Raw genomic sequence first — 255,912 nt, 5'->3', positions numbered from 1 at the left:
TCTGCTCTCACAGTGCGTCTCAAAACAGTATGTAGTACTGGAGCGCTCTGAAAGAACCGAGAATCAGTCTCCCAAGAGAGGAGGACTCCGAGCTCCGAGCAGCATGCTCATAGGCGACCCTTTTGAAAAGGCGAGCACTGCTAAACTACCGCGAGAATTGCCCACACAGCCCCCCATGTTGAGGGGCGACGCTTGAGGTGTATAACAAATACACACCAGTTGAATGAAGCCCAAGGAACCCCGGGGCTAATCATCTTAAGAAAGGGAACGAAGCGGAGCGCGTAACCCTTACCGTACAAGATTTCAGAAAGTGCGCAGAGTCTTGCGTGCACACTTACCACTTACGGGGGGGCGGAACCCACGCGGCGCGGCCGCCTACCGAAAGCCTGTGATCTTGGCCACCTAGCTTTTTCCAGAGCACTGTAAAGGAAACTCACAGAGTTTGTTAGTAGACATATAACCACCAGCAACATAACACCCATAAGCAGGTAAAGCAAGGGTTACGTACTCACCCACCCTCCTGTACTGGAGTCCCGCTTGCGGGGTGCCCCCTTCTGGTCCGGACCGTCAGTAAGGCGGTTACTATGAACATAGAACCAACCAAAACATCATAGGTCCAGGAAAGGAGACTGTTATGTGAGAAACTTTCCACCTAACCTCGATCAGGTGGAGAGCTGGTGGCTACAGGGGAATTAGGCAGGGGAGGATAAAACAGAAGTTAAAACAGAGGTTAAAAACATCTGGAGCTACTAGGTATCGCTCTGATCCGGGCGAGTACGCTGCCTCGTCTGAATTACATCCCTCAGATCCTGCTTACCTGCTTACCTTAGGCAGGGGAGGAGCGCGAGCCGTGACACTAGCCTTCTGCGCCCGTCTACGATCCTCAGATCGAGATGGGCCAGGACCCCTTTGTTGTTCGGGCTCGGACCTGGACCTTCGTGGAATGAAGGATTTAAAGGCAGCTGAGCGCGCCCTTGCCTCCCTGAACTTTTCGACCACCATCTCGACGGAGGTACCGAAAAGCTCAGAAGGCGAGACCGGAGCATCGAGAAGAAACCCCCTTTCTTCCCTCCCGATGTCTGCCAGGTTCACCCACAGATGTCTCTCCGTTACCACCATGGCCGCCATAGACCTGCCCATGGCGGAGGCGGCCTGCTTGGTAGCCCGGAGAGAGAGGTCTGTGGTGCGGCGCAGCTCGGCTACCTGGTCAGGTGAAAGGCCCTCGCCTGTATCCAGGTCCTTCAGCAGGTCCTGCTGCCGCGTATGATTTGCCATTTAAGCGGGATGTATCCTGGAGGGGCTTAGATGGCAAAGAGGGAGATTTAAGAGAGGATGTTTCCCCCACAGAGAGATAACTAGCCAGCGTCTCTTCTACAGGGGGCATCTTCTCATAGCCGCTTTCGTGCATGTCCTCGATATTAGCATAACTCGTATGCTGAAACCGATGGATGTGAGAGGAAAACGGTCTCTTCCATTCCTTTTTCGACTTCTGCATGTAAGTCAGGCAAGAATGGAAGGCTCACCTGGGCTGGAGGGCTATGGTCAGAAAAATAACGCTCATCGAGGCGACCTCGTGATGTTACCTTTCTGGCACGCTTCCACGGCAAGTCTAATTTTGCCGTGGCGCGATCCATAACCTCTAACAGCTCCTCATAGGCAGGGCAGGAGGATTGAGAAGGCTCAGCCTCAGCTTCTTCGCCACTCTCAGACATCTCCTGCTCTTTCTGGGTAGAACCCAGCAGAGCACTAACTTCAGTGTCAGAATGGGTTAATGACAACGCATCTTCCTCCCGAAGTTCACTCTCGTTTGCCGCCGGAGAGTGTGAAAGGAAAAGTCCCTCTCTACACTCCTCAGCAAGATCCACCTGTGATCCCCACGAGCTCATTCCCCTCCGTGCCTCGGCAACGGCGGATCCTGAGCCGCGGGATCCAGATGGCTGCCCCTCTTTCCTCGAAAAGAGAGACAAACGAGAGCGGAGCTTTTTCACAGAAAAATGCTCGCAGTGCACGCAGATTGCCCCCTCAAGGACATTGCGCGCGTGCTCTTCGCCCAAACAAGAGACGCAAAGAGTGTGTGTGTCATCAGGTGTCAAATAACGCTGACACGGATGCACACACTGTTTAAACGCCTTGCTAGTGGATGCCATGATAACAATAATAGATCGCTCTTACCGTTTTGGTCGTTTCTCAGATGCACGCTTCAAACAAAACAGTCAATGAAGACAAAGAAGATAAGTGACGGGTCCTACGGGCGCGTATTTATAGTCGCCGGCCAACACGTTGGCGTTTTTCAAAGTATGCTTCAGACACGGGTCACGACGAGGTGTTCCCCATAGTGTCCCCTCAGAGGACGCAGTTCGAAGTTCCCTTGACAGGGAACTCTTTATATTACTTATTTGTGCTCATTTATAAATTTGCAACATTTTCTTTGTGTAGATGAGTTAAACAAAACCAAAAAGATAATAAAAGAGCTTTTATTGTAGGCAGCCACTTGTGCAGTGCCAGTCCGAGAAAAACAAAACAAAACAACAATTGTATATAAAGTATTGAAATGACTGTCTTTGAATGAATGTTTTGTGATAGTTTGGACTATGAGAGTTGACGTAGTTCTTTTCTCCATATGCTAAATTGTTCACACTCCTCTGTGTATGTCATGCTCTGGCAGACAAGGAACTTTTCCCAAACATAATCAGTACGGCAAAATGAGCAAGGTTCCTGTCTTAATTAGTTTAGACACACAAAATGTACATTTTTGTGCAGCATACTCATGCACTTGCACAAAATGTAACATGTTGAAAAATACAATCAACACACACTTATGAGTTTATGCTATTGGCTCACACAATTGAGCTGAAATAAAAAGAGAGATGATGGACACGACTCAAAATAGTTATTTTAATCAGTTCTTTGTATTGTCTGGAGCAAAGGATCATAGATGAGGAATTTTACAATAGAGTCTTGCAGTTTGAGCTGTGCTGAAAGGTGGTCGAAATGGTCCCTGGAAGCCAGAAGAGACTTTAGTGACATTTTCTTCATGTCTGGTTGCCATATTTTTGCCACATGTTTCTGGGTGGAGAGCAGCGCAGGTTTCAACTAGGTGGAGGTGAAGGATTAGCTGTTGGCTACTCAAACATGTCATTTAACAGGCAATTCGAAGTGTTTCTATGAGGTAACCGCATCTGTGAATCATTCACACAGAGCGAGAGAACATTGCTCTGTAATTTTGTGTACAATATATATATATATATATATATATATATATATATATATATATATATATTAATTGTCTGAAAAACATTATATTCACTTGACACTTAAGTACATTCTCAAATTATTATAAGTATATTATTTCCAGAATTCTCATTTAAGTATAATAAAGGGTATTTTTTGTTATTTAAAGGGTTAGTTGTTTTTTTGTTTTTCAGTATCAATTTACTTATAAGTATACCTATAATCAGCATTTCTGTCTTTTTCCATCATCTTGGATTGATTGCTTATTACTTTTTAACTTTTTAAATGAATTGTGAATAAATATCTCACTTGTCTGTTCTTCTGTAGCAGTTATGTATGATCACAAATATTTGATTTGCACTGCTTCTATTTGGAGACATGTTTGACATTGATTTGTTGTGTCTTTATTTCTTGTGACATCTCTCTCTCGCTGCTGTGTTCTTAGATTATCATCTAATTCTTGGTAATGATGTATATGCTGAAGCGCATAGTGAAGCTAGGGCATGATGAAGACATTCTTCTGTGAAACTATGATGATATGAAATGGCAGAGGTTCTGTTTTGATGTCGGATGCCTTTATTGAGAGGATCTAAACCAATACTTGAGCACCAAAAATATGGAGAGTGGCTTTGACAGACAGTGAGAAAGAGGCTTAGTGAAGAGCAGGAGGAATAAAGCAGAAATGGCATAAGGATTTCCACCATCCTGCAACAATCACTTCATCTTCTCAAGCTGCTTTTGAGTTCAAAATTGAGTATGGAGTAATACACTCTCAGATCTCTATAACACTCTAATACACTAGCTTATTTAGTTTCCTCACTGTCATTAAGCATTATTGTTTTTAAGAGGAATAAAAAACTTCCTTGATCTTTTGAGATAAAAGAGCTCGATGAACTATGAAAATATATACTGTAACTGTCAGAAGTGTTTTAGTGGTGCTAAAAATCATTTCTTATTATTATTATCAATAATGAATACATCCTTTTAGGATTTTTTTTAAGGATAAATATTAAACTCATAAGAAAATTTATTTGAAGTAGAAATCTTTTGTAACATTATAAATGTCTTTACTATCACATTTTCTGTACTTTAACAAAATGTATATATATATATTTTTTCAAAATCGTTGATAGTAGAACCTTGGATTCAGGAGGAAATATGGGGTTTTCATCCCGGTCATGGAGCACTGGACCAGCTCTATACCCTCTCCAGGGTGCTGGAGGGTTCATGGGAGTTTGCCCAACCAATCCACATGTGCTTTGTGGATTTGGAGAAGGCATCCGACCGTGTCTCTTGTGACATCCTCTGCTAAGGGCTTTCTGGTCCCTGTACGACCGGAGCAGGAGCTTGGTTCACATTGCCAGCAGTAAGTCAGACTTGTTCCCAGTGCATGTTGGATTCTGGCAGGGCTGCCCTTTATCACCGGTCCTGTTCATTATTTTTATGGACAGGATTTCTAGGAGCAGCCAGGGGCCAGAGGGTGTCCGGTTTCGGGACCACATGATTTTGTCTCTGCTTTTTGCAGGTAATCAAGATCTCCAGCACCTCCAAGTCCGAGGCCATGGTTCTCACACGGAAAAGGGTGGTTTGTCCCCTTCAGGTTGGTGAAGAGCTCCTGCCTCAAGTGGAGGAGCTCAAGTAACTTGGGGTCTTTTTCCACAAGTGAGGGAAGGATGGAGCGAGAGATTGACAGGCGGATAGGTGCAGCTTCTGCAGTGATGCATTCGATGTACCGGTCTTTCGTGGTAAAGAAGGAGTTGAGCTGCAAGGCGAAGCTCTCGATTTATCGGTTGATCTACGTTCCTACTCTCACCTATGGTCATGAGCTCTGGGTCATGACCGAAAGGACAAGATCCGAGATACAGGCAGCCGAAATGAGCTTTCTCTGTAGGGTGGCTAGGTGGTTCCTTAGAGACAGGGTACAGAGCTCGGTAGAGTCGCTGCTCCTCTACATCGAGGGGAGCCAGCTGAGGTGGCTCGGGCATCTGTTCCGGATGCTTCATGAAAGTCTTCCCAGAGAGGTGTTCCAGGAACATTCCACCAGGAAGAGGCTCCGGGGAATACCTAGGACATGCTGGAGGGACTGTCTCTTGGCTGTCCTGGGAATGCCTCGGTATCCCCCCGGAAGAGCTGGAGGAAGTGTCTGGGGAGAGAGAAGTCTGGGTGTCTCAGCTTAGACTGCTTCCCCCGCAACCCGGCCCGGATCAGCAGAAGAAGAAGAAGAACAACAACAACATATGTTACTTTTTTTTATATTTGAGTAAGAGGGATAGAACTTAGTGCTGCAGAAGAAAGGAAAAATAGCAATCTATGTACCTGCCACACTAAGTATGTGTTAAATGCTTTAAAAACACTCTATACTTCTTACTCCAGATCATTTATGTATTAAGGAAAGAAATCCGTTGTCTGCCCAATATGATAACCAACATCTCTGGCACAGACATCCACCTGCCCTTTCTCTCAACTCCTGATGGCTTACTGCCATGACCAGACACAAACACACCTCCATCATTTAATACCATTTGTTATCAATAATTTGAAAATCCATAAACATCCATACAGGCAAAAAAACAGCAGTGGTTTATAGGACAGCAGTGGTATCTGCTTCAAAAGATCTTTAGCCATGTCTGCAAGAAGGTGTTGCAGGGTTTGGGTTTAATCAGTGTAAACTAAAAAGGCACAGACTTGACAGGAGTGAAGAGGAAAGGTTTTCAAACACAAAGACATTTTGTTTGGCACTGTACATGAGAAATTAGCTCTCCCGTCTGCTTCACATACCTCTGATAGCAATGTTTTCCTCCTTTCCTCTGCAGCTCTGTTTTTTCAGGCAGGCATATAATAACATACATTCAGCAGGCCGGCTGAAGCCAGAGACTGAGCTGTGAGGTTGGAGCTTTGTCTTGGCTGGGATGTAAGGCAGTTTATGAGTTAACCATGTTGGTGCACCATTCTATTGTTCTGCAGCTATGTTGATTGTTAATATTAATAATATAGTGTAGATTAAATTTCTTGTGTTTTTGAAAATCATAAAGGGTAGATTTCCACAAATCTTTAAGTAGAATGTTAGTAAGCTGTTATTCTCAATTGCTCATTTACCAAAATCCTCTTTAACTACGTAGCATGTAAAAGCATTAGCAAAACCTGCCAATATTAACATTAAAAACACATTTTAAGCTGGTTTATAAGGAAACAAATGACCCTATTTCCCATAATTTTCTGTGGCATAGAATGCTAAAATACAGTTAATGCATCAATTACACACTTGCATCCTTTGCTCTTCATTGGTGCTTATAATACAATATATATATATATTTATATTAGAGGTGAAATGGTACACAGATGTCAAGGTTTGGTACATACCTCGGTTCATGGGTCATGGTTCAATGATTTTGGTACAACAGGGAAAAAAAATCTGCTATGCTCGGTTTGTTTTCATTTATTTTAAGCAGACAGTAGTACAAATTACAGTTTTTTCCACCTAAATGTTTAAACACTTGTCTTAATAAGACAAGTGTTTAAAGTTGATTCTGCTGGTATAAGAAAACAGTTTAAAGGATCACTTCACCCATTTGCATTTAGCTTTGTATTGTTAGAAACCCAGTCATATATTATAATGATCATGGATTTTTCCTTTGTTTTTCCCTGAGATGGGAGAAATAAGGATTTAAGTGTTTTACTTCCTGCTTATTATGACGTAAAAATCGTCATTTTGCGTCATAATAAGCAGGAAGTCAAAATTCATTGAAAAGTGTAGAGACTACAGAGACTAGCTTATTATTATTCCAGGGGGTGGGACCCACTCACCCTACAGGCCTATTACAGATCAGTGGGTGGGACTAAACTTACAGAAACGAAAATGAAAATCCGCCATCTTGTTTGGAAGCTATGTAGCTAAGCTAACAAGCGCTTATGGAGTCAGATTTACAAGAATGGCTGGAGGAACAACTCATGATACGGAAGAAGAGGATTTTCTGTTGCTCGAAACAGATGTTCGTGGCTATCTATACGAGCCACAATATAGCGCAGAGCAGCTGAGGCTGATGGAGGAACAGGAGGCACGTAAATACCATACATCGCTAACTGTGTCCTCAATGTCTTGTAGACAATATCGCCTAACAGCGGTGTTCTGGATTAGTGGGAGTGGCTTGTGGAGCTGTGCAAATGTGTTGCATTGTGGGAGTTTTGGTTTTACATACAAATGGGCCCTAAAGTTACTTTCTGTAATAACTCGGTCAAAAAGGCACCAAATTCGAAAGTTTTAATAGATTTCGACTACATATATGACCCACTTTCAATGAAGATCAATGTTCCCACGGGTGAAATGCTCCTTTAAGTGATTGCGTCGGTGCGCAAGCATGAACGCGCGCACACACACACACACACACACACGCACACACATCAATTCCAGCATTGCTAACTTGACAGTTCCCTTCCCTGGAAATTTGACTGACAGAGGATCTGACCAATCATAACACTGAATCTGGTAAACATCAGTGGACTTGAACTTGAAAGACAGTGTGTACTGATGTCTTTCCGCAGCTGAAACATCATACCTTCTGATGTTCATTCATGTTTATTTTGTGCAATAACTATTAAAGAGGAAAAGATGGTCTCGACACATTAAAGAGCCACAAAACAGCATTTATTGATTGAATTTCTTAAATGACATTTAAACTTTGTTTTATACCTTAAGTAACTTGCTCTTTCTTGTCTTCTGGTACATTGTCGCTTTCCAGTTTGTTTGAGATATATTTTTCACTGTGTGAGAACATGATGATGTGGCAAACAGGTATGGTATAGGCGAGACTAGAGAATAATCCAAAAACAGGCATGGTCAATCTCCAGCGAACAATATCCAGACAGGTTAGTCCAAAGGGTAAATCCAAAAATACAAAAGCAAGAATCAAACACCAGGTATACAATCTAATAACAAAACACGAAGGGAAGACAAGGCAGGAAACGAGACAACATGGGCTAAACAATACTCGGCTATGAATGGTGGTGTGAGACTGAGTTATATACTGACAGGATAATGAGGTAACAAGGAGGGAGGAGCTAATCAATTATTATAGAAACTAACAAGATGGAACAAGGGAACACAGAAACAATGGGGAACGATAACATTTCAAAATAAGAGTCCATAAAACCAAGACAGGGGAACATAGACGGATCCTCACCAAGGCTGCATTTATTTAATACAGTAAAAATGTTAATATTTTAAAATATTATTGCAATTTAAAATAACTGTTCTATTTTAATACATTGTAAAAAAAAAAAAATGTATTCCTTTGATGGCAAAGCTAAATTTTCAGCAGCCATTACTCATCTTCCGTGTCACATGATCCTTCAGAAATCATTCTAATATGCTGGTTTGGTGCTCAAGAAACTTATTATTATTATTATTATGAAAACTGAAAACAGTTGTGCTGCTTAATGTCAAAATTATGACATCAAATTATGTCAGTTTTTCCAGCTGCATCTGATTAACACTTAAGTAATAGCAGAGCAATGTCTCGTCACTAACATTCATTCTCTGGTAACAGAAAACATATCTGGCTAAATCTGAGGACAGAAGTGATGCAAACCGCTGCAACTATTGTACTCATACTAAATAGAATATTATGCTGAGATTTTGTTTAATTTCTTCTTTATTTAAGTGAGATTTTTAATAAGCCGGCATGCCTGTTTATTGACTGTGATTGTGTGTTCATTTCAGCAACCTTTTGAGTTGCTGAAGATATACATTTTTAAGGTCGAAACAGCAGTACGCAGATAATAATATTTAATTTGCACAGTCATTTCAGACAAGCATATTTGCCCTTAAGTGGACCAGTGAATTCCTCTGCTTTTTGACTTTCTGTATCCATCAAACTGACTTAGAGCTGTCTATTACAGGTGAGAGTTGAAGGGTGAAGAAAATAAAGACATGACACAGAAAGAGAAAGTTACAAAGACAAAGCAGAAAGTCTTTGATCTGTTGAGCAGAAGAGATACCATGTGGGTGACCTCGTTTCAGGAGAAGGTGGCAAACATAGTACTCTGAAAGTGTGGTGTGTTTATTCTCGGTCTCAAAAGAAACACTTTTGTGGGTGACACTGGCCTTTTGAGAGGCTCATGGGAATATACATAAGCACTGAGTGTGAAGTCATGTTGAGATACACACACACACACACACACACACACACTTTCTGAACGTGTGTGTATACTCAGCAAGGTGGGCTTTTATCCAGTAAATTTGCCAATTCTCCCTTACATGTTTCCATTGAAGCACATTTAATCTAAAACACCATTCACACCACAGTGCAGGACTAATATAAATCGGCACCATACATATACATATACATATACATATACATATACATATACATACATATATGACTGGAAGAATTTACAGCAATCCTAAATCAAGACTTTCCTCTCTTCTTGTTCTTCTCTGCTCTGCCTTTTGTCCTCTCCTGTCCTTGTGTCTCTTCTTGACTCATGTTGTCTCTTCTGCTTTTTTCACTTTTTTTTAGTTTCGTCATCTGCTCCTAACAATTCTGCTTTCTGTTTTCTCTCATCTCCTCTTATATCTCGTATCATCTGTACCTGCCACCTCTTGTACTTTATATGTCTTCTCTTCTCTTCTCTTCTCTTCTCTTCTCTTCTCTTCTCTTCTCTTCTCTTCTCTTCTCTTCTCTTCTCTTCTCTTCTCTTCTCTTCTCTTCTCTTCTCTTCTCTTCTAAAAAGCCAGTTAGAGCTGAAAGTAAAGGATGATGGCAATTATCTAAAGCAACAATTCATAACTGTCATATAGCACAATTTAATCTTTATATACACCACACAACAACAGTTCCAGGAACCATCAAGCATTCTCTCACAGGCATCTGCCAAAAAACTCTGAGATTCACAGAAACAATCACTAGCACATCTTATCAAATTGCAGTTACTGATGACAGTAGGGACACAGTCATGCAGAGAATGATACCACAGTACCCAGTGTGCCACATGGAATCTTTTAAGCTCTTTGATATCTATATCAAAGTACAAATCGTGAGAACTCCAGTATTGTGAAAAACTGTTGACTTTCATCTTGGTTTTCATGTGACACAAGTGTCTTTCTTTCATAAAAAACCAGTTTGTGAGAGCCCTTGTTACAAGACAAGTACTGTACATCATCTCACATAAAGCAATCAAAATATATATTTTATGCATTGCCTTGCTTTGTGTAATGCATGGTGTTAATATTGAAGCTAAAGTTATATTATTATAAAACAGATAGAACCTTGCCACAAATTTTCTGTTGGATGAGCCATGTTTGGACAGTTAAAACTTTGGACAGTTAAAACATTATTTGGCAACCATAAACAACAACAATTTATATTATAATTTATGTTTTTTCTGTACTGACAATTGTAAAACCAGGGTCAATGAGAGATTCATTCTGTCTCAGCATCATGTCTTTGTGCTCGAGTCCGGCCTGTGGACTTCATCCACATCACAAGTAATGTTGTCTTTTTTTTCTAGACAAAGAGAAAAACCCCTCTGGTCTGACAGATCCAAACTTGATAACTCTCTTTAAACTTTGCTCTTTCTCTCTTCATCCTCTTCCTCCTCCTCATCATCCACTTCTCTTCCTCCTCTTTTTCTCAGACTGTTTCCATCTATTGTTCGTATCATCATTCAGTCACCTGTGTCACTTGAGCACTCTGAACTGAACTTTTGAAATTGGGGTTTAGTGTTTTAGAATTTAGGAAAAACTATAACATTTGTCTCTCTGAACCTTTCTTAATCTAATCATAATTTTATGTATTTACAAAAATAGGGTAATTTCTCATAATTTTCTTTTTTCTTCCAAAACAGAAGGATACGTTTTTTTGGCAGAGATCAACCCATATGAAACAAACTGTTGTTGTACCCATGTAAGTGTGAAAAATTATTTGGAAACTCCAAATATAATCAAAATAGGACCTGGATCAATAGGAATGTCATATTTATCTGAAAATAAATAAATAAAAAATAAAATAAATAAATAATAATAATAAATTGAATATTTTGTTCCAGAAACTCCGTAATTTGGGACAAATGAAGCAATGAAACAGTCTGGCATCTATAAACTGACATTTGTCACACAGTGAAAACACTTCTGGAAATATTTTATTCAATTTACACTTGGAATAATGAAGCCTATGAATCACTTTAAACTGAATGAGACAATGTCTTGCATTAATGGAACATCTGTGGACCAGTTCAAGACTTTGTTCTCAAATTCCACTAGGAATTTCTACTGCAAGTTCTTCTTCCCAGGAAGATTTAATGTTCTCCACAGATGGACTTTTCACATGTTCCAAACCCTTGTAGAGCAAGGCTAAGACATCTTTCCAGAAATGTGTCCAGAGGCATGGGTGTAGCTGTGACATAATTAGAAATGTTAGACTTCACAAAGTCTCTTATTTTGAAGGTACATAAAGAAGTGATTAGAATGAATACTGTATTTCTCACACAGATGCTGAAAGGAAGCAAAAATCCAATTTACATATAAATCCCCTATGTTTCTTAACCCTACATTTTACTAACATTAAATTAACATTAATTTTATCTAACATTGAAGGGCAAAAAAAGGGGGTAGCTGAGACAGAGAGCAAAAACGACATTTGGATGAATTTGAAAATTAACTTTCTATTTTTATTTTTATGAATAACATGGTTATGATTATAAAGTAAACTAGCTATACCTTTGGGTGATAAAAGTTTTGCATTAATAGAATATGTGAGATATTCCTCCTGTTTCAACACCAACCAAATCTTCCCCACCCGAGTCAAACCTATCCATGACGTCAAGGACCTCAGGTTTGCTGCCCAGTAATCATTTTCATCAATGAGGACTTCTCTGAAACCGTCCGTCAAAGAAGGAAAGATCTACTCCCTGCAATGAAGGCGGCTCGAGAGAGAGAGGTGACATTGCATATTTGAGATATGACAAACTTATTGTCCATCCACCAACTCAAAATCCTCCTCAACAAAGGAGGACCAACAGTTAGAGTAAATAAGTAAATATACACTATATGGACTACAATAATACATCTGGTTCTGATTTATTGTTATTGCTTTATCTGAAACATGGCATACAGAAGACTCTAGAGAAATATTTAAATTATCAAATTACAATTCAGTTCATTATGTAACAGAAAATAGATCGGGAGGTGGAGTATCTTTATTTTTTTTAGACAACTATGAATTTAAAGTTAGGGATGATTTATCACTGAATTCAGTAGAATCTGTTTTTGTGGAGCTCTCTGGTGTTTTTGGTGGAAAAAACGTCATAGTTGGTGTAATATATCGTTCACCAGATTCTGTTGTCAAAGATTTTAATGAATGTCTATCCAGTTCTCTTGATCTGATTAACAAGGAGGATAAACATCTTAGGTGATTTTAATATAAATCTTTTAAAAAATAATCCAGATACATTTACTGCAGATTTTCTAAATATACTTTATTCTAGTTATTTTTCCCCTCTTATTCATAAACCTACTCAAGTAAAAGAGAATTCAGCAACTTTGATTGATAACATCTTAACAAATAATTTGAGTGAAGGAATGAAATCTGGAGTCTTGTATGTGGATTTGTCTGATCATTTTCCTATATTCCAATTTTCGTCAATCAAGTTTAATACAACCAAACAAAAAAAGAAAAAGATGCTTAAAAAAATCATGAGCAAGCTAAATGTTTCTAAATTTAAAGATATGCTTGCCAGTACTTCATGCAATGATCTTTACAAAGAAAAAAATTATTAGTGGTAGTTTCAATGAATGTTTTCCAATTATTAGCTCTACTAGGAAATATAGTCAGGCCTTTAGTAAGCCTTGGTTTACAGTTGACTTGTTGAAGCTCCTGAGGAAAAATAATAAATTGTACAAAAAATATATTTCAAATCCTACACCCCTTACCTGTAGTGCTTATACATCTTGTAGAAATAAATATACTTATTACATTAGATCGTCAAAAAAGAAATATTTCTGTGAGACATTTAAGAGGTGTTCAAATGATACTAAAACCACATGGAAAGTTATAAATCAGTTGCTGCATAGAGATAAGTCTCATTCAGAATTACCTTCAGTTTTTTATGAAGGTGATAATTCTTTTAATAACTCATTTGATATATCTCAAAAATTTAATAATTTTTTTTGTTAACATTGGACATGAATTAGCCAGTAAAATTCCTGCTTGTAATGGTAATCCACTAGATTATATTATAAGGAATTATCCTTCTATTTCTTTTTTTCAGCCTCCTAATGTTCAAGAAATAAGTGATATTATTGATGAAATGAAAACATCTTCAACCGGCCGTGATAACATTTCTTCATTCCTTGTCAAATAGATCAAGCAGTTTATTTTGCAGCCACTGGTTTTCATTTTTTCACTTTATCTGAAAACAGGAGTTGTACCAGAGGATTCAGAGGTTGCCAAAGTTATTCCTCTGTTTAAAGCAGATGACCCTTGTTGCTTCAATAATTATAGATCCATATCCATATTGCCTTGTTTTTCAAAAATATTAGAAAAAGTTATATATAAAAGGATCTTATTCCATCTTGATTCTAATTTAATTCAGTATGGCTTCAGGAAAAGTCATTCCACGTCTATGGCCTTGCTTTATTTGATTGACAAAGTTTCCTCTGCATTAGAAAATAATGAATTTACCTGTAGTATATTCGTCGACTTCTCAAAAGCTTTTGATACAGTCAACCATCATATTCTATTGAAAAAATTGCAAAAATATGGTTTTCATGATGTTACGCTTGAATGGTTAAAAAATTATATTTTAAACAGAAAACAGTTTGTTTGTATTAATGGATGCTATTCCAACAAAGCCAGACTACTTTGTGGGGTCCCTCAGGGGTCCATTCTTGGACCATTATTATTTCTTATTTATATTAATGATTTATCAAATGTGTCAAATATTCTTTTCCCAATAATATTTGCAGATGATACAACTTTAGTTTATTCTCATTCAAATTTTAATTTTCTGATTAAAAATGTAAATACTGGTTTAACTGCATATGCTACATGGTTCAGATTAAATAAATTATCGCTGAATACAAAAAAATCTAATTATATAATTTCTAGGGGAAATAAATCATATTCTAAGAACCTCTCAAAAGTCAAAATGGAGACTGTTGAGATATCCCAAGTCTCAACAACAAGATTCCTCAGAATTTTTGTTGATGAGAACTTGAATTGGGAAACACAAATTGACTGGGTTAGCAAGAAAATAAATAAATCTATTGGTATAATTAGGAGGATTAGCAATCTTATTACTACAAATTGTCTTCTTACACTCTATAACAGTTTAATTGATCCATATCTTTCATATTGTAATATAGTTTGGGCAAGCACTTTTCCTTCTACACTTCATAGAATTTTGGTTCTTCAGAAACGTTTTGTCAGGATTGCAACCCGATCTGAGTCACATTCTTCATCTGTGCCTCTATTTCAGAATCTTCAGATACTTACTGTGTATGATATTAATATCACTCAAATATGTGTTTTTATTTATAAGGAACATTTTAATTATGAAAATATCCCAGAGCACTTTAAGACTTATTTTAAATTTAACTCACAGGTTCACTCTTATTCAACTCGTCAATCCTTCGATCTTCATCTTCCAAAGTTTCTGTGCAGAGGTCAATTTACTATCAGATTTAGGGGTACCAAATTATGGAACAGTTTTTCCCACTTGGCAATAAACTCCTCCTCATTAAAATGTTATAAAAGATATTCAAAAGCCCATTTAACTGCTGTTCTAAATTTTTAATATAGATATTATTCCATTTTTATGTTATGATCATATTTTTTGTTTATTTTTTCATTACTGTAATCGTCATTAAAATTTGTTGATGTTATGTGTATGTATTCATGTATGTGCATTTGTGTTTTGTGTGTGTGTTATGGATATATGTATCTCACTAGTTTGTTGTTACTTTTATGTAGTAAAATGTTTTTATTTTCAAGGTTTTTTGTTTTGATTTTATTGTAATTATGTCTATAGGTGGAGGCGTTAAATAACCCCAGTTGGGGTTTTTTGCCTCTTCCTGCACATCATTAAATTGATAATATTTGTCTTATTTTTTTTCCATATATTTTATGTTTTGTTATTATTATTTTTGTCATTTTGTATTTTAAGGTGCAAATATTAATAAAAAAAATAAATAAATAAAAATAAAATTATGTAGGACTCCCTGTATTTTGCGTTTACACAGGTGGAGTTTAGAAATCCTATGGGAACCAGGATAGAGTCCAGTTTAAAAAAAAAAGATTTTGGCATAAATACAGGAATGTTCTGCACCACATACAAAAATATCAGTTTAATTGCGTTAACCCTACCCACAAGAGAAATAGGAAGTGTTCTCCCATTCAGCCCGTTGGCGTCTGTTGGCACTTATTTTCACTGATTGAACATGTTGAATTGGCATTGTCAGATCTTGGAATGTCTGAGAAGTGGCATCGGTCTGCGTTTTGTTGGTGCAGTGTGAATTGGCCTTTAGAAACAATTATCAATTTAGTTGCAAAGAATAACTAATTCATATATTTATTGTATTTATTTATTTATTTATTTTGGTACTTTATTTATTCTTTTCTGCATACAACATTGAGTTGAGAAATTGGAGTTCTTTTACCATTACTTTGCGAATCTACAATGCATGAACTGCTTGTTTACCTTGAAGTCTCTGAAGTGCCGGCTAAATGTTTAAATGTAATGTAAACTGTAACACAGAATGTGCTAGTTTGTGGATTTCCTTTAATTTTTTCCCCTTCACCACACTACCTAAGGGAGACTTTCCTTCTTAAAGAGTTGAATTCACATTACAAAGGCTTCATTGAAATGTGATTACGACCATCGCCTGCAGTGCTCCGGCTAAGACATCATTATCATTCCTTCTCTATTGATCTTCCTTCTCATTTCTGCACGTACCCTCAGGTCCCACGCATGTGTGTGTGTGTGTGTGTATACAACTTTAATTAAAATACCATGCCAATGCATCAAATCATCTAGAATTCTAATGCCTCAAAATGTTCTTTGGATTGAGAAATTTGCTAATATATATAATTTTTTTTATTGCCTGTCACTCAGGTGCACAGCTGGACTGAAGTATATAATAAACAATATCTCATTCTTCATACAGTAAATGCATACAGATCCACAGCCTCTTTCAGCTTCTCTTGATGGAGAGCATGAAAACATATTATGATCTTTAGTGTGTCTCACAATCACAAACACCTTGTCTAACCAGGCGTATTTTTCCCACCGAATGTCAGTATTGCTGAAGTTTCTTCTTTCACAGCACTATGTGAACATTTCCATCCATGTCATCTGAATGCAGCTGTCAGGCAGTGTGCTATCAGCATATCACTGTAGCTGATGCACTTTGGTAAATTATTATTATTACAGTAATTGGTGTTTTGTGAATACAGTTGTTATTTTGACATTTGCATGACAGGCTGCCCAACAGGAAGCAGGATTAATCTCCCACGCGCGTCTCTCGCTTTACCACTCTCCTTTTCATGTGACATTTCCTTGAATCTCTAGCCTCCACACTGACATCGCCTCCCTCGGCGTCTGTGCTCATCTGCAGACATGAGCAACAAGCTCACGTGCCCTCTTCATTTTCCTCCCTCTACCTTCCTCCCTTTCTGTTTTTTCTCCTTAAGTTTGACTTTATCTTTCATTTTTTCCCTCATACCCACTTTCTGTGCCTTAATTTCTGATTCTCTTTTTCCTCCTAGATCTAAACTTTTTTTTTTAATCTTTGGTTTTCTTTATTTCCTCTCTAATTCACTAGTCCTCATATCTATCTTCATTTCCCATTCCCTTTCTCTGCTCTGGCCTTTTTATTCTTTTTTCAATTTCTTTCCATATTCCATCATTTCTCTTATTCCCTATTCTTTTTACTCTTTTTCCTTCTCTCTAGCAGTTTTGTGAGAGTGAATGCACTGTGAAAAATTATTTTTCAAAGTAGTATATAAATCAAAGATTAATGGTGCACATTTTAGGTAACACTGCAATAAGGTTCCATTAGGTGTTAACTAACATTAACTAACGGTGAGCAATAGTCTTTGTTTGTTACAGTATTTCTTAATCTTTGCTCACATTAGTTAATAAAAATTCAACTGTAAATTTTTTGTAAATATCTATTAAATAATATTAATGGATGCAACTTTTGATTTTAATAATGTATTAATAATTTTGAAATTACCAATAATTAAATTTTGTTTTACAGTATATATTACATTTGACATTTATATATGTATAAAAGAATATTGTTATACATGTTATTTGAAGGCCCCTTCCAATGCAGCATAGCACAGAACCACCAATTATTATTATAATTATTAAAATTTTTTATACATAAACCATTCACAGTTATCCAATAAGCAAGAGGGGCTAGAAGTGTTAGATTCTTTCTAGTTGTTTGTAAATTTGGAGCACTTGGCTGTCTGCTCTGTAGGTCCATACACTGCAGTCAAAAACTGTCTTGAGCAGCCTCTTGTCATTTCCTCTGAGCTCTTCTCTTCATGTCATCTTTAGAGTGCAATCTCTTTTAAACTTATTGGGTAGATCTTCAAAAGTGGAATCTTCCACAGAAAGGGTTAATCCAGATTGTGCCATCAAGGGACATTTCTTAGCCTTGTAGGTTCGTCATGCATGAAGGGGATGACCATTGACACCTGAAAGATAATGTACATTTTTAATTATGTATTGTCAGATGTGACTTTGCCTTTATATTCAATCAACTCGGTGTCGGTGAGATAGAGTGAACCAAATGGTCCAAACTATTCAAAAACTGGGACAGTGTTCCTCAGGACGTTACTGTACTTATGTATTATAAGGAAGCCACCTGAGGTCTCAATGGGCCGCTTTGGTGTCCACCACACTGCTGAGGCTCAAGTGGTCATCAACCCCGAAGACTTGATGATGATGCGTCACATCTCCTTTAAACTTTTCCTGGAAGGACTCTTAAGAGGGGAATCATCCGCTGTGTATTCATGGTTCTTGGCTACAGGATGTTTAATCACTTTGTATTCTTTCTTTCCCTTCAGCATTGCCCGACACTCTTTTATAGCAGAACGAAGAGAAAAGTTCTGCTTCTTTGTCTTGCAGTCAGCTGATTTTGGGGTCCATTTCTAGAGCTCCTGGGACATTTCCTCTTGCATTTCTTCTCACTGTCCATATCCCATGGTCTTTCAGAGACACCCAGTTTAGGGGCGTTTGTCCCAAGCTTGAAGTAGGTTTGGGTGCTCACTGAGAGGCTCTGGCGCAGTAAAGCTCTTTGAGAGTGCTTATAGGACCCATGTTGAGATTCTTCCCTTGATGGAGTATTATTTTCCACAATTTTATGATTCATTTTTTGAAGAATGAAAGATTCAGTATTGCCAACTGAGAGAGCTATCCAAAACATAAATAAATGAAATAAATAACCAAATACTCTCAATAAACTCTTCATTCCATCAATGAATCAGTGTTATGTCGTCGATAATAATGTAGAAAGTCTTATTCATTTTCTTTATGACATCTTGGATAAGAATGGATGATTTGATTGATTTGAATGTCTTTGTGTGAGTTTTATGACCAATGTGTGATACATTAGAAAGGATGGTATCTCAAAATGTGTTAATATTCCCAAAAATATTGAAAAAATAAAGATGGACGAGAGTTGAAAAGTTAAGAAACAGAATCAAACAAGTTTCTGACAACTACTTGAGACATAGATTCAGAGGGAAGCATATATCCACCTATTATTACGGTACTATATGTCCTGAGACATATATTCAATAAAATGAATTGTTTTAGCTCTGGATGTAGGCTGTTAGAAGCATAAACACTACTGATGAGTGGAATGTGGTAGAGTAAACGTTTGTTTTCATTAAGTATGGGTTAGAGAACAGGATAAATGTGTTAGAGAAAGTCTAAGATGAGAAGTTAGACCTTTTACCAATTTGTACAGTCTATGAAGAGCTTCTCACACATCCTGAGATCAGCACTATGTATTCGTATATAAGCACATATCTTTTATTGCACACACAGATAGAAACATGAGCATGGAGAGAGAGGCTTGTACTTAAATGTGATGCATTTACAAACTGTTCTGTCACTTCTATGCTTTAAAACACACATGTATGACAATTGCACAGAGACCCTCCATACTTCAGATATTGTCATCTTCACTTAAAGTACCTTGTAAGTTCTGTCTTTTTCCAGGTTTGCAGGTCAGTCCCAAGAGGTATTGTGTGGATGTCTTGAGCTTCTTTTAACACAAATCATGTATACACGCATACACTATTAATTCTTCTCTGTGATTTGTACCCAATAAGCAACTCTGCAATGCAATTTGTCAAAATGTCACTCTGGTACAGCATATTTGCTGAACTCCATTACTTTACAAATGGCTAAACTTTTAGTGTAAAAAAAAAGGGTTATATATAAAAGTGTTGTATATTCAGTTCATTGAGCCATAAAAATGGGATGCAGAATTGCAGTATGAAACTGAATTTAGAAATTATTCAAATGATAGAATTTAAATAAATAGAAATTACTTGAATAAGTATCATTTTAACTAGAAAGGGCAAGTTTGTCAAGGCAGACTTTAAAGATTAGTGTGATAAAGCTTTTTCTGAAAGTTTTATAAACCTGACAGATATACACACAGAAAGATTAAGAGACAAATAAATACATTTGAATGTTATTTATGTATATTTCATTATATTTAACCAGCATGGAAGAATACTACACTTCCCAAAATGCATTACCTACGTTGAATTTGTTAAATTCCTCATATAAAACACATAATGATGTGTTTGATAATATCTACAGCGTTCTGAGGCATTGGCAAAATCCTCCAAACTATGGGACTGCTCTGGATAAGAGCGTCATTCGCCCAAGGCCTGTATTAAGCCCATGGACTTCTTCTGGTAAGCCATGGTTTATTCTTTTTGTGGAAACTCCAATGACAGGCTTCGGATTGCCTTCAGTGTTCCTTAATTACATTATCTTGCTCCCTGAAGCGTTCCCTCAGTGTCGTCTCAGTCCAGCTCTTAGCTAAAGATGCAAGTCAGTGGTTGTGTGTTGCCATCTTCACACATGGCTAGACAAGATACTTTGTTTTTCGTACAAGGTTTTGTTTGTTGAGGGCTTAGCTAGCTGGTGGATGGCAGGAGGTAATGCCATGCCATGCTGCGGCATGCTAATTACCGCTAAACTTGGTAAACCCAACACCCTGGACAGAGGATGTGTCAAAGCATGGCACGAAGCCTAAACCCTTCATTCTCTGTATGTCTCCCTCTTCTTGTCTTCTCTTCTCTATTCATTCAGAACTAGCTAACCGGGGATTTCACACTGTATCACCTCATCTAACGCACCACAGAGCACTGGAAATCACCATCTGCAGTTGAGTGATCCCATAGTAATGAGATTTGAGGTACATCAAAGTGCCATGCCTTTGAGGGAGGAAAATAAGACTGAAATGCAAATCCCTCACAATGATGACCATAAGTTTTCTACCTCAAGAACACAATATGAAAGCGGCGAATAAGTTGAAGACAGACAGCGAAAAGCTTGTGAGTACCATCCTTCTCGAATGAGCCTTTAAGAACATAATTTTGCTCATTGAATTCTGATATAGAAACAGAGAGAGGGGGAGGAGGAGAGAGAGACGAGCAGCAAACAGAGTTGTTATGAAATGGGTAGAAAAATGGGTCAGAAGTGAAGCTGTGAAATAATGCCCAATGGAGGAATGAAAAATATTAAGTCATTGTGCTCAAAACCAATCGCTGGCCTCGTTCCGAAACAAATACACACGTGTAGCAACCCACTACATTTACATATGTTTTTGGAACGAGCACAACATCTTTACATGTTTCCATATGGATATGGCAGCTGTGTGGATGAAGAAATGATTAGAAATTGAGAAAGGCACTTGGAAAGAATACCTGTCAGGTACAGAAGCTCACGTTTGTTTTGATACAGAGCTATTTTTGAACGTAAATACATTATGGACTGAATGTCATGGGTAGGGCTTGCTTTGAAATGCAAATGAAAACACTTTATTTACAAGTAGCTTTGAGAGGGCATTTGAAGACATGTTTGCTTACAACCAGTTTAGAATGATTTCAGCATCCATGGCTGGATGAATAAATAAATGAATATGTAGCAGTCAAAAACACACCACATTATAGCCATATATATTGTTCTTTCGCTACATTTTTTTATGACTATACTACCATTCAGAAGTTTGTGGTCAGTATTATTAAAAAAAAAAGTCTCTTATGCTCATCAAGGCTGCAAATACTTAATCAAAAAAAGTATTATTTCATTTGAAAGAAAGAAAAAAACATACCTAGTTTTTGGTCATGTAATATGATGTGATATAATTCAAATTACAATAACTGTCATATTTGTATACGTACTTAAGGTGACAAACACTATAAAGCTGTGTTTTAATATTTCTAACCAGGCACGGAATGTGTCCTATTTCAAAAATTCTTTTTTTTTTTTTTTTTTTTTTTTGTCACATGCATGCACCAAATAATAATAAAAAATGGATGTGAAATACTAAAGCAAGAATTATTATTATAACTGTATGTGGAGGAAAGGACTTGAAAAAAGGTCTGCTTATTTGCCTGCCAAATAATCAATTTTATCTGTCATTATGTAAATAGTTACAGAACAACACATTAGATCGAAATAATTGTCTACTTCAGACAAATGTGTAATGAAATTAATATCTAAATATTTCACATAGTTCACAATAAAAAGAAAATGAGTATTTCACTTAAAGCATTGAGCCAATAGAGTTTAGCGTCATATACAAAACAGAAAAAGTACCAAATTATGTGAAAAATATGTGATATGTATGTGTATTCAGAGCAGTAATTCATACCCTGATCTATGAGCTGGAAAGTGTGTGTAATGGAGCACTCTGTTATCTGCAGTGGGCCTGTGGATTGATTTGTTTTAGGAGAATGGAGAGACATTTAGCTGGAGAAGAGCCAGTGTGTGCTGCTGAGGACTGATGTCTCCGGTGTCACTGCTGGGCCGTTACCCCTCTCAGACGCCCCTTGACTGCCTGGCATCACACAGCCGATTCAATCCCAGGCCTCAATATATATAGGAGGGATAACTGGGATAAACTCCAAATTACAACCTTCTGTAAGAAAAGCATGGCTCTGTTTCAATTTACAGAGAAGTCTAGAGCATATAATGAGACCAGCACTAAATGAGCCTTTGAGGAAAGTGGTATTGATGCATTATGGTAATGCATTTTTCTTCTGGTCCTCACAATTTGTTTCCAAAAAGAAGTTCAGAGATTTATGCAGTGAAGGACAGTGCTAGTTTTTGCAGATTCCGAGGGGAAAAAATGACCCACACAAAGACCTTGGTTGAGACAGCACTTACCTCATATACAGTACAGTGGCCCCGAAAATATTTTTGAACACTTAATGAATATCTTTGCTTTATATACCAAATACAGTATGTGATAAGTGCAATTTATATGAAAAAAACAAACAAAAAACAAAACAAAAAAACACTGGCACAAACACATTTCAAGTAAAACATTTCAGAAAATAAGTAAAATATAAGTAGAGAATAGAATGACATCTAATGCTTTTAAATTAGTAAAGGTCAGTCGGATAGAAGTTCTTCAGTATATTATATATCTTCAGTATATGTATCGAAAGTAGTTTTGGGACACAAAGAGGGAACTAAGTTCAGATTTTCTAGAGAAAGTACATGTAAATGGTTTTGAGAGTCACTTGAAAGTTTAAATATTTAGGTTTGTATAATTAAAATTGACTAATTGATATTTATAGTTGTGCTATAATGTGCTATGGATTTCAGGAAATGTGTTTAAGGAACTGAGAAAAACTTTATTATCCTAAAGTATAGTCTTACTTAAAGCCATTACCTCCTGGTAAGAGCATCTCCAAACACAGGTCTGGCTCCAGTTTCTTAGTGCATATTAAGGACATCTGTAGGCGTCTGGCCATTCTGCCAAGACCTCACAGCACTTACAGTACAGGAAGTTCCTTATAAAGGATAAATAATGGGTTTCATTCACTAACAGTGTGAACATGCATTTGTGGAGTGAGACCTATGTGTGAACATTTCTACACAGAAAGCATGAGTCATCAATAAGTTAAAATTGTATCCCTGTATCATGTTTAATGCAAATTTCTAAAGTGTCGAAATAATAAACAATCAAAATGTTCTGTTTTACACAATCCGTTACATGTCTTCTGTGATCTGATTGTTTGTTAATTTTTTTTGTAGATAAAGGCCTTCTATGCCCACTTTCGGGTCATGGTACACATTCCTTTTTAGAGTAAAATCTTTTATAAAGTAAACATAAGGACATTTAATATTTTTTCAGTAATATTCCAAGATGGCCAGAATATCAGCAACTGCACTAAATTACCTTTTTTTTCTTTTCTTTTTTTACCATTTAGGCCTCTGAAGAAAAAAAAACTGCCATGTTTTTCTTTGAGTACAAGCTCCACATATCATACTATATGAGCCATACAAGCCTGATGATTCAAATATGATACATGCAATTTGTATTTCACATATTGTCTAAAGGTTCAATAAACTCCTGTAAAAAATACTTTTTCTGACTATTATTTCATGTCAAACTGCAAACTACATTAAAGCAACTAAAATCACAAATATATATTTATATATACTGAACAAAATTATAAAGCAACACTTGTTTTTGCCCCCATTTTTCATGAGCTGAACTTAAAGGTCTAAGACTTTTTCTATGTACACAAAAGGCCTATTTCTCTCAGATTGTTCACAAATCTGTCTAAATCTGTGTTAGTGAGCACTTCTCCTTTGCCGAGATAATCCATCCAGCTCACAGGTGTGGCATATCAAGATGCTGATTAGACAGCATGATTATTAGGCTGGTCACAATAAACAGCTCTTGATGGTATGTTGTTTGTTGTTGTCTCATACTTATAGATATGATGTTGTTTGTACATGCTACTGCTTCTGTTAGCTTTTAATATACGGTTTTATTCTGATTAAAGCTTTAATATAGCACAGCAACCGTACGCGCCTCCATGTATAACGCTTCTCATTGCTTTCTGAAAATAAGTGTATAAATGGAACAGTTTGTTGAAGCTGATCTGACGATCTAAATGAGAGAGGGCGAGAGAGAGAGAGATATGCAGAGCAGGGCGACACGAGGAACAGGATTGAGAACCACCGCTTTAGAACACTGGTTTTGAAACTTGTGAATCCATTATAATCAGGTCCATTTTTACAAGCACCCCTAGTTTTCTCTTCCTCTTTGCTAAAGCAGCAGAACATGGCCACGCCTCCTTTGTTGCATGTTCCCGGGGGTGGGGTTTATCTGGGTTCGTGACATAACGGACCCGGGAAGAAGCTTGTTGTAGTCCCTTACCAGCCATTTTTGTAGGCATTAAACTCCCAGAATTTTAAAAGATGATATCTCTGTTTGCACTGAACTTTAAGCGCTGCAACTTTGCAGATATTGTTTATGCTCAAACAGCAACATTACAAACTAACTAACGTTAAAAAAAGTGAAATCAACCACTCCTTTAATCAATTTATTAAAAACACGGTTTCATTCAGAACTACTGTGTATTGACCAGAAACTTGCAATGGTTTGTTCTGCCATGGTTTTGTTAGAGACTATTTTTATTGATGACAACAGACAAAGTGACAATACTGGGCATGAAATTGAAGTTAATGAATATATTGTTGTTTACTGGACAGTTGTACAAAAGCATTTTGACATTTGCAGTTGACTACAGTCATATCGGCTCTTGTCATATTACTTAAATACACATAACAAAAATGTCATATATCTCAGTAACCCTTTTCATTTTACTGTTTTTCGTTTCATTTTCTTTTTTGCAGTGAAACCCATTGTTTTCTTTCCTCTCTCACATTGTCCTCTGCTCTCTGCACTCACTTGTTTTATTGATCGATTGGCTTAGAACGACTGAAAGTAAATCAATTCGGCCCTTTATAAAATTTGGAGGGCTGCCCAGGAAGGACATTTAAATGTTTTACAAGGCCATGTAACAGCTAACAGCAACATGTCCTCTCATGGACCTTTTTGCAGTATTTCCTGGGCTGGTGCTATAACTATGCCTCTGGGGTAGACCTCGTGTCACATAGGGTATATTTAGTATCTTTCGCAACAGTGTTGAGTATATCCAAATCCTCTTCGAAGTGCAATAGCTTGTTACATTTTAATGTGGTTTTCAAGCTGCAACTCCAGGAGCAATGAACTTAGCTCATGTCTAGCCAATGTTATGTGACAGTTTGTGCACACAGAGTAAATTATTCTGGGAAGGAATGCAAGTAAATTAGTAAGTGTCTGAGGACTGGGATGTTTGAGAGCAGCAGGTAGAGCTCTGCACTTTAAGTATTTGTAGCTTAGAAAATCTGGGCAACCAGTGACTTCCAGGAAAGTCTGGGTGGCAACCGAGGAAGTACGGTGATGCTGGAAAGACAGCTGACCTCCAGGAAAGACTGGCGTGGGTGTGTGAGGTTAGCAACCTCATCCACAGCACTCGCAAGAGGGCACCAACTCAAGCTACAGAAAGTAATACAGAGCAATACCCCCAGAGTCACCCGAGAGGGGGGGAGGATGAGAGACTCGTCAGGACAGACACAACGGTAACGGCCAGGAATGAAATACGGACACAGAGACGGCTCACCCAAACAACTTTAACCGGGAGGGCATTGGAAGTAAAGTGTCATTGCGGAAAGACCTGCAAGAACAAAAGAGGGCTTAAGATACACCAAAGCCGAACCAACTGTGGAAAAGAGGGATCACAGGAGCAGCGCACAGCGGTAGCACCTGGTGAGACGCAGGAGAGCTCCAGGCAGGAAGCACCCCACAGTACTGGAGATCTCTTAGCACCTGTGTCACCTCAAGACCTCAGGAGGGACCCACCTGATGCCACCCCAGGGAGCCACCCCCACCCTGCGAGGGAACAGATCAATTGGCCCAAGATGAGCGATAACAAAGAGTGGTACCAACTAGACCAAGACCTTGACAAAGTGCTAGAAGCCACACTAGCAGGGACGGCTGAGCAGAAAGTCAATACTCTCACAACAATAGCCTATAACCTGGCAAGGGAGCGTTTTGGAATTCAGGAGAAGAAAATCAACATCAAGTCTGCACATCAGCCAAACAGAAGAGAGAGGGAAATTCATCGACTAAGGGGAGAAATCAAGACTCTCACCAAGCAGTTCAAAAGAGCCCTTGCTGATGACAGGGAAGGCATCAAGGACCTGACGAGTCAACTCCGGGAGCGCCTCTGCAGACTCCGAAAAGCAGAAAGCACTCGGAAGAAGAGGAAGGATAGGGAGAACAAAAGATCTCAGTTCACCAAAGAACCTTTCAGATTCACCAGAACATTGTTGGGTGAAGCAAAATCTGGAAGGCTGACCAGCCCCAAAGGAGATGTGGAGGCGTTCTTGAGGGAGACCCACAATGACACCTCCAGAAACCAGGCCCTGGACGCCAACCCAAGCATCAGCAGTATAAAGATCCCAGAAAAAGAGCTCAACGTCAGTGAACCATCCTAGAGGGAAGTCCAAGAGGTGGTGAAGAAGGCCAGAACAGGGTCTGCCCCCGGCCCAAGCTGTATACCCTACAAGGTATATAAGAAATGTCCAATGCTTCTCCGGAGGCTGTGGAAGCTGTTCCGGAGGATCTGGAGAAAAGGTACCATTCCATCAGGCTGGAAGAAGGCAGAGGGCTGTTTTGTGCCAAAGGAAGAGAACTCCTCAACCATTGACCAATTCAGAACAATCTCACTGCTAAGTGTAGAAGGCAAGATCTTCTTTTCTGTATTGGCCAAGAGGATGACCTCGTACATGACAGAGAATGGATACATCAACACTGCCATCCAGAAAGGTGGAATTCCAGGCTTCTCTGGATGCCTGGAACACACCGGAGTTCTCAGTCAGATGATCCGTGAGGCTAAAGCCAGCAAGGGCAACCTGAATGTTGTCTGGTTGGATTTGGCCAATGCCTATGGATCAATCCCGCACGCCCTCATCCATACAGCATTAGACCATTACCACATCCTGCAGCACATCAAAAGAATGATCACCAGCTACTTTGGTGGAATCCAGCTACGATTCAAGGCGGCCAATTTTACAACTCAGTGGCAAAGCCTGGAAAAAGGTATCGTAACTGGCTGTACAATCTCCCCTATCCTCTTCAGCATGGGAATGAACCTCCTAATAACAGCTGCGGAGAAGGAAGCACGGGGTCCTAAAATGGAGTCAGGAATCCGACAACCCCCAATAAGAGGTTGCATGGACGACCTTACCGTGACAACCACAACCCATGTGGAGGCGAGGTGGGTGCTAACTGTTCTGGGCCACATGGCAACGTGGGCCAGAATGAAGTTTAAGCCAAAGAAATCCAGGAGTTTGGTGATCAGGAACGGGAAGTTGACCAACAGGTTCAAGATGCATGTGCAAGGGGAAGTGATTCCATCAATAGAGGAGAATCCAATCAAGTGCCTCGGAAAGTGGTTCGATGACTCACTTACTGACAGAAATAACATAGCCAGTACGGAAAAGCAGATGGAGGAATGGCTGAGGAGGATCGAAAAATCAGGGCTCCCTGGGAAGTTTAAAGCTTGGCTCTATCAACACGGACTGTTGCCAAGAATCATGTGGTTGCTGACTGTGTATGAGGTCCCGATGACATGCGTTGAAGGAGTGGAGAGGAAGATCAATAAGTACCTCCGAAAGTGGTTGGGAATCCCTCCAAGCTTCACTTCAGTAGGCCTCTACATAAGATCAGGGCAGCTCCAACTTCCTCTGTCATCTGTAGTTGAGGAATTTAAAGTCGCAAAGTGCAGAGTCGTAATGACATATAGAGACTCACAGGATGAACAAGTCAGACATGCAGGCGTCATCACAAGATCAGGTCGCAAGTGGGCAGCTGATTCGTCTGTTGCACAAGCTGAGAGCATGCTGAAGCTACGTGATGTCATTGGAGCACCATGCTCTGGAAGACAGGGTCTTGGAACCTCACATTTTCAACAGTGGAGGAAGGCAGGAACCAGTGAAAGAAGAGCCATGATTCAAGAGGAGGTAAGGGACCTGGAAGAGGAAGGACGAAGATCAAGGGCAGTGGACCTAGCTTCTCAAGGGGCCTGGACCAGATGGGATCTTCCCAAGAGGAAGATTACCTGGGCGGACCTATGGAGACTGGAACCGTTCCGAATCTCCTTCCTGCTGAGGTCAGTGTATGACACACTCCCAACCCCAACAAACTTGCACAAGTGGGGCATGAGAGAGGACCCATTGTGCAAGCTTTGTGGGGAGAGGGGCACCATGGCACACATCCTGGCCGGGTGTAAAAAAGCACTCACCCAGGGAAGGTACAGGTGGCGCCACGATAGGGTGCTCACGACACTCGCCCACACCTTAGAGCAGGAGAGGAAAAAGAAACGCCAGCCTCTTCGGAAAACAACTTCAATCCAGTTTGTAAGAGAGGGGGAAAAGCCACCAACCACAACAACAACAAGAACCAGTCTGCTACAAAAGGCCCAGTCATGGGAAATGAAGGTCGATCTGAGAGGAAGGCTGCAATTCCCCCAGTTTGTCCAGACAACCCTGAGGCCAGATGTGGTACTGTGGTCTGAAGAGAGAAAAAAGATCATCCTCATAGAACTTACAGTCCCATGGAAAGAGGGATGTGAACAGGCCTTTGAAAGAAAGAACGCCAAATACCAAGACCTGCTGCACGACTGCAGGGGGAAAGGATGGCAGGCTTGGCTGTTCCCGGTCGAGGTTGTCTGTAGAGGATTCCCTGCTCAGTCAGTGTGGAGAATGCTAACAGCCATTGGAATAACAGGGAAGGAGAGAAAGGCAGCAGCTCGCAGGATGGGGGAGGCAGCAGAAAGAGCCTCTTGCTGGTTATGGAGCAAGAGGGAGGTGTTGAGCTGGAAGCCAGGAGGGGAAGATGGGCAGTGACTTGGCCACCACTGCCGACCCACCATCTGGAGGGTGTTGCGGATAAGGGTCGAAACACCCAATGAACGATGGGTACCGCCTGATGACATCAACCCCTCCTGGCCAAGGCTACATTCACTTAAGGTGAATGAAGGGGAGACGCATTTTCGAATGTATTTGTAGCCTAGTCTAAATTATAAATGAAAGTTGTATTTTAAAGATATAGTCACATTTTAAATCTAATTGCGAAACATATGATAAATCTGTACTATTATATTGTCACATTTTCAGATATAAAGTCACATTATAATATAAAGTACAAGATAAAGTTACATTTGTGTAATATAAAGTCAAAATTATGATTATGAAAGTTGTATTTACAAGATTTTGGGAGATGAAAAACAACTTTCTCATACTTTTACAATATACAATTATACAACATTGTCTTATAGTGATAACTAAAGGTAAATTGTGGCAATGTGTTATACATTTTTTGACAAGGTATAACCTTATTCTGAAATAAAAATACATATACACACTGTAAACTGACCATTGCACTAATAAATGTTTTTCCCCCTCATTTTGCCTTTTGAGAAATGTGACTGAAGTTGTGACTGTGATGAAACGTGACTGTTGAAATCTGCAGTGTTCTGTGGATTGCCATTAGGTAAAATGTGTTAAATGGAAGGGCAGCTGATGAGTACAGCTTTTTGATTGATCGATGGTGCATTTCTGCACATGCAGATTCCATGTAGGCCACCTGATGACTACTAAACTATGAAAGTGTTCACAGATGCTGTATGACTTATCAAAGTAAGTTTAGACTTCCCATTGGACCAGTCAGCAAATAGCAGACAATTTTCATGCTAGAATGCATCGTTCACTTACATAAACATTATATGAAGCATTTCACTGTTCTTATTGTATTGTGTAATGTGGCTAGACAGATTCTTTAAAATTTTCCTAAAAGACACTAAGACAGAAATTTTTAAAGAGCTCAATCTTGGATTAAAGTAGGTCTTGATATTCATAGCTTATTCATAGCTCATTTAAAAACATTACAGATGCACAGTTGTGTTACTCTTTTGCCAAAGAATTATTCAAGATGCTTGAATATTATGCTACAAGCTCCAGAAGAGGGCATCAAGCTCTGCTGGAATGTCATGCTCATGATTTTGTCGGGGCATATGACTGCATGGCACATTTAAGTCTTCACATAAAACACACTCTGATGCTATCAGGTGACCCGCTGTTATAGAATCTGAACAATATTAAACTTAATTAAGGTTAATCTTGTTTGATGAGTTCATAGATGCACAGTAATAAGATAAGCTTCTGAAATGTGAATCACATGTTTCAGGGCAAAACTGTGACACTTTTATGGTCTTCAAGAGTCATAAAATTAGCATAGTTAAAAATGAATTTGACGCTGACCGGCTGTTATCCCATTAGTGGAAATGAAGAGTTGAATGAGATGTGTATTTGGGACAGTGTTCAGGAATGCAAAATCGCTAACAATGCAGTTGAGGAGAGATTTAAATCAGATGAACAGCACTTAGATTTAGTGAAGGGAATCATTGCTATAAATGTAAACCTTGTTATTCATAATGCAACCTGATAGTGTCACCACCTTGCAAAGCCACTCCATAACACATAACTATAACACAAAAGTTATTCACTAAATATTGAAATGGTTTCATATTTCATATTTTGTATAATGACCTGGTCAACTTTTATGGTCAAAACACCTTAAAAGAATCATAAAAGTGATTCATATGACTCATCTGCTAAATTCAGATGATGACTTTGCATGATTGACTGATAATCTGACTCTCCAGAAGAATTGCTGCAACCAGATTGTTGAGTTCTGGTTCAGTATGAACGATTCTTTCAGTCTTGTTTCATTAACTGAATCACTGAAATGAATTAATTGAAGAATCTATTTGTTTGAATTGACACAAAGCACATGGACCACTTTCAAGATGGTTTGTGCATATATTTGACAATCCCAGTTTTTATTCACTTCATTACATTGAAATGGACCAGTCAACATACTTTTGTGTTGCACACAGGGTTATTATCATTGTTTAAAATTATTATTATTTTTGTTAATTGAAATAAAGCTGAAATAAAATGTAAATAATAAACTAAATTAAATGATTACATGGCATTACATGAAATATGTTTAAGCTTAAGCACTAAAATGACTAACTGGAAAAAACGAAAATGTTATTACCTTGACAAAATGATCTCGTGGCCACGAAATATCACGTTCCCGCGAGTTAATATGACCTTCCCACAAATTAATATCTCGTGGCCATGACATATTATCATGTTCCTACGAGTTATTATGTTGTGGCAATGACAAAACTATGTGAACCGACCATGTCGTGTTCTGGGCACCATAATTTAACACCATTTGCTAGTCGAGTTTTTCAAAGGCGAAGTTCAGAGAACCCTGGGGTAGGGTTGCTGTGCTTGCACATACACTCAGAACATTAATTTCAATAACTTCAGATGTCTAGTGAATATCGGATTTTAAAATAAGATGCTTTGGCCCGGTTTCACAGACAGGGCTTAGCTTAAACCAGGACTAGGCCTTAAATTAAGATGTTTAAATAACATCTATAATAAATAATAATAAATAAATAATAAAAATGCCTTAGAAGAAAACGTCATGTGTGCATCTTGTGACAGAACAATGGAACTGACATTTTTTAAGATATGTCAGAGAAAGATATTTTCAGTTGAGACAGCTCAAACATGCATTTTAATGTGGGACTAGACTTAAGCCATGTCTGAGAAACTGGGGTTTATTTGTTCAGAGGATGTTAAAGTGCTATGGGTTTCATTAAATCTGTTGAAGAATACAAACACCCCTGATACAAAACCAGAGATCTGTTTATTCTTTCCTACGTACAAATCTTACCCAGAGCTGAAATGTGGATTTTAGCTGGTCTGAAATGTTTTGTTTAATTTAAGTGATAAGATCAGCAGGTCAGAGAACATCTTGACATCTCATTAGGAATCGCCTCACCAATGATTGCAACAAATCTATTTCAGATTAGGTACTCCTCCAATCAGGAGTACCTAATCCATGTAACCATATATATAGTATCCTAACCTGTGTTGAATATGAGAGTTTATGTTGTCCCTCCTCCTCCCCTGCGGCACCTGTAGAGATCTACTGGGTGTTCTCAATTCTTGCAGCAGCCTTCCTTTGTTATTTTGACTTAGCTGAACAAATTATTGTATTTTCTCAGTAGCAGCAGAAGCACCAGCAACGTAACAGATCTTGTTCGGCAAATTCATGGCATGCCCATGCCAATAAATGCTGCTTGAAATAATCACTCCAAGAGTTGTCATGAGTGAAATGCTTTTATGTTTTGGTTTTCACTACCTCAAGAAAGTAAAAACACTGCCGCAACTCACCTTAGCAGCAATTTATGCCCATTTCAGATATTAAGATAAGCTATTCGAATATAAAAAGGGAAAATACCACAGTAATCTAATGGGATAATAATGGGTATGTAATGTAAATTACATCTAGCATTAATGTAAGTTCCATAGCCAGTGTATAATTTCAGAGACCTCATAGAATAAACATTTGGTCTCACATGTTTTGTCTGTTTCTATGGTAACAAGAACACTAAAGTCAAAGGTCAGTCAGTAATGGCAAGAGTAAGATAAAATGTCCAATATGAGTGGTCAGCGTTACACAGTTTTCTAGAGTTGAGGAGTTTTTAAGGAGAAAAAAGAATAAAATACACATAAAACCCAATTTTAAAATGAGAAAAAAGTTTAATTTTATGGATTCAAATTAATAATAAATAAAGGAAATGTACATATTACAAAAACAATAAAGTGCAGTAAATCTTAAACTATTACAAATGATTGAAACTACTACTGTTCAAATGTTTGGGGTCAGAAGTTTGTTTTTGAAAAAAAGTACAGTATCTTAAAATGCCTGTTTCAAAATTATAGCTGAGCTATTTACAGCATCCAGTCTTCAGTGTCACATAAGCCTTCAGAAATCATTTTAATATGCATATTTGGTGCCCAAGAAACTTTTGATTTCTTATTAATACCAACATTCAAAAGAGATGTGACGCTTTGTGGAAACTGTGATACAACAGAAATGTCAAAAGAACAGCATTTTTTTTTAAATAAAAATATTTTGTAACATTACAAATGTCTTTACTGTCACCTTTGATCAAATCAATGTGTCCTTGCCGAATAAAACTGAAAAGAGAAACAAAAACAAAAATTATATATATATATATATATATATATAATAATAAAATAAATAAATAAATAAATAAATAAATAAATAAAATCTTACTGAAGCCAAACTTTTAAACTGTAGTGTACATCATAAGCAGTAGAATATAATGTAAGTGAGTGAGAAATTTCAGTGTTCATGTCATTGGTGTACCTAACCTGATAGTAGGGTAAAGTTCTGGATGCTCAATCAGTCAACATAGAAATAACATAACAAAGCTAATTAAAACCCTGTCAACATTTTGCTTTTGGACTTAAGTGGCCTTCAGTGTAATTGACCTTCACCAGTTTTGTTCTATGATCACTGTTCCTGCAAATATTGTACAGTATTATTATTCAGTCTGGGCTAGATTATTTACCGCCATGTATATCTAATGAGACATTTCTCTCAACTCAAAATTATCTTTTGGCTTAAGCAAGATATTGGTGTGCAGGTCAACAATAAAAGAAAGATTTCAGCAGTTATGGGACATGTGTCTTTCTTTATCTACAAATTATTTCTCTCAAAAACTGTCAGCAAAGTCCTGCAATTATTCAAGAGCGGATAGCCAAAGCACTCATGTTTTATCAGATTTCTGCTCTAATGCATGCTTCCTGGGCTTTCCTTCCTCCTTTTACTAGATTAACCCTTATTTATTTATGACTTTTGAATGAATGCAAAGCAGAAATGTTACAGGAAAACGAGGCATAATTATCTGTGGCACCACAAACACATCAGGCTATCTACGTTTTATATGCTTTGTGTTTGTGCAGGGGTGCACTGTAGTGAAATAAACAGCCTATTAAAAGATTAGTTTACCTTCTTTAATTTCCATCTTCAGCTGCTCTGTGCATCTTATATGTGCCAGCACCATGACAACTATGGCTTTGTTGGTTCATGTGACATGTTTTAACTAATAAAGGGAAAAGCTTTGGGAATATGTTACTCAAATAAGCGTGTGTGCTGTAAACATGGAAACCATATACAAACCCATGGTTTGTTTCTGGCTTATTGCCTTAAAGAACGACAGGAACATTTGAAACTTCTGCCCCCTTGTACTGAATCAACTTCCTTTTTTACTCCACCCAGGATTCGAACTACAACCCCGATGAGCTCTCGGCTACACAACAACTATCAAGATATGGCTGAAATAACTGTTGTTATCCAGATTAAACTGGTATTTCTTTCCATAAACAATCAGTTTTCACAACAGTTTGACAATTCAGTTGATCAGACAAATAATGAACCATGCAGAAATCGTACTCGGTTACTAAACGTAACCTCGGTTCTCTCTAGAAGAGCGAACGAGTACTGCATCTTAGCTAAGACGCTACGGGAAAAGTCTCTTTTCATGAAATACTGAAGCAAAAAATTATCCTTAATTTTGTATTTTTGTAAAGCGCATTTGCAGCAGTACACAGCCATAGGCGAGACGGCTTGTTCGCTCATTGGCTTGTTCTGCGGCAACTGCACAGCCTATCGAGCGCAGGCTGATGCAACATCAGACCAATAAGACATCGACATCAGACTTCCCGCCGAAACGGGTGTGGCCCAACCTATAAAAGGAGCTCGAAAAGGCTGACTCACCTGATTTATTTCATCGCCGAAGCGAACCAGAGTGAATCGTACGCACGGCAGAGAACGCAGTACTCGTTCGCTCTTCTAGAGAGAACCGAGGTTACGTTTAGTAACCGAGTACGTTCTCTTACGAGAGCTCTCTCGTACTGCGTCTTAGCTAAGACGCTACGGGAACCCAATGTAAAATGCCGTGCGCGCAGGGATCACACACCAATAAACCTGAAGCAACGCCCAGGATTTACAGTGCACAGTCAACTGAGGAACTCACAGAGAGTCCAGGACAGGAAGGGGGGAAGCCCTCCGTCCCATATCTAGCAGCATCCATAGATGCGGCAATATGACATCACACAGCCGAGGCAAGGCCTGACCAATGTGACCAGCTCGAGCTCCGCTCGTGATCGAGCCAGAATCAGCCAGTCGTCCAAATAATTCAGCACTCGCACACCTCTGAGTCTAAGAGGAGCGAGTGCTGCATCCATGCACCTCGTAAACGTACGAGGAGCCCGGACAAGCCGAACGGCAGGACTGTAAACTGGTATGCCTGGCCCTCGAAGGCGAATCTCAAATATCGCCTGTGACTTGACGCTATCTGTACTTGAAAATACGCGTCCTTCAGATCTATTGACATGAACCAGTCCCCTCTGCGAATCTGCGCGAGGAGCTTCCTGGTCGTAAGCATTCTGAAACTGCGTTTCATCAATGCCTTGTTCAGCTGTCTTAGATCCAGTATGGGCCTGAGACCCCCGTCTCTCTTGGGCACCAGAAAGTATCTGCTGTACAGCCCCCCTCGCTTTGAGCTCGAGACACAGGCTCTACAGCCCCTTTGCTCAACAGTTTTGATATTTCGGCCCGAAGTATGTGTGCTACTTCTGTTTTGACCGTAGTTTACTGTTTTAAAAAAAACTGTAGCGAGTAGCCTCTCTTTATAATGCCTAGCACCCAATCCGAAACCCCTGGAAGCGCTGACCATGCATCTGCATGAATGGCTAAAGGCTGGATGCGAAGCGTGCTCTGTTGACTGGGCAACAGTGTCCCGTGGCCGGGACACCAGAAATTACCCCTTTTTCGGGAAACATCTGGGTAGCCGTGATAACGGTTTTGTGTGCAGGCAAGCGGGCAACCGTACAGGCTTGCGCATTGCAAAAGACACTGAAAAAGTCACAATCCCTGGAACTGAAACAGCGGCGCGCTTAGGTGAGAGCCCGGCCACAGCGGAACTCGTACACCGGCGCTTCGATGAAGCAGCCATCGTGTGTAGTGCAGACGCAGCATCATGCAGCAGGCATAGATGGCTTTCCTAGGATGGCTTCGGGGCTCCCGGCCTCACCGTAATCCTCTGCCGCGGTCCCCGCGGCACGGGGCGACGGCCGGTAGAGCGAGAACGGGGGTCTCGAGCTGTGTTGCTGAAGCTGTTGTGATAACGGCTTTTGTGTGCAGGCAAGCGGGCAACTGTGCAGGCTTGCGCGTTGCAGAAAACGCTGAGACAGTCACAATACCCGGAACTGAAACAGCGGCGCGCTTGGGTGAGAGCTCGGCCACAGCGGAACTCGTACACCTGCGCTTCGATGAAGCAGCCATCGTGAGTAGTGCAGACACAGCGTCACACAGCAGGCTTTAGATGGCAACACCGCTTTTGCCGCCGTCCAGCAGAGGACAAAGGTGCGTCGCTATCGCCTGTTCCACCGGCGGAAGTGACTGGTAGTTCCTGTTTTTAGCATCATCCAGTGTGGAGAATGCTAGTGAGACAGACGAACGAGTTCGCGCTGAATATGGAGCGTTCCAAGCCTTCGCCACCTCTTCATGAAGCTCAGGAAGAAATGAGGCGGGCTTTGAGAAGTACGCTCATCCGAAAGGAAAATACCATCCAGCCGGGAACGAGAGGGGGGGCGCTGGTGCAGACCACTCGCGGCCGAGACTCGTCGCGGGCCAACGTGAGCACTCGCCCCGGCTCCTTCTCGATGTCAGCTCGTCTGCTGGGCTTCTGAGCAGAAGGTGCGAGATCCTCTGAGCTCGCCCAGCCCTCACTGCCCGAAGCTAGCAGAGAGCGCGTGTCCCGACGCGGCCCTGAGATCGACTTCTTCGGACGATGCGCCGGCAAACAGCGGGCACTGCCCACCGGGAAGCGATGCAGGGGAGGCCGGTGAAGCAGGGCGAACCGGTGAGCTCGATTGAGCTGAAGACGGTTCCGGAATCCACTGGAAGCGGCGCTTTCACGCCGCCTCAGCGCAGCGGAGAATGCAGGCTCAGAGAAAAAGGCCAGGCGAGTCCTCAGAGTCACCATGGCAACAGCTCGCAGCGAGGGCATCCGCCGTCAGCGAGCACGAGCGCTGCATGATCTTCACCCAGGCAGGAGACACAGATGACGTACCGGTCTCCCTCACTGAGTGGGGCTCTGACGAGCCGCAGGAAGGCATCTTAAAAAAGACGCAAGCTCTTTTACGAGTGTGTGTCGCAAGGCGAACACACACACACACACACACACATAAAGAACAGTTGGATATAACAGAATTGAAAGGATATAGGCGCCGGACAGCGCAGCAGGAACGGCAGTGGAAGGCGGCGAAGGCCAGCAGCTTCAGAATGGCTCATCCCGCTGATATGCTTCTCAGACGGCGCTTGCTTCCTTCGTGATCCAGCGATGCGTGAGCTTCGCTGAAGAGATGACAAATCAGGTGAGTCAGCCTTTTCGAGCTCCTTTTATAGGTTGGGCCACACCCGTTTCGGCGGGAAGTGGCAAGAAGGGCGCGAAGCGCCCCTTATTGGTCTGATGTTGCATCAGCCTGAGCTCGATAGGCTGTGCAGTTGCCGCAGAACAAGCCAATGAGCGAACGAGCCGTCTCGCCTATGGCTGTGTACTGCTGCAAATGCGCTTTACAAAAATACAAAATTAAGGATAATTTTTTGCTTCAGTATTTCGTGAAAAGAGACTTTTCCCGTAGCGTCTTAGCTAAGACGCAGTACGAGAGAGCTCTCGTAAGAGAACTGGTAATTTCAGTCACATTTACCAAAATCTCTACCAATTTTCCCAAAATATATGCTGTTTACATATCATAATTGACATCCAAATCCCACAAGAAGTCATCTTAGAATCTTAACATTTGCCCTCTAACCAAAAAAAAAAAAAAAAAAAAAAAAAAACCTGGATTAAGCAAACCTGGAGTTTATTGTTTTTGGATTCTAATCCATATAAAGCAGTTTTACTAGTCTCAGAGCTGGTTTTAAGGCAGTAATTGGATTGTACTTTACAGGATGTAGGCATTTGTGTTAAAGGGTTAGTTCACCCAGATAGCAAAATTATGTAATTAATAACTCACCCTCATGTTGTTTTAAACCCGTAAGACCTCCATCTATCTTTGTAACACAGTTTAAGATATTTTAGATTTAGTCCGAGAGCTCTCAGTCCCTCCATTGAAGCTTTGTGTACGGTATACTGTCCATGTCCAGAAAGGTAAGAAAAACATCATCAAAGTAGTCCATGTGACATCAGAGGGTCAGTTAGAATTTTTGAAGCATCGAAAATAAGCAATGACTGTTCAGTCAAATATTAGCATCCAAACTGAAAGTTACTAGTTCTTTTGATATTTATGCAGACATGCACAGCTTAATAACAGATGTATTATTATTATTATTTTTTTCTTTGGCCAACTATTCCTTGACAGGTGCAAGTTTTATTTGTCTCATTTGTAACGACCAGCCTCATCGGAAGCTGTTAAGATTATTAAATGCGGTCAGATTATACTGTGTGAGCTCCAGAGGTTTGGTGCACCTTTCACCTTGGATGAATAAAGTTTGTTCACTTACTGCTACTGAATTATATTGAAAGTGTTTGTTTACCTTTGTTTGTTTACCTTTTTGTTTTGTTTTTTTGCTCCTTTTCATCTGTGTACTTCTGCCCCCTGCAGCGACTTTGATGTTTTTTGTGCTTGCTATGTCATTTTTCCTCAATCTGTGTCAAAAAAAGACCTGTGTGCTACTGTGGCTTGCTTGTTTCATTACTCCAACAGAGACTGCTTTATGTTTCATTTTTACACTCACATCCGTAAACTGTATTAAAAATTGTGATATGACTAGTCATGTGATCTCCTGAGTGGGGCGACCAACTCTATGTACAATAAAATAGCCTTTATTATAAGACTGATAAGTCACGAGTCTGATTGCATGTGAGTTTACATTATAGTAATTATCGTTATTTTTATATGAAACCTTATAATTAGGTAAAAAAATGTTGCATGCACCTTTTAATCAGAAGCGCGGCTGTGAGTTTCTTCAATGATGTTGGACACTGACGGACGCTTCGCGAGCTGTCATTCGCCTCACATAAAGTCATGTAAGTATTTTACAGTGTTAGTCCTGTAGAGAGCAGTAGATCGTTTTATTGAATTGTTTAATACGCTCCCCGTGGTACTGTACATGAGCGCGAGCGGGGAGGGGGAAGGAGGAGCGATCGTAGTAATTCTCTTCATTTCAAATCCCTGTCGTGGCAGCACGGGCAAGGCAGAGGACTTTTCTCCCTTTCAAACTTAAGGGGAAACCCCTCCACCGATAGCCTAGTACACGCGCTAAAGATCAAATGGAGGACTTTGGGAGGAGGAAACATTAATTTGAAGGCACACTGTGGCTCACTGTATGCACGAGTGTCTCCACACTTGCACTGGATACACGACGCAGGACGTTTTGACTTGTCTGCGACTCGCAGGATCGCCGCGATCTCTCTGAAACACGCCAAACGTTCACACGGTGAGTCGCGCGCCGTGCGCGTTTATTTACGACTCTCGCGCTTCGCTCATGCAGCACTCGTTCGTATTCTTCTGTCGTAAGAAGCGTTGGCTCGCTGCGTGGTTTGACAGGTCAGCGGTACTAGAGCTAAAACGGTTCATTCCCGTCGCCCTCCACTGTAAGACACTAAAGGCTTTAGTGGACGCGGGCTTTTGCATGTTAGCAAGGCTGACATTGCACAGGTTGCCGGCTCGGATAGTGTCTTGCTGTATGTAGGGCCTAGTTTGTAGCAGGCACATAATGTACCAACAGACACATTGTAGCCCCGTGTTTGCTAGTACAGTATGTGCCTGCTACACACACACACACACACACACACACACACACACTGTACTGAAGCAGGCATGCGTTTTGTGCTGATGGGTTCACTTCAGTTACTCTTTTCCACCTAAAACGTGCATAGAAGAGACAGGTACCAACAGGTAAATAAGTGAAGAACTTTAAGCATGGAGAAAATGAGTTTATGCATTAGATTTCTCTCTGTGGGAATTTTTCTCTGTGGGAATGTTTACAGTAAACTGATTTTGCATTATGCGGCATTTACAGCAGGCTACATTATTTAATGTTATTTATTGTTAAAAACTTGAGGAGTTTATTTAAAAGTGAAAATGGCATGTAAGTGGTAGTTTTGCAGAATAAAGTTTGACCTGTCTAATTTTTAAACACTCAACCCAGGTTTTTTTCCAATAAGACTAGTATATTGCAGATATACAGTGTACAAAAGACTGATGTAATTATATAGACAATTTCCCATTTTCCATATGTTGAATTGCTTGAAGATACAGAAAAGTTGTGTTGTTGTATTAATGTAAGTTCCATCTTTTAAGCACATTCTTCAAAATGAAATTCAATTATGTTCAGTTATGTATGTAGTGATTCATATCAATGTTTTTAATAACTAATCAAGTAATTGCTTTTTGAATTGTGTCAGGGTCAGGGAACTTACAGTTGCTTTTTTAAACACTGTATAGGCAAATTAAACATGCAAACATTTAAGCATTTACTAATCGCTCTCATTTTTCAGCATGGGTAAGTGAACATGAGATATGAAAGTGAAAAAGTGAAAGTGACGTGACATTCAGCCAAGTATGGTGACCCATACTCAGAATTCGTGCTCTGCATTTAACCCATCCGAAGTGCACACACACAGAGCAGTGAACACACACACACACACACTGTGAACACACACCCGGAGTAGTGGGCAGCCATTTATGCTGTGGCGCCCGAGGAGCAGTTGGGGGTTCGATGCCTTGCTCAAGGGCACCTAAGTCATGGTATTGAGGGTGGAGAGAGCACTGTACATTCACTCCCCCCACCCACAATTCCTGCCGGCCCGAGACTAGAACTCACAACCCTTCAATTGCGAGTCCAACTCTCTAACCATTAGGCCACGACTTTCGACTTTATGCTTTTAGAATGAAAGAATTTAAAGAACTAGTTCACTTCCAAAATAAAACTTTCCTGATAATCATCCAAGATTTTCACATCTTTCTTTATTCAGTCGCACAGAAATTAAGGTTTTTAAAGAAAACATTACAGGATTTATCTCCATATAATGGACTTCAATGGGGTACTACTGGCTGAAGGTCCAAATTGCAGTTTCATTGCAGCTTCAAAAGGCTCTACACGATCCCATCTGAGGAATAAGTATCTTGTCTAGTTAAAGATCGGTCATTTTCTTAGCAAAAAATAAAAATGCATGTACTTTGTAACCATAAATTTAGCTTGATAACAGTCTTAAATTTGATAAGCAGATATGTGCTGTGGTTAGGTCTTGTTTCTATTATCTTCGTCTTTAAGCAATGGTTAAACCCTTTTTGTCTGGTAAGAATCTTGAAACTGTCATGCATGCATTTGTAACGTCTCGACTAGACTATTGTAACTCTTTGTACATTGGTGCCTCTCAGACTTGTGTCATAGGCTTACAGTTAGTTCAAAATGCTGCAGCCTGGCTCTTCAAAGGGAAGTGTAAAAGTGATCACATTACACCGGTTCTGATTCCGCTTCATTGGTTACTGGTCAAATACAGAATTATTTTAGCCTTGTAAAGCACTTTGTTCAACACCAGTTGTTTTTAAATGTGGTATACAAATAAACTTGTATTGTATTATTGTATTGTATAAATGCTCGTCTTGCACTAGCTTGACTTCTTGCATCATGTAGTCAGGTTCGAAAGGTCACGTGTGATGTAGGCGGAAGTACCATCCCAGTGTTTACAAAGTAAATGTGCTAAGAAAGTTTGTGACCCAGAGTAAGAAATGAAGAAATGAAGCAAGTGCTCATAGGGATGCCAGAAGTATGGAACTGAAAAGCAGCGTCTCGTTCCCTTGGGTTACATGAATATCCTGGAGAAGTTTCCCTTTAGGAACATGAGCTGCATAAACACGCTATGGGAACGAGTATGCCTACGCCGCCTGACTGACAAATCCCTGCCTAGTGTGGACGAGCACAGATAGGGTGAGAAAACAGAAGAGCCTGGAGTGGCTCACATATCTAGGCCATGGAAGCTGACGTACTTTAGGGGCGTGGACCAACCCCCAGCGTTGCAGATGTCTTGCATAGATACACATGCTAAAAAGGCCTTGGAGGCAGCTACACTTCTACTTGAGTGAACCTTGACACCCAGAGGTGAGGGAAGATCAGAGGACTCATAGTCAATGCAAATGACATCCACTATCCACCGGCTGAGGGTCTGTTCAATAGCAGGAAGATCTCTCTTGGGGGGACCATAGCACACTAGCAATTGGTCTGCCTTTCTCCACAGGGCAGCTCTGTGGAAATATGCATCTGAGACAAAGAACCAAGGTTTCCTCCACATGTCTAAGGCAGTAGTTCCCAGCCACATTCCTGGAGCATGTGGAGCGCGTTTCCCCTAAGGGAGAACCCCTTGGTCTTGAGCCACCACTGCAAGGGTCTCATCTACAGCAGGCCAAAAGGTATCACCTTGGGCAGAGCTGCCATCAGACCCAGCAGTCTTTGAAACTGCTTGATGGTGAGTGACTGGCCTTCTCTCACTCTCGTGAATGTAGCGAGGATTGACTCGATCCGAGCAGGAGACAGACATGCCTGCATCATGGTTTGAGTATGCAGAGCATCCACACACTTCGTGAAAGTGCGGGGTGAGAGTACAAGGCCAACGGGAAGAACTCGATATTGGTAAGCTTTGCCCCCAAAAGCAAACCTCAGGAACTTCCTGTGTTGGGGAAGAATGGAGATATGGAAAGTATGCGTCTTACATTGATAACGACAAACCAGTCCTCTGAGACATGATCTGAGACATGACCTGTTTGATTGTGAGCATCCTGAACTTCAGTTGCATGACTGAGCAGTTCAATTGACACAGATCTAAAATGATACGCAACCCTGCATCCTTCCTTGAAACGATGAAGTACCGGCTGTAGAACCCCTCAATGGCTTCCTTCCTCAAGAGAGTGTTTACTTCTTGTTTCATTACCAGAACCTGCTTGGGGCCCACCAGGGTGTGAATGACCACATTGAAACAAGGCGGACCAACAGGAGACAGCTGAACTAGCTGCTCTAGAGACCTCCGAAATGGTAACGATCCTCTTAGTACTGCTACGTTTCCTGACGGGAAAGCACACTCCTCACCCTCGTCCAGCTCTTTCAGCAGGTCGGCTTGGTACACTTGTAACACTGCCATAGTGTCCAAACACAAACCAACCTGACCCGCTGCAGTGTACCCTTTTTCCACCAAGCTAGAATTAGTACATAGTGGCTTGGAGGGCAGAGCTGGAGCCTTCCAGGATGATGCCACGCTGGGGGACAGATAGCTCGCAAACATCTGCTCAACCCCATGCATCGCCCTGTAACGGTGATTACTTAGCCCCGCAACGTTGGCACCATGACTGGAGGAGGCATGCAAATATGGGTAGAGAATGGTCTTGACACCTCGGTGTGGAGGTCGGGGGAAGAAAGGCAGGCTCCAGTTTGGAGGTAGCGGCATTCTCTACAGAAAGTGTTCATCTAGTTTGCTTTTCTGGGGCTCAACCTGTTTCTCTGCGGGCCACTTGATATTTTACTTGGCCACAGCACGAGTAACCACCTCCAATTGCTCCTCATACTGGGGCAATTGAGGGGGCAAATATTTATCAATGCCCACCACATTAACCTATTCGGAGGAGTGTTGAGCCCTGTCCCCAGGGGGAAGAAACTGTGGAGTGGGCCTTCAAATACAGAGAGCGGGCTCTAGATCTGGTGGATGAGGAAAGAGAAAGGGACTCGTCTGTCTCCATTTCCTCCACCAGATCCATCTGCGAACCCCACAAAAGCAGCTGCAGCATCGCAAGGAATGCAGGCGAGTGCTCCCTCCTCAAAGAGAGCCTTCCGGGAGCAAAGCATACGCAGTGACAGTGACTTTGTGTAATTTGCTCCCAAGCAGACAATGCACAGACTGTGTGTATCCACCCGTAATTTAGTGTGGACAGGTAGGAACACACAGCCTGAAACGCTGACTGCTCTCACCCAAATGCTTTATTTTAGGCGGAAGCTTTTGATATAATGGAGCTTATAAAGTAGACAAACAACACCAAATAAGACTCACACTAAATAGTGACTGACATACACACCGAGTGCTTGACCAATGACAAAGCTAACGCTGTTTACACCACACATGCTTTAAGCTTCCTGGTCGCTAAGTCACCCCACACGTGACACCTTGCCCATCCATTGGACTGATTACTAGGTATGTGCAAAATTGTGTGTATTGGTAAGAATCTGGCGATATGATACGTATCCCGATACAGGGGTTGCGATACAATATATTGCGATACATTTCAATTCTGTATAGCCCCTTTCACACTGCGATTCTGGCAAATACACGGGTAAAGTGTTCCGGCAATTGTTCCCGGGTCGCTAGATTTTGCACTTTCACACTGCCAGTGATTACCCGGGATATGTGCGTGCTTTCACACACAACCCATAAAGATCCAGTAACGACACATGACATCAGGGCGTGACGTGTAATGTACGAGTCGAAAACGTTAGGCACGTTATACTTTCACTGAAGCAAGTGAACGATCTCGGCGTCAGCGTGGAAAGTGAGGAACTGACTGATCTCTGCTTCATTATGGTTTGCACATATTTTTTCGTTGTGAACGTTGATCTTCCTTTAAAACAGCCGCAAAAGAGTCGCCCGATAACACGCGTCATCATTTCGACACTGCATTAGATCTGGCTTTTGTTCACACAACGCTTGTCTCGGGATTGAACCCGGCAATGTTACTAGGTCCCCAACCCGGGTTCAATGCCGGAATCAATCCCGGGACGTGTTTGCTTTCACACAGAAGGTGACCCGGCAATGTTCCGGCAATTTGCCGGGTCCGACGTGCAGTGTGAAAGGGGCTTAAGCAAGGCAATATATATTAGTAATAGGATATATTTTCAGGAAGGCTGTCATTAAGAAAACACCACCATATGCAAACCTTAGGAAAAATAAATAAGTAACAATTTTTTAACCAGAACACATTGGTATCTGCATTTGCAATAATCAGTCCCTGTAACATTCAACGTTATTGAACTACTTTTTGTGCAGTTTGAGTAAAGGGGGAAAAATTCAAGTGCTTGCAGGATTCTTTAGTTAAATGTATTTGTATAAGTTTATTTTATTAAAAGCCCATATATTTTTTAGACTCTGCTTTAAAGGTTCACAGTTTAAGTTTACAATTGTGACATACAATGTCGTAACATTTTGATCTAAACAAAAAATTACATCACAAAATACATTTACAAAAATAAAGTTCTTGCAGGATTCCTAAAGAAATAAATAACAATAAAGTAAATACAGATGTTGAAGATTCTCAGAATGTTCTTCAGTTTGTATTTGAGTTCCCGCATGGAATTGCAGAGACGCGATCACTGCCTCAACTGCATAAAATGCCTCCACCACGAGAAAAAGCTGCAGCCGCGCAGCGACTCTACCATCCACTGCGCTCTGCACGAAGGTTCCTTCACATGGGATGCGGTGCCGGGGCGGACGTTACCACAAAAGCCCAAATGGTGCACACTTCAGCTTTGTACACCGAAATGGGAACTGGAACTGTTCTTTCATCCTCCGTTACTGGCAGCGAACTATAATAATGCTAACGATAGTGGTGTGCCTTAATGCTAGTATTTGCTGTCGTTGTTTAAGTTCAGAGATGAAGACTGCTGTCTAGCGGACAGCATGAACTCAAAATGAAAGAACGTGATACAGAGCATGATCACGCTGAAGGCATTTCCATAGCATTTAGATGCAGCTTGTGTTCCAGAAGGGGAATTTCATTTTGGACCTTCAACACGTTGGCCACCATTTCAGTCCATTTATGTGGAGAAAATTCCTGGAATGTTTTTCTCAAAAACCTTAATTTTTGTTGAGACTGAAGACAGAAAGACATGAAAATATTGGATGACATGGGGTTGAATAAATTATCAGGCAATTTTTATTCTGGAAGTGAACCAATCCTTTAAGGAGTCAAAACAACCCACCTCTTGTTGCATCACAATCTTCTGATATATATCAGGCTATATATATATATATATATATATATATATATACACACACACACACACACACACACATACAACAGACATACACATCTTTATGTAGCTGTTGTCAATTTCTTTTGTAACTGTTGCGTTTTTTTTTTTTTTTCATTTGTGAGCATATCTTGCTAAATTTGAGCTATAAAGCTACACAAAGATGAGTTGCAGTCATTGTCCAACAGTGGCTTGGCTTGTTGTGTCTGGCTCTGATGAGTTTTTAATGGGAAGGAAGTGACCTTCCCTGGCCCCACTCCTAGCAGCCCTCCATACCATGGCCTCTTGCTATATACTGTACAGTAGGTCAGTACTGTCAAACACAAGGTGAAAAAGATCAGTGACCATAAGTTAAGGCTTTGCAGCTGAAGTTGTTATGCCACTCAATTTGGTGCTAGAATAGACACTCAAAAAGCATGTTGGGTGGGTTATAGGATTAGTTCATTCAAATATTAAAATTATGTCATTAATGACTCACCCTCATGTCGTTCCAAACCCATAAGTCCTCCGTTCATCTTCAATAACATATATAACACGTCAGCAGCATCCTATGTCAACAGTCACAGCATTCGCGCTCACAACAGATCCGGAAGAGAAGACAATGCTGAATAAAGTCATAATTTTTGTTATTTTTGGACCAACATGTATTTTCGATGCTTCAACAAATTCTAACTGACCTTCTGATGTCACATGGACTACTTTGAAGATGTTTTTATTACCTTTCTGGACATGGACAGTATACCGTACATAGATTTTCAATGGAGGCACAGAAAGCTCTCAAACTAAATCTAAAATATCTTAAACCTCTCACTAGGGCTGCACGATGTGTCGTTTAAGCATCGATATCGCGATGTACGAATCCACGATAGTCGCAGTCGTAGTTGATCTGTTATTCATTAACTGTACGGGCCAGCTGCTCCCCGGCCCTTGACGAATGTGATTCGCAGATTAATTGCACAGCTTAACCATCATAGAGTGAAAGTTTTTTCATTGACAGGACTGAAAAACACATGCAAGTTTAACAGGGCAGAGAGAGAGAGAGAGCGCGCGAGAGAGACAGAGAGGGAGAGAGAGCGCGCACGCGAGAGAGACAGAGAGAGATCGTGCGCGAGAGAGAAAGAGAGAGACAGAGAGCGCGCGAGAGAGAGACAGAGAGAGAGAGCGCGAGAGAGACAGAGCGCGCGAGAGAGACAGAGAGCGTGCGCGAGAGAGACAGAGAGAGAGCGCGCGCGCGCGAGAGAGACAGAGAGAGAGAGAGCCGTCTTCAAACAACAGGAGCGCTGTCTTGCTCTCTCTCCCTCCCGCATATTAATCAATTGACGTGATGGTGTCGATGTTTAAATAATTTAAAATGAGAATGTAAGTGTGCTCACCCCATTTTTGTTTGTAAGAAAAAATATCGCAATATATATCGCAGAAAAATAAAATATCGCAATGTCATTTTTTCCCAATATCGTGCAGCCCTACCTCTCACCAATTTTTAAAAAAGCAAGCCAAGAATGTAATAAAGGCTTTTTAATTTTTTCACTGAGATATTCGAGTGCCTTGGAGTTCTTGTCTTCAGAGATTTATTATCCCACAACCAAAGAGCACCGAGACTTTATACCCCATGCAGCACTTTTGTTTTTGCATTACTTTGAAGATATCTTAAACTGTGTTCCGAAGATGAACGGAGGTTTTACGGATTTGGAACGACATGAGGGTGAGTCATTAATGACATAATTTGAATATTTGGGTGAACTAACCCTTTAACCCTAACAATGTTTGCAAATACGAGCATGGTTAGCTTGTGGACACTTCTATCAAACCATCAGACACTTGGAAATTCTTGAAGTGTTTTTAATCCGTTGCGTCACATATAAGTTGTCCTGATTATTTTGATTTGTATATTGTTGTGACATCACACCCAACCTAGATGATTCATTCTGATTTACACTTAATTTGGCTGATTTTCACTATTTAATTATGTATGACAGTGAAGCATTTGTGGATTTAAAAAAATATACTAAGCCTTAGCCTTGTCATTTGTGTTTGTACATTTTGGTGTAAAATAATTTGTAGTGTAAGTAGCGGAGTACACGTGTTGAGGCTGTGACCTGTAGTTCACAGTGTGCTGTCTCTCACCCTGAATGTGTCATGCAGTTTTATCTAAAAAACACATACTAGAAAGCAGATAAGTCAATTTTGTAAAACATCAACCAACGTTATCGCTCAGGAGTTTATTACTATAAAATGCTGCGAAAAGTTTTAACTTAGATTGCAGCAACTTACTGTTCTAAATGACATCTGCCCTACAAGACAATAGCCTGCCTCTTTAGTCTTTACTCTAGTATCATTTATATTTTAGAATAGTGTATAAACACAACATGCTGTTCAGTTATCACTTTTAAGGAATAGTTCACCCAGAAATGAAAATTCATTGTTTACTTGTTTTTATAATTTTTTATTTTTTTTATTTTTATGAATATCCTGGCTTTTCTTCTCAATTTAATGAAGTGGAGTGAAGACTAAGACATTCAAGTTAATTTAAGTTCCATAAAAGAGGTCCATACGATTCATGCACTATATTGAAAGTCATATGATAGATTTGTGTGATAAACAGCAACTAGTAAATGATGCAACTGGATCATTGAGTCTGGTTTGTGAAGGAATGAGTGGCTTCATCCAAAATCGCATAGCCTGCTCTCTGAGTAGAGGATACTGCTTTTCGAGTAAGTACCATAATGACTTTTAATAAAAGTGTTATCCATATAATATGAATCTGTGTTGTATGAATGTAATTCGGATGCATCTCATTCTAATCTGTCATGTTGTCATTGTCATGTGACATACATCAACAGTTGCGTTGCTTTACTGCCATTCACAAATCTCCTGTGGCCTGGTAAAGTGTTCTTCAGATTCACACTATGAATCTCACAGGAGGTAGCAAATCATCTGGGTACTTTTTGCCTACTTTTTATTAATATGTGAATTTGGATATGCTACTCTTTTCACATGTTTTTCATTAACTATATAGTCAGGAAGCATGTGATTTTTGGGTGCAGCCATTAAGATATGAATTGTACATCACTGTTAGTCTATGACAGTGGATCTCAACTTTCTCTAATTCCAAGGCCTCCCACCGTCCACAAAAAATATTCAAAGCCCCAGCCTCCTTTTAAGTTACAAAAAATAGGAGTGCCCATGAATTAAAATAAGTAACTAAAATAGTTGTAGAATTACTAAAAGTTTGGGGGTTATTTAAATTAGAGCCCGACCGATATATCGTTTTAAAAATGTTTAGCGGGAGCTCTTTCATAGTCTGTTCCTCCTCCTTTCGGTCAGCAGCAAACATGTATCTGTCCCGTTGTAAGAAGCGAGCAATAGCGCTAGTCCTGCTGATGAGAATTAAGAGAGAAGCAAGGAAGAAGAGGCTACCCTCAGGTCCAGAGAACAATTTGGTGAATTCAGGCTGGTTACGTTACTCTAACGCTAATAGCTTCCTTTTTAGCAGGCCCCTTAAATGCTTGCTATTAACTTGTTTGAAGGTGGTTCTTCTCAAAATTGACAGCGGTGTGTTCATGACACTAACGTTAACCATTCAACTTCGAATTGATTCCGTAATCTTCCGGTAATAGTAGGCAAGACGATGTTTTGTTCAGACTGCACAAAGAGAAGAGGAGAAGATATACGGGTCTGTTGTGAATGTGTCTGTGAGAGCAAATATAGTGTAGTTACAGTAACTACAGTAGGTGCGTCAGAAATGATTAAACCAGAGGGGACATGTAAATAAATGTGAGCTGAACAAGCGCTTTTTTTTTTTTTTTACATATTGTTTCAAAGCAGCTTTACAGACATAACAGGAAAATGTTGAAATAATATTGTTAAATATAAGTAGGTAATACCTATTGCTTGACAAATAAAAAAATATATATATTTCTCATTTTTGCCTATGTAGGAGATCCCAGTTTATTATTATTATAATTCTAATGATGACATGAGTAATGATACATGGTGATATTCTTTCTCCGTCTCTCTTTCTGCCTACAGATGGCTGAAAAAGGTGAATGCTGTAGCAGCAAAGTGTGGGACTACTTCTGCAAATACTTTAACTTTAGTATTATAATTTATTTACAGTAAACACACAGACTGTTAAAACCAGCTTCAACTGGAAGAAAGTAAAAGTGTTAAATGTTTAAAACCAGACTGTTTTTTGATCATTAAAAAATATATACTTTTGATGTGCAATTGTTTAGTCATTGAGACTGTAATCTAAGGCTTTTTTTTTTAACATAGTCCATTCTGGAAAATGGTTTATACAGCCCACATACATAGAACAGGCAGATATTTTGCTATTGAATGTTGTGTAAATGCAGTTTATAGGAAATGGGTCTAATATCCAGATTATTTTTAAAATCAAAATATCGGCTTATAAATCGGCTCTTTTCGAGTTAATATCGGCATCGGCATCGGCCCCCAAAAATCCATATCGGTCGGGCATTAATTTAAATTAATAAATTTTTTATTAATAAATCTATTTTTTCTGGTTATTTTGGCTTACTTTAAAGCTTGATTTCTTATTTTAAAACATTTTACGTCATCTTGAGGCCACCTTGGAATTTTGCTGAGGCCCCCTAGTGGGTCTCAACCCGCTGGTTAAAAACCAGTAGTCCAGGTGCTAGCACATAGCCCTAGATTTTCAGAAGGAGGCTCAAATGCCTGTGGAAATTATATTTTCACAAAGAAAGTGTGTCAGAGCAGAGAATTTTGTTTAGCACAGCATTGGAGCATTAAAAAGAGTACTGTACAATTTCCTGCATTTCTTTTTAGAGATAATTACTGTTTTTAGCCGTAACATAGCCTTGTCTTTGCTGTGTGTCATCTGTTACATAATTCATGGCTGTGCTACAAGTGATGCCTTGACCTCTTTCTTTGACTGCGTTCGCAGCAGATGTGCAGTGGCAGATGCCGAAACTAAACTTTGACTTTGGTCTAAAACGTTTGCGTAGGGCAAAGCAGCTTCAGTTCTGATAAGTACAACCACTGTCCTGTGGAACATGAATTTATCACCGCTCAGTATGATCACCCGTGAATGTCACCCACCGCTGCTCTGGCCCCTTTGAAATAACGTTGCCCACACAAGCATACAGAGGCTGCGCACATATATACACTCCCGCATAGGTTTGTTTGATATTGTTAGTTTGTTACACAAAAAGCTCTCTCTGACTTTCATTGTCCTCTTCTTGCAAGCCATCTCCCAACTGCATTTGATCTTTTCTGTCTTTAGTTTCTGGTTTGTTCATGTAGTTTCCATATCAATGAGAACCAGGGACTTAGGCTCAGATCTGGCCTTTGTAAACAGCTCTGCACAAAAAACATCCCCCTTAACACAAACACAACGCAAAGGGTGGCATGTGTACGAGACAAAACTATATAACGGCCTTTGTGAGAACAGAGTTTTGAGAGTTTTTATTTTATTATTATTATTTTTTAAGCCACTCTTCACACTAATTAACAGCACTAAATCTCAGACAGCCTTTTCATCTGGTCTCAGTGGCTTCCTCCCTGTTACTCTATTCACTTGGAATGTGCTGGTTTATTTTTTTGCATTGGAAATGGTGCAAAGAATGTGTTTCATCGACTATAGGTACTAGGGCTGCACGATATATCATTTCAGCATTGATAACGCGATGTGTGCATCTGTGATAATCATATCGCAGGATGTGTAATGTTTAGTATAGGCTACTGATTGTTATAATTATGCTGATTGTTTTCTTTGCTCACACACAGACACAATGTCATCGGACTACATCGGACTCAACAGCTGTACAGAGATACCCATTTTAAATACAATACTGATTTGCTCGCCTACAGAATCATTGACCCCCCCCCCCCCCCCCCCATTTCAAATAAACAATGTCAGGTGGTGATTTTTCTTTTCTTTTCATATCGCAATATATATTGTGCAGCCTAAGTAGGTACTCACAGAGTATGGAGAATTACGTTGGAAGTTGAGAATTGGAGATTGGTTTTCTCTTCAAGTCTTCTATATTTTTATCAACAGCATGTGATGAAGTGTAGCGTGTGTAAGACTACTTGTATCTGTCGAGAGCTGAATGTGTTAATAGATAGTACCACTGCATTTTAGATAAAAATGGTTTACCTCTAGACCAATTCCTCCTACTGTGTGAATGAGATAGCATGGTTTGGTGTAGTATGTTAGGTGTGAGAAAAATAAACATTTATTTTCTTTAGGATGAAAATTTATAGTTGTTGTATCACTTTACATTGTTTGAGGGTTCAGGTAATTTTGCAGATCAACCTGGTTCCCTTGACAAAAAACCAAAAGGATTTTTGGACTACAGAAAATAATTTTTTCCTTTTTTTTTTTTTTTTTTTTACACGTATGTTCATTAACAACCTTTGCCAATAGGCTCAACTAGCTCAACTATAAATAAACTACATGGCTACATGACTTGAACATGAGCTTCTTTCAATCATTGTTTAAAATTTTCAAGTTGAAAATAGGGCTGTGCAGTAATGACAAAAAAAAAACGATATTTCCATTTTCTGGAATTTTGTCTGGAAAGCTGACTCCCAAAGCTTTTGATATTATTCATATTCTGTGCAGTGGTTCATTTGCGATCATTTTTTCTGCTGATGCGACTAATTTTTGTGAGGAGTTGCACTGGCATGACCACTAGGTTACCCAACTCATAAGCTCTTCCATTTCTGTTGCATTTGAGAAATATCAAACGGCAAATGAAACTAAAGTGAAACTAAACCATGCTGCGTTTCAACTGCACAACGTGTATCGTTTATCAGTTCGGACCGTGATGCAAACAAACTTATCAGAGCTCCGAAAAGCTTTTTCTCAGGAGCCAAAGTTGATTTACCAACACTGTTACTGCACAGATCCAACAGTGTTGCGAGATCCAGTGAGAAGCATTTGAATTCGCCGCACAATGATAAGGTTACTGCGAGATCTAGTGAGAATCATTCAAATTCTATACAGAAATCTCTGTTATGTAAACAGTGCTGATACGTCAGGAAACCACAAGCGGTAACGCTAACTGTAACCGTAACTTTTCAATGACTTTCAAGCATTTCACACAACTATTTCCAGCACTTTAAAGCTCTAAGATGATCCAGTTGGAATATTATTTTTAATGGAATGAACAAAATATACTTTGTGGTAAACAAACGCTTATGTAAAGTTTCAAAAATACATCAAATCACCAGTAACCAGCAGACAGCAGAAGAGGAGCACTTATTGGCTTATTAGTCATTCATTTATACTTTTTCTCTATATTTTGAAATGATAAAATAACTATTATAAAATATCAAAGCATCAAGACATTTTTTTTGTGTATGAAATAAGAAAAGTCACAAACTTTCTACTAAATCAAACATAATCACTGAAGTTGGTCAACATATGCTAGAAAAATAATGGTGTCACCAACTGTAGAACCTAGTAGTTCTGGTGCCATTGCTATCAAATGTTAATCTGGGGCCCGTTCTTCGTACGTCGCTAACTCAGCTGGATTTGATTGTTGACAATTTGGCGTGATCTTGGATTGTTTGGTTCTTCGAAAGCTCATCCCGGAGCTGCTGTCATAGCAACAGGTCCGTAAGCTTAAACCTGCTCAGGAGCAGGCTTATTTCATGTAAACAGGATTAGATCGCTTCTTTTCAACCAGAACTGATACTCAAAATATGTCTGCTACCACCGCTACTTTATTACAAGTGTATCGTACTGATCCAGGGACAATAATTTAAAATAATAATCATTCAAAAAATTATTTAAAAATTATATAAAAATGCTGTGTAGTCCATAACAGCCTACTATATACAGCCATTTTTACTCACTGAAATATTTATTTGTCATTAAAGTATTACTTCATAATTGTATTAGAGTCTTACACACATGCTATACAGATAATAGAGTCGTGCATTATTTTGAGTGATGACTGCTATTATAAGAGTGGCTTGATGGAGTGCAGGAGATGCAGATAACATGATATTGACCCTTAAGAAACTTTCATTAATGCTGTCACGTAACAAATATGTCCAAATATAAAATGAAATGAATAGATAATTTCTACACTGAAATAAAAATGTAAAGACTGCACAACTATTATAAATTGCGAATCTAAATAATTGGGAATCATGAAAAAAATTCTAAAAAAATAAAAACATGTATCTATTATCTGTTTCATGAATCTATTATAACATTTATGTAGTTTTGTTTGCTTGGCTGTTTCCTTATAAAAGTCCAGAAATTTGTCAAGTTTTTCGTCAGGTGTTGTTTTAAATTATATGACGTCATTACATTGCCGTCTTGCCACCAGCCAATCGCTGCACTGCTGATCATGGTTTCGAGTATCGATACATATCCCCTTTTAAGCCAACACATGAATGCGCAATTATCTCAGATAACTCAATCTAGCGATACTAATCATACACAACAGGTGTGTTCGAAGAATCCAATTAGCCGGATCATGATTAGCACGATGATATCATCTTGGATGTGTCATTTGATCTCGGATGTAATAAGCGACGTACGAAGAACGGGCCCCTGGAGTCCTGAACAGAAGTTAACATTTACAATAAGTTAAAATGATTTTTATCTTCACAATGCCATTTTTTTTCTAAACTAATTAAATGTATGCATCATCTTTTGTGTCAATTTTTTACATTTAATCAATAAATGCATATAGCAAGACACTATAGGTCTACCAGTCAAAAGAAATCACTATCGACAAGTTTGTATTGCAATGCAGAGCTGGCACAGAATCTGCATCTTAAGTGGCATTTAGATGCTTTTACTGTTTAATGCAGACATGAATGCATTTAAACTGCAGTTACAAATGCATGACTAATGATTTGTAAAAAAAAAAAAAAAAAAAAACCGCTTGAAAACTGATATTTGAAATGGTTTGGGGAAAAAAAAAATAGAAAATGGTCTATACTTTAAATATAAGCCTAAAACCGGCAGTAGGGGGTAGCAAATCACTGCATAAGTGAGTCATTTGAGTCATTCATTCAACCGATTCATTCAAATGGCTGTTTGATTAACACCATTGTGTGTTGCTCAAAGATGCAAAACAGTTCTGGTGTGGCTTTGTTTGGAATATTTTCACTGTCAAAATTAGAGCCCGGCGATAAATAGTTTAGCCGATATTATCTGTCATATGCGTATCTTTGGCGATTCTCGAGTCTCAAAAATGGAATAATGATATTAAAAACAATAAAAAATCATACAAGATTCATGGCAGGTGTTTCGTTTTGAGTTTATATCCCGACCGCTAGATGGCAGTCTTTATTTCTGAACAAATCCTGAGTGACAGGAAATACTAGCATTAGGGCACGCCACTAATATTAGCGTTAATATCGCTGCTAAGAATTGTCCCAGCTCCTTTTTCGGTGTACAAAGCTGAAGTGTGCTGTCATTTGTACTTTAGTGGTAACGTCCACCATGGGACCGTGAGAAACAGAGCCTACTTTCTTCCATTGTGTATGTTTATCTACGGCTGAGAGGAGAACGATCACATGAGCTCTACCGTCTTTTTTCCTATTGGTCATCGCTCCCAAAAGTACTTTTTATTTGCATAAAGCTGAAGGATTCTGAACTTTGTTGCGTTGCTTGACACACCCCATATGGTCACCAACAGCCACTGTCACTTGTGTCACCGGAAATCGCCATCTCTCTATTGAAATGAATGGGATTGTGTCGTTTTGCTGTTGTGTGTTGCTTGTTGTGCGTGGGGCGAGTCAGGCAGTAGGGTCACTGTGCGGCTGCAGCTTTCTCTCATATTAGGGGCGTTTTGTGCAGTTGGGGCGGTGCTCGTGTCATGGTTACTGTATCACAACCCCTGTATTGTGATACGTATCATATTACCAGATTCTTGGCAATACACAGCCCTATTCAGCATGTTTCATCTCTGGAACACAGCCGATGGTCAAGTCACATTAACTTCAACAGATACTGTAGGGAACAAGAGGTGTTCTGGATCAGGGTCTCGTTAAATAAAGTTCTGTGGCACAAAGTGTACTGTCATCACTCTTGTGTGAAGATAATGCCATGCACTCTTTTATTTCTAACTTTAGCCATCTTAAACTTGACTGAGTTCAGGAGTAACCTAGTATATTTCCCCTTCTAATGTAAGTCCAAATAACCAAATATGTTAGCAACTGCCTGTGCTATACTGTAGCAACAATGTGATACATTACTGTTTAAAAGTTGGTAAGGTTTCTTTATTGTCGGTAAGAATTTGGAAGAATATTTTTTTGTTTACCAAGGCTTTATTTACAGTAATAGTAATGTTATGAAATATTACTCAAATTTTAAATGACTGCTTTTTATTTTAATATGTTTTAAAATGCAATGTATTCCTGTGATGATAAAACTGAATTTTTAGTTGGAAACTTTAGTACTGTTATTTTTATAGTATTTTAGATGTATTTTTCTTTAATTGGTAATATTTTATGAATAGAAAGATAATTGTTGTAACTAATTAGACATTAATTGTAAATGACTTTTCTGTTACTTTGCATCCTTGCTATTGCTAAATAATTGTTAATTTCTTAAAAGAAACAAAAAAAACAATATTAATACTTTTTTAATAGTAAAATAATTACAAATTATTTAATATTCAATGCTTGATTGAACATGCTTGAACTATGATTATTCTCTATAATTTTTTAGGAAAATTATACTGGAGAAATTGAAAGGGTGATGTAGGGGTGATTTAGTTAAAGAAGCCACACAGTTGCATGGAATCGATTTGGACAAGGCCAACAGTTGTAGTGCGCTGTGATTCATGGGCAAGTGAGGAGGAAGAGGGGCTGGCATGGAGACCTCTTGCCTGAAAGACCCTGAACCAGTGTAACGTAAAGCAGCTGTGTAGAGAGCAGCCAAGTAGTTCTGTGAGCTGACACACCCATAAGACAGTTTTCACACTTGGTTCGGTTGCTTGTTCTGAACCAAAGTTTGATTCTGTGCTTCTTCCCTTCCCCCATGGATCTCTTTCATTATTCTTTTGAGTTTGAACATCGGAAGGTTTGAGTCACCTCTATGAGTTCTATTGTGAGTACTAGTGGCAGCTGTTTACTACTGTAACTAGGTAACGACGAGACGCCATTCCACTGTGAAGCATTTATCCCTCAGGATTTATCACCAAAACTTAAAACATCAAGACACGTGAAGAATGTGGGCTTCCTCACATAGATCACTTATTCTGTGTTTAGCAGAGTTAAGAAATGCATTATGCTTTAGTAAGTATAACCAGGAGCATGTTATGCAAACTCTACTTCATTGATAATTCAGGATGTATTGTTTTCATACCAGCTGTGAAATGTACACTAGGCTAGAGCTGCAGGATTTATCAAAATAAATAAATAAATAAAAAATACCTTCATAATATGGTTTAGTGTGATTCTCAAATTGCAAAGGTTGCAATTTAATTAAATATATGTGCTGCGTGTTTCACAGCGAAGCACATCACTGTGTACTTTTACATGTATACATTTCATGATCCAATGATTTCAGTGTAATATCTATCTATATATATATATATATATATATATATATATATATATATATATATATATATAATTTTTTTTTTTTGTGGCATGAAAGTATTTAAAGTAAGCTTTCACTAATATCCAAAAAATGATCCGATCCGTGACTCAAAATTTATACCCAGATAGCATATGTGGCATAAATGTGCCACTTAAGTAAATGATATGGCACTGCTAGCCTTCTTACGGACCAGACAAAATGGATGTAAGCCTGAAGTGGCCCATATGTAAAACAACAAAAATGGCCCAAATATATCAAATCTCATGTGGGCTCTGTAGGTAAAGATGCAGTGTTGGTGGCAATATGTAATCTGAATGTGACCACTAAAGTGGCCCATGTGGTAAACAGTGATTATGGCTCAAATAGTGCCAACCAAATGTTGGCCACCTTTGGCAAAAATGTGGCATTATCTACAAAGGCTAATAAGGGTGTAAACCAAATATGGTCCACATATGTTTCAGTAAATGTCAGTTTTGGAAAAGATATTTCACAGTGAGCATTGACTAATGTGGCTGTGAGCCTTAGGTGGCCCGCAAATAATGATACCAATTTGGCCCAGTTATCCTAAAACATATCTGGGCCAGTTTTGGCAAAGATATGGCATGGTAAGCACTGCCTAATGTGGCCCGCATATGATGCCACAAATGTGGTCCAGTTATCCTAAAGCGTTTCTGGGGCAGTTTTGTCAAAGATATGGTACAGAATTGCCTAATGTAGCTGTGGGCATAATGTGGCTCACATGTGATGCCACAAATGTGGCCCGCATGTAAAATGACAAATGTTGCCCAAATAATTTCAATTTGGACCACTTTTGGTAAATATACTGCACAGTCAGCATTGGCACAGTCAACATTAGGGCCAGTTTTGGTTTATTTGGTTGGCTTACATGCAGCAATGATAAGCCTTACTTGAGGCCCAAATCTGGCAAACAGAACTGGACTGCCCAAATGCCATTATTCCACGCAGTATACTGTATGGGCCGGAGGAATGTGTTGGATCTGGGCCGGATCTGGGCCAGAATTAAAATAAATGTTCTACTTTATTTTATTTATTTATTTTCATGCCTGAAATATGGCCTTCCTATGGCTTGCTTGTGGCCCAAATTTTGCAAACAGATGCCGACCGCCCAAGTGCCATCCTTCTTCACAATATGTGGGCAAGGTGTTGGAGCTGGGCCTGAATTAAAATCAATGTGGCCCAGATTTGGGCCAGTTCTGCTTTATTTGGTTTATTCATGGCTGACATTGGGCCTTCCTTTGGCTTGCTTGTGGCCCAAATTTGGCAAACAAGAGTGGACCGCCCAAGTGCCATCATTCCACGTGGTACTGTATGTGGGCCAGATGAAAGTGTCAGGTGTGGGCCTGATCTGGGCCTCAGGAATTTTGCTATCTGTGGTATGATCCAAACTGTGTGTTTTGTGAGTCTATTTTTCCATTTGCACCACTAGTTACAGATTGTTATTTGATAACAGTGCTTTTCCATAGTTTTTTTTTTTCATTCTAAAAATGCAGTCCTCAAGTAACAAGAAGTTCAACTACCATTTTCCTGCAATTTTTGCTATTCCACTGCCTGCTTTGCATCTTTGTCAACACAAAAGCACATACTGTGTGAATGGCACCTAGTGATATATTCTACTTATGGTCCTTCACAGAGCGTGTCACACGTGAGCTAATAACGAGCGATGACTTGTGGTTGGATCATACTTTTCTCTTTACTGTAGCAGTGGCATATTGTCAAAGTGTCTAAGAGACCGGACGGTGGCTGCTTGGTGAAAACACAGTGATGACATGCTTGCACAACAGCTAAACAGTCTGACAGATTGACTCATATTATATAAACATTATATAACCTATTTAATCATATATTTTATATACTATAATGTACTGTATGCTTTAAAACCCAACTTGGTGTGGTCTAAAAGCTAACCATCTCTAACCAAGAATATAATGTTCTTTAATAACTGTATAATCGATTACCTGGCAGGTTACCATCTTCATTTATATCAGTGTGTTAATGAAGTAAATGAAGTCATGTGTGGTCAGAAAGCCCCATCCATGTTCCCACCTGGCTGAGGCATGTGGCGGCCCGTCACATGCAGATCAGCCACTCATGACCCAGTTTAAATTCAAACCTGCGTTTAATAAGATGAGAGGAGCCATGGACTGTATCATGAACGTTGCTGATGTAAGGCTCACCTGTAATAACGGCCTTGAGCTTTACGTTATTACCTTCTTGTGGTCATCAGAGCAGAATGAGTTTAGACATTGACATCAAAAGACACTGTGTGTCCAAATTGTGGCTGCATCAAGGCCAAAATTGCGCTACAAAAAATGTAAAATGAAGCATATAGCCATCACACAATGACCTGATAACACAGAAGGTAAGAGTCATCCATTAATAGCCATCATAAGTTTGTTAAACATTTCTAGAGCAAACAAATGCAGCAGGCAGCTTGGTATGTCTGCCTGAAATACAGAGGATTGCTTATCTGACTTTAACAAGTGGTAAAATTAAAGTGGAAAAATAGGTAATTCCTTTGAGAAGCAATAATTTATCTAAAAATGAAAAAGGTGTCAAACGCCTCGCTCTCTGGCTGCTGCACAGAGTTGAGACAGGAGAGCTATTTGACTTGGCATGTGTACTGGGCCTCATTTTGGCTTTCACCCCAGCAGATCAATCTCCACATCGGTGAGTTTTCTTCTCTCTCTCTCTCTCTCTCTCTCTCTCTCTCTCTCTCTCTCTCTATCTATGAAAGCTTTCTCTATTGTTTTTTTTAATTTTGTCTTGTTTTGATTTGGCTGTTCAATCAGAAATAAACACAACCTTGACAGAAAAGTTAGCTTTACTAAGACAAAAGCAGTGGTGTAGTAATACAAGGGCTGGTTGATTTATCAAATAGTCACAATATATATTTATAGGGATTTTGTTGGCAATATTAACTTAAGGTTCAGAATCAGAATCAGAAAGAGCTTTATTACCAAGTGTGCTTGCGCATGCAAGGAATTTTTTTTAGTGTCACAAGCTTCCAGTACACAGAAACAACAACAGCACACAGACAATAAAAACAAGATGAGATTAAACATGCACACATATGTAAATATAAATAAAAAAATAAAATAAAAAAATAAAATAAAATAAATTTAAATAAATTGTGTATAGTTGTGCTATTGATGATAGTATAGGAATACAATAGAGTGAGATGCAGGGATGTACTAGGATGTAGGTGGTAACAAATAAATATAAAAGGTTATTGGCTGTGTGCAGGGTGTGCAGGGGAGCATCAAAAATCCTCTCGGCAGTCCAAACCATTCTCTGTAGTCTTCTGGTGTCTGATTTTGTAGCTGAACCAAACCATACAGTTATTGATGTGCACAGAACAGACTCAATGATGAGTACTACCTTTGTTGGGCCTTTTTTTTTTTTTTACAAAGGAGTCGATATGAGTGTCCCACCTCAGGTCCTAAAAGATATTGGTTCCCAGGAATCTGAATGACTCCACTTTTTTTACAGTGCCGTCCATGATGGTGAATGGGGGGGAGTGCAGGGGTGTTTCTCCTGAAGTCCATGGTCATCTCCAGTGTTTTGAGCATGTTGAGCTACATGTTGTTAAGACTGCACCAGACAGCCAGCTACTCAACCTCTTGTCTGTAAGCAGACTCATCACCGTCCTGTATGTCACCCGATAAGTGTGGTGTCATCTGCAAACTTCAGGAGCTTGATAGAGGGGTCTTTGGAGGTGCAGTCATTGGTGTACAGGGAGAAGAGCAGTGGGAAGAGGACTCAACCTTGAGGGGCACCAGTGTTGGTGAAGCAGCTGTTTGACATGAATTTCCCCAGTCTCACTAACTGCTGCCTATCTGTCAGAAAGCTGGTGATCCACTGACAAATAGAGCTAGGGACTGAGATCTGGGTTAGTTTGTTCTTGAGGAGTGTTGGGACGTGGGATGATGGTGTTGAAGGCCGAACTGAAGTCCACAAACAGGATCCTCACATAAATCCCTGATTTATCCAGTTGTCACAGGATGAAGTGCAGTCCCATTTTGACTGCATCATCCACAGACCTGCTTGCTCGGTAAGTTTGGTAAGCAAACTGCAGGGGGTCCAGTGATGTTCTACAGATAAGCCATATATATAACACTGCGCCACCAGCGGTAGTTGGTCCCATAACCACCATGTTGGTAAAAATCTGCCACTTTTTTTAACCCCCTTAAATTTAGTAATTAGAATTAAAACTTGGTAACCATGTATAAATGCAAATGTCATTTTAAGTGAACTGGTGGTGGTACTTTTTTTGGTCATTCAGTGTTCCTTTAAAAAGTTTGATAAGAGTAGATAATACTACTGATAAGATAATAATATTATTATTATTATTATTATACAACTTATACTAATAAGAACGATATAAAACGCACCAAGAATTAACAAGCTGCTGGATTCATGAATATTAATCAGGTTGTGTGTGCTCGCTCAAACCTATTTGCTGAGATCAAAACAGGGATGATAATAAGCGAGTGCCAGCCAATGAGATTGTCATTTGCACATTAGTTTCCACCCACTACCAGAGAAAACGTCAGTTCTTAAAAGTTGAAGATTCCAAAGGAACTTATATATATATATATATAATTCTTACAGTTCGTCTATGGATTCATCTTATCACATGCTTGTTAATAAAAATTTTAAATGAACATTTTAGAAGGTCCAGGTATTGCTTTAATTTCATTGAAGGAATTGTTCACCCAGAAATAAAAATTTGCTGAAAATTTCCTCGCCCTCAGGCCATCCAAAATATTTGGTTCTTCATCAGTACAGATTCTGAGAAATTTAGCATTGCGTCACCTGCTCATCAATGGATCCTCTGCTGTGAATACCAGTCCATAATCCATAATAACACTTCATTTAGTGAATAATACCTCCTGTGAGAAAGTGTCTCCTTATCTCACATCAAAATCCACCACCATATTTGTTTAGAACTGTTCGGGACTTTTTGTTTATAAGTCTTTGATCTTTGCACATTTCTCTCCTGATTCAGACAAATTCTTTCAGTATTATGGATAGAAGACTTGTATAATAACTAGGGATGCATCTATCTGATACTCAGGATTGTTCCAAATCCGATTTGTGCATATACTGTTCTGTGTTATTGTTGAGCCCCACGAAAAGCACAAAAACATTATAAAGAACCAAAACATTTTTGTGTACTACCGTATTTTTCGGACTATAAGTCGCACCTGAGTATAAGTCGCATCAGTCTAAAAATACATCATGATGAGGAAAAAAAACATATATAAGTCGCACTGGACTATAAGTCGCATTTATTTAGAATCAAGAACTAAGAGAAAACATTACTGTCTACAGCCGCGAGAGGGCGCTCTATGTTTTCAGTGGTAGACTACAGGAGCACTGAGCAGCATAGAGCGCCCTCTCGCAGCTGTAGATAGTCATGTTTTTCTCTTGGTTCATGTCAAATTAATTTTGATAAATAAGTCCCACCTGATTATAAGTCGCAGGACCAGCCAAACTATGAAAAAAAGTGCGACTTATAGTCTGGAAAATACGGAATGTCCAGTTCACGAACGGATTGTTTGACTTATTAACCGATTATTCTTTGTGAACCGGTTGAACCAGTTCACCAAATCAGACTGAATCGTTTGAAATGTTTTGCATCTCTAAGCATTAATCCACAAATTACTTAAGTTATTCACTTTATTAATGTGGTTGAAACTCTCTCTGAGTAATTCATTTACTCAAACAGTACACTGACTGAACTGCTGTGAAGAGAGAACTGAAGATGAACACAAGCAGAGCAGCGTGTGCGTTGTACTAATTTTCTATGTGGACTTGGAGGGCTGCACAGCCTGTGCACTGTGACCCTGTGTTGTTTCAGGCTCGTCATTCTGCGCATGGGATGCGCATAAGCGTTCTGTGCCGCTCTATATTGGCGCCATTAGTATTATAATACTTTTCTGCACAAACAAAGATTATTTATATCTTTCTTATTCTACATATGACGTGGTGTTAGTCTTTCATTCAAAGGCTTCCAAATATTGGGGGTGGGGGTGTGGTCATGTTTTGTTCTGGTCGAAGGAACATAAAAGCTTTACTTTTTTACTGACCCTTTGCTGTCAATAAAGACAGAAAATCTCTTCTCTATGAGCGGGTGAAGCTAGTTTTTCCATAGGCATGATGTTCTGCTTTCACTGGCCATTTCTCACACTTAAGACCACACAGTATCACCAGGAGCCTGGGGAATAGACTGTACATGAACCCTCTCCTGTTGCATTTTAGCATAGTGCAGCATTGGCTTAAAGCCGTTCCTTTGGAGGCTGCTGTTTAAATCTGGGCTCAGTTAGAGGAATGGGTTGGATGGTTTTATTTTTTATGGCCAATATATGATGTATTTTATTTATCTCTTGTTGGACACATTGAAGAAGGCTTAGTTGGGATTAACATGGGAATCGGATGAAAGTCCATACACTCATAGGTGGTGAGTAAGATGCTATGTTTCAGTGCACGTGTGACATGCTACATGTCAGAATTGTTAAGTGCTTTCACTGTTTATCTACCACTGTATCTGTACTGCCACAGCTGAATCATAATTCTGAATCACAATTTTTTGTTTATTTTAATGGAGTCCAATTGACAGCTTGCAAATCAGAATCAAATTAATAACTAGCCCTAATTTTAAGAATTTCTTTGTATTATAATTTATGGCAGATGTTTTTTTAGGATCCCTGGAACTCCTTTATTTCCCTCAGAGTCGACTTAAACCCCTTTGGCAAATCAGTTTTTGGATTGTACAGTTGCTGCTGTCTTCAATAAAATTCTCATCCATATAGCTAATGTGGTTTCAACACAGGAGGAACTTTATTATTCATATGCTAAGGTTATTGGATAGAGTGAAGGAGAGCTTCTGCCAGACGTCAACTCACTAATGTGTTAAGAGTCTTTTGCTTTTTTAAGGGAAACTTCACTTTAGCACTTTGTGGTAAAGAAAAACACATAGATGGGGTTCCAATAAAGGTGTCTTGTGTCAGTGTGGGGGCATCCAGGACGCATTCAAGTGACCTACATAGTTTTAACTTGATGTGCAGGCGTCCCTTCTCAGCTGACAGTAATCGAGAGCTCCCCCCTTTACCTTTCAACATACAGTAGGTAACTAAAACTAAATGCAAAGATGTGCTTTGTCCCCCTGTGCTCCCATCTTTCTTTCAGAGCATCTGCTATAGGACCATTGAGATGCAAATTACCATCCTTAACAAGCTGCAGATCTTTTGCTTCATTCTCTATACACCTTTATCGATTCATTGTACATTGACACCACGTCACAGTATGTGCTCTCAGAGATATACAGTAACACTTGATATTCAGTGACAAGATCAAAAAGGGAAAGTTCACAAGATATCGTTTCGGCTCGGGTCTTCAGTTTCAGCGTCACTCTTTGTCATACGGGTGGTCTAGCTTAATGTTATTCGTCTCTCATCCATGCATGTTGGTGTCTGTCATCCAGCCTCTATCTTAATCGGTAGCCAGGGATGACCTTTTCTTCCTCGCCAGACGAGAAGATCAGCTGGTTTAAATGGCATCAGATTTGGTCTCCTGAAATTGTAACCTTTCTTAATGGGAACTGATGAAATCCGCTGGAAATGTACAAGGGACAATATGTCTGTTCAAATAAATTTTGTGGTGAAATGCATGTCAGAATTGCACCGACTCATTGTAAGATACATTCATTTAAACCAGTTTATTTTATAATAATTATAATAATTAAACCTGCATTTACTACTACTTGTCAAAGTAATAACAACAATATTGTTTGAATATAATTTTCTTTTTAAGAGAATATCACATAATATCATACATACATACATACATAAATATTTTTTGTTCATGTTTTAACTTAAACAGTAAATGTGTAAATGTGTAAACGTGAAATAAATTGTTCAGATTTTTATTTAATTACATTTTAAAAGATTCATTAAATTTATAAATGTTATTACATTTTGTAAAGTCGGAGCTCATTTTTATTTTACTGCCCCAGTACATGAGCCATTAACTGCAAATGTAATTCAAACATATGTTAAACCTCTGGTCATTTTGATCTGAAAGGTTTACTGTGGTGTCCAAATGGTAATAAAACCTCTTAAGCATAGTAAAATTGCTCCTTCATCCATTTTTTCATTTCTGCTAAGAAGACACAAGGTTTATATTGGATATACAGTATATCAGCCATTAATAGATATGTCATTGTGCATGCCCATTCCACCAATTTTTCATTTACATTACCACTGCAGTCATCTAATGTGAAAAAACTGAAATTTTCCAGGCAAAAAAGGTCCATTATCTTTTGTCATCAGTGTAGGGATGTATGAAGCACAACTCGCACAGAAGTCATTTAGCGAATTTGAAATCTGCATGGGGAAATCTTTTGCAGAAATTGCTGGTTCTATAGATTCCTAATAAAATGACTGGATTTCACAGAAGAACAGTAATTGTGACTGCACATGTGATACCTTACATTATAATGTTGTGATGCCTAAATTCACTTGTAGCATTTAAAATTGATAGAGTTCTGTATTTACTTCAGCTCCTTTGGCTAGGCATGGCTTTAGGTGTAACCTCACTTAGCCACAGGATTATGTCCATAAGCCTTTTAGAGGAATAAGCTGGTTACATGAAGCCTGTGATTGGTCAACTTTGACCAAATGACTTGCCTCAATGTCTTGTGAACATACCTACTGAGTGCTAATCTGCAATATTGTCTCTGTTCCCCAAGAACAAATCATCCTATCGGATGTGTATGATTTTAAGCTTTTAAGACACGTCTTCTTCTTTCCAATGGGTAAATGTCTGCTTGAGATATTGAATCTCTGAAAGACAGGCACTTTTAGGCAAAGGTAAGAAACATGGGAAAGAACACTTCCTATAGTCAGGGGTCTGTGATCTCATGATCCCGTCTTCTGGAGCTTAGAGAGAGAATGATAATATTTCAGAGATTATCTGTTCATCTGTTCATGTGACGAGATAAAAATGGCCCAGTATGTTCTAACTATTAAATGTATATATATTTTTTTATGTTCCTATAGTAAAAGCTTGAAACTTGTGTGATAATTTTAGCTAGATATTTACTTAATTAAAAATTTTGAATCTACTTGGCAACAACTGCTTGTTAAAATCAGAGGAAATGTATGAATATCAAAATGCACTACCATTCAAAAGCGGGGTTAGAAAGATTTTTTTTTTTTTGAAGTGGTCATGAAACATAGTTTCAGAATTAGAATTTTATATTGTGTTCCTCATGGTTATTTTATAAAGATTTTTTTTTTCTTACCAAAAAAGGTCCAATATCTTCCATCTTCATTTTTTACTCTGCTTCTGCTCTGCTTTATATCATGGCATGTGTTTGATACTGGAGATAGCAAGTGCTGTGATAGAGCCATATACAGAATGTTTTGAAGAAATCAGAAGAAATTGAAAAAAAAATGCAACCACAAACTTTGCAATAGTCTGTTTCAGCACAATAATTGTTTTTCAGTATATAGTTTTAAAAGTACTATTATTACTTGTCATATTACAAAAGACACGCGTGTACACATGGACATATATACTGGTTTTATAATGATATGCTTTGTGTCTAAGTAGTGTTAAATGCTGTAAAATAAATAAATAAATGATATATATATATATATATATATATATATATATATATATATATATATATATGCACTTACCTGCATTGTCTTTCAGGAAAATATACAGTTGGGCTGTTAATACTTTAGTTTAAACCATTATTTTTCAGTGTTCTGTGATTTCAAAAGAATAGCATTAATTTGGAATGTTTTTTTTCTTTCTTTTTTTAACAATGTGAAAGTAGGTTACTGTATAATGTATAATCTATCCTTTCCCAAACTTTTGAATGGTAGCATTGAATGTTGCCAAAAGGCTTAAATATCTTGAGATATTATTTTGTTGGTTATATCGCCCATCCCTTATTTCTTAGCATTTGACGGTTTTTCAGATCTTTGGGAAGCTGAGCACAAACTAGTGTTCTTTGAATCACTGAAGTCGGCAGTGAAGGTGCCAAACACTACACAATACTTCCATGGATTGTGATCAACTTCTCAGTCCTGGAACAGTGGGCTTTTGGCAGCGCTTCTGTCCGCTGTGAAGCACTTTCATAATTCCACCATTCATTCAGTATCGCCCGGATCCTTGACATTATGTGAGAGTACTTAATTTTACATAATGGACATTTAAGTTCTAACTTTGAAATTGTTTTATTTCAGCATAAAGAACTTTCTGACATTTAAAAAATCCTCAATTTATGGTTGAAAGTCTCACATGTGCGTCACTGTCATTTCATTTTTCTGTCTGATTTTAATGAGAGCTTCTTCTGAAGAACCCACTTGCTAATTAGAGGGCTCATTCGTATCCGTGTGAGAGGAGATTCAGAACAGGAACATGAGCAATGTAGGACAAAGGTGAGGTGGGCCAGGACAGGAAGGCATCAGTCAGTTTGATTAGAAAATGAACCTAAGTCATATTCATAATAATTTGATGTCACTGTATAATGGCAGTAGATGGAAATAAGAGAGAGTGCCTGTAGCTGTGAGAATCTGAGAATTGAAATGTGTCTAATTATAATTAGTTTGTAGGCTGAGAAGGATTTATCCTGGTAATATATCACCGTGTTGTGGTTCTTAAAAAAAAAAAAAAAAAAACATTAGGCAGCTGTCGAGGAACCACTACAATGCTTGCAGTAGCAATGGGTTTTGGACACCAGACCAAGAAAATATTATCCATGGTACATTCTCTGAGTTTATTTTTCATTGTGGTTTAATGTGACAGCATAGGAGTTAGTATGGTTTGGGTTACTGAGAGATGAAGGTTAGCTTCTGAAGGTGTGTTGAATGTTATGTGTGCGGCTTTTGGTCCAATGGTTTTAGAAAGTTTTATGTTTGAAATGTTTGCTAATTTCTGGTCATTTTGTTGTGAATGTCACATTGGTGATTCCAATTGGTTACTCATGCTAATATAAAGCATTAAGAAATCTTCATGAATTATTTCTGTGAAGCTGTTTATCTGAATACTCAATTTAAATGATTCACAGACGTTTTTGACTCCCCACACAGACTATGCAACATGCATATTCTTATGTGTGTGTGTATATATATATATATATATATATATATATATATATATATATATATATATACAGTACAGACCAAAAGTTTGGACACACCTTCTCATTCAAAGAGTTTTCTTTATTTTCATGACTATGAAAATTGTAGATTCACACTGAAGGCATCAAAACTATGAATTAACACATGTGGAATTATATAATTATATACATAACAAAAAAGTGTGAAACAACTGAAAATATGTCATATTTTAGGTTCTTCAAAGTAGCCACCTTTTGCTTTGATTACTGCTTTGCACACTCTTGGCATTCTCTTGATGAGCTTCAAGAGGTAGTCACCTGAAATGGTCTTCCAACAGTCTTGAAGGAGTTCCCCGAGAGATGCTTAGCACTTGTTGGCCCTTTTGCCTTCTGTCTGCGGTCCAGCTCACCCCTAAACCGTCTCGATTGGGTTCAGGTCCGGTGACTGTGGAGGCCAGGTCATCTGGCGCAGCACCCCATCACTCTCCTTCTTGGTCAAATAGCCCATGATGCCTTCAGTGTGACTCTACAATTTTCATAGTCATGAAAATAAAGAAAACTCTTTGAATGAGAAGGTGTGTCCAAACTTTTGGCCTGTACTGTATATATATATATATATATATATATATATATATATAGTATACACACATTTTACAATATTTATTTTCATTAAATTCCAATATCCAATTTAGTTTTTTAGTTTTTATTTGATTTATTTTGCCTTAACATGAAAATTATTTTTACAGTATGAGATTTTTAACTAAATTCTGCTGTTATGCACGTTTGTTTTATTTTTTTACTTAGTTATATAAATTGAAAATACAGAGAATGATGGGTTGGACAATTATTAAAAGACCATTCATTATTCTGATTTATGTGTGTTAGAATTTATGAAAATATTCTATGTTGCAAGTTGTAAGCAACACTCTGTTGAGTGTAGCTCTACTGCTTCATTCCTCTGTGTAAACATTCCTTCTTTGCTCTCTGGCTGTGGAAGTGTTGGACGAAGCTGCCAGTGTGATGATGTTGTCATGGCGAGAGCTCTTGTGGAGCCCTCCTGGCATTCTGTCCTTTTCCACCGGGGAAGTGTTTTTTTCCATATCAAAAGGAAGTTGTTCACTGTATAGTGACACCTCCGGGAGCATCCAGAGCCTTACTTTAGGGTGCACTAAAAGACATCAGCCAATTGTTGATGAGAGAAAATGACATTATTTGAAATTCTCTGTTAATCCTCACATGTTCCATTATTGTGTGATGATAATAAGTCCCACCTCATTTGGCTTCCGCCAGTTGTCTGGATAATGATCGTAAATTTGTTTTTATATTGCCGCACAGCTGTGATTATTGTTCTTCTATATATTCTATTCAAGTTCTTTATAGCCATTTGATTTGCTAGCAGTATAGTCTCATGCTTCGTCCTCAAATCATACATTATCACACATTTGTGCCAGCAAAGCACAGGCATGAGGCACTGCACAGATACGAGTGAGCATGGTGGGCGCTGCTGACAGGGTATACTCAAGCACTCATTTGCCTGTGGTCAGACAGCGCTGATGCAGACTGTTGGGCTGTGTGGTTCACTTAAAGCATGATATTTGCCTAAGCAGTGTGCTTATTGGTGATTTTGGTAGTGTGAATGCTGTCCAATTAGAACAATGTTTGTAGGGAATCTCACCGTTCTTTCTGTCTGTCTGTCTGTCCATTCCGTTCCTAATATACAAGGTTTGACCTGCATTGAATTGCTTTTTATTTTTTTATTTTTTTGGGGGGACAAAATATTTAAACATTAACTGGTTACCTGCCTTAACTTGAAAATTACTTTTGATTGTTTTCTCTAGAACATGTTCATCCCATATCACATTTATTCATAGCAGGAAACAAAAAGCAAAATTCAAAAGGCGCCATGATTAGTTGATCTGGTAACTCATAAATACTTCAAATGTAAATTAATAATTTTGTGAATCCTTAAGTAATACAGCCTAATTAATGTGTGGGTGACTGTATAGGAAGCTAACATCAAAAACCATTTTTGACGCAGAATAAACCATGCATATTAGTAATGAACCAAAAAATTATTTTTTTTAAAGCAAAACCAGCCATAAACAGAGAGAAAAAAATAGTTTAATTAAATTTAGGTAAATTAACTCGTTATGCGTTTTAGGGTGTTGTGTCGACAAGTACTTCATTGTAAAATTCTTCGGCAACTAGACGATATTTCACAAAATAGACAATAAAAACTTCCATTGTGAAAGCAATAAGTGTTTCGGACAATGATTTCAGCCCTCCAAAATATTTCAGCTTGTTTATTTATTTATTACACATACACAGCATATGCATATTATGAAGTGTCTAGTCGGTTGTCCAGAATTTAAAGTGTTTTAGTAAATGGATTGAGCTGTTTTGACAGAAGAGACTATTGAATGGACAAAGACAGGATGCAATATTAAAAGGCTCTGATGCTTTTTCTTGCAGAACAGGATGGACATCCATTAGATATTTGGAGCAGGTTAAATGGCCTTGCATGCTGTATGAATTACATTTAACTCCTTACAGGGTTCTTCCAGTGTGACTACATTATGTCCAATGATGAGAATTAGGATGAATTAACGACTGAATTCAGGCAGAATATTGGAATATAAGCACAGCTCCATATCCTGATTAAATGAGTTATTTCTCATCTTCCGGTAATTTCTATAATGAGTACAATGTTAGATTTAAATCATATTAATTTCTCTGACCAATAATGAGCCAAAAGCCACATGTGTGCGATGCACTCTGAGTTATTAGAGAAAATACAACTTTGAGTCAGCATTAGAGAATGTGCATCACCCACCAGTCTGCATCTCTCATTTTCAGTTTCTGTTAGAAATTTACTGATGAATGTCTGCACATTCAATAAGCCGTATCTCTGCATTCATCTCATCACATTTCTCTCTTGATTTTGATTCAACAGAATCCAATAAAACACAACAGCAGGCAGACCTGCTGAGCAGAAATTAGATTTAATTGAGACAGTCAGTGTGTTCTCTGCTTTCTCCCTTTTAAGCTTTTTTTTTTGCTGGCGGCACTGAAAGCATCAAGTTCATTGTTGAAGCTGATGCTACAGTCAAACTATTCTTTTGGAAAAGTAGTTTATAGATCTTCAGTACTAGCTACTAACAAAAAGTATACAGCCATGTAAGCTACTTTTTAAATGTACATACAGTAGTTTTATGTAGGTACACCCCAAGCACAGTTTTTATTTATTTATTTATGTTTTTTTTTAGATTAGTTAATTTTTTTAAAGCACAATTGGTTCTGGACAGTTGTCTAGAATAGGTTGGAGCGTTGTCATTTGTTGTTGAGCGGTAATGACAGTGGCGGACTAAGCGTGCGTTGGTGTGTGTTTCTTCGTGGAACATGATCTTTACTTAATATACTAATGATTTTTGGCATAAAAGAAAAAACGATAATTTCAACCCATACACTTCTTTTTTTTATTATTGGCTATATTGCTAAAAATATACCCAAGTGACGTAAGACTGGTTTTGTGGTCCAGGGTCACAAATAATGAATAACGATATTAAGCCATAAAAATATTAAGGAATTTTCAGCACTGATAATAATACAACTAAAGTACCCAATCATTCATGCTGTGGAATGTGAGATTATAATGTAAATCCTTTTGCGCTCCCTCTGACCTCATGGTTTAGGAGTATTTCTCTGAATATGGCTTCTTTATTACATAGCATTAATGCATTTAAGTATCTTATACAAAGTGACTTATGTAGTCAAAGAATGGCTACATTTATAATAAATGGGCATTCATTGTATTATTAGAGATTGCGGTTTTTCTCTCATTTACAGACCAAACATCTGAGCTGTGTATCTAGCTATATAAATGGGCATTAGGCATCAAAGACTAACTCTTCCATGAAATATATGTGCTGAGCTTTATTAAAAAGACCGTTTCCATGCCTTTGTCAAAATCAAGAAAGAGATTATTTTACAATTACTTTTCTTGGCCAAAATCTAACAGAATCCTTCCAGTCAGAATGTATGGTCTGTTTTCCTTAAATGCACTTCACTGACTTTAATCAGGAGTATTTGACCGTTCCTCGCCATATGTATGTGATTGTCTGTGGGCTGGATGTATATTTTGTTGGAGCCACACATAGTGAATGTAAAGACCTCAGCCATTTATCATACGCTTATAGTGTTGATATTGATGTCTTGTATGCGATTAGAAAACGATTTTCTTCCTCCATTGTTATGAAAGAAATGGTTTAAAAAAAGAGGGCTGAGAAGAAAGAAGATAGGACAGATGCACACATTTATTTCCTCTTGTCTGACCTGTTCTAAATCTTCTTGTTCATTACTTTTCCTTTTTCTTTTTTTTAACTGAAGGATTCATTTAAATGTTTTTTCTGCTATTAGACATTATTCTACAAAAGTTTTAATAGAGCTTATAAAGAGCAACCTTAATTGATAACTATGCTACTGTAGGGAATGTCAGGAATGTCTTCTTTTTTGTCCTCCATTGTTATTTTCAGTTCTGCTTCTTTCACTTTCATGTTACTTTACAACCCGAATTCCGGAAAAGTTGGGATGTTTTTTAAATTTTAATAAAATGAAAACTAAAAGACTTTCAAATCACATGAGCCAATATTTTATTCACAATAGAACATAGATAACATAGCAAATGTTTAAACTGAGAAAGTTTACAATTTTATGCACAAAATGAGCTCATTTCAATTTTGATTTCTGCTACAGGTCTCAAAATAGTTGGGACGGAGCATGTTTACCATGGTGTAGCATCTCCTTTTCTTTTCAAAACAGTTTGAAGACGTCTGGGCATTGAGGCTATGAGTTGCTGGAGTTTTGCTGTTGGAATTTGGTCCCATTCTTGCCTTATATAGATTTCCAGCTGCTGAAGAGTTCGTGGTCATCTTTGACGTATTTTTCGTTTAATGATGCTCCAAATGTTCTCTATAGGTGAAAGATCTGGACTGCAGGCAGGCCAGGTTAGCACCCGGACTCTTCTACGACGAAGCCATGCTGTTGTTATAGCTGCAGTATGTAGTTTTGCATTGTTCTGCTGAAATAAACAAGGCCTTCCCTGAAATAGACGTTGTTTGGAGGGAAGCATATGTTGCTCTAAAACCTTTATATACCTTTCAGCATTCACAGAGCCTTCCAAAACATGCAAGCTGCCCATACCGTATGCACTTATGCACCCCCATACCATCAGAGATGCTGGCTTTTGAACTGAACGCTGATAACATGCTGGAAGGTCTCCCTCCTCTTTAGCCCGGAGGACACGGCGTCCGTGATTTCCAACAAGAATGTCAAATTTGGACTCGTTTGACCATAAAACACTATTCCACTTTGAAATAGTCCATTTTAAATGAGCCTTGGCCCACAGGACACGACGGCGCTTCTGGACCATGTTCACATATGGCTTCCTTTTTGCATGATAGAGCTTTAGTTGGCATCTGCTGATGGCACGGCGGATTGTGTTTACCGACAGTGGTTTCTGAAAGTATTCCTGGGCCCATTTAGTAATGCCATTGACACAATCATGCCGATGAGTGATGCAGTGTCGTCTGAGAGCCCGAAGACCACGGGCATCCAATAAAGGTCTCCGGCCTTGTCCCTTACGCACAGAGATTTCTCCAGTTTCTCTGAATCTTTTGATGATGTTATGCACTGTAGATGATGAGATTTGCAAAGCCTTTGCAATTTGACGTTGAGGAACATTGTTTTTAAAGTTTTCCACAATTTTTTTACGCAGTCTTTCACAGATTGGAGAGCCTCTGCCCATCTTTACTTCTGAGAGACTCTGCTTCTCTAAGACAAAGCTTTTATAGCTAATCATGTTACAGACCTGATATCAATTAACTCAATTAATCACTAGATGTTCTCCCAGCTGAATCTTTTCAAAACTGCTTGCTTTTTTAGCCATTTGTTGCCCCCGTGCCAACTTTTTTGAGACCTGTAGCAGGCATTAAATTTTAAATGAGCTAATTAAGTGGATAAAAGTGTAAAATTTTTCAGTTTAAACATTTGCTACGTTATCTATGTTCTATTGTGAATACAATATTGGCTCATGTGATTTGAAATTCCTTTAGTTTTCATTTTATTAAAATTTAAAAAACGTCCCAACTTTTCCGGAATTCGGGTTGTAATACCAGTTCAGTGGCTATTGAATAACCAGGATGCCACAAGATGTACTTTCTGGTAGTATGAAGTATGCCACTGACACTTATGCAAATCTACAGCAGGGACCTCTGTAGATTTCTGCTGATTTAAGGGCTCTGTCCCACTTCTACATCCCCTCGCCTCTGACACCTGTTCTCTCATCTCATGTTCTGTTATCTCTCACTTTTATTCCTCTTCCTACTATCTATATTATCCTGTTTCTACTCATCTTACACTCTTTACAATGACTCTGTATTCAAGTGCAGTTACACACACCAGCTCTCGTGTGCCACAAAGCCTCATCCCGCTAGAGTTCTACCAAAAACTTTTTCAAAGGGTTTTAACTTTCATTAAAGATTAATATTTTAATTTGATATATAATAGAATCATATTTACACTTATGCAAGCAAGTGTATAATGTATTTACAGCATAATTGCATCATGGCATTAAACACTAAATTAAAATACAACCAACTTAATGTATCCTTGAAAGAGAAAATGATTTTTCAAAATGTAAATGTAAAATAAAAGTATGTTTTTACATTTTACATTTTCTACCTTAAAATGTCACTTTTAATTCAGTTTTACTCGCTATTTTTCCAGCCATTTATGAAGTTTATTAGTGCTTAATTTTTTTAATTGTTTCTACAGCATTTTTTCGGTGTATATTTTTAAACAAAATATGAAATATTATATAATGTAGTTTTTTTATATATATATTTATTTTAAAATAAAAAATTTCCTTAATGGAGCCATAAACTTACAACAAACAAACTTCAATTAATAAAGAAATCGATTGTACCGTTTCAATTTCTACAAGAAATTTATTGATTAGAAGTTTCATAAAGCCCACTAAAGCGTCTAAATATTTAAACAGTAAAAACTAATACTCTTGCAAGTAGCAACGTGGTAAAAAATGTGAAAAATGTAATGCATTGTTACCAAAACATCACAGTTATTGCTGTTTTCTCGTATTTGTCAGTGCATTTATGCCCAGAGGGCATGCATGCATAATGCAAATTACTGCAGCAGTTCATGAGAAGATTTTTTTAACGTTACCAAAAAATGAAATGAGCAGAACACTGAACACTCTCACTTGTACACAAATGTATGTATGTAAATATGTGGTCCATGTGTAAATTTAAGACATACATTTTAATAAGCTGCTGGTGTTGAAGGGTGGATGTGATCAGACTAGCATGTCGCTAATGCAGTTCTGCCCTTTTATTGAAAGTAATGGGAATGGAAGGCTGAGGCCTTGTGCTCTCTACCAAGTTAGGTATTTCTATACCTGAATGTCAGATTTACAGGCCCAGAACATTTCTGCAAGATTATGATTGGGGAGTGTTCCCCACCATGCTGAATATGCAAACTCATGTCAAACTGTCAGCCAAGAGAGCTACTCAGTGCCTGGGAACGCTTACGTTCTTGTTAGACCAGAATTCAATTTCTCATAAGCTCTTGTAAGAGCCTGATACAGGGCTGCGGAAGCAGATCCATGAGTAAAACCAACCCAAGCAAGAGAGAAAGACGTAAATGGTTTTCTGAGAATGTTCTCAGTAGTGAATTCTAATATTCTTTTTAAATAAAAGCACTAAGAGCAACTTCAAGAACCTCTATATGGATCACTTGTGGTAGGATGCTTTATACAAAGCTGTACAGAACCGTGTGAGTTAAAATACAGGTGTTCCAGTTGTCATTCAATTAATGCATTGAATTAATTAAAAGTAACAGTGAAGACTTCTGCATTGTTACAAGTTTACAATTAACAAATGTAAAATTTCAGTTTCAAATAAAAACTGCTCTTTTGAATCGTCTGTTCATCAAAATCCTAAAAATAAATCCACAATAATATTGAACAACACAACTTCTGAAGAACCCAACCCTGCACATGCCTCTATGAAGTTGGACAGCCTGTTGGCTGATTGTGACACTTTTTTATACTGTACTCTGTGTTCCAGTGAGGAATTTACTGATTCGCAGCATCAGTGTTGCTCCACATTAAATACAGACCCACCTTTTGTCAGTTATTCTTTGACACATACTCTCTAATTATGTGTGCACATGCATACATAATATGTTTTCTTCCTCCCTCTTTTTCTTTCATTTCTTTGCTCTGTTCTTTTTTTTTTTTAGCTCATTCACTCTGTTCCGCTTAGGAATGTTGGCTTGAGCTCAAAAATCCTAAATCAACCACAGCTTGTCTTTGCTCCCTGGGCCCCACTGCTTTCAGGCCATCACCCCACATGTGGACGTAGACCCCGTCTGGGATAGTGCAGATCAGCGGCCTCCACTGACTCTTTTTTGGCAACCTGTCCTGAGCTCTCCAAAAAGTGCAGTATAACCTCTCCCCTATTTACTATATTTCTATCATTTTTAATTGGTGTGTTGCAAAAACTCATAAGCAACTTCACTATAGTATTTCAGAGCAAAAACATATAAGCCTGTTGATACTGATATATTAAAATGTAAAAAACTGGTTTACATAAAAATATAAATTGTTTTTAATTCAAGTAGTTTTTCTAACAAGTTGCTATATGAGGTCTACAACAGTTGTTTGATCTGTTAAGCCCATAAACTCAGGTTCCTGTTCTAGATGTAGATTTATTTAGCAACTTACTCTATGTTCATGCTGTTTTTCTTTTTCATTGTTCCTCCAAATAAAGCACATATTCCACACAATATAGGAAATATTATTAAAGGAATATGACAGTGGTTATTTGGCGGTGGCCCAAGGTCCTTTCCTCCCACATCCAGACACAAATACACACACACTTACAGTCACTCTACCTTTAAGTATTAAAGAGCGGATGGAGAAAAGGCAAACCCAAGTGGAAAAATTTGTTATGCAGATGTGTAGGGCTGCTTTTCTGGATCCAGCTTCACCTCTTCCCTGTGGCCTCCTCTTCTCTTCTAAGCCTCTACCTCTCCATGACCTTTTCCCATCTGATTATCTGCCTCTTTTTATTATTTTTTTTGCTCTCTCCTTCAGCAGTGGCCTTTGTGTGGCTTCTTCGACTAATGGCACAGACTATTTTAGTTTGAATGTATTGAATTGCTTTGTTTATTCAGGCTTTCTCTTTGAAATATACAGCTCTTAACGTTGTCTCCATATTAAAGGAGTAAACCAATGTTACATATCTTTTGGCCATCATGGCAACGTGCCTTAATCCATGTAAGAAGACTGTAACCCTTTACGTTTTGGGTTGAAAGGGGAGAATTCCAAATAATGTACAAGCAAAGCTTTTCACTAGCTGATTAAGCTTGAAATGGTCAAGGCTAGCTGGGAATAGCCTAGCCTTGCACACAACTCTTTAGCTGGGACCAAGTGTTAGATTAGCTTGTAATTGTCTGCTATTGTTAGTAAAAGTTTTCTTCTGGCTTAGAATGGCTTTTTATATGATTAAGCAACATTGCAAGAAAAGGAGGCAAAAAGGGAGACCCCTTATGTGCCGTACCCAAGGGGAAAGGCATTGTCAGTGCTTTGCACATGGTTGAACCTTTGCCCAAGAGCCAGATTGGTTTCGTGTGAACATATTGAGGGTAGAAAAGAAGATTTCCAGACTCCTTTTAAGACTGGGCATCAGTCCGGCAAAGAAAGAGATGCATAAGTGCCAATGTATAAGCATTCATAACATTATGGTGTTTAATATTGTGTTATTTTAAGGCAAAATTTTTCAATTTCATGGCTTGGCCCAGTTTGCTCATTCTATTCTATTCTATTCTATTCTATTCTATTCTATTCTATTCTATTCCTCTTATGTTTGAAAGCTCTGTGACGTGAACTTCTCATTCCTATTTGGTCAGTGCTTAAACATAAATTTTGGGACTTCATATTTGTGTATTTTGTCATAAATAACAGTCATTCCAGAGACTGTTTTTATTTTTTTGACCTGACTTTCTGCTCTCTCAGCACCCTGTGAACCATTGCATCAGTTTCCCACTCTAGCCCAAAAGCATTTCAGATGGAATTGCTTTGATGTGAATTACTATCACCATAAATTGGTCACTGCTGTTTTTTACTTAACAGCATCCTTGATTAATGCTTGGTTGGTTGGATGTAGGTCACTGGACTGCCCATCCTACAGATGCCCTGTGCCTCTTCAGACTTTAAATTTAAATGGCATTTAGTAATGGGTTTGTTTCCTTTTAAAGAACACTTGAGCTCTGGCATCATTACAGGGTTTCTGTTGGGAAATGATTTTTGTGAAAATTAAGGCCTCAAAGGATTTTAAGTCATTCAGTTTTATTCCTACAGGCATTACATTTTTTAGGTGCTTTTGAATTAAAATAATATTTGCAGTTCATTTTAGTTGAGCATTTGAGCAAGTTCGGCGAGAATGCTTCTGACTTTATTAAAATCAGTGTAAATGATGATCGATAATGAATAATTTACTGACAGTTTAACAAGGTCGTACCAGTTGAGGCTCATGTAGCCTGTCTGTGTGAGAAAGAGAAATCACAACAAATGAGCACAACTGCACAGACAAAGAAACTCACAGAACAAACATACTATGGTAAAAAAAAAAAATGAGTTTTTACATTTATGATGATAAAGCCTAGTTAAGCAACATGCGATGACAAAGAGAGTGCTGGTTCCTGAATATCAGCAAGGTTGCAGATTTGACATAGATTGTTTTTTTCATAGCAGAACAATTGCACATCTCTGATTATTCAGAATGTCTAGCATTCTACATCTATTGGTACTTTGTTAAATCAATTTTGAAATATCTGCAAATGTATTTTGACATTTTAAGCTGCTACATTTTTAAGTCTGCTGATCTATTTCTAATTCAGTTTAGAGTGATACAGTTTATTTAAATTATGTAGATTTTTAAATATCCAAGATTATCATCATTGCATCACTGTTGAATTGAATGGTTAATTTAAAACATATAGGCCTGGTTCCGCAGACAGGGCTTAGGTTAAGCCAGGATAAGGCCATCGTTCAATTAGCATGTTTAAATAGCTTTTATGAATGTGCCTTAGATAAAAACACTACTGATGTGCATCTTGAGACAAATGCTACTGTCAGATTTTAAGATCAGTCGGTGCAAGTTTCTTTTAGATAAAACAGCCCAGATATGCATTTTAGTCTGGGATTAGTCTTAAGCCTTGTCTGGGGGATAAATGGTCAAAAGTTTTGGATCATTATGATTTTTTTATGTTTTTGGCTGGAGGTATCTGTTGCTCAAGATGGCGGCTGGTCTGGTTCACTTGAGGACTGGTCAGGTAATCCTCACTGATGCTATCCTATGTCATCACCAAAAGCTTTTGCCACATTCTGGGCTTTCAATCTCTCTTTCACCCTTTCTTCAGCCGCCAGCTTCAGTCTCCACCTCTGTTTTCTCTCACACTGTACGCTGGTCCCAAGAGAGCTTAGTTTAAGTTGGTCAGACTGGGCTGGTAGGCCTCTAGGTTGAGGTTAATGAAGAGGTGAAGTGTAAAGGTACATAGAGTCCCTGCTGTGCTATTGTGGCCCTACCTGCTTCGGTAAAGAGATTTTGCCCCTCTGTTTGGGGTTAATAGCTAGGGTGAGATATCGTGTCATATATCAAAATAAATTATAATTCATATGGTCATCATAGAAGAGGTATCTAGATATCATCTTACAGTATGTATGTATGTATGAATAAAAAGCATTTTTAATGTCTCTTTTTTAATGTCATGTCATTGACCCACAGGCAATGTGTGAAGTCCAGCATGGTCAAGGTTTAGGGCTTGCTCCTGAGTTCAGAGAGCTGTGGCTAGTTATTGGCTCAGGGGACCTGTAAAGCAAAATTTTTGGAGTCTTATGGCCCTCGTAACTGTTCTCATATGTTAACTTTTCTTTGCTCTCTCACCCTCTTTTTTTCCATCACACGTCTCACTTAAGTGAGAAAAAAAAACACCTGGCTATGCGTTCTATATTAGACTGAGACTTGTCATGGCACTTGTATACTGTTGTTGTTCTCTTGTTGACCTGACTGCTTCTAATGTTCTCATTTGTAAGTCGCTTTGGATAAAAGCGTCTGCTAAATGAAGAAATGTAAATGTAAATGTAAGTGGCTTTAACCTCCTGCTTAAAAACAAAGAGTGTTTTGTGAGTGTGTTCCATACAGACCCTCACTGTTTTTGTCTTGTAAACTCACTGGTGTCGATTGTGCTCAGGACAAAGGTTCCTTGCTGGTGTGGGATGGCACACAGGTCGCCTCTCGGTGTTACTGGCACAGCAAACAGCTTGGGCGATGCAGGCAAAGCCTGATATCACAGTGTTTTATGTCACCATATAGTACACAGTTTGCTTTGTGTATTATTATTATTTTTTTTTGTAGTGAGTGTGTGTCATTCATACTTAATCTTAATCGTTCTCTAGTGGAAGTATCAATTTTGGATGGAATTTTTTAAAAGTATTTAACCTTTAAGTATCTTCTTATTTATTAGTCGTTGTTTCTTCTTTTCTGTTCTATTTTCCAATTATTTTATAATTATTTGTCAAAATATATGAATGAAATATTAGATACTTAATTGTGCATGTTCAGTTTACTTTATTACATTTGCCATCATCTAACTCTGACTTGAAGTTCATCTTTAAAACATAAATAATTTAATAACACTGTTGAATGCATTTTTTTTTAGCAAATGCCAACATCAACAACCACTTTTTTCCCCCAAATGTTACATTATAATAATGTGATGGATAAATGCACTTGTAGCATTAAAAATTACTTTGAGTTCCTCATGCTATTTTTTAGATAAAATTAATAATAATAATAATAATTAGCACCATTTGATGGTTATCAGCCATACCATTAAAATACATATCAGCTTATCGAAACTGGCAAGAATTTTAATACTGCTGCATTCCTAACAACTTTAGTTAAGCTACAATATAAAATATATATAAATATTATATAAAGTATTACTTTTAAAAGTAATGCTACCCACCCAACTCTGAAAGGGGCCCTATTATATCGTGCCACCTAAATAGAGACATTAATCATGTTGTAAATTACCGTTTGTGGAACTGATCTTTCTCTAGAACTCAAAGAGAGAAAACGTATCTTTGAAAGTCTGACAGCTTTGCAGAGCACAGGGTCTCTTTCTGTTGGCGGAGAGAGACCTGAAAAACCTTCTGCATTCTAGTCAGTGAATGTTAATGAGGTGAGGACAGATTGTTTTCCTCCTAAGATGTTCGGTTTTGGTAACACAGCTGGGACGGGGTGCGTTACCCTTTTATTTGTCACCCTCTTTCTCTATCACTCATGCTCTGGGTCTTTTGCACATTCACATGGAGCAGCCGAGTGCAGGTGTGTTGTATAGTGTAGTGTATAGTCCTAATATAAGTATATAGTACATAAGTATAGTGTGATGTACTGTCCCACTATTATAGATGTACACACTTTTACAGATACATTTATGGAGTTGCAAGGAGCCTGTCAATGCAGTCAAGATATATTGTCAGCAGTATTAAAAAAAGCTCTTGGTAGGCTGCAGTTTTAGCCTGTGGGGTGTCACGTGTAGCTTTCTGGATAGTTGGACTGTACATTTTGAAAATAAAATGTTGTGACTGGAATAAACTTATTCGTTATCTTCTCTTTCTGCTTACTTTGTTGTGTTTCTATTTGCATATAGAATTGAAGTGATCAGTGAGAACTTTGGCATGGATGAATACCTGGTGCGATCCGGTTTCATACGAGTCTAAATGAACAATTTTTTTTTTCAGTCATGCTGGAGGATGGTAACAAATCATGTTAAAAGAAGAGAGGTTACATACTTGCTACCAAGCAAGATGATGATGTCAGCTGTTCAGCTCCAATAAAGCATGCAAGAAACACAAGATTTGTGCTGCATCACTGAACACATCCGAAGAACAAGAGTTAAATTAAGAAGCAAGTAAAATGTCAGACTGGATGGATTGATGCTCATCATTCGGTCATCTAAAGGACAGTCCAAATGACTTAAAAAAATATATCATTCAAAAATGAAAACTCTCTCATTATTTACTTGTCACTAATTTGGAACACAAATGAAGAACTTCAAGTATCTATATTCTATCTGTTTTGAATACTTATGTTCAGCAAGGATGCATTAAATTGATCAAAAGTGACAGTAAAGAAACTTACAATATGACAAGAGAGTTCAGATTCAGATAAATGTTTTTCTTCTGAATTTGGTTCATCAAACATTCCTGAAAAAAGCATCCTGGTAGTATATTAGTAAGACATGTTTCTTGAGCAGAATTAGAATGATTTCTGAAGGATCACGTTACACTGAAGACTGGAGAAATGGCTACTAATAAATTCAGCTTTGCCATAACACAAATAAATTACATTTTTAAGTATATTAAAATAGAAAACAGTTATGTTAAATTGCAACAATATCTCCCAATGTTTTTACTGTATTTTTGATAAATAAAATAAAATAAAATAAAATAAAATAAAATAAAATAAAATAAAATAAAAATAAAATAAAAATGCATTCATATATTCATTTCATCAAAGGACAATGTTTTGTCTTTTGACCCAAGGAATATCCTGGAATATAGTGCTTTTTATAAATCGTATATTTCTATAGAATGTAGTTTAGAGATATTATTGTTTTGGCACAACAGTGAGAGAGTAATGACAGAATTCCATTTTTATTTTTGGTGAACTTTCTCTTCAAGCTTGCTGTTGGCTGTCACACTCCAAGCCTGGAATGTAAGCAGTGGGAACTGAATGCCAGTCAGCTCTGAAAAGTCTGCCTATGACTGAACCTACACACTTGCATTCACACAAACAAGTATCCTAGTGGAACATGGAACGGTCAACCGATACTCCCTCGGTCCGAAGGGAGTTCTATTGGATCATCTAGTGCACTTGTGTTTACAGTATGTGCTGCCATGAGTGTAAGAGTGTTCATTTGTTTTCATGGACCCTAAGGATTGAATATAAATCAGTTTTTACAGTGTCAATAGCGCTATGGCCTTTAGTTTCCTAATACCACTACTTATCAGTTTCGAATCCTGTATCAAGGTGAACAAATGTAGAAAAAAAAAATATGGTCAAAGTTATCTCAGATCGTGCTAGTAACTTAAGGCCTCCAACTGACTTTTATGACTGTTGTAATTAAAAAAAATCTCTGGGTCTTTCCCTCCTGCAGGTTTTTGTTTCCTTCTTTTTTTGTACTCTGCTTGTCCTTTTGTATGTCACTGTAATCGCACTATAGAGTTTGGCTTGTCCTTTCCACCTTGCCTTCCCTTCCTTGTGAATCATCTTTCCCTGCTCTTCCTATTTAATGTCTGTAATGGCTAGTGGACTTTGACGTTCCACTCCATGTGGTGGCTCTGTGATGGTCACATGACCTTGTTTGCCCTCATTAGATACGGATGTGTGAATGAGCATAGATCTTTATTGGGTGCTGTGATGTTTCCCAGAAGTGAGTCGTGAAAGCATCCCATCTAATACTGTGGCCTAGTGAAGCAGGGTTAATGCACTCAGGGTGACAATGTTTAATGCGTTGTTTTTTTTTTTTTTTGACAAAGGGCTGTCTGGGACAGTTATCAAGTGGATGATACAAGGCCAGGGACTTCTACTGAGGAAATCGCTGGTGTTGTCACAATCTCTGATGTGAATTGAGTTGTTTGCATCAGTGTTTGTCCTCATCAAAATGGCCGGAACATGATTAGGCTTGACGCAGCAACTTGATTGAGGGCTGTGAGGAAGACTGTTCGCTCAAGGCTCTGCAGGCGTCTAGGGGACAGAGGTTAAAATGTTTGGACAGGAAGGACAGACTATAGGCGTCCCCTGGTAGTGACTAGCCTCATCAAAAATTAGCATGACAACCAATGTAGATACTTCAACTGTTGTATCAATTTTTTTTTACTTTGTTCCTGTTTTCTTCTCTTTTGACCAAAGGGTTTCCAGTCCTCCTCCTGGAGGGCCACCTTCCATAAAAATTTAGCTTTAACCCTTATTGAACACACCTAAACCAGCTAATTAAGGTCTTCAGGATCACCAGAAACTTCCAGGCTGGTGTATTTGAGCTTATCATTGTAGGAAATTGGCCATCATAGGCACATTACCAAAGCAAAAGTTGTTCCAAAAGGTCAGTACTTTAATCCTTCTGCTTCCATCGAAACCTAAAAGTTTGAGATAGCATTGTACATATCCTTGCCTGGGAAGGCAATTTTAAAACACACTTTGATAATCTCTGTGTAAGTAGCACAAGGCATTATTCAAGTTGCTGCCTATGGAGAATGTTCCAGATTGGACACTTATAAGGCTCTGTTTCACTTATGATGCTGGCATAGAGGGCAGATGCTTTTGTACCACAGTTTAGTAAATGTTGGCAACTTTATTTATTCTTGATTGTGCTGTTTTGACTGCTTTGATGCGTTGCAATATAAGGCATTTTAGATGCAACAAAAAAATCACTGATCAGCTCTGTCTCTTTACTAGTTATATCATGAAATAAACATGAATGAACATCAGAAGTTATCTTGTTTTAACCATGGAAAGACATCAGTAGACATAATTTTTTCAAGTTCAAGTCCACCAGTGTTAATCTACTCTCTTGTCTGGTTTGTTTGTCAGACAAAATTCAGCATTATGGTTGGTCAGATTGCCTGTCAATCAAGCACCCGGCGAAGGCTCAATTAAGATGGTTACTTTTTTAACTTCATTTGCATGATTAAAGCAGGTCAAATCCTAGTTTAGATCCTTCCTTTAATCTTGGACTGGGTCTTAATGATTATTTTCGACCACAGCTCAGATTTAAGCCCACTTGGTCTTTCCTCTACTCACAATGGTATGGTATATTTAAAGGAGACATCGTAACTGGATTAATTAGAAGCTTTGTCTGTTCCATCTGGAAAAGCTAAACAAGGATTTACTATTCCAAATAGCCAGTCAGTTTTCCTGTCAATTATTCTTTAATAATGACCTTGCTGAAGGGCTGGGGGAAGGTACTTCCAAACAGTGGATGGGATTTTATTTAGGCTCTTCAGTGCTTTGTGTATTTTCATATTTTTTTCTACTAGCTGTATTTACATACAAGTAGTTTTATCTCGTGCCAGCGCAGCAGAGATTCTCAAAACTGGTCCAACCACACAAACCCTAAATTCTCTCTTCCTCTCTGTCTCTCACTCTCTCTTCTCCTCTCTGTCATGAGCACAATCGCCACATTTACACACAAACGTTCTGCGCTTCTCATTCTCTCTCCCATCCCCCCATGCGAGAGAACTGTAAGCCACACTGGACACCCGGCCATTAATTAGACTTTTGACAAGCCTAGCGGCATTGTCTTCTCCCCTACCCAGCCCCTAACCCTGATCTAACCTACTCACGACCTAGAGCTACCCAGCTGTGGTTTGCTACTCAATGTGGCCTTGTCTCTTCCTTCAGAAAAACATGGACACTTTCTCAGTCTGTTATGCTATCTCACTCACTCTGCCTATTCTCTCGTCTCCTGTTTGATTGCTGCTCAAGATGCATTTGTTCCCTCGCTGAATTGGCTCTTTGACTTGGGCCTAAGCCATGCCCTTGTAATGACACCATGGCTGAATTTTTACATACACAAACATGGAATTGCATATGCAAGCCTCACAAAGGAACTTTTACAATGTCTAAACTCTATCTGATAAATAGCTGATGATTCATTCATGTATTAGGGATGTCAAATGCACCATAATTAGACTTTGACAGTAATTAAATAATTTCATTTTATGATATTTGAAAAGGTTTTTAAGGCATATTTAAACGGAGATATATACTGTACTGTATTGAACTTTTTGTTGAGTATTGGAATGGTATTGCATAAATTGTTGATATGATTTTTATTTTTATCTTTGGATATTTGATTATAGTAATATTTTCCCTCTTTGTATCTACTACTGACAAGTTGGTATTTTGACAACCTTTCTGTGTGTATATATATATCTGCACACATGCAAATTGCTTTTCATAGATGTCACATTACTTCAGGCTCTGCATGTGTGTCTCTTTGTGTGGTGGATTACGAAGGTGTTATTTGCATGTTTATGATGTGTGTGTATATTTGTCCTTTAGACAGACGCAGCGTGGAGGGCTTAGTGGTGGTTGGTGTCAGGATGGAAAGTCATTATGAAGTGGAATGTACCATAAGCAGAGTGGTAGGCGGATGGGAGTATCGCAGGCCGAAATACAGCTTGGGAGATTGACTCATACGTGTCCTCTTCCCTTTCTCCTGGAACTGCCCTTCCCTCAGACCTCTGTAAACCCTCCAGATAACAGCCTCTTATACTAGCAACATTAATCATTAAACTGTCCTCAGTGTAATGCTATGAACGCATACACATGGAATGATATACCCTATTTGAAATGAGCTCAGAAGAGTAAAGCTACATTAATACTTATATTTTGCCAACATGCTTAGGCCCTTCTTTCAATACTTAAACTCCCATCATGCACTCTTTTGCATCCATCCTCCAGACCAAACAGACCACAGATATTTGAAAGTGCCGTCTACAGGATGTGTGCCATGTGCTGGTGTCCCAGAGGAGTGCCCATGTTTTGTTTTTGAATGATCTAAAGAGTTTAATGCCCCAGGCCGTGGGAGTTTGGGATCAACCAAAAAAGGAAAGAGCAAGGTCTTGAACCAGAACAAGAGAAGCTGGTTGCTCTCTATCTCTCTTCCTCTTGGTTTTTCACTTGCTATCTTACACTTCTCACAGGAGGTAGCACTTTTTTATGTTCGCATTGGATCGGGTTCTGATGCGTTTCCCGTGGAGCAGCGGCCCACACAGTTTAGATCAAAACTCTAGGGTTATCATCAAAGCGCATTATTAATCAAACAATACTCAAGCAAGACTCATGTCAGCTTATTAGAGAACAGACAAACACTCTGCTCACTTTGTTTGGTGTCTTATTTTCTGTGAATAATTTTCAAATGATGAAATGGATGAAATTTTTCCAATCTCAGGGCTGGGTTTTCTCTGCTCAGTCGCTTTTGACATCACTTCCTTCTCATAGCTCATTGACAGACGATTGTACACTACATTCTGAAGGTTAAACACATGCTTGAACTCTTGTTCACACAGACTTGTTGTTCATGAGAGAGGAGACGCTGTCTGGTGGTCTTCTGTCTGTAGGGCAGATGGAATTGTGGAACCCAGTCATAAAAATGGAATTTGCTGTATATTACGCAGAATGACAGAATTTGGATGAATAAATCAAAAGTAGGGATTTACAGTTAATCAAATATGGACTAGTGTATGTGGGTATTAAAAGTGAAAAGACTGCTATGTCTGTGTGAATGAGTGCCACAGTTTCATAATTTCACAGACTCATCAAAACCCAAAGATCTTGACCACAATCCCTCAAAATAAAAGTCTGGTTTACGCTTAAGAAATTATGACAGAAATATAGTACTGTTGTCCAGTAAAATGTACTGTACAAAGCTATAATAAGAGTGTTGACAATTTAGTTTATTATTACATTATTTTGGGAAAACTTTATTTTAAGGACCAATTCTCACTATTAATTAGTTGCTTATTAGCATGCATGTTACTAGCATACTAGCTGTTTATTAGTACTTATTAGGCACATATTAATGTCTTATTATGCATGATCATATTCTAGATCCCTTAACCTGACCCAATACCTAAACTTAACAACTACCTCGCTAACTATTAATAAGCAGCAAATTCGAAGTTTATTTAGGGAAAACTCTTAGTTAATAGTGAATATGTGTTCCATTTTCTAAAGTGTTCACATTACTTTTAAGAAATATAAAAAAATTTCCATCCATGTTTTAATTTAAATAGTAAAGTTCACTTTGTAAAAGATCTTAATACATTATAAGATTTATTAAAATTAAACAAAACAATTAAATGGAATCCAGAAAATAAAAAATGGAAAATACTGAATTCGTGGAAAAAATGTAACCACATGACTGGCATTTTGAACCCTGCATCGATGCAGATGTCATTTTGTCATTGCTCTGATTTGGATTTGGAAGTGTGCTGCCAGTATGAATGTAGCCAGTGCTTACTTATTAATACTTTTTTTTTTTTTTTTTTACAATACTTATTAACGTTTTGAGTATTCTGGAAACAAACTTCAGTAAACATCTGAATTAAGAAAACCAAAACATGCCTCTGATTAGTTTGAAATAATGTCAAAGGACCATGTGTTCTTTGTTTTTTTTTTTGTTTTTTTTTATATGTGGTGTGTGTGCTAGGCTGGTTCCACGTGGAGGTGTGGCAGCATGCCTGCTCAGCGTGTGTAATCACAAGCACAAATAAAACAGCAGCCAAATCACTGGGAGAGGGACAAACAGACTGCATTTTATATAGAGCATTTTGGCTGGCTGCTTGGTTATGTGAAAGCTGCTGAGTGTGGTAGAGGATCTGCAGCCAGTTTTTAGGAAGCATTTGATGTTGCACATTCATGGTGTATGTGAGGTTAGTATGGTTCAGATTAGGGCTATGTATTGGCAAGAATCTTGCGATATGATACGTATCATGATCCAGGGTTTGCGAAACGATATATTGCAATACTCTAAGCAGGGCGATATATTAGGATATTTGTTATTTTAGGAATAGGATATATTTTTAGGAAAGCTGGCATTAAGAAGACACCAAATAAATAAATAAAAATTGTTTAACCAGAACACAGTGGGATCTGCATTTGCAATATCAGTCCCTGTAACATTCAACATTATTGAAACAATTTTTGTGACTAATTGGAAAAAATTCAAGTGCTTGAAGGATTCTTTAGTTAATTGCAGCTATTTGTATAAAATGTAATTTATAAAAAAGATAATATATATTTTTAGACCCTGCTTTAAAGGTTCACAGTTTAAGTTTACAGTTGTGACATACATACAGTAAAATGTCATAACATTTTGATCTGAACAAAAAAATTGCATCTTACATCTACATTTATTTGTGTGATTCAACTTGTTCAAATCTGTAACATCCGGTTGTTTCATGTGTATATGAATGTTCCATTGTCCCCAAAATTAGGAAAATCACTGTCTTTTGGATTCTTGCACGTTCTGAAGAAAACGTGTACAGACAAAGCAAGGCAGGACATGCATAGATCAGCAAGCCTAAAATATGACAGGCATTAGCCTGCCTGTGTAATTAAACAGTATTGGGGGAATCTTTAAGCACACACTTAAAGAGGATGCAGAAGTTCATAAATTACTTGCAATGTGAGACTATTCTCTGTGCCATCTCTGATGTCATCAGCTTGGTTTTCTTACATTAGTGCTGTTTTGGAACGATTGTTTGAATGCATTTGCTTACTGGATCATTGGACTGAAAACTTTTCCAGAGTTTAGTGGATTAAACTGATCTGATCACACAAAAATGTTAAATCAGGTTAAAGGTTTAGATAGAAATTGTGCTTCAGTAATGTATTTGCGTAAAATTATTTTAACATGGTAAGGTTAACGCATTATGTTGACAGACATAGTTTTAAGTTTGGTTTGGTTTTGCAGTCCAAATTCAAAATATTGGAGCGGGTTCTCTTCACCAGGCCCCTCCTCCTCAGACTTAACGTACACAGGTTGCTAGAAACAACCAGGAATGTGTGCACTTGACAATTAATGAAATAAAATATGCTGTGTTTTCCACCATCTGGCAACCTGGGATACCGAAATACAATTGGGTAAACTGGCAGTGGGCGGGTTTCACAAACCAAAACAAAGACCGACATTCCATCCCAGAACGCACATTTTCAAAGGAGAATAACTGACTGTAGCATTGTTTTTCAGATAAACAAGTATGTTTACTTAGCAGGTTTCCTAAATATTGGCAAACATATTATGGTATTTTTATGCTTTAGTAGAGTCAAAATCGTACATACAGCACCTTTAAGTCACAAAAAATGAATGATTGAGATTGCATTGAATACAATATGACGAATCAAGTTCCAAACACAACACCAACAACAAAAATGTCTGCAAAATTTTATATGAACTGCCCACATAGAACTACAAACTACAAAAACATACATAAAAAAAAAAAAAAATCAAGGCATAGTGGTCTGTCTCAGATCTTGTACCTGGACGTGGCAGGATGGGATTAATTTGGATGTCAGATAAATGTACACCCAAACCCTCTGATGGAGACAAGAGTAACAGCATGAGGATTTATTTCAGCGATCCGAGAGCTAATACTGTCGGCTTTCAACTCAGTGGCTTTAGATCTGTTATCTATATCTAGAGCATCAATGTCAGATCTGTAATTAAAACAAGGACTCTATTAGCAATTTGAGACGAAGCCTTTTAAAGAAAGAGCCCCCTGCATTTTTCCTCCCGTCTTCCCCAGAGGAAGCTAAACCTTCTCTGAATCTAGACTACACTGCTGAGTACCACAACCATTTCACCATTTCATATATTCAGTGGATCGTTCAGCTTTAGTCACTGCAATGTGTTTTCATTCCTACAGTGTCGGCAGGAGACCAGTTTGCTGTTACATTCTTGTTTTTTTTCATACACAATGTTGTCCATTCATGTAACTCTCTTACAACTGACAACAGACTCACTCTCAAAAATAAACGACCAAAAAGGATTTGAAGTGTGTTTCACACCAGGATAGCGTAAGATGGAGCAGTTATAAAAATCTTGGTCTGTACCTGCTTTGTAACCCCATGTTTTTTTTTGTTTGTTTTTTTTTTTAAAGAAAAGAAATGGCACTGAAAGTGACTTGATTAGAATAGGTGTTGATTAGAAGTTGAGTATTTATTGGAAAGGTCAACCTTTTTGTCTCCTGTGCACTTTGTCTGTGACAATATTCAAAGGTCAAATCAAACCTGCTATGTAATAAAAAACAAATAAAATGTGACTTTATTTGTAGTGTTTTTTAAAAGAATTTATGTTAATATAGCTGAATTTAAATAATTGGAAGACTTATTAAAATCCTCAGAAGTGGGCCCTGCCTTGGGAAATGTCCAGTTTTATGTGTATATGATATTTTATTTAATTTTTTTACATTTAATATGTTTTGTATATTTATTACAATTAGTATGCAATATATATATATATATATATATATATATATATATATATATATATATATATATATATATATATATATATATATATATATATTGCATGAAGTCATTTTTACAATTTCTATACATTTAGATGTATAATTCGATAAAATGAGCCGTAATTTGCAACAGGCCACTTAGAGAGAAAAAGAGAGAGCTAACTATTGCTCTGAGTTATAACTAAGCCAATCCCTTTTTTCCCATCCCTTTTTTCTGCTTCCTACAAAGTAGAAACTTTTAAGTGTGTTTAGTAAAGTAATCACTGTATGGACTAGATTATAATTGTATAAATTCTGGTGCATTCAGTCATACTGCACTTGGTCTCCCATTGTAGGAGTTTGGCATAACTCCTTTGAGCAAACATATAGTCTGATCTCTGACCTGAGCTAATCAGGCACAAATTTGGCCTGTCAGAAGCCTGTCTTCATGTCCTGCGCCTCCACAACTATTTACATACCCCCCGAACCTAGGTTTTCCCTTTTTGTCTTTAGTCCGTGTGACATCTGAGTTCATCCATTCTTTTTTTTTTCTTTTTATTGCAACATGATGAAATAAAAACCCTCCCACCAAAAAGGTCTTGTTGAAATCTTATTATATAACAAGATTAACCCCAGAGGTTTAGACCTGCAACCTAGTGCTGCTAGTCCACCATAGATTGTGTGTTTTTCGGAACAGTTCCTTTAGGTTCAGGTGGTTACTATTGCCTTATAATTTTGTGATGACAATCATCCGTTGATTTGAGACATTTCAGGAGTGTACATGTTAATACCTGTTGCAGCCGCTGGAATTCAACAAGATGACAGTAACAGAAGATGTACCAGCCCGCACTTAAAAAGAAGAACACGGTGTTTTTAGTAAAGGGTGCAGCGGTGCTTAGCAGACAGTTATCTGTGTTTTTTCTGTAAACAGCCTATTCACTTCAGGGTTGGTATAGGGATGTGGGAGATTATCTTTCCATCAAGACTAAAGGAAAAGCTCAAATGAAGGAAGGAGTTTGTGGGGAGGAAGAGGAGAAGCCTAGGGCGGTTATTTTTCTTTGTTAGCCTTTGTACTGTGTGGCCTTGCCTGTTTGTTTTCCATATTCTGCTTCTGAACCCACTCTGAACAAGCCTTTTTTGATTTCTTACAGGACGGCGGACTACAGTCCCAGCAAACCCCGGCCTGGGGAAACCATTAACCAGAGACAAAGCACAACAGAACACTGGTAGGTTATGTGGCCTTCCCTCTCTGTCTTGTACAGTACCTGAATGTTTGTGACACACTCCAGTAGAATGAGTTGTAAGAGGCAACGTTTGACTGTTTTGTGTTTTGCTGTTTTTGAAAAAAAAAAATAATAATATTAATAATCATTCCTTTTACCTTGAAGTCGTTGTCCAAATCTGTTAAAGTTATTTATTTGTAATAAAAATATTATTATTTGTAGTGTTACATAAAATTTCTAGTTCAAATAAAAGCTGTTCTTTCTAACTATATCTTCATCAAATAAAAAAGTACTAAAAAAGCTCATAAAAAAACACAAATACAAATATACCGAGCCCCGCACATGACATGCAAGAAAAAATAAATAAATTGTGCGCACGATTTACTAATTCGTTCCATCAATGTACTAAAACGTGCACACGATTATTATTGCGTTCCCTCGATTTACTATTGCGTTCACTCGATTTGCTAAATTGTGCGCACGATTTAGCAAATCGAGCGAACGAATTAGGAAAATGTGCGCAAAAATTATAAATCGAGTGAACAAAATAGTAAATCGAGGGAACGCAATACTAATCGTGTTCACGTTTTAGTACATTGAGGGAACGAATTAGTAAATCGTGCACATGATTTACCCTAATATTTTTTCCTGCATTCATGTGCGGGGCTCCGTACAAATATAATACAATGTAGTCTCATTTATATAAATAGAATATAGTTATTTTGAATTGTAATAATGTTTCACATTATTATTATTATTATTATATTATTATTATTATTAAATAAATGCAACAGACTTCTTTTAAAAACATTCAAAAATCATATCTGCCCCAAACCTTTGAAAATGTTTTAATAAAATAAATTAACATAATATAAAATAAATAAAAAAATAAATACATGCATACATTTTTTTTTGACAATTATTTATGATTACCAGCATTTAACTAAACATAATGAAGTGTAAGTGTAGTTATGCCATTAGAAAGCAGATACTTTCCTTTAAAACTCTAAATGTATTTCTGGTTCAGAATGACAGAATGTGGTAGCATGCCACTGAGTAACATATAGCGCTGGCCGCTTCTGTGAGACTTTCTTGGCTCAACTGAGCTACCAAATAGGGTCAAATTTGATGGCCCAGAAGTTGCGGGAAACATACTGTTTACTCTTGTGAATTTTATTGGGAGGGGTAACCTGGTGTTCAAAAGCCTTGGTATAAATGGCATTTAGTCTAGCCGTTCTTAAGAAGGAAATAGGAGACACACATTCTCAGAATTCCAACCTACTGTATGTCAGGCTGAAAAAACGTGCCCCTTCCAGCGATGAGAGTTTCTAATAGCTTCAAATGGAATTAAACACCCTTTGAGTGTAGACATGCAAACTTTTTTTTTGTTCTCATAGAGTATTTATTTTTCCAGCAGGTTATCCCAGTATAACAGATGTACTGCCCTAGGGTCTCAAGCTGAAAAACAATTACGGGATCTTTTGGATTAGGAGGTGTTTTCTACACCTGTCAGCAGCTAGATTGTCCACTGCTGAAGCTTAGCTGTGTCAAGAATGAAAGCAGTTTTCCTCTTTCTCTCTACTGTCCCACAGGCAGCTGCTCTATGAAGCATAATTGCATGTAATCCTGGCCCTAGTCTGAGGGCTTTAGAAAAAAAAAGCAGCAGACTAGATAATACCAGCTGGAGAGAGCACCCCTAAACGGAGCAACATGTTCTCAGATGAACAAATATGTGTTCCTGCTGAAAATGGGAGGTTGTGGCCTAGTGGTTAGAGAGTTTGACTCCTAACCCTAGGGTTGTGGGTTTGAGTCTCGGGCCGGCAATACCTAGACTTAGGTGCCCCTTGAGCAAGGCACCAAACCCCCAACTGCTCCCTGGGTGCCGCAGCATAAATGGCTGCCCACTGCTTCGGGTGTGTGTTCACTTTGGATGGGATAAATGCATAGCATGAAATCTGAGTATGGGTCACCATACTTGGCTGTATGTCACGTCACTGAATAGTGGAAAAGGAATAGCCTATCTATTGAGTTATGAAGTTGAAGAAAAACATATTTGAGCACATTTATTTATTAAATTAACTTGTTTTGATGGATGTCCCCACATAAATGAATACTAACTCTTATTTTTCTTTTAAAACAAATTTATATTTATTCAGCAAGGAAGCATTAAATCGATCAAAAATGACAGTAAAAGCATTAAAAATGATTTCTATTTCAAATAAATGTTCTTTTGTACTTTCTACTCATTAAAGGATTCAGAGAAAAAGAAAGAAATCACAGTGCCACAGTTTCCACAAAAACAGCACAGCTGTTTTCAACATTATTTTATAATAAGAAACATTTATTGAGCACCAAATCAGCATGTTGCCATTACAGGAATAAATTAAATGGTAAAATATATTATAATAGGCAGCATTTGTTTTAAATTGTATTGTATTTTTGTCACGGCAGGGATCCAATGAGGCACGGAGATAGAACCAATTGCAGGTAAGTCATTTATTAAAGGGTAATCCAAAGGGGTAAACAGTCCAGGCAGGGTCAAAACCAGAATATCAAACATAAACAAGACACGAAGACAAGGCAAAGCAAGGCAAGAAGCGACGGACATGAATAACTATAGGACATTAAACAAGGACTCCGTCACACAGACTCAGACAGACCGGGTATAAATACACAGAAGGATAATGAGGGAACAGGAGACAGGTGGGGAACAATCAATACTAACAAGGAGGAAGGTGACCAAATAAGGGAACAGGAAGTGATAAGGTGACAGACACTGTGAGAAAGGGGGACATCTAGTGGAACCCCAGGGACACAACCCAGACACTGTGACAGTACCCCCCCTCTACGGAGCGGCTCCCAGACGCTCCACGACAGACACAAAACAGAGACCAGGAGGGAGGCGGACAGGTGGAGGCTCAGGGGGAGGGACGGAGGGCCAGAAAAGAAAAACATGGGGAACAGGCACTAGAATGTAAACACAACACAGAAAGACCAGGAGGGAGGAGGACAGGAGGAGGTTCAGGGGGAGGGACGGAGGGCCAGACTAACAGAAAGGAACAGGGACAGACGTTAACACAAAAACCAAAGGAAAAAAACAACATGAAGCCCCCCAGGGCGGAGCAGAAGACCACCACACCCTTGTGGTCAAGGCCAGAGCCCTCCAGGGCGGAGCGGAAGACCACCACAACCGTGTAGTCAGGGCAAGCGCCCCCCAGGGCGGAGCAGAAGACCACCACAGCCATGTGGTCAGGACCAGAGCCCCCCAAGGCGGAGCAGACCTCCGTGCGGCTGGATCAATGGGACAACAAAACTCTGGTAATCCCCTGGTGTCCTTACTGGACTCCAGAAGATTGGTGCTGGCCTGACACTGCTCATGAAGATCATTGGTGACTTGCATTTGCTCATGAAGATCAATGGTGACTTGCCTTTGTTCATGAAGATCAGAGGTGACTTGACTCAGTCCTTGAAGACCACCGGTGACTTGACTCAGTCCTTGAAGACCGCCGGTGACTTGACTCAGTCCTTGAAGACCGCCGGTGACTTGACTCAGTCCTTGAAGACCGCCGGTGACTTGACTCAGTCCTTGAAGATCACCGGTGACTTGACTCAGTCCTTGAAGATCACCGGTGACTTGACTTGACTCTGAAAGGTCAACGGTGACCAGCCTAGTCTCTGGAGGATCCGTGGTGACTAGCCCTGACTCTGGAGGATCAGCGGTGACTAGCCCTGACTCAGGAGGATCAGCGGTGACTAGCCCTGACTCTGGAGGATCAGCGGTGACTAGCCCTGACTCTGGAGGATCAGCGGTGACTAGCCCTGACTCTGGAGGATCAGCGGTGACTAGCCCTGACTCTGGAGGATCAGCGGTGACTAGCCCTGACTCTGGAGGATCAGCGGTGACTAGCCCTGACTCTGGAGGATCAGCGGTGACTAGCCCTGACTCTGGAGGATCAGCGGTGACTAGCCCTGACTCTGGAGGATCAGCGGTGACTAGCCCTGACTCTGGAGGATCAGCGGTGACTAGCCCTGACTCTGGAGGATCAGCGGTGACTAGCCCTGACTCTGGAGGATCAGCGGTGACTAGCCCTGACTCTGGAGGATCAGCGGTGACTAGCCCTGACTCTGGAGGATCAGCGGTGACTAGCCTAGTCTCTGGAGGATCAGCGGTGACTAGCCCTGACTTTGGAGAGTTCACTGGCACCTGACTCGACTCTGGAGAGTTCACTGGCACCTGACTCGACTCTGGAGAGTTCACTGGCACCTGACTCGATTCCGGAGGGTCAATTGGCACCTGACTCGTCTCCGGAGGGTCAACTGGCACCTGACTCGACTCCGGAGGGTCAACTGGCACCTGACTCGACTCCGGAGGGTCAACTGGCACCTGACTCGACTCCGGAGGGTCAACTGGAACCTGACTCGACTCCGGAGGGTCAACTGGAACCTGACTCGACTCCGGAGGGTCAACTGAGACTCTCATCCTGTGCAACGGCGCTGGGCAAGCAGCCATCTTGGGCCATGACTCTGGACAGGCGGCCCTCTTGTACTGTGGTGCTGGGCTGGCGGCCATCTTGTACTGTGGCGCTGAACCGGTGGCCAATTTGGGCATTGGCGCTGGGCTGGCGGCCATCCTGTACAGTGGCGCTGGACCGGTGGCCAATCTGGGCATTGGCGCTGAGTTAGCGGCCATCTTGTGCTGTGGCGCTTGGCTGACGGCCATCTTGTGCTGTGGCGCTAGGCTGACGGCCATCTGGTGCTGTGGCGCTAGGCTGACGGCCATCTTGGGTTGTGGAGCTGAACCGGTGGCCAATTTGGGCATTGGCGCTGGGCTAGCGGCCATCTTGGGCTGTGGTGCTGGAACGGTGGCCAATTTGGGCATTGGCGCTGGGTTAGCGGCCACCTTGTGCTGTGGTGCTGGACCGGTGGCCAATTTGGGCTGTGGCGCTGAACCGGTGGCCAATTTGGGCATTGGCGCTGGGCTGGCGGCCATCTTGGGCTGTGGCGCTGGAAAAGTGGCCAATTTTGGCATTGGCGCTGGGTTAGCGGCCATCTTATGCTGTGGCGCTTGGCTGTTAGCCATCCTGGGCAGTGGTGCTGGACTGGTGGCCATCTTGGGTTGTGGCGCTTGGCTGGTTGCCATCCTGGGCAGTGGTGCTGGGCTGACGACCACCCCACCGGAAGAGACCGAAGTGGCTGGGTCATCCCACCGAAGCCGATGCTGCAGGTAGTGCACGAATTCCCAGAATTCCAGTGTCTCTAACTGCGCCATCTCCTCATGAGACACTGGATCATCCAGCCCGCCATTGAAATAGTCCTTGAGGGCCGCATCGTTGTAGCCCATGCCCTCGGCCAGGGACCAGAACACCTGAGCCAGGGCACCCACTTCATTGCCCTCTTGGCGGAGGGCGATCAACCGAAGGTACTTGGTTCGCCGCTCCGCCATCTTGGCTGGGGAACGGAAAAATGACATACCGCTGGTTCCTAGTGTGACGGAGTCCTTCTGTCACGGCAGGGATCCAATGAGGCACGGAGATAGAACCAATTGCAGGTAAGTCATTTATTAAAGGGTAATCCAAAGGGGTAAACAGTCCAGGCAGGGTCAAAACCAGAATATCAAACATAAACAAGACACGAAGACAAGGCAAAGCAAGGCAAGAAGCGACGGACATGAATAACTATAGGACATTAAACAAGGACTCCGTCACACAGACTCAGACAGACCGGGTATAAATACACAGAAGGATAATGAGGGAACAGGAGACAGGTGGGGAACAATCAATACTAACAAGGAGGAAGGTGACCAAATAAGGGAACAGGAAGTGATAAGGTGACAGACACTGTGAGAAAGGGGGACATCTAGTGGAACCCCAGGGACACAACCCAGACACTGTGACAATTTTTGATTAAATAAATGCAGTCTTGGTTAACTTTCAAACACATTGAAATGTAACTAAAATAACTTTAAAATAAACTTTTAAACCCTGTTTAAAAAGCAACCAAAATACAAAATGTGTATTTATATATCAATACTGAATATGACTTTAGTGTTCACCAGTCTGCACCTATAGGATTATTGACTGCTCACAACCCTTGGTTCATGTCACATGCCCCAGTTTTTTCCAATGTATAACCAAACAAACCAAGTTAACTGTTTTGATCAACATGATAAATCACTGTACCAATAAATTACTGATACCAATAAGTACATTTATAAAGACAGGGCAGCATACAAATACAAAAGTTAATGGGTAGCTGTTAAGTTTCCAGAACTTTTTACTTGAATAAAACACAAGCTAGACCAAAAAGAACAACCATATTGGTTTATGCTGGTTTGGTGTTAATAGTCTGGAAGGTGGCTGAACCTTAAACCACAAGTGGTGAGGCTGGTTGACCAAATAACTTGCTGGTTAAACAAGTTAGAAAATTCTGGTGGGGACATCAGCTTTGGAAACATAACATATGCTTCTGAACAGCTATGCTTCTGTTTCTTTTTTCTTTGAAATTGGTGTTGCAGAAAAGTAACCAGAGCCAAATTTGATATGCATTTTCTTTGGCGGACTCTCAAGGAGTAAGAGGCCCTATACCTTTATTATAGGGGCTTCACGCTTTGGGGTTAGAGGTGAGTTGGGGGAACTGGAGTTTACTGTATATTTTTCAGTTACAGTCTAACATTCTTAACACCTCATAAATTACACCTGCTGCGACGCTGCTGAGGCCTGACGAACTTCAAGCTCACTGAGGGGAAATGAAGTAAGCAGTGAGATCTGTGTGGGATGTTGCTTTTCCATTACTCCCCCTCTCTTTCCTTGAGCAGCCTTTTTTTTAAGAAGAGAGTGGTCTAAAGATTGAATAAAGATCTCACTCAAGAAATTGCCTAGTTTGGACCCAGTGAAAATAAAGTAAGATGACCAGAGTTCACTCCCAGTGCTTGATTACAACTGAACTACATGAGATCATGATGACTTAAAGATGAGTGACGCTTTGCACGCTTTCTTTGCTATTATCCATTCAGAATTTTTATGAAACTTTAAAAAAAGAAAAGAATAGTATGAGATTTATGACAGAAAATAGTCCTATGACTGATCTTTTTTGTAATAAAGTTTTTCTTCACGTGTTTTGCCTTTGGTAACAACAACTCAAAATGGACAAATTTCAAGTGATGGAAAAAAGACACGGAAGACACGCCAGTATTAACACTCATATTAAATTATAAATGGCACCACTAGACTGGTTACTATTTTGAATCTATGGAGCTCACTTCCCTTGTTTTTTTATTTATTTATTATCATTTTTTTAGGAATGTTGGATTCAACCCCCTGCTTTTATCTTCCCCTTTACTCTGAAGTTTTTTTGTAATCCACCAGGGTTTTGTTTTCCACACACTATACTGCATTATCTTTGCAGCATCTCTTCCTGTATGCGTCCTGGTTCACTCACTTGCTCGAAAACCCTTACACTGCAGTGGCAGGCCAAACCTTTATACCATCCCCCCACACAGATAAAACAAACGGCGTGCAGAACAGTACAGTACATACTGTCCTGGGGCCCTCATTTCTCAAAAGTATGCAACAGTGTAGCGTACACGCGTGCAAGAGTGTTTCTGGCTTTTGACACAGGTTCGTATGCTCAGACCTTTTATACACATCATTGATTTTTCTAACCTCTGCAATATGCCACCCCTGCATCAGTGAATGGTTTCCTGGAAGAAAAAAATGATCCATCGGCCATCTGTATAGAGCACATAGAATGAATCTCAGCCCCGTCCCTTGGTTTCTTTTGCTTTCCTTCACTGGAAAACTGCACAGGTTTTCCTATAGCCTTTTAATTTGGGACATTAGGTAAATAGAGCAAGGGGAAAAGTGTGTGTTCCATTTCTTGACACTTCCCTCCCACATTGCTGCATTAACAAATGTTCATTTGAGAGTTTTAGGACAGGCTAGTCCAGGACCCAATGCTAAGAATTTTATTTGTATTTATTTTTTCACATTTTTAATTGCCCTACCAACATTTTCACTGGCCCTGCCACAAAAAAATAAAAAATAATAAAATAGTTATTGTTATCATTGTTTTTGACTTGTATTATCCTGTATTCTAATAGATAAGCTTATATGACAAAAATGTTAAATACAAGTTCAGTTTTACAGTTCTCGATTCCAGTTTCATTAACACAGCAAAAACTACTAGCCAAAGAAATGTAAAGTTCAAACATTATTGAAATTTAAGTGAGCTTTCAGTAAATACGAACAAATGAACAAATTACAAGCAATAGCACAAATAAATAGATGGAACAAGGATATATTGAACAATGCTTTAGGATTTTAGATTTGTGAGTATTCAAGTACAGAAATGGAATAATTAAATGTAAAATAGCTTTGCATATTCTCAAAGTCCTTTTAGGACAAGTCATGTCACTCGGAGTCGGCGGCCATCTTTGAAATGCTGCTCGGGCATGCAAGTCCAACTCCTATCTCTATGAATGGGGAAACATCACATTTTACAAGATTGTTCACTAAGCTTATGATTAGCTAAATTTCCTATTTGAAATGTATAATTTGCTCAAATAGCATTATAAAAATCTTATTTTTAAGGCTAGGTCAGCCAGTGCACACGTTCAGTCCTAAGAGCACGTTTCAGAACGCTGACTGTTTCTGTAGCAACCGGGACTTTAACGGCAGCTGCAGTAACGCGATGACTGTACCGATAAGTGATTGGCTCTTTCATTCAGGAGACTTGGCTTCCTGTGATTGACCGGCCATATTGAGCGTTGCATTTTTTCCATTCAAACTATATGAGTGACATGTCTTGGGTATTCTGTAGTCTTTGATAAACTTCACTGAATACATTAAATTAAATTTATTCCTTGTTAAAGCTACAAATGTTATTCAGTTTAAAAGCAGTGAGTGATTGTCATTTTTTATTTTATCATTATTTGTATTTTTTTATTTTCTTTGCATACTTTTGAAACATTTAAATATTAAAAATATAACTATATCAAAATATTTAAAATATAACTATAATAGCATCTCAGTTGTACTGCAATGCTGTTCACTAACCTGGCAAACTTTGGCAAATTCAGTGATTATTTCATCCTTTAAGATTGGTTCCTTCTTAAAGGAAAAAACAACAACTTTCTTTCCTATGTTTCCAATCAGATTCGAGCTTTCCAGGTTGAGAAAGTCAGTGAGTTTATTTTCAAACGTAAAACCAAATTTCGAAAATGTGTATATGTTTGCCTCTGTGTGTAATCTATGGTATTGTGGCTGTCCTGTTTGTGTCGACTCTGTTTTATTTTGTGGAAAGCTGAGATTTCACGCTGGTTTGCAGTGCTGATATGAATTGCTCACTCAGTTTTAACTGCCTTGTGATTATAAATTCCCAGTTGCATATTTAAAATGTCATATGCTTCATTTAAAAGGCTCATATGTTACCGCTCAGGGTAGTGTCAGTGTGAATAGCTCTTGTGCCCCACTCTCCAGGTGTCTAATCAGCTTCATTAGGAAAAGGAAAGCGAAGAGGAATATACATCATTTTTCAGACACATGAATGCAATTGTCTGCTTAGGTGGCAGTGTGTGCAGTTTTTTTTCAATTGGTGAGCGTATACAAAGAGATTCATATGTGCATAACCACCCTGAAAAGTTTGTTTGAACTTCCATAGCCTGTAGGTTTGTGTGCGTTTGTGTGTGTGAGGGAGAGACAAAGAAACTTCCTCTCTGTTAAGTCTTGTAAGTGGATCAGACTTGGATGTGGAGACTTCCTGGGGAGCTCCCGGCATGGGACGCACACAGACTGGGAGGTTAATGACAATCTGTTTGCTGTGTTCATGTACTGAACCTTGTTAATTGAACGGTTGCTGGCGTTTGTACACAGATTAAAAAAAGCTGCTATTTTAACGGCTTGCAGTGCTTGCAGTATCTGTACAGCTTTCTCACGGTCATTTTGAATTTGCAACATAAAGAAATATGAAACATGAAAAGTACAAAACAACAATTCTTCGGGGCTCAATTTGTCATTTTCTCCTGACTAGATAGTGTTACTTTGGCATATTTAAATAGCCATATTCCCAACAGCAGCAGTCAGTAAATTACACACATATCAGGTATTTAAGTTTGCAAGATATAAAACCACAAGATCAACAAACATGAGTTTTATTGAACTATTGGTATGTCAACTGTCCAAAACTGTCCAAAACTGTCATCTTTATTGCTAAACTGTGTTGTTGTTGTTGTGATATTTAAAAAAAAATTCCCCCCAGAGTGACACATTTAAATGCACATTGTAATTATCCAGATAGTCAGCTTCTATTTAGTGCTGAAGAACTGATGAAACCTGGCATGGTAAAAATAATAACCATAAATGTTGAGCTCTTATTAGAAATATTGAGAAATATCGACCTCCTGCAAACACAACTTGGGTATTGTCACTCAAAATGCATGAAGAAGATCCGAAGATATGAATCCACAGATGGAAATAATTTAGTATGTGCTATGTTTTGTAGGATAATGAATTAGTGGATTTCCTCTGAGAGGTTCATGACATCTGTTATTTATTTATTTATTTATTTAAAAAAAAAAAATCCAAGAGGTTTTACACATTTTTTTTTGTAGGTAGCAATGTGGGAGAAATGTTACATAGCATTAGTTATGTGACAATATTTTTTCACATTTCATTTACTACGTATACTTAAGTGCCATACTTCAAAAGAATATGGTGGATTGAACTGATCAGATTTTTTGCTGGTAATGTGTTGAGTGTTGTTAATGGGTGCTATTTGTGCAGTGACACTATTATTTAAGAGGGAAAATTCAATAAATGTGTGTTTGTTTTGCTGCATCCTCTCTGGTGGTGATGGTAGGATAGGATAAGTAGCTGGATTAGCACACAGAGTCTCCCGCTCCTCGGAAACACATTACTGTGTTGTTTAATCAGTTAATAAGTTTGATTATGAATCCCTCACGATGATGCTCCATGATGCACCTGCTGCTCCACATCTGGACCTGAGCACAGAAGCATCCTCTTCTGTAGGGTAGGCAGTAAGACAAAAAAGTATATGTATATTATTATTTTAATTTTTATTAGGCGGCCTATTATAATTCGGCTATCAAACTGCCCAGCTTTTTCACTTCAGCACTGCATTTCTCTCTCACACACACTGACGCATCTGCGCGCAAAAGTTGATTAGAGCCTGTAGTCGATGAAATAGTTGTAACGCTTTGACTCGGATAACTCGTTAAATCAATTAAATGAAAGAGAAAGAAAACAAGGAGTTGGTAATGGCTGGTACACGGCAATGCGCTCTTCTCAAACATGAGAGATTAACTCTTTCTTGGTGTTACAAATAAAGGAAAGACAAAATAATAAGACGGCAGAGCCAACTTATTCACGTAGTCCTTCTCTTAAAGACTGATCACTTAACTTATAACACTCACTATGTGGTGATGACGTAGAAGGACTACGTGAAAACCACTATGGATAATAAGTTCACTCTGCTGCCTTGTTGTTATTTTCATGCAAATTCCGCTATAATGTGATGCATGCAAAATACAGAGTTTTGGCCATTACAAAGTCTCCATCCATGAACAGACGTAACATCGTCTGCAGATATAAGGTATTTCTTTGCACTTTAACCAGTAATCTGAATGGCTTATATATGTGCACTATTTTAATTGAGCCATCACTAACTGAGTTTAATGCCACACTTATGTTAGGACGCATCTCATTCTTGTTTCTGTGGCGGTGAGTCGAGCACGTTATGAGGCATGCATTCACGAGCGCTGTATGACTGATGCAGCAGTTAAATTCAACTTTACTCCAAATATAAGAATTTACCTGTTTTGAATACTTTATATTGAACGTGTTCATTTATGTCCAGTATTAGTGTTAAACTGTTGGACGGTACTATTAATTTTCACCGTTGACTGATTTTGCAGAACATTTAGACTGATAACTTCCGTGCGCAGATGTGGCAGATTTGTCACAGGATGCGTGGTATAATAGTTTCATCCGAATATATTATTTGGGTAATTGAATGAATTACAATCTCTTCAAATATTTAAGTTTCAAAGAAAATAATTGAAATCAGCATAAGTACTATAGTATTATAAATATGGACATATTGTATACTTATGCATATTATGAAATATTAAATATAAAGAAGTACCTAAAACAAATTGATAGTCCATGAATCCTTTGGTTTACAAGTAAAATTATGGTCTTATTTGAGAGTAGATGCTTAAAGGGGTCATATAATGCTACCTGCACTTTTACAAGTTGTTTGAACTGAAATGTGTGTTGGCAGTGTGTGTACACAACCACCCTATAATGATAAAAATCATCCAAGTGTTTATTTTGTAATCTCGTTAAATGTTTTCCCCTTTCTTAAATTGAGCCGTCTGACCGTGTGACGTCACACAGTCGGAGGCCAATCCCATGATTTTTTGATTGACAGCAGCGTTTCAGCACAGACTGGACTTGTGTCTTACCTCAGACCCGCCCTGAGTGAGCCGTCATCAGTCCGAGATGCAGACAAGCATGACTCCTAACTGATTGAGGTGTTTTGTTGTTGGAAGTAATAATGAACATAGCAGTAGTCATTTACTGTGACTGAAAGCGAAGAGGATTAATTTATGTTTGGATCTGAAGGAAATGCGCCCTTGTTCTACTTAAATGCGTTTGTTCGCGCAAATCATTCATGATCCAGCCTCACATACAGAAGCAGTGAGTATAATGTATTTAAATGAAATCGCCTTTACTAATAATGTGCTAATTAGCAAGTTTCACTATGAATGTGGCTAAAGTAAACAGTAGGCTTTTCTCAATGTCAAGGAAGGATCCTCGGAAGCCAGTATTTCTAGGATGCTACGTCATCGACATCCGTCGAAGGACTGTTCCAATGTTGAGGATCCTCGGAATTTCAAACAAGGACTGAGTCCTTCGTTCGAAAAATATCCCATACACAGGAAAGGATGCATATGTGTAGCCTTCGCACTCTTCGCGCTCTCAAATCACCCACAATCCTATGCGCACAACTTTGCTATCTTGTTTTTTTAAACAAACTATGCTACAGACTTTTCATTAAGAGCCTAAAGAATCATATCAACTTGTGGAAAATAGGAATTATTTTACCCCTTTAAAGTAAACTGTAAAATGTTATAATATTATAATATCTAAATATTATACATATTGTAATCATATATATTATAAAAATAATATTATAAATGTATAAATGTTATATATATTCTGAATTCAGCTTTGATTTTAAACCTTGTACGTAAAAAAAAAGAAAAAAAAGTCTTATTATTATTTCATGTTTTTCAAAATACTTAAACTTGCGGGTTTAAATTTTTCAGTGTGGACCTATGTTTTTTTTTTTTTTTTTTAGGGACACACCAAAATGAACATTTTGGATACGCTTGGACGAAAACCAAAACTGTAAATACTTTGTAATAATTATTTTATTAAATATGATAAAGTAATTTGTACGACTTTTTTAACTAAATAATTTCAATGAAGACAATAAAATAAAATCACACTTTTATTGAAAGTAACAATAAATTAATTAATATTAAATATCAAAATATTATTTTTATTCAGTTTAATGCGACAGAATCAGATTATGCAAATAATATATAGTCCTACAAAGTTATTATTATCAGAGCATATGAAGATATGAGGTACTCAGCATCATATATTTTCATCTCTCAGACGTTTTTCTCTTTCGGCAGAAAACTGAAAATGCCATTACGGTGCATCCCTAGTCCCTACTCAAACTATCTAATGCAATATAAATGGTACTACAAGTTACTGCTCATTTGACATTGTTTGTTTGTACTGCCCTTTCATGCTCTATCGTATTTCTTCCTCTTTTTTTTTTTTGATTATGATCGTAATCAGAGTTACCTGTATAGGTGTTTCCACCTATACAGATGCAGTTCCTGTGGGGAGGGATTAGGGTCGTCGGATAGGAGCGAAGCTGAAATTCCAACCAGTTCATGATAGCCTCAACTTTAACCCAGATGAAATACCAACAGCAGGAAGACAAGTAAGCCAGTCAGTGGTGTGTCACCCTTCTGCCTCCATTTCCTTACATTGCCTTAAGAAACTGCTCTGGTTGGTTGGATACCTACTCAACAAATTCAATTAATTCTCTGCTTCACATGTTATTAGTTTTGCAAATGCTTAATTAATGTAAACATCCCCATAAGAGTTGTTCAACCACACAAACAGGTCTCGAGAGCTATGGAGCCTGCATTCCTTCCTGAGTTATAAGTCCCTTCCTGAGTTAATATGTTAATTCTTACTGTTTGCCAAACTGGATCGTATCCCAAGGTAATGTCATCTCCTTGCTTAATTAAACAAAATGTAAACGGATTTAACTATGGAATGTGTGGCATAGTATAGCTAGATGGGATGTTGTTTAATAGGGTCTAGATCTTACACAGATAGGGTTGTGATGCTAGTGGGTAAAGTGGATATTTAGGTAGTTTTAAACTTGGGGAAGACACTGCACATACTGTATATAGTTAAACTAAATCCATTATGGCTGTCGTAAATAAAATGAAATGAAAAGTGTTGACTGCAGCATTAAATTTAGATCTGCTCATTGTTGTTGCACCATGATTCTTATTCCGCATTTTTACAGTGTTGCACAGTATAACCAATCACACACGAGTCTGTTGAGCTTATGAATGCCGTGGCCAATCAGAGGTGTTCAGATGAGTCATCGCGAAATGCATTTTTTAGTTCAGTGCGTGGTCTCACTGACTGAATTCTGCTCTCTTGCAAATTCTCTCATCAGAAACAACAAAGTGCTGATGTACGTGTGATGTAAATAGAAGATTCATTCATCAAACAGCGTATAGACAACTTTACTGATTATAAGGGGAGTTTTTTGAGAGTGCTTGAATTCGCGCTAGACTCAAGTTGGTTATACTGTTCCTTGACAATGTAATTGTTCTATGCTCGTTTTCTGTGTATAATTTATTCGCTGTTTGAAAAACTTTAGAAGGTACAGGTAAAAAACAAACAAAAAAAAAAGATTACATCCGTGAACATATTTGACATCTCTCATTGTTCCACTCTTGTTCGTAACGTCATCAAGCTTCGAAGTGAACTCTAGTGGCGAAAACGTACATATTGTGCCTTTAAGTTGGTACAGTAGTCTGCCATACTGTTATATAAATCTCATTCATTTACATAACAAGCTATCAGAATTTCATCTTACTTTTTGGTCATATAAATAATAATAGATAAAAAAATATAAAAACAGCAAATAGAATATTTTCTTTCTCAGTTTGGGCCTCTCATAAAGTGAAAAAGGTCTCTGACTCAGTACATAACTTGGGACAGTTGGTGGTTCTCAGAAACGTTCTGTTGCTACATGCTACCCCAGTCAAAGATCAAATGCTAAACCAAAACCAAAAGCAAACCCTCCGTTGCTGTGGCAACAAAGCAGGATATGTAACCACCATGCCGCAGGAAAGAGAGGACTTCCTCTCTGTGCACATGTTAATGTTTTAATGGGAGTGTTTCAGGGGTGTTTCCAATGAATGCCTTTTTTTATACCAGTAATGCAGTAAATGTGTATCAGCTGCCTTGAAATTAGAAACAAGAAGGTGTGCGGTGCTCCAGTTATCAGTGTGTAATGGATACTGTGCTGAAAACTTCTGTTTATTGCTTGCATATCAACTTCCATTGACTTTCAGGAGTGTGAAAGAGTGACATCTTGTTTTTCACAATGATTATTTTCACACCTTTAGCACACCTTTATCTTGCTCACACTGAGAAAGAAATTGTTCAAAAAAATTTTGATTTTTTTTTTCTTGTTTTGACCCTAAATGTATCTAAATTTATGCTTAAAAAAAGAATAAAGTATTTGCCAGTGGTCTCTAAAACTCTTAGCCCACTCTCGCTGGGAGTGGATATATATTTCCTGCATGAGCTCCATGGGGTTGCTGCCCTGGGCTTTTCCCCCGGTGTGAGCAGCGTGTCTGCAGCCCAGTGGAGTGGTGTTTTTCTGGGCAAAACATGCCAGAACGAAGCTGGTCAGAGCTCCCAAAGGAGAAGCACTTTGCTAATCAGATCCTCCTCAGTGCAGGCTTTGCATCACAGTACAATGGTTTTTTTCTCCCGGGTCTGTGCTGCAGTAAGTATTTCCTGCTCAGGGGCAGCTTTACCCAGATTAGGGGAAATGGATTTAATGGGGTTGACTCCGTGGCTCAGAAGGTGATATCTGTACTAACAGATTTCAGAATGCTATTTCTTTTTTTATGTAATAAGGGTGTGTGTGTTTGGGGGGGGGGGGGTGTTAGACAACAGCTGGGTGATCATTAAAGTGTGGGCAGAGCCACATGAATGGCTACAGTTTTTATTTTTATCTTGTAGATAGACAGATAGAGAGACGGACGGACGGACAGATAGATAGATACTGTAGATAGATAGATTATAGATAGATAGATAGATAGATAGATAGATAGAAAGATAGATAGATAGATAGATAGATAGATAGATAGATTCAGCATATTGTAATGATTTCTGAAGGACCATGTGACAGTGAAGCCTGGAGCAGTAGGTGATGAAAATTCAGCTTTGCTAGCACAGAAATAATAATATTTTAAAATAGAACACTTATTTTAAATTGTAATAATATTTCACTATATTATTGTTTTTAATGTTTGTTTTTTTTTTTTTATAAAATAAATGCAGCCATGGTAGGATTTATATATATATATATATATATATATATATATATATATATATATATATATATATATATATATATATATATATATATATATATATATATATATATATATATATATATATATATATATATATATATATATATATATATATATATATATATATATATATATATATATATTTATATATTTAAATCTAGATAGATAGATAGATAGATAGATAGATAGATAGATATTTCAGATTGTAATATTTCACAGTGTTACTTTTTTATCAAATAAATGCAGCCTAGGTGAGTGTAAAAGACATCTTTCAAAAACATTTTTAAGCTGGCTTTTTATTATCATTATTATTATAATTATTATTATTTTATTATTTGCATTTGTCAAGTATTTAAATGATGTAAAAAGGAAAGCATGCATGAACCATTTTGAACCGATTGTAAATTGATATGATATTAGAAATTATAAAATAAATATTACATGTAAAGTATTTATTTTTATTAAATCATAAAACGTTATGTGATACACATAATAAAAAATTCTAATAAAAAACACGCAAAACAACAACAACAATTTTGAAAAAATATCCAAGAATCTCAACTGCCAAAAATGTTCACTTGTTTTCAATTAAAGTATTGATATTGGCATGATTGTAATTCATTTGAATAACCAAGAAAACATGTAATTGCCTTATTTTTTATTAGATTTGTAGTGCTTCTTATCATACTTAACTTTTTGTGTGTATGTTTGGCTTGGGCAGATGGCATTTTATGAGTGTAGTATGTTAACTTGGCTTGGTTTTACCTGTCGTTTACTGTCTAGTCTCATCATGAAGACACTCTTTCACTATATGACACATGAAGCTCATCAGCACCATGTGTGCGACCGAGACAAAGATAAACAAAGAAGACGAGTGAGAGTGCTTTAAGGATGGTATAAGGCTATAAAGAAGATAAAGAAGCTATAGATAGAGGGAGAGTGATAAGCACATCCTTGGCAGAGCACAAAGCATGTCTGCCTGTTCAGGTTGAGTCTGCAGGCTCAGTGCCACCTTCAAATTTCCCTGTCAGTGAGATTTAATTAAATCCACAATACTCAGTTAAGTGAAAATATGCCTCTGCGTTCCTCTCCTAAGGTCGCTGACCTGAGCAGAGCTCCTCCAGAGGCTGAACCTGGAGTGGTGATAGGGAGCGGGCTAAATTAATAACACAGATATGCATGTAACTACGAGGCAAACCGTATGGATGTTAGTTAATCCCTAATGACTCTTGGGATTTGGTTAATGAGGTCCGTAATTACATATACAGCACAATGTGATTAGCCTTCGCATAGAGACGTGGAGCAGGGTCGAGGGGAAAAGGGGGATATGCTGATGATATGATGATGATAATACTTTTATTACGTTTCATTTCCCTAAGTCTTTGTGGGGTACTGAAATGTCCCTTTTGGTACTTACACGTAATGCTTAGTTCATGAGGGGAAGAAAAATTAAGATTACCTCTGAGTGATACTAATTGCACATTTGCCAGTTTATTGTCTTGCAATGTTTGCTTTGCAGCAAGATACAATGTAGTAAATAATTCAGGATTTCCCTCTGCAGATTAGGTGGTTTTTATCTTTATGTTGGCAAGGTTATTGTTTTATTATAGTACATTGTTTTATTATAGTTCATTTTGTACACACAAGCAATTAAAGCCAGCTTTTTAGAGTGCAAACTTAGCACTTTTTTCACAATACAGTTTTTGGTGTGAACTCAGGTTTAAGTGTAAGTTAATTGGCATAAACATATTTCTGGAACTATTTCTGTCCATAGAAGGGTGTGGAATTGAGGGCTAGTTTGAACCAAGCAGTCTACTCAAGCAATAACTTATATATATAAATTATATATATATATATATAGAGAGAGAGAAATTAGTACTTTTATTCAGCAAGGACGCATTAAATTGATCAAACATGACTATGTTTATATTGTTACAAAAATATATTTTATATAAATGCTGTTGTGTGGAAAAAAAGTATTGCATTATTACATTACATTAAGCTGAATAACTGTTTTCCACATTGATAAGAAAGTTTTCTTGAGCGCTAAATCAGCATATTATAATGATTTCTGAAGGACCATGTGACAGTGAAGCCTGGAGCAGTAGCTGATGAAAATTCAGCTTTGCTAGCACAGAAATAAAAATATTTTAATAATAGAAGACTTATTTTAAATTGTAATAATATTTAACTATATTATTGTTTTTAATGTGTTTTTTTTTTATCAAATAAATGCAGCCATGGTAAGTATAAGCATAAGATAAATAAGACTATATAAAGTCTTATTAAATATATATAAAAAACTTTTAAATAATTATATAAACTTTTGAATAATAGTGGAATATCTTAGACAGCATTTGAGTCAAATTCATCACACATAGATTTATGTAAAAAGCATTAAAAATTGACTACGGTGTCCATTAATGGCTCCTTATTAGTTTAGTTGTAGTTATGCAAACACACGTGGGCTTGCAGATGTACAGTAGCCTAGCCATGTATGAAACTGCAGGATTACAGATGACTCATAATCAATGGATGTTACTTCCTCTGATATCGCAGGATCACTGACATTTATTTTTGTTCTGGCAGTTCATTACATTTCTCCAGTAACATGTTGGTGTTTAGAGTCATGAAGCTGAGTCAGAGCAGGTGAGGGGAGATACAAAGCAGGATGTGGTGAGACATGAAAAAGCAAGTGTTATCACAGATTGTAATATGCATGTATCAGCGTGGAGTATCAAAGCAGAAGAGTGGTCATGGGGAGCTTAGTGCCCCGCCGTGGAGCTTGGATGTTTCATTCAGTGTGTATGATCCTTTTATTGCTGCGCTGAAGCTGCACAGGCCCCGTGATCACATGCTCACACACAAGGCCTGTTTATCAGTGTGAAACATGAACATGTAAATCGACTGTTTACTTTCTTAATGCATGTTTCTGGTCTGACTCTGAATTAATCATCATAGTGCATGTTTTTTTAGTTTTTGTTTTTTTTACCCCTGAACTTATGGAACAAAACATAATGTTGACGTTTCTAATCTTTTTACTTTTTCAGTCGCTCTCCTCCTGCCGTCTTTCTTAGTTTGGCTATGGAATAACTTTCTTTTTTTTATATTGCAGTTAACTGGATCATGGATGAATATTTTTTGCATTGAATAACTGGTTTGACTTTAGTTATTTCAAGTTAAAGAAACACCTTGTATTGATTATAGAAGAATTTAGTTCAGAATTTAATTCACTGATATATTGGTTCCAATAAGTTGATTTTAAATATTAAATTTGATTTTGGACTTCTTTGGACATATATCAGCCATTGTAGGCTGATTTTAGTTTCTAATATTATTTATTCTAAACGCCTACATTGAAAAACAACAACAATGTCCATAAACAATATGATACCAACATATCTTGCATCACAAACATTAACAACTAAAAAGATGTCTTAAAGCAAATTTGATACAAATCATGTGAAAGTTATGAAAAGTCATAAGTGTTTATTTCATTTCCACATAATAAAGATATATAAAGTGAGGTTTTAATCATATCTTTATCTGCATGACATTTTCCCAATTTTTCCCATTTTTCTTTACACAACACATCATTTCTAATCATAAATTAATGGCAAATTTTATTTACTAAATGTATTCTAAGTACAGATTAAATTATACAAACTAAAATATTATTTGCATGTGTGTCTATGCCTTGTTGAGGCTGTGTTCAGCAATGTATAATTTATTCACACCTGTTTAACCTGTTTATCAACACACCTGGCCGTAATGGGTTTAATGTCAAGGTTCCCATCATTTGCATTAAATGACACATTACAAACACAACATGCAAAGTGTTGCTTTGACATGAGCCTGACCACAGCTGTCCATTCCTGTTTATGCATCTAAAGTTTGCAGCACAGACCAGGATATACTGTATGAATTTATGATCACTAGTAGATAGTAATGGTAAAATGTTGAGACGTATGTTTTTTTTGTTTTTTGTTATATATATACAGTACAGACCAAAAGTTAGGACATACCTTCTCAAAGAGTTCAAAGAGTTTTCTTTATTTTCATGACTATGAAAATTGTAGATTCACATTGAAAGGCATCAAAACTATGAATTAACACATGTGGAATTATATATGGAATTATATACATAACAAAAAAGTGGGAAACAACTGAAAATATGTCATATTCTAGGTTCTTCAAAGTAGCCACCTTTTGCTTTGATTACTGCTTTGCACACTCTTGGCATTCTCTTGATGAGCTTCAAGAGGTAGTCACCTGAAATGGTCTTCCAACAGTCTTGAAGGAGTTCCCAGAGATGCTTAGCACTTGTTGGCCCTTTTGCCTTCTGTCTGCGGTATATATGTATATATTTCTTTTTTTTTTCAGGAAGAATTCATGCTGTAAATGACAGTTGCCATAGAAAGTGGTTACAGTGTTTAATGTTAACATTATGAATTGTTGAAATCATCATAGCGGGATGTTTAGACTGTGACGAGCAGATCCACACAGACAGCTTTTAGATGTATGAAACCATCTGTACGTCACATTATATTCACTTCATATTCTCCCCTGAATAACCATAAATGGATTAAAAAAAAAAGATTTGCTTCTTCTTGAGTTTTACGCAAACAATCTGGCTGTGTGTCTCAAAGAATTTGTTTGAATAAATTATAAAGGTTCCACTGAAGAGGTCATGCTTATAGAATTAAATGCTTAATATAGTTTTTATTCGTCTTTCTTCAGGTATTACCAAAAGAGACCGAATACTGTACAGTCACAAAGACAGACAAAAGTGGATCTTAGAGTTGTTTAAAGGCAAAGTGATGAAGTAGTAAAGTGCAGATTCAGAGGTAACCTTTCAATAAAAAGTTTAAAAAGCAAACCAAAAACCAAAAATAACAACAACTAATAATTGCACAGCCTTATCATGCACAATAAGGCCAGTAACATCTATTAATACTTGGTTTTGATTTCACACTTTAATATCGACTAGTACATTTCTGATACTTTCATTAGAATGCATTATATTACCGTTACAGCAGTACTAGTGTTCATTTGTTGGACAGGATTTATAATTTTTTTTTTTTTTGTAAGTCCCAGCATTGTCAATTGGAAATGCTCTTGTCACTATTTGAAGCCTGATTTTTACAACACAATTTCTACTAGAAGCCCAGTTCTGTCTACCACTAGTTTTTCAAAGTATATACAGGCACAGCTAACACTGGAGCTGTCAAAATGATGCTTCAACATTAGAAATCTGTCCTGTAAACTTTGTCTCTGGTACTGTTCTTTGTTCCTTCTCTCATACTGCAGGAAAAAACATCTCTGTTCTCATCTTCTGAGTAAACCGAGAACATCTGCAGTTTATTTCTAAATCCATACAAAATTGCCCATTAGTTGTGTGATGAGCAATAATTCATTCATCGATGAAATGCTCATTAGTGTGAACAGCTGGTGTTTAATGGAGGTGAGAGAACATTTGAGGAAGAGCGAGAGCTGGAAAGTGTTCTTTTAATCAACATGAGGTCTGTGGTGGGATTGTTTGATTGTGGTGTATATGATGTGTGGTGGGTCTTTAGGTGCACAAATGGGACATGCTGAGCTCCTCAACTCCCTTATCTCATCACGGAAAGAGACAAAATCATATCAACTAAAAATGAACAAACACAAATTACAAGTCAAAATGAGAGTAAGAAATCGGCAACATTTTCATTGGTTTGGTAGGACCCTGCTTTTGAGGCTACTGTAATTTTTGACCCTAGAAAGTAGTCAAATATGCAATGTTTGTGTTTGTGTTTTCCTCGTCTTCTACGAATTTTGCTAGTCAGATTATTTTATATGACCCAAATGAGTTCTTGGGGAAAGTCTCGCAGTAAACCTGTGTAATAGTGTTGAATCCCAAGAAATGCTAATGCTGCCATTGTTTTGCCTAATTAATTAAAACTGGGAATTAGCCGTGTCTGTAGTAGGAATTGGTATTTTGGTGCTGTTTTGTAATATGTTAATCTGTGTATTTTTGCATTCAGGTTTGTTAATTTGCACTTTATCTGGAAAGAGACAGGGACAATGAAAGGAAAACCATGATTTTTTTGTAAAAAAGCTCCCAGTTTTTCCTGGAGTTCGTTTAGATGAAGGTAGCTCATGATCTGGTGTTTTTAATATGTCGGAGCGGCTCAAACTTTCCATCTTGTGCATTTGAGAATGCAAATCACACAACCACCTTTTCAGATATGCAGTGAGAATCATTCATAAATCTGTTATCAACAAAAGAGAAGCTTTAATATCTCCCTGACGTTTTTACTGAAATTTTTTTTCTTTTACAGTATTACTATAGGAATATATTTCATTTTTTGGTGTGTTTAACTTTATCATTCTTGTTGTGTAAAATTAAATAATAATAATAATATTGTTATTTTAATGGAACATATTCAATAATGATAATCATATTGTTATAATTATTATTACTATTAATATTATTGGATAGTAATTTCATACAACTAATAATGTGAATATTTCTTTATTTAAAGTGCTAAAATCAATTGTAAAAACACATTATAAAACTAATAATAAAAAATAAAAAAATCTTCATAGAGATGTCATCTTTTTAGCCCCTGATGAATTTGCATGCCTGAGATTGCTGTGTATCACATAAGATCACTGAGATATAAATAAATAAATATAATCAAATGAAATAAGGAATGTTTTGTTCAAAGGCTAGGAAGTTTTTAAAAAGTCATAATTATAGTGTTGTGGTGTGACAGTTTTTAGTATCAGTTTTTAGTAATCTGTACCATTTCAGGGCATTGTGTTGCTCAATGGTAATCAATCAGTGTATATTACTGCAGATTGAGGCCAATTGTGGCGAATAAAGGACAAGATGCAGTCTACTAGAACAAGATGATCTCTACAGATCCTAGCTTGACCAAGTACTGACTCGTCTGTCGAGAGAGATGTTATGTTGATGGTTTGACAGCGCTTTAATCTGCTCCTCTGTCCCTCAATATATAGACCTGTTTGTTTGTGTTTGGACTCTATAGGTGGGTCTGAGGGACTGAGCCGATTATTTGGGGATCTGGGGGTGACCACCGGTCACTGTTGGAGTGAGTTAGGTGGGGGAGCCACAATATTATTTACCTCATCTGTTTCAATGATGTCGTGTTGAGAGAGGAAAGCATGGTAGCATGACGTTTACTAAAGCAGGATGGAACGAGACCCAGAAGCCTCTCATACTTTCCCAGCCATGACTGTTTGTCTGAGGGAGCGTAACTCCCATGAATGATACACACTTCACAGAAAGCCATTGCCTTTTTGCTATGTGTGTGTGTGTGTGTGTGTGTGTGTGTATCTGACTCCATAAGCAGCATTCCTCTTGTGAAACCAGAGTCATAGAGAGTGCTGAGGAAGAATGGAACCTATTCAGCTGCACCACTTAATCAGAGTCCCTCAGCGTCCCTCGCCGTGTGTCTCAGGTGCACGGCCTCTCTTTTTATTCTCCATTCTTTACCATTTTTAGTTTCTCTTCCAATCTGTCAATCTGTTTCTCCTCTTACTTCCTCGCTGTTTTTCTCTCTACCTCTCAACTGTAAAATTGGTCTTGGAAAGACAGTGTTCTTTTGGGGGAACCCATTTTCTTTAACCATGAATATTTACACAAAGTAGTTTGATTTTAGTAGATATGTCTACTTTTGCTCCAAAGTACATTTTCTTAAACAGTTTTTTTTGTGTGTGTGTGTCTTATTTTCTTAGAAAATACCGTAGCAACCTTAAAAACTTAAAAAAAAACACATTTACTAGAGAAGTAATATTGTGTGAGATATTGAGAGTTGTTTTTAAAAAATATACTACTGATCAAAAGTTTGGGTCTGGAAAGATATTTTGAATGATTTTAAAAGAAGACTAGGTAGCCTTTATTTGATAATACTACAGAAAAACTGTAATACTGTGAAATTTAATTACAGTTTGAAATAACTGTTTTCTATTTAAATATATTTGAAATGAAATGAAAACTGTTACTCCAGTATTTGTCACATGATCCTTAAGAAATCATTCTAATACACTGATGTGGTGCTCAAGAAACATTTATAATTATCGTCTATATTGAAAATAGTTGTGTTGCAAAATATTTTTGTGAGATTCATGGTAAATTTGATGAATAGAAAGTCCGAAAGAACAGAATTAGGTTAAAATGGAAATTATTTGTAATAATATAAGTAACTTTACTTTCACTTAAATCTTACTAACCCCAAACATTTAAACAGTAGTGTATTCTGAATTTTGGAAGTTTATTTTTCACTCCTTGTGCCGTGTGAACGTCAAGTTTGCTTACACCGCAGAGCATCTTAGCGTGAGATATCACAACTGCCCCGCCACAGGTGTTCTTTGTGTGATGGTTAATTGAGGCCTTTTTGTAACAGAAAGCCTTTGAAGTAATGCTATCTTCCAGCACCTCTTTCCTCTGTACCTGTGGTCTTCCTTTTATCTTCTCTTTCTTAATCTCTCACCTTCCTCTTTTCTATTGAATCCTGAGGCATCTGAGCTGTTACTGTAAGCAGCAGCAATAAGGTGTGAAAAAGCAATTGCAGTTATTTTAATAGAAATTTTTATTGGCCAAAAAAAAAATTGGAAATTTGTTGGCCAGCAAGATAATTGGTCAGAGACAGTCAACTCAGTTATGTTTAAGTCAGCATGAAATGACATTTGGAGTGAAATAAATGGATGGGAAAGTTGATTGTATCCATTGGCAATTGATTGGATGGTGAAAAGTGGGCGTCCCATACAGAATTTGCTGTCAGTTATGGAGTTTTAGTGATTAAAAGCAAAGTAAAGATAGAACAAGTTGTTTTTGATGGCAGATTATGAAAATGAACATGTTTTCTTTGGAATCACATGTGTGCATTGATGAGTTCTGCACAATTTTGATGCCCTGATTTGGACTGGGTTGAGTATTTTCATAAAATAAAGAAGAAAATTAACTGTTTATGAATAAATCATGACTAATATCTAAATGATATCCATTTTTTGATGCATTCGTTTATCTATCTTGGTCAGGTTTAAAGTTAATGCTTATAAATTTCATTGAACCAAATTGAGTAAAACAATCTTGCATTCAAATATCAGCTACTGTATAGCATTACAGGAGATTACAGACGACAGCTCTGTGAGGAAACCTGAGCGTTATTGAATCAGTATGTATGTCAGGGCGCGAGCACCACTGTAGCTGTGTAACAGTGTAACCTGTTTCCCGCTCGCTCTCTTTCTCTCACTTTCTCCAGCTCTAATGCACAGAACAGTGGCGTCTTTCTCCCGCAACCCAAAGTGTCAGTTTCTTCCTTGTCATCTTTAGACACGGCCTTTGCCAGCGGTGTTCGAATCATGCCCAGAACACACTGCAGCACTCTCCACAGGAAATAAAAGAAAAGAGAATGTACCTGATGTCTGGAAAATGAAAACCATTTGCTCAAGTGCAGTACATCTCTATACCATTCCCTGTTGGATTTTAGAATGTTTGAGAATTAGTTTGTTTTTTTACACTATATCTTACCTTGCCTAAAAACGTTTCTTTGTGTTTCTTTGTGTATTGTGTATTATTTGTGTTTAGCTTTGTTTTTCCCATCAGAGATGACCCATTTTGGGGTTTTGACCCACCAGTTGAGGATCATTGTTTGAGACCACCCAGACAACATCTGAGCCAGTCATCTGAGTGCTTTAAAAGAAAGGTCCAATGGTTTGCATGCTCAATTGTGCGAGGGACGGAGTGGAACGCACAAAATTAAGCATACCTGGGCTTTTAATCTGGTCCCTTTTGTAAATCCAATCATATCTGCTTCATAGGAGGAATTGAATGCCATCTGCATTCGTTATCATCACCTTTTGTATCATTATCTGTATCTTATCTGACTCATACAGTACCTCACTTTAGTTGTTTCTCCTCTACCTGCGTTTGGCCTGGACACCTGAGTACAAAGATCATGTGTAATGTATGCTCATAACAGCCAACAACTGCCAGCCATGTGTGTTTGTTTGTGTGTGTGTGTGTGTGTTTGGCCTCTGCTGCTAGTATAATAGATTTTTTCCAGAGGGCCATCTGTTCTCTCAAAGACTCTCTCGGATTCCATATGTTTGGGATGGAGTGGACACATTCTGATGGAGAATCGCTGGTGCCACCAAGGGCCATATCAAAAGGGCCAAACCAGTCATATTAAGTTTTTTAACCGGGTGCTTTCTGCAAAACAAAAATGTATAACTTGTTGTGATAAATTCATAAATTATGCAATTCTGAAGTTATTACTTCATGAATATATCCCAACCATTTTTTTTAAAACAAATTACATTCAATGAATCAATTTTGTACTATATTTAATTACCAAATCCTGATTGCCTTTAGCTGAGAGAGACTGAGAGGACTATTGACTAGATGACCGAAGGGATCTTGAAGCAGTACATGGGGTGAGGAGATCACATATATACTGGAGAGCAAGTCCATGCAAAGCTTTAAAAACGGAGAGCAGATTTTTTAAATCAACATGGAACTTGACAGGTAGCCAGTGTAGAGAGGTGAGTGCAAATGTAATGTGTTTATGTTTTTTAGTTCCAGTCAATACACATACAAACAAGATACATTTATATTAATTATACTGATATATGCAAGCCTTAATATTCACATAAAAGTGCATTTTATTAAAGAGAGTTTAGATATTTAGATACGGCAAAAATATGGAGAGATTAATTGGGTGCCATGTGTTTTTGCAGAGATACAGACTGACTGTTCCAGTCTGGCAAATTCAATGAAAGGAGAGAAGAGGAGGCTTCATCCTCTTCCTCTGGTTTTCTCTCTCTCTCTCATCTCTCTGGTCCTCCCCCGTGTGTGGTTATGATCAATGTTTATGCACCATAATGTTTCCTGACTCTCCTGAGGCGTCAGTGTGAAGGAGGGATTGACCCATCTCATGCTATGTTAGTGGGTCATGTTGAACTGCTGTCCTGTTGATTAAGTGCCGGGGGCCGCTGCTTCTCATTACGGCTACTAGCGGAGCCCGAGCTGCCAAACGTACAGAGCATGTGTGAGAAGTCTCACCACAAGTGCTTTAGGAATCGGAGTCCATTTCCTCTGTGCGCCACCGCACCAAAAAAAAAAAGCAAGAAACGCAATATTATTGTAGAAGAAAGGGGCCATTTGTACTTTTGGTCATGGTGTTTAATGAGCCCTCAGGGGCTATACCTACAGCGCTGCAGATTTGGTGAAGATGCAATGCATAATGTATGTCTGAGAAAGAAGGAGGTAGAACCCCATTACCCACAATCCACAGGCAAAGGAAACACAGTGTTTACCTAAAAATAAATAGACAGAGTGATCCTCAGAGGCTTAGTCTTATAAATGCACATTTATTAAATACAGACAGAGGCCGCTCAGCTACGCATTCCCAAAAAGTAAACATATATGCACAAACAACCTGATTAAGATGCACAGACATATACAGACTCAGATGTATACAGGAAAAAATGATGAATTCCCTGCTAAAAGCTGTCGGGCACCTAGTTTTTCATCTCGCTCCTTCTCTCCTTAACGTTGTGTGGAGTAAGACCTTGGCTTTGTGAAAGGACATGAAGTGAATGGGGAAAAAGCTAGGAAAGCAGAAAAAATAATTAATTTACTGTTTCAGTTCATAGTTTGGGGCAATTTGCCACAAGTCCATCTCCTAGCCTCCCTCCTCCACATGTATTTACCTTTTTCTTTCCCTGCATTATATGCTTCACATATCTGAGCCTGTTGCATCATTCTTTTTTGGACTGAGACTATATTTTCAGGAGATTATGTGAATTTTGTTGGGGGGGCGGTTATACTTACAAAATGTAAAAATTACATAAAACTTTACATAAAAAAAAGTAAATGACATACTGTTTTACATCTAACTCCTGCATCTTCTGATACGTTTAATCTGATCTATATAGGATTTATAGGTTTGTCGTCTTCACAGCACTTCACAGCACTTCACAGCCCGGTCCATTTTCAAATTTGATTTAACCCTTTGTTGAAAACTTCATACATAAAATGACAAGGAAAAATCATAAAATAATGTTATGCTGACATCACATCCGAGTTTTTAACACCTGTAAAAAAAAAAAAAAAAAAAAAAATATATATATATATATATATATATATATATATATATATATATATATATATATATATATATATAATTATTATTATTATTATTAAATATTATTATTTTAAAATATGTTTTATAAAATTTAATTGTGATTTTTTTAGACCAAGGATAAAATGAACTGAACTTGAATGCACTGTAAATTGCTTTGAAAAAAAAAAAAAAGTCTGCCAAATGTATACATGTGTAATAAACAACACTTTCTTAAAAAAAATTAACATTTAAAATTAAACCATTATTTTTTTTATTAATTTTAATCAATCATATCAGACCAATCATGGACTGCACTTTGTGAAGGTCACATTATTACATCAAGTTAGTTGCTGCATCCCAAATTGCATGCAGAATATGTTATGCACTGGATGAAGTACTTGCTTTTTTACGGCATAAATTAAGTTTGTTCTTTGGATTTGTGTGTAATATATCAGCGTACTTGGACATGATACTCATTTTACATACTATTTTTCATAAACAAAATAATAACAAAGAAGGCATATTTGGATGAAGAGAGTATTTTCATCAAGCTCTAGAAAAACTGCAAAAGTGATAGCTTAAATTTGAGTTTAAGTTTACTTTTAATTGTGTATGGTCCTCAGTCACTTTTACATATTCAATTGCTCCTCTTGTTTTTACTTTTTATGAACAAGATTAACTCATATGACGAACTGAACCAGTTACGTTATTCTTTAAAGAAAACAGAAACAAACAGTCCAGAGAAGAGCGTGTACTGCAACATGTGTGACTGTGCCCTGATTTTTGATGGGGTGAGAGGTTGTTTTTGCCTAGAGAGATGGAATGCATGTAGCATGTGCATGTTTAAAGCAACGTTACGGGAATTTCCACACCCAGATCCTACATATGTGTATTATGGAGTTTGAAGGTACAATATGTGTGTGTACTAGGGGTGCTAATACTATCCAGGACGACACAAGCGTGATAGGATGGGTCACAACTCCGGCACAGGGCCAAAAATATCACCCCTCTCCCACAGGCACCATCAACCTGGTGAGCACTGCCCTCTCGGCTTTCAAGGCTGCACAACATCCGGGAGAGGGCCCCAGCTAACCCACCCGGTCCAGCTACCCACCCGCCGGCACCTTTAATCTCAGGGGTGTGTGCGAGCTCCCTCGGCCCTCCGTATGCCACAGCGCCCTACATTTATAGCTCATTACGGAGGTGACTGAGATGAGGAGTTGATGGGTGGAGGTGACCGGTGGGGAGAGCGAGGTGATATAGGAGCGTGATGCAGGAGGAGAGCAGCGTGTGGCTGCTTCAAGGGGCGGGTCGCTGTGCAGCCCACTAGAAGCATTTACAGGCCATTAACACCACAATCTGCATGCTGGTCTACAGTGAGTCAGTTTTTTTTACAGTACAAGTGTGTGTATGGTACTGCTTTTTCTTTTTAGAAATGTGGCCTTATTTATTTCTCTAGTTTTATTTGCTTTGGAGTTTTGGCCAGCAGCTGGTGTGTTTTATTTGTGCTGTGCTTGTGTAATGCTTGGCTTTTTTACAGTGTGTGTGTGTGTGTGTTTGTGCACAGCAACAACTAGACATGTTGTTCTGTCTTTTATGAGAACTACCAGGACATAAATGCCACTGCCAGCAATAAACACATCAATTTTCTCTCAAAGTGACAGGCGAGCTGTGGGGTAGAACCATGATAAATGATAGAAATTCCTCAGATCACCTTTAACACAGTTACTTCTTGCACGACTATATGCAAATTGAAAGGGCTGTGTGATGTGGTGTGTGATGTAATTTCACATGCAGATGTCATAGAAAACCTAGAAATTCCTTGAAAATTTGTTTTGGGCTGGCAGAAATTCTGTCATCATTAACTTACCCTCATGTCATTCCAAATATTTTAACAATATTCAAAATATCTTCTTTTGTGTTCCACAGAAGAAGGAGAGTCATACAGGTTTGGAATGACATGAGGTTGAGCAAATGAAGACTATACTTTCACTTTTGCGTAAACTGTTCCTTTAATAAAAGCTTAAAAATCATTTCTATAGTGAAAAAGCATATTTCTAGTTGCTAGATTCTAAAATATTGAATTGACTGAATATTGCTATCAAGTAGATTAAAACGAAATGTTTTGTTGCCATAAATTGCTCAAATTGGTTCACAAATTGCTCTGAATGGTTCAGTAACAAATAGAATTCATTAGCAAATGTGAAATGCAGAAGTGTCTTTTAAAGGGATAGTTCACCCAAAAATGAAAACTTTGATGTTTATCTGCTTACCCCCAGTGAATCTAAGATGTAGGTGACTTTGTTTCTTCAGTAGAACACAAACTGAGATTTTTAACGCAAACCGTTGCAGTCGCTCAGTCTTATAATGGTGGTGAATGGGAATCACAGCATACACAAACAAAAACAAATCAAACCCTTCGGCTCTTGACAATGCATTGATGTGTAAAGGCACAAAACGAACGGTCTGTGCAAGAAACTGAACAGTATTTCTATAATTTTTTAACCTTTGATTCATGCAGTGTCCAAACTACTAGAACTCTCCTGAGCGTGTTCTCAAGCAGGCGCGTGAGTCGTCTTCATCTTCTTGCTTTATGGCGGATCGTTGACTTATAAGTGCATTACCGCCACCTATCTCTCAATGGTCCATTTGAGAGATAGGTGGTGGTATTGCACTTATAAATCGACGATCTGCCGTAAAGCAAGAAGAAGAAGACACCTCACGCGCAGGCTGTGTTTTGAGGAGCCGCTCATACAGTTCAGGCATAGCAGTGCATCATCTCTTTAAGGTCATGAAACCTAATGAAAATTCACTGATTAAAAAAAGTGTTGAAACACAAATGATTTGATTTATATTGCTTAACGGCAAAAAAGACAATTATGCATAATATGTAATCCATACTTAGTATCATATGTAATCCATGCTTTATGCTACTAACCCATACTTTATTTACTTGTATGCTGCATATATTTGTCAGTTAGCTAAAATTTTCCCCTCTACTGTAGCGCTTACTGTTGTGTAAAATTTAAAGGAGAAACTGTGAGGGAAAGCAATCTCTGTTAAAGATAGCTAGTGATAGGCAATGCCTGCAGCTGAGATTGCCCAGACTGGTGAATGCACTGGCAGCGGGTGTACAGATCATAGGGCCTTTGGCCAAGTTCCCGCACCTCTGCTTAAATTCCCAACATAACCTACCGGGTGTCACTGAGCCACAGGGGTGCCCCAGCCTCTACCAATACACACAACACACACACATGCATTGGAATTCCCTTTGTTTTCATTTGGCCTGACTCCTGCTCCACTCATAAAAATACTATACCTGTTTATCTGATGCACTGCCAGACCTCACCTGCTGTGTTTGCTCGGAAGTGTGCTGGAGCATTCAGGCTCTGTCAGATATCTCACGCTCTTCAGATGGCAGTTTTATTATGTGATATCTCAATTGTGTACCACTTCCCTGGGCACAGACCATGGTGAAGTGTATGAACTACCCACAGACAGGCAAGATTTGTAAGGGGGAAAGGAGATGGATCTTTAATGGGGCTCCTGTCCAAACACAGTGGTGACCTTTGACCCTACCTGCATCCCTGACCTCTGGCTGTGTTCCATTTGTCTCTCTACATTTCCTTCTTAAAGTCATGCTTATTTATGTGTAAGCACTAAACATGATTAATGTCATAATTTTTTTATAGTAATGCACATAAGCTGGGTTTCCATCCAAAGTTGCGAATTTAACTTATGTGCAAAACTGGAATTATTTTTTAAGGAAAGGAAATTAACAAGTAATTGCGTTATTATTAGTTATGGTAGTTTGTGTGAAAGACACTCATAGTGTATTTTTGTATATCAGTGCTTTTTGACTCATCACATCACAGTACAAAAAAAAAAAAAAAAACAGCATTTTTTATTTATCTAAATGAACAGGAAATCCAAATCTGCAATATTTCCATAACGGCATATTCTTTATACTTTGTTATGAACATATATTCCTTCATTTGATCAATTTAAAAGTATAGTTCATCTAAAATTTTACATCCTTTAGCTTCATGTCTTTTCAAACCTGTATAACTTTATTTTATGTTTTTTTTTGTTTGTTTGTTTTTTGGTCATACTACTCATGTCAACTACTATATCTTGTTTGGCCAATATTTTCTCAAACTGTCAGACTCCTAGAAAACATAAAAGCTCCATAAAACTAATCCATTTGATTAATGTGTTATATATTTTTTAAGTTCGGGAATATACCCAAACTGCTATGACCAGATCATTGATTCACTGACAACTTGAGAACTCCATCAGTCTGACAGTGAATGAATCATTCTCATTGAAAGATTGGACTCAAAAGAGTCATTCATTCATGATTTGAATATTGCTTAATATAAACATGCCAAAGAGAGTTCAAAGAATAATGACAATCACATTTATGGAGCCCTCCTTGATTTTTATTACATTGAAAAAATTAAAATGAATTAAAATAATTCACATTTTAAGTTCTACAAATAAAACTGTCATACAGATTTGGAACAACTGTGTGATAATAATAGATATCCCCATTCTTTAAATTTTACAGTAAAGAACTTGTATGTGTATGTGTGAAACTTGATGTGGCTCAAATCACTTTTAATCAGCTTTGAATTCTCCCATCATTTTTTTTTTAATCATACAGAATGAAGCACTTATAATGTCAAATTGCACAAGCATTTTAAACATATTTAATTAATCGCATGTGTTTAACTTTGACAGCCCTAAAAAGTAGGTCATTAGAAGGCTGTGCATTCGGTCCATTCGGCTTCACGTTGCGTCAGAGGAAGAGCAGTACGCGATCTGCCACGATCTGAGGTGAAGTTCACAGCCTGACACTGAACATCCATCTGACTGCAGTGAGATCATTTGATAAGTTGCTAGACTCAAGCAATTCCTATTGGTATATTGTAATGAAAAATAAATGCTGAAGCATCCATCTTAAAGTAAATCTCAGGTTTTTTATGCCTGACTGACTGGCCTTGTAAAAGATTAATGGAGCATGATTTAGCTATGCACAAAGCCGGCAAACCCACAGAGAGCTTGATTCGCCGAATCTTTCCTTATAACCACATCTTGAGAACATCAAAGTTTTGTTTTTTTTGATTGATCCACCTTAGAAACAGCGAAATCGGGAGAGGAAAGCCTCTAATATGTTTTTAAAATACAGTCACATTCTTGGCAGCGTCTTGACCTGTCTTTGCCAAAGGCATGGTGGAATGAGGGAGGAGGCCATGCGCTCTTTGAAGGGGAGTGTTTGTGTATGTGTTGGGGAGGTAGCGTCAGTTTCCCACAATGCCCTTCATTTTCCCTTTTTTTGTTCCCCCTACACATCCGTCTGTGCCTAAGGGAAGTGGCTTTGTCAGACTGACCCTACGTGAGATAACCATCGTTTCACTGTGTAGTCCCCTTCTTGCATTTGAGCAAATCCACCCCAATCATTTTCCTCATTCTTGAGCTAGAGAAGATGCTAAACAGACACAAGCTAAATTTCCCCTCGGATAAGAGGGCAATTATTCAAACGCAATAAATGTCTGGGATGATTAATGTTGTAAAAGCAAAGCATTGGATAGAAGGGGGTATATCTGCCAAAAGAAGCTCCTGCCCTGTCCATCAGAAGAAATTCTACAGGTTCAGATGAACAATAGTAGACTGTTATGTAGGGGTGGGCGATATATCGTTTAGACGATAATATCCAAATTGTTGTCTGGACGATATGCAAAATTGGGATATCGAATATTTCATAATTTGTACAATCTGACCTCCCAAACATGAAAAGAGCTTAAGGAAGTTAAAGAGAAAACAAATAACGCACACTATAACCACACTATAATAATTATATGTAGCGATTTTAATAATGTAGGGGTTTTTTTTTTTTTTTTTTTACAAAATCACGATCGTTCCTCAAAACGTAAGCTGCTACTAATTTGCAATACAACTACGGAGTTCTTACCCGTGTGTTATGACATTTCTTAGTTGAAGCAACAATCCAAAAACATGAAGAGTAAAGCCAATGTACGATTAATAAAATAGCTGCTAGAAAAGGCAAAATATGCGCTGTTTGCGGAAAACTGAAGTTAAAAAGTTTTTCTTAAATGTCTGTGGTGTCCTCAAGTGGCGAGCGTTGTGATTGCATCATTAGAAAATTGCGTTGTATAATGATGAGTCCAAAAGATGGAATACATTTTTCCCAAGAGATCCACCGGAATAGCCTCCAAACACGAACAGGGCTTCTTTTAACTTCTAGAAAAAACTTTTTTTAGTACAAACTAAAACATTTTTATTAATACGGTGAACTGCCCATAATGCCTCTGTGCCCCTGACGTCTTACGTCATTACAGTGTGCCATGCGTATACAAGTATGTTAAGTCACTTGTTATCTAGCTTAGCGAGCGCAACAACACAAAAATGAGCAAAGAAAGCAAAAATACAGTCATCCTCAAAACCAGTGCAAGAAGAGCTAACAGCGAGACGTGGGTCAGCTTCTTTAGCCTGGAGATGGTTTGGTTTTGACAAAAATGACGAGCAACAAAAGTCGCCCAGCTGTAGAATTTGTCGCAAGCAGATTGCCGCATAGCAGAGTGCCACAACCAACCTCTTCCATCATCTCCGTACGACGCACAAAACACAGTTTGAAGAGTATGAAAGGCTTCGTGCTGAACAAAACAGCACTGCTGCTACAAACTACCGGTCTGTGGGCAGTGTCTGTGTTATTTAATTTGTTCCTTTTGTCTTTTTTTATCCTCATCTTTTATATTACTATAATGTACAAAAATGTTATATTGTGTTGTGTTGTGTTCTAATGTTTACATTTTGCAAAACACAACTTTTTTTAAAGAGGTAGTTACATTGTTGTTAGTCTATTACTAATAGAGTACTGTTTGCAAAGCACAAAGTTAATTTATTACGTACATATACAGTATTGTACTGAAAAAGCACTGTTCTTTTATTAAAATAAATATTTAGTACAGTACCTTGGTTCATGTTTAAATCAATAATGTCTCATATCTTTATGTATTAGTAATTCCATACAATAATAGGTAAAATGCAGCAAGTCAAAAGACCAACAGGACCTTCTTTGCCAATTTGCACACATTTCTGTAAAGGATTGCAAAATTATCGTCTGAATATCGATATCGAGATATTGAAAAAAAATATTGAGATATACATTTTTGTCAATATAGCCCACCCCTACTGTTATGTATCTGCCTACCTGATGCATTGACTCACATTTAACATTTTGAGATTATTGACAAGTTAAATTTGTATTTCAGATTGAATTGTGCTATTATAACTGTACTGTTTATATACACTTTAACTTCAAACACATTATCTGTAAACAAAAACTGTGCAGTCATAAAGGTGTGAATGTGTATGTATTCTAAATTTCATGTAAGTTTAATATTTTAGATAGCAGTTTGTATTTTATTATATTTATCTGTATGGCTCCATTTTCAGTGGCTATTATTCCAGTTTTCAGTGTTCCATGATCCATAAGAAATCAAATAAATTATATATCTAATTTAAGTAATTTTGTGAATGTATCATTTACTGGCATTAAGCTGCATTATATCATATAGACCAGCACTATAAATGCTAATTGGCCAACCTTCTCAAAGATCTATACTGGTTGACCACTCTTCTCTTTCAACTTTTCTGTTCTGTCCATTTCTAAACCATTTCTCATCCATTCTTTGTAAACCTGACATATAGTGGTAACATCTACTAAAAGGTCAACTACCCAGAGACAATAATCGGGCATGTGGTGACTTGCAGAGGCTGTTTAACCAGCCATCAGTCAAACAAATTTATCAGCCCTCTCCATCTAATGTAAACAGCAAATGTTGGGAAGCAGGATGAGTGAGGCAGGGTCCTATAGTAACACTTGCAATGCAGCAAATGAAACAACAAAAGTAACTGGTGAGTTATTTATATGTTTTTATTGATTGATTTATTGTAGTAGTATTTGACTAGTGTACGTTTATCTTCAATATCTAAAGGTTTTTAGTTATTTTTATTTTTTTCATAAAAAGAAACATATATGTGACAAGATATTTCTTGCATTTAACCACCCAGATGAAAACACATTCACAATGGGTCTCAGTGTCTGGTTGTATGCTAAACCTGGCTCCTAGTTCTAACATTGTTAGCTTGACATTGAAAATGTCAACATGTGACCGAACCTTTACCTTGTTTTATTCAGTAAATTGCTCATATTGCTTTCATCTTGCTTGTGACTCTTTGATGTTTGAGTGTGCAGACTTTTTCTAATCTCTTCACCTTTGTAAGCTAAACCTGCCACCTTCTCTGATTTTAGAGGCTGTGCACAGATCTAATGATATTTCAGGAGCACAATCACAAGAAAGGTGTTTCTTCAGTTTTATTTTAACACGAAGGTGCTACTGAGCAAGCATGTGTGCAATTGGTGCATTAGATCTTTTAGTTAGGCTGAGATCGGCAATCAAGCAAAGTAGCGTTTTTCAATCCCTTTGGCATAAAAAAAACACTCTTTTTCGATGTTGATTGGTTATGCAAGGATCTCTTTTTGCATTGTCGTCTTTGTGAAACATTCATTAAAGGATGGTGTGCTCCGACTGGCATAATGGCATCTGCACAACGTGGTCTTCACTGAGATCATATCAGATCACAGTCTGGAATCTTTATCTCCTGAATCATCAGTGCTCTTTCATTAGCTGTTCATAAGCATAGTGGCTAACCTGTCAAATACCACCAGATGAAAATGCCAATCTTTTAATCATCTTAACATTTTCTAAAGATTGTTTTTTACTTACTGTTTAATTTAATTGCACTGTGGCTCTGATGTAAAATGTTTATAGAAATATAATTGTAATTATAAAATATTTTTTCTATATTAGGAAGTCTGGAACATTCTGTCCTGAATGAAACAAGAGAGAAAGAATGAGAGAGACTGGCTAAGAGTCTGTTTCACCCTGCAACATGCTAACTAATTATTCTTTTTCATGCTGCTTTCAAACCAGCATTTTAAAGCATTGAATTAACGGCAAGAAGAAAGTAAGCAAACGGGGGAAGAGAGAAACAGAGCCCACTTTCTTCCTGCCAATTAAAAAGTTTTAGTGCCGCATTTGAGAATGCAGAAAACAGTGACAAACTTGGAGCAAGAAAAATGAGCCTGAAAACCTTACTCAGCTGCACCTGCTGCAGTTTTTATATCCAGTGTATGCACTGTGTCAACATATATGTCAAGCGATGCCCCTTCACACACACAGCATACCCACTCCCACACACATTTGGCTTACGTACACAGGTGCAGTGTCAAAGATACCTGCAATGCTACACTTTAAAATTAATGTGGCCTTTGTGCATTTTTGGCTCCCTTTGCACTTTTTACAACACGCACACTAAAACAAACAGTCATCATTAACAAACACCACCTCTCCTTTTTTCCGTGTTTATGGCCCTATTATGAATTAAACTTAAGCTGCTGTATTCTTTTTCTTGTTCTCTTGCTCCTGGTCTCCATCCTGTACCTGTTCTCGCTCAGCTGCAAGTTTAACAGGAACCCTGCCTTGTAAAGCTATGTTTATAGATCCCGTATGTTTGATTGTATGGGGCTTTATGACTTTGACCTTGACTGAACAGGAGTGAGAGGTGGACCTCCTACAGTATACAGGCCTGGGCAGGGACGAGACTGTTCGCGTGTACGTTTTAGCCATGTGGCTGTGATAATGAGCGGCTTTGTAGTTGACCCAAAATTCAATTATCATTTACTCACCCTAGATATGTTCTTGAGAACCATGTGACTTTCTTTCTTTCTGTGTAACACAAAAGAATATATTTAGCAGAGTTTCTAAGCTGCTCTTTTCCATAAGCCTTATTCAGACAATAATTGTTTCTCATGAGTTTTATCACTGTGGAGATGTTCCTTTGATTTGTTCCTCAAACAAAGTGGTTGTATGGCTTTTGAAGATTTGGAAAATGAGGACTACTTCAGTGTTATTTTATGCCTTTTTAGAGCTTAACATCGCTAGTCCCCATCTTCTTTTTATTGCATGAAGAATGTAGCATGAACTTTCCTCAAAACATCTTTTTTTTTTTGCTCCACACAAGAAAAAGAAGCATACAGAATAATACAGATCTGCAAAGAAATGTCGGTGACAAAAAAATAAGACAGAATGTTTAATTTTGTTTGACCAATCCCTTCAATGGCCTACCAATCAGGAGGCAGCATCACCATTTGAAATACTGTATGAGCAGCTTCTCTCTCGTTACTCATAATTCTCTTGAATCATTTGTTAATCATTGGAGACTAATTATTGTGATTATATGCAGCAGTCCCAGTGTGCATCACCGTTGTTTTGGTGATAACCCGCTTAAAAACGTTTACACACACACTTAACTCTACACACAATCGATGGGACCACACTTTCACACACATCAGCTGGTCAGGCAGATGAAAAGGCCTGTTAGGCTGGCAAATATGTGAACAGGCAACTCTGATGAAAGATGATAGGCCAGCTGAGCATTAACTAATGCAGAACAAATGTCCTCTTGGCTTCATTGTCAAAGGATTGAAGCATCACACACTAGCCATGTGCTTTAATTGCCAAGCACCTCTTCAGTCAGAATATGGACCGTTCGGACGCAAGCGTATCCCTGCCGTATCCCTGCCGTATCAGTATACGAGCATCATGGAGTTCCGTGGCGTGTCTCAGCTCTGTGATTGTGCTTTGTCAAGCTTTGAGCTTAAGCTGCCAGATCCTTTCCTTTCTCTTCACACACAATAAAACGATCTAATTCCCCTCTCTGGACCAGAGCCACCCATTCATTGATGGATTCTGAGGGCCTGTACGGCATGTTCCACGTCGGTTTCTGTTTGGGGAGTGCATTTAGTGTGCATAATAGATACCAAAGAAACATCAATATACACTTACACATGCTCTTCTGTCAGATCCATTTGTGAATTTGCCTCGATATATCAGTAATCACTTAAGATGCCCTTATAGAGGAGACAAGACAACTTTACTTTGAAGAAAAAATTGGGGCTGAGCGATATGAGCCAAAAATCATATCTCTGTATTTTTAGGCTGATGGCAGATTACGATATACATCTTGGTAATTTTTAGGCTGAATGTACACTGCTTCCACTCTTAAGCCCTATTCAGACGGGACTAGTTTTCAAAAACTACGTTTGAGTTTCGTTTCTCACCACCTGATGTCTGTGATTTTCATGTACCAATTCGGACGGGACTAACATCTTCATGTTTATTACAGAGGTGAGAGGATCTGTTTTGTATATCTGGGCGTCACAGAGATCACACGCTCCGTATGCCTGCATTGCATATAGTCATTCGGAATGATTACCATTAGTATTATTACACAATAAATACTTAATGGCTAGTATAGCAAAACCGTGTGGTTTCTTTAGTTTAACTTGTTTTCCTTTTTTTGTAGTAGGCTAAACCCATGTTTAATTTTCATAGAGGTACATCTGTAATTAAAACATTATGTAACTGAGTGTATAAATGAATGTGAGTAATCTTACATTATGCTGATATTACAATAGCCGGTATTAACAGTTTACGTGATCTGGCTCTTGATTTTATAATTATTTATTTTTATTATTATTATTATTTCTTTTCCAAACATGCGCGCGGTAAGAGCATCTACGGTAATTCACATTGGCCAAAACACACGAGGAAACGCGTTGCGAAATAAAATATTGCCGGCAATCACAGACATTCGCATTTGGATGGGATTAGTTTTCTCAGAGGATCACTGAGTGTGCTGAAAAACAGTAGGCAATTTGCTCTGGAATTATTACAGAGGATGTGTGAGAAAAACACAGACGTGGCAGATTAATATCAGATTAATAGTCGGACGGGATTAATATCACCAAGTATGTCTGTGAAACACTTTCTCTAATGACCCCCTGTAAAACTAGTCCCGTCCGAATAGGGCTTTAGATGCAACATAATCATGGCATTCTATGCGGATTAAATAGTTCCGCTGCTCCAAATAACTAAACTAGGGCATCAATTTGATTATTTCTTTAATTAATCTATTGATTGATTTTTTTTTCTCTGTATTTATTAAAATAAATAAATATGATTCCACACCCTGACCAATGTTGTCCCCCAAACAATGTGAAAATGTAATATAGTCTAGGCTGTACATTATGAGCGAAAAAAAGCAGACATTAAAATCACTAGATTAAAATGAAAACAAAAGCACAGACTAAATGTTTACTGGTAAGAGGTCGAAGGAACACACTTTCACTTTCAGTTTATATTTGCACTCCATTTCGATTGCACTTGTTTGACATGACTTTCTTACACTTAGAGGTGAAAGAATATATGATGAAACATAAGTTATGCTCTGAGGAAAACACCTCTCAAATAGCACACTGTATCTGTTAGCACATGTACCTGTCACCTGACTTTAATTAAAAATCAAGTCTCATGTTTAGGGCAGTTTGGCTCTTTCCCTTCAGCTGCTCACCCTGTGCCCTTGCTTTTTTCAGATGCACTCACAACATCAAACTACTGTATATCAATCTGATTCTATATTGTTTTTGAAAATATATCGGTGTACATTACAAAGTTCATATATCAGCCCAGTTCTAAAAAAGAATCCCTGATCAGTGGCTTTTTTGAGCTCATATTCTGTCCTTATTGACCTGTAACAACAACAAAACAGAGGCTAAATTTGGATACCGATTTGTCGTGTTGCCAAATCCCTAATTTGCTCGTACACATCGACTTTCTTTGTCTAATCTCTTCTGTTATATTTAGACTCGTGTGTCCATTTCAGTACAGTCTGCATACACAAATAAGTCTAAAGACACAGTAAAAAGACTGTAAGTGATGATATATCCAGGTGAAGTGACTAAATCGTCCGGCTCATCAGAATTGAGTAGCCTGTGGAATCACGATCATTGTTTTTCTCAATATCCCACCGCCTAATCCAGATTATCGAGGCAGTCGAGGCCTTGCGATTTACACAGGTTTTAAGACACATTGTTGCTGCCAAAGAAGTGATTGAGCAGCCTAGTGGTGCATGTGAGCTCCTGGGTTTGCACAGGGTAAAGGGAGAGATGGGATTAGGGCCCTCCTAATCGAAATTGTTTCCTGGAAAGTGTGCTTTCTGTCTCCAGTGAGCCGGCTATGCTCTGGAGAGCCCATGGGAAGCATGTTACATTGGACAGCCAGTTAAAAGAGGAGATGGTGCACACACATTTGTCACTCAGTTTCAGAATAGAATGTAGACCGGAATTATGATACTGGAGTATGTATGCATCAATTTTATTTTATTTAAATTAAAAAAAAAAAAAATACAATTGACTAAATCAACTATACATTGAATCAAGATTACTTTTATTTGTAAACTCTCAGTATTATTGATCATAGAGGTGAAAATTCAACGAATATAAATACAAATAATATATATATAGGGCCAGATTTACTAACAGCTTGCACCAGCGCAGACGTCTTTTGGCATCAAAATAGTATTGTCAGGATTTACTAAAGACGCGCAGTGAAGAATTAGCGCTTAAAAGACGTGGACACAGTTATTTTCGCTTCTGACTTTATTGAATATACATTTGCAGGTGTTTACCTTTCAGACGCTAATTTGCCCTGTTTATTAAATCTGGCCAATAAAATATAAATAAATATTAAACAAATATTAATAATACAAATACACAAATAATAAATAAATTTTAAAATCTTTAGCTTCGCTTGTACTTTATGGAGGCCCATGAAAAATAAGAGATCGGATGAACAATTATTTCTCAAAATAATTGCCTTCCAGAGAACCTTTTTGTTTGCTCACAAAGGTTTTGCACTCCCCCAAAAAACTTCACCTGAGAAACTTTGCAGTCATCACAAAAGTTTTGCGTTCCCCACAAAATTTTTTATTAGCTCTCAAAATTGTGCATTTCCCAAGAAATTTTATGCTAGAAAAAATGCTGCTTTCATTACCCTGAGTTATTGCAGCATTCATTGATTCTCTCTTTTTTTCGCAGACCTCATCACATATTGCTGAGTTGGAGAGCGAGGTGGGCTTGGTTTGCGAGCTTCGCTCCGCAGAGCCGTCCGATGACTGTCTGACTCATCACAACCCGCGAATGACAGGCGTGCATTCGAGGGTGGGGCCCGCCTCAGTCTCACATGATTGGCTGCTGGATGGAAATAAGGTGAATGGAACACATGCCCAAGGAGCAGGACCCAAACCAATCAGAGGGAGAAGAGAAACGGTGAGCTTGTTAAGAACTGATCTTACATTTCACTGCTGGTCATATGCTCTCCATATAACCATGTATGTGACAAATAAAAATCTTGAATCTTGATCTCACAAGAGATTCCATACTCATTAGTGGGGCTACAACATAAGTCATAATGAAGTTTAGTTTGTATAGTATGTCTTGGTGCCAAGTTGCCCGTACTCCTTGTTTCTGTTTATCAAATTATATTTCACATAGTGACGCTTCAGGAAACTCAGATTTTCTGGTCAATGCACACAGTCTCCTACATAATTCATTTTTCTGGTAAATGGCTCCATTTGTGTGTGAACATCTCTCAGTGAGTGTGGTGCTGGCTCTATGCCGTGCTTTTGAGTCTAAAGGCAGACGCTAAGAGACAAGCCTTTACCTCAGCATCTACTCTGCACACACATTTTATACAAGGTCTGGAGCCGGCAGGAAAGTTTGCTAAATCCTTAGAGAATGCCTGTTACTGTCAAGCACACTCTCAAACCTTACATGCACACACACACACACACACGTGTACACACTGCCGTGTAGGCATTTGGTTTAGCAGGATGGCACAGACTGCCCCCTCACGTTCTAAAAAAAGAATTAGTTTTAGAGCCAATAGCAGTGTTTCTGCCAGTTAGCAAAACACTTCGTTCTCAGTGTATGTGTGTGAAATGTGTGCATCTGTCCTTGAGTGATTGCTTTATTTGGCACATCTATTGTTGCTTTTCTGCTTCTCTGACCACAGATACCTAAAGATTTGTTGATAGGTGTGTTGTTACTGTCGCACTGCTCGACTAGTTGGCAAAGTAGTGAGGCTGACTAACCTAATGTCATATAGTATAGGGGCAGTCGTGGCCTAATGGTCAAAGTGTAGGACTTGTAACCCAAAGGTCACTGGTTCCAGTCTTGGTACCAGCAGAGATTGTAGATTGGGGGAGTAAATGAACAGTGCTCTCTTCCACCCTCAATACCGCTACTGAGATGAAACACTTGAGCAATGCATAGAACCCCCAACTGCTCCCCGGGTGCCGCAATGGCTGCCCACTGCTCCGGGTGTGTGTTCACGATGTAGGTGTGTGGGTGTGTTCACTACTCACTGCTGTGTGTGCACTTGGATGAGCACAAATTCTGAGTATGGGACTCCATATGGGACTATATATATATCTTGATATATAGCCAAAGGCATGCGTCTTGAAGTTTCCATTTTACCACTTTACACCCCATTTAATGCATTATCCTCTAATTAGTCTATAAATGTTATTCAAGATTAACCATCATTAAATCAATGATGCTTGAGAGCATGTGAAAGCGTTCCTGCTCAGGTGATTTCAATGCAATTATTAGTTCAGACTTTTAACTACACAGAAGCATCATCAGGAACACAGGAGCCGCCACACAAGGCCATACATCAAGACTCCAGCATGACTCAGCTCTTAGCTGCAGACCCATGTTTAAGTGTTTGTGTGTGCACGCATATAATGGGCAAGACCCCAGGAATGTGGGGTCAGACTCCCAGCATGCTCACTCAAGAGGCGATTAAACAAGGGCCCTTCAGCTTAATTACACCGAGGCCACATGTCAGTAGATTAGCTGATCACTGAGCGAAGCATTCTGAGTTAAATCAAAGAGCAGGAGCAATCACACGGTTCCGTTCATCTTATTTAATCTGATTAAATATTATTCTTATTCTTCCCTTACTTTCATTACTTGCTCTCCTGCTTTCTTTCCACCTCTGCTGACTGCCTTCCAGTCACCTTCCCAAACCTCACACTCATAGGACTTCAGATGTTTCTTTTTCGAGTGAGTGAGAACTAGCTTTAAACATCCCTCATATTTGCCTTTGTTTAAGCAGACATTTAGCCCCGCCCCATACTTACACCATTGGTGGATCTTGTGTCGATTTCATAACTTGATATAATTTAAACCCATATTATGAATAAGTATGTTCCAAACAGAATCACTTGATTAAGGCTATACTTTATTTTTTTCGGCAGTTTGGCACTATTACAGTTAATTTTTATTTCAAATTGTCTTCAACCATATCGTTTAGTTTGTGGTAAACTAACTGTATCAGAGTGTTCCACAGATGTCTGGGCTGATTTCAAGCTTATTTGAGATGTTTGGAGAAGAACCAGGCATGTTCACGTTGCTTTTTTGTATTTATGCAAACACTACATGCCTGTTTGAAACTATTAAATGCATTAGGATTAGGATTTAAGGGGGTCATGGGGTTTTATATTTATGCAATCATAGCGCAAAAAATCATGGGCTCAATTCCTAGGGAACACACACACACTGATTAAAAAAGTTTATAGCCTGAAAGCACTGTAAGTTGCTTTGAAAAAAAGCTTTTTTGTAGAGCTTACTCTGCAAAAAAAAAAAAAAAAGAAAAAAAAAAACATACTGCAAGTTTCCGAACTTTTCCGAACTACTTTCTACCCTTCTGAAATGCCAAGATTTGAAACTGGTAGAATCGTGACATCTCAATTGTTCTCGACACACCCTTTATCATGTGTCATCGTCATTTACAATCAAAGAAATATGTTATGAACAACTCATGTCTGTCCATCAATCACAAGAGCGATATGCTGATGGATAAAAATGTCAAGTAAATCCGAAAAAAAAAACAAGATGTTGTTCTGTCAATGGATGTAAAGAAACCGCACTTTCAAAAACTTTGCATAGCCTTCATAAAGATCATGACTAATGTTTATTTTACAAAAATAAAATTTTGCTGCCAGTTTTCTAAAACATCTTTTATTAAAATATATGCCGGTGCCAAGCATTTTGTTGGAGGCAGTTAAGTACATTTATTTTTCATCTTATTGTTTGTAACAAATGTCAAATCAGCGTTTAACACTTATTAAGACACCAAGCCTATTTTTTTCCAGTCCAGTCGACTGTTCCTTCTTGAAGAGGGTATCCGTGTTTTTAGACCAGTCCAGTCTGTCGTCCATTTGTAGGTCTGCACCACCTCCACACAGATGTCTTCAGCTAACACAGGCTTGGGTCCTGACCACTATCTCCTTGGCGTTGATAGTTTTCGGCTGCAAAAATCAGAAGAAAAGTCTTGTGAGACTTCATAATAGTATTTTTAAAACTATATGCTGAAAATTAAGCAAGCTAAAGAAGTAACCATGCTGAAATAGACTGTTGCAATTGTTGTGGTTGCATTGTTTCAATTTCTTCTGACTCTGGCTCAAGCATATACAGTAAGGCTTTATTACAGCGCTTGCCATCTCAAGAATAAAAAAACACACACAACATGCTGTACAGAAGGGCGTGGATATGGTGCAGTGAAGTTTCAAAGAAGTGGGCTTTACTTCCATTTCTACAAGAGGCAATGTAAAATAATTGTTTTTACAAATATTCAATATTTTTTGTCCTGTCTTTGCAAACTTTATGAATTTAACCTCAAGAAACCTAACATAAACCTCTGAAAGTGCATGTAATGTTTTCACACGCTTTGTTGCACATCTACATTACCTGATGCACCAACATACATATTAACCCTGCAGTTTTCAAATACTGAGAGATTAACGAGGCGCCGTGCAGCAAACATGGACACATATTAGAGGAAACAGCTTTAGACAACAGCGCCACCATCCCTCCAGCTAAAGTCACGTGCGCTTCAGGCTTGCAGACTGTTTGTCTCATCTACCCTCTCACACAGACATGCCAGCGCCATCCCAGACAAACACATAAAAATTGTGAATGCACATTTACATACATTTAGCGGCATCCCTTCAGCTTCTTTTCTGCTTTGCTCTTTGCGAGCATGCACGTGGCTTTTGTTCTGACATTAGCTTGGAGCTGCCAGATCACATTTAGACGGCGTCTAAAATAAGCTCATGTAAAGCTGGCAGAGAGAAGAGAGACAGTGGGGGAGAGAGCGAGAGAAACGGCAAACACACAATGAGGGATTTAAAAGGAAGGGAATGAAAGGTGGAGTGACTCCAAAACTTTCTTTGCACAAGACTTCTCTTTGCAGCTTGACAGATCCGAAGACTCTCAGCTTCCTGCCACTCAAATCACGACACGCTCCGCTACTGATTTTTAAAAAGCAAAGCCTTGATTTCAGCTCTTCATTTTCTGGGAATAATTAATTCAGTCCCCCCTGCAATTGGATTTACCTGGCATGTCTTTGAAATATTTCTTCAAAGTGTCTCTACAAATACATTATTTTTTTAGCAATGGATCGAAGGTGACAGTAAAAAGTAAAAAAACGTTCTATTCATCAAAAAATCCTGAAAAGTATCAACGTGTCTTGAACACCAAATCAATGTTTTAGAAGAAAGATGTGACTGTTGTAATGGCTGTTTCACAAGAATAAATTACATTTTAAAATATATTCAAATATTAAACAGTTTTTTTTTTACTTGTAAAACTATTTCATAATTTTAAACCTGTAATTGTATAACATAAATACAGCCTAGATCTGTCTACAAGAGGTTTCTTTAAAACAATAATAATAATTGGTCCCCAAAACTTTGAACAATGGTGTACTGCTGTGCATCTAAATTCAGTGTGGAGTTTTGAGCACACTAACTTTCTTTTCACTTCTTCAGTGAAAACTCCCTCCGTCATTGTAGTTATTTTTTATTATTCCCCTTAATAAACCCACTGTCAGTGCTTGTACTGTGTTTGCCTCGTCGTAGAAGATGACTGAAACCATGATCGATATAAATATGCCACAGAGGTACAAAAAAGGTAAAGTTAAGAGTAAAAAAAAAGGTAAAAATAACCAGAGGTGACAGAACCGGTTGGCATGTGTATGGGTGCTGGCATATATCAGGCTCCATCTCTCCTGCATTATCACACCGCTCGCCCAATCTGACCATCTCTCGCTTTTAACCCCGGATTACTGCCTGCGAGAAGGGATCACAACACCCAATCACTGACCATGGAAGGGATTATGAGCGAGAGAGACTATCTTTCATAAGGGTTTCTTAGAAAAATTCGTAAAGAACAGTCAGGGGAAATTCGGAGTTAGATAGACAGCAGGCAGAGGGAAAAAAGAGAGGGAGGGTTGCCAAATGACAGAGAGAGAGAGAGAGAGCGCCCACTTATGCAAGAGAGGCATCAAAGAGAATTCAGTCAGACTGTGTTTATACGGCTCACTCCGTTGATGCGGTGAAGAGTTATAATCCTAAAGAACAGCTGAGTGTTTCATCTTCATCATGCACATCCTCCAATCCCACTGCATTATCAGGTGAGACACTTCTCCTCCCTGTATCGCTCTACAAGCCTAGTCCTGGTGCTTGATCATGGAAGGAATTTGATATCAAAATCTGAGAAATTTAACAATATATCTATAAAATAATAAAAAAAGTATATTACAATATTAATATTTGGTCCTGTTACATATTATTTATTATAATTTCTATAAAGTTATACAAATTTGAATGCATTTTTCCAGTTATGCTAAGATTTAAAGTATTTCATTAACAAAAAGTGGCTTTGTGTCCACTAAATATATTGTGTCCGTTATGTTGGTAATATTATTAATACTGGTTATATTATGTGGTAGAAGTAGTAATTTGTTGTTGTTGTTGCTGTTGTTATTATTTAAACTATGAGTGAAATGAAAAATCATGAAAAACCAATGGTAATCCATTGGTATAAAGTGTGGAAAACCCGGAACAGATCTTTTCCTGGTCAGTTAATCCAATTAAACATTCTCAGGTTCCTTTCTGTGGAGAAAAACTTCTTTTTTGGGATCTTCTGTGATGCATCAGTCGACTGATTTAGATTCTGACTGAATGTGCAGATTCCTAATACTTCGGAATCATTTATGCTGCTGCATCTGCACTCTCAGGAAAAAAAAGATACAAAAGCTGTCACTGGGGAGGTAACTTTTCAGAAGGTCCATCTTTGTGCCTAAAGGGTCCAAATGTGACCCTGGACCTCAAAACCAGTGTTAAATTGATGGGGTATATTTTTAGCAATAGCCAAAAATACATGTGTGGGTCAAAATGATAGATTTTTCTTTTTATGCCAAAAATCATTAGGGTATTGAGTAAAGATCATGTTCCAGGAAGATATTTTTTAAATTTCCTACTGTAAATATATCAAAACTTAATTTTTCATCAGTAATATGCATTGCGAAGAACTTCATTTGGACAACTTCAAAGGCAATTTTTCTCAGTATTTAGATGTATTTATTTTTTTTTCAGAATTTCAATATTGGCCAAATATCGTCCTATCCTAACAAACCATATATCAATGGAAAACTTATTTATTCAGCAGTCAGATGCTGTATACTACAGTGTCTCTACAAACACATTTTTTAGCAATGGATCGAAGGTGACAGTAAAATGTTTTATAACTTTCTATTCATCAAAAAATCCTGAAAAGTGTCAGTGTGTCTTGAGCACCAAATCAACATTTTACAAGAAAGATGTGACTGTTGTAATCATGGCTGTTGAAAATGTAGCTTTGCCTTCACAAAAATAAATTACATTTTACTTGTAAAACTATTTCATAATTTTAAACCTGTATTTTTATAACATAAATACAGCCTAGATCTGTCTACAAGAGGTTTCTTTAAAAAAAATAATAATAATTGGTCCCCAAAACTTTGAACAATAGTGTACTGCTGTGCATCTATTTTATTCAGCTGTCAGATGATGTATACTGTACATCTCAATTTCAAAAAATTGACACTGATTGGTTTTGTGGTACAGGGTCACATATTTGTATCTGGGTGTACATTAATATACCTAAAGTGTACATATTAATACCAAAAGGTGTACTTTTTTTAAAAGTTACCACCGCGGTGACAGCTTTTGTTCCTTTTTTTCTGCAAGTGTGTGAATTTAATGAGAAACTGTTTCATCAGTATCATCAGCTCAGACAGATTATGAGCTGGTTGTTTGACGCTTTGTGTGCAAAACGATGGATGCTCATTCCCGGCTCGTATCACGGTATTACTGTGCAAACTGCAGCCGGTCCTCTCAGATTTTATAACGCTTGTCCTCTGTCCCTTTAATGGGAAAGTTGTGTAGTTCTTCCATTCAGATCTGGAATAATTGATGTTTCTGCAGAGAGCAAGTGCTGTTATTTATTTATTTATTTATTTGATTCACCCCTCCCATCCATTTCTGACTAGGCAAAATCCTCTGAGATTTCTTTTTATAGGAGTGTCAGAGTGGAAAAAAGCCCTTGCTGCTTTTATCTTTCTTTATGCCTCTGTCTGCCCATCTGCCTATCTTTCTATTGCACTGTATATCTGTTTATCTTATGACGGGATCTTTGCACGTTGCTTTTGTCATGATGGAATTTATTAAATGAATCTTGTAATTTGTCTTCTTTGACACACCTCAAGTAATCAATACTCTGTAGCTTGTCTGAAATGTGAAATCTGGGATGCCTGAGTTTGATTTTTGATGGTACGTTCAGGTTTTCTTTGTGACAAGTATGTTCTCATGAGGGCAACAGATGATTGACAGTTGTATTGGTAAAACCATCCGCGACAGAAAGTCAGAGTGATTGTGTCAAATACAACGCGGCTTTAGAATGACATTTCCGTGTGCCTGAGAGAACGCAAGGGAAAAATGTCAAGGGGCTTCTGTGTCCTGACTGAACCTCAGTCAGACATATTAAATGACATTCATAAATGACGGTTTACAGCTGCAGAATCAATATAGCAAATGACAAAAACAATGTGACGAGCAAAAGAACACAGTAGCCAGTATTAGACTTTGAACCTTTTTATAATCTTTTCCCCGTGGCTTTGAACAAAGATGGCCTTCTTTGTGTTTATGTGTGTGACATGGCAGTGGCTTGAGGGAGCACATCACATGAACCTTGTTTTGTGTTCTCTTGGTAATTTCCAGAACGTTCTATCAATTGAGAAAAGGGCGAATTTTTATGCCGTTATGCATTTTTTCATCAAAATCCAGCCCATGATCTTGCATATATACAGTGGCCTCCATAAGAATTGAAACAGTAAAGACAAAATTGTTCTGTTTGCTGTGGAGTCAAGAAATCTGTAAATATGATTCATATTCTATGGGTTGCAGACTCACTGCTCTGATCTGCATCTGATCTCACTGCTCTGGGATCTGCAACTAAATATTAGCTTTTAATCTTTTACATCGGCTTTAATTTCAACTGTTCCAATACTTATGCTCACATCAAATGGTGGGATGAACTCTAAAAGTGCTGTCCTTTTTATTTGGTAAAACATGTCTATGTGTAAAATGTGACATTCTGTCGTTTTGTCGCATATTCATCTTTTAATCATATTTGCAGATGTCTTGACTCCACAGCAGAGAAAGCAATTTTGTCTTTACTGTTCCAATACTTGTGGAGGGCACTGTACTTATTAGTATATTAGTATAATGGTGATGTTTGCTGAGGTTTAAAATAGCTCTCCCTTTAGAAATCAAACTCTTTTTGATACATATTTAAAGAGGCTTGCATTAGCGTTGGCAGCAGCAAAGCCGTTGAAGGGCTGTTGAGAGACTAGCACCAAATGCTAACAGATTTGTCTGCATTATTTGGACACTTTGTTACATAACTTTATTTTTCCCAGTGTAGAGCTGAGCTACAGTACTCCAGCCCTTTAATCACAGCCAGCCTCGATGTACCCAGAGACTGTGGCGTTCACACGTATATGTTGCTGGAGGTCATAGAGTGGCTGTATAAGTCTGATCACTGTCTCATTGGTAGTTGCTGCATTGCATCATTGCTCATTTGTCCCACTCAGCTTTGTTACATCAGCAACTCTCTCTGTCTCTCATGATTCCGGAAATTGCCAGCTCTCATTGATCAATTAATGATGTTCAGTCATTTTAGTGCTGAAAGTCTATGTCAATGTTCCTGCCTCTTCATTCATAATGGGCGTTCCTACTGCTGGATGACCTAATGTTATTGGTGGGCTGCAAAACTTTGAGAAGTTAATCAGAAGTGGGGTATATTAAAAATTTGATGTCATTTTAAAATAAGATCATAACAATGCATCATTTTTAGAAATTACTTCCAGACATTTTTTAATTACTAAACACATAATCACTCTTAATGTTTTGTTTTTTATTTGTTTCAGTTCGGTTTTTATTGTTTTTGTTTTGTTTTGTTTTGGGTAGTATTCAAAGACAATAATCTGTGTTACTGTATGGTTTTTAAACTTGATTTAATTTCTTTAATGAATAGTGGGAATACTTTTTAAAAAAATATTCAGAAGCCCTTGAATTTATTTTTTTTATAGTAAAATCACTTTGAAAATGACTTCCTGACACTTTATCATGGTTAAATAATTGTTTTAAAATTGTTTGGTGTTTTATTATTATTATTAATTATTATTGTGATGATTTACATTTTTTTATATCAGAGATGAGTCTTTTTAAAGTAGTTTAAATATTTTTATTTTAATAATTACTATTATTGTGACAGCTTCCAGTTGCTAAATCACTGCTTTTGTTTATATATTGTGCTGTGGGCCGTTATCATTTTATTAGGTATTTTAAAATCAATTAGAAAGTTTGAAGGACATTAAGAAGAGAGAAGGGGTGTGGGCTCAGTCCTTTTGCAGGCAGGACATGAATGTGTCAGGAACACGTTCACCGAGTCTCTCAAAGCTGCCTGTACTTGCAAACTTCTTTTTTGTGATCCTCACTCCTTGTAATCAAAATGACAGGGTTGTCATGTTGTTGGAGCACTTGGAGCTGAATGTGTGCTTGTTAAAAATATAAAGTGATACCATAGGGAATTGCAGCCATCGAATCAGCACAAAGCACACTTCCTGTGTGCCATCTTTGTTGAATGTACTAATATCATCCTCTTTCTCTCTGTTTCTCTCCTCTATTTTATTTTCCAGGTGGCTCCATGGCCCGAAAAGGAAGAGAAAGAACAGTCAGTGTTCGGTGAAGAGCATGTCTGGTAAGATGTCTAATAGAAGACACAAATTCTCTTGCCTAGAGCTGCACAAGTATGCTTACACTCCTCTGTCATCCCAGAATGCATCACTGATTTCAAATTTCTGAGAAACACACGAGAAACCCAGAAGGAGAGAAGGCTTTTAAGTTGCCCCGTGATCTTCCTCTAAACAACTCCAGCATCAGTTAGCTCAATAAACTTGTTGTTATGTGATGTTCTGGCGATACTCCTTCAGGATATCATAACTCACATTCAAACGATTGCTCTTCCAGGCTAATAGGCTGTGTAAGGATTAGCTTTGTATTAGTGGAAGGAGTGGCTGTTCAGTTGAGGAAGTTCGATAACGTGGTTTGATGTACAGTACATTTATTCAGGACAACCCATCTCTGCTTGGTTTAGATCAATCAGGTTTTCAGTAGCCGCATTTTTATGCCTGTCACTGCTGCTCTGTTTCATTCATCTCATGCCCACAGCAGCCAAATAAACTAGATTAGTCCCAACATCGACTCTTACCTTTTAGTTTTACAGAGCTGGTGCTGTCACATACACTTGGGAACGAAAGATGCTTGAGCAGTGTTTAGGGTTTCATTTTGTACAAAGGAAATGTTGTTAAAGAATGACAGTTAGTAGTTTAAAACAAGTCTACAAAACTTATCCCAGTAAAAATGCCATACTTTGCATAGTCTGCATTTTTTATTTAGCCCTATATTTTAGTTTAAAGAATGGTGAAAGAAAAAAAGCTAGTACAGACACACACACACACACACACACAACTCCTACTGATTTAAAAACAGATATGGATAGAATGGAAGATTAATCACACATTGGATTGTAATAAATTCTAAATGTATTGATTTTAAAAAGGATAAGGGTTTTACTGAATATAACACTTGTAGTGAGTTAAACCCTTAAAACCTACTAATATACAGTACAAACCAGACCTAAAGTCAGTGAAATACGTTTCTTTATTTATTTTAAATTTGTATTTTTTTCTACTTCTGTGGAAAAGTTAGTTGAAGAGTCAGTTTTATCCAAAAGGATGCATTAAATTTACCAAAAATACCAGGTACATTTACCAAGTAAATGCTGTTTTTGCACTTTCTATTCATTAAAGAATCCTAAAGATTATCACTATTTGTACTGAAAGATTTGAATTGAAACTGTTTTCAAGATTGATAATAATAATAATGTTTCTTGAGTACCAAATCAGTAGATTACAATGATTTCTAAATTAATAGAAAACCTTTTTTTTGTAGTAATATTTCATAATATTACTCTGTTTGCTGTTTTTTATTTATTTATTTATTTAATATTATTATTATTATTATTTGATCAAACAAATGTAGCTTTGGTGAGTATAAGGGACTCCTTCAAAAACATATTAAAAATCTTACTGACTTCAAACTTTTTGAATGGTAATGTACTGTATATTTAGTAAATCAGTGGGCAGTGGGCTATTTCTCCTTTCTGTAAACCATAGCGAAAAGGCTTCACACATTTGCATGTACTGTAGCTTAAAATCAGAAACACGTTGAGGATCGTAATTACTGTCAAGTGACACTCTCAGAGTCACTCAGGGCTTTCACCAATCAAGGATAACAAGAATAGTTTTTAAATAGATACTCAGGTCTGAATTTGAAATCATATTTTTTTACATTTTCCAGTTTCTGCTTCAAAACTAACACAATTAGTTAATATACACACATTTTAGGAAAAACAATCGAGAAATCGCGAACAGCTTCTTTGCATTTTAATCTAGGAACTTTTTTATATCTAATATTTATTGTGGTGTTGATTTTACTGATGTCTGCACTTGTTTGTTGTTGTGAGTTGACATTAGAGTTGTGTGTGTGTGTGGTAGGGTACATCCCCAGCTATCTGGAGAAGGATGAGCCGTGTGTTGTGTGTGGAGACAAAGCTACCGGCTATCACTACCGCTGCATCACCTGCGAGGGCTGTAAGGTAGGACATCTCTGCTATCACTTGTGAACAGTGACATCTTTTACCAGACATCTCAGCCCCTCACCTATATTTGCAGATTAGAAAGTCACTTCAGGTCTGATCTGTTCAACAAAACTATCCTATCATTCTCAAACCTGTCAAATCACAAGCCTAAAAACTGTCAACCATCTTATCCACTGTCTGTCTTTATGTTCATGAAGGGAGTGAACTATGAGGGACAACTGTGCCGTGGATGTCTTTGACTGTGACTTTAAGAGCTCTCAGGGCTGGCAAATTCCATCACTGCAATAAAAAAAACAATATATATAAAAAAATATATATATATATATACAGTACAGACCAAAAGTTTGGAAACATTACTATTTTTAATGTTTTTGAAAGAAGTTTCTTCTGCTCATCAAGCCTGCATTCATTTGATCAAAAATACAGAAAAAACATTAATATTGTGAAATATTATTATAACTTAAAATAATAGTTTTCTATTTGAATATACTTTAAAAAAAATAATTTATTCCTGTAATGCAAAGCTGAATTTTCAGCATCATTACTCCAGCCTTCAGTGTCACATGTAACATCATCTATCACATGATCATTTAGAAATCATTCTAATATTCTGATTTATTATGAGTGTTGGAAACAGTTCTGCTGTCTAATATATATGATGAATAAAAGGTTAAAAAGAACTGCATTTATTTAAAAAAAAAAAGAAATTCTAATAATATATATTCTAATAATATATTTTCTATACTATCACTTTTTATCAATTTAACACATCCTTGCTGAATAAAAGTATTGATGTTATTTAAAAAGAAGAAAGAAAAAAACAATTACTGACCCCAAATTACTGACCAGTAGTGTATATTGTTATTACAAAATATTTATATTTTAAAAACATAGCTTCTTTTTTTTTTACTTTTTATTCATCAAAGTATCCTTAAAAAGTATCACATGTTCTGAAAAAATATTAAGCAGCAGAACTGTTTCCAACTTTGATAATGAATCATCATATTAGAATGATTTCTAAAGGATCATGTGATAATGATCCTAAAAATTCAGCTTTGCATCACAGAAATAAATGATAATTTAAAGTATAATAAATTTAAAAACAATTATTTTAAATTGTAATAATATATCACAATATTAAAAAATAATTCTGAAAAAGTTTTTTTTTTTCACAGTTTTTCTTTTCAAAAGGATATTTAGATATTTTTACAGCAAAACAAGACAAAAAGATTTTTCCCGTCTCACATTTAAAGCACAGTTTGTGACAGATAACACTGGTCTGACTTCCTGCATCTGAACACACTCCTTATCCTCCTCACTCTCTCGGTCTCTCAGGGATTCTTCAGGCGCACCATCCAGAAGAACCTCCACCCCTCTTACTCCTGTAAGTATGATAGCTCATGCATCATCGACAAGATCACCCGCAACCAGTGCCAGTTGTGCCGCTTCAAGAAATGCATCGCCGTGGGCATGGCCATGGATCGTGAGTAACCTTGTGCACTCTCATGCAAATAACATACAAAATCCCGAACATGCAAAACCGCACACAGACAAATAAAAACGCATGAGGGGACCTCAAATCAAGTCTCTTACTACAAAAGTTGTATCCTAACCTAAGATAATATAATTTGTAATAAAAAATTATTAAATTACAAAATAATTCAAAATTCTCACTTGGTTGACCTCACCGTACTGGATCACAAGCTCAGCCCTGCTCCTTACATACACAAACGCATGCTGACAGCGATGGTACATTAATCTTATGCAAACTGAAGTCTCAGTCTGGGGTTCCCCTTACATATGTCCATACAGCACATGTTCAAGCCAGACCACATTTCTTCTTCCTCTGACACTCCCTCTGTTCTATAATGTTTTATGGATGTCTCTTTTTTACTTTGATCCCTCCCCGATGCTCTTACTCGTTCTGTCCCGTCCATTCTGCACCGCAGAATCATTTTGTTATTCGGAATTTGCCTTCTATTCCAAAAAAACTGTCTAAACATCTTTAAAATTAAATGGAAATGGAAAAGCCACTTAGAGGATCATAAATAAAATTTAATAATGTGTTGTATGCATCACACGAGTTGAGGCATTAACCTGTTTTTATCCTTGGTGTAGTGGTTCTAGACGACTCAAAGCGGGTTGCAAAGCGGCGCTTGATTGAGGAGAACCGTGAGAAGCGGAAAAAGGAGGAAATGGTCAAATCCCTGATGAATCGGCCAGAACCCACCAGCTCAGAGTGGGAGCTGATACATATGGTGACAGAAGCTCACCGCCACACCAATGCACAGGGCTCTCACTGGAAACAGAAACGCAAGTTCCTGGTAAGCAAGCACCTGAAATAAATTAGTCTGAAGTCTGAAAATTGAAAAATGTGAAAAATTATTAAAAAAGCTTATGAAAATTTCAGAATCACGTAACAATATTTGTTAAGCACATAACATTTCTATATATACACATATAAAGTAAATATATAGGTTGATAAAGGAGAAAAAAAACATACTTATTTTATTCATTGTGTTTTATTTCTATGTGTCGGCTCACTACATTTTATTTTCAGCTTAGTGCATCACTATGGCCTTTTCTGTCAGTACAGATTAGCATTTGTTTGTACAACTTGCTAATCAATGTAATGAGTGACAATACCAGTCTGCTCATATCAGTTGTGGCCGGGCAACAGCGAGCGTTACAGCAACTGTTAGTGACTGGTATAACAGGAATGCAGTGTTGCCATGCAGGGCCTTTGTAAAAGCGCCTCTGTTTATGAAGAAGGAAGGAAAGAGAGCTTAGACAGTATTAATCGCTCATTTTCTCAGACAATATACCACCCACTGTGAATGGTGGCAGGATCAAGGAAGAGAAAATGGAATGAAAGAGTTTAGGAGACACATAGACATACATGCTTTAGAGATCTGAGAGACTTGTTGATCTTAAAGAGAAAGACAATAATTCAATCTATTGGAATTTTTCTCACAGTCATATCTTTCCAAACCTTTGTCTTTTTCTTCTCTGAATCACAAAATAAAAAGTCTTTGTTTTTTTTTAATGGGGACCAGTGTTGATTTGGAACACATTTACTTTCATTGCAAGAACAAAACCAGTTCTTCGAAATATTCTACAAACATTACAATATTACAAACATTCAAGTGAGCACACGCACAATATCCAATCATGTCTTACTAGCAGAAGAGGTGATTTGGAAATTCTCTATCGTAGAACCGATGTTGGTTTTCTCTGCCCACCAAACACCCTTCATCTTCCCAGTGGTTACGAGTGCTATCAAAGCCCTGATGCACACCAAATCTAAACATTCGGCTTGCACTAGACCTTGTGATGATCAGCCACTGGGGACAGAGAAACCACTTGCCCAGCCGGCTGAGAACACCTATAAAACGGCCCATAAAAAATTCAGCCTACTGTATATAACCTTTAATAACACGATGTGACTCCAATAACAGTGCAAGGCCGAGACCCTGAATGACCCCGATAAACTGCATTCTCTCTCTTCATGGGAACACTCACTCTGTCCTGTCAGTAGTCCAACGGGGCTGTCTTAAGATCTCTGGAGTGAGAACGTGCAGTGCCAAGTTCTCAGCAGTGAGAAGGCCAAGGTGGACCAGCAGAGGGGATAGTTTGCACTGGGGTCCTACAGGCTGCTTTGGGAAGTATCCAGCACTACCCCCACCTCCTGAAAGAAGAGAAACACGCACACTTTGAATCTCAAATCTTTTGCTCCCGCAGCCTCACAATGAAACAGAATAGTGTTTGTGTGTAGCACTACCATTTGTTTCTGCAGTCTTGTCTTGATTTCAGTGTCTTTGTTTATTGTCTGTTTGCTTTATCAGAAACAAAGAGATCAATGTGATCGCACAGTTTGAAGTCTGAGGGAGTGTCGCAATTGTGCCTCAAGGGGAGATGTCCACAACATGTTATGTTTATGTTTATATATATATATATAACTAAAATTATAATAATGAATTATATTTAGGGTTGGTACAATTATTAAATTATTTCTGTAAATAATCCTATAACATTATATATATATATATATATATATATATATATATATATATATATATATATAATTTGTCACTTTTGATTTGATAATCTCAGCAATTCTTTCATTGCTTTTCTTTCACTTATTTAACTCCTGAGAATGTAAATGACTTCACCTGCTATTCTTATTTCAGAGGCGTTGATGGCAGCAGAAACATACTGCAAATATGTAGTCCACGATTCATAGCCATGTCTCACATTCAAAAAATACTTATGCAGTTGCCAACATGTAATGCTGTAATTGCAGCTCTGCCTCCTGAGTACTTATAATTACCTCTATTCTGACTCATGTTACATGCCTCTTACTGCATACATAGAATGTTGCTCCAGATGTCAGGGCTACTTGGCTGTTTGTCCAGAGTTTTTACATGGCTGACCTCTAATCCACCCTGAGGATACTAAACGCTGTGGTTTTCCAAGGCTATCAGCCTAAATAACTGCAAAGCCAGACCCCACACATGCATGTCGTTTTGGTGTATCTGTACATCCATTCATATATTACTCAATGGAAATGCATTGTTGCTTATTACAAAAGCCAAAAGTGAAAGTCAGAGTTAACACCTCTGTGAATCCGTCTGTGTCTGCAGCCAGAGGACATCGGACAGTCTCCGGTGGCCCCCACATCAGACGGGGACAAAGTAGATTTGGAGGCCTTCAGTGAGTTTACCAAGATCATCACCCCAGCCATCACACGTGTTGTTGACTTTGCCAAAAAACTGCCCATGTTTTCGGAGGTGAGTGTGCAATTAGGTTTTGTATTTTTGTATTTTTTTTTTTACAACCTGTTTGAATTGTTTGTGTTCAGTAGTAATATCCTTGTCAAATTAAGCCTTGAATTTAAAGTATGATAGTGTCTGTCTGCCTAATTAGCCGAAAATATGCTGCTGTACTGCTCAAATAGTTGTTATTTTTTAATAATTGCCAAATTATTCAGCTGAAAACACTAACACATATTTCAGGAATATGTCCATGGGGGTGAGTTTGTATGTATGTGCTATCTATCTTGTTAGGATGTATTGTGCAGTTGTGGCTTTGGTGAATCTATGTGTGTAAATGTGTGTGGAATATTGCCACATTACATCAGTCATAGCTATTGTGGCATTCTCTCCATATTTAGCATTCACCAACTCTCTTGAACCACAAGTGTGAACATTCTTGCATAGTAGACTACACAGCACCCTTATGGCAACGGATTTATTATTGTCTACACCATAAATTTACCTTGTTATCCATTCCACACGTACCCACTACCTCTCGGGTTCTTTTCTAAGTTGAGAGCTATGCCTCCTGTATTTTTTAATATGTACCTATACAGACTGTATCTAATAGAAAAATTAATACTGAACAATACTAGGATTCTTGTTTCTATTGTAAATGATGTGAAACGTTTTATGCATTGAGGTAAATATTACTGCAGTCTGATGCCATTTTACCTCCAATGTTTTTTTGTCCTCAGTTCCTTTGTGTTTGGGTCATCCTGGATTCTTTGCCAATATATGATTAAGGCTGTCAATGCTTAATCACATTAAGACACATTAAGTAATTTTTTTTGAACACTGTAATTTTTTTAAAGTGCATTTATTCAATTTGACATTATAACTACTTCATTCTCTGCTGTGTAAATATTAAAGAGTAGTCAGAAATAAAAAAAAGCTATACGCACACATCAGTCCTTATTATGTTCTTATTAAAATAATATAAAACATATTTTATATAATTTAAAATATAAATATATATATATACAAATGAACATTTTATTAATCTATTTTTATTTCATTTGAAGCTTAATAATTGTGACATTTCATCCACTATTAAAATGCACCATTGTTTGTTGTTGTCAAGTTGTTCATTATTTTTAATAATTTACTATTAATTTTATTCTGAGTGTCAGTGCTGAAATCCATAGTGGCATATATAATTTTGGTATTTTCCTCATAAAAAGGATCAATATTCATTCAAACTGGAAGTATTGTTTTAATATATATTTTAACATTCGAAACTATTTAAAACCATAATAATTTTGAAATGTATTCAAGGAGGGATTTTAAGGTCTCAGGATGATACCACAGCAGATTTTATTCCATTAGGTGAAATAAATATGTATTATCGTGTGATTTCTTATTTCTTTAGCTTCCTTGTGAGGATCAGATCATCTTGCTGAAGGGTTGCTGTATGGAGATTATGTCCCTTCGTGCTGCGGTTCGGTATGACCCGGAAAGCGAGACCTTGACCCTGAATGGAGAGATGGCTGTCAAACGAGAGCAGCTAAAGAATGGAGGACTGGGCGTTGTGTCTGATGCCATCTTTGACTTAGGCAAGAGTCTAGCGCAGTTCAACCTGGATGACACAGAGGTGGCCCTGCTGCAGGCCGTACTGCTTATGAGCTCAGGTGAGAAAGAACACATTAAAGTAAGAGAACTCTCAAAAGCAGATTAGCAGCAAGAAACAGTTGTAGGGATTTGAGAAGTATGTTAGGTTCTGTTCATAAAGCTAGTGGGCTGCCATACTGTCTGCTGTCTACATAGGCAGCTGCCTTCTGTGGTAGCATGCTAACTTGAAATAAAATGTATTTATAAGCAGTAACTCCATTAACAATAACTAAATGACATAAGCAGCACTTCTCAGGTAACACATACAAGAATATCCAATAAACCCCAATAGAGCAAAACCGAAATAACAGATCTGTAAGCAAGAAAAAAAAAAACATTCAGATTCTCCATAGGGTCAAGATTGGAACTATTTTTATTGGAGGAACAGAGCAAAAGCAAAAGAACAGTCGATAATTACAATATGTCACATGTATGTCACTTACTGTTCATCTTAGACCTGGTTGATTTTGATGTTAATGATTTTGACCTGGTCAATGTTCTTTGCTTTGGCTTCACTATGTAGAAAATGAAGTGGAAATACTTCATATCTGGAGTGTTCATTTGATCCCCAGGAATGTTGATTATTACAGCTGTGTACTAGGTTTTTCGAACATGGTGTTTGATAAATATTGTAGTTGCTGAAAGGTATTTCTCCTTCATTCAGCGTGAAACCTTACTAGATGGTTTTTGAAATGAAGTATTTTGCTACAATCCTGTAATGGTCATATAATGAGTATTGTCCTTGCATCTTCTGTGGTTCTTCTCTTCAGATCGCACAGGCTTGACATGTGTGGAGAAGATCGAGAAGTGCCAGGAGATGTACCTCCTGGCGTTCGAACACTACATCTACTATCGCAAGCACAACATTCCCCATTTCTGGCCCAAGCTGCTGATGAAGGTGACGGACCTGCGCATGATCGGAGCCTGCCATGCCAGCCGCTTCCTGCACATGAAGGTGGAATGCCCTACTGAACTCTTCCCCCCACTTTTCCTGGAGGTCTTCGAGGATCAGGATGTGTGACGTCCCAGTGAGATGCAGAAGGAGAATCAACAACGTTTTGTATCTCGTGTTTCTCTACCCGTCTCACACCCGTCCACGCACCAAACTCACCAGCAGCAGCTGAATTGGCAGGGGTCATCTTCAGAAAGTCTTTCATACAGGGAGTTTACTTTTTATATTTTGCTTTTTGCTCAGCCCTCCCTCATCCACTAAATTCCCCACGCATGGCCCTTCTGTCTCGGCATGATGTCTTGGTTACTGGTTGGATACTGGTTTACCAACACCTTAGAAACAGAATATACATCTACACACACTCCTGTAAGTGTGCTTACAGATGCAGTACTCATGCAACTCAAATCCTCTGATGATGCATTTGTACACGTACAGACAGCACTACTGTCATGCCACCACTGGAGGTGCCCTCTGCTAAGACTGGATGGCAGCTGGCATATAGATTCCTCCGCCAGGTCGTGAAGTGGTCAGTTAATTTCATCGATTAAAATCTCAGTTCTTGTGAGATAAACCGTCGGTATTTCAAGCTCCGCGCTAACATGAATCTTCTTTAATTAACAGACCTCATGATTCTCTCCGATATTGAGCCTGTGTGTGAAGTGGGAGGAATTTTTGAACCAAATCAGGTGCTATATTTAAATAAAGCTACTCAAAATGATTTGTGATTTTTCGAGAACATACCCTCCTCCCTTCTCTGTAGGACACGGACCATTGAAAGCTCTCAGTCGCCATTTTAGTGTACATTCAAGTGTGCCGCTCAGTGACTTTGTGTGCAGTTCATTCTTGCCGTTGTGTGGGCTTATTTGTGGGCTCCTTGAGCCCCTTTTTGTCCCTGGAAAGTCACACAGAGAAATGGAATCCAGGCACCCCTACATCTCCAATCCGCACTGATTTGTGTGTTTTACAGGTGTCGAGAGGGAGCCAGTATTACCGTACTCCTAGACCCAGCACACACAAACATACTGAAACACACACCTCAAAACTCGAATGCCTCATTTTTACTGTATGCACTGCAGTGCTGTGGTTCTGGACTCCCATGCAGGGCTTTGAGAGTTCAGTCCAGCCCATCTGTGTTCCGCTCAGATGCTACTGTTGCCCGGTCTGTGTGAACACACACGCACACTCCTGACGGGCCATGGCGGACTGGCTGTTGTTGATGTTTTTTCTTTGTGTTGTTTTTGTTTTACCTCAAATGTGGTCACATCTTTGGCTGGCTGTGGCTTAAAGACTGCCTCTGTGCTGACAGGTTCTACCTCACCTCTGGACACAGGGCAGCGACCCTCAGCCACACACACACATTTAAACACACCTACACACACTTGTATCCTCACACACTGACAGCCAGGATAGAAACACTCGGAGACACAGTTTCTTCTCGGTTACGTTGAAATACCACTGTAGACAGGAGGGCCTGCCATTCCTCATCGTAGCCTGTCAGATTTCTCCGAGATGGCTGAGAGAAAAAACTATTATTGGGTGGACTTTCTTTGTTTCTTGTTTTTCTTTTCATGTGGGACCAAGTGTCACTTCAATTTCCGTCAAAACCGAAGCTAGTTTTCAGAAGACGGCAAACTAAACCATACATGTTGCTGACTACGAAGAGGAGCCATGGAGAGAACAACAGATGAAGGACCCGAGGTGACCAGGCCTGAACCGAATAGGTCTTTCACTGTTTCCTTTTCAGTACCAAGCAGTAATTTGCAAAGTGGAGAGAGGGGTTGGCTGGTTTCTTCAGGGTGGTGCAGTGGACGCAATGAAGCTAGCAGTTGAATGAAAGCACTTAGCTTTGAAAGAGCCAAATCTTCAGAGACAATTCAACCCCTGGCACCTTTTAAGGAGTTTTTGCACTAAGGCATGATGGGTCCCACCCTCCAGCTCCTCCAGCTCAGTCGCATGTTTTCCAAGGACACGCCCCCAACCTCTCTGTCAAACAGAGGCCACGCCTTTATGTGCTCCTGAGCACACCGTCGGAGTCAGTATTAAGTCAAGCAAAGTCCCGGTCATGTTCTTTCTCAACAAATGACGAAACACTCAAACACACATTCACAAACAGACCTCTGTGTCCCCGCACTCTCGGAAGTCAGAAGTGGCTTGAGATGAACACCCAATAGAAACGGCCCTTTCCTTTGTGAGACAAAGGAGCGGCAAAGCCATGCAAAGAATGGCAGCACCGAATGAATGTGAACAAGGAGCAGCAGAATGAAAGAGCCAGAATGAGGAGTTGCTCTATAATATGGTTGCAAAGGAACGCAGCCAATCAGAACGAGAGGAGCTGTCAGCATTTCCTGAACATCTGGCATGGAATTCCATCTTGAAATCGGAATAACGCAGCAGTGGTTCCGATTGGCTGATCAAGTGAGGGTTTCGATGCTGCTTTACCTTCTAATTTTATTTGAGAGAGATAGAAAAAGAATAAAAGGATATAATAAAAGAAATACAAACCCAGTAAACGAAAAATGACTCCAAAACAAAAAGTTCAAATCTCGGAGCTGGAGCTGTTTGTTTCTTTTTTAATTTTTTTTTTTTTTTTTGAACTGAAATTTGTGTGTTCGTTTTTTGATGCTTAACTGCTCTATGTAAGAGAGAAAAACAACAGCCGTAGTCACTTTTTTTGACCATGTGTGCAGTGTAAACTAGAGAAATTTCACCTCACTATAGTTTGTAACGATTAGTTGACTGCTCTGTTTGTCTGTGTATATGTCCTTCATCTTTTTATCAAGAGGAATTTACAAGAAGAAACAGGAATATTTTCTTTTTTTTATATTTTGTTTTCTTTTTTTATGAAAACAGAAATAATGCAACAGAAACTGAAAAAAAAAACTGAAACACAATCTACTCATACCTCACACAACACAAAGCTTAAATGAACTTGGTAGGAGTGCTTATCTGCGTGGCACTTATGTCAAAGGGTGTCCAGCGCATGTGTTGAACTGTACAATGGAGAGTATGTGCGAGAGCGTTCATGTGATCGCGGAAGCACACAGCCCCCTCCTTCGGCCTCGAAAGCCCATCTGTTTCAGATTTACACCAGTTGCATGCATCAGCCTCCATTTGTGAATGGTGTCACCTGAGCTGATGCGACGAGCCGTAATGGGAGCGAACGGGATGCGATGTGGCTGGAAGGCTGGAAAGGGAGTAGTGTGCATCCGTGACAGCAGAGAGTGCTTTAGGGTATTGAATGTAGCTGACAGGACTGGGCTGGAACCAAGCCCGGGAACTAGAACCTCACTTCAGGTCACCAGCAAGAGTGGACAGTGCTGTCAAAATGATGTTACACAAACAGCTCACTAGGCGTATATTGCCCGCCTTCAAAGTGCAATACTTGTGTTTTTTGTTATGTTTTTCTTTTTTGAACTTTTACAAGATTTTTGGCCATAACCAAGGATGTAAATACAATCAAAAAAAAGATATTGAAAGATTAAATCTCTGTGTTAACCATATGCAACCATCACATACTGGATGTCGAGGCCAGAACGCAGCCCGTGCGCAGACTGATCCTTCCATTTTTGTAAATTAAATCTGCTTACGTAGCGCTGTAAATGCTTCACACATCTGTATGTGTGCTTTTGTGCACTCGCAAACGTGCATGTTCAATACAAATATGAAGAATAAGAAGTGCCCCATGAAATTAATAATCCAACCCTGTGCCTCCGCAACCCTCTGGCCCGCACTCAAACCGCTCTTTCTGACAGGGTAGCTAGACGTACATTTGTTTGCTATGTCACATTTCTGGTATTGATATAGGTGGTTATGGTCTGGTACCCAGAAGCACTTAACTGGCCTTGCTAATGCCAATCACTTTCCTTAGTGGAGAACAGTAGATACTATTTTTTTTTTGCTTTGGTGGTGGTGTAGGTTTGTTTCTCGTCCTTTTTTTGTTTTTTTTACCAAATTTTGTGTTAAGACAAAAAATGCCCAGAAGCGAAAATGTCTATGCAATGCTAAACCCTATGATAGCATGATGACTGTGTCACTGAGCCCTGATTAGCGGACATGTCTCTTTCTGAACACTTCCCCTCCCAGAGTCCCACCCACCGCAACTGCATGAGCCTCAGTCATTTTGTCTGTTCATCGGTCAGTGTCATAGTCAAGGGAAGGATGGCCCTAACTGCTGCCTGGCTGAGACCTGCTTTGTCAAACCTTGCAAATTTGAGGGCGCTAGTTCAACTTTCCACTGATGATGTCATCCGCTGTCGAGAGACTGCATTTGTGTTTCTATGTATGTGTTTGCGTCGAATGCTCTCATGGTTCGGTGGATTGCTACTACCTGTTAGAAACAAAACGGCATTCCATGTATTCAAAATGAAAAACACGTTTTTTAGAAACACTTACCAAAACATCATTAATATTCAACCTTGAAATGTATTTTAGTTGATATTCCCTCCCCTCTCAGCTGTCGAAGTAAAACTCAGACCAAAGTTAGTCTTAAAGCTGAAGTGTGTCATTTTTAATGCAAAATCAACTACTATTTATGTTAAAATACTTCATTAATACACGGAGATTACTATAAATAAGCCATTTCTAGGCCGATTTCACCAAAAAGCATATACACTGTGTCTCTAAAGGCACTTTCGAAGCATTTCACCAGCCTGGCAACAGCGCAACCAATGGCGTGAGTTTTGAGTTGGGACTATCAGTTTTATCTAGCTAATAGCAGAAGAGGGGAGTGGTTTGGAAACCTGCCATTGCATTTAATGACACTAGTTGTGCAGAAATCACACACTTCATCTTTAATACCGTATATGCGAAACCCCAACTGAATGAAAGCGTACTATTTTTGAACATTTAAGTTTGATTGGCCGCCCTCAGCACTGTGATATCAAAGCCTTCATTTTCGCTGATCCCTTTGAAGTTGAATGTGAGTGTCTTCATTAGCTTAAACTGTGTTTGTGAATATGTAGAAGTGCTCATGTGCAAAATGCACCCAGCCATGAGAGAGTGAGCAGAGAGCGGGGATGATGTCCATTCCACAGCTGTTTTCAATGAGACTGGAAAGGAAAGCTTTTGAAGGATTCTCTCAGGTATCAACAAAATAATAATAAAAAAAAAAAAAAACAGAAAATATAACAAACTTTTTTTTTTTTTTTAATAAATGTTGAAAAATTCCAGCCATGCCTTCTTGTTAGCTCATCATTCTTTGCTCTCTGAGTGTTTCAGTGTTCTTGTCTTGTGGTCTTCTTCTCTTTAGTGTTGATTAGTCTCTCTCTTTCTGCCACATGCACACACATTTCTCCTGCACTCTTGGGGCTCATAAAAGGGTTTCACGAAAAGCCTGGTGAGAACACATCTCTGCTTATCTAAATATTAAAGCAGTGAGCCTTAATATTTCTGCAAAGTATATTTTTGACACACAAGCATTTAGTGGAACCTGACCCAGTCAAACCTGTCTTACGTAGGTGCACTCAGTATATATGTATTTTTTCTGTACAACTCATACTGAGACCTAGTGGTGTGGATGAAATATCATGCTAATATTTTAATGATGCTGTTGTAGAAATGCGCCATTTGCTGTCCAACATTAATTTATCCAAGATGGTCCTTACTGCGGAACACAAGATCCAACTCCTCCCACCTTACAATCACTTAAACCTATCAATCCCCACCCCCTAGATGTGGATCCAACCACACCCCCTGGATCTTGTGTTCTGCAGTGAGGGGCTACTGATTTATTCTGTAAAGTGAGTAGCATTCAGTTAGTTAAAAAATATCTAAATGGCGGATTCCATGAAGCAACCCACTATGGTTATTACATTTACATTTATTTTATTCATTTTAGCTGACACTTTTATCCAAACCGACTTACATTTGCTATATATGTCAGAGGTCGCACACCTCTGGAGCAACTAGGGGTTAAGTGTCTTGCTCAGGGACACATTGGTGTCTCACAGTGGATTCGAACCCAGGTCTCTCACACCAAAGGCATGTGTCTTATCCACTTTGCTAACACCACCCCTAATTGCAACATTGGAAAGATTCATATAATGAAACCACTTTTATTAGGCTACTGTACATGGATAAAAAAACATATTTCATATACCTACATGTTTTCAAAATGAATAAATAACCTTTAAAATATGTGAGAAAAAAAAGTACAAAATACATTCACATGGGAGTGAAACATGCCAACATTTCTTAGAAAACAAATTCTCGTCACCTGTTTGCATAAAAGTGAAAGACTAACTTTACATTAAAAGATGTTTAATCATATGATGACCATCATTTTGTTTGCTCTTGACATTTGTGTTATTGGTTTAGACTTGTGCATTGTGTATGTTTTTGTGCTGGGAACATATGTCTGCTGGTTTGTGTGAGTGTGCCTGTTTTGTGTCTTTGCTTTTCGTAGTATCCATGTGGCCGGATTTGCTGACTATCCCCTTGGACATGCTTTGAGGCTCTGTTGATACAGCATAGAATCAAATAATTGAAAATAATGATAATGGTGAACACAGCAATTCATGTTGAGAAAACGGTGTCAGGATGGAAAGTGGAGAATGGCAGAAAGGGAAGTGAGGTCAATCATTTGTTTTTACAGTATGTCCGTCTTTAAATAGAATCACTAATGTTTTTCCTGTTGCTACTGGAGAACTTTTCCACTATTAGCTGTTTATTTTGTTTCATTGGTTTGCTTTCTAAATCTTGCTATTGCTTACACATGCACAACATATTCATTAATTTTGTCTGTTCTGTTAGTTTTTAATTTTTTTTTTTTGAAGGTGCCACGCTGAATGAGTGTGAGGTGTCCGAAATGATTATACACGGATGTAATTATACACTAACTTTTAATTTATTTGGGAAGAAAATGTGTCAGTTTATAATAGAAACATTTTCCTGGTTAGTTTCAATATGGCGAGTATATATAATATATAATTTTCATTCAGATCTTTCTCTGGGTTTTGGTTGTTTCATGTAACTATTCAAAGCTAAAGTGATTATGCATAAAATAGCTGTCATCCAAATTTCAATTTTGCACCAGAGTATGATGGTTTAGTTTGAACATTTTGTGTTTAGTCAGATTAAACGGGCTGCTGGTATGTCGTATAGACATGATTCTTCCAAGTCATGAGAGAAAACTATATGCAGAGACAGAAAGGAATGTTTGCACACCAGTTGCATATACTGCAAATGCATTTAGCCAATCACACGAAAACATTTCTGATGGTAATATTATGCAAAGATAGCTCGGGATTCTTATGCAATGCTTGTCTGGTACACAATGGGTGCTTTTGGTTCAGCCTTGCTCAGGTTTGCTTTCAGGGCATTTTATGTTATGTTGGATCTTATTAAAATAAATGACATACTATACTTAGAATAATATGCATCCAACAGCCAAGGTCTATATAGAAGGGTCAATGTATCAAGGCCGTTCTCGCAGATCTATAGACGTTAAAAGACCTACATGTGCAAACATCTGTTTTGATGACATATTAGTGCTGTTTCCTCTCAGCGATCCACTGACCAACTGCCAAAGCTTCCACATGTTCATTTCATTCAGCTTCTCTTACAGGATGTGCCTGGTGAGACGTAAAACAATAGAGTGACAGAATTGGATGATACAGAAGACAGCAACAGAACCTCGCTTTTAACATTGTTAGACTGGACAGTACTGTTAAAAATAATATTCGCAACATTACTAATAATTCCCTGCCTACAAGTAGCCAGTCTAGTATTCTCTGTGTGATTAGTATTTTCTTAAACCGTAAACAAAAAGATATAAAAGTTTATGTAAACAGTAAACAAAAAGATATAAAAATCAAAACAACTACCCAGCAAAGAAACTGGCTTAAAAAACAGACTTAGACATCGTCTTCTTTTTTTCTTTTCTTTCTTTTTTAATTTATTTACCGTTTTCTTCATGCAGTGACCTGTGAAATAGGGCTTATTATTAGATTTGTAATATATGATAAACATGGCCAAAATACATTATTGCCATATTTATAAAGTTGTAAAAAATAAATAATAATGATATGAGTGAATATATTTTAACTGCAATTTTTCTTCTTTTTTTTCTTCTTCTCTTTTTTAATACCAGTTTTATGTCCGGTAAATATCTTTAAATTCACCCTCCTTTTGCCAGTGTAGTAAAAGTAAATTTCAAACCCTGTGAGTGAGTAACCACTATCTCAACCAGCAGGACTTTTCCATGAGTAAGTCTGTCCAGGTTCAGCGGCCAGGCAGCATTTATCCTGCGTGCATCAGGAAGTTACAATTAACTGCCGTAATGCAATCAATCTGAATAGGCTTTCAGTTCACCCTGTCTTTATTATAAGCTTTAACACAGTGTGGAGAAACCTTAGAACTGCAATAAGCAAATCAGAAGCAGCAATGAAGGAATTGGAAACCTGTATAATATCTTTTTATAATGAGCTAGTTTCAGAAGCAGCACAGTGAATTTTGATTGGCCCCCAGCAGAAAATGAAATTCTGAATTGTTACCTTTTGGGTACAATGTGGTCAAAATAAAAAATCAGAAAATAAGTCCTATCCATTTCTTTGCTGTCCATTTTCTCTAAATTGTCTCTCTTGGAGACCAATAACCTGACTTTGCCATAAACCAGTGTAGATATTGATTGTGGTATACAAAAACACATTTTAAGGCTGTTCATTTACTGCGTGCTGTGCATGCTTTGTACGTGTTAGTGTTTTTACTGTTTGATTATGAGGCTTCATGCTTTCTGTTCTCCTGCCTTTTTGCACTTTTTGAGGCCTGATTCAAAATGTACTGTATACAGTATAAAAAAACAGATATATATTATTAGATGGAATATAGCCAGTGATATTCAGCATGGGAATCAATCATGTTCTGATAAAGATGGACAGGTCTTTCTATTCGTTCACAACTTATGCACATTGATTTACAGCAGCTGCAGAGGTTTTCTAGTGTTTTTTATTATTTCTTTCTTTTTTTCTTTTTGTTACCAAGAGCCTTTTGGAGTAAATTTAATGCACTTGAGGACTCCAGAGACAATATCAAGTGTCGAAATGGCAGTTTATTGAATGCACACAGAGATCAGACAGGTCTCCAGGGCTCGGCTTATTGTTTAAAGTGGGTAGTGGAAGCTCAAGTGATACGGTACTTGATTTCTCAGATATAACCTCACCCACAAAACCAAATGTCGTTCCAAGTACCTTTTGCACTAGAGTTTTGCAGTTTGGTTTGGTTTTGAGATTAGATTTGCTAGTGGTATGATGCTTTGAGAACATGGTGTTTGTGGAGTCATTTCTTTCAGATGTTTTAAAAGGTTATGCATGGACAGCAAGGAATGTATCTCTCCAAACATGAGGACATTTACGGAATGACCTCAGAAGAATATACATAGGTTATGCAATAAAACAACTACAGGTATGCTTATGCAATGTTTGCCATGTTTTAAGGCGAGTGGTTTGAGTGTGGGCTGGCTCAGGTTTGCTCATGAGGCCTCAAAGGGTGCTTCAGTCAAACCTCTCTGTTTCCTCCTGAATTCAAGCGAAGCTCTCCAGCTTATGGGCTGGTTCTCACAGGACATAAAGCCTCTTTGCAAACGGGATGATTCCAAATCTGCATGTACAGTATGATTATTAAATTACAATAAATTAAATTTACAGAAAAGAAAGCCTTTCTGCAAGGATATTTTCAGTATAGTGCTTCTGGATGGCTGGACACTCTCTGCTAAATTAGTTTGTGATCCAGGTGTAAACAAAAGGGTCCATGTCTTTTCTTTCTTTGTATTCCAGCAGCACTCTCTTTGGGCTCTAAAGTGGAAGTGCATGTCTGTTTTTTCAGTCATGTTTGTACTGCTTTCGCTAGTTTTCCCACTCAGTGGTCCACTGGCCACATGCCACAGTTTCCATATGTTCAGCTGCTCTTGGATGATGTGCCTGATACACAGGCCCAGACAGAACCTGCACATTTTCAGAGCTAAATTGGGGGGGGGGATATGCATTTAAATACAGTAAAATGTGTTAAATAGAGCTGAAATTGGCAGCTGAAAGCAAAACAGACAAAATATTGAATGCATTTAATTCGACTGGACGTAATGGTAGGGTACAAACCATGTGTCACTTTCAAAAATGAATCAAAATTTGAACTGAACTTTTGTATTGTACTGTTTACTGTTAACAGAGACATTGTGCAAATGGTGTGTTTGTGGTTCTGAAAAATAATTTTGAGGAAAATTTAATTTTGAGTTCTAATTCTAGAACTCATGAATTTTCTAGCTTCACTGTGATCAAAAACTCAACTGGGAAACATGACAATATTACAGCCTGCAGTCACTCAGGAGTCCTAACCAATCAGAGGCCAGCTAACAAATCATTGGCTGAGAGAACTGGGAGTCTGTTAACCTATGCAGAGTTATCGGGCTACACCTCATTGTAATTGTACAGGGCCTTGAGAAAGGGACATTTCTTGGATGCACCTAAAGATGTATGGTGAGGCTAGAGTGCTGGAAATTGATCAAACATGAAGCTGCTTTGCTGTAGTGTTAAGTAAAGAGTTTAGCGGATCTTGTTCTGAGAGTCTCGGCACAACATGTTTCAACCTTCAAGCTCAGTGGACCAGGTTCAGGAAGTCTTTGGGACCCATTCCCACCTAGTACGGAGGAGCAGCAAAGCTTATGCAAGCTCTGGGCCAAATGGACATGTGTAACTCAGAATATCTCAACATAAATACACACAAAACCTCTAAATATCTACTGTGATCTCCTCTCACTCCACCAAACCTCCATCATGCCGACCACCTGTTCACAACCCCCCCCCCCCCCCCCCCCACCTCTCCCTGCACCTATCGGTCCTAGTTTTTTGGGTGGTGTGATGTCAGTTTTTCTTGTGGTGGTCCAGACAATCAGCGTGTTTGTCAATGTCAATGTGTGATTTTCAAACTCTTTGTTAATGGTCAGGATTATAAAGGAAGATATTTTTATGGTAATTGTCGCTGGTCTATTTTACTATATATTTATGTAATAAATATGTGACTCAATTTACATCCCGGCCTCCCTGGTCTGTTTTGCATTTATCCTGTACAGTTGCTCCTGCGTTTCCTGTTCTGGCCACACTAGAGTTCGTCCAAGGTCCCAGGTGCAAGACTCTTGATCTGCGAGAACATCGCCTGACATATCAGTTATTTTGATATCACTCAGCATAAACTGTATCCCTCCTAAAGCACTTGATGACAAATCATCCCTCTGAGGACCCAGGTTGCGATGTTCAATGCATGCCAAGAGCGAAGGGAGCGTAACTGCCCTTGGTTGAAGGGGAATTCAGTTCATTAGTCCACAGCACAAAGGCTTGGCAACTGTTGCGGGTTGTGACTAGGGTTGTCAAAGAGCCAGTGGCCAAAACAGTCTCTGCGGATGTCGATCTTTACATAGACTCATTTACAGTCTGCTCACTTCTCATCAACACTCTTCTTTCAGTCTATGCTCTCTTCAAAAGGGTTGAAAGCTTACTGTATAGAAAGATATTAATGACAGATCATTTATGATAGTGGAAATTATGAACTGTACTGACTGACATCAGAATAAAAATGTTGTGTGAGCATGTGTATCTTTCTGATGCAGTCAATAATAGATTTGTTCATTAAGGCACTCTTTGTGCAAAGCTTTCTTTATTTGCTCATAGTTGAATTGAGTGCACTTTTCTACAAGGTACAGCTCTCTTTTGTCTTATCTTTCTATTGTACTGCAAGTAGTCTCACATGGAAATGTTTCTCATTTAGTATTTTCCTAACACTGTCTGTACATTACTGCTTTGATAATGCGTATCAGCCACTGGTGAAATCTTTCTTTCTCCTTCTCATGTTCTTTTAGACCAAAAGGGCCTTAAAGGTCAATCTTTCACCCAAATATTAAAACTGTGATATAATTTGTTCATTCTCATGTTGTATAGCATATTTGTTATCTAGCAGAATGTCCAAGCTGTTTTGTTAAACAAGAGGATCATAAGATCAGTGTTTCATTGATGAACTAACTCTAAATCTTTAAAGAGAAGTTTACATGACAAGTTTAATCTTCACCTTAACACGCAATAAACACAGATTGATTCAATTAAAGTGATAGTTCACCTGAAAATTCTCTAAATCTCTAAATTAGAGAAAAATCTCTTAATTCTTTCTTATATTCCACTTTAGCAGGATTTTTCCACTCAGGAAAACAAAAAATCCCAATTGTTTCTTCTAAAGAGGATTGAAACTAAACAGAGATTAAAAGAAAACCTTTGCTTAAGTCTTCTTCTCAGATTTTTCTAAAGTTTTCTAAGAGAAAATGTTGGACAGGTCCTAGCCTGTCTCAGTTTATTTATCATTTGTCTCTGTTAAGTTTAGGGGGAAAAACTGAGACCAAGTTTATTATAAAATGAAATCTATCTATCTATCCAAATAAGAGGTTTCACTGGAGAATGTCATCTGAACAATTACGGAACAGCTGCCACTTTTATTCTGATTAATTGAGGAAAAGCATTACAGTAAATTGCGCTATCAATGGTAATTAAATCTAATGATCAGTTAGCTCATATCACATCAAACCGTGCCAGTTACTATTATTGGTATACTTTGTTTTCAAATTCAATCCGCCATTTATTCCAGCGGCTGTGAGAAAAGGTATAAACCAGTGGTTCCCAACACTGGTCCTGGAGGCACCCCAACATTGCACATTTTGCATGTCCCCTTTCTCTGACACACCAATTTCAGGTGTTTGAAGTCTCTACTAATGAGCTGATGACCTGAATCAGGAGTGTTTGATTAACCGTCTGCAGTCGATTAACGCATATACGCGTTATGATTTTTTTGGATACAGACATAATCACAACAAAACTTTGTGAACTTATAAAAGAGACATGCAAAGCGAGCAGTGTTGGGGTGCCTCCAGGACCAGTGTTGGGAACCAATGCTACTAACGATCCGTCACCAGCAATATAGCAAACTAGCCAAGACAACTTCTTTATTTTTACAGACTTGACATAATGATGCAGCTTCAAGCTCAAATCTCCTGCAAAAACTAAAAAGTATTTTTTATATTTAATTTAAATCTTAAAGGTGTCATTTGATTTGATTTAAAAATTTCCTTTCTCTCTGGAGTGTTACAAGCTCTTGGCGCATAAAGAAGATTTGTAAAGTTGCAAAGACTAAAGACTCATATCCAAAGAGATATTCTTTATCAACGTTAAGACTCTGCCACGCCCCCTAAAACGGCTCATTCAAACACGCCCACACATGTCTATGTCACTATGTGGAAATATTTGCATAATGCTGCTCAAATGTTCACGCAGAGAAAGAAGGTGTGGTTTCAGTAACTGCAGTTAGTGTTGAAGCAGCCGTGTCAGGGAGATGCTGTGTGTTTCTAGAGCCCCTTTCACACTGCCATTCCGGCAAATACACGGGTAAAGTGTTCCGGCAATTGTTCCCGGGTCGCTAGATTTTGCACTTTCACACTGCCAGTGATTACCCGGGATATGTGCGTGCTTTCACACACAACCCGTAAAGATCCCGTAACGACACGTGACATCAGGGCGTGACGTGTAATGTATGAGTCGAAAACGTTAGGCATGTTATACTTTCAGTGAACTAGTGAACGAACTCCACGTCAGCGCGTAAAGTGAGGAACTAACTGATCTTTGCTTCATTACAGTTTGCACATATTTTTTCGTCGCGAACATTGATCTTCCTTCAAAACAGCCGGTAAAAGAGTCATCACTTCGACACGGCATTAGATCTGGCTTTTGTTCACACAGCGCTCGTCCCGGGACTGAACCTGGCAATGTTACTAGGTCCCCAACCCGAGTTCAATGCCGGAATCAATCCCGGGACATGTTTGCTTTCACACAGAAGGCGACCCGGCAATGTTCCAGCAATTTGCCGGGTCCGACGTGCAGTGCGAAAGGGGCTTAGGTGAAGGCAAAAGCACTTTATTTGGCCTTCCAAAAGTAGATGCATTTAGGAATCTTTAAGATTACTTACAACAGAACAGCAAAGCATTTTATGGAGGACTGTTTCGTCAACCTAGGAGAGGAGGTCATTCTGACTTTGCTACGACAATCTGGAGCTTCTGAATCAGCTACTGGAAAGGTGAAAAGGTAAAAGTAAAAAGCATCCCACAACTGATCACATTCTACATGGCCTGTCTTTACAAAACAGAAACAGTCAAGTATCTCATGACCTCCCAGCTTTCATGCAGACTTGCTTATAATACGAAAGTGAGTGAAGTGACATTCTCCAAGTATGGTGACCCATACTCAGAATTTGTGCTCTGCATTTAACCCATCCGAAATGCACACACACAGAGCAGTGAACACACACACACACACACACACTGTGAGCACACACCCAGAGCAGTGGCCAGCCATTTATGCTGCGGTGCCCAGGGAGCAGTTGGGGGTTCGATGCCTTGCTCAAGGGCACCTAAGTCATGGTATTGAAGGTGGAGAGAGAACTGTACATGCACTCCCCCCACCCACAATTCCTGCCAGCCCAGGACTCAAACTCACAACCTTTCGATTGGGAGTCCGACTCTCTAACCATTAGGCCACGACTTCCCTACACAGAAACTGACTGTGACATATCCCCACTCTGTCTGTCAGTCTGTCTGTCTCCCTCCTCCCCCACACACGTGTTTATAACTGCACACGTATAAACCCATTATGTAAGAACCTCCCTCTCTCTCCCCACATTTCCTCAGCTCCACTCACGAGGGTCATGTGAGGACATGCACCGAGAGGGAGAATGAAAGGAAGAGGGAATTGGGGCCTCCAAATCTTCTGCTTACCTCTACACCGCAAAAATCACTTAATCTAAAAGTCATTTTCCCTTCTTTTCCAGTAAAGATATTTAATCATTTACATCATTAACATTTTTTATGTAGTATTATTGGAAAACAGGACAAAATTGCTGCTGATTAAAAGAAATGCAAACAATAATGTAATAATATTTTTGTTCCCCTCCATTTCAACAAGCAAAGGGAGCATGATGTGACATATTCTGAGAGTAAATGTGTTTCAGAGGTGTGCTTTCAGTGAGAGATTTCAAAAGAGGATAAAAACAATAAATAGGGCACTTACTAGAGCTTAAACTGCTGGAGAGGTGAAGTTTTTCTGCACACTCAAATAGAAACACAAGGTTAATTTGAACAAAATATGAATAGAACTGCATGACCACACTGGAAATTCTATAAAACCAGTCCCGCCTCCACTTTTAGAAGCACTTCCTGACCCTCAGGGTGTTTTTGAATGGCTGTATGGGAATATTCTGAACAGTAAGGAGCTGCAATGGGGGGGGGGGGGGGGGGGGGGCGAGGCAAGGGGGAACATGTAGGGATGTTGAGAGGCAGACAGACTGGGGGAGACAGGAGGTCTTAGGACTGGGTCAAGCCTTTGGGGATGCAAAGGCTGTTACACGAGGAAGGGCAGACTGTGGACAGTGTCAGGTTACGTCATGCCTGCATGCACTGGGTTATGCCTCTTATATAATATGAAGGAAAAGAGAGAATTAGAGAGTGTTGTTCTCTTTCTGATGCTCATTCTTAAACCTGCTTAGTGCATCTGTCGTTGGTTCACGAGAAATGCAGTAATTGTTGCTGATTTATTATACAAGTAAACCAGATGCCACTGGACCGCATACATGATCATGAAGAATTAAAACAGGAATAATCCACGTGCTTTGCTTCATATACGCTTGACCATGACACTTCTGAAATTAGATTTTGGGATAAACCAGTATTTGAATCCAAAACTAGGTTTCAGTACATGCCAAGTTCTTCTGTTGCTTACTGTAACAGTCTGCTCTAAAAGTGGATTTGAGGACATACTGTCCACATAAACCCCTTAAGCTAAAAAATCCCTTTCGTAATAATTGTACCGGTATTTGCACTAAGGGTTTTCTTAGCTTAAGCGGTTTGTTGCATCTGGCTGCTGATCTTGGGAAGAGTCTGAAATCAGGACTCGGAAGCCAAAGCCTGATTGTATTTCCCAGAATATTAGTTTGATGTTAGTGTCATCTAGTGGTTATATTAGGGATCTTCTGTGATGTGAACATACACCTCAACAAACGATAAAAAAAAATTTTCATTAGGATATCTTATTCCTTAAATTAAAATAAATTTACATTATCATTTAGCAGATGCTTTTAAGCAAAGCAACTTACAAATGAGCTACTTGACCAACTTGAAAACAAGTCTAAAAGAGATGGTTCATCTAAAAATGTATTCCTAAACCTTTTTTTCCCCTTCTGTGGAGAATAAAATAAGATATTATGAGAAAAGTCTCAGAGGGTTTGTCCATACAGTGAAACTGAGTGGTAACCAAACCATTATTCAAAGTATCTTCTGTTGTCCCTTACGAAAAAGTAGTAAACTTCAAGTTTATTTTACTAAGTATACTTAAGTAAAGTTCAAGTATATTTTTAAGTATACTTTATGAAGCAAGTATACAAATATCAGTGTTCTAGTAGTATACTAGTAAGTGTACTGTTTCAATACTCCTTGGGACTAAATTGGCCCACTTTCTAGTATATAAAAGTATACTTTAAGTAAAACAGTAGCAAACTTTGAGTACACAACCAGTTTACCTCTATGTTTGTAGTTTCTACTGCAATTATTCTAAAAGTGAACTTATAGGTACACGGATAGTTAACTTATTAAATACTTTGTACACTTTGAAGTATAGTCTCAGTAAACTACTAGTTTAGTAGTTTTATACTGCAAGTATACTCATAAGTTTTCTTTAAGTAAACTTTACATCATACTTTAAGTATACCACTATGTCCCAATTTAGGTTTTAATTTTGTTACATGAATGTCTGAACATACAAAACATCCAAAAAAAGAACAGGGTGTCTAGTTGTAAACAAAAACAATTTATTCTAGCTTCATATATTAGTTTTTAAACACTTTATATATGTTTTATAAAAAAATATGTTTCATAAAAAAATAAAGAAATAACATTTTGAACAAAAAGCTGGGGAAAAAAAGACTATGAATTGGATTCAGAATGATAATCGAAACGTAGATGAAGTCGATCAACATATAGTCACAAGCTTGACTATAATTATGACATTTTATTCCATAATGTTACAGTTTTGATGCTGATTCATGATCGTGTTAGATTACATGTGCTAGTATCTTGTTTCTTTTTTCTTCTTCACTTGTGTTTTTTTTTTATCTGTGCAGAAGATGTGTACTAGCGCCCTCTACCGTATAATAATGAACACATAGATTCTAGGAGTATAGCTCAAATATATTTAGACTTTTAGTAAGTATAAGTCAAGTATACTTAAATTTCATTTTAAGTATATTCATGAGGATTACTAATAGCATACTTTCCTATTTTTAGTTTAAAAGAAGTATACTAAAAGCACACTTGAATAAACTTCTTTTTCGTAAGGGGTGTTTAGCATTTTTGGGTAAACTACCTCTGTGTCTCTTTTCAAAGATTTTTAAATAATAGTAATAATAATAAATTATATATATAGGACTGTATATATATATATATATATATATATATATATATATATATATATATATATTAGGTGTTAGCAGACCTAATTGCAAAAAAAGGATTGAGAGTTTAATTAAGCTTCAACTTAACATCCAATTTTTTTGTAAGAAAAATATTATACAATGAAGTTTGTTTAACTTAAATGTACATATTCAGTAAATAATGTAAGCTATAAAGAGCTTCATTTGCTCAGACAAAATGGATTCATCTTGCCAATTTCTACTAACCTTAACTATCTTAAAATATTTTGAATGATAAACACAAATATTCTTATGTTTAAGCCACAATTTGCATGGGCCATGTCATTTTATTGGCAAACATACAACAGATTCCTCCATATACAAGAAGATACATGTCCCAGAAGACTGTTTGTGGTGAAATCAAAGGGAAATTAACACTTCTACATGAAAAGTGGTGCAAAACCACCAGTCAAGAGGTAGAACACTGTGCATTCACTGTGTCAAAAAATAAAAAAGAGCAAAATTATTATTCATATTTAATATAATAATACCATATCTAAAACTCTTATTCAGTGTGCCATGCTCGTCTCTTAATTGGCATGCTGTCACATACATGCTCTCGGTCTCCGTCTTCACTCCGGGGTCTCACTGGCAAGGCCACAGTGCTGTGAGATCCAGGTAACCTCTGAGCGGTGTCAGCGGAATGGCAGGTCACTGAATTCCAGGCCCTGCGTCTTGGGACACCCCATTTTCTCAGATTTGGGCTGTTCATGCTTCCATCCAATGCAGAAAGTAATCTCTTACCTAACTGAGCAGCAGGCCCCATCAGGGAGGACTCTGAATGTGTAGCACGGCAACGTGGAAGGGTATTAATGACACCTTGAAGAGAAGCTGGAGTGTGGTTACATTCCAAAACAGAGGTAGATGGATGTGGAGTTAACGGTGGCAGCTTTGGTGTTGGATCACATCCCTCTAAGGCCACTTGCTGAGGCTGAGCCTTTCTTCTCTGGTGAATTCTGCTCTGGATTTGCTGAAGTTGGAGCTCAAAGTTATAGACTTCTTCAGTCAGCTGGTTGACGCGGTCGAAACCAGCCATGAGACTGTCAACACAGGGCACCAGGCGGTCCACATAATGGTGAAAGTTAAAACTGCCTGAAATGACGGATGAGTCGGAGGCCAAAGAAGAGGCAGATGATACCTGGCGAGGACTGATGGGACTGAGCGGGACAGAGCAGTTGGAGGCTTCAGAGCCCTGGGAGGATCTAGAGGGTGGAGGAACCATTCCCTCAAACTTGACTCTGTGCCTAAACTACAAAGGAAATACAAAGAAATAGGTTTGTTTTTGTTGTATATATATATATATATATATATATATATATATATATATATATATATATACATATACAAACACACATACACACTCTGTACAGTGTTAATTTGAAGGTATTTTCCATTGATTTTTCACAGGTGTTTTACCCATATTTTGAAGTATGCATTGCATTATATTGTGTATTATAGTTACAGGTGATGTCCATAAACGTGCAAAGATCAAAAATACAGTAAAACAGTAATATTAAAATATTTTAATATATTTTAAAATGTTATTTATTCCTATAACTGAAAACCAGCCATTTCTCCAGTGTCACATAATCCTTCAGAATTAAATAATATGCTGATTTGGTGCTCAAGACACATTTCTCATTTTTATCCACATTGGAAAGTTTTTGATGCTTAATATTTGCGAACTGTCACTTTTCATCAATATAACGCATCCTTGCCATATACAATTATTTTCCCCAAACTTTTGTATGGTATTGTAAATATCTGGCTGTTGGTTACATGCCATACATGTCCCATTCAAAAGTTAGATTTTTTATATATCTATTTTTTTTATATAAACATAAATGTCCCTCTATAAAACATGCTTATTGCCTTTTAGAATCAAAAAACAAAGGAAAATTGGGGTGGGAGTATTATCTATAATAGTCAGACATGGTATTTGTACCTCTTTGGTCTTGCTAAGCCCCATCCATAGCTTGAGGCGTTTAATGAGGAACTGTACCATCTCGTAGTCCTGCGGCTCCATGGATGGTCTGTAAATGTCTGCCTGTACCATTCGGTATGTTCGAATCAATAAAGCAGCACATAAGCGCCCCAGTACCCAAAATCCAATGCCCACAGCAGACAGGCAGTAGAGAGGTCCCACCACAGGATGATGCTCACAAAGTCGACGCAACCCCATGTGGCCCCTTAACAAACACAGCAGAGAAGAACTGGCCTGCCCTAGGGTCCTAAAACCCTCTACTGAACCCGAGAAGAGCTGAAAGAGATGGAGAGAATGACTTGAGCTGTGTTTGAGGAGCGAAGAGAGTTTGAGAAGAAAAATACAATGAAAGATCAAAAGAAAAACATTGTACCATGATGCCTGTGTGGGAGAACAGAAGCAACAGGAGGAACAGCAGGAACACCACGCCACAGATCTGAGGGAATACTTGTCGAATAACCAGTCCTAACACCAACCATCGCCTAACAAACCGCAGGATCCCCACCATCTGTGAAAATTGTGATTGGTCACAAATTTTGATGTAGTTCTTTTTCTATGTTATATGCTGTTAATGTCTTTCTTTTCCATTTTCTTTTTTATTTATTGTATGTTATTTATATTTTGGAATTGCATTTAAGTGATTACAAGCTTTGCTAAAGTTGTAATGTAAAGGAAGTAGTGACAGATCTCTTCTTGTAAAATGTAAAATGGATCATTGAAAATAAAAATGTAGTGCGGGGACCTCAATGCATGCTTTGTTAATCTGAATGGAGGCAGATCTGAATGTGAGCTTGAGGTCAAATTTAAGAAAAGGGCAAGGTTCCACCAGAGAGAAGTCTGTCGTTTCATCAAAAGATCCAGTTATTTCATTTTGAATAAAATTACATAAAAAAGAAAGATAGGAAAGAATAAATCAATAACATGCATTTAAGACCACCGCTACCCATTTAGAAAACGGATCATCCAATCTTTAACACATTTTTGCTGCTATTTTTGAAGCATGTATTGGCATTTCATTCAGGGATGCAAATTTAGTTTTAAAAAATTCCTTTGCTTTAGGGCTAATACCTTTAGAACCAAGAAGGTTAATAAAATTGCTGAGAGCTGATTGGACTTTCTGGCCAGAATGGCAGCATTATGGAAGTCAGCAAAGCAGGAGGGCCTGGAGCAATGTCTGGAGATGAAGGAAGCAGTCGTGTAGAGGAAATACAGACGAAGAACAGCTGCTGCTAGCGTCAGAAGAGCTAACAATGGCTGAAACCAGTGCCAGGCTTGCCTCAGGTATTGACTTGGCTTTCTGATCAAGGCCCATACTTCAGTGCTCACAAAGCACAGGGCAAACAGCAGTAGCAGAACCTAGTAAGAAAACAGCTGTTAATACAACTACAGGAAGACCACAGATCCAACTTTGTAAGATTTTGTTCAAATTGAATCTGAACTAAGAGAGCCAGTACCGTCAATGTGACGTGTAAGCCTGACCATAATGAAGAGACGTGAAAAGGCTGGATGGAAATGAAAAAAAGGATTCTGCCTGTCGGTGTTTGATCCAGGAGAATAGAGACCGGTGCCAAGATGCTTGTTTGTTTATGATAGTGAGTGAACTCAATCAATACTGCCTTTGTCCTGTCACAGAAAGAATCAAAAACCATCGAGCTGATGAGCATGATGGGTCTCTTGTACTAATAACACTATAAGTTCCATACTTGCAGCATGTGTGAAGAAAGGTCCTTAGTACAAGACTGGACATTTAGATAACAAGGTTTTATTCTGTAGTGCATACAGAATTTTATACATTTTGTGTATAAATGCGTGACATCATACCCTGTTGTTATCCACTTCGCTGTCTGTAAGCCTGAAAGGATCAGACGTGTGGACTCACTGTTGTTCCCAAGCACTACTTCCTCTGTCTGACTGAGTGCACATGATGCACTCTTATTCCTCGGCCTTGAGAGAGGACATTGTGATTATATGCCAGAAGACAAATGCACTAAGGAAAATGTTGTTATATTCTCAGCTGTTCAGGCTGCATGACAACTTTCACACACTAAAAGTCTTTCTCTTTGTGTCCTGTTATGTCTCACCATGTTGAAAGTGCTGCAGTGTTCTTGCTGTGTGTAGAGGAGCTCTGGTGTACAGGGTTGGCATGTGATGAAACATTAGCAGTCAGCATGAAAGAAAGTCGACCAGATTGGAACTTATCTCTGATGTTTTGAGTGCAGACTTTGAGGAGGGAAAAAACAAACTTATATTTATATATATTTTTGGCAAATTCTCAACCAGCTAAATTTGACCTAACAACGTAAGTCCTTACAGTCTTGAAAACGAACTTTCTTCAGTCTTGCAGGGCCAGTTAAAGAAAGAGAAGGGTTTTCAAACAGGTGTGATATTAACCTCGCATCTACCCATTGTTCCGCATCCATCCATCTATGGGGAAAAAAAATGTTGTAACAAGATTACTTTCACTGATTCATGACAATTTGCAATTCATTTTGTTAATCTGATCAATTTTTAGAATATTTTATTCTTCCATTCTTTGTGCCCTAGTTTTGTAATGCAGTCTCTTATTTTATATAGTTGCTTGGTTCCTGTTCCAGTTTCCTCATGTCACTAGCCTAATGATTGCTGGCTTGTTTCCTGTGTTCATTGTCTGGTTTTGTCATGCATGTTTCGCCAACATGCTCTTTTGGTCAGTGTTTTTTATTTATTTATTTATTTATTTTTTACTGTTGTCTTTTGTACTTTTGTTGTTATTTTAATAAACTTTGCATCTCTAACCAATGCATCTCTTTTTCTAACAAATTTGAAATCTGTTTATAAGGTCTCTCAGATTTCAAAATTAGGCAGAATGTCTAAACTAAAGAAAACACCGGGGGAGGAAGTGAATGTAAAGAGTCTGACTTACCCTGATAATGCATTGAGACTGGGCTGGCCTGGTAATGCCGTGGTCAGCGTCTGTTTAATAGCCGAGTGAAGCCGCCTGCTGTTAGCCTCATGAACATATTCTTGGTAGTTCACCATCAGAACCACCAACAGGAAGAGCATATAGACTAAGCAGCTCTGATTATCAGCATAAAACATGAAACAAAAGACCATTCAAATGAAGATTGATATGCATTAGATTCAGAATGCAGGAGAAATCCAGCTGTTATAGGTCTCTGAGGACTAAATGTTGAGTTGAATGGATTCATCTGTGGGTCTAAGCTCACCCTCATTAAGGCTCTAAGTGTTTTCAGCTTCCGTGCTTCCTCTTTAGCCTGCAGCAGGCCGTATCCACAGAGAGGATGCACCTTATCCCCAAGATCCTCTTCTGTCCTTCTGACTTCTATCTCCTGAGCCAAACGGTTCTCTACCTCTGGGTCCACCGGTTTCACCACAGCAGCCAGATATAGTGCCTGAATACATATCTGCAGAAAAATATTAGAACATACAAATCAGCATCTTTCAATTTCTTCAAAACTAAGGAGCAGTGCAAAATAGGTTTATAGCTCACAGCAAATGGTTCCAGCAGCAAGGCAGAAGTGAGGAAGGCTGACAGGGCAGACACCAGCCACATGAGAACCACAGAGCTTGAAAACCTGCTCCCATATAGTCCCACCAGAGCCAGGCTTGTTCCCAGCAAAACAGCCACCAGCAGGTGAACCATACGCAGAACCCATGATGGAAGAAACAAGCCAGGTACACCACGAACAACTCCTGAACAACAGAGGTTTACACACAGACAAAACAATTTAAATGATACACATAAATGTTGGTTATTTACCTTGTGATATTTCATTTTTTTTTCTCTCTCTCTCTCAATATGCATGCACTAATATTCAAAACTTTGGGGTAAGTAATTAAAAGTATATATATATTAATATTAATACTTGTTCTAATACTAAATTGGCCAAATTGGATAGTAAAGACAAAAATAAAATAAAATAAGTGCTGTTGATCTTTCTATTCTTTAAAGAAAATATATACCATTATAAATATAAATATATAACTAAATATAATAATAAGAAATGTTTCTTGAGCATGAAATCTGCATATTAGAATGATTTCTGAAGGATCTTGTGACACTGAAGACTTTGTCATTAAAAATAAAATACATTTTAAAATCTATTAAAATAGAAAACAGTTATTTTAAGTCGCAATAATTTACAAAAGTGCTGTTTTTACTATATTTTCATCAAATAAGTGTAGCATTGGTGAACATGAGCGACTTTCATAAACATTAACAGAAATATATCTTACTGACTGTTGTGAGGGAATGGCCACATGTTCACTCATGATCACAAGTCTAATTTGCACAACGTGTAACAGCATGTGTCTTACCACCTTTCAGTATCTCAAGTGAAAATATCAATTCTCTCCCTGTGTATGGTGTGCACTCACCAATGCGTGTGTTAGAGACGGTGCTTATAGAGTCAGGTGGGAGACTAGGCAGAAATGTGCTGGCATCACTGAGCACTGAGAGTGAGGAGGAGGACTTGTGAAAGCCAGGATCAGATGTAGGCGTATCCATACTCAGATCAGACCACTCACTACACAAGCTGTCCTGGCTGAAAAACAAATGTATGTGATCATGTATCCTGGTTAAACTGTGCGTGGGTCAGTGTGAAATGTTCAGTACAGAACTCACGTGTCAGACAGGATGGTGTCGTTGGGTGTGAAATGGCCACTGTCAGATGCTTCTGGCTCCAAGGAAAGTGTGTTTGAGGGATCCAGGTCTGCAGTTATAGTTCTGAGATCTTCCTCTAAAAAAAGAGCAAATGGTTCCATATAATTCACCTAAAAACTAAACAATTCTGAAATCGACTACTCATGCTCATGTTGTTCCAAATCTGTATGATTTATTTATGCCTTCATAACAGAGCCAGTTCTTATTCACTTTTATTATATGAAAAAGAGCGCTAAAAATTATTTTGTGTTCCACAGAAATTCATACAGGTTTGGAACAAGGTGAGTAAATGATAACAGAATTTTTAATTCCAGAAAGTGATTGTGTTTCTTCAAACCTGAATACTTGATTGGCTCTAAGGTGTTGTGATCAGAGGTGGGAGTTGACAAATGCAGTTGTAAAATGGCTTTTTTTCTCTTAAGAAGGTGACTGGTTCCTGTCAGCTCAGACAGGTCAAAGATACTGTCACATGATTGCCAATGATCCATTCTGTAAAGTATGTAAATTACAGTGTATATTTACATAAACCATTTAAAGGGACGTAGTACTGCAATTTCACGTAGAATAGATATGGTACCGGTCATTCCCAGGATCTGGAGTATTCCAGAACTCTGAATCTAGTTTCTGCAGGGAATTCTTTGAGGGGGGAAAAGATGCAAAGACAATATGCTGTAAATGGATTCATTTAGGAAATTATGCTTGATGACTCTCTATAAAATCAATCAATTAAACATGGGAATGGACTTTCTCTCACAGTGAAAGGAGATATTCCATCATAGATGGAAGAGTCAGGGCCTGTTGGCAATGACAGGAAAGATGAACAGGAGAGATCTGGGTGACTGAGGAAAACATCCATCTCCACAGTATGAGACACAGGAGAGGGAGGCAGAGATACCGCCAATGTCACCTTCAACACAATCCATCAGCATTGTACTATGAACGTGGGTTTGTCATGAATGCACTCTTCCACTCAAAAGTTTGGGGTCATTAAAGCTGCTATGAAATTAATATTTTGAACGGTAGTTTAATTTAAAATATAATCTCTACAGTCTGGTTTCAGAAGGGATTAAATAGACTGACATATATACCTTGCTTCTGGTGTTTTGGAAGAGAAATCTGAGAATGGTTTGGAGTGGGAACATCAAAACTGCAACTGTTATTCCAACCAGAATGTTCTCTGCATTCATCACCATCTGGGTAGAGACCGGGCCGCTGCAGTCGGAACAGTAACAAATGTGAAGAATGTGAAACCCATTTGTTTTTAGAGGAATGAGAAGAAATTCATTAATTTGTTTAGCTATGAATATTATTCTACTGTGCCATTAATCAATAACGAATACTTCTGTAGCTCAGAGAAAAACAGAAATTGCTTTGTTTTACAAGATGTAATTACCTGCATCTACACTGTAATCTGTACAAGCTCAATCTGTTATCCATGCATTTCGAAGGTCAAGTCTATTACCTGCTGCCCTTTCTGCCCACTGCTCCATACCAAACTGCCCCAGCTGCCAGATAGAGGTGTAATAAGAGTGCGCAGCAGGTGACCCTCTGGGCTCGACTAAAGTGGCTGTGGGCCTGCCGTTCCCATAATGAAATCCACAGATGGTGCTCTTGAAGGCCAAACAGTAACTGGGAATGTAGGATCCTCTTAAACTCCTGCAGCTCCTGAGGACCTACAAGGATCACAAGGTTATGAATGGCAAATATGATTTACGCTGTACTGCGTATGTGTATACTTACAAGATGCTAAAATAACTTTCTCCACCCTTCCAGAGTTTTTCTCATTCTCCACAGATAACCAGTCTTCTACCAAGAAGAAGAACATGTTATCTGTCTGTATGTCCCAGACTATCACATGTTTTAGGTACCAGGATGGGTCTAGGCCTGGAAAAAAGAGCATTGTTTATGAGTATTTGTGATTTTAGAAAGACAGAAGAAAGCTATTCACAGCCACTGACCTGTATTGTCATGCCAGATGCGTATTTTCCAGATCTCTCCGAGACTGGCATCTGTTTCAACTTGGAAATCATCCAGGCTGTTCCTCTGGAACGCTCCTTCTCTTTGAAGGTGACGTGAGCCACTTTTATTCAGGCCATACAGGCTAATGCCAACATGTGCAGTGGTACCTGATCAATTCAATTGTTTGTTGAATTTTATGAGGTCAGTGAATATTTTTAGCATGTAAATTAAAGGTTCTACTCACCAGACCCTTTTTTCCAGCCTGTTTTGACAAGAACCCTGTACTGGTAGTGACCATTTTGACCACACAGAGGAACCCAGCTAAGACGTAGACTTTCCAGGTGATCCAGTTTGTGAGCAATAAGACCAATCAGCAGATAAATTAACAGCAAGACTCCACAAACTATTCCCACCACCACATTCCTCACTGGTTCCTCTGACTGGTGACACAAATAATGTTCATCACTGATTTGTTATGTTACATTTTGTTAAGATATTCAGAAGATTTTACACACAGTATTGTTAAAACATTTGGGGTCTGTATTTTTTTAAATGTTTTTTTAAAGAAGTTATATTCACCAGGTTGCATTTATATGATCAAAACTGTAAAATATTATTATAATTAAAAAAAATTCAATTTGGTTAAATTGTGAAAAGTACTTTTTCAAAACTGACTCCCACTTACCATTACAGTCATTTCATTATATAAATTAAATAAAAAAAACTGAAATAATCTAATACACACTACCATTAAAAGGTTTAGTTTTTTTTTTAATCGATTTTAAAATGTAATTTATTTCTAATGACAACGTTTTCAGTGTCACAAGATGCTTCAGAAATCATTGTAATGAATATTTTATTAATTACATTGTATTAATAAAAAGTGAAAAGAACTTAATTTATATGAAGTGGAAACTTTTTGTACAATTTCAGGCATGCCATATTGCTGAATAAAAGTATTAATCACTTTTGAACTTTTAAACAGCAGTGTATATTCCCTGTAATGGTGAAATTATGTTCTATCTTTTAACAAAATGTCATACAGGAGGCAGCAGTAGAAGTGCTTCAGGATGGATGAAGAGGCTGGCTCCAAACATAGTGAGGTGATGTGTGAGGCAGTGGGCAGTATGGGGGCTGCTGCCACTCAGAGGACTCAAGCCATCACTGCTCCAGCGCCTCTCATCAACACTGAAGAACCGGCACAGCATGCTGAACACACACACTGAGACCGACACGTCCACACCGCTGATGCTACTATTCAACTTCACAAGCAGGTCTTTGGCAGAGCCATTCAGGCTGTGATTTACAGACACAATGAAACACAGTTAGACTCGTTTAGACTAACACAATATTGATCATCACTATTTTCAATTAAATTAATTAAGGAAAGAACAGGAAGAACTTACATTGGTGTAAGGAAGATGGTGTGCTCCAGAGATGGAGTCCCAGCTGAAAGAGAGAGACTGAGTTCCTCAGAATGAGTGTGTTCAGACAGCGGATGAACTGGTTGGTCATCTACAGAGATCCATACTAGTCCAGAGACTTCCTCACCAGCTCCTGCTCCACAATACATAACACAAGTTTATCTTTGGTAACATTATAAATGTCTTTAGTTTTACTTTTGATGATTTTAATGCATCCTTGCTAAATAGAAGTTTAAAAAAACTTGAAATACTTTTCAATTATAATATAATATAATGTGCACTTCTACATGTTTTATATTATATTATATTATATTATATTATATTATATTATATTATATTATATTATATTATATTATATTATATTATATTATATTATATTATATTATATTATATTATATTATATTATATTATATTAGATTAGATTAGATTAGATTAGATTATTATACTGAAATCTAAAGATGCACTGACTAGTGTATATTACCTGGAAAGAGGCTGAAGTTTAACGCAACATAGAGGCCAGTTCGAGGATCTTTGTCCATTGCTTTGACTGTGAAATTTACATTTCCCTTGGGTGGCAGAGTAAATTTTTTCCATAGTAACCTCTCATCTTCCATCTCTTTTTTGTGTAAAGTAAATTGTATCGCAGCATCAAGTGTCAGGTTGGCGATTGAAATGGGCTGCCCCTGTGGTGTAGCAAACTCCATGGCTGCAAGTTCAGTTGATATAGCAGGTTCTGCAGCTGGATTAAATGGGTTTTCTTCACCCTCCATTTGCAGAAGGATCTGCAGGACCTCTTGTTTTTCCTTCTTTAGTTGAGCGCTCAGTGCTGATGGGATGTGAAACAGGCAGTGGCTAAGGGGATCTGTGCACAGGAGGTCTTTAGTAGGGTCACCCCGTACGCCCACCGCAGTGATCTTTGGAACAGAGAGAGAGAGAGCTTCTTCTCCACTCATCCGCGACAGCATTAATGAACGCATGAGCTCTAAAATCTGTCCCAGTGCTGATACAGCTGTCTCTGATGTATCCATATGCTTGAGGCCTGAATTGTTCCTCTGCGTCTGATCAGCAGTCAGTGTGCTGCCTGCAGTGAAAACGGAAGGATGGTTAAGCCACGATTCACTTACAACTTCAGAGTGAACCTCTGTTATCATACTGAATATGAATTCTGCTGAATGTAGTTACTTAAAACAGTCAGAATGTTCCTGCCGGTGTCTGTGGGGTTGATGTCACCCTGTCCTGTTTGTTCTCTTATAACTTTGATCAGCTTCTCTGTGACCTTCAGCACCTTTGCACGGCAGCTGTTGCACTGCACTTCAGAGGGAACCACCTGCAGACAGGAAAGCACATTTTACAGTTCTTCATTTGCATTCGCAACATCACATGTGACAATACATTGATCTTAGGTAGCACTCCTCATTATGCACAGCAGCCAATCTGTATTCAGTGACAGGCCTCATCTTCTCGTATCACATTATACTGGATCTCTAAAATGATGACATACTATGTGTCAGGCTATGATTAATGTTGATTAATGCTATATTGTCCATAAGCTTTAATAGTTAGATATAAAAAGACTTACTGTAGACTGGGCCAAAGCTGAGCTGATCAGAGCCGCATCCTGCAAGGAGGAGACCGGCAGAGACGCTAGAGCCTGAATGACATTTCCACGTATCTGAATCCTGTCCTCCAACTCTTCAGCATTTATGGATGCTAGCTGTTGAAGTAGTTGATTTTGAAACAAATTTTCAAAGTTTTTTTATAAACTGTCTTTAATTTTTTTTATTTAAAATCACCCTTACTATGATTCTATGAGTTTATTTGAATTTTATCTTATTTGAAATCTATGTCCTAAAATGCTAATTTGGCATCTGGTTTGCTACCACAAATACAAATCAAAACTGTATTGGAATTTTAAAAGCATTCTCTTTGAACTTGTGAATTTAATTCACAGTTATGAACATTTCATTTTTAGTGTGTATGTTTTTATTATTATTATTATTATTTATCAGTTTCATTCATCCAGTTTAATACTATTTTAAAATAGGATCATTCTGGGTACACCTTTTAATTAACATCCAGAGAACTGGTTTTGGGGGTTTTCTCAGTTACCTGGTTAAGTTGGCTGCTCAGGGCAACAGAATATTGAGAAATGTCCTGAGGGTTGCCTTGTTGGCGCAAGGCCCATAACTCTGATTGGCTCTTATTCCTCAACCACTTTGTTGTACACTGGTCACTCAGAAGCACTGTCAGGTTCCTGCAGAAAATATCAATTGTAATTTTGGAGCTGTGATTTTTTGTCAAATTTGATCTGACTATATACAAGTGGCAAGCAGCTGACTGACTAACTTTCTTGCTGCGATGACTGATGCCTCCATACTGTCCTCTACCACCACCAGCACGTGAATAACAGATAGGTTTTCCTCTGTGCTCAGTCTACCCAGTGGCACCAGGGAGCTAAACGTGCTCTGAGTGCCTCTGTAAAGGCTAATCAAGGGACATAATGGTCCAAAATTTTCACACTGTGCCACCTGCAGTGAAAATATCAGCTGAGCTGAGTCACCGTCATCATCCATCCACTCTGAGAAAAAAAAAATAGCAAAGAATGCATTAATCTGCAGAGTCATTACTTGGGTGAGAAATAAAAGGAAAAGAGAAAAGACAGTACCTGAGCAACTGTAAGAGACCATGGTTTCCAGGAAATGAAGTGAGTTGTCAGGTGATAGAGTGCAAATACCCCCGTAGGGAGGATGGTTGGGGACTAAGGTGATGCTTGCTGACCCCCAAAGCCCAGAGGCTGGTTCAGACACGTTAAGAGTAAAGGTGTATTCTTGGCCCTCCATTATCACCCCTGGTTTAATGACTATTTCTCTCCAGAGACTTCCTGTCAGGGTAGTGACCTCATTTAGTGATAGAGCTTCACCTTTCTGATTCTCTGCAGTCCACTTGTACTGTAGTTGAAGTGTTTTAAAACATTATTAAGGTATGTGTGCGAGAGTGAGATAGAGACTTAATAAGGTGTATGAAGTTATTTTAAGGTACACTGTGAATTGAATACCTGTACAGTGTTTTGACATGAAGAACAATGACCAGCCAGTGCAATGTAATGGCTGTGCCTCAAGTGAAAAGACAGCAGGGAATTACAGGAAACACACTCTACAGTCACAGCTAGCAATGTGGTATTGTACACGGTAACCTGCAAGAATAAAAACAGCTTACACCTCGTGGTGTGGATGCAACTACCCCCCCCCCCCAAAAAAAAAAATTATTGAAGAGAGAATATTGAGTAATGTGCATTCTAAACGGCAAGAGACTACATTTTTTACATTTTTGCATGAACTATCCCTTTAACAGAATGTCTCATAAGAATGAAGATTTCTGTGAACATAATTTTCAGTAAAATGTGAGACAGAATAAACTGTAACATTACAAATCATTTTTATCTGTAATTTTTCTTTATTCTATGGTTAAAAATTGTGGAAAGTGCAAATCTGAAAGAAGACAATTGGATATTTTTAAGAATTTTTCAAGTGCTTCTGTCCAATGAAAGTCAGTCGAGATCAAAATAATATTAGACACCATTGAATAAAAAAATTCTTCCTTATGCTCCAGAGAAGAAAGAAAGACATACAGTTTTAGCACATAATAAGTGATTAAATACTGACATTAATGTTAATGACAAAATATGTCCATAGTGAAATGCTAAAGGCAAAGTGAAGTAAAATAAGGGAACACTCACCAACTGTGATACAGAGACAGGTTGTCGTTCATTTTTGTAAAGAGTGAGAATAAAGTGGTACATTCTGTCTGGCAGCAGTGCACTTCTAGGAAGAAGCAGTATACTTCCATTTCCTGGAATATGTTGATGAAGGGTGGAAACAGCTGAAGACAATGGTGTTGTGTTCTGCAAGCACAGAATACACCATCAATTGAATGTTTATGTTAGTGAATCAAGCATTTACTGTATTTGTGATGCACTGTACCTCTATAGTGTAACCCCACTGGAAATGAAATAACTCTATATCATGCTTCTCTGAATCTGGATCAAAAGACTCAGTTGCATCCAAAATCAGATCATACTGACTTGACCAGAACCTGTGAGAACCACCTTTAATCACAGGCACCAACTCACTGTGGACCACAGTAACCGGTACAGTCCTGTTCTGCTGTAGAGGAGTTCCTCGAAGTTTGACAGTAAATGTCAGACAGTAGTTTCCCACTTTCAGAGAGTGCTTTGGCAGAGAAAGAAGCGGTGTTGTGACATCCACTGAATTATTTAAGGACACCTTGTCCATTCCTGAGCAATCTTGGCCCCTGTGGATCTCCCACAAATAATATGCTTTGTGTGTAGCACAACCGTTGAAGTCCACTCTTGCTTCAAAGAAACTTGATCTGGATTTTAATAGTATGTATTGTTCTTTTACAATGTAGACGTGTGGCTGGGTACACTCCAGCTTTTGTACTTTAATTGTCATTTGAGTGGAGGCCTCACTTATGTTGTTGAAAGCTGTTAATTTCACAACAAACTCACCAGTGACATTGTATTTGTGGACTTGTCTATTGTGTTCTGTAACCAGGGCTCCTTCACTGGCATCACCAAAATCCCAAAGGAATTTAAGGTTGCTGCCTCCATCTGTGATGGCTACAAATGTGGTCGGATAATCAATAAAAGCTCCATCGTGGGAGGTAAAAAGCTTCACTTTCTTCACATGCTTCTGTATTGTTGCAATACTGGTCAGGGACTGTGAGCAGAAGCCATTATCAGCTTCCACTGTAACAGACAGGGATCCATTAATGAAAGGTGTGAAGTGAACAAGTTGCCCGATTTCTCGAGAGGACTGGACTCCATTTAATAGAAAAGTCCACTGGTAATTGGCTTGTGAGCCACTGGACGCTTGAAAACTGATGTTTTTGGATGCCTCTAAGACAGCAGAGCAACATCCAATCAAATGCAGACCTTTAATTCTTTCCACAACTCTGACAATCACTGTTGCAGTTTGGTAACTGACTTGATTTGTTGCTGTTGCTCTTACGAGGTGGTTTCCGACTGAAAGAGAAGAGCTGGTAAAATTCTGCCACATTGCCACAGAATAACTTGCATTAACAAACTCCAAAGAAAAGGAAACTTCACTTCCTTGGGAGACAGATAGTGTGAAAGTAACCAGATCGTCCTCACAGACAACATTGCTGCTAGCCGTAAGTAAAAGTCCCTGGATGGCATCCTGAACTGTAACTGTATGTAAAACAGTTTGCCAGCTAATGTCATTTGAGGCATTAAGTGAGATACGGTGATCTGCAACATCTGCGAAAGAATAGCTAACAGTTTGATTGTCTGCAAGAACAATAACAGTGTTGTTGTGAAACATTAAAACCCATTCCCAATGCAGAACATTTCCTGTTCCTGCAGAGCCATGGAGCAACAGGTGGCTATTTGATGTTACAAAAAATGGTCTGAATTGTCCATTTATCTCAAAGTCCACTTTAGAGATGTTCTCCTGAATCATTAGTAGCTTGGTTGCATCATCAGACCCAAACACATTCGAGACTGACACTCTGATCTTGACCGTGCCGATAACTTTAAAAACATGCAGAACAAAAGGCACATCTGATATTACAGGACTATGCACAGAATCCAAGAACCATGAGTACCGAAGGTCTGTTCCTGACAACACACTCACAGATATCCTCACTGGCTTTCCTTTGGCTACAGCATTCATTGGTGATGAAATACTCAGACCAGACACAAGCTCTACTGCTCTCAGTGAAAGGTTGGTATCTATTGATCCAAGAACATTGGAGACTACCAGCTTGACGTGCATATCACCAGGACTGTTTGTAAAAAGTGGAAAATGTTTGTTATTACTTGCCATTCTTTGGTTTGCAGTCCACTCATAGGTCAAGTTAGAACCACGTTTCACTGATGCCGTCAAAAGTACGGTCTGATTTGACAGGAAATATCTTCCAGACTGTAGCGCTTGAGATTGAATTTGAACCCCTTGTATTCTTTCTACAACCTCAATGTGTGTTATGGATTCTACTCGACTGACAAGATTTTGTGCTGTGACTTTAATCTGAAACACCCCTGCTTTAGGAAACACATGCATGAATGTGGATGTCCCAGGCTTTGGAGGTGATGAAGGATTCACAGTCCAATAAAACACAACATTTTCATTAACATCAGTCTGAGCTGTTATCAGTATATTTTTTCCAGCCTCCACAAATGGCTGACTAGTATTAACTATTAAGTATGACAATGGTGCCTGCACCACAATCTCTATGGACACCGAATCTGAACTTATTACATTAAATGCGGTGGCCGAAATACGAAACCGCCCTGGAAAACAGAAAATGTGCGACTGATTCTGACCTTCCTTTATGAAGCCATCACCAAAGTCCCACTGAAAAGAAGCTATTTTACCAGGAAGCTCAGCCCAAAAGTAATAGGACTGATTCACAGTCATTGCATCATGGTTACCTTCATATTTTATGGATAGATTAGATAGAGGCCTTTGAACTGAAATGGTTGCTTTTGCTGTTCCATTGCTGACTTTGTTATGGACCTGCACTGAAATGTCATACAAACCCTCCACTTGAAAGACAAAGCAGTGGTTTGACAGGCCTTTGACTGGGACTGCATCACTAGAAAGATTTTTATACCACCAAAACTGATAATCTGTTACTTTGGGAAGCACAGAAACATCAAAACATATTTCCTCATTCACAGCTACAGCACTCTTGGCTGAATGCAGAGTAACATCTGTTATTTGAGTTTCAACACATATGCTGGATTCATAATGGGCCGAACCCAACAAGCTATGAACATTTACACCAACTGTGTAAGCTCCTGAATTTAGAAAAGTATGAGTGATAGTTGTATCTCCTTTAACAACAGACAGTGGTGTGCCATCTCCAAAATCCCACTCAAAAGTCAAAACTGGAACGTATCCTTTGACCAATACCTCAAAATTGATCTCTGCTTTACTCACAATGCAGTCTGTTGGGATAAATCGTAAAATTAGCAAATGATAGACATCCACATTGACTGACCGGTGTTCTTTACTCACAGAATTATAAGCAGTAACCTGAACAGTGTAATTTCCGAGAGACTTATAAATGTGACTGGCTGAGCTTCTGGTGTGGTCTTTAAGTATCGACCCATCTCCAAAGTCAAAGGTCCATTTTAGATGTGATCCTGCAGATACTCTGCCACTGATTTCAAAGGTGCAGTTCAGTTCAATGGAGCCATTGTAATAAAGCTGGAGACCCGAGACAGCCTCAACTACCTCCACTGCTGTATAGTTAGTCAAGATCGACAGGGTGTTGTTGCCACGAATGGTGACATTGTATGTGCCAGGTCTTTTATAAACATGCCTGACTTTACTGTAATATCCCTTCACTTGATCAGAGTCATCGCCAAAATTCCATGAACAAAGCACTCCATATGAAGAGGGCCATAGTGAGACCTCAAAGAGGATAGTGTGGTTGACTTGACATACAGTAGGAGATGATGACACCAACAGCCTTGATATTGGAGTTCTTGTTTTAACAGTTACAAAAGTTTCACTTTGGTCATATTGGTTGTAAGCCTTGATTCTCAGTGTGTAGTCACCTAAAAAAAATTAAAAAGTTTATTTTAGTGTGTCATTTTTCCTCATGGTATTTTTTCCCACTTAAAGGTACCAGTAATTTCATGTTTCTTCAAATTCTGTCAGATTTAGGGTTTTGGCAGCATCAAGTAAAAGCAAAAGGTTTCAGTTAATGATGTATTGCAATCAGTCTTGATTAATTTATTCAATAATAATTCATTCTTCTAAAGTACTATAAATTTCTTTAGGGATACAACTTTTAACAATGACTAAAATGCATTTTATATATATATATATATATATATATATATATATATATATATATATATATATATATTACTTTAATAACTGTAAAACAAAAATGCATAATATAAATATATATATTTTTATAAATAATTCTAAAGTTAATCTAAATAAATAATTTGAAAGTATTTATAGTACCTGGAAAAGAAAATGTATGATGGATAGAATCTTGCAGATAGACATATTTGGCACTTCGGTGAAGATATCGGTCTTCCATCTCTAAAGGAGCAGAAACTGGGTGACTGACAGATGCTGTATTATCACCAAAATCCCATCTGGAGAGATAAATCATTTCATAATATAGCATAATGGAGCATTATACATTCAGAAGAGGTCAAACTTAATTTCATCATTTTAACTCAATTATAATTCAGAGACATTTACCTGATTGTAACGCCTATAGAGATGTCAGATTTTACTTGAACTGTGTATCGAGTAGAGGTGTTTACAGCAATGGCCTCTGGCATGGAAATTACTGCTAGGTCAGCTAATGGGGTCATCACATCAGCTGTGAGCTTCACCTCACTTAACTCAGAGCTCACAGGGTTATTTGCCATTACCTAGAGCAGAGAAAGCAGTAAAGATCTGAAGAAATTATAAACATGAAATCATTCATAACAAAACCTGAAGCAATGATTCTCATTTGGTGGGTCGTGACTTCAAAAGGGGTAACAGGGTCACTGGTTGCAGGAAAACAGCAATGCTAAATGCAAATAATAAAATGCAGATAATGTATAAAATAAATAATCATGTAAAAGTAGCTTAACAAAAATATACTTTTTTATCTACTTTTAAAAGAGAAAATGCTTTACATTTATTTTGTTGTGGACATCAAAGGTTGTGCATCCAAATAAAATTCCAGTATTTTCACTTCAAACTAAGATACATATGGATTGTGCCACTACCAAAATTTTGTGGGATGAATTATTGGTTGCAGAGAGAAATTCAATGAAATTCAACATTTAGGAACCAAATAGTAAATCTATAAAGATAAACCTATGTTAAAATTAATAGTCTGACAATTTTTAAAAACAATTTTTCAGTTGCTAGTCACTTAAATTTGTTAGTAGCATGTTCAAATGTTCAGTTTATTGTTCCGCAAATGCCATTGTAATATTTAATACATTTAAAAGTTTGATTTGAAAACTAAAAGGTTTTTTTCTTTGGTTTTGAAGCAAAACCAGCTCAGAACCACTAATCTAAAGGACCTTATAACCTGGATCACTGTATCATTGCGTTAGGCTCAGTTTCACAAAGGGGTTTAAACTTGTACTTAGAAATAGTTCTATTATATTAACATGTTTACCTTTAGCTTGTATTCTGACTGCTTCTTAAAAACCAGGCTGTAGGACTCTCCCGTGTGTGGAAACTGGACCAGGTCATCAATAACCCAAGTATACTCTACTGATGAGCCAGTGACTACTGAAGCTGTAAACAACTGTAGTGAAAGAGAGAGAGAGAGAGAAAGACAGAGTAAGCACCTCATTTAAAGTCCAGTTATGACATTTTAGAAACCTTTTCTTCAAATACCAAGTAAATAATCAAATGACAGAGTAAGCACATCAAAATCAAAAAAGGTGAACTTTTGAGGTAATATTTTCTTTCACAATGACACATATAAGAAAATTGATACCTGTGGTATGTCCACTAGAACTCTGTTGAAGCCCTCGGGCTGGATTCTCAGCCCAGTTACAGGAATATGAGACACAACTCTCACGCTCAGAGTCTGGGAGTTCAAGCTGTTTGAAGCCATGATATTTAGTATGTGTTCCCCTTGAGTAGAAAGCTTCATGTACACATGAGAGAACCACATGTCAAGGGAAGCCCTAACACACCCTCCTTCAATCTCAGGTATCTCAGCAGGGCAAGAAGATACAAAAGGGACTCCGTTCTTAGACACAGGGTCTGACCAGGAACTGGTTGCGTTTCCTCCTGAGATGATCTGGATGACAATGAGGGTTGGGACATTTACAGCAACATGCATTTGGTTGTCCTTGTCAAGCTTTGGATACAAAACTTGCAACCCTGTGACAGGACTCTCTGCTTTGATTGGACTGTTGCTCTGTGAGGTGCTTGGTATTGCTGAAACTCCAAAGTGTGTCATTGTGTCCTCGTAAATCACCCGGAGGTCACAGACCAGTTCATCTAGCCATTGGCCCTGTCCCGGTTGGACAGACAGACCCCCATCTAACCAACCCCCCCACTCAGGCCCATGCAGGGAGAGGAAACTCTGGCGCCAGGATGAGCTGGTAGCAGCAACACAATGTAGAAATTCACCTGCTCTTCTAGTGTGCTGCAATGCCAGAATGTCATCAGGATAGACAGTGATATGTTTGTCTTGTACTATAACCTGCATAAACACAAAAATATATGCCTTTGATTTTAGGTGATTGTCAAACTTTATACTATCATTTCAATTAATAGCTGTGAAATGGGCTCTGTTCCAAAAAACCTTGAGCTTTCTAACTAGAAAATGAATTCGCATCATATTTTAGCATAATTAAGACCCCTAAAATAAGTTTAAAAGTTACAAAATAAATCCAAGATGGTGAACAATTAAAATTCCTGAAATTAAAATTTTGTATATTCGGGGTTCTCTGATTTTGATCAATTGTTAACCTGGTGTTTTGTGAATGTAATCAAACTGAATTTAATAATAGACCTAACAAGTATGCCTTAAAAACTTTTTGGTTTATTTTGCATACTCATGCTTATTAGGTTTTGGAAAAGAGTCAACAAGTCACCTACACTGATGTGTGTGTGTTCAGTGCTTGGGGTCAGTGTCAGTGACATGTCTGCCATCAAGTGGAAGAACGGTGGCGTCGCAGGGTAGCGGGGAGGTAGGGGGAATACATGTCTTCTGTTAAAGGAGTGGTAAGGGCTGCATGGACTGGTGACGGGCAGACAGATCTCCAGCAGGTGGCACCAGTACTGCCCACTGGCACAGCCACCGGTGGTGTTGCACATAGGCATCAGTGAACAGCAGCTGAAAGGGTTCAGGAGAGAACTACAACCTGAGAGAGAAGATGTTTTAGAAATTGTACATCTTGACCTGATCATTTGATAAACTTAACAATGTATTTCTCATTAGTGTTTAATTTGCTCACCAGGTGGTACTAGGTGATGAGTTGGACTGCAGTATGGCCGTAAGATTTGCACTCTAGCAAAGGTCAGCTGATCACTTGGCTGCATCACCAAATCCAAAGACAGGACTCGACCCTCATGACTGAACCAAAGACTTGGGAACAACATAATCTGTGCACAAAACAAATGGCTTTAAAAAACATTAAACTGTGTGTTTTTTTGTTTTTTTTGTGTGTGTTTAGGGATAAGGTTAGGTAAAGGGGATAGAAAATACAGTTTGTACAATAGTCAAGTCAAGTCACCTTTATTTATATAGCACTTTAAACAAAATACATTGCGTCAAAAGCAACTGAACATCATTCATTAGGAAAACAGTGTGTCAATAATTCGAAATGATTGTTAAAGGCAATATAACAACCATTACTCCTCTGGAGAGTGCCCGTTACCACATACAAACGTGTATGTGTATGTGTGTGTGTGTGTGTGTGTGTGTGTGTGTGTGTGTGTGTGTGTGTGTATTTTAAACATGACTTATCAACAAACATTGTTATTAAATCACATGACTTAACTTGCATTTTTTTGTAAATTTTCATTAAACACAAACTTGTATGCAGAAAAATTAGCAATGAGCATATTCTGCATAATCTTCATACCCCTTTGTCTGAAATGATCCGTTCCCTTTCAAACAATCACTCCCATTGCATTAAATGCTATTGGGTAAACTCCTGGGTACTCTGAATACTGAAGCCTGGTTTGTTCACGTTAGTATAGCTGCTATATAAGTCGGCTCTGAGCACCATTTCATCAGAATTTTTCTCTTTCAGTGTGAAAATCATCTCCCTGCCTGGACTCTGAAGACAAAGCAAGGAGCTCAAAACCTGCTCACTAGGGGTGTAACGATACGCGTATTCGTATTGAACCGTTCGGTACGAGGCTTTCGGTTCGGTACGCGGTACGCATTATGGACCGAATGGTTCATTGGACTAATTAATTATATTTGGAAAATAAAAAAAATTGTGAAATATAATGATATGCGTTCAACAAGGTAGCCCAATAACCCAAACAACGTAACAGGCAACGCCCCTGACACCCCCGAAGAAGAAAAAAACACCAACTTATATGTTTATGTTAGGCTACTCAGTCAGGCGCTCGCTCACTCAGCAATACAGGCTGAAGGCGCATTGCAAAATGGCCAATGCGTTTAACAGGGAATCCAAAGTGCACCCAAACACCAGGCCTGTTGGTTATTGGAGGATCTTCTATTTCTGGTCTGTTAAACGCATAAGCCATTTCACTATTTTTTTCACAAGAGCCACATTGGCAGAGCAAAATCAAAAGGCGAGCCACTTTTACGACAACATACTAAGTCACCTTTGCAAATGTGCATTTCTACATATAAATTGGACATCCCACAAAAAAGAAATAACACGGCCAATACATTTTCGTTTAAGAACAGATTTACTTTAATAGTGGGATGAGCGAAAGCTGGCATGCATGTCAAACAAAATGCCCCCAAAAGAAAAAAAATCTCTATGTTTTCAGTGCTGATGCATTCATGTAACATTTAAGGGCACCTAAAACCTGTCACAACGAACCGGCAAAATTAATGATTATGAATATGTAAAATATAGCAGAAGACATTTAATTTTTTTTTATGTCTGTCGGCTAGAAAGATGCTGACTCGTGATCTTCGCAGTAGTGAACGCGCCTGAGAGAACTGCACATTTCATACGGGAGGGAGAGCAGTCTGTTTTCTTTCGTTTTGAATTGTTTTGTTTAAAAGCTTGTTTCAAGCTTTATATATAGCCTATTTGTCGGGTCTGTGAGGCAAGTAGGCTATATGCTGAGTTTTGGTTCATTCATGAGACAAACTCCAGGTTCACACCGGCTCCTTCGTATCGTGGTTATCTATTTTCTATTTACTTCTTATTAAATCCAGACAATTGGTTGATGAAACCTTGATTAAAATTAAGATACAATTAATACAAAACGAAATCAAATTTAAAGACAGGCTTTGTGCTTTCTGTTTGAGGTCTCAGTGAAAGTTTTAAAGCAGTCTTAGTGCCGCTGTCAGAGCGCTCACGTCCGTAACGGAGAACTGTCCCGTCCATAAGATTTTTTTATTTTTATTTATTTTTTATACATTTCTAAATAAATGTGACTTATAGTCCAGTGCGAGGCTAGGCCTATATGTTTTTTCTTCTTCATGGCGCATTTTTTGACTGATGCGCCTTATAGGCTACTCCGGAGCGACTTATATTTATAGGCTACACCTGTATGAATTCTCATTTTACTTTTTGAACTTCATTATTGAGCCGAGTTTTGCTTGAAAATAGTCTACTGTTGATGACTGTGCAAGGCTAATGGATTCAGGGTCAGGCTTGAATGAGCATGCTTCAGACTCGTGGTGTGAGCAGAGCGCAATTGGAGCGGGAAATGCGACGCTCCGTCCACCGTCCTTTTGAAATTGCCGCTCTACGCTCTGTCCAAGATCCGCCCGCTCGCGCTCCCCGCTCGCTCCCGCCTCACATGCTCTGAAGGCAAGTGGCAGTGTGATACTGTAAGCTACTATGCGAGCCACCAGTTATAGCTTGACGAGCCGCATGCGGCTTGCGAGCCGCGCAATGAGTAACTGTGCTGTAGTGGAAAACGTAGGTTTTAAGAACATGCTTAATGTAATTGAGCCCCGTTACAATATTCCTTCACGAGCTCATTTCAGACAGACCGTAATTCCTGCTTTGTTCCAAAAAACATAAGCCCTATAGAGAACCAATTGAGTAAAAACACACTCAATATAAATAGTTATAGAGTTCCATTTAAAAAGTTACATCTTTGTATTTGTTCATAACTAATATAACATTTTCATTTTTTTTTTATAAGGAGCTGTTTTTGTTTTATACAGTATGCTGCTAAGAAAACACCATAGAAGATGGGTAAAGAATAGCTCCATCATTGTTCAATGTAAAAAAAAAAAACATACTTTGTTAGTTTTAATAAATAAAACATTTTTATAAAAATCAAGGAAATTTATCTGCTAATTTTTTCTTTTTGCTGTATCTAAAACGTACCGAACCGTACCGAACCGAACCGTGACACCAGTGTATTGTATCAAACCGAACCGTGAATTTTGTGAACCGTTACACCCCTACTGCTCACTGTAAAAAAGTCCCAGCAGTGGAAGAATGCCTCCAACAAGCACTTCCCCTGCGGCCATCTGGCAACAATAAGAGCACATTTCTATGTAAATTTTCTGCAAATTTCCAGTGACATTATTGAAAATGTCGCACTGCGAGTGTGACTCATGCAGGGAACCCTGAATGAGATGGACACGGTGGGTGTGTTGCTTGCCAGGGTAGCGCTCATTCTGAGGCTGCATTCATTGGGACAAAGTGCTCTCACTGCGAGAGCATGAGTTTCGCCTTGTTTTGCTCACAAGTCACCTTTTTTCATGAAGGCAGTCCTCCCCAGTCTGTTCTCCTGTTTCTTCACTCCCAGGAGCTTCGATGGGAGATACAGTGGGGGAATGGGACTTAACAATCAGGCTCAAGTGATCTCATGCCGGCTCAGCTCCCAATTTCTTCACTCTCACCACAGCACCTTGACTCGCCGGTGTATTTTACACATGAGGATCAGCACCCCTTGTCAACTGCAAGCCACTTGATCTCTTTTGGCGGGTCTGAGGAGGAAGTTGTCTCTGACGACTCCATCTCGCTGACAGCTTCAGATGCTAAGAGTGGGTGTGTTCTGGCAAAGACCGACACACTCCCTCCATAGCAAGCAACATGCCCCAGCATGGACATAGCACACACCCTACTCCACACGTGTTCATTCCTCCACTTCTGCTGCTCTTATCACTGTTGACGTGCTGAAGAAAGAAGTTACAGCAAGCTCCCCACTCTTGAAGAGGCGGTCGCTGTGCATCTCTGCCTTCCATCTATCCTATGTTTGAAGGCCCATACAGCACACCCAACTAAGCTCTGCAGGACCACCTCTGTTTTCGCGGTCAAGGCTTATTCAGTGGCTGGCCATGCTGGCTCTGCACATCAGACAATGTTTTAAAAGGTTTCTATTTCCAACAAATGCAGTAATTTTGAAATTTATATAAAGAATCCTGAAAAAACGCACAATGGTTTTCACAATAATATTTAACAAAAGTGTTTTCAACATTGACAGTGATACAAAATCAGCATATAAAAATGAGTTCTGAATGATCATATGACACTGAATACTGAAGTATTGGCTGCTGAAAACTCAGCTTTCCCATCACAGTAATAAATTAAATATTAAAATATATTTTAAAAGAAAATCTTTATTTTTAAGATGTAATTATATTTCACAAAATTCTGTAACTTTTCTTTTACTGTATTTTTGATTAAATAAATGCAGCCTTGGTTAACATAACAGTTATAATCCGATAAAATCATACCAACCCTGAACTTTTGAAAAGTAGTGTATCTATAACAGTCTAATTTTCATTAGCTTAAATAAATATATATTGTCTTAAACTTTAGATTTCTTGACTAACAATTCAGTGAGCTTATTTGTTTATTTTTACCTCAACCATTTGTTGTCCTGGGTCTGGTGGAGAGGGTAGCAGTTGTATCTGGGATACAGTGTATATGCCTGACATTAGTGGGACACCTGCCACATAGCTCTCCAGCGATGGTAAAGACACTTTCAAGAAAAAAAGTGAATTATGCTGCTGTCACCTCTGATAAAGAATTTGTAATATAACTTATATTAACTGAATGCAAGCTGTAAATGACTCAAACATAAACAAATGTATGATGTGCTTTGTCACCCCCTGGCTGCTAGCATTTTATTTACGTAAATAAAGTTGTATAATGCTGGGTTCAGTGATTATAAATTTGTAATAATTAAATTATTATACTTTCCCCCCTCTTTTGTCTTGCTTAGTAGTATTGAAGGTAAAGGTTAATGCTAGTGTGTTGTTTGAAGGTGTAAAGGTAATTATTTGCCCACCATGATTATTTGTAATCATTTATGTAATTTTTTACATAATGTCTCTATCTCTATGATGATAATGATAATTTGGATAATGTCATTTTCTTGTCTTATTAGTTGGCTTACCTGATATCTTTTTCTCACAGATAACGAAATTTCCTTTATTACATTTTTCATTCATCCACTGTCCAGAGGCCAAAGCCATTGAAGTACATTCCTTCATCTCACTGTCTTCAGTATCTAAATCATAGAATGGACCCTGTGCCATTCCATTTCTCAACCAGACCCCAACTGGAGCTTTTCTGGAATTTACACAAAGTATATGTAATGTTTATACATTAAATTTACACTTTTAAAAATTTATTTTGGGAAAAAAGGCAATTTTGCCTGTGAAACCCTATAAAATCTTGTGATCTCTTACAGTTGGAATGAATTTTGAATGAAGGTTTGTACAATCCCACTGTCCACCATAGCAAGTTCTCCTCTCTCGTCTCTCTGACAGATGCTTTTTGCTTCTAGCCATGTTGACTTAAATGTGGGCATCCAGTAGCAGCGTAAACCATCACGGTCAATTTTTGCCCCCTTTGGGCAATAATATTCTAGTGGAAAGCGTGAAATATTACAAAAACATTGTGCTGATATTAGATGCATCCACAAATAGAGAACACAAGTCACATAATGTTATGCTGAATTATTGGAAACAATTAGCAAAAACAACATCCATTACTGAGCAAGGCAGATAAAACATCTCACCACTGAAGCAGCTTGTGAAAACACAGAGAATCCAAATGAGAGGCAGGTGCACAATATTTGCCATTTTATCTGTTCCCCAGGTACAGCATAATAAATGTTAGAAATAATGAATCATACATAAGAGAAACTACAAGTCCATTTCATGCTCAGACTGTGTCCGTCCATTAAGACCCTGCTTTAACTTTTGCTTCTGCCTTTCAGTTCTCTTCACCCTGTCTCCCTCTCTTTCTCTCTCTCTCTGGCCTTTATCCTTTTGTCTTTCTCTCTTACTTCTCCTTTTATTGCTTGGTGACTTATTAGCATTGTGCATTTCAACACAAATCCCCCCCCCCACCTCCTTTAACATTCACATGACTTTTGGTTCGTCTCACAGCAACAGGCCCAGGAGAGAGAGAGAGAGAGAGAGAGAGAGAGAGAGAGAGAGAGAGAGAGAAAGCCAGACAATTAACATGCTGTTAAATCCCGGCAGTTAAATGCATAGGCAGTTAAAATTGCTCATCCAGGTTAAATGCGTCACCACCTCTAGTATTACACTGAAAATATATGTCTATATAAAACAGAAAAGACGAAAAAGAATGTTCCGAAGTTCTGGCATGAGTGGTACTATTTGCTATTGGAATAGAACATCTTTTGTGCAACTTTACTTAAGATTTTGTCTAAACCCTTGATAATATAGTTTGACCTTTAGGAACTGTTTATTCTTATCCTCCAGGACAAACCGTCATGCTCCACTCCAATTCAAATGTACAAAAAATAAGAGTGAGGAAATGCCGAAATAAGGAAAGATTGAGCTCTTCTCAGAAGACGCACCAGCTGTTGCTAAGCAACAGAGTAGATAGAGCAGGGGTTGACAGTCATTCTTTTCAGAGCAAAGCAGACAGACGTAACAAGGATTCCTTGGCTGAATACTGGGTAGTAGCTTTCAAGGGTTGAACAATGGGACAGCATCTAATAGTTTTCGGCAAAAAGGCCAATGAGAATCAGATTGAAATCCAGTGACCTTTCTCCAAACCTTACCGGATCTAGATTTTATATTGAGAATTGAAAACTGTATGATTCTTGGTCTTGTCGTTGCAAACTTCTTTTGACTACCTAAGATGATTTGGAAAATATTGTAGGGGCCAAACATTATTTCCCACTGACTTTAGTTGAAGACATTATTTTCATTTTTGGTTGAATTATGCCTTTAACTATAACTAATTTTCTATGATGTCTTGCATTAGATGTTGGCTATAGCTCTTTTAGCTTGACTGTGGACTCATTTGAAAGGAACTGTGCATTACAGGTGGATGTGTAGAAAAAATACCAGAGGGCTCTGTGGTGATAAATAAAATTCCATGGTGATGAATCTTTGTAAGCATGACAATTTAAAGAGGGAATATTGTTGTGCAAATATTTCATTAACAACTTCAAACTGTTGTGATGGAAATGGTTTATGTAATGGCCTCAGGAGTCAAAAAAGGGAGTTCAATATACAGTATGAATGTTCAGAAAATGCAGACTGAGGATGCTCAGATCAAAGGCCATATTTCTATGAATATATCTATACTATCTATATCTATATATCTATCTATACTTACCTAAAAAGTGCTTAAAACAGTATACCCAGTGAAGACTTGAGTGATATTGATTTTTACTCATATTCAAGGCAAAAATTTACCTGTATCTTTCTGTTCAGGGAGTCTTTCTTGGTTGTTGTGACTAGTGGGCTCCCGGCTGTGAATAAACTTTTTTCCTGCAAACAGCAGCTTGGGGGTTGTGTCTGGTATATGTTGCACAGATGATGAATAGAAGTACTAAAGATTCTGCGCTCAGAGGATCACAGCAGAGACAGTGATAGTGATGGATGACTTTAGACCCGCTCTCGGGGTAAGGCTCTAATACTCTGAGTTAGTACTGATCCTGTGTTGGACCAGTGTACACCTGAGAAGAGCAGTGAGAGATGCTGAAGTCCTGGTGCTCGTGTGTGGCTTGAGGTAGTGATAAAAGCTTCTTGATGGGACACTGTCATGATACTTCAGGAAGGGAAGTATTGGATTGTAGTAAATTGGAACTGTAGTATTGTATTATGTTACTGGCAGCTGGAGTTGTACATGGTAGAGAAGTCAGTTTAGTTTTGTATTAAGATGTATTCGTATTGAGAATTTCCACAACACTGTTTAGATTCAAGTAAAATGGAACCATGCTTTCTTCCTAGAAAATTCCGTATTAATGTCATTAGATAAAGATTCAGTGATGTAAACTTTTTATTTGTAAATCTTTTTATTTATTTATTATTCATTATGTATGTGATTATACTGTTTATACTTAATTTATCTCTGACATGACATTTGCATTTTGCTTCTCCTGAAATATAGTGTGGCATGCTGATGTTCAGGGCTGAATAACAATTATCTGCCAGATATATCATTACACTGAGCATTACTCAGAATCTCTAATTACTTTCTAAATCAATTTCCCACCCTTTCTTCATTAGCATTCAATCTAATCACCTATTTATTCTTGTGTGCATAAAGAGTTCCCAAACAATGAAGATTCCTTGAACATTCTCTAAATCTGCATCATATAAAGTTGAAGCTAACTTGAAGCTTATGAAGTGGCACCTGCTTGAGTGGCTGTCCTTGGAAAGTTTCAGCATTCTCCCTATTTAATCCTCTCATACTAAAGGTGAAAGAGTTGAGCTATGTGGTGCAACAACTCATTTGACACTGTTTCTTACCCAGTACTGGTAAAATCCTTCTTATTTCTCCTTGGCTTCATCCAACCTAAGGATACTCTCAAGCTTCACTTCCCCTAATCCTGCTAATGCATATGAACAACACCCTGAGCCCCAAAGGGAAATGCTATAAAGATAGTCCTTGTCTGTTTTATAGAGAGAGACAGTCTAAATCCTTAAAACGCTAAAGCTGTTCTGAATTTTAGTTAACATGAATGGATGAAATCAATGAAGGAGATTAAAACACCTCAGCAAAAGGACAATGTTTGCACTGTTCAATGCTCCATGAAAAGCAGATCTTAAAACCTGCAAGCACTTTTAACTTTATATTGATCTGCTGAAAGACTGAGCCACCCTTTATGTCTTTAGAATTAACTTGAATGTGAAACATACTTTGTTTTATTTTGCTTCCCTCAGAAATGTTGATGATTATGAAAGTAAGATTTAACACTGTTTCCTGAAGCTTTCCACAAATGCTGATTTTAGAAATCATATTGTAAAAAAATAAATAAATATATATATATATATATATACATACAACCCGAATTCCGGAAAGGTTGGGACGTTTTTTAAATTTTAATAAAATGAAAACTAAAGGAATTTCAAATCACATGAGCCAATATTTTATTCACAATAGAACATAGATAACATAGCAAATGTTTAAACTGAGAAATTTTACACTTTTATCCACTTAATTAGCTCATTTAAAATTTAATGCCTGCTACAGGTCTCAAAAAAAGTTGGCACGGGGGCAACAAATGGCTAAAAAAGCAAGCAGTTTTGAAAAGATTCAGCTGGGAGAACATCTAGTGATTAATTAAGTTAATTGATATCAGGTCTGTAACATGATTAGCTATAAAAGCTTTGTCTTAGAGAAGCAGAGTCTCTCAGAAGTAAAGATGGGCAGAGGCTCTCCAATCTGTGAAAGACTGCGTAAAAAAAATTGTGGAAAACTTTAAAAACAATGTTCCTCAATGTCAAATTGCAAAGGCTTTGCAAATCTCATCATCTACAGTGCATAACATCATCAAAAGATTCAGAGAAACTGGAGAAATCTCTGTGCGTAAGGGACAAGGCCGGAGACCTTTATTGGATGCCCGTGGTCTTCGGGCTCTCAGACGACACTGCATCACTCATCGGCATGATTGTGTCAATGACATTACTAAATGGGCCCAGGAATACTTTCAGAAACCACTGTCGGTAAACACAATCCGCCGTGCCATCAGCAGATGCCAACTAAAGCTCTATCATGCAAAAAGGAAGCCATATGTGAACATGGTCCAGAAGCGCCGTCGTGTCCTGTGGGCCAAGGCTCATTTAAAATGGACTATTTCAAAGTGGAATAGTGTTTTATGGTCAGACGAGTCCAAATTTGACATTCTTGATGGAAATCACGGACGCCGCGTCCTCCGGGCTAAAGAGGAGGGAGACCTTCCAGCATGTTATCAGCGTTCAGTTCAAAAGCCAGCATCTCTGATGGTATGGGGGTGCATAAGTGCATACGGTATGGGCAGCTTGCATGTTTTGGAAGGCTCTGTGAATGCTGAAAGGTATATAAAGGTTTTAGAGCAACATATGCTTCCCTCCAAACAACGTCTATTTCAGGGAAGGCCTTGTTTATTTCAGCAGGACAATGCAAAACCACATACTGCAGCTATAACAACAGCATGGCTTCGTCGTAGAAGAGTCCGGGTGCTAACCTGGCCTGCCTGCAGTCCAGATCTTTCACCTATAGAGAACATTTGGCGCATCATTAAACGAAAAATACGTCAAAGACGACCACGAACTCTTCAGCAGCTGGAAATCTATATAAGGCAAGAATGGGACCAAATTCCAACAGCAAAACTCCAGCAACTCATAGCTTCAATGCCCAGACGTCTTCAAACTGTTTTGAAAAGAAAAGGAGATGCTACACCATGGTAAACATGCCCCGTCCCAACTATTTTGAGACCTGTAGCAGAAATCAAAATTGAAATGAGCTCATTTTGTGCATAAAATTGTAAACTTTCTCAGTTTAAACATTTGCTATGTTATCTATGTTCTATTGTGAATAAAATATTGGCTCATGTGATTTGAAAGTCTTTTAGTTTTCATTTTATTCAAATTTAAAAAACGTCCCAACTTTTCCGGAATTCGGGTTGTACATCGCATTATAAATTATTTTGCTTTTAATTATGTAGTGTATTTTATTGTACTGAACATAATAAAGTCACACAAGGTTAGGTTAACACTTTTATTAGAATACAACTTGACTGTACAAATAAAAAGAAATATTTTACTGCTGAATTCTTAGAAACATTTGAAAGGAGACCATCAAAATATTCCAGGGTGGATTACCAGTCCAAAGAATCCAGATTCAACTGAAGTTGAAGAAAGTCTTTTTCATACCATGTCCACTAGTTTAAATGTATTCTCCTGTTTTGTAGGAATGACATTGATAAAGGTCTTATACAGAACAGCACCCTTGGGAAGTTTTGGGATCACATCCCTGGCTTCGGCACTACGTGGTAGAGGAATGAACACCTCCTTGGTGAATCTGACAATACCATCCTCTAGGGCATAAAGTGTTTTGTTTGTTCCAATACCGACCTGAGAAGACAGACAATGGAAGATTGATTTCCAGTGAGTTGAATGTTATCCATTTAAATTTTTAAATAATTGTAATGTTATTTGAAGAGATTGAGAACAATGCATTATCATTTAAAATTAATGAAAAAAATAAAAAGATTTAATCCAATAAAATTAAGATTTCCATGTTACATTCAAAAGTGTTACGCTGATAAATATAATTTGTAATGAACAATACACACACCCACACACATACGTATATATTTTTTTCATTAGAAAAATGCTAAATAGTTTTATTAGAATATTAAGAAAATGTTAAGAAAAAAGTGTGTGTGTGTGTATACCAACTTATATTACAAACTGTGCTTTGTTCTGTCATTGTATGCTTGTGAAATCAGATACGACTACATATTTAGACATTTCAGCAAACATTTAAAAAGGGAAACAATTTTGGATCAAAGTAATTGATAAATAAAAATTTGATACTGTACAAAAATATCTAAGCATGTGATATCAAAGCATTTTAGTGAGCAGAAATTGTAATTAATAAATGGTATACAATAATAACATAAAACACATGATAACTTGCCCCAGCCAGGCACAGCTATAGCTATATTTGATTCCAAACATCTTACATGAGCTCCAGGCTGCCAGCGCATAAGACCCTTGCGTTGTGTTGCAAGGATGTTGCCTGCATGTACAAAGTTCCCTTAAAAGTAGGAAATACAACGTAAATTAATGGAGGACTAGCCACAGTTACAGAATTTTTTTTTATCTCTACATGTTTCTCATATGAGATCAAGTCAAAGTACCATCTTGTTTTTTGTAACCATATCTACGGCCAGCACTCTTCCCTCCTAGGTTTTTGCTGCTTCCTCCTGATTTCTTTGAAGCAAATCTCGTCAGAACAACTGTGGGTGTTTGACTGAACAGAATACCTGCAAAAGACCAGAGGAACACAGAAATCATTGCCTGCCTGCAACATAGTAGTGTTAGATGATGTTGAAGCTTTCCTTCACGTCATAGGTATTCGTTTGATATAATTGTTTGCTGGACAATTCACAGTTTAAATACTGTTGATACTGCTGTCAACATTGAACACATGCTCACTGTGCTGTCAGGGAATGGTGGCTTAACACGCTTAGTACCGACTAACAGTCATTACAAAACGCTGAAAGGTCTCAATTGATTAATATCAGCAGCTATTATTCATACCTGACTTGCACTGTACATTATTACAATCCGAAAAAGTCATAAAACGGTCATTTTACTTACAGGGTCTGGATTGCAGGATCAAGGACGCGAGCGCCGCCATTTTGAATGACGTGGGTGTGACGCACATCGCGCGCGCGGAACTCCTGTGATTCTTCAGAACCCGCGAACTACAAAATTGAACTGGCGTGAGTATAAAGAAAAATATGTGTTTAATGAATATTGCATATGTACAGCTGCAATAGAAGATTTGAGAGGATGCTGAGTTGCATGAACATTTGTATCTTGATATTTAATGTGGTCTGCTGTCGTGAGCTGGAAACTTTTGCTCGTTTCTGTTTTCCCGTGTGTGTGTGTGTGTGTGTGTGTGTATGTAACGTAACGTTAAATGTAAACAGTTGTATAATAGAGTCACACGCGACGGTGCTAGCTTTGGTTGTGATTGAATATCGCGAAATCGGCACCGTTCTCCTAACCGAATATTAGTTGATCATGTTTCAACAGCATATTAATGTAAAATTGTTTTATGGAAGTCACCATATTTTCCTACATCCCGCAGTTACTACAGTGATTGAACAATGTTTAAACTGTGATATCCACCGCTGTCACGTTAAAGAGATAAATTGCCAGAAATCCTATATCAATTATGATTTTACAGTAACGTTAGTAGGACTACAAACAACGTTTTCTAGCTATGGATCTGTTCCGTTTTCTGCGTATTCATCTGATTTAAACAAGCTGATTAGCTTTCTAACATATCAGATGATATTTTGTTTGAAACTTTGAGAAAGAAGTATGGTAGTGTTGAAAACGTCAGCTAGAACAATGCCACTCCTTGCTAATAAAATAATTAAAAACTAAGTATTGACTTCGACTTGAAAGAACCAGTAATATATAATATGATTTCTTAAATATAACGTGTTGCTAAAAAAATGGATTTCATATGTAACGTTATATAACATTTTTCTGGAGGAAATAAATATTACCAGGGCATCAGAAAATCTGTATTGTTGAGCCCTGCATGTTAAATTGTTTTAATTTGAACTTTCCTTCAGACCGCAGATCTTCAGCATGACCTGCATCAGTAGACCTGGATTCCTCCTAAGTGACAGTGACTCCAGTGATTCAGAGCAGCTGCCTGTGTTTGATTTCTCACAGTCAAAATCCGGACAGCCCAACCTGGTGGTTTTAGACATTTCAGACTCAGAAATGGCTCCTGTTTCTGATCCAGTTTCTTCTTTGGAAGTCCACGCCTCCGCTGGAGCTGCTAGAAGTGACGTGTTGATGGTCAGTAGTGACAGTGAAGAAGAGGAAGCTATGATTCCCTTAGCTGTAAGACTGAAACAGAAACAGCTTGGTCTGGGTACAGCAACTATCAGTGCAGATGAGACCCGGGCTTCTAATGTGGTTTCCAATGGATGCTCACGCCTCTTAGATGTTCCAGCACATCATATCAACCCTGAGGCCCAGCCGGTTGAACGTAACAAGATCTGTAGCAATATAACAAGGCAGTGCATCTCAAACAACAATGCACCATACCTCACAAAAGAACCTCCACCTGAAGCAGAAAATGGCACTTACCTGGCCAAACGCAAGAAAACCCCAGCAGAAGTTGAAGTTGCCAGACAGGAAACCCTAAGGAAAAGAGCAATGCAAAAGCATCAGCAGGAAGAGAAGGAGAGATTGAGGATGGAGAAGAAAGCTCTGGCTGATGCTGTGAAAATCCTAAGGCCAGAGGAGTGCATCAAACACCTGGTGGTGACGGTCGATCCAGGTAGGTGGCAGTGTGTGCCTGCAGTGCTCATCATTGCTGTCACAGTTGCTTTCCGTGCTTTGATACTTTTCCAGAGTTGTTAAAAAGCATTGGCATGCGGTATTAAGCTGCATTTGCTGAATGGATTAGTATTGATTAGCTGCCTCTCCCCCATAGGCCTACTGCAGCTGGAAGGTGGCGGCGCTCTCCTGACTTCTCTGCATGCCATGGGCTGCAGTTGTGCCATAGAGAAGCAGTCTCTTCCTCGTAGTGTCAGCTGGGCCAGACGCTCACCTTGCCCTCAGGCATGACAGCACTCTACACATACAAATGCACCAAAGAAAACATGTTAGCCATATTACTTGTCACTTGCTTTGAGATGTAGATGGTAAATAAATAAATAAATAATCAAATAAATTACTTATTTTCATAATAAGGCTGACATTAAATTTGAAATTGTGTGTGATATATTATATATAAATATATATATATATATATATATATATATATATATATATATATATATATATATATATAGATATATATATATATATATATATATATATATAGATATATATATAGATACATACATACATACATACATTATATAGATAGATAGATAGATACATACATACATACATACATACATACATAGAATGAAATATTCTAAAATAAATATTGTTATTGTAAATAATAAAACACTATTAACTAATATGGGTCAATAAATGCTTTTTAATTTGTATCACAACATAATATAGTGTACAGTATGAAAAAAAAAGTGAAAGTGATGTGACTTACAGCCAAGTATACTGACCCATACTTAGAATTTGTGCTCTGCATTTAACCCATCCAAAGTGCTCGCACACACACACACACACACTGTGAACAAACACCCGGGGCAGTGGACAGCCATTTATGCTGCGACGTCCGGGGAGCAGTTGGTAGTTCAATGCCTTGCTCAAGGGCACCTCAGTTGTGGTATTGAAGGTGGAGAGAGTGCTGTACATTCACTCCCCCACTTACAATTTCTGCCGGCCCGAGACTCGGACTCGCAACCTTTGGATTACGACTCTGAATCTCTAACCATTAGGCTACAACTTCATTGTATTCATTCTAGGATTTTCTAAAGATTACATTTAACAGTGCTATTATTAATGTTTTAGAGTGAGGTTACATGATGGCAAAGGTAACCTACCAGTAAATGTAACAATAGGGGCAATGAGGATGAACATTTTCGTTTGGATGAATGTAATTGCTAGAATATCGCTGTTCTGCAATATGTCACCTAAGCAGTTCCTTTTGAATGTCACGGATGTAGATGCTGAATTTGTGACAAAAAAATTCAAATACATTAATAAATCATTGTAAAAAAAAAAAAAAAAAAATATATATATATATATATATATATGTATGTATAGATAGATAGATAGATAGATATAGATACACACACATACACTTAGGACTGTAGATAAAGAAGATCCTTAAATATATGTGTGATGTCTAATATCTGGGTAGAAGTAACGGACATCTAAACCAGTGGTTCTCAACCAGAAGACCGGGAGCCACTAGGGTCTTAAAATGTAAATGTAGTTTTAATAACACACTATAATCTTAATATGATTAAAAACAAAAAAATAAAAATGTACTGCAATCTTGACATATTTTTGTGTTCAACTTTTTTATTTCAAGAGACGTGACAGAGGTTTGTATTAGCTTAGATAGGAGATATTTAGAATATTGTCTTGGACAAAGTGGGGTCTTGTAGTCAAAGAGGTTGAGAACCTCTAATCTTAATCTTTTTGCATATATTTTTATAGTTCTTTTAAATGTTTTATTTGCAGACTGGTGAGATGATGTCCATTCCAGACTCAAATACTGTAATCCAAGTTCCTGTGGATGACTTTGTAACCATGATTAATAACTACTGCAAGGTAGGCACATTGCTCCTCATTTATCAATCTAACGTAGAAACGAGTGCAGATCCGTGCGCACAAATCAACTTAAGTCAGAGTTCACTTGGGATTTATGAAACATTTGTATGGTGCCAATCTGATCGTATGAATGACCGCTCGTTGATAAATATGGGCGGCTGAAAACAATTGTCATTTGAATATAACGCCCCTAAAAACACCCCGGTTTAGAAGCCTCACCCCTAGAGTTTATTACACGGAGAAACGAAATCCAGCCAAAAAGAGGAAGTATTTTCAAATAAATAGTAAAAAAAAAATATATATATTTAAATATATATTAAACTGTAGATAAAATACCATATAACATAAGAACATATTTTCCTAACATTCGTTAGGAATAGCTGTCTGAATCACCGCGTCAATAACAAAACTTTTTTTTTCCTTCAAATTCTATCTTAAATTTGGTGTTTTTCACAATATTGGGAAGAGCATGAAAGGGGTTATCATTAGGTTAATACCTGTACACAGAGGTTATACTGTCATCAAAAATGTTTGTTTGGGCTCTGCACACTGATTTTAAAGCAGACCTTTTAAAATAAACAGTGTAACTTTTATGTTTGGTTGACTGCATTTTAGTTTGCTGATGAATGGCTGAGAACTAATTTTGTTTGTCTGTGCGTGAGGCGCCTGTGCGATCAGATGGATTTAATCAAATAAATATATAAAAAAGAAATACAATGCACAAATAAAAAAAAAAGCGTAATCTTGTTGCACAGTTGTTATTTTTTTCCTTTTGTTAATCAATTAATTAAATTATAGTCTATTATATATTTTGTTGTGATCCTATTTACTTTCATAGAAGTGTTGCAGGTGATGGCAATGATTAAATCCTCATGGTCTGCTATTCGCACATAAAACAAACAAAAAAAACACATTCTAATTCTGGTTAACGATCGGCTAATGAGCTACGTTTGACGGTCAGGAAAACAAAAATGAACAGAATTCTCCACCGTATTTACTATGCTGCACTAAAGTTCAGGTAACTCGAAAACTTGCGTACATGAGCTGAGATCAGATGTGAGATTTGATCATAACCACCGCTGAAGTCCATATTGAAAGAAATACCAAGTTTTGCATTGGAATGACTGTACGCCTACGTCGTATGTTCGTTTCATAAATGAAGCCCATTATGTTCTGGTATGGTGTAATTTCCGATTGGACCATTATAATTACCTAATTGATCCTTAATCAGACAATTGTTTGATGTGCCCTTTTTGCATGATGTGGCAACTAAAAATTTAATTGAAAAAGGCAACAGAAAAACTAGCAGTTATGACCTTTCCAAGAAGAGTCGGAGCAATTAAGAGTAATGAATATAATTACGGGATCTCCTCTCAATTATGTAAAAAATTATAATCTGTAAGCGCCTTAAAATATGTTTTTGCTTGATCTTTGAAAAATACCTGTCTTCTGAATTTTGACAGCTTTGGGATTTCTATCCTGATTAGGCTCTGTGTGGGGCTTTTTTGTTTTTAATATAGCGGCAATGCAACGGTGTGTTGATTGAAAGCGGCATATCTCTGACCACTTGGATCCAAGGACTTATGAGCAGGAACCCAGGCAGAACCCTCAGTCTGGTTGTGATTGACATAGACAAGTACTTCAGGTGATTGACCGTCAGACATAGTTTTATTTAATGAATATTTCATCTAAATGCTTTGACACAAATACAAGCGTTACACTTCTATAATAAATAATTAATTCTGAATTTTTTTCTTTTTTTATACTGAATGATTTATCAGAATGAATATTATTTTTTGAACAGTAATCATAAAACAAACATTTGCATTAGCACATGTATGTTATGATATATTTTGAATGACAATTGAGTTTATAATTGCTTAATTTTGCATCTAATGTTCTTATGCAGATCCCAGAATTCAAAATGTCAGAAGAAATACCGTGAGGCGGTGCTGGGTGAGGAAAAGAATGTAGGACTTCAGGGAGCGCAGAAAAAGAGAAGAAAGAAAGATGATATCAATCAGCTTCCTGAGGTCTCGCGAGTGCAGGTGGAGGAGGTAAGCTGAACCACCTCACTGGCAGTCGATATATAAATTCATGGCCATATTTGAGGTCCTCTGCTTCAACTCAGTTTTTTTTCCCCCTCACCTGTCCATCAGGCTTTGGTAGACCTGCAACTGCAAACCGGGGTCCAGGTTCGCTTCCTCTCTACCTGGAAAGACTTCACTGATTATATTACCATGTCAACCAAAGCAGTAGCCGAGGCACCGTTCAAGTGAGTGGGAAGCCAGTTTCCTTATTTATCACTCTCCAACCAGCTGCATCTTTAGCTACAGTGGATTATTTTTTACTTGTGTATGTTTACTTTTCCCAGACGGGAGCGAGAGAAGACGGGTTTCACATTTTGTTTGGAGAGTGAGTGGGCAGGGGGTCAGAAGGTGGACCGCACAGGGAACGGCCTTCTGCAAGTTTGGAAGAGGCAAATACAGCAGTTGAACCGCGTCAGCCCTGATATGGCCAGTGCTATACTCAGTGCCTACCCTTCTCCTCGGCTTCTTACTCAGGTTTAATCTGTTTTCAATTACTGAAGTGTGTAACAGCTAATACAAATTTTATTTGCCAACACATTATCGGCAGACAAATGAACAAATGGCATATACTGTTCTTTTGTAAATCATTTTATGAATGACATTTAATGTTTTCTGGTGTGAGATCTTATGTTTGAATGTATATCTGTTACTTGTAGGCATATGCACGGTGCAAATCGGAACATGAAAAAGTTGGTCTGCTGGCAGACATACTCATTCGTCGTGGAGAGGGCGTGACTTCTACAACCCGCAGAGTTGGTCCAGAGCTTTCCAAACGGCTGTTTCTTTTGATGATGTCATGTGATGCTCATCAGCCCCTTGATTCTGCTGTATAGGTTCTTCTGTCTCCTTGTACACATTAGGACAATTGTCAAAAGCATAGTGCTATCGATATTTATTACAGTTCAGATATTTTATAAACTTCAAGCCTGAATTTGCCAGATTTTCAAAAAAGTTATATTTCTCAGTTTTTACAATAAATTGTTGATATTAAATGATTCTCAAAGTAGCTAAAAAACATTTTACTTTACCTCCATCAGAATTAGTTTTTCTCAAATTACCCCATTGCAAACCTTTATGTACCTCTTTATACTAAAGGGGGAACCTTGAAAGTTTCTTCGAGCTTTTTGTTCTCTTCTTTCCAGTGGCAACTAACCTTGGACGGAAGCCGAAATGCAGTAAATGATCAAAAATGCTACACAAGCACAGTATTTCTTGGACACAATTAAGACCAATAGGTCATACCCAAGCTGAATCATTTAGAATTAATTCCCTTTATGTTATTTTTACATATATTACCAGCACTAGAGAGGGCACTATTAATTACAAAAGCTTTTGGCTTTTTTCCTGTTTAAGGCACTATTGCACTCCTTTCGGTAACCAAAATGTCCCCTTGAGTCACTGTCTAAGGACCGTAGAGACTCATGGCTCATTTCCAGCACACTAGACAATGGCACCTGACCAAGGAGTGTCGTGTTGCCGGAAACGAGCGGTGGGGTAACGAGCTGTTAAATGTGCTTAAGAGATGAGCTGCATGCTTCATACCTGTCCCTCAAGGCAGTATTTCCTCTACAGTTTAAGGGATGGCATAACAAACTATGGCTAGTAGGTGTGTGCTTGTGCCGAAGGGAATTATATGAGCAGAAGTACTGCAGCTTGAAAAGGGATCACCTTGGAGTGATTGTTTAGCTGAATAGTATGAAATCCAATTTCCGTGTACTCTGAATGCAGACTATAATAGCTTTTACGACCTAGAGTCTGCAGTGCTACTGCTAACGTCTTCAGTGGCTTGTGAATGGTTGAATGAGACTTTAGTTTCCAAAAATCTGTTGTAGAATATCATAACTTACAAAGTACAATGTAACTCGTCTAACCTAAACGTTTAGGAGGAGGAATTGTTTCTCTAATAGTGTTTCATTTGCATCATAATACAAATATCTGTGGAAGTGCGAAGGGTCTGTTTATGTGTCTGCAATGTGCATATATGAGTCATGACTACTCCAAATGATAGATTGCACCTTGTAAAGAATTTCTGTTCAGCAGAGTAGCAATTTCTCATTTCTGGTGCATGCAGGATTTTTCCTGCTTCTTGTTGGAGATTAATAAGGATTGGGAGTGGCGGTAGGTCAACGTCGGCCACCTTCACTCACAGTCAATAGAAGCAAAGCAGGGCTGTTAGTCACTGTCCTTCTCTAGATATTCTCAACTCAGCTCATCTCTTGGAAAAATGCGCCTTCTTATCGGCCGCCACACAAGATGGAGTGCTACAGGCTGCGCCGGTAATGGTTCTGTGAGTATGTTTTGTTCCAGTTCCAGTTTGGTATTCTTGACAGAGTGGGTGCACTTCCAATATCTTGGGTTGTGCCACAGTAATGCCACCTGTAGTGTGCTGGCCCTTTGTTGTCAGTGGCATAATAATCATACATTTCCTCAGGCAAGTGAAATGGCAACAAGACAAAAGTCTCTGATATTAATCTTCAATTGCATTCTCATGTGTTTTGCCTTGGCGCTCGGTGAATCACGATCCACTCTGAGCCACTTGTTAAAATGACAAGAGAGAATGTCAAAGACTACAACAATCTATTTCAGAGCATGAGTAGGCCGGTCGCTGTGGTATTGGTTTCTTTGCCACCAGCGTTCAATCAATGTTTTCTGCTTCTCTTTAAAAATTAATTATATGGCTCTCTTTCTGCCTTTTTGTTCATTTGCAAATCAGACTCAAGCGATTCAAATGTTCAGATCCTGCTCTTCTGGAACAAGAGATGCAAAACCCTTAAGAAAACTTTGGCTGCCAGAGCTAGAGGATTTTTAACTACAGAGGGAAAGCAGTGTTGATTTTGTTTTGTACCTTGCCCTCTCCTACTACCCTTTTTTTTAGACTGCACTTATGTACAGAGTTTTCCTCTCTTACAGTGGATTTTTAGTGGTTTTTGTTCCAGTTGGTTAGGTGAATTTTTGATTTCCACATGAGGGCAGAATTGTTTCACACTGACTGTACACTGACTAGACCAATGTATCCACACTGGTGTTGCTGTTCTCAGCTTGATGTTTTATTGAACACCACATTGCGATCCAACACAGTAGCAAGATTCTTAAAATTGAACAAATGTATTAATGTTACCATGAACTGCATAGATTGAACAATATGCAAAATTGTTATTGTGACAGGCTTGTCTATATGGTTTGAGTGTCTGATGTCTCTTGAATTTTAATGGCATCTTTCTCTTAGCAGACAGTAATTCACTGCACAAGTTTATGCTCCCTGGCTGCAAGTGGTATGTAGTCCGGATTGTTTGATTGATCTGATTTTGTTAGTTGTCACATGAAGGTAAACAAATAAAATACTTCAGTCTTTTAAAAAATGTGTATTATGTTGTGTTACATTCCCAATTAGTTTCTAGGTGCAAAAGGGAAATAACATTTTAATGTGAAGGTTAGCAGAGGCACACAAAAAAAGGTTTGAACCATTATCAGTCCCAGCACTCAGTACACAATAAGATAAAAATAAATGTATTTATAATAAAAAAAAAGACAACATACACATTGCCAAAGGAACCCCAAACAAACAATTTAAACATAAAAACTAGCATTTCTTCAGGAGCAGGTAAAGCCAAAATAACAAACAAAAGGGCACTACCTGCCCGAAGGAAATAGTTAACCTGCAAAGAAAATAAAGTAAACAGAACTCTTACCTTACTTCCTAACTAGAAAAAAATAGGAGAAAATGAGAACAAAAGAAAATGGCACCCATCTTCCTACTGCTCCAATGCTCCATAAAAAGCAGATACTCAAAGCACTACATCAATCACACATTTAAGTTTTTTTATTTATTTTAAGTGTAACCTTTACACAAGGCTCCACACTAGTGATGTTACAAATGACACTGAAGCTTCAAAGCGCGTATCGAGTAAGCATTGCAATTCCTGATTAAGCTCTAGAGCAGATCGCGGTTTTTTTTCAGAGAATCACGTGATCAACAAAAAACGAAGCCTGCATCCGAATACTTACAGGTGCATCTCAATAAATTATAATGTCGTGGAAAAGTTCCTTTATTTCTGTAATTCAACTCAAAATGTCAAACTCGTGTATTAAATAAATTCAATGCACACAGACTGAAGTAGTTTAAGTCTTTGGTTATTTTAATTGTTAAAATAACTCATATTTAACAAAAACCTACCGATTCACTATCTCAACAAATCAGAGTACTTCATAAGACCAATAAAAAAAAAAAATAATTTTGTGAATTGTTGGCCTTCTTTGGAATTGTTGGAAAGTATGTTCATATACTGTACATGATCTCAATATATGGTAGGGGCTTTGTTGCTTTAATTACTGCCTCAATTCAGTGTGGCATGGATTAGATTAGACTCTGTGGGGTTCAGGTCTGGTGAGTTTGCTGGCCAGTCAAGCACACCAGCACAATGGTCATTTAACCAACTCTTGGTGATTTTGGCAGTGTGGGCAGGTGCCAAATCCTGCTGGAAAATGAAATCAGCATCTCTGAAATCAGCAATTTATTGGTAAACGGGTGCAGTGACTTTGGTTTTCAAAAAGCTGATAAACTAAGTTCTCGAAGATCACGGGCATCCAGTATGGTTTTCCGGACTTGACCCTTACACACAGAGATTGTTCCAGATTCTCTGAATCTTTGGATGATATTATGCACTGTAGATGATGATAACTTCAAACTCTTTGCAATTTTTCTCTGAGAAACTCCTTTCTGACATTACTCCACTATTTTTCGTTATCTATATTCTATTGTGAATAAAATTAAAGTTTATGAGATTTGTAAATTATTCCATTCCTTTTTTACTCACAATTTCTACAGTGTCCCAACTTTTTTGGAATCGGGTTTGTATATATGTAGATTGGTTCCAAAATGCTATAAATCAATTTTGATTTATTTGAGTAAAAATGTGTTTACTTTGCCAAGAAAGTGGCAAGATGAAAACCACCATTTTCTGTTTCAAACTTTCACATAGCATCTTTAGGCTATAATTACATAAAACAATCTTAATCCAGATTTTGATTTTCAAAGATTTATTATAAAATTGTATTATTTTTTCCCCAATATACAATAAATCCATGATAGTTTTTTTTTCTTTCTCAAAACGCAATAAATCCATTGAATCAATATTACAGTTTTTATATTGAAACTGATGAAAATGTTGATCCACATATGACAGCCTCAGAACTTGGTCAGTACTAATAATAGACAGGCACTGGACTAAAAATACATTCATCAGTCATCGCTTCCAAAATTAATTCAGAGGGTCATCTTGTTAATGCTATAATTTAATTACATCAATAAAATAAATTTCATTATGTACAAGAACATGAACAACATCACATTAGACCACAGAAATTCCAAAATTACATTTCCCTTACATTCAACTTCCAAAAGTGCATTCATCGTTGCCAAGTTACATTAATTTAGTTGAATAGTGCTATGTGTTGGATTAACAAAAACATAAATGGCATTAATAAAAACACTATTAATCACAGAACCGGCTTTACTGTCGAGATGCACGACAACCACATGCGATTTTTCATGCAGCCCTTGTTTGTTGATCACAAAGTAAATGAGGAAAACTAGGATGCCGGGTGTATTCAAAGCACTGCCATTATAGTCTAGAGTGTGTGGAATGGTGCGCTGTGAATGGTTGAGTGGATATATCCCATTCTGCAAAAAGGGAGACTGGCGTTTGTCACTATTTGGAAAAAAGGAAGAAAACATGACCTAATAACTCGTCAAAAATTGCATTTTGTGTAAAATAAAAAATGTACTTTTCAAAACCAACCAGATATAATACTGATTTGGCAGAAACACATTTTTTTTTTTAATGTTTATCGCATTTAGGAACCAAACTCTTAACATAGAGGAACTCAAACTATACATAGAGATCTTAACACACATGGCAATTGCTTAATACATAACGCTAAATGCTATAAACACAATTATAACGCCATTTTCATAAACACAAGCTGTCTCTTTTAAACATTTTAACTCGACTCAGGAAGTGTATATTATCCTTCTGAAACAATATACACACAAAATTACATTTATATATATATATATATATATATATATATATATATATATATATATATAAACATTAAACTATGATGTTGTAACATGTTCTTTCTCTGGTCTTTCTTTACCTAAGGGCAGTTAGGTTCTTCAGGTTATGTTTTTACACTAAGGCTATGTTTGCACTAGTGCATTTTAGTTTTGAAACGCATAACTTTTGCTACGATTATGCCTGTTGTTTACACTACTCCAAGGTTTTTGACCCTGGGGATGTGTTTCAGTGTAAACGGACCAAAACTGAGTCTTCTGAACATTCAGTATCCTCAAAGAATGTCCACACTCCTAAAGGCCATCAGAAAGCAGATATAGAGAATCTCATTGATGGTCCTTATAAAATCAGATCATAATTTGTTTCCCGCGTACTTGCTCCTTACAATCTAATTTTCGCTGTGGGAGGCTTTGTTCTCTGAAGGGTGCTTGAGAGTTTGAGGCTGCTGCGCGGAATCAGGCCAGGGCTCTATTTACTTCAGATCCCAGGCCTCATCCCTGCAGGGACCCCTAATCAATGCCCGCCTCTTGCCCTCTTCATGATCCCTCTCTTGTAGCGACCTGATGTGATCGCTAATTGGGCTATTTGTGTGGAGCTGAGCAAGCCTGACATTATTTCTTCTTGTCAGTGTGTGTGTTTTATGATGTTTCTGGGCCGTTTACTTATTTATTCGAAGCTTGCACCTTGTGGAGTCTGTGAGGTAGTTTGATGGACTGTGTCCCGAAGAAGTCTCCCGAGGCCATCCGTCTGTGTACGAGCATGTGTCAATGTGTGCGAGACGTCACAGCGGTGTCCTGACCACTGCCGCTCAGCATTCATTACACACCGTCACCCTCTTGTGCGTTTTTATTAACATTCCAATCAGTGCCGTGCCAGATTGCTGGATCTGCAGAAACAAATTGGGAATAGTCTTTGATATAAGGTTGAAAACACTCTGACAAGAAGAGGCACAAAAAGATGAATTCATGTGCATGGCGCATATTGAGATTTGGTCAATGAGCCAAGCCAGGGCCATTACTCCACTTTTTGTTATTTAAATGGATTTTTCACAACACCGGCACCTGGAGTATCGCTTCCATAAGCTAGGAGATCTTCTTCCACAAAAACAGCCAGTGGGAAGCTGCCAGTTCTTCCGTAAAGTGATAGGCACTTTTCCGGTTTTCTCTTGTCTTTATTTCTTTTTTTCCCTGCAGTTGACTGATTCACAGAATGGAGGTGTTTGACAGTCACCGTCATCTGCAAAAGACATGCTTTATTCTCAGAGGAAGGCAGTGCTGAGATGGAAAGATGAAGTTAAGACAGAGGGTGTCATTCATTCAGGTCTGTCACTCTCCCCTCTCTTTGTGTTTGAGATTATTTGGTCAATAGCTGTACTTGACCTTTTACACCCAAAAAGGTTTGTACATGTTGGTGCGGTTTCCCTCAGCATGGGTCATGTATGAGTATCGCTTCTGCTCTACAAGTCTCGGGATCAATCCGAATTCATGTCAGTAATATCTTCTCACAGCTGCTGTCCTTAACCTGGTGCTCAGTTCCTGTCTGAATGACGTTAGTGGTGTCTGAGCTCCACAGGAGATGACCTAGAATGATGGTGATGAAGCAACTTTGGCAATGAAAAGGTATGCCGAGTGATTCTGGTGATTCTACACTGTTTGTCATTTTAGTGTGCTTTTAAAGATTAACTTTACATAAATATTATTTATCTATTCCATGTATTTTACTTCTCTTAAATCTGTGCATTCCACAAAACTTATTCTATCAAAAATTCAGTTTTAGTATTTTCAAATACACCTGAAGGTTAATAGTATCTTAAGCTTTAGCATGTCTTAAAGTTCACAGAACAAAATCAAAGCCTCTTTTTCTGTGTGTGTATATTAAATTCATTATTTGTATGAACAAATCACTAAGGTCAGTAAATATGCTCATTGGCTTATTACAATGGGGTCCTTCCGATTTCATGTATTTCTTCTTTTTAAAAGTCTGACTATTTAAAGTTATTAACGTTGGGGTAAATGCTAGAACAGAAAATATGAGGAAAAGTCTGTATACTCCACTTCCATTCCCATTAAAACCACAAAAACAAAAAGGCAACAATTTAGTAAAGAGACCACTTATTACTTATTAACATGCCTATTATTAACATATTTGCTGTTTATTAGTATTTATAATGTACATATTCTGGATGATCATATTCCATATCTGTAATCCTAACTAATACCCAAACTTAAAAACTACCTTACAAACTATTAATAACCAGCAAATTAGGAGTTAATTGAGGCAAATCAACATTAATTGTTTCATTGATTAATGGACAATTGGATCTTAAAACAAAATGTGACCAAAATAATAAATAAATAAATAAATAAATAAGCTCACCATGATCTGTAAGTCTTTTTATTTTTCTCATTCAGTGTGAAGGTGAGGAAGGTAATTGCAAATGGATAAATAAATAAATAAATAAAAACAAATGGATCCTTTTTTTATATAAAAAAACCTCATACAGTGCATCTCTTTCTTCAGAGAAGTTCTTAGCTGTAGAAACCATAAACATGATGAAGTGAGGCTGACTTTTTCGTCATGCATCAAGCTTCAGTGTTATTCAAATGCTCAAGCTGGTAAATAATTCAGGGAAGGTGATGTACTTCATATTTCCACAGCTTTGGGATTTATGTAATTTTCCCAACACCAAATGGTGATTGATAGACAGATAATGATGTAATTATCTTAGCGAGACTTGGTGCTCTCCCATTAAAGAGGATAATGTTGCTGTTGTCCTTCTGGAATTCAGTTGCTAATTTTACCCTTTAAAACTATTACAAAACGACAGCCGACATCCTGGAATGAAGGGATCGTTTAAGGTCCACAGTCTGATGCCATGATACAAAGGTTAAACTCTACTTTTCTGTGCCAGTTTGTAGAAGTTGAATGTGCATACTTGCTTAGAGCTTTTGAAGGATCACATCCACACTTTGTTTGATGAAAGGACTAAAAGGTCACATGGCTTAATAGAGAAACCAATTACTTCAGCTCCACATGATAATGAGAATGTTGATAAGCTGAGTCTTCACATTCATGTATCAGATTTCCTCACACCATTTATTATTTATTATTTCCAATTTAAGGTCTATTAGAAACATTCTAGTTGATTGGCAAGAATCTGTATAGCATGTCACGATTTGTATTTGCTGCTATCAAGGTTATATAAAACAGTATAAGCTTGAAATTGCAGGATCTGCAGAGTTGAATTTGCAATCTTGTTAGACCAATGTGGCATTAGCCTTTTTCAATAGTTCACGCTTACATATAATTAGCTGAGGTATGGAATGCATATTTGGCGTGCTGTCCGGGGAAGGGCTCCGAGCTCGGGAATGGCCCGAACCTAGAGTACCCCCCCCTTCCCCGTCTATTTATAAAGGGAACTTGAAGTGAGGAGATGGGGTGGAGGAGGGATGCTGATAAACCGTCAATGGATAGAGGTAAGTCAGCGATATTTATACTATGGGATTGATTACTTGATTATGGTCCACCTGTGTTGATTAGGCTAAGTATCTGACGCGCTCCTCCCGAATCTTATTAATAAAATTACATTTAAAGCTAGAATACACTACACAACTTTAACACTGAATTTTTATTTTATTATTATTATTATTTTTTTTTTAGCGTCAGATGCCACATCACATATAAAAAAATGGCTCAATCGAATGCGTTCCAAGTGAGTATGATTTTCTTAAAAGATATTCTCCTTTCACTGGGCTCTTAATGATTTAAATATGGTTTTCAACCTTTACAGACCCCCCCAAAATTTCTATAATGCTTAAAAGTACAAAATATACCACATTTATACCACACTGCATTTAAAATATGTAGAATGTTTATATTTTTAAAATGATGATGATATATGATATATACTGTATATATATACCCACAGACCTGCTGCAGGACATTTGTGGACCCCCAGTGGTCCCAAGACTGATGACTTGATCCATAATTCATGGAGGTTTAAGCTTTAAAGACTTTACTATGTATTTGGCCTTGGAATGTTTAGTTCTTGCTCAGTATTCGTAGTTTAACTGTAGTTATTATTAGATTTTTCAGCATTTAAAGTTCCCAAAGCTTGTATAAACATTGTGTCAAGTGTTGTAAATTTGGAATATTGAATATTTTAAATTCAGTATCGTTGAGTGAAGTTTACGTTTAGACATGGAGGAGTATAGTTTAGGGCATACAAAATATCATTCACTCAGTATAAAACAAAGATGTCTCCTCTGCTTATATATTGTAAGTGTCCGGGTCATCTCAAGCTAGCCTGTGTCATGTTCCTAGTCATAATTAGATGTGTCTGCAGTTCTACAGTATACTCTCTGATTTTGTTTGCTGTAAAAGTCTTATGATTGTATAAATAAATGGGCTATCAAATCCACACCATGAGAAGACAGTTACAGCACAACCTGATGATACACAAAAATGCAATATGTCAGTTTCCATTAACGGCTCACCGGTCTCTTCACTAGCAAAGCTTTAAGTAGTGCCATGTTTGTTTCAGTGGATCCATCCTTCAACCAGAGTACACTTGCTTTATATTTGGTAGCTTTGCAAAGGGAAAGTTTGTTTGAGGGCCACTTACTTTAGTTTGGATTGAAGTTCGACAACATTTTTATGACCACACAAGAAGGCTGTTTCTAAGTATACTCTTGTCTTTGAAATATGAATAATTTGTCTCTAGTACCTGATAAATATAACTTAAATTTCATATTTTATATCATGTACTGTACTTCTGGGGTGTCATAAGTCAGCCAACCTTTCTGCCACAGTTTTGTGCACAAGATTGTAATTTTGGGCACAGAATACAGCATTTCACATATTTGTGAACTCTTTTGTTGAGACGTTTTGTTAAATTGATTTTCATTTGTTCAAAATACTTCATTCTTTTTGAGACAAACAAAACAATCCTGCTTGTGCGGACGTGTGGCACAAATATAACCAATGAGAATGCTTAATGGACAGCACACACCAGGTGTTATAGACCTCCCAGGGTTAAACCGCTGCACTGTGTGGCTCAAGATAAATCGGAGAAACCTCAGGTAGTAAATTATCTGATTGCTGAAACATTATAAATTGCTAATTTATGTTTGACATTCGGAACACAATTCAACTAATAGATTCATATTTACGTTTTTCCAAAGAGCAATTGTGCTATTTATGTCTTTTTACGTTCCTTTTAAACAATCAGCAGTCAAAGATATACAAGTTGAAATGTCATAGACTGAATAAGTGTCTAAACATAGAGCCATCTGGAAAAAGAACTGTTGGATGATCTCACCTGGTGTGACCAGTCATTACCGGTGTCATTCAGCACTTGATGATGTGTACCTGTTAGCAATAGCATCAGTGATGTACTACAGTTCAGTTGTTACCATGGTCACCACAATGGAAGTGCCTTCCCTGTTATATTTTGTGCTAGTGTAATATATTATAGACTCAAGAAGCAATCAGAAGGTTTTTTTCACTGTGTACCAAACCTTATGTACACTAAGAATACTTTTTCACGTCTCTGTGTATTTTTCTCCAATACAGATTCTATAGATATATATGAAAAGTCGGTGCAGAATGTGAGGTGCCTAAGTAAAAATCATGGGCTGCATCCAGAATCGCATACTCTCTGGGTCGGTATTTATTTTAAATAAGGAATTATTTCACAATCGTTAAAACAAATACATATGTTTAATTACATTTATGATTGTGTTACCGTTATACTGTAGCCACAGTGCAATTTTAGTTTTTAAGATCATAATTGAGTACATTTTGGGGAAAGGAAAATGAGACACTTTTTGAAATTTTTACCTGAACCAAATGTTCATTTATTATGACATCATCACCCTGTTTGTGTTTGTCTGGTTTCCCTTCATTGCAAAAGATTGAACAGCTCTTTAAGGTGTATAGTGTAATTCATCCCTTTTACACAGACTTAAAAAGACAGAATTTCATCTAAATGGCTTTTTTGAGGGCTGGTCTGTGCTTTTTTATGGAATAATATCTGTTCTGCTTCATCGTTTGGTTGTTGTCCATCCTTTCATCCCAGTCAGTTGAGTATAAAGATTAAGAATACGTTTTTTTTTTTGCATTGAGGGAATCTGTGCTTCAAAAATGTTCCAAAGGAAGCTATTCAGAAGGAACCTATTGTTTAAAAACCAGTGACGGTATGCTTTAATTTGTCCATACGACAGTGTTAGTGGAAAGTTTGCGGGAGGCACAAATGTAGTTTTTGAAGACAGCTGAAAATTGACATGCTGATAGGAAATATCTAGCCAGGGGAAAATGAGTTGGCTGCTGATGCATTAATTGGGAAGGCGGCTTGGTGCTCACAACTCCTGCTGGGAGCTTTGCCTCGCCTCAGATTTATTCAAAACACATCCAAACAAGCACCCGCGGCTGCTCCGCACACATAGTGCAGAAACCAACAGTAGGACTCTTCCGGATTTGCCACATTGTAGGCCAGTGTTGTTCTAGGCAGGCTGACAGAAAGGAAAACAGATGAGTGTCATTTTTTCTCTCTTATTCACAGTTGACAGGGAGCAGTTTCAAATCTGACAAGAGTGATGAAAAGGAGAAGTGATGAGGAGTGTGGATCTGTCAGTCTACTACAGATCTAATTATACACACCACATGCAGGTAAATGTCACCCTTTCACATTGACGTTGAGTCAGTTCTCTTTTAGAGAAACATTAAAGCTGGTCTCTGACCAGTGAAGAAAAGGACCACCACAGCTAGGAGCCTTTAGTGTGACGTACAGGCTAAAACTCAGCAGGTTAAACATTCTGACTGATCCAGCTAACAAAAAAAGAAAATATCTATTGTTCTGGTTTGTGTTGAGAGCTCTCTTAACTGTCCTTTACTCTGATAGATGGGTGCTTTCAGCATGCTTTATTCAGTAAACTTCTGACTGAGATAGAAGAATAAGCATATACAACTGAATAGAAGGGCTCTTGGGTTCCACGCAGGGGCCTGTGTCTGCCGAATGCTTTTTGATAATGTAATGACTTCAGTTCATTCACAGTGAGTGAGCACCTTTGTGTAAAAGCAGAATATATGATGAGACTGATGTATTAGAAGGAAATGCAAGTTGATGCACTGACAGGCCTGGGATTGAATCTGAAAAACGATGCATGTTTAATGTGATGCTGAATGATTGAATTTCTCACATACTGTAGTGGAAAATATTCTCAAGAAGGAACACCACAAAAAAAAAAAAAAAAAAAATAACCTGCATAACAACTGTGAGAAAAAGTCATGCAAATTGTCATTTAAAAGTCACAATTATCAAAAATAGTAATAATCAATATATATATATATATATATATATATATATGTTGCAATTATGAGTAACACGCAGTTGTGAGATGCACATTTTCATTATGAGAATCATGTTTGCAGTTGTAAAAAAAAGTAACAGCTGAGAGCTATAATGTTGTAGCTGTTAGATGCTGTCAGCATTGTGATAATTTAGCAATTATCAAAATAGCAATAATAATAATAATAGCAATTACCTGTTGTTGTTTTTTCTATAATTTTTCCAATGTTCATAATTCTTAAGAATTATTCAGTTTTTCACATAGCGTGGCATAAGATGGAATGCCATAAAAATGTTCATCCTCAAACAATTGTTTTATTGCATAAAATAATTATGTGGAAGTAAGCCACATTGTGGTATATACATTTGCAATAGTGAGATATGATCTCAATAATGAGGAAAGTCCAATTATGAGGTACAAAATCACAATTACATGAAATAATGTGCAATTTGAAAAAGTCATAATTGTGAAATATAAAATAAAAAGTTGCAAATATAAAATACAAAGCTGCAGTTGTTAGAAAAAATGCCTTTCTGTTTTCCGAAAGGCATATCATTCTGAGGAATATTGACTTTCTCACATAGTGTGATATAACCTCAAGAAGGAAGGCCACAAATGTGTGCTTCCTCAAACAATAGTATTATTGAATAAAATTATTTTACATAACAGCAGGCTAATTCTAACACCAAAAGACTAAAAGGGTATTAAAAGCACCACAAACAATTTCTATAATATATCGACTGCCCTTTAGGTGCATTTATTGTTCATTAGAAGTCACAACACTATCATAATTTATATGATGCCAACAAATTAGTTTTGTATACTATTGCATAACCCCCCTCAGACTTTATATCCTTAAAGGTTACAATAATCAGACACTGTAGGATAGCATTGCAGGAACAAAATGCTTTTAACATATTGCTTTGAGTCCTTGGAGATGAGAGGAACAAAGAATAAAATAAAAAAATATAGACGAAGACAAATAGTTGTGTCCATGTGGTGGACTTTGGATTTGCCAACAATATCTGAGAAAGATGAGAGTGTCAAGGTTTTCTCCAACAAACCCACAGTGCCCTAGATGCAAAACAAAGCAAAAGAAAATAATAGACCAGTGTCTTTTGAAATGTGAATTGCAACTTCAATTTGGATGCAGCTGGGCCAAATTTCTCGTCCTTATTATATGTATGACTCCATTAGAACAGATGCTTAGGAGCCGCAGACTCTGCTCTTCAGAAAAAAGTTCTTATACACACACACACACACACACACACACACACACACACACACACACACACACACACACACACACACACACACACACACACACTCACATTTGTTTTTGTGAAAAGTGGGGACATCCCATAGGCGTAATGGTTTTTATACTGTAGAAACTGTATATTCTATCGGCCTTCACCAACCCTACCCCTAAACCTAACCCTCACAGGAAACTTTGTGCATTTTTACTTTCTCAAAAAAAAAAAAAAAAAAAAAACTCATTCTGTATGATTTATAAGCGTTTTGAAAAATGGGGACATGGGTTATGTCCTCATAAGTCACCCTCTCCTTGTAATACTTGTGTCATACCCATGTCATTATACAGAGTTCTGTCCTGATATGTCACAAAAACAAGAGCACACACACACACACACACACACACACACACACGCACACACACACACACACACACACAGTGGTTATAAAGAACCCCCCCCCCCCCATTCAAAATAATCACATTTTGTTTTGCAGCCTGATATGAAGACAGACACAATTTTTGTCCAGTTGTATTTACTCCGTACAACTTATAACATCCAAGTGAAACAAAAAATTAATTACTCCCACATGAAAATGTATAGTAAATACTATAGTGTTATTAAAACATAGGGTAAAGTACTTGAATCAATTTGTTGTAGTAATTCTATAGTTGCTGTGGTAATTACAACTACCATTACCAACTACAGTAATATTAAAAAAATACTTTACCCAATACTATACCAAGTTTATATTTTATATTATACTATAATACACTACAGTTTACTTTAATAAAAACTTAAGTATACTACAGTATTGATTACAGTTTATCAGTTCACTATGGTTAATACAGTATGCTGTAGCATTTATTAAAAAGTGTTGTACATCCTATAATATATACCGTTTAGTACACTTTACTATACTATGATGGAAAAAGGTCTAAAACTGACATGTAAACTTAATCAGATGTAGTGAATCACCTTTTCAATTGCACACAAAGCCATTTGACTTTCAGCTGTGGTCATTTTAATTAGCTCAGCATGAAAAGAGCTTTCCTGGAGCATTTCAGTCCTCGGTAGTGCAACTGAAGCAAACAATCAACTATGGGTGGCAAGGCACTGTCAAAAAAGTTTTGAAGAAAGAAAATGTTGTGGACAGGCATAAGTCTGAATAAATAAATAAATAAATATACATAAAAAAAATTCAACTGCTTTATCATGCCTAGAATCACAGTAAAGTATATTACTAAAAAGTGAAAAGTATTAAGTGTAACACAGACCCTCTCTGGATTACGACGTTGCTAAAACTGGATGAAGGAGCCAGGAGGAAATAGTCAGAGAGGTGACCAAGATGCCTACAGCAACTCTGAAGCAGTTGCAGGAATTTATGACAAAGATCGGTCATTGTGTGTATGTGACAATATCACAAATTCTCCACAAATGTGGCTTGTATGGAAGGGTTGCAAGAAAAAAGCCACTCCTCAAGAAAGACCACATACAGTCACAACTGAGCTTTGCCAAAACACACTTCTGAGGCAAGATTCTGAGGCAGATGAGACTAAAATTGAATTATTTGGTCTCAACATCAAATTATATGTCTGATGAAAATCCAAAACATATTATCATTACCAGTGGTAATATCCTGTTATTGGGGTGTTTCTCTGCACAAGGGACTGGAGCACTTGTAAGGATAGAAAGAAAAATGATTGGGGCAAAATACTGTCAAATTCTTAATCTGCTGCACTCTGCCAGAAAGTTGTCAGTGGGATGAGGGTTTACCTTCCAACATGATAATGACCCAAAAAACACAGCAAAACTGACCACACAGTGGTTTGAAGGAGAAAAAGGTGAACATCCTTGCATGGCCTAGTCAGAGCCCAGAGCTAAACCCCATTGAAAATCTGTGGAATGACTTGACGACTGCAGTCCATAAACTGTCACCATCAAATTTAACTGAACTTGAGTAGTTCTGCTAAGAAGAGTGGGCAAATAGTAGAGGCATATCCCAATAAACAAAAAACTAATTAGAGCAGAAGGTGATTCAACGAAATACAGAGTGGGGTGATCCTTTTATACATTGACAATGTTCTTCTTAAAATAATAAGTTAAATAATAAGGTAAAAATATCTTCTTTTGTGTTTTGTAAAAAAGAAAGAAAGTGATACAGGTTTGAGCTCACATGAGGATCTGTAAATGATGGCAGAATTTTCATTTCAGGCAAAAAACTTTTCCTATTTCCCAATTTCGTGACTGGAAGCCAAAATAAATAAATATGACAATGATTATTTTAAATGTAGCTATTTTTGAAAACCCTCTTAGTGAAGCCTATTTATATATAATCTAATATTTTGCTATATATTTAAATATAAATATTTATATTTTGCATCATATCTTAGTATCATATTGTATCCCCCCCCCCCCCACTTTTGCTTAAAGTGGCACGTTTACATGTTTTGGAACATTTACCAAAGTACTATTCATTATTCACATGTAAAGTGTTTTAATGAGTTAAAAAGATTGGTCAAACACAAATTAAGATATTTTTTAATAAAACCTGTAAGAGGTTTCTGTCCCTCCATTAAAAGTCAAGTTACCAAAACTTAGAAGATCCAAAAAGGTAATAGAGGAACTTCAATCTTTTTAATATTTTATGTAACCCTTGAGGAGATATGATTACTTAATATAATAAATATATCTAATTGAGGCTTTTATTTACGTATAAATAATGATCAACACACTTAATCAAGCTTCTAATATCTAATCTCATTACATCTTGTAAACATGGAAGCTTAAATTTGTGTTTGTGTGTGTGTGTGATGCATGAGAACCAGTGAGGTCTGCTCTAGCATGTGACAAACACGCTTCCGATTCAAGTAATTGAATCTCTTTACACTTTATGACCTTTTCAGATTTGATTACCTGGACTTGGAGGGAAACAAATTCAACCACAAAATGATGACAGATTTTTCATTTTTTGGTGAACTGTCCCTTTAACACCTGTAAATAGTAGCATACTGTAAGTATTATCATACAGCATTTATCATTTTCATGGATAGTATAAAAATAAAACTATAAAGCCACAGCTGCATGCGTTCAATGTTTAAGCTTCCACTAATCTTTAACAGCAGGTCTAATTCACTGGCTTTATGGGAGTTCATGCCATGGTCATGGAAGGCCTGAGGACGCATGTAACACACGTGCGCATCACTTTAATATTACATTTAACTGATGATGGCAATGGGCAGCTGTAAATATATAAAATCATGTTTTAAGAGCAGACTGGTTGGGGAGAGGAAAGAGTAGGGCTGGCATGCTCGACATGGCATGACTTCTTTTTCTGCTCTTCAAATGATTAGAGTGGAGGGTAGCCCATTATGTTGGCGGAGCTCTGAGTTGAAGTTGATGCTAATCACAGCAGCTGTGATCTTTTTAGCTCAGTCCAGGACCATAAGGCTTTGGATGTGATACAATCTTTCCTTAGCCCACCTTTTTTTTCTTTTAAAGTTCAGAGAGCATTTACAACTGCAAAGGTTTGTTAACCTAGAGCTGACTGCAGTAACAGATATGACTGCTGATAAGATGTTAAAGGGCTGTTTGTGGAAACTGCACTTCACCAGGTCTTCTGGGAAGTCTTCTGGGAAGTGGGCTCGCTTCCCAATGTGAGGCTGATTATGCCAGCCAGGCCCTTCACAATAAACAGATGGCTATGGCAATCATGATTAATAAATTCATTTATTTTGCCTTCCAGCAACTGGTTAAGAGTTGGGAAATATTTCATCCTTATTATATGTCAGCATAACATCCAACTAAATATTTGTTAAAGGAATAATTCGCTCTTAAAATGAAAAGTTTTATTCATTTCAAAGCCGTATGACTTTAAGTAGTGGAACTCAAAAGCAGAAATGCTCACACTGCTATTTTTTATACAATGAAATAAAATAGTGACCAATACTTTCAGTGGAAGCCGCAAATCTTTATCTCACTGTTCTGACTTATTTTTTGGAGTTAATTTATTGCAGCTTTTGTGTTGCAAAATAAGGTAGACAGTCACAGTTACAAAGCACTGCTGAAGAATCCCAAAGCTGCCACTGTTTCCTTTAACTGGCAGCAAACAGGAACTGATGGCTGAAAAATGGGTTGTCATTTGACTAATGTCAGTTTAAAAAATAAGTGTTTCAGAAGTCAGTAGATCTTATGCAAATCACATGAGGAGCTGAGCAAGAAAAGGTCATTCGGGGAAGAACAGGGCGAATAATATAGTGACTTTGAGTGTGTTATATTTTTTGTTGAGAGGCCCTGTGGCAAATAATCTTTCTGTGATTGATCCTCTGCACTTTTGCTAACATCCTGCTGCCTTTTACAAATAACTGATCAGTATGTGTGTGATAGAGAGAGAGAGGGGGAGGAAGAGAGAGAGAGAAAGAGAACACATGCCGTATTTAAGACCTTGTCATTATGTGAGGTGACCTTTGTATCTGATCATCCGTAAAGCATCTTTTTGTGAATTTATTTGTGTGTTCATGAACTCCTGCTACACTGCTCAAAACCTTTTCCTGTGCTCCTTCTATGATAACTGCTATCTTCAATAGTGAGATGCTGGTCTGACACAGAGGCACGTGATAGTGAGGAGCCCAGGAGTAAGTGTGGTAGCTGAGGTCATTCTACAGCACATCCCACAGTCACCGCGGCAGCTGCAGCAGAGGTCCAGACAGTCCTGCAGAGCGCCCTTCACCCCGCCAGACCACACTCCTGCACATTCACAATTAATGCAAAAAATAAAATGAAGGATTCTTGGAAGTCTATGTTGAGCTGTTGTTTTCATAACAACAGTCATCTCACTTTGTAGTGTGCAAAGGCACTAAATATGTATCATTTAACATCTTAGTTTTGCCCTGAGTTAATGTCAGAGTGTAATCCATAAGTTTTAATTGGCTCAATTGGAGAGGTATTTGTTAGTTATGTTCTTCATTATATGTTTGTATATATAATATAACGCAATAGAAACAAAAGCCAGCTATTAAATAAAATATCAAAGGGATAATTTACCCAAAAATGAAAATTCTGTCACTACTAATCGTCACGTTGTTCCAGACCAGTAAGATCTTCATTCATCTTCGTAACATAAATCAAGATATTTTTGATGAAATCCAAGAGCTTTCTGGCCATGCATAGACAGCAATGCAACTGAAACGTTTTATGGCCCAGAAAAATAATAAGGACATTGTCAAAATAGTCCATGTGACATCAGTGGTTCAACTGTAATGTAATGTCGAATACTTTTTGTATGCAGATAAAACTAAAATAATGAATTTATTCAATGATTTCTTCTATTCCAGGTCAGTCTCCGCTGCCATTCAAGAGAGTTTACAATAAGTATTCTCGTAGCTTCATAATATTATGTTTCTGTGAATTTCTGAATAAAATGTAATACATTTCAAAAATAAATAAGTGTTTTTCTTTAAATACAGAAATTAACTGTTTAGCGTAGAAGAGACTTTTGAGATGTTTCTTTGAATTTTTGAATAAATATATCATTTAAATAAGAAGTATCACTAAATTCAACCTGCTACTGAAACTGACCAAGCTACTGTGCATTACTGGTAAAACAAAAATGGAAAATTAAATGAAACATTTAACAAAGAATTCATTGTTTCTGTGAATTGCTGAATACAATTATAGCTTTACTATTAATAGATGGACCCTGCTACTGTACATCAGTTTGCAATAACTATACATAATCTGAATACATGGCATTTTTACTGTAGTAGAATGTATGTAGTTTAAATCATAGAGAACTGAGCCCACAAGGAAAGCAGCATTAGATAACACAGATGAGATGAGGGATTGTTGGATTGAAAGGCTGCTTACAGAGAGTAATGACAGCGGGGAAAGCTATCATGAATCTTATGGGTGGACAGCCTGTTTCCTACTTTTGTCCCTGTCTCCCTTAAAGTGGATTGATCTAACTGTTTGGTTTCTCTCCTGCATTTGTCAAGGTGATGATGACCAGACAGGCCAACCTGGCCACCCCGAGATGAAACAGCAGCAGCCTACTTCCCTGCTCCCCACAGACAACAGTAAGGAAATTAAAGAAAGAAGGTGCTTCCTTTTCTCCTGTATATTTTATACCATTTATTTTGGTTGTCTGCCCATCCTCCTCTCCCTCTCTTTTTCTCTCCCTCTTCCTCTCACATATGTGTACAAACACACTTTGTAAAAGGAGACTCAGAACGGATTGAATAATTCCCTTTGTAAAATCCAAAGGTTTTTCTTCTACAAAGGTTAAAGAAAATTCCTTCCAAAACATTTCCCAGGAGCACTAAAACATTCAATAAAGGATGTTTTTTTTCCTGCAGTAGTCATATTTTTGTCCCAGAGGATAATATGGTAGCTATGAAATGACAAAACAAAGTAGCAAATATAATAAAAGGTAATAAAAGGTACATTAAAACGGTTGATGTCCTACATTTGTAATTCATCAAATTTTGCTTTCTTTGGAGCACAAGGTGCTTTTTTTTCACAAATTCAGAATTCCATAAAATGCTTGATTTGACTTCATGATTCACAACATAGGAGAATATAAAGGTTTTTTATTTTTTATTTTTTTACCTTTCACCAAACCTTTATTTCTTTGTTTTCTTCCATCTTTGCTGGCTGCATCTCAATAGGCTATTTCTTAATTTCAGTTTGATATGTGTGTATGTGTGAGTCTGTCTGACAGTAATTTTGTTTATTGATTTATGTAATCACATTCAGCGACAGTGTCTGCTTGAGCACTTGTGAGTTTATATACAATCTCTTTATATTACTTTCCTCTCACAGAAGTTTGTCACTGCATATGCACATCACTGCACACTGCACTGCTCAGCACAGTCTTCCTGGTAACAAGGACGGAAATGCCACTTAACAGCCATCTAGAAAATGTCTCTGTGATGTCACTTGGGTAACATGCATGAAAAACCCTTATATATAAAAAAAAAAAAAAGATGAGAATGAATAAAACATGTTCAATACCCAGTCAGGGCTGTTATATTATTAAAGTGGACCTCTACATCAAAGCACATCATGGTTTAAAGTAGTGGGTGCTGAGCGTGCCTTGACAATGAGCCAGAAAGCCATCATACACTGGACCAGGGGGACAAAGGGGGCATGCAAAAATTTTCTTTGGGGTGCCCCTAACGGCAACTGTTTCTGAATATTCATTGATCTAAGTTATGTAGACTACTAGTGTAGGTATGTTAAAGTAATTTTCAGATGCAACAACTGAAACAAAAATACAAACACAAAACTTGTAAATCAAATAATGTTATATATATATATATATACAATTTAACGTAGCATATTTTTATATATGAATAGGGTGTTTGTCAACTGATTGCATGCTGTGGAAGCTTCCAGTGGAAGCGCTGTATTTTTGCTGTATAGCTACAAAAAATATGAAAAGTACAACACAAATATAACATTTTAAATTACTGCAGTTTCTGAACAAATAAAGTAGTAATTGATGTAATAAATACACGCCTGGTGTTTGTTTTAATTGTCAGAATCATTTGCAATCAAGACTCTGGACCAGACTCTGTTGCTATCTGGGAAGCCAAGCATAGCCTAATGAAAATTTGTTAACCTACAGTAAGAATTTTTAACTAATTAATTGCCTACTTTTGTTGGCTGCACATACATTTGATGTTTTTTAGAGGAAAAATAAAACAGATAATTCATGTAGCATATAGCCTACTACGTCGCATTTTATTACATTCAGAAATTATACAGACAGGCCTGAAGCGTAATGCTATAATGTACCAACATAAACACTAGTTAGTTCCCCTCATTCTACAACAAATCAGAACAAAAACAGAACAAGAATTACTATAATAGGCCTAGCTATATATATATATATATATATATATATATATATATATATATATATATATATATATATATATATATATATATATATATATATATATATATAATTATTATTATTATTTTGTTTTTTGATTTTTTTTTTTTAAGTGAAACCGAAAGTATAATTCCCTACCTCACTCATTCGGAACCAACCAATATGTTTATTCATGATGTATTTGAAGCTATTATATAGCCTAGGTAAACGCTTTGTATTTCACTTGCGTAATATTGACAGAAAAAAATCATAATGAGCAATAATGTGCCACAGTGGACCGGTGCACACCGAACGGCACAGATTGTAATACAGACCATTTCTATTGACTAGTGTAACTTTTTATTTGTTTGGGTGACTGTATTTTATTTTAATAATGAGCAAGATGCGCTGTTTTGCAATGAATATATAGTGTGCGCGTGAGATCCCGGTGTTCTGACGATTTGTGCTCGAGGCATCTGAGCCCACAGCGCAGGGTAGTTTTCAGGTTAAATTTCAGTAATTGGAGGCTTAGCATGCTTCATTTTTTTGTAGACTGACCAATGCTGCATTCCATAGGTTGCACTGGCAGTCGTGTCCAAAAGGAGAAATCCATACCGTCTTAATTTGATGATACTGATGAGGCCTCTTGAAGTAAAATCTAAGCAGATTTGATCTGAACTTGTGAAGGTAAGATGTGCGAGCAGCACTGCATGCAAAGTATTTGCGGTTCTGGTATGTTCCTTGCAGGGCCCTTACTGCCCATGGCTACTTTTTAATTGGATCTCCCTAGACATGTAAACATCACATTGATCACAACAATGAACAGCAGATAGGGGAAAATAAAGAGGAAGTAAGTTGCTTTGTTTAATGCATCAATTAGTTGTGACTCATTTATAAGGGTGGTCCACAGAGACACTCAAGGAGTTTGTGCTAACACATCTAGAGGAGATCAAGACATTTTTGTCAACAAGCCTTGCCCATAATGTTAGGAAAGCACGGAAGTGGACAGGATGGCATTTGTCAGATTGTATTTTACAGGTTGAAAAAAATGGAAAAGGTTTCAAGGGGAAGGTTTGCAGGGTTTCATTTAAATTGGTAAATTGGTAGCAGCATTTGAGAGTCTATTATAATATTACAACTGGCCAGAGTTGGAGATCTGACCAACCTAATATGGATGACCTAGACTGTGCTGTATAACACAGGCCTGGATACTTATCAGATACCTGAGGAAAATGTCTGGCCTCTGAAAAATGGGCCAGCAACTGGCTTTTACTCAACAGTTAATTAATATTTATCATTCACAGTAGAGTTGAAAGATACATAAGGGTCCTCAGGAAGTTCTTTTTTTGCTGACTATAGGCTTTAAAGGCCAGATAATATTAGGGTAAGAACAAAGTGAGAGGTTGAAGATAGTAGGTTGTCATGTTCTCCACACTTTTCTGAAGTTTGCAGGTTTTTATTTTTATTTTTTACTTTGTCAGTTAGCTTTAGTTTTCAACAGGATATGGGTCAGTGAGTGTCTATGATAAATGAAAATCTTTTAAAACTCTGGTTTAAACACATTTGTCACATTTGTTTTATTTACTGTTTTTAAGAAACATTTAATCATATTCACATACACACACTGAGACACATATTATCAAATGTTGAAATCTAATGTTTTAATAAATATTTTTGTGACATTGATTTTGCATGATATTAAGAAATATTATAGAAAATCATGCCAGACTACGTTTATTTTATTCCTTGTGATATTAGAATAATTGTATCAGCCTGCCATTTTATGTCCCCCAAGAAATATTAACATGAAATTTTATTTATTTATTAGTTATTGAATGTATGCATTGCATTTTAAACATTTGTTGACAAATTAATGACAAAATTGAGCATCATGTCACCGATCTACAGTATGCTTTACATATGATGCTTGTTGTTTTTCTACAATACAGCGATGTAAGCACATATGAAAAGATTTTAAAACATTTCAAATGTTGCATGCAACTATAGTTGGTAGCTGGTACAGTGGTACTTTCAGTGCAGTTATGTGTACATTGTTTCCCCTTGTGCCACTGTGCCATTTCACGCCATTCCTCTCCTGTCATCACCTGAGATGAAGACAGGAAAAGTGCAGATGGTAGGCTGAAGTGAGACTTAAACAACTGTGACATTGATGGCAAACCTCTAACTCCTTCCACAAATTGACTGTTCCACTCTCCCCAATCATGTCCCCATTTATTAGTTTCAGTTCACTTCCTCTGAGCCAATCTCATGAAGAGGTATTTTCCCTGGATTTTGACCAGCATCAATATTCTAATGGGGGGCAGAGGGATTATGCATGTGGATTAAACTGGGCCAGATTATCCAGGTGAGTTGTGTCTCTGCAAACCTGCATCGTTTTAGAGAATTAGACAAAGAGAACAGAGTGTCTCACGACAGGCCAAAATGGAACTCGTTTATGTGATGGCAACATTTTTGTTACCTTTTGTCTTTTTACATTTTGGGCACATTAGTCACTATAGAGAATAGTGTCTGTGAGCTCAGGTGCAATGTTCTGCGTGGTTAACCTGACTGGATTTGTGGTAAAAGCTGTTAATGCGGACAGCTCTTAAATCAGAATTGACCTTTAATGGAGGAGTCAACCTAACTCTACTCAGAGAAAGGCTTATTGGCAGAAAAAAAAAAACTTGTTCAGACAAAGAGCAGGCACTGATATATTCCTGACTCTTTGCTGTGCTGCAGAGGTGGTTTATTCACCTTGAAAATATGAGTTATATCAGGTCCATTTGCATTGCAGGATATAATAGTGCAGGACAGAACTGGACTAAAGAACCTGAGCTAATTAAATACCCACATTGAATATTTCATCCACACAATTAAAATTCCGTTGTTATTTATTCACCCTCATGTCATTTCAAGCTGTAATTTTTTTTATTAATTTTTTTTGGTTGAAAGAAAGGTATTGAAGACTCTTCACTAAAGTTGAGAATCATGTTTGGTTCCATTAACAGTTCCAGTCTCCACAACACTGTGTAGTTTCTGACTGATTGCTCCTCATACAGTGTGCAATAGTTTTTATAGGAAACTTTTTTTTTCAATGAAGTGCACATTAAGCCAGTAGTATAATATATACAGTATATATATATATATATGAAATTACTTTTTTCATATATTTATTCTTTTGTAAGTACTAGTGGATCCTTTAAAATCTTCACAGTTCCCATTTCTTATCTTCATACAGGTCTTTTCCACGTAATGACAGTTTAAAGGGTCCACAGGCTTTCAAGCTCCACAAGTGCCAAAATATGTATTGGTGGATCCTGCCACACACTCATAGAGTTTAAATGTCCCTGTGCCCTTGAATAGCAGGCTTATTTCCTGAAGGTGAATGATCGTATGACTGGCGCTGTGCTCGGATCTCTCTCACTGTGTGTGGCTGTGCGTGTCCAGCTGGAAATCCTCAGATTAGACAAATCAAACCTCATTGACAGTGAATAAATTCATGACAGTACATTGTTAAATGTTTAAATACTCCCATTTGATAAGATGATTCATCCATTGAGCTAACAGGGCATAAAATAACTGTAATGTCAAGGTAGGGTCAGAGACATTTTTCCGGAATTATAATTGTTTAATTCCTGCATTAGGTCAATTTGAGATTTTTTCAAAAGGCAGAGGACTCTGGCATAAAGCGTCTGTTTCTAACACTTGGATTAAGGTATTATTCACTAACCATTGCATTGCTTGTGGCCTCATTAGTAGATCAGGTAAGGTGTCAAAGCTTGCCCTTTGCTTTGAATAACAGTTTGCTCCTGGGAGGCATTAACTTATTGCTCTGTGAAGTGTTGCACTCACAATAATTAAGAAAAGATCATTCAGTTTATATTAGATACATAATGAGTACCGTTCACTGTTACAAAATATTGTCTTGCCTGATTAATTGTGATCACACCAAACTATTAATCAAACGAAGCAAAGAAATGTACTCTGCATAGATTCATGTCTGTAGATTACAGCCACGTATGCATCGACATGACCTCATTTCGTGGTTGGATTATTGTTAATTGTCAAATTTAACATGGTAGTTACACATAAGAATGAACACAGTGATGTACATGCTTTTTATGTGTTCAGACAATATTAGGAATGTTTTTTGATTCAGATGTGAACATATAGGTCTGAGGTAATGAAAAGAAACTCAGTGTACAGACAGCATACATTCATTTATGCATTTTCTTTTTAAAAACGCAGAAAGATAAGAAAAATTACCATTTCTTGTTTCAAATCTTGTTCTAGTCGACTCAAGAGGGCACCTCTCTCTTTTGCACTTGTTACACTACTGTTGCTAAGCAACCATCTCCAAGAGAGCTACTGTTGCTAGACGTGAATCCTATTAGTGTTTATATAGTGCTTTTTTTTAGATCAAGGTCATAAATAAGCATTTACATTACTGCATTTTTAAAGCATGAACAAAAGTTCTTGGCAGGAGGGCCAAAACTAAAAGAGGAAATTTGTAAAGAAGAAGTGTAAGCAGTAGAAACACACAGCTCAGTAATGTAGTCAACCGCAGTCTTAGGAAGCCCTTGTGTTCTTACAAGGTTCACATTTTAAAGCGCGTTTAAAATAAGGTCAGGTGGTTTCAAATTGATTTTGATTTGGTAATAGAGTAACTCTTTACACTGAAAAGAACTGACATGTAAAGAAGAATCAAAATGTTATTTATTTTTACACATAGAAGAGGTTACGCTACAATAAAAACATACTGAGAGTTTCAGAAATGAAACTAACTATCCTTTTCTATCCTTCTAAAATGACAATTTGAAATTGAGAGAATCGTAACATCACAATTCTCAAAACTCATGTCTCTCATGTCAATACTGCCGTTGGATAAAGAAATATATTTTTAAATTATGACTATGTACTAAGATTATAAGATCACCTCAGGAAATATTAATTCATTTAAAGAAATAATTTCAATTAACATTATGCAATATTTCATTACAATATTTATCAATATTTGTTAGTTATTAAAAATACAACGGTTAATTGTTCATGTTAGCTGAGCTCCATTAAATCATATTATCAGATAAAACCTTTGATTTTAAGGATGTATTAACATATGTAAAAAAACAAAAAACAAAAAGAAAACAATTAACTAAGATTAATAGTTTGTCAACTAATGTTAACAAATGGAGCCTCACTGTAAATTGTTACCAGTAATATTCTTATTGTAACTTCGTAACTTAGTGTTTATTAAAATAAATGATGGTAAAAGAGAAAAGCTTGTAGAAAGAGCTTGCGACGAAGTGCTTATTAGTTTTAGTCGATTTAAAATTCTGAGAGCATCCTTTACATTCATCTAGTTTTGTAGGTGTTTTTTTATGTAGATTGTTGCACCATTATTTGCTTGAACTTTTATGCTGATCTTGAATGATGTTGTAGCAACATTTTCCATCCCTGATCATGACGTTGAATAAAATGTCTTTAAATGGTCTCTTCTTAACTAAATTGGCAGTTCTTGGCCATGTAGTATATCAAGTTTTCCAGCACTTTTTGCGGTATTACTAGCTAAATAGTTTTTTAAACAAAATGTATAAAACAAAAATGTATTGAACTTGAATAAAAACAGTATGACGCATCCAAATGTGCTGTTGAAAAGTAATATTCAGTATGGCAGCATACACTACTTACTCATGTCATATTAATTTATGGTGTGTACCTTTAATCTGAGGATTTCTACCGGGATACACGCAGCCACACACGGTATGGTGCTGCTTCAGATGGAGGATAAGCCTCATGTTCACGGGCACAATGACATTTAAAGCTGCAGTATGAATCACTGAATGGACTTGAATCATGTTTTAGATCTGGACAATTTTGCTTAGTCTTCTACTAAGTGCACAATATACTGGTTTTCTGTGTGTGGTATCCAATATATTCATTGCTCAGAGATGCTTCACTTTCATCCCAAAATCATTCAGTCGCATGTGCATGTTGTACAGGTAAGACTAGCGATATCAGTGTGGTGACCAAGTGCATTTTTTATTTTTATTTTTTCCAGGTGAGGGATCTGAGCTCTAACCTTGCAGTCTACTAGATGAACTTCCCAGTGAGACTGAAAGTGGGGCAGTTGGCAGGAGTGAAAACCCAATTAGGCAAAAGTGACATGTTTCCACCACCCTCCCGGTGCATTGGAACAGTTTTCATTCGGCTGTCTGGGCAAAGGTTGCTTATTTCCTGGGGGCAGATTCATCTTAAAAGCGATGCCAGTGGCTCCTGAAGACACTCTCTTTGAGTGTTGTGGAACTCACTTTATAACAGCCAGACTGTCAAACCATCTGTGGCCTGTGGTATATCTGTGGTTTTTGATATTTGATATTATATCTGATATTTATTAGCATATAAGATTTTTCACAATGTTCATCCTAAGCTGGGTCATTCCTACCGAGCAGTGCATTTTCATACCCTCATCATCTTTAATATATCAGGTAAAACATTAATCCTATTTTTAAAGAAATCATATTAGTTAATTTGATTTATTTAAGTCAGTATATGATTCTATTTAACTTATACAACTGTATTCATTAATTTCTCTTATCAAATTTATTCAATATGTTTCCTTTTCCAGTTTTAAATTACACTTTCCACATCTTAAGGGATATGGTGATGGGAAAAATATTAGAGGGGGGGGGGGGGGGGGGAGTTCTATTTTATTGCTTTTGGTTTAATTACAAAACTTTTGTGTTCCATTAAAAAAGTTTTGTGTTTTCTGAGCAAATGCAAAATTGGTGATGGAAAAAATATGAAGTGGGAGGAAATAATGTATTTCAATGGTTTTGCATTATTTTTTACTTCCCCCATTAAATTAAACTTTCTAGCAAAAGTTTTGAAAGCAAATGCTAAATTTCTCAGGGGAACCCAGACAAAATTCAGTTAACACTCTTACATAGGCTAAGTCTTCATCGCTGATTGAGTGAATATAGCCAACTTTAGGTCCTTTTATTTCTGTCCAGTTTTTTTGGCCTTGTATAATTAAGTTATAATAAATAAAGCATATGCCTATTCCTTTTAAGAGCATATTTCCCAAGGTCCGGTCCTTTTGTAGAAATGTTTAAATACAGTGGGTATGGAACAGAATGTTACTCCAAACTGGATGAAAGTGCCAGGAGGAAACTAGTCAGAGTGGCGACCAAGAGCTTACAGCAACTCTGAAGCAGTTGCAGGAATTTATAACAAAGAGCGGTCATTGTGTGCATGTGACAATAATATCACAAGTTCTCCACATATGTGGCTTGTATGGAAGGGTTGCAGGAAAAAAGCCACTTCTCAATAAAGGCCACATGCAGTCACCACTGAGCTATGCCAAAACGCACACTAAAAATTCTGAGGCAAATGAGACTATAATTGAATTATCTGGCCTCAATACCAAACGATATACAGCTCACATTCCAAATAACAGTATTCCTAAGTTAAAGCATGGAGTTGAGTCCAATTTTTGAGGAAAATCTTGTGACCTCTGCCAGTTGTAAATTTGGAAGAGGGTTTACCCTCCACCATGACAATGACCCAAAGCACACAGCAAAACTGACCACACAGTGGTTGAAGGAGGAAAAAGGTGAATGTCCCTTGCATGGCCTTGTCGGAGCCCAGACATAAACCCCATTGAAAAACTGTTGAATGAATTGACTGCAGTCCAAAAACTGTCAAAAATAGCAAAGTTAGTAGAAACATATCCCACGGACTAAAGGCTGTAATTAAAGCTAAAGGTGGTTCAACAAAATACTGACTCAAAGCGGTGATCCTTTTTCCAACTCCAATATTGTTTAATATTATTATTATTATTTTCTGGCATGTTGGTGTTATATCTTTCAGCAAGACATATCAGCCTTCCCTGGAAAATTCCCTCGCAGGTAACAGAGAAAAAGTACACAAACAAGCTGTTCACTTAACATACTACATTTAGCAGACACAAAGCAACTTACAGTGCATTCAGGATATATATATATATATATATATATATATATATATATATATATATATATATATATATATATATATTATTTTTTTACTAGTATGTGTGATCCCTGGCAATCAAACCCACAACATTTTGCACTGATAGAGCAATGCTCTACCACTGAGCCACAGGAACACATACTATCATCCACAATACACATACACAATCTAAAGCTGGCTGAAAATCTGTGAAATTATTCATTTTGTAACAGTTGAGTTTAAAAGGTGCTGCATGCCAGGAATGACCTAGGATACTGACCAGCAAGTTTTTTGAAAATTTGAAATAGCAAATTTAGACTGCGCCACCAACTATATCAACAACCTGTCTCTCTTGATTCCGATCACACTCTCGTCAAACACTGTAGTACGGTTCTGATGTGCGCTCTATGTTGCCAGTAAGCATTATGGATCCAGCATTTCCTGGGCGATGTTGATATCTGCGTGCAGTGAGCTAGCGTTTCTCTACAGAGACACCATATGAAAATGACCAGGATCAGCACATCTGGCAGGGCTGTGCCTTTCCCTCCGTTTAATATGCGCAGGAACCCGCATGGATTGGGTGTAAAAACTGGAATGAATAATTGATGCGGCGTGGTGCCACAAAGCACTTTCTTTCAGCTAATTGGATTTAAAGAGAGAGGGATAAAATATTATCATTCAGCCTGTGTGTGCTGAAATGGTCAGAGAGGTAGAGAATAATAGCATCTGCACCCTGCTCATTAATCCAGGTTGCCAACTTGTTAGAGGCTGAGTATCTGATGTTTTAAGAAGCACTGGCATGGTACAATCTAGCATAGATATGAAATGCTGATGATTCTCTCGCAGCTGACCTCCTTTATATTTAGCTGCATCTAATTTGCTCAAATTCATGACTAATGCTGCATCTTTCCCAGCGATTTGTGTCACTCTTTGCAACTGTCAATGAGCAATGATCTTCAAAAAAACGAACGAGGACAAAGCTCTCAGATGTAATGCTTGGGAATTAATTTTGTTACAAAAATCAGCCTAAAGATGAGCACATATCTGCATTTTGTGTGGACTGTTTGGCTAGAGTGGTGCAGTCTGGGTAAAATAATTAGATGTACAAAACAGAGGGATGGAAGTAGGTGGAAAGAGAGAGACAGGGAGCCAAGAGAGTGTCAGAGAAAGCCAAAATGATAGGAGAAACTCTGAAATGCAGCCCAACGGGCATCTTGTTTCGCTATACGTCGAGGAAATAAACAGGAGAGCATACATTGTGAGCTCTGCTGGGCTGTGAAAATAAAATCCCGGTGGACAGGAGAGAACAACTTGCAGCATGCTCTTGTGAAAGGTTTCTTCAACATAACTGGCAGGCAGGAGCATTCCATCTGCTGGCTAATAAAAAAGTAAGGGAGAATAAGAATGGGATAATAGAGAGAGAGACCACACTAATAACACAGTATAACCTCACCAAGCATATTTTAGATCAGCAACATCATTCATATGATGATCGGAAAGGTTGGTGGTTGGAAAGATTATACTGCAATGTGAATTATCTAAATTTCAACATAAAAAATATGTGTTTGAACTTTCTGAACCATTAGTAAGAGAGGCAAAGAAAAATGGCCATGAGGCTCTTTAAAGCCACACTTTTCAAGTCACCCTAACTCTATACTACCAAAAAGAAATTGCAAGGCAAAACTTTTCCATATTTATGAGAGGGAACGAGTGTGACTTTCTTGACCCTAATGCTTGTTTCCAATGGATTACAAAGCAAGGATGACTAGCAACGTTTGTCTTCAAGTGCAGCTGAGTGGCAACCATGAGAGAGAGCACATTCTCTCAAAGACTGACAGATTTCAAAGAGTTTACCAGTCAACTGCAGGCACTGGGAATCACAATGAGAAGCTGGATGTCTCTTAAGATGTTATATATAGATGTTATATATATAGAAAGCTATCTAAAAAGGAAAGGGAGCACAAAACAGCACACAGAGAAAGAAAATCATGACTGAATTACAGCAAGAAACCTACTGGGTGAAAATTTTATGTAAACATGTCCAGGTAACATTTAGGAAAATCAATCTTGTTTTGAAATGTGACGTTTCCACTATTTTCATAATTTAAATATATTAAAAATATAGCATTTATAACAATAATACGATTTGGGGGGCAAAATCAACATATCTCTCATAAAATTTATTTGTTATTTGTCAGACGTAAAACACAGGGAGTATTTATCTTTCAAAATGTTTAATTCTGTTTCTTCCACTGCAGGCCTGATAGAAAAATGGTCATAATAAACATGAGTGCTTGCTGTTGAAACTTCCTGCCTCTCGTTATCTTTTTATTAGCCATCTGTGAAGTACCAAGATAAAATTCTAGAATCACAGGCCGTGTTTTTCCTCACACCAGGGTTAAAACAGGCGGTATGCTTCATTGATTGAGATATAATTAAACCAAAAGTTGGTGTGGGGGGGATCAATGTGGCTTTCACAAGTCCACAGCAAATCAACACTGCAGTGTTTCTTGAAGTAGCTTCAGCCTCATTAAACACACATTAGAAATCCTCTCGCCAACAAAAAATAATGCATTTTAAACCAGCTGATTCAAGTCAAAAATAAAACCAATCACCTCTAAACAGCTAAGACGTCCACACCAAACCCCCTTGCAAACATATGATTTTCTTCTTTTTTTATTTTTAAGAGGTTATTTAATGCTTGTGTAAAAATGTAATTTCACAGGGGCAGCCAAAGACATTGAAAAATATTTACAAAAATAAACGTTCCAAACACATTTATTGGGCCGATAACATTAATCAAACACAGTGTATGACCATTGTAAACAATGAAACAGAAAAAAAGGCATCAGCTCTGCTCCAGAAAGTGCGCCAAGCATAAAATATTAAACTTTTTTCATTTATTTTCCCTCTATTATTTTTTTATGTTTATTTGTATCTTTACATATTCATTTTTAGCATGAATAATTATATTTACAAGGTCAAGACACCCCCCCCCCCCCCACAGACAACATCACATCATATCAGTCTTTGTGATGGTTAAACCTGCAAGGCTGCCTCTCCCTCCTCTTCACAGCGTGAGCGAGAATAAAGATTGAGAATTCAGTTATGATTCAAGGATGTTTCTGCATTGGTAGGGTGGTTCAATTTCCTGTCCCTTTTCCCAGATTGGTAGCAAGTTGTCCATATGTACAAAGGCTAAAAACATTCGGTTCCATTTGTGAAGAGCCTATGGAATAAATGTTATATATATTTTTTTTTCTCCCAAAAAAGGTATCAAAACGTGTGTAGTTATAACTGTATGTTACTAGTTTTGATTGGATGTATGAAATTGGATTACTTTGCCAAGAGTGCAAAGTCTCTTCTGGCTGGGGTTTGTTTTCTTTTTTTTTTTTTTTTTTTTTACAACGTCATGATTTTATCTGGCAGGACATATGTCAGTCTTCATTCTGCACTGATCCACGAGCCCTTCTCTTCATTCTTTTTCATGTTAGTGTTCTTGGGCTGGTCCACATCCTGGCTCTATTTCAGCAGCCATTCGTTCACTGTAAGGGGAAAAAAATACAATATTATGCTGTTGTTTATCATAATACTTCACGCTACTTAATGAGATCACAGATTGTTCATGTAGTTTATATAAAATGTCCCGATATTATGTCAAAATAACTTTTCTCAACAATGGGAAATATAAAGTGTTAGATCAACCAGTAATCAACCAGTTCTCTAAAACGGATCTCACAAACATTCAGTTATTAAACACATATAGATCGAGCACAACACAATGAACCTGATCCTTTGGAACAGTGGACACAAAGAACAACAAGAAAAAAAAACAAGATCAACAGTTAAAAAGAAGAGGCATAAAGTTGTGTGATGGAATGGTAGCGAGGCAAAACTGAGAAAGAGGTAGAAGAGGCCAAGGATGTTTGGACAATGTTTTCAATCATGAACTTACAATGGAATACGGAGGTCAAAAGGTACAGCCAAATGTTGGGAGAAAAACTGTATCCTCAATCTTTCAAATGCATGTAGACACAACAGTCAAAGTCAGTAAATGCAGTATACTTTATGGAGACTACTGTAACACACAAACATACAATGTATACATATATACAGTTTGTGTGTGTCTATACAAACACACATGCATAACATGCACATATGAGCGTGTTGTGTCTTTTGTTTTATGTCACCATGATGTTCTACTATAATTTGTTGTGAGACCACCAATAAAAGAGTTACTGTCTCTTGCAATATTGCAATCAGTATCACATACAGTATGTGTAAATCTGTACTGCTGAAATTGACATACAGCAAAAGTGCAGCACTGTGCATTTCTCAATCATTGTGATGCTACTGACAACATGGCTAAGCATTTGACAATCATGTGTCTTGTTTGTGAACAATCACACAGGGACTTGTCATTCTGATGGCGCTGATGTGTCCATTGACATTAATGCTTCTGAGAGGTGAAATAAAAATGATCCATTGTGTGGTGCTCTCTGCCCAAATTGTTGAACTTAATGGTTTGCAGATGTTAAGGATTATTTGAGAAATATACCAAAGCGACTAAGAAAAACTCGATGCGTTTAAATTCAGTGTGAGTTTTTATGAGTTTGAAGTGCTTAATACAAAGCATGTCTCATTTTTTGGACAACTTGGATTGTGCAGTTTACTCTTAGCAGTTTACTCTGATGCATTTGCAAACTAGTAAAATATATACTAATATACTGTGTTTGAAAATCATCAATACTGGACTCTTTTTTTTCTTTTTCTAGCTCTAGCTGCTGTTACAAAAGACTCTGTAACATTGTGTTCATGTTCATTGTGCAGTTTCCCAGAATTACATTTTTCTCTTGCACTCAATATCACTACCTCAAGCTAAAATTTAACATTCAATTAGCCTGCAGACTACTCGCTGTGCTAGCTACAAAAGAATGTGTCTCCTTGGTTAAGATGCATGACCCCAGTTGTAAACCAACACTAATTAAATGCTGTTCCTTCTCCTCCAAGATATTTACATCTTTTAACAGCGCAAATGTAATAAAAGGAAGGAACCTTTTCTGTGGCGCTCATTTACTCACTGGGGTGGTAAATCCAACATCTCAAACAAGTGCCGCACGACTCTGATTCATCACTTCACTGCTGTATCAAGAGTACAAGCAAATTCTCCATAATGAAATTGTGTGATAAGAGCAGGCTCAATATAAGAGCCTTCTTTTCCTTGTTCATGATGCTTTAATGCTGAAACAATTTACAACAATATCTCATGCATTCTGGTAGAAGCACAAACACATCTTAAGATGCCTATGGCTTTCCAAGCAGACTGGTGTGCTGCTGAGACTCCTAAACCTCTTCAACAAGCTTAGTCAATAAATGATGCATGGTCAAGAGGAGATTACCAGTAATTATGCAAACACTTTTAACAGGATGATGGAATAACCAGTGAGTTTATTTTATACATTAAATCACTTCTTTGTATACATGACACATTTAAGGAAACGGGTAATTATACGGTTGTTTTGAGAATAAATATTTGCTCATGAACTACTGAATAATTCATTTCACTCATCTAATATTTACAAATTGCTTGTGTGTGTATATGCATGTGCTCATACTTTGGCATGTTGTATAACAGTACAACATCACATATTAGAAATCACAGATATGAAACCTAGTGAGCAATCTGGTTGCCTACCTAGCCAGCCTACTAACGGTCAGGGAGCTTCATAAATGTTTTATGAAGGTGTTCTAAGCTACTGACTTTACATATTGCCAAACACTTCAAAATGTCCAAAATGTGTAAAGTGAGGCGAATAAAGTAAAAGTTTATTATTACAAATGCACATTTGCAATATTTCCCTGGAAACTAAACTGTAACTTCTATTCAGTAACTTCAGCGAACCTGTTCATTATGACCAACAATGACATTCTGTCTTGAGGTCAGAGTTGTTTTGGAGAAATAAATGATGAAAGCTGTAGAAACACTTCATGGGGTGGTTTAGTCTCTAATTCAAAGGGGGTTGAGAGATCACAAGAAGAAGCACTGACCTCGGTACTGCAACTTCTGTGCCCTGTTGTTGGGGCAGTCCTTGCCCTGCATGCTGAAGTTGATGTTGGTGCGGATACAGCGGTTGTTCAGAGGCTGTACCGGGCGCACGTTGTCACTCATGCTGAGGAATATCTGCGAGGGCTGGTTCTGACTTAGCAGTCGCATGGAGTGCATCTGTAAGGAAGACACAGATGGAGCAGATGTTTTTTATCGACCCTCTGATGGCAGGTCAGGCAATTATTGCACAGTCAATCCAATCCTAACAGACCCGCATCAGAAAGCGTCTGGGGAGCTACGTGAGACTGTCATTCAAGAACAGATTATATTACATGTCATCAAAACAGTGTATCTGCAGGGTCAAAAGTGACACATTCTGCCTTTAAGAAGCATGCTGTTAGCTGAATCCATAAAAATTGATTCTTGGATAGGGTAAATAACGCTGAAAGATTTACTAGATTATTCTATTAGTTTGTTTACTTGCTGCTCTGATGTTCTGACAACATGCAATAACTCAACTAATGCACCTTGATGCAGCTTTTCTATTATAATAGCTTTTCTATTATAATAACCTGTGAGTTGATGACATATTAATGCATTTATTTAATTTTTTATACAGAAAAAGGGTTTTATTGTCTGGTCTCAGTTCCTCCCTTCCCAGCATGCACTTGCCATGAATAATTAATATGGTTGCATTGTGTGACTGTTTGCCAGCTTTATTTTCTCTGTTGTTGTCTAATGATGTCTGGTTGAGTTTGTTCATTCACTTAAAATGATCAGGTACTCTTGTCATGTTTCATGCCATCTTCAAGTCTCTGTGGCATTATTTCCTTTGTTCTGTAGTAGTAGATCGATAGTCGTAGAGTTTTAAGTTCTTAAAACGTCAGTACTTTATACTACTACCAAAAAAATTACATAATCTAAATAGGGAACTGTTTTAATGATGGCAGTCTAACATTTTTAGCTCAGTCAAGTAGTTTACATTAAATCATTTTGTAAATGAATTTTAAAACTTCCTGAAAACATAAAACTCATCGATTTTAAACAATGAACTTTGTTTTACCTGCATCTTTGTGACGTAAATTGGCTTGTTCATCAGAATCCACGTTGCGGTCTCGTAGCACGGTGGGATTGTCATAGACCCTTCATAAGTGATAAAACTTGCCGTCTCTGGATAAACCTCCTCAATGTTTAGCCCAGAGAGCAGGTATGCATCATCTACACAAAAAAAAAGAAAAAAAAAAAAGAAAAAAACGTTGCTTATCAATTAAAACCCATCTAGAGAGCCAATTCACAAACTTGAATGTCATTTTAGAAATCAAAATAGTGCACTTTCTGGCCGAGTCTTCATCCAAAGTCAAAACTCAATATATTAAGTAACAATACAACATCCTGAAAGGATGTCCAAACAACAAAAGCAAAATAAAAAGCAACAATAGTAACCAAACAATTCTTTATCTTTATCTTTGCTTGCTAGTTCTTTTCAGTATTTATGCATTGCCTTTGATTTGTTGGACAAGCGGTGACAGCACATGTTATTTTGACTTCACAATAGCAGGCCGACATGAGATAATGCTGCTCTGAATTTATGAGGAACAGCAATATTGAACCCACCTTCCACTGACAACAGACAAGTAATAGGTTCCGACTCACGCCAGCCAGGGGAAATAGTTCGTTATTCTCCCTCTATCCCATTGATTTCCACTCTATCTCTATTTCCCCACATGCTTGCCATTCCCCTGGCAGCATCGCGCAGACCTTTGATAGCTTTGGTGGCATAAATAATTCCTTTTGGCTGTGGAGGAGGGGGATACGTTTGAAAAATACATGCGCTAATTCCACTGCTGCTACAGCTAGGGCTGGTAGTAGTGCGTTTCCAAAGATTCAATTGAGAACAGATCGAGCGGAAGGCCGGAGAGACAGGTTGTGTGTGTGTGTGTGTGTATGTGAGGGGGGGGTGGGGAATTTCTGACATGCACCGGTCACCTGGGGTCAGAACATTTTATCTATTCATCCGCTCTTTCTCCACACCTATTAATTCAATTATGAAGGCCTTTATTCAAAAGTCCCTCTGGTGAGTTAAATGATAATGCGACGGAACATTTCCACTACACTACATGTCAGCTTCGGCCATGAAATATTCCTAAACTAGATAGTGGTCTGAGTTCTCAAGGCTGAATACATTTGCTTCTTGACACCTTTGACTTTACTTAGTCTTGTGCCTTCAAACTGCTGCTGTTAATTAATAAATAGCATGAAGGGTTGGCATGAATTGCAGAATTAGTATGTAACACAACACAGTCCATTACAAAACAGCCTTTCAGAAGGGTTCCTCTGGACATTATTTCACAATGTGCTGCAGCTGAAGAGCATAAAACTGATAACACATACTGTCATGACTAACTTAATGCTTCAAGCAGCATGTCACACCCTACCTTGGTTCCCTCAACAAAAATCCAGCTGGATCTTTCCACTGGCTGCCCACTGCTCCGGGTGTGTGTTCACGGTGTGTGTGTGTTCACTGCTGTGTGTGTGCACTTTGGATGGGTTAAATGCAGAGCACAAATTCTGAGTATGGGTCACCATACTTGGTTGAATGTCACGTCACGTCACGTCATTTGGATAATTGCAGAAAATAAGCTCTGTGACCAACAAGCTTCATTATTCTTACATGTTTTGTTTATCTTCCCAAACGATTTTGTGTATTTTGAATGTGTATTGTGTATTGTTAAGTTTAATGTAAAGTATGGTAGGTTCTCTGTGAGTGGGCATGGTTTCAGTGCTGACAGCTGACACGCCCCCAGCCTTTGAGAATACTTTTTTTTTTTTATATATATATATTTTGATACCTTATTTTATTTACTTGTTTTTTTTTAATCACTACAATTTTTGCTGGGTTGTTAACATTTTTCTTTGGTGTGACAAACTCAGAACACATTTAATATTGCTTTAAAGGACTCTGGAAATTATGCTTTTATTCTCATTTCTCATGTTCATAGAGGCAGCAAAAGGTTTTTTGTGTGTGTGTGTCTGAATTTGATTTTGCCAAAAAAGGAATGTATTTTAATATTTTAAAATGTATAGTTGTTACAAACACGCCAGGTTCCACCTCCACGCAATCACTACGCACGCCCTCATTCCCAACACCAGCGAGCACTTCCGTCAACGATGCCAGCACTTCCTCACCTTCCGTTCATGCCAGTCCCATGGCCCGGCCAGCGCCCTACTCTGGTGCGGCGGAGGAATGCAGAGGTTTCCTCCTACAATGCTCGCTGGTCCTGGAGATGCAACCGCACTTGTACCCCACTGAGAGATCTAAGGTAGCCTTTGTAATTTCACAACTGCAAGGTAAAGCACTACTGTGGGCAGATTCTATATGGACTCAAAATAACCCAGTTATCCAGTCTTTTTCCAGCTTCATCGACCATTTCATGAAGTTTTCGGACCAGCTGGCAGACCAGCTTGGGACTCTTCCATTGGTGAGAAGCTGTATAATCTCAAACAGGGGAAAATGTCTGTCAATGAATATGCCCTTCAGCGGCCTCCAGTGGATGGAACGAACAGGCTTTACTGACTACCTACCGTCAGGGATTGGAACCTCGAGTGTGGTTGCATCTCGCTGCATACGAGGACACCATCGGGCTAGAACGATTCATCCAGCTGTCCATCCGCTTCGCCACTCGTATGCAGTCGTGCCTCGAAGAGCACCAGGGCCAGGCGTATTCTCCTCGATTCTGGGTCAGCCAGCAACTACCACGGGAACGCCGTCAGCCTACCAAGTCCACATTATCACCGGCAAGCCGTTAAGCAGGAGGTGCGTGCGTCATAGTGTGGGTCCCATATCCAGGATCTATCCGTGTTCCAGGACTTCATCCAAGAGGTGCTCCGGGAGTTCCTCCACAAGTTCGTCCAAGTCTACATTGATGATATCCTCATCTACTCCCGGAGCCTGGCAGAACATCAACGCCACATTGCGGAGGTCCTGCAACGCCTGAGGGCCTACCAACTATATCTCAAGGCCGAAAAGTGCTCTTTCCATCAGCCCTCAGTGCAGTTCCTTGGATACAACATCAGCAGCAGTGGCATCCGGATGGACGAGGGGAAGGTAAAAGCCATCAGAGATTGGCCCACTCCAACCACCATCAAGGAGTTACAGTGGTTCCTTGGCTTTGCCAACTTCTATAGACGGTTTATACAAAACTTCAGTACCATCACCAGCCCTCTCACCAGTCTCCTCCGTAACAAACCCAAATCTCTCTCCTGGACTCCTGCCGCCACAGAGGCCTTCCACATCCTTAAGGAGACCTTTATGACCGCCCCACTCCTGGTCCATCCCGATCCCGACCGACCCTTCGTAGTGGAAGTCGACGCCTTGACCACCGGAGTGGGAGCGGTCCTTTCTCAGCAGCAGGGGAATCCCAGTCGCCTCCACCCATGCGCCGCCTTGTCCCGGAAACTCAACCCGGCGGAGGTCAACTATGATATTGTCAACCGGGAACTGTTGGCCATCAAACTGGCCTTGGAAGAATGGAGGCATTGGTTGGAGGGAGCCAAACACCCCTTTCGGGTCCTAACAGATCATTAGAACTTAGAGTATCTTCGAGTGGCCAAAAGATTAAATCCGAGACAAGTCCGCTGGGCGTTATTCTTCACCTGCTTCCATTTCACCATCTCATACCGCCCAGGGGTGAAAAATGTGAAGGCTGATGCCCTCTCCAGGTGTTACACCCCTGAAGAGAATCCCGAAACTCCGGAAACCATTCTTCCAGAAAGAGTCACCGTCTCTCCTACTACCTGGTCCGCTGAGACCCTTCCTCCTACCGAGCCTACCACCAACACCCCGCCGGGTTGCCCACCGGAACTTCAGTATATTCCAAGGACACGGCACACTACACTCATACACTCCGCTCACACATCGCTTGGCACTGGTCACCCGGGGGTCAATGAAACCCTCTAGTTACTGAAGGAACGCTTCTGGTGGCCCAACATGGCCTCGGATGTCAGGAGGTACGTGAATGGATGTACAAGCCGTGCCATATCCAAAAGCCCTCGCCATCTTCCATCAGGCAAGCTCCATCCTCTGCCCGTTCCCAATCGCCCGTGGTAACACCTAGGGGTGGACTTCATAAACAATCTTCCACCTTCAGATAACAATACCTTCATTCTTGTCATAGTGGAAAGATTTTCTAAATCCTGTCGTCTTCTTCCTTTGAAGGGTCTGCCCACGGCCATGGAAATGGCTGAACCGTTATTTAATCATGTCTTCAGGTACTTCGGCATCCCAGAGGATATCGTCTCGGACCGAGGCCCTCAGTTCATCTCCCGGGTATGGAAGGCTTTCCACTCACTCCTAGGTGTGGCCATCAGCCTGTCCTCCGGGTACCATCCCCAGTCAAACGGGCAGACGGAGAGGAAGGTTCAGGAGATTGAACGCTTCCTCCGTACCTTCTGTCACGGCCACCAGAACTCCTGGAACCAGTTCCTTGGGTGGGCCGAGTACGCACAAAACTCCCTTCGTCAACCTACCACCGGACTCACTCCATTCCAGTGCGTACTCGGCTACCAACCACCTCTATTCCCCTGGTCAGGTGAACCCTCGGATGTCCCCGCCATCAACTACTGGTTACGGGAGAGCGAGAGGGTCTGGGACAAGGCACACCGCCAACTCCAGTGGGCTTTACGCAGACGTAGAACGACAGCCGACCTTCGCCGATCAGAGGCCACAATGTACTAATACGGTCAGAAGGTCTGGCTGTCCACCCGGGACATCCGCCTGTGTCTGCCCTGCCGCAAGCTAAGTCCCAGATTCATTGGCCCATTCACCATCATCCAGCAGATCAATCCGGTCACGTACAAACTCCAGTTACCCCCTGAATACCGGATTCACCCCACATTCCATGTGTCTCTCCTTAAACCTCACCATCCTTCTGTCTCTCCCTCCACAGAACCTGGCGAAATGGAAGCCCCCCCTCCACTCCTCCTAGACGACGGCGCAGCCTATGCAGTGAGTGACATCCTGGACTCCCGGCGGCGTGGTGGGCTGTTACAAACACGCCAGGTTCCAGGTTTTTTATCAAATAAATGCAGCCTTACGGACTCCTTTGGAATGATAGTCTGTGTGGTTTAAAATCTGAATATAATAAGATCTGATTTCAAGTAGGGATTTGACATATGTAACCTCTTAGTGCACAATATTGTGTCTTAATGCACTCAATTCACCTCAATCCTGCCAATGTGATATGCACTATGTAGTGAATAGTAAATGAGTCAGTGGTTCTGGAAACATAAATGCATAACATCCCTCCATTTATTTTCTTATACGCCTCATGAGTCAGCACCACCTTGAGATGTCATGATAAACATAAGCAGAGCAAAATCTCCAGTTTTCCTTACCGACAGCTACCCTCAAATCTCAAGTTGATGCTTATATCATTTCTCTAGAAACTGATGAAGGTACACCTGATATTGACTATACTGTCTGAACAAACTGATATAATTTAATCACTTGCAAAATGTCAGTACTATCGATAGCATTTGAAAACAGAATAGGATTTTGTGTCAAATGGTCAACAATATAATATTTTTTCCACTTACTCTTATATGTTATTCTTGTGATGGTGTCTCTGTTCAACATCCGATTCAGAAATGAATTTGAAGTCTCGGATATCTGAAATGGAACAGATGTCATGGGAGGAAGGGCAGAACAGTGAAAATGGATGAGAAGGACAGAGAGATAATACAGGAGAGGGGAAAAAAAGAGAAAAGAGGAGTAAGGAGGGAGAAAGAGGGTTGAGGGGAAAATAAAAAGAAGCAGATTATTAGTGACAACTTTATTTCTAAAAGACAGACAAATATGACTGGGAAAAAAAAGAACCTAACCAACATCTTAGGAAGTGAATCTCCCAGTAATTGCAGTAACACAGTAAAAGAGGTGCTAGCGTCACATCTTTTGCAATTTACTTGATCCATTAAGGT

The 255,912-nt window shown here is 38.0% G+C and overlaps 5 protein-coding genes and 1 pseudogene across 9 annotated transcripts in view; 3 read left to right on the top strand and 3 right to left on the bottom strand.

The window, feature by feature from the left end:
- Window positions 1–26,253: 26,253 nt before the first annotated feature.
- On the top strand, window positions 26,254–29,244 carry LOC132120976 (uncharacterized; annotated as a pseudogene).
- A 10,281-nt stretch (window positions 29,245–39,525) lies between these two features.
- Window positions 39,526–160,654, top strand: LOC132121460 (thyroid hormone receptor alpha-like). 2 transcript variants are annotated; one of them, XM_059530864.1, is made up of 10 exons: window positions 39,526–39,799; window positions 93,406–93,480; window positions 136,376–136,606; window positions 146,427–146,488; window positions 148,347–148,447; window positions 149,786–149,933; window positions 150,569–150,774; window positions 153,094–153,240; window positions 154,637–154,895; window positions 155,646–160,654. In XM_059530864.1, the coding sequence occupies exons 3-10, from the start codon at window positions 136,551–136,553 to the stop codon at window positions 155,894–155,896; spliced, it is 1,230 nt and encodes a 409-aa protein (XP_059386847.1). In that variant the 5' UTR covers window positions 39,526–39,799; window positions 93,406–93,480; window positions 136,376–136,550; the 3' UTR covers window positions 155,897–160,654. The 2 variants fall into 2 exon arrangements, with proteins under 2 accessions (XP_059386847.1, XP_059386848.1); XM_059530865.1 differs by lacking the exons at window positions 39,526–39,799; window positions 93,406–93,480; window positions 136,376–136,606 and adding an exon at window positions 141,593–141,818.
- A 13,134-nt stretch (window positions 160,655–173,788) lies between these two features.
- pkd1b (polycystic kidney disease 1b) lies at window positions 173,789–200,268 on the bottom strand. Its single transcript, XM_059530863.1, has 42 exons — window positions 200,081–200,268; window positions 199,749–199,926; window positions 199,454–199,629; window positions 198,918–199,036; window positions 194,386–194,533; window positions 194,027–194,292; window positions 192,912–193,628; window positions 192,585–192,716; window positions 191,663–191,838; window positions 191,417–191,553; window positions 187,373–190,998; window positions 187,129–187,293; window positions 186,448–186,585; window positions 186,058–186,340; window positions 185,739–185,970; window positions 185,502–185,646; window positions 184,972–185,106; window positions 184,575–184,719; window positions 183,874–184,473; window positions 183,375–183,525; window positions 183,012–183,264; window positions 182,213–182,408; window positions 181,968–182,135; window positions 181,750–181,893; window positions 181,472–181,682; window positions 181,098–181,221; window positions 180,764–180,916; window positions 180,587–180,645; window positions 180,347–180,498; window positions 179,971–180,085; window positions 179,724–179,890; window positions 178,837–179,039; window positions 178,553–178,750; window positions 178,249–178,403; window positions 177,658–177,770; window positions 177,428–177,566; window positions 177,168–177,290; window positions 176,801–176,969; window positions 176,415–176,702; window positions 175,720–175,854; window positions 175,308–175,622; window positions 173,789–174,611 (listed from the first exon to the last, which is right to left on the bottom strand). The coding sequence occupies exons 1-42, from the start codon at window positions 200,142–200,144 to the stop codon at window positions 173,868–173,870; spliced, it is 12,057 nt and encodes a 4,018-aa protein (XP_059386846.1). The 5' UTR covers window positions 200,145–200,268; the 3' UTR covers window positions 173,789–173,867.
- A 4,747-nt stretch (window positions 200,269–205,015) lies between these two features.
- On the bottom strand, window positions 205,016–206,764 carry mrpl27 (mitochondrial ribosomal protein L27). 2 transcript variants are annotated; one of them, XM_059530860.1, is made up of 4 exons: window positions 206,640–206,764; window positions 206,177–206,302; window positions 206,000–206,073; window positions 205,016–205,385 (listed from the first exon to the last, which is right to left on the bottom strand). In XM_059530860.1, the coding sequence occupies exons 1-4, from the start codon at window positions 206,704–206,706 to the stop codon at window positions 205,179–205,181; spliced, it is 474 nt and encodes a 157-aa protein (XP_059386843.1). In that variant the 5' UTR covers window positions 206,707–206,764; the 3' UTR covers window positions 205,016–205,178. The 2 variants fall into 2 exon arrangements, with proteins under 2 accessions (XP_059386843.1, XP_059386845.1); XM_059530862.1 differs by having other exon boundaries at window positions 206,580–206,666.
- Window positions 206,640–215,709, top strand: eme1 (essential meiotic structure-specific endonuclease 1). The gene is made up of 9 exons (XM_059530859.1): window positions 206,640–206,764; window positions 207,632–208,350; window positions 208,507–208,634; window positions 210,171–210,260; window positions 211,781–211,905; window positions 212,170–212,317; window positions 212,420–212,535; window positions 212,635–212,824; window positions 213,007–215,709. Exons 2-9 carry the CDS (start codon window positions 207,648–207,650, stop codon window positions 213,181–213,183), a joined length of 1,677 nt encoding a protein of 558 aa, XP_059386842.1. The 5' UTR covers window positions 206,640–206,764; window positions 207,632–207,647; the 3' UTR covers window positions 213,184–215,709.
- Window positions 215,710–245,653: 29,944 nt separating this feature from the next.
- Window positions 245,654–255,912, bottom strand: part of ca10a (carbonic anhydrase Xa) — a 183,927-nt gene continuing 173,668 nt past the window's right edge. The window contains exons 7-11 of one of the 3 annotated variants that reach the window (XR_009426271.1): window positions 255,532–255,604; window positions 250,001–250,155; window positions 248,940–249,114; window positions 246,847–246,969; window positions 245,654–246,436 (exon numbers count right to left, since the gene is read on the bottom strand). Coding sequence is in view for 1 of the 3 variants with exons in the window: in XM_059530858.1 (XP_059386841.1) it covers window positions 246,414–246,436; window positions 248,940–249,114; window positions 250,001–250,155; window positions 255,532–255,604 (426 nt within the window). In the remaining 2 variants the exon portion in view is untranslated. The remainder of the gene's footprint in view (window positions 246,437–246,846; window positions 246,970–248,939; window positions 249,115–250,000; window positions 250,156–255,531; window positions 255,605–255,912) is intronic. The other 2 variants (XR_009426272.1, XM_059530858.1) reach the window with 2 other exon arrangements.

The sequence above is a fragment of the Carassius carassius genome, chromosome 39 (genome assembly GCF_963082965.1).
Source record: "Carassius carassius chromosome 39, fCarCar2.1, whole genome shotgun sequence".
NCBI classification, from domain to species: Eukaryota; Metazoa; Chordata; class Actinopteri; order Cypriniformes; family Cyprinidae; genus Carassius; species Carassius carassius.
This window is presented reverse-complemented; position numbering and strand designations above follow the sequence as displayed.

Coding starts and splice junctions, on each gene's coding strand:
- eme1 (XM_059530859.1), top strand. CDS start 207,648: ATGACCTGCATCAGTAGACCTGGATTCCTCCTAAGTGACAGTGACTCC. Junction 212,536..212,634: donor GTAGCCGAGGCACCGTTCAA/GTGAGTGGGAAG, acceptor TACTTTTCCCAG/ACGGGAGCGAGAGAAGACGG. Junction 212,825..213,006: donor CTCCTCGGCTTCTTACTCAG/GTTTAATCTGTT, acceptor TGTTACTTGTAG/GCATATGCACGGTGCAAATC.
- LOC132121460 (XM_059530864.1), top strand. CDS start 136,551: ATGGAACACATGCCCAAGGAGCAGGACCCAAACCAATCAGAGGGAGAA. Junction 148,448..149,785: donor TCACCTGCGAGGGCTGTAAG/GTAGGACATCTC, acceptor TCGGTCTCTCAG/GGATTCTTCAGGCGCACCAT. Junction 149,934..150,568: donor CGTGGGCATGGCCATGGATC/GTGAGTAACCTT, acceptor TCCTTGGTGTAG/TGGTTCTAGACGACTCAAAG.
- mrpl27 (XM_059530860.1), bottom strand. CDS start 206,706: ATGTGCGTCACACCCACGTCATTCAAAATGGCGGCGCTCGCGTCCTTG. Junction 206,303..206,639: donor GATCCTGCAATCCAGACCCT/GTAAGTAAAATG, acceptor GGTCTTTTGCAG/GTATTCTGTTCAGTCAAACA. Junction 205,386..205,999: donor GCTGGCAGCCTGGAGCTCAT/GTAAGATGTTTG, acceptor CTGTCTTCTCAG/GTCGGTATTGGAACAAACAA.
- pkd1b (XM_059530863.1), bottom strand. CDS start 200,144: ATGGCAAATATTGTGCACCTGCCTCTCATTTGGATTCTCTGTGTTTTC. Junction 180,499..180,586: donor CCAGATCCTGGGAATGACCG/GTACCATATCTA, acceptor CATACTTTACAG/AATGGATCATTGGCAATCAT. Junction 176,970..177,167: donor GCGAAGTGGATAACAACAGG/GTATGATGTCAC, acceptor TTTCTGTGACAG/GACAAAGGCAGTATTGATTG.